Source organism: Nilaparvata lugens, chromosome 1 (assembly GCF_014356525.2).
Source record: "Nilaparvata lugens isolate BPH chromosome 1, ASM1435652v1, whole genome shotgun sequence".
In the NCBI taxonomy this organism is placed as follows: domain Eukaryota; kingdom Metazoa; phylum Arthropoda; class Insecta; order Hemiptera; family Delphacidae; genus Nilaparvata; species Nilaparvata lugens.
The window spans coordinates 38,136,836-38,394,544 of NC_052504.1; the positions used below are offsets into that span (position 1 = coordinate 38,136,836).

The 257,709-nt window shown below is 33.8% G+C and overlaps 5 protein-coding genes and 1 long non-coding RNA gene across 21 annotated transcripts; 3 read left to right on the forward strand and 3 right to left on the reverse strand.

The window, feature by feature from the left end:
• Positions 1-9,077: 9,077 nt before the first annotated feature.
• On the reverse strand, positions 9,078-42,511 carry LOC120349853. 6 transcript variants are annotated; one of them, XR_005570463.1, is made up of 6 exons: positions 42,171-42,511; positions 41,528-41,652; positions 28,268-29,575; positions 27,832-27,946; positions 24,871-25,051; positions 9,078-12,251 (listed from the first exon to the last, which is right to left on the reverse strand). It is a non-coding gene; the product is annotated as an uncharacterized LOC120349853 (long non-coding RNA). The 6 variants fall into 6 exon arrangements; XR_005570464.1 differs by having other exon boundaries at positions 29,443-29,575; positions 42,171-42,506; XR_005570465.1 differs by lacking the exon at positions 27,832-27,946.
• A 139-nt stretch (positions 42,512-42,650) lies between these two features.
• On the forward strand, positions 42,651-66,620 carry LOC111062395 (pyruvate dehydrogenase E1 component subunit beta, mitochondrial). Of its 6 annotated transcripts, none has more exons than XM_039420957.1 (9): positions 42,651-42,687; positions 43,121-43,229; positions 59,204-59,269; positions 59,919-60,125; positions 61,320-61,427; positions 61,913-62,020; positions 63,919-64,099; positions 64,977-65,210; positions 66,086-66,604. In XM_039420957.1, exons 4-9 carry the CDS (start codon positions 60,090-60,092, stop codon positions 66,256-66,258), a joined length of 840 nt encoding a protein of 279 aa, XP_039276891.1. In that variant the 5' UTR covers positions 42,651-42,687; positions 43,121-43,229; positions 59,204-59,269; positions 59,919-60,089; the 3' UTR covers positions 66,259-66,604. The 6 variants fall into 6 exon arrangements, with proteins under 6 accessions (XP_039276891.1, XP_039276899.1, XP_039276873.1 ...); XM_039420965.1 differs by having other exon boundaries at positions 42,655-42,687; positions 43,121-43,233; XM_039420939.1 differs by lacking the exons at positions 42,651-42,687; positions 43,121-43,229 and adding an exon at positions 51,366-51,392.
• A 624-nt stretch (positions 66,621-67,244) lies between these two features.
• LOC111062397 (eclosion hormone) lies at positions 67,245-72,133 on the reverse strand. Of its 2 annotated transcripts, none has more exons than XM_022350092.2 (4): positions 72,025-72,133; positions 71,102-71,350; positions 68,100-68,173; positions 67,245-67,459 (listed from the first exon to the last, which is right to left on the reverse strand). In XM_022350092.2, exons 2-4 carry the CDS (start codon positions 71,102-71,104, stop codon positions 67,312-67,314), a joined length of 225 nt encoding a protein of 74 aa, XP_022205784.1. In that variant the 5' UTR covers positions 71,105-71,350; positions 72,025-72,133; the 3' UTR covers positions 67,245-67,311. The 2 variants fall into 2 exon arrangements, with proteins under 2 accessions (XP_022205784.1, XP_039276944.1); XM_039421010.1 differs by lacking the exon at positions 72,025-72,133 and adding an exon at positions 71,626-71,811 and having other exon boundaries at positions 71,174-71,350.
• Positions 72,134-74,543: 2,410 nt separating this feature from the next.
• Positions 74,544-79,724, reverse strand: LOC111062396 (eclosion hormone). 2 transcript variants are annotated; one of them, XM_039421034.1, is made up of 2 exons: positions 79,600-79,724; positions 74,544-75,197 (listed from the first exon to the last, which is right to left on the reverse strand). In XM_039421034.1, exon 2 carries the CDS (start codon positions 75,140-75,142, stop codon positions 74,909-74,911), a length of 234 nt encoding a protein of 77 aa, XP_039276968.1. In that variant the 5' UTR covers positions 75,143-75,197; positions 79,600-79,724; the 3' UTR covers positions 74,544-74,908. The 2 variants fall into 2 exon arrangements, with proteins under 2 accessions (XP_039276968.1, XP_039276961.1); XM_039421027.1 differs by lacking the exon at positions 79,600-79,724 and adding an exon at positions 78,926-79,080.
• A 940-nt stretch (positions 79,725-80,664) lies between these two features.
• LOC111057942 (indole-3-acetaldehyde oxidase) lies at positions 80,665-187,259 on the forward strand. Its single transcript, XM_039425076.1, has 32 exons — positions 80,665-80,811; positions 81,245-81,330; positions 83,066-83,115; positions 111,775-111,941; positions 122,462-122,622; positions 122,777-122,933; positions 123,049-123,271; positions 123,623-123,852; positions 126,530-126,632; positions 130,776-130,906; positions 131,993-132,121; positions 134,647-134,775; positions 135,121-135,288; positions 145,597-145,762; positions 146,523-146,638; positions 147,609-147,707; positions 148,017-148,227; positions 148,926-149,106; positions 167,735-167,918; positions 168,153-168,351; positions 168,452-168,642; positions 168,889-169,047; positions 170,169-170,297; positions 172,570-172,740; positions 172,997-173,155; positions 174,279-174,407; positions 175,849-175,979; positions 176,419-176,509; positions 178,252-178,413; positions 184,076-184,172; positions 184,470-184,580; positions 186,550-187,259. Exons 2-32 carry the CDS (start codon positions 81,266-81,268, stop codon positions 186,615-186,617), a joined length of 4,467 nt encoding a protein of 1,488 aa, XP_039281010.1. The 5' UTR covers positions 80,665-80,811; positions 81,245-81,265; the 3' UTR covers positions 186,618-187,259.
• A 19,421-nt stretch (positions 187,260-206,680) lies between these two features.
• On the forward strand, positions 206,681-256,407 carry LOC111060901 (xanthine dehydrogenase). 4 transcript variants are annotated; one of them, XM_039433046.1, is made up of 27 exons: positions 206,681-207,159; positions 208,054-208,103; positions 209,305-209,471; positions 216,592-216,752; positions 219,084-219,243; positions 219,888-220,110; positions 220,487-220,716; positions 224,096-224,198; positions 228,109-228,239; positions 228,835-228,963; positions 230,395-230,562; positions 231,413-231,584; positions 233,311-233,426; positions 236,127-236,225; positions 238,001-238,211; positions 241,880-242,060; positions 243,004-243,187; positions 245,903-246,101; positions 246,357-246,547; positions 247,358-247,516; positions 251,379-251,507; positions 252,541-252,671; positions 253,387-253,477; positions 253,761-253,922; positions 254,693-254,789; positions 255,316-255,426; positions 256,160-256,407. In XM_039433046.1, the coding sequence occupies exons 1-27, from the start codon at positions 207,092-207,094 to the stop codon at positions 256,225-256,227; spliced, it is 3,891 nt and encodes a 1,296-aa protein (XP_039288980.1). In that variant the 5' UTR covers positions 206,681-207,091; the 3' UTR covers positions 256,228-256,407. The 4 variants fall into 4 exon arrangements, 3 of the variants coding, with proteins under 3 accessions (XP_039288980.1, XP_039288994.1, XP_039288989.1); XR_005571853.1 differs by having other exon boundaries at positions 206,749-207,159; positions 251,379-251,523; XM_039433060.1 differs by lacking the exon at positions 251,379-251,507 and having other exon boundaries at positions 206,749-207,159.
• The last annotated feature ends 1,302 nt before the right edge of the window (positions 256,408-257,709 follow it).

A 257,709-nucleotide genomic window follows, 5' to 3' on the forward strand; every position in this document is an offset into this window, starting at 1 on the left:
GGTGAACTTGTCAAACTCAAATTGTAGAGGTACGAAGAGAACGCTAGTAATTTCAGTGCACACTCTCTTCGTACCCTTCTGACAGCTTGACAGAACTTTTGCATGCGCGCCGTCTTCGTTCTCCCAAGAAAGCCCCTCCATCTTTTTTCAAAGTTTCTACCATCATTCTTATGACTCCACCACAAGAAAAGGGGAGAGTCCATAAGAATAGATATGACAAAAGAAGTGACAAAACTGCTATACTCACATTGTCCCCAAACAAACAAGAACTGGAACTTGAAGAACAGAGAAACAAGAAGAAAATCACTGAAAAAAGTTATTGGAGAATCCAGGGAAAAAAGAAGAACAAGAAAACGAATGACAATGAAAAGCATAAGGATAGCACAAAAACAAAGAATAGTGGTAGGGTTTCCAAAGCAAAAAGTAATATGATTGAGAATGGATATGATCCATGTGCTCGATAGACAATGCTAATGCTTATAGACAATGCTAATGCTGTTTTCAAAAGACATTACAGACCTCATGAACAACAAATTTCGATTGATGCAAGCCTTGTGGGTAGAAAAAACCACATGCAATTGCTACAGTACATGCCCAATAAACATCACCATAAATGGGAGGGTAATGTTTTGGTTGCTCTGTGACAGTGTTTCAAACAACTGCATGTCGTTATTCTGTTACAAAGGTGCAAGAGGTAAATCATACCAAAGAACCAGCTGGACCTGGATACACAGTTGTAATGAAACGTTTGGAAATGGGTAATTTATTCAATATAGGTTTTCATGTATTCATAACTTTTCTACATCAATCCCTCTGGCAAAAGCATTGCATTCTAAATTGACACAAATGACTGACACTCTAAGACTAAATAGGAAGGGTATACCAGCAGTTATGAAACCAAGAATAAATGTTGGAGAAACCAAGATAAATGTTGGAGAAAACAAGTACTGCCATAAAGAGTTAATGCTTATGCTTGGAAGCCGACTAAAAAAAATCCCAAAAAACAGGTTGTTCTATTGTCGACAAACTCTACAGCTATCAGTGGAAGAAAATCCAAGAAAAGGGAGAAGAAAGTATTTATTAGGAGTCAACCTTAGATAATTTGTCAGTATCATCAGTAGTACTACGTTCTACATAGTTTTTTGATGAAGAAAAATGGTTGAAGATGGATTTGAGGCAACTGAGCATGTAGAGCATGGAATTCTCTACAATTTGAGATCAATCGCAAATTCTCATCATGTATCAGTCTTCATTTAAAGGCAGAAATTTAGTAGAATCGTTAAAAAAATGGAATTCTGTAGCAATTTTTTATTTGTAATCGTAAAAATAGAATCATATTATATTGCAGTGAAAAAAGGAGGAAATGTTCTATATCGTGAACCACATTTCGAATTTATCATATTGAGTATTTCACGAGAAAGATTGATTTGAATACAGGAATTGGCAATTTTTGTGTATTGGAATATGGGCTTAAGTACACTCAACAGTAAATTTTTCGACCGAATTTGACTTATGATGCATGATTCTAGACCGCCTTGACGAGCCGAGAAGAATGGAGTGTAGTACGATGAAATCTGAGCATTGTGTCAAAAGTTATAAGTGTTTGAAATTTTGATCCTTGAGGTGTCCTTAAGCGTGCCTCTCCACTAGGAAATACTGAAATGAAGTGCATCTAGCGGGTGATTCTCATAGAACATGATCTCATTAACTTATTTCATTAAGCGAAATATCAATGTGAGGACAATGTAGTTGGTGATGATGGTTGAAGCTGAAAATTAGGTGTTTTCACAATACAAGGTGCATTGTTGTCAGGTGTACCTGGAAATCTATTTGAGATAGAGCGCTCTCCCTGATCTCAGATTGTAGAGCACAAAAATACGGCCCTGAGGGATTTTGAATTATACATCCAAATGTTAACAATCGGAAGATATTGTTGATCAAAAACTAAAATTCATCAAAATTTATTTTTCCTTCAAATTCCACTCATTTTTGAAAAATCATAACTCAGTACTCATTGGAGATAAAGAGTTCCGAATGATTTCATTTTATTCTGAATTTTATGATCTACAAAAAGGCGAGAGCAAATTTTTTGTCTGATTACGAGATTTGGCAGAAATAGCTGAAAACTCGAAAATGAGCCGAGAATACGAGGTTTTTGGGCCATCCTGTATCTAGCACAAGGAAATTTTGCAGAGATTGGCTCTGGACTTTTCTTATGTACCCAAATGATATATTAAAAAAATCAGATCTACAATATAAATTGCAAGCACATCCCCTTTTTTATGTCTATATTGACTGGACTACATGCAGAATCTCCCAATTTTTACCTGTTCAAGATATGTTTTATCTTAGAAAAATCTTGTTTGGCGCACTCACACAACTTTCCTTGCCGTTATGAGAATTGATCACCTGACGCTAGTGTTCTCGCGTATCTCAAATCTACTATTCAAAAATCTGACCCAGCTGCTGACAGGACAATAACGCTGGAGACACACGATGTCTGCTATCTCTTCATAGTGGATGATTTAATAGAATCAACAGTTTCCAACAGTTTGCAATTGAAATAATCACATTTTCTCGAATTTCGAGTTTATTTTCAATTTTAGGTGAAAATGTTACTGAACATTAATTGTAGAGATTTTTTTGGTCAATCTTTTCCTCTTGATAATTTTTTGTTGAAATTGTATCTGAAGCCTGATAATTGGGAATGTAGAATCAAACTTCGCATAGATGAGGCGGAGCTCTTGGAATTTTTACAGATATAAGACTTGTGGCAGTTGATAGAGCTTATCAATGACTATTTTAGGTATAAAATCGATCAAAATCGTTGGAGCCGTTTTCGAGAAAATCGCGAAAAACCCTGTTTTTGACAACATTTTCGCCATTTTAGCCGCCATCTTGAATTGCATTTGATCAAAATTGTTCGTTTTGGATCCTTATAGGGAAGGAACTCAAGTTCCAAATTCAAGTCATTCCGTTAATTGGGAGATGAGATATCGTGTACACAGACACACATACACTCATACACACACACATATACAGACCAATACCCAAAAACCACTTGGTCTCAGGGGACTTTGAAACGTATAGAAATTTACAAATTGGGGTACCTTAATTTTTTCGGAAAGCAATACTTTCCTTACCTATGGTAATAGGGCAAGGAAAGTAAAAATGTGGATGTACATATTCTGTATTCTATGATCTGGGTGGAAATACTGCAAAATTTTATAACTACCATGAAGGCAAGGCTAAATGAGGGCCTAATGACGTATGTTCATTCCTACTCGGATACCTGACAAATTATTCTCCAGAGAACATCACAGAATTACATGTATTCAGTGATGCATGTGGGGGCGAGAATAGGAACCAGACAATGGTTCAGATTTTCCTAACTTTAGCATCCATGTGAAAAAATCCACCAGTATTTCCAAGTCCATGACCATTCATTTCCGCCTTGTGATCTCGATTTTGTTAAAACTGCTGTACTGTTAGAAAAGTAGTGAGACGTTCTGACAGAGTCTACATACCTGAAGAGTACAATGAGATGATCTGTCAAGCCAGAACACACTCAGAACCGTTTGAATTCAAAAGAGTACAGACAGATGAGATTTTAAATTTCAAAGCATGGTGGCCTACCCTATTTAAGGGAAATACAAAGTCTATTCAACGCTTTCTGCATCTTTTTCAACGCTTTTTGGTAGGGCACAACCGCAAGAGCAGTTCCTCATTTCCAAATACAGGCATCTACACTACAGCATGGACTGTCCAGGATACGTTCAAGCAAGCAGTTTCATTGGATGCATTACTGACAACTGCTTCAAACTTCAAAAAACAATGTCATCCTCTCACTTCCACGAATTGAAGAGAAAGCGTACGCAGAAGTGATTCCTGTGAATAACAAGAAGGTGGAGGATGTAAGAAAATACATCCCTGATGAACACAAAACATTTTATGACTCGCTCATGCAATGGCCAATCAAGATGAAAGTGAGAATTAATAGGGGAGGGGAAAGGGGAATATTATATTGATAACAATTTTTTCAGATAAATGTCATATTTAAATAATGTTGCATTATTTCAATGCTCGGAAAACTCAAGAATCAAATTGATTGTAAAAAGGGTATCAGTTTTTGGCCGTTATTGAATCTTCATTGGAGAAATAGAAAATATTTTCGAAAATTTGACTGAATAGTATTATGTATTGTATTATATATGTATATAATTATTATGTATTATAAATTTGACTGAATAGTATTATGTATTGTATTATATATGTATATATTATGTATTGCAACTATTACTTCGACCGTTTGGCCACAAGACTCAGGAGATTTGTTGTTTCGCTATCGTTCTCTAAATCTCCTGATTGTCTCGGTGATTCATATGCTATGTCAGAACGCCGGCTCATCAGTTTGGAGAAACGACTCATGCAGGATCCAAACATGCGTTTAGCCTATCATGATGTAATCTTGGACTATCTTGAGCAAGGTCACATGGGATTAGTTGAAAAGCAGAATGATAAGAGTGGTTATTTTATACCTCATCACGCTGTAATCAAAACTCAGAGTCAGTTGACGCCTTTGCATATCGTTTTTGATGCAGGCGCAAAAACTACTACTGGTGTGTCATTGAATGACATATTTCATGTCGGACCCAAGTTGCAAACTGGTATTTTCGTTTTATTAGTTAATTTTCGGTTATTTTCCATTGCCATTACTGCTGATATAAAGCAGATGTACAGACAGATTCTTGTCGATGAATCATGTCGAAAATTTCAGCGTTTGTTATGGAGATTTTCGTCTAATGATCCCATACAAATTTTTGAATTAAAAACTGTCGTCTTCTGTTTGAGTGAGTCACCGTTTCTAGCTCTCAGAACTGTTCATCAACTAATTCAAAAGGAGGGAGAAAGTTTCCCTGATGCTAAAGCTCATCTTCCTGGGGCAATGTTTATGGACGATTTTGTGACAAGCACGTCTTCTTCAAGTGAAGCAAATAGACCTTGTAGTCAAGCCAAAGAATTGTTCAAGAGAGGGAAGTTTGAACTTACGAAATGGAGCTCCAACTCACATGAATTAATGATGAATTTCTCCAAAAATGAAAAATCGGCTGTGTCCAAAGATTTCAATTTGGGAAATCTTTTAGCTGTCCTTGGTTTGAAATGGCAACCTGGTAGTGATTCATTCTGTTTTTCTGTGAATCCTAATCAGTCTGTTCATATTGAATTAGTTTCAGATCTATGAACAGCTATGTTTTTATCAGCATTTCGCCATTTCCTTTCTCGTCGAGGCCCTTGTAGGGTTATGTACTCTGACTGTGGCACAAATTTTGTCGGTGCCTATGAACAGTTACAAAAATTATCGCAGTTATTGAATTCGACTGAATTTCAAAACTCTCTCATGAAAGAATTGGCAAAGTATCGTATAGATTGGAAGTTTATACCTCCAGGCTCTCCCCATTTTGGTGGAATTTGGGAAGCCAATGTCAAATCCGTCAAATTGCATTTGTTCCGAGCGATCAGTACTCAACTACTCACTTATGAAGAGTTGAATACAGTGTTAGTGCAAGTTGAGGCCGTCTTGAATTCCAGGCCGTTGTGTCCATTAAGTGAAGATCCGCGCGAACCTCTCGCACTGACACCTGCTCATTTTTTGAACTTGACGCCATTGAAAGCATTCCCTATGAGAGATGTAACTGATATTCCAGTAAATCGTCTCACACGACATGAACTAATTGATCAGTTAGTGCAATCATTCTGGAACAGGTGGAGAGTGGAATATTTACATGAGTTACAAACACGGAAAAAATGGACTAAGTCGTCGCCCCCTCTCACCATTGGTACCGTAGTAATTGTCGACCAGCCTAGCTTACCACCGTTGCAGTGGCCTATTGGTATTGTGGAAGAGGTTTTCCCTGGAGCTGATGGACAAGTGCGAGTTGCACTTGTGCGGTTGAAAAATAGTCGTTTGAAAAGGCCGGTAACAAAATTGTTCCCGTTGCCAACACAATAACTTTTGTTGTATATATTATATTTATTTTTTTGTTTTTCGAGTTAGTCTGAAAATTGCTTTTCAGTCGGGGGGGGGGGGATGTTGAGGCCATTTGAATTGTATTCATTCGCGCATTGACTGCTAGATGGCAGGAGAGCTTCTATAATTTTATAATATCCATTACTCATCAATTATCGTTCGAGGCATTGGATAGTTTGCCAGTCAGTGTGGATTTAGCTTTCGTTCAGCTAAGTACTCGCTCTCGAGGCTTTAAGATTCAGGAAATTCGTCCTGAATCTGCCTAAATATTCGTGTCGTTTAATATTATAGGAAATTCGGCCTATACATTATTATTCGTGTACATAAATATTGTATTTTCGTTCTACGTGAAAAGTTATTCACGTTTCGTATTAGTGAAAAGTGAATGCCAGAACTCCATTTTAGTTTTGTTTTTATCAATAGTCAAGTCATAGTGTTATATATCCAGACAGTAAACTTCATCTTAGAACGGGAAACCAGCAAGGAACCAACTTTAATAGTCACACTTTCGGTTTGCATAATTTCACCTATCTTTTCCTCTCATCTATCCTATCCAACTATCCACCTTTTACCTCAAATATAAGTAGGGAAACAATTCGATTCGCGACATGTTGGATTTGGAATTTGGTGAGTACATTTTCTGATTTTCTATGTTCTTTGTATGTGGTTTTCCTGAATGGATATTTATTATTCAACTCAAAGATTTGATTCGTTTAATACAGTCCACTTCAGAGCATTTGAAACTTATTGTAGCTTGAAATATTTAAATTTAAAGAACCAGTATATACGTAACACTTATTGTCTACCATATCTGTTCCGAACATAAAAATAGTTTAATCAGATAATAAGTGTTACTGTTTCCCAAAATATATTTAACAAGTATTTGTTTAAATGTCAAAAAATTGTAACTTGAACAGCTGATAACCTTCGGTTAAATTTTTAAGTTGGGTTATTAAAAATAAACCTGCAACCGGAAACATAAAACAGTTTTTGAAACAAAAATAATTTTAAAATGTGCAATTTACACTTGGGGACTCCTAGTACATAATTATTTAAAGTTTACTGAGACTGTGTGGTGCGAATGGAGTGGTTGCATCACAGCGGAGACACCGCTGTAAAGGAAATTTAGAGGAAAATTTTATAGAACAAAAATTGAAGAGGAAGATGTTTAAAATATTTTCGTATGGAAAAACGGTTGAATGTCTTGAACGGTTATTAAAATACAAGCGATACAGCATAGTTCGAAAAACATTTTCAGTCATTTAGCTACAAGACGTTTCAATAAAGATTCGATAAAAAACTTCTTTGGAACCATCCAACAACAAGGAGGCAACTGCAACAGTCCAAATTAAATTCAATTTATCGGATCAATTTATCAATTTTTTTCAATTTATCAGATCATTTGAAAAACTAGCATGCTTGAAATATTTTCAATTCAATGAATCAGAGAATTGTGAAAATGACTTCAATGTCCTTCTGACATAAGTATCCATCAACGAAAATATTTCTTCAAATACACCAGATAAAGTTACAGAGAGCCAGATTGAAAAAATAGGAGAAAATTCATAAAAATTGAACCTTTGTAATTCCAAAATAAACTTCCTGAAAAGTTTTATTCAGTCAACATGTTTTTAGAATTGGTGATAAGAATTGGGAATAGAATTCCATTGTTATATACAGGTGGCGCAGGGAAATGAGGAATTTTAATGAGTCAGCTTGCAGCTTATAAGAGTAGGTAGTCTTGTAAATTTGGCATATTTGTTGTGAAAGCATTGCCATTGTGTAATCATGGGTCATTCAACTAGTTTTGGGACTAAAATATCAATAAGAGCATTTTATGAAGGGGTGATAGAGGGCCCAACTGAAACACTGAGAATATTTTTACAGTATCATCAGAATCATATTCTTGTATTTGATTTAGAAATTCAATTTTCGAATTCTACATTTATTTTTTATATTTTCTTCCATTCACCAGTAAAAGTGTATTGAGTATTCATTTGAATGATTTTTATTAAATAAATAGGTCTCATATTTTTTTATTTATTGTAGCTACTTGATAGTTTTATTATATAATATATTTTTTTAATTATATAAAAACTGGTACCTTGTTCCTTTTATTTCAACATTTGATAAAGCCTTGGTTTTTGCCATTTGATAACGGGATGAATACCCGGAACCGGTCATTTCATGAACGAAAATGAAAAGGGTACTTCTAGTTATATGTAATAAATAAATATGATAGTTCTCAAGTATTGCCAGCATAACTTTAATATGAAGATCCTGTAACCTATAATACTACGAAAGAATTTTTAATGTTATTCAAGACCGAAGATCTGCTCTGTGAGGCAAGTGGAAGAGAAAGAAAGAATATTTCTTAAGAGACGTTTCCCATTTTGAGTGTACACACTCCATGGAAAGAGTATCATTACAGAATAATCTCCTGCGATATCACTTCAGCAATTCCTCTACCTCAAATGTACTAGCTTCTTGGAGTTATAAATACATCAGTTTTATGAACAGGTAAGAACAGTCTCTAAGATTAGCATGGAAATTAACAGAAGCACTCATTAATCATAATGGCTCTCAGAAAATGAGTGAGTTTGGCAGTGCAAGTTTCAGTCACACTGTTACAAGTGCTATTTACACTCATGTAAGTCTAGTCTTGGATACTACTGCAATGGCCACTGCCGAGTTCATTGAAACATGCAACAATTTTTCTTATTTATTGACAAATTGCAAAACTCCAGGAGAAGTGACAAGCGAATATGATATACAAAATGATCAATAGAATGAATGAAGTTGATTCGAAAGTTCACAACATAATTGAAGGTACCTATTGTGATCTTTAATAGGGAGGGAGAGAATGTTACTGCCACTATGAAGTGCTTCAAAGGCTTGCAAACAACCATCGCTGTTTTTATAAAATTTTGGGAAAGTTCAATAAGCATTTTCAATCATTAAGCGACAAGAAGGCTACAAGACGTTTCAACCAAGGTTGAAAAGGAAACTTCCTTGGAACCATCTAACAACAAGAAGGCAATTGCAACAGTCCAACTTCAATTCATTTTATTAGATCATTTGAAAAAGTAGCATTTTTGTAGTATTCTCAACACAATGAATCAAAAATTGTGCAAATGACATTGACATCCTTCTGACAAAAATGTCCCAAAACGAAGATATTTGTTCAATACACCTGAAAAAGTTACAGAGAAATCATTGTTTGGAGAAATTTGACTCCAACTTCTCAGGTTACCGGTCATTAGATTTGCCAAAACAAAATGCGCTGCAAAATGTTTGTGGATATTTGCTGGAAAAATTTTTGTTATTCAAGAATGTGAAATATGTAACAAATATTCTACAGGAGGAGCAGATTCTTTCAATTTGACATCTATATACGCACATTTCAAAGCAAAGACGATAGCAAGAGTGGATTTTATGGGAATTTGAAGAGTTCGGACTCCGAATTCATTGAATTTATAGGTGATCTAGAGAGAAGATTCATTTCAAATATTTCAATCCATGCCCTTTATAAAAATGTAGGGATGAAACTACCATATCTTTTGAAAGAAATTCCTTACACTCATCATTGTGTAAACTTTCCAAAGGTGTATCTTTTGAAGCTCTTCATAAGAATACGACTATTTTATTTATTGATTTTCATAAATAATTCATAAACGATTCATGTTGCGTATATATGCTGCCATACGCTAAATAAATAAATGAAATTCATAAATCAAGATTTGAAGGACATAAGGATAATTGACGGAGAAATGGGAAAAAGCCCCAGGTATTAATGATTTCATATTTTCAAGTTTGAAGTTAAGATGAGTTATATGGACGAGTTATATGAATCGCATTACACAAGTGCATATAACCCAAATAGGAAATTTCTGTCAGAAAATTTGAATATTCGTTTGATGTACAACCTATACAAAAGTTATTGTATTGAAAAAAAATTGAACCCAGTCAAGGAGCCAATCTATCGGCGAACATTCAATACCGAGTTCATTCTCCATTTCATGCACCACATAAGGACACTTGTACAGAGTGTGATATCTATAAAAACAAGGTTGACTTCATAGTTGATGAGGAACAGAAAAGAGCACTTGACATGCAACATGAACTTTATTTGAGGAAAGCAGAGAGTGCTAGGAAAAACATGTTGGCTGACACTGAGAGATCAAAATTAGACAATTCTTTCTATTCTTTTACTTTTGATCCTGAAAAGTCCCTAGCATTTCCTAAACTTACATGTCAAGTTGCTTACTACAAGCGGAACTGCTATTTGTACAACCTTGGTTGTCATGAGCTTTCAACAAAGCTTGGTTTTATGTATTGCTGGGATGAGACTGTTGGATCTCGTGGTTCTCAGGAAATTGCTGCTTGTGTTGTAAAACACATACAAACTAGAGCATCTTCAGCCAAGCAGGTTGTTATGTACAGTGACAGCTGTACAGGTCAGAACAGAAAATTCAAATGGCACTGACATTGATGAGATTTATTCAGAGTGCAAGTAGTGGAGAGGTTGAAGTGATTGATCAAAAGTTCATGCAAAGTGGACACTCGTTCCTGCCTAGTGACTGTGATTTTGCCAGTATTGAGAATCACAGTAAAACAAGACAAATTTTCTGCCCCAGAGATTGGTATGAAATCATTGTCCAGGCCAGAAAAAAAATCCATTTCATCTAAGTGTAATGACTGGTGATGACTTTTTGTCAACAAAAAGCTTGGAGAGTAGAGTGACAAGAAGGAAGTGTTCAACAGATGGATTTCCCGTGAACTGGCTCAAGATACAGTGGTTGCAGTATAGGAAGAGTGAGCCTTTCACAGTTTTCTTCAAGGAGACTCTCTCAGAAGACATGCCTTTTTCACAAATTGACATCACACCAACCAAACAACGTGGACGGCGAGTATCTCTTCCCTCAATATCAATGGATAAACTGTACAGTGGAGTGCGTCCTGTGACTGAAGCTAAGAAAAAGGACATGATGGATCTTTTGCCGTACAACCCCCAATCAGTCAAGAATTATTTCTAAACCTCCAAACATCTGAGACCGGAGAAGACATGGGACCTCTACCTGAAGCCATTGACGAACAGCTTTCAGATTCCGATTGAAGTGAAAATTACATAAATAATCATGATAACAATAATATCTTATAATTTTTCTTGAATCTTATTAATTAAATACATACTTCATCATGATTTTCATATTAATAGTTAACAATTAATATCCTGATTGCATATTATGTTTAATGGAAAAGTGGTGTAAGTCCTTTAAACATTTCTAAACTTGATAAAACTATGAAAATTCATTAAAATTGCTTTCAAAATAGCTCTATATTTTAATCCACTCCCTCATTATTGGTTTTTTCAATTGAAAAATGGATAAATGCATTCATTAATTTATGAAAGGGGTCGAACTTTGGACCTTAATATCTCAGAATGCAGCCGATGTGACTTACACCACTTTGCTTTTAACAGGCTCATTTAATATGGGTAGGAGTAAATAGGTGAAAAGTGTTCTGTTTCTAATTGTGAAATCTGAGCAAATGGATATAATTCAATTATGCACAGAAAAGGAAAGAGACCGAATCGACGAGAGTCGTCTTGAGCAACAAAAAGGTTAAAGTTCAGATTCTAGGACTATTATTGATGAAGGCTTTATTTTGTCAAAGACAATTGAAAAAATTAATCTAGTCTCTGTATCAGTCAGAATAGAAACATATTTAAAAATGAGAGTGTTTGATTGAAGAGAGAATGTAGTAATGATGCAATAGGGCAGGAACTCTAGGATTGAGGACGAATTTGAACCATAAATTGGTTAGAATTTTGAAAAATATAATCGATTTTGAAAAATTAAGTAGGCTATGACTGAAGGTCCAAGTAATTTGTAAAATAATGTACCTACATATTCAATCTACATCAATAACTATTTTCTTAACAAAGTTACATATCATCATCTTAACAATTTTTCTTAACATCTTAACAATAATTTTTATCAGAGCATCAATCAATATCTCCAATTTATCTATCCTCTATATCAATTCCTCATCGACAAAGTTGTGGTCTCATGAACTTGAAACTAATTACTAAACATTGAAGCACTTACAGAAGCTCTAGAAGCAGATATTCAATTAATGTCACGTTAGCTCAGGTCAGTTTTCTTCAATGGAAATCCTTCAAGATGATAATCAATCCTTGTATTGCTAGTCTTCATCTCTTCTAAAACAAAAGATAACAAAGCATTTTCATAAGATTATATGCTGGAACAGTGCTGCTTGAAATACGTAAGAAATCGAATTCATTCCTTCTGTATTTTAAATTATGAATGACCCACTGATTAACTAATGAATCCAGACACATGAACTCTGTAGTGGGATTCTACACGATAGTTTAAGGAAAATAATCCAAGTATGTTAAGGACTTTTTTCCATATTGTAAATGTTTTCTCATGTTTAATAAATACCTCTGACATGGGTTACATGACAGAGAAAAAAAATGCGAATGTTTTAGTCTAGAAAGAGAACAAATTATTGCGGTGAAACAAAACAAGTCTTAATCAAAGGAATTCAGTATAAGCATAAATATATACCATACATACAGATATACACAGAGTACCAAGTCATGAATATAAATCACAGTTATAAGATGTTTCAGAATTTAACTGTTAAGATATTAACTGAAGCTATAATATGGCCTTGAAGTCAGCAAGTCATATAATTCTTTCTTCAACTTGAGCCCAGTGCTACATTTATGCAGAGTTCTGATCCTAATCATGACTAATATTTCTGTGAAGTAGAGGGGTGATGGTGAGACAGATCAATCAATCAATAATTTTATACAATTAAACAATATCGAAACTATTATCATTATTAAACGAAAATCCAAATTAAATGCTGTAATTCACCCCGAAGACTTCTGCTACTGCAAATACTGATAACAGGGTAAACAGCTAGATGGAAATTCGATGATCGCTACTATTCAAAAATTTATTATTTGTCAAACCGGGAATCGAACCCAGTACCTCCTAATGCCGGTCAGGAATGCTTACCCTTACGACAAACTGAAAATCTCTGGATAGCAGCGCTCATTTTATACGAAGCCATAGCGGCCAGCCAGTCTACAGATGGAAATGACTAAGATATTGCAATATTATTCAAATGCTAATGGATTAATTATTATTAAATGAAAATCCAAATTAAATGCTGGGTGAATTCCAGCATTATTCCAGCATGTAATTATTTTTTTTTTTATTTTTAAATCATTAGCATTTGATTAATTGCAATATCTCAGTAATTTCCATCTGCAAAATATACACAGAATACAAAAACAATACAATCAAAAATACAAAAAACAGGTTTCATGGTGGGGTGTGCTAAATAGAAAGAATGGAGGAAAAATAACTAGCCAACTATGGTTTCCCATGTAATAGGCTGGTACAGGGATACTAGAATACACGGTGGGGGTCACGCGCAGGTCTCAGCCGCTCGGCTTTGAGGCGTGACGTCACTTGGAGCCCAGACACCACAATGTCATTCGCTATTCATTACGCTAATACGCGTAACCTGTAGCCTTTAATCTCGTTAGACATTTTCAATACTTGGATACAAAAGTATAATTTTGCAGACCGGTACGTTTTTTTATCGGTAAGTACATTTATTAATATTAAAATTGGCGCAACCATGCCATATTCTCACGTTTCATGTAGTCACTAAAGTTTGTTAACTGGACTTGATGTATTTACACTCTCTCTCGCTCTCTCTCTCTCTCTCTCTCTCTCTCTCTCTCTCTCTCTCTCTCTCTCATTAGGGTAGAGAGTTAGTGGGGGGGATATTTTTAATATTCTTTCCGAAGAATGGACAATGATATGTCCAAAGCTCCGCCAATTTATGTACATGCATAACAATATAATTATTATCTATAGTTATTATATTACAAATTGCTTTTTCATATCATATACAGTTCAATAATTATTTTCTTAGTCTATATTATGTAAATTCATCTATAATTTTGCTGTATTGTAAGCTATTGTATATAAGTGTATAAGCCAGTATATATTGTAATCTACATAAATAAAGTACTCAATCAATCAATCTCACTCTGAGAAGATACTCTAGTAAACTCTAATCGGTGCATTTACCAGAGATTGAGGTATCACATTATATTTTAATAAATCTGTGGTTGTGTCCTTTTATACGATAGGATATCTACCACATTATCATCTTCACTACTACACAGAAAGGGAAATCACTTTTCCGTTTTAAATTGAGTCACGGCTCACACACCTTCTTCTTAAACACTGTACATTTCACTGTACATTATTTAACAAAAAAACAAATTTCACTGTACATTTCTTTCACGAAGAAAAACAAATTGAAGACCAACCTCTCTCTTCAGAAGTCATGACCGTACTGATCATTTTGTCCACTCAGTCACATTGTACGGACGAAATTTAAGGAGCATTGGAAAATTCCTTGAATGTATACAGTCGTATCGTGAGAGCTTCAAATTATTGCTTATTCACTCAAGTTTTATAGAGAACTGCTCTTCAGTCGAATCCAAACGATAGAACATCAAAGACTATTACACACTATGGTTTTCCAGAAATTGTTATGTAGACTATTATTTCTGAGAGGAAAAATAATACTCTCTCACTAATGATACTACTATACGTTGAAGTATAAGAGTGTACAATAATTAAGATAACTTTTTATAGATGATATTGGAATAGTATAAGTACCTTTTATAAGTAACTAACTGCCTTTTTATCACATAGTAGGCAATAATCCTATGAACCTATTATTAAACATGCTATTAGCAGTTTAGACGATGTTTGAATGTCATATATATATATATATATATATATATATATATATATATATATATATATATGATTTGTGATATAGTTTCCTGATCATCTCCAACAGCCAAAGAGAGGTTATTAAATTATAATAATGGTAAGTTTGAATTATTTTCAAACTTTTATGACCCAAAACGCTTGTGCTAAGTGTGCAAAAGTGTTGAGTGAATAAGTAGGTTTATGCTGGATGTTGGGTGATAACATTATGAATGGTTTGAAATTACAGTTTCTATGTTCTTTCTTCCTTTGCGTATTAATCAATTGTGAACTGGTTAATACAAATGATATGCATATGCAAAATGTTCTGTCTTCCTTAATCCTCAGTTTATTAACCAATTGTGAACTGAATAATGCGACTGATATGCATATGCATATGTGTCTGCAACATGCAACGGAATAGCGAAAGTGTACGGGCTATGGGCGGCTGGCCGGGAGGATGGCAGTAGCGGCTCGTGATCTTTTAGCTTGGGAGTTCAACCTCATGATCTATTGGGGGGAAAGGTCAAGAGGATATAGAGTATTGAGCATAATCAAGTGTAAAGGTAATCAATAATGATTTTAAGGAATTACCTCCCAAAGATTAAGCATATTTTCTACAGATATAGATTTTTTGTCCTGTTCATATTTTTCTTGTTTAATTTTTACTTTGGGAGTTAATCTACCATCATGTTTTATTTTACACCTATCCTCAATATTAATAATGTTTGTCTTTAACAAATACTGAACCTTATTCATATCTCTTCATCAAAATGCTGTTACGGTACCTAATACAATAAATTATATTCACACTCTCACTAAAACAAAATGGACATACTATAAATACTCACGAATACACGAACCACACTAGAAATTACTAGTCTATATTCTTCAAAATGCAAAAACAAATTGAAGACCAACCTCTCTCTTCAGAAGTCATGACCGTACTGATCATTTTGTCACTCAGTCACATTGTACGGACGAAATTTAAGGAGCATTGGAAAATTCCTTGAATGTATACAGTCGTATCGTGAGAGCTTCAAATTATTGCTTATTCACTCAAGTTTTATAGAGAACTGCTCTTCAGTCGAATCCAAACGTTAGAACATCAAAGACTATTAAACACTCTGGTTTTCCCAGAAATTGTTATGTAGACTATTATTTCTGAGAGGAAAAATAATACTCTCTCACTAATGATACTACTATACGTTGAAGTATAAGAGTGTACAATAATTAAGATAACTTTTTATAGATGATATTGGAATAGTATAAGTACCTTTTATAAGTAACTAACTGCCTTTTTATCACATAGTAGGCTATAATCCTATGAACCTATTATTAAACATGCTATTAGCAGTTTAGACGATGTTTGAATGTCATATATATATATATATATATATATATATGATTTGTGATATAGTTTCCTGATCATCTCCAACAGCCAAAGAGAGGTTATTAAATTATAATAATGGTAAGTTTGAATTATTTTCAAACTTTTATGACCCAAAACGCTTGTGCTAAGTGTGCAAAAGTGTTGAGTGAATAAGTAGGTTTATGCTGGATGTTGGGTGATAAGATTATGAATGGTTTGAAATTACAGTTTCTATGTTCTTTCTTCCTTTGCGTATTAATCAATTGTGAACTGGTTAATACAAATGATATGCATATGCAAAATGTTCTGTCTTCCTTAATCCTTAGTTTATTAACCAATTGTGAACTGAATAATGCGACTGATATGCATATGCAAAATGTTCTGTCTTCCTTAATCCTTAGTTTATTAACCAATTGTGAACTGAATAATGCGACTGATATGCATATGCATATGTGTCTGCAGCATGCAACGGAATAGCGAAAGTGTACGGGCTATGGGCGGCTGGCCGGGAGGATGGCAGTAGCGGCTCGTGATCTTTTAGCTTGGGGGTTCAACCTCATGATCTATTGGGGAGAAAGGTCAAGAGGATATAGAGTATTGAGCATAATCAAGTGTAAAGGTAATCAATAATGATTTTAAGGAATTACCTCCCAAAGATTAAGCATATTTTCTACAGATATAGATTTTTTGTCCTGTTCATATTTTTCTTGTTTAATTTTTACTTTGGGAGTTAATCTACCATAATGTTTTATTTTACACCTATCCTCAATATTAATAATGTTTGTCTTTAACAAATACTGAACCTTATTCATATCTCTTCATCAAAATGCTGTTACGGTACCTAATACAATAAATTATATTCACACTCTCACTAAAACAAAATGGACATACTATAAATACTCACGAATACACGAACCACACTAGAAATTACTAGTCTATATTCTTCAAAATGCAAAAAAAAATTATATAACAAAGAATGCAGTGAAATCTATCACAACTGTATACAGTGTATACCCGAAACCGTACCGTATAACCTCAAAACTGTCACGCTTTCTACTTCTTGTTTACCGCTTTTTTACTGTCACCAAATTTGAATTGATTGGTTATGTTCAAGATGGTGCTGCTACTGAATCCGTATCACGAATACTCACGATTCATTCCGAGGTTAACCGAATGCTTCACTTGCCTCGGCTAGGTTCGGCTACTCTCGGATGACCTCGTGGAAACGTGGTTCAGACAGGATTGTGAACCAAATCCGTGCTAGTAAACCGATTCCCCTCCTCTGTTCCACTACCTCACCCAGCCCTGTTTTTGGGTTCACATCGGGGAATGAACACTGCTTTCCACCACCACCCGTCTCGTCATACCTTTCGGTGCTGTTTCAAGCAAGCCACTCCGGCACCGGCCGCAAAACATCGACGTTAAGTTTACATAGATGAAAAATTTTGTGATGTAATTTCATGAGTATAAAATAAAAATATAATTATTTGAGTAGAATTCATCATTCTATAGGAGTTGGTTCAATTCTGGGGGTTCAGTGACCATTGAACACATAGGACGAGCCGCCACTGCAGGATGGGTTCCAACCGACGTCACTGGCGCGACAGTCTACTGCGCATCCTACTCGTGACCCCTACCGTGTATTCTAGTACCCGTGGGCTGGTAAGAAATGAAGGGTATCGAGGAGCGAAAAATTGATGAATGGGAGAGAAAGATAGAAAAAAGAGAACAAAAGATAAGCAAAAATTTTGAGCGAGTCATCTTCTCGTGAGATCACATGACGGACATGTATGGCATGCAACCATTCCTTGCTCAGGCTGTTGTCAGCACTAATCATACGAGTATTATGTGATTTAGGCTTTATTTTTATTTTCGTAATTTTCCATTACCACAGGCAGGTCATTATACAGAGTGAGTCATATGTATGGGAACCCTTCAATAAGATGGAGACTGTTGTAGATATAATACTGTATTTTAAAATATAATACTTTCAGGATATGTTCTTTCTTCCTTTGCGTATTAATCAATTGTGAACTGGTTAATACAAATGATATGCATATGCAAGATGTTCTGTCTTCCTTAATCCTTAGTTTATTAACCAATTGTGAACTGAATAATGCGACTGATATGCATATGCATATGTGTCTGCAGCATGCAACGGAATAGCGAAAGTGTACGGGCTATGGGCGGCTGGCCGGGAGGATGGCAGTAGCGGCTCGTGATCTTTTAGCTTGGGAGTTCAACCTCATGATCTATTGGGGGGAAAGGTCAAGAGGATATAGAGTATTGAGCATAATCAAGTGTAAAGGTAATCAATAATGATTTTAAGGAATTACCTCCCAAAGATTAAGCATATTTTCTACAGATATAGATTTTTGTCCTGTTCATATTTTTCTTGTTTAATTTTTACTTTGGGAGTTAATCTACCATCATGTTTTATTTTACACCTATCCTCAATATTAATAATGTTTGTCTTTAACAAATACTGAACCTTATTCATATCTCTTCATCAAAATGCTGTTACGGTACCTAATACAATAAATTATATTCACACTCTCACTAAAACAAAATGGACATACTATAAATACTCACGAATACACGAACCACACTAGAAATTACTAGTCTATATTCTTCAACATGCAAAAAAAATTATATAACAAAGAATGCAGTGAAATCTATCACAACTGTATACAGTGTATACCCGAAACCGTACCGTATAACCTCAAAACTGTCACGCTTTCTACTTCTTGTTTACCGCTTTTTTACTGTCACCAAATTTGAATTGATTGGTTATGTTCAAGATGGTGCTGCTACTGAATCCGTATCACGAATACTCACGATTCATTCCGAGGTTAACCGAATGCTTCACTTGCCTCGGCTAGGTTCGGCTACTCTCGGATGACCTCGTGGAAACGTGGTTCAGACAGGATTGTGAACCAAATCCGTGCTAGTAAACCGATTCCCCTCCTCTGTTCCACTACCTCACCCAGCCCTGTTTTTGGGTTCACATCGGGGAATGAACACTGCTTTCCACCACCACCCGTCTCGTCATACCTTTCGGTGCTGTTTCAAGCAAGCCACTCCGGCACCGGCCGCAAAACATCGACGTTAAGTTTACATAGATGAAAAATTTTGTGATGTAATTTCATGAGTATAAAATAAAAATATAATTATATGAGTAGAATTCATCATTCTATAGGAGTTGGTTCAATTCTGGGGGTTCAGTGACCATTGAACACATAGGACGAGCCGCCACTGCAGGATGGGTTCCAACCGACGTCACTGGCGCGACAGTCTACTGCGCATCCTACTCGTGACCCCTACCGTGTATTCTAGTACCCGTGGGCTGGTAAGAAATGAAGGGTATCGAGGAGCGAAAAATTGATGAATGGGAGAGAAAGATAGAAAAAAGAGAACAAAAGATAAGCAAAAATTTTGAGCGAGTCATCTTCTCGTGAGATCACATGACGGACATGTATGGCATGCAACCATTCCTTGCTCAGGCTGTTGTCAGCACTAATCATACGAGTATTATGTGATTTAGGCTTTATTTTTATTTTCGTAATTTTCCATTACCACAGGCAGGTCATTATACAGAGTGAGTCATATGTATGGGAACCCTTCAATAAGATGGAGACTGTTGTAAATATAATACTGTATTTTAAAATATAATACTTTCAGGATAAGTTATTTGTCAGATACTCTACCTTTTGACGTACAATTGAATTTCAAATCCTCATAAGGGGGTGACTTAGGGGTTGTAACTTGAATATTTTAAATGTAAACACCTATTGTGTGGTACATCATTTAAAAGCCCTTTTTAAAACAAGAAAGATGATATCAATAGAAAATAATGTTCTATGATACTTGTATCCAAAATGGCGGCTGATTGCAGTTTTAGTTTTTCAAGGAAATAAGGGGTTGTAACTCAAATATTTTATTGTTAACACCCATTGTGTGGTACATCATTTTTAAGGTCTTTCTAAAACAAGATAGATGATATCAATAAAAATGTTCTATGATACTTTTATCCAAAATAGCGGCTGATTGAAGTTTTAGTTTTCAAAGAAATAATTTATAAAGTTCAATCAACCGCCATTTTGAATAAATGATGTATTATAGAACATTTTTATTCATGTCATTTTTCTCGTTTTGAAAAGGCATTGAAAATTATGTATCACACGATGGGTGTTAACATTTAAAATATTTGAGTTACAACCCCTTATTTCCTTAAAAACGTAAACTTCAATCAGCCGCCATTGTAGATCTTTTTTTGTTTTAAGAAGGGCTTTTAAATTATGTACCACACAATGGGTGTTTACATTCAGAATATTCGAGTTTCAACCCCTAAGTCACGCCCTTATGAGGAGTTGAAATAAAGTTGTAGTCAAAAGGTAGAGTATTAGACCAATAACTTATCCTTAAAGTTACAGCATTATATCTACAACAGTCTCCAACTTATTGAAGGGTTCCCATACACATATGGCTCATCCTGTATAGTCTGAGCGATTAAACCTGGGGCATGAAACAGTCAAGGAAAAACAATGCAACTGCGAGACCCTTTGGCAGATAGATTTAGCACATTTCTATTCCTTGTGCAATGGACCGTTAGCTCCCATCCGTTCATATTTAGTAACTTTATTCCACACTTAAAATATCACTTTTTTCATTTCCGTGGTCTGTAGAGGTTCATCAACGTTTTAATTTCCAACTATAAGACAGTCTTCACTCTAGGTGCTTTTAGTGTTATTTCAGCTCTTAATGCAACATGGAGTTCCTGCAAAGTTTATTAATATACGACAAATATCTAAACCGTGAAGACATATTATACAGAGTGTCCTACCAAAGTTGTAACAGCCGTTGACCATAGATTCTACTCGACATTTCTGACAAAAAATGTTCAGTAAACTTTTTTTCTATCGATCTTAGTTTTCGAGATATATAGATTTTTCGATATTTTCAGAATATGCCTACTTCCGGTCATTAAATGCTCAATAACTCGAAAACTACTGGTCAATTTCAATTTCAAGGGTGTTGTTGGAAAGAGAAAAACATTTCAAACAGGATTAATGTAATTTTATTTGTTGTTAGATATTTTGTAGTTTTTTATTAGGGCTTAAACTTGGAAAAATGCTATTCTTCAAATTTAAAGTCAAATTTCAAACCGTTTTTTCTCGATTTTTCTCCGGGTAATTATAGTGGTTTCTATAATTCAAAAACTTCTCCATTTCATAAGCTTTCGAATGAATATAAATTCGAAAAGGTAAGTTCCATGATAAAGTGTTCAAAACTGCTAATATTTGGGATGAACGCCTTCAAAATGAGGAAATTCACAAACAGCATGATTCAAGTGATGATCCTAAGGGTTGTAGTACATTGAATCCGATGTAAACCGACGTGTGGGGGATTAGCCCAACGACGTCTTCTTTGGAGCACTTCTTCGTCTGACGCCTATCCTTCGACCTGTCCTGCTTGGGTGGCCCTACTGGTAGTTACACTACCGCCGGTATAGCTCTCCGGGTCACGGGAGTACACAAGCCCCTCCACCACGATCAGGTGTTGTGCTCCCCAGGAGGTGCTTGACCAGGTGTCGAAATATGAGTATTTGGGTGCGTGGTTCTCTGAGGATGGTAAAATAGATGTTGAGGTGCTGAACAGGGTAAGGAAAGGTTCACTGGCTTACTATTCCGTCAAAGACTGTATATTTGGTAAGAAAGAGATCAGTAAGAGGATAAAGAACCAGGTATACAGATCAATAATTGAGCCAATCTTACTGTACGGGAGTGAAAGCTAGCCCATGAGATCATGCCATGAAAATAAAATAAGAACGGTGGAAATGAAATGTCATAGAAAAACATTGGAGAAGACAAAAAGGGATAGAATACGAAACACCAGAATAAGAGAGGAAGTTGGCATGAGAGATGTAAGTGAGAGGATTGAAATGAGGCAGCTTAAATGGACATATACAGCGGATGGATGACAGTAGAAAAGCGGAACAGTTTGTGAATGTGAGAGTGCAGGGAAGGAGAACTGTAGGACGACCGAGGTACTCATATGAGGACAGAATTGAGGAGATTGGAAGGAGAAGAGGGAAGACTGTTCCGGAGATGAGAAGAATGGCGATGGACAGACGGGTATGGAAGAACTGGGTCGAGGCTACTCCAACGCTGTAAAGGCATAGTGGGGAGAGACAGAGAAGAAGAAGATCCTAAGGGTGAAATCACCTGATTTCTCTCTGACAATATTAACAAGTTTTAATCAACATTTTAACATTCTACAATGATATGCCTTTTCAATAACTTGCATTATTTCCTGTACCATAGATCCTGAATAAAATATCAATAAGTGTATGTTTCAGATTATTTTCAGTCTAGTTTTCAGAGTGCTTTCCAGTTGATTGGCATGTAATGTATCAACTTTGGCTAGTAGAGAAGTGTTCGCGTTCATTATCATGCAATTTACATTTTTTGAGTACTTGAACATGTTATTGGAGTATGGAGAGTGTGGATGCAATTCAAGAGAGGCAGAGAGAGTATACAGGAGACGTTTTCCTGACCGATTAACTTCAAGACCTATAGTGTGTCCTTGTTTTTCTAGAGTCTTGAAATCTTTTTGAGAATCTTATTCTAAAATATTTCGAGCAGAATCCTCGATCCAGCATCCGGCGGGCAGCTGGGATGTTGGATGTTTCAAGAATGATAGAATGACTTTCGACCATTCCATGATACCCCAGTTCAAGAGTTGAATGAACCTGATACTGTTTCAAGGATGCAGTTTTGCTGTTGGATCTTAGCACAAGATTGTGTTTCAAACATTATATGGACAGATCACGAATAAAAGTACGTTCACAAGAACTGATGCTGTAAATTTCCACAATTCACATACATGGACCTTTCATTTCCCTTGCAAGAATAAATAGTGGAGTTTTTATGGACTTTCCGGTCAATGAGCTTCACGAATTGATGGAAGACGTGCCTCTCAATTTGAGGCAGAATATGTGGCTCTAGTTGGATGGCTGCCTCCCTCATTATGCTAGAGACGTCCGTGGGTGGCTTGATAACATTTATACTGGGCGGTGGATTGGTCGAGGTGGACCCGTAAGTTTGGCCACCACGCTCACCTGATCTTACTCCAATAGACTTCTACTTTTGGGTGGTTGTGAAAAGTAAAGTTTACAGAGAACCTGTAAAGACCAGGGAGGAACTGATTCTCAGAATTCGATTGACGTTTAAAGTAATGAAGACACGTCCCAACGAAGTGACACGGGCAACTCGAAGCTTGATGAACGGCAGCAGAAGTTGCATTAACAGAAATTGAGGCTATTTTGAATTCCTGTAAGCAGTGAGCATGATATGTAACTTGATTACCATCTGAATGATTGCAATAAGTTTTTTCTATTTCTGTCATTCATCTACTTTGAATTATTATTTTATGAATAAATTTTGTTGGATCTTGTATAATTAATTGTATAATAAATATTTTGTATAGGATTTATGCTATATACTACAGAAAATAATGCAATAATCAGGTGATTTCACCCCTAGGATCATCTCTTGATGCATGCTGTTTGTGAATTTCCTCATTTTGAAGGCGTTCATCCCCAGATATTAGCAGTTTTGAACACTTTATCATGGAACTTACCTTTTCGAATTTATGAAAGCTTATGAAATGGAGAAGTTTTTGAAATATTGAAACCACTATAATTACCCGGAGAAAAATCGAGAAAGATCTGTTTGAAATTTGACTTTAAATTTGAAGAATAGCATTTTTTCAAGTTTAAGCCCTAATAAATAAATCTACAAAATATCTAACAACAAATAAAATTACATTAATCTTGTTTGAAATGTTTTTCTCTTTCCAACAATACCCTTGAAATTGGAATTCGACCAGTAGTTTTCGAGTTATTGATTAATCAGTAGTTTTCGAGTTAATGACCGGAAGTAGGCATATTCTGAAAATATCGAAAAATCGACATATCTCGAAAACTAAGGTCGATAGGAAAAAAGTTTACTGAACATTTTTTGTCAGAAATGTTGTGTAGAATCTATGGTCAACGGCTGTTACGACCTTGGTGGGACACCCTGTATAAGTTTTTATTAATGTACAATCTAATTGCGAAGCAAAGGTACATGCCCGTCGTGTGGTAATAACTAGACCCTGCAATCAATAATGGTGAGTTGTCAGTTGAGAATGAAGTTGAAGAGAATTGTAATAAACAATGTGAGATCAGTTCCATTTTGCTACCAGAGCCTTGGAATTTAGAGTAGGTATTGAGAATGATAATTCTTATGTCACTACATCTATTTAAAGATGATCTATTGTGAGTATTGACATGGGTTCAAATATATTGTTTTTCATTCTACCGGCGTTGAGAAGTGCTATTGTTCTCCTTTAACCGTCCCATGCCTCCATTGAGATAGGTTTTACCCGTCTGAGCCCTAGTATTATATAAAGCATGAGAGTAGTTTAATATTAAAACACCAACCAGACGATTAAATTTGTAGACATTAAGTTTCCAATGCAATATTCTAATCAACATGAATCCAGATTCAAATCTTTGTACTCTCTTTACTCATTCTATTATAAATTTATTATTATCACTGGATAGAAAAGCAATTGAAATTGATGATTACCTATGCTTTCCGGAACGAATGATCTGATGGATATTCCAACTCGAATATTCGTCTTCTGACGAAGACTCCAGTACTCTGAACACACCAGCACACAGCACTCTTGTCAAAGATTATGTGCTGGTACTCCGAATCTAGGTGAAGTGAGGAGGAAGCCACACCGACTCGTCCATTTCATTAGTCCCTGGAACATGATTAGCAATTTGAATAAACTGCACAATAAATAAAAACAAAATGACTGCAATAAATTATGAATATTTCTGTATATTTTGCTTGTAATGAATAGAATTTAAATTTGAGACAATTTATTGAATATATTCATGGGTGGTATTCATTTCGAGCTAGCAGGTAACCCATGCTCCGCAAGGGGTCTAATTAAAAAGTAGACAAATTAATAACTTGACCTACTGAGATCTTGAAGAATTTAAAGTAGGCCTGTACCCATCCTCTGTGAATTGAATACCTATATGCTAAATTTCAAGTTAATCAGTCCAGTAGTTTAGACATGATGATGCGTCATTCATGAATTTCCTATCCCGAATGTCAATAACTAGTAGTTCTGTGAACAGTAGACCTCACGCTCAGTAAGTTACATTGACCTGTTGTTATATTTTCTCGAAAAATAATAAATAATTTATCAATTTAAAATGTCTAGAAAAAATCCTAAATAACATAGAGCTTTCGGTCCTATCTCACATCGCTCGGTCAATTATTTACCAAGTTTTATTAAAATGAGTGAAAATGGGAATATATATCTAATCTAAAAAAAAACTGTAGCCAAAATTATCCTCTAGAGTATTCTCTACACTGTCAACGAAAAAAAAGAGAAAAAGTACTGTTTGCAGCGGAAAACAAGTTTTTTCCACCATATGCCAAACCCAATAATTAGAAAACCGTGTAACTCGTAGCTCCTTGAAAGTACAGACTTGGAAATTTTATTAATCTCTTCGTAATGATGTGAAGAAGAATATCCATGATGGCAGTCTCAAAAATGTTTGTCATCATAAAAAACAAGATGGCGGCAAAAATATGTCGATTTTCAGGAAATCGTCTGTAATTCTATAAAAATGTCGAGGATATAGTTTCAATTCAGCCATCTGGAGGCTTCAAAATGATCAAACTATAATATCCGAAGGATTTATCTCATACCAACAACTTACTATGGTAAAATAGCTTTAACTCTTAAAATGTTATTTTTTGGAACAAAATTTTACTTTTCACCCTGTAAAATGTCTTTACAATTAACAAACACTCATATTGTTGGCACAGTGTTGTAGAATATTTCTGAAGCTTCATTCAAGTTGTTGTTTCAAGTTTCATTAATTTACCAATCATTTCTTTGAAAACTGAAACTTCAATCAGCCGCCATTTTGGATAAAAGTATCATAGAACATTTTTATTGATGTCATCTTTCTTGTTTTGAAAAGGACTTCAAAATGATGTACCACAAAAGGTTTACATTTGAAATATTTGAGTTTCAAGCCCTCATTTCTTTAAAAACTAAAACTTCAATCAGCCGCCATTTTGGATACAGATATCATAGAACATTATTTTCTATTGATGCCATCTTTCTTGTTTTTAAAAGTCCTTTGAAATGATGTACCACACAATGTGTGTTTACATTTAAAATATTCGAGTTTCAACCCCTAAGTCACCCCCTTATGAGGGGTTGAATGAAATTCATTTGTACATTAAAAGGTAGAATATTCGACCAATAACTTATTCTGAAAGTTACAATATTATATCTACAGCAGTCTCCAACTAATTGAAGGGTTCCCATACATATGACTCACTCTGTATGTGAATAACTGCTATTTTCCAAAAAAAGTCTTAGCCAAGCATGAGTAACATTTGAAAGATGGAAAAAGCAATAGTGTAATTGAATCACTCGTTTTATAAAAATAAAATATTTTTACCAAATCTGTACATGTACCTTCTTAACAGTACTTCATTGCAGTAGCAAAGCATGCTAGTAATTATACATTGAGATTGTTGATTCTGTAAATGCAGGATGTACAGGGAGATGAGAAATTTTGAAAAATTATGTCATTTTAACGAAAAATTCATAGAACTATTCAATTACTAATGCCAATACATGTATTTATCATGCCATTCATTCATTTAAAGATTGCTGAATGAAATTGAAAGATGTGGTCACATTCAGCATTCACAACCTGTTGGGCCCCGCACACACACATTGATTTTTGTTCGTATTGTATTTTGCCGTCCTTATCAATTCTATTACATTAAACAGATGATTTCAAACAGATGATGTTTTTCAGGTTCCGTTTAATCTGATAGAATTCATAAGGACGGCAAAATAGCATACGAACAAAAATCGATGTATGTGTGCGTGCGGGGCTCTAGTGTAGACACACACACACACACACACCACACACACACACACACACCACACAAACACTTACACACACTCATGATCATTTGCCGTCCTCGTGAAATCCTATCAGATTGAACAAACTTGACAAAAAATATGATGTGATCATGTATTTGTCAAGTGTAAGGACGGCAAAAAATCGTAAGTCCAAAAATCGATTCTTGTGCAACTAGCATTATATCATGGATGCAAAGAAACAAAACTGATGTAATTTCAGTGAATAAATTCATAGAACTTAAAAATTACTAAAGAAATGACATTCATTCATCATGCCTTCCAAGTTTCTTAAAATTAAAAAGTTTCTAAAATTTCTAAGTTTCTTGAATTTGAAATTACAATGGTTTTATCATTATCAATTTTTCCCTAATTTCTTCAAATCTTAATTATTAATTTCAATAAATAATGAAGTCGCATTCTTATGAAGAGCTTATGAAGATACCTCTTTGGAAAGTTTACACAAGGATGAGTGCAAGGAACTTCTTTCAAGAGATATAGTAGTTTCATCCCTACATTTTTTGAAGGGCAAAGATTGAAATATTCAAAATGAATTTTTTCTCTAGATCACTTACAAATTTAATGAATTCAGAGTCTGCACTCTTCATATTCCCATAAAATCCACTCTTGCTATCGTCTTCACTTTGAAATGTGCGTATATAGATGTCGAATTGGAAGTATCTGCTCCTCCTGTAGAATATTTGTTGCAGAGTTCACATTCTTGAATAACAAAACATTTTTTTAGCAAATTGCCACAAACATTTTGCTGCGCATTTTATTTTGGCAAATCTCATGATAAATCTTAGAAGTTGGAGTCAATTTTCTCCAAACACAATGATTACTTTGTAACGTTATCTAGTGTATTTGAAAAAATATCTTCGTTTTCGGATACTTTTGTCAGAAGAACATCAAAGTCATGTTCATAAATCTCCGATTCATTGTGTTGGAAATACGTCAAAAATGCTACTTTTTCAAATGATTTAATGAATTGAATTGAAGTTGGACTGTTACCGTTGCCTTCTTGTTGTCGGATGGATCCAAAGACGTTTTCTGTACAATCTTGGTTGAAACAACTTGTAGCTTCTTTATGAATGAAAACGTTTTTCGAACTTTCCCAAAATTTTATAAAAGCTGCGATGGTTGTTTGCAAGCCTTTGAAGCACTTCATAGTGGCAGTAACACTTTCTACCTCCCTATTAATAGGTACCTTCAATTACGTTGTGAATTTTCGAATCAACTCCATTTGTTCCTTTCCATATATCATATTTGCTAGCCACTTTTTCTGGAGTTTTGCATGAATAAATAAAAACATTTTTGCAAGTTTCAATGAACTTGGCAGTGGCCATTGCAGTAGTGTTCAAGGATCCTAGACTTACATGAGTGTAAACACTTGCTACAGTGTGACTGAAACTTGCACTGCCAAAGTCACTCTAATTTTCTAAAAACCATTAGGATTAATGAGTGCTTCTGTTAATTTCCTTGCTAATCTAAGATACTGTTTCTTACTTTTTACATAAAACTGTTGTGTATGACACAAAGAAGCTAGTACATTTGAGGTTTAGGAATTCCTGAAGTTATATTGCAGGAGATTATTTTGTAATGAGTGCGAAATCATAACTAATTGGCTGCTTCCATGAATACTCTCCATGAATACTTCTTATCATAAATACTAGAACTGAAGTAGCAGGCTTCATTTGTTTTCCTCTCCCAGTGTAATGAAACCCGACAATTTCTCAGAAATACATTAAAAAAGAGACTATTTCAATGTCATTTCATCAGAGCTTAATACACAATGATTCTCTACCTCGTTTATATCACTTATCCTCAATTTCAAACTTGAAATATTTTTTCAAGAAAAAAATGAATACCAGGGTATCATTAATACCTGGGGCATATTCCCATTTCTCCATCATTTATACTTGGGTCCTTGTTGTTCCCATTTTTAAAACATTTTTCATAAATCTATATGCTTTGCTGCTTGAAAAAACACAAACTAAGTCAGAGTCATTATTTTAAAATTTTTGCTATACGGTATCTCATCCCCCTTGAATTGATGAATTATGATTCCAGTTCGATTTCTACTATCTCACTTAAATTTTTGCTACGAATCTTCCATATGTTTTAATAAACTGCTCAGTCGATATTTCTGATTCCCTTTGTGTGAGTGTTTTATGAATCCTATTTACCAGCCTTGTATTTCTTCTTTGCAATTTTTCCATCTTCTTCCGTAGATATTCTGTGTACACTCAAAATTGGTTCCGCCTCAAAAGAAATACTTTTTCTTTCTCTTCCGCTTGTCTCATAGTGCATATCTTCAGTCTGAAATAACATTGAAAATTCATTCGTAGTATATTATAGGTAACAGAATATTCATCTAAAAGTAGTGCTGGCAATACTTGGGAACTATCATATTTGTTTATTACATATTAGGAGTTCCCTTTTTATTTTCGTTCATGAAATGACCGGTTTTTGGCATTCATCCCATTATCAAATGGCAAAAACCTTGAAAGTTTTATCAAATGTTGAAATTAAATGAACAAGGTTCTAGTTTTTATACAGAGTGAGTGAAAAGTCCGAGAACGGCTTAATATCTCATACACAAAGGTAATTTCAAGGTGGGTGTTACTGGGGATCCTACTAAAATTGAAAATACTACTTTACTATAACTTCAAAAATCTGGTCCGCCACATTGATGCAACTTTGTTTTTTTAAATAGGAAGGTGGTCATGCGATACATGATTTCGATACGGAATTTCAAGAAAAAATTGATGGCGAAAACCGCATATCGATATCTCAAACCGTTCCGAAGATATTCACATTATTAATCAATACAATTCAAAGCAGAAAGGGAAGAAAAAAGTATGAGAACGGCTTAGTATCTCATAAAAAATATGATTTCAGGGTGGCTGTCATTGGGGATCCTACTCGAATTGAAAATACTACTTTACTAGGACTTCAAAATTCTGGTCCGCCATTTTGAATGCAACTTTTTTTTTAAATAGGAAGATGGTCATGCAATACATGATTTTAATACGGAATTTCAAGACGAAATGTACGACGAAAACTGCACATCGATATCTCAAACCGTTTCGAAGATATTCACATTATTAATCAATACCACTTATCTGTTTTCATTTCTTATTTGATGGCATTGACTTTTGTGAATATCTTTCAAACGGTTCGAGATATCGATGTGCGATTTTCGCTATTCGTTTTGCCTTGGAATTCCGTATTGAAATCATGTATCGCATGACCACCTTCCTATTAAAAAAAAGTTGCATTCAAAATGGCGGATCCAAGATGGCGGACCAGAATTTTGAAGTCTTTGTATAGTAGTTTTTTCAATTCGAGTAGGATCCCCAATGACACCCACCTTGAAATCACATTTTTTATGAGATACTAAGCCGTTCTCATACTTTTTTCTTCCCTTTCTGCTTTGAATAGTATTGATTAATAATGTCAATATCCTCGAAACGGTTTGAGATATCTATATGCGGTTCTCGCCATTCATTTATTCTTGAAATTCCGTATCGAAATCATGTATTGCATGACCACCTTCCTATTAAAAAAACAAAAACAAAGTTGCATTCAATATGGCGGATCCAAGATGGCGGACCAGATTTTTGAAGTCATAGTAAAGTAGTATTTTCAATTTTACTAGGATCCCCAATCACACACACCGTCAAATTATCTTTGTGTATGAGATATTAAGCCGTTTTCAGACTTTCCACCCACTCTGTATAATATATCAAAATTATATATTATACATTATATAATAAAACTATCAAGTAGCCTTATAATTGAAATTATGAGACATATTTATTTCATAAAAATCTTCATATGAATACTTAATACACTTAACTAGAGAATGGAAGGAGATTAAAAGGATGTACAAAAAATAAATGTGAGATTGAAGAGTTGAATTTCTAAATGCAAGAATACGATTCTTAGTAAAAATGTACGGTATGCAAAATAAAGGTACATTTTTTGGAAAATTGCCAAGGAGGAAGGGATGTGCCCCCAAAAACCGTATTTTTTACAATTAGAAAATGATCTACATTTTTGACATAAGGATACCAAATCTAGGCTACTTAAATTGTTGCGAAATAATCTCTGGAGATATGACTTCAGATTCCTTGGATTCAGGAATTCAGATTCCTTGTATTTAATAGCTACATGTAGGCTAACCATGTACTAGATTTTTTGGAAAGGATAAAAACATGTCTTTGCGATTAGCAAGGAAATTAACAGGAACACATATAAATACGAATAGATTTCAGAAAATGAAAGTAAGCTTTAAAAACATAAATAATCGTCAACCACTTTTGAAAAATCTTAACAGAACCTGGTTCCATGGCATCACCAGTCACATCTTCAGCTGTCTTGTTTACAACTTAGACTTGTTTACAATTAGCTGTCTAATTATTAAGAGAAGATGTATGTCTAAAGATTAAATACTGTCAGTTGTTCAGACAGTAAACTGTAAACAAGACAGTTGAAGATGTGACTGGTGATGACAGACTAGCAATTACGATATAAGGAGAGGATCGACATGGTTTTGGCCGCGACACCTCACCTAGACGTCACACCTCCATGTGGGCACCTGCTTTTCGCATATCCCGTGAGGTATGACACGCGAGCTACTGCCAAGTTGGAATGCGAGTATCACAGAGGAGATTAGCCTGCATTGCAGAGGAACCATCACTGTTAGTTCCGGCAGTACGTGGGCCTGGCCAAGCCCAGATGTATCCTCTAACTCGTCTACAGGCCAGAAAAAATACTCGTTGTTCCCAATCGTACACATCTCCAGAGTTGGCGCTTGCTCGTCCACCACACAGGCGCCCAATAAGGGACAATATACTATTTTATCTATGACCACTCTCAAGCAAAGTATAACGAACAGGAAGCATGACAGATTGAAAACTTGACGTAATTGAAGAGAATTGAGATATTATCAAAAAATCCACTTTATTTCATTGAAAATTATTAATATTATTATTACACATGAAAGCATGCTCCTGTGAAATAATAATTTTTATTAAAATAGAGTGGATTTTTTGACAATATCTCAAGTCTCTTCAATAATGGAAAAGTTCCACACCATCAATATTCACTATATTCACTCTTCAAACTCAATCAAAACTTGATGTAATGAAATCTTGAAGAATTGAAAATAGTCCTATAACCACCCTTGATAAATTAAGATTCTATATGCAAAATTTCAAGTTAATCAGTTGAGTATACTCTGTACAAATTAACTTCAGACTTGGAGCAATATGCGGCGCAGAGAAATGGAGGGAGATCAGCCAATTACAGTGATGAATAGAGTGATAGGTAGAAGCGCAGTTGCTAATCTGTCGATTAAACCTAGTTTATATGATTCCAATTGGCGAGACAATTGTCCGAGGACAATTGTCATCACGTGGTTGCCATTTGCCCAAGGCCAGTCCAGCTGTGCAAGAAGATGTTTCTACGGGGCTAACTATTGCCACGACAGTCGAAAACTGTAAGACGGAAACATGTCCGTATGCTCGTCGTCTGTTGTGTCCCGTGAGGACTTGAAACGAATGTTAAACCAGCTATGTTAGGAATTTTTTTGAGTTTGGTCATTTCAATATTAAACATACCGCGAAACGATTTTATTTTAGTTTTCACTTCAGCTCCTGAACGTTCATGGCTTCAGCAGCTGCCGCGAGTGCAGTTTGCCGCGCATTCTTATCGTTACACAATTCGTTTCTCTGATTCCATAAACATCTTTGATCTTTATGAAGCTCAAGAAATTTAATATTCATATCGTCCCCCAATTAGGTGCCATTTTCGTTCAATTCAATTTCAAAAGTTGTTTATTTCATAAGTTATACAAGCGATTACCGTGGTACAGCATAAAAATGAGAATACACTTTACAATACACTTTCAGCACCACAGAAATGACAGCAGATATACAAATATATCAAGAAAAAATATTTACTCTCGCAGAGGCATTACTGCCTGTGTGCGAGAATGAGTCTAAGGTAGGAATAGGCATGTATATATTTTGCAGTACATGCATGGATCGGTTAAGCTTGTTGACATTTTTAATTATAATAATAATGACACTACACTCCACCCCCCCCCCACTAAGAAAGGAACTACATTTCTCCCCCCTATCCCTATTCCACCCCCTAGAAATCCAAGAAACCCCTTCCCGCAAACCCAACAAACAGATGAATAAACAGATCACCCACAAAAACGTGAAAACGCCAACACCCGCACACACACAAACACCCATACGTACACACACACACACACATACGTACACACACACACACACACACACACACACACCACACACACACACACACACACAAACACACACACCTCTCAAGAGATAGAATCAGGAGATTCAGAAAAAGAGACTGTAAAATGATTAAAATTTGTAATAGTGACCGGTGATAAAATGTGTAAAAGTCTTACGATTTTATCAGTTTTGAAGCTCAAATGAATCCATCCCTAGAATCAAAACTCAGAAGTGATCAATCTTTCACAACTCTCGCCTCTACCGATACCCTGAATCGGTATTTGCTATTTTGAATGCAGATATTTTATAGTTAATGAAGTCTGTTACAGCTATAGGTGAGTTTTTTAATAGAACATGGGCTATGAAGTATGAATTAGTAGTGAAGATAGTTTTATTTACCCTTGGCATCTGGATATTGTTATGTATTACTCTCCTTGTTGTATAATTATGAGTAATAGTGTCAAATATGTCAGGATGGATTTTAAATATGTATGTTGCCAAAGTTCTAATGTCTAATTGCCTGACATCGAGCACCTCCATCTCCGCGAAAACCGCCTCAGTCGAGTAGTCCCAACGCCTCTCAAGTGCAGCCTTTAGAATTAGTTTTTGTGTAATGAATAGAGGATTCAAAATAGTTCTGAATCCTCCTCCATAAGCTAGGATCCCTCCTTCAATAATTGATTGAACAAATGCGAAATAAATTGTTAGGATTTCGTTATTGTTCAAATATTCTCTAAGTTTCCTAAAAGCATAGATCATTTTTCTTAGTCTGCTGTTCTGATAAGCAACATGTGCAGACCTGTTGAATCTATTATCAATAATTACACCTAGATATTTGTAAGAGTCTACCCTTGAAATTGACTCACAGTAACAAGAGGTATTGTTAATGTTACCACATGTTTGCAGCTTGATCCCTTCAACTGAGGTGTCGCTAGCATCCCTCAGGGAGACCAGCATTAACTTTGTCTTACTGACATTAAGCGTCAATAAATTATGGTCAAACCATGTTTTTAATGACGCTTTTTGTTTAAAAGTCTCTCTATTCAGTACGGATTCCCAGTCAGGCCCCCTAACCAGAACAGAAGCGTCATCTGCAAAGAGATAGATCTTGCTATTTAGGTTCAATCTTGCAAGGTTATTTACATAAATCAAGAATAATAATGGACCTAGGGTGCTTCCTTGAATTACCCCATATTCTATTTGTTTCAGCTGGCTATTTCCTCCATGTATAACAGTAAACTGTTTACGGTTACTGAAATAAGATTTGAACCAATTCAATGAGTCTCCTTTTATCCCAATCAGTTCCATTTTTTGAGCAACTTTGAGCAAAAGAATCAAATGCCTTGGCCAGATCCGAGAATATCAATGCACATTTTTCATTACTTCCCAAGGCAAAATTCACATCTCTGGTTATAGCGAAGAGGGCATCTGAAATATTTTTTGATTTTCTAAAACCATATTGAGAATTAGTTCGTAATCTACTGCTTTCAAGGTATGTTGTTGATTGGTCTTTTATTACTTTTTCAAGAATTTTGGATAATATGCTAAAAGTAGGCTGATTGGACGAAAGTTTGAACTCTCAGTAATGTCTCCTGATTTGAACAATGGAATCACTTTTGCAATTTTGAAGGCGTCAGGAAACTCGCCCGAAGCGATGCTCAAGTTGATGATATGCAAAAGTGAAGCAGATAGGCTTTGAAAGTTGGATTTCAGGATATCAGCGGAAATACAATCATACCCAGGAGCCGAACCGCCGCGCAGGGAATTCACATAAGTAAGCAACTCTGTCTTGTCGATAATGTGTAGGATCAATCTAGAGTCTACTGCGTATTCTGAGTCATTTACTACCGGTGGGCCAATAGGGATTATTTTATCAGCTAAGTTACTTCCCACATTGAGAAAATATTCATTGAATTCTTCGGCCACATGCATTCTTTTATCCCCCGGATATGTCTTTCCTGCCGTTTACTGGTTCAGTGGAAAAGGGTCTTTGTTTTTTCTTTTACCTGACAATTCATCCACAGTCTGCCAGAATAGTTTTGGATTATTTTTAGAATCGAAAATTTTTGTTTTGTAGTAGTGGGTCTTGGTTCTAAGTATCAATGAATTCAGTTTATCTCTGTAATATATATATATAATAGTTTTTAAGTTGTTGATTGAAGGGCTGGTTCCTAAGCTGTTTACTTATATTGTCCCGTTTTCTAATAGAACGTATTAAACCTTCCGTCATCCAGGGCTTCAATTTTACTTCCCTGTTGCTGAATTTCTTGATTTTTGTAGTTTTTCCTATAAAGTTTTTTAAAATGGAGAAAAAAATGTTACAGGATGAATTTAATTCTTGTGAATTAGTAACAGCCCTCCAATCACAATTGCTTACGAATTCATGTACAGATTTTTTGTCAATGTATTCTTCGTATTTTTCTACTGAATTGATTATTGGTTGTGGAATTTCTAGTGCAATAATGATGGTCAGTCACATCCGTCCTTACAACCGCTGTTTTCAGGAAATTATAGATGTCGTGTCTGATAAAAACATGGTCTATACATCATTTACTGTTCTACCTTAGAAAATTTCATCGATATTATTATGCCAGGACAAAAATAAGCTAGCAAGATATTCTGTTTATCAATCGAACTTTTAAACAGATTTCACTCCTACAAAGATAAATACCGAGCACGTGTAGTTCAAACAACAACCATATAATCCTGATTGTATGATTGCAGAATAGTAAATTGCATGATAAATAATGTAATGATGGATGTGGATATATTTTATATGTTTAAAAACTATGCAGACCATTTCAATGGACTTTATAATAACAATGTTTCTTATTTTCGAACACAGGCCATGGCAACGATTGGGAACACTAATCATTACTTATCGCTTATCGGCTGAACAAAATATACCAAAATATAGACTAAAGATATACATTTCCAAATCAAATCGAATTTGCCCATGACATATCAGATTTATTTCAAACGTTTGATTCATACATCATTTTAATTCCATGTCTGCTAGACTATCCTAAGTATTAATTAGTGATATGTTTGTGGATTGTTCATTATGGAAAACTTTATATTATTATCATTTTTAGAATGCACATTCATTTCTGCAAGACAGATTATTTTTTTAGTGTCGATAAATCTCTTGAATGAATTTCAAATTCATTTTTCCAATAAAATAAACAGTTTTCTTGATAAAATAATATATATATATATAATATATATATATATATATATATATATATATATATATATCTGAATTTTATCTTCTTTTATCAAGAAAACTGTTTATTTTATTGGAAAAATGAATATAACTAATATTGTAGTCCATAAAGTAACGAATCGAATGACGTATGATAGAGCTCTTTCCGATTAATGGTTACAGTGATAATTGATTTCCCGTGATTACCTGCATTTTTCATGTTTAAGGGGGGGGCTGGGGGGGAAAGCTCCAGGGGGATTTTCAAAGAATTTTTCGCAATAAAAATTGTAGAGTATTTAATTCTGAAAAGAATTATGTAAGCTGTGTAAACTAAAGTTAAATAAAATGTATTCTTATGTAGTACATTACACCACAAAAATTTGCTGTTTTATGAGGAGAGAACTAATAACTCATAGGTTGTAACTGATTGCAAATAAAATTTTTCGGTTTTATGAAAAGTTTTATTTTTATATGAAAGTAACATATCTAAGTGACATTAAACTTATACCAAAAGACTAAAGATGATGATCAAAGTGACCTCCGTTGTTCTTAATGCATAAGTTCAGACGTCTTCTCATTGATTGTCAGACCCGTTCAAATATTCCAGGCGTCTGCTTCATCATTTCTATTCCGTTCAAAATCCTTAATCGGAGTTCTTCAATGGTATCAATTGGAGTATAGTATACTAAGGTTTTCAAGTGTCCCCAAAGATAAAAATCCAAAGGATTCAAGTCTGGTGACCTAGCTGGCCATGGTACTGGCCCACCTCGGCTTATCTATTGATTTGGAAACCTGTGATTCAGGTGTTCACGAACAGCAACACTGAATCATGCTGGAGCTCCATCATGCATGAACCAATGTTTTGGCGCAACTGAAGAGGTTCATCTTCAAGTAAGATAAATAGCTCCTCTCTCAAAAAGTTCAAGTAGATTATGCCATTGAGCCTGGGAGGAAGCTCGAACAGAAGTAGATGATCTCCTATGATTCCAGCCAAATGTTTACTGAAAACTAATGTTGTGGACGATTAGGATTGATGGCATGAGGATTCTCAGCTGCCCAAATATGTTGGTTGTGGACGTTAACGATAGCTGTTCTTGTAAAGTGTGCCTCGTCGATAAATAAAACGGTTGTTTAAAAGTTTGGGTTAACAAGTTTTTCTAAAAACCATCGGCAAATACCAGCACGGGGAATACAGTCTCGTGGCAATAGAGTATAAACTTTCTGGAGGTGGTATGGATGTAATTGTCGCTGTTTTAGCAATCGATGAGAAGACGTCTGAACATATGCATTAAGAACAACGGAGGTCACTTTGATCATCATCTTCAGTCTTTTGGTATAAGTTTAATGTCATTTAGATATGTTACTTTCATATAAAAATAAAACTTTTCATAAAAAACCGAATATTTTATTTGCAATGAGCTACAACCTATGAGTTATTAGTTCTCTCCTCATAAAACAGCAAATTTTTGTGGTGTAATGTACAACATAAGAATACATTTTATTTAACTTTTATTTAAATTTAGTTTACACAGCTTACATAATTCTTTTCAGAATTAAATTTTCTACAATTTTTATTGCGAAAAATTATTTGTTTACTGGTCATTAAAGAAAGTTATTGGGCATCAAACGTAGAAGTCTGTGTTTTTCTACTTAGATTTTTTGCATATTCTAACTTTTTTCTCAAAAACTACTCACACTACAGCTTCCAGACTAGTTTTATTCAATTTTTCAGATATTTTTCCATATGAATCCACCACAAGTATTTCAAAAACTAGTCCCCAAACAATTCAGCATCAGTGTATTTCACCAGAGGAACTGAATTCTGGGCGAAATCTTTCACCCTGTATAGCTCGCTGATGAAGCGTTTATGGATATATGTTTATAAGAACTTTTTTCTCATTTTTACCTCTACTATCACTTCTTAAATTATTTTACCATAATTAAGAATCACCCTGTATATTACATTTACTCACAGTAGAATTTGAAATTAATGACATGTAGAAATAGCTGTGTTCTTAAAAAAATAATTAAAATATTTCTAGCCATCTAATCGACATGAAACCTATGCCATTTTCAAGAGGAAGATTCAAACTAGTAGATAGAGCAATAAAATGAAATTTGATCATTTTTTTCAAATTTTTGAAAAGTGCTCCCCTTAAAGAGAACAAATGAATAATTAGTTCATATTTCATCTGTGAATGGTCTATTAAAATAAATTAGAACAGAATTAATAAAACAAATTAAGAAAAAATAAATTAAAGAGAACAAATAAATAATTAGTTCATAATATTTCATCTGTGAATGGTCCATTAAAATAAATTAGAACAGTATTAATAAAACAAATGAAGAAAAAATAATAAATATAAAAAAATATGTTTACATCTTTGATTTGGAAATGAGTTTGCTTAAAAAAAAACCTTATAGCTAGAGTTGAAGAGAATAAATAGATGTGAAATAGATAGAAATGTCTGGTAAATGTCCGATGCGTTCAACTTGGCCGCCTTACCTGCGGCTATCCACAATTCTCTTTTCCGTCTTGAGATGAATTTGACAACGATTGATGAGAGACCAGTCCTCCTAGATTTTGGAAGTCGGTGGGCAATTGAAAAATCGCCTTTATTGTACTCGACCCGAAGACACCTCGCCAGTACAGAAAGCAGCTCGTATACGTCCTCGCCCTTCGTTTCAGGAATGCCTAGTAATTCAACATTACTTTTTCGGCTATATTGTTGCATGTCACTCACTTGCAGTTCCTGTTTTTTTCACGGCACATTTCAAATTTTCGTTTTCATTTTTGAGATTCACACATTCCGCTTTTAGTTCGTCATAGCCACGCGACGCCTCCTCAAACAACTTTGAAAGATTATCAAATTTGAGACCCAGATTTGAAGCAACTGTAGCTATGTCTTTTTTTAATTCCGATCTTAGTTCACGAATTGCATACAGTATCGAAGTGTTGCTATTTAGGGTTACATTATCGGGATCTGGCGAAAGGGCCACTATTTTGTTTTTATTTTGAACACAGGCATCGCATTTTCAAGAAATTTTGTTAGCAGCACTCATCTTCTTAAACTTATCCGGATCACCTATTCGCGTACAGATTGCATGAAAATTATTCGCGCAAACAGAACATTGTATCATGTCTTTTTAATCTGGGACATTACACGCTTTGCACTTGGGCATAGTGGTATAGAATAAATATTAAAGTCACCACAGAAAACTGCCTAAAGAAAATTAAATAAACCACTTTACGATCGTACGTATACTATTAACTAATAACTTGATGCAGTTTCGGAACTGTATTGAACAAGCATGAGCCGGCCGGTTGGGACGAGCGAACCGATATCTAATAGATAACCGCTAACTCGGTTTTCATCCTACCTCGACCGTGGCTGATTGTAGACAGAACTTTAGAACGTTGGAACTTTAGAAGACGTCAAACCTAACCTAGAAAACGTCTCACACATTGAATTGTTTATGTTTTGACTGAACTGGCCAAAAACAAGACAGCGCACTGGCCTACACCGTTCATACGGCACCAAATGGCGCGACAATTGAGATTTCGAGTGGTGGGGGTGTTCGCTGAGCCCAGCCTGTTGTTCTCAGTCTACTCCCGGAGACAGTTGAATATTTGGCCAATTGTCGGGACAGTTGGCAAGACAATTAGCGTGAAGTGTTATTCGAAGACAATAATTTCATGCCAGTCAGTTGCCTTATGAGAATTGTCTCGCCAATTGGCATTGTATAAACTAGGCTTTAAGCCTAGTTTACACATCGCCAATTGGCGAGACAGTTGTCTTTGGACAATTGTCATCGGGTGGTTGCAGATTGTCGGAGGCCAGGCCAGTTGAACGATGTTTATACGCGGCCAACTATTGGCACAGCAGTTGACAGCTAAACAAGGCCGAGTTCTCGTCATCTGTTGTGACTAAACTGGCAACAACAAGACAGCGCACTGGCCTACACCGTTCTCACGGCGTTAATTGTCGCGACAACTGAGATTCCGAGTGGTCGGGGGCTCGCTGCCCATAGTCTACTCCCGGAGACAGTTGAATTTCGGGCCAATTGTTGGGACAGTTGGCAAGACAATTGGCCTGGTGTTTACATGAAGACAATAATTTCATGCCAGTCAGTTACCTTATTACAATTATTGTCCCACCAATTGACATCGTATAAACTAGGCTTTAGAGTATAACGACTGATGGATTCCAGACAGGAACTCCGAAAGTTTAACATGAGCGCTTGAGTACTCACGAGAAATTAAAGGAATGCTGACCGGTTAGAACGGAAACTTCGCAGCCATTGTATCCCTACCTCTATATGTCTTCTCTGCTGCGCATGTCCCTCCCAATTCAGATGTTAATTTGTACAGAGTATAGTTCAGAATTTGTTCCTGAATTCGGCATTCCATGCGTCATTCCTGAATTTCCTATCCCTACGGCTATAAGGCGGTTCTTTTCTTTATTGTATTATATATGAGATAACAAAATAATTGAGTTTGAGATAGCTTTGGAATATCACCTCTTATGTCATTTATACCTACCCACTTCTGAACATATTTGTGTGGAATGTTTGATTGCAACCTTATCACTCATCTATAATACCCCATCAGCATCAACAAAAAATACCCACAAAATTACAAAGATAAACATTTGAGTTAAAGTAGGCAATAGTTTACCCCTAATTACTCACTTTTCACATTCATAGGTAGGCCTAACTCTATTTCCTGCAGAGATGTGTCACTGTTATTAATAATTTCAAAAAATATCAAGAATATCAAGAACTAACCTGTAACGATGGAGTTAATTGTAATAGGCCTAGTCGAATCTGGTAAATATCATATTTTCATTTTGTTGTCAAATGGTGCCAACAAATTACTACAGTACGAGTATTGTAGTAATAACAGAAAACAGCTGAAATCAAAAATGAAACTATTAGACATCACTGCATTTTGTTGATATAAAAGCCCATTAACCTAATACTAGTTTAAAGACATGTTCAGACCAAAACCTGCAGCTCTGCAGAGTCTGTGGATGGATGGATTTGAAAAGATCTGTCATCGGCTTAAACATTTCAACAAAAGTTGAGGTTATTTAATCACAGACTGCTTCGTCACTTGATTTTTGGTCCAGGAATAATACCTGAATTTTTTGAATTTTGAAGGTTGACGAGTCACTCTAAATAAATAACAAAACTTATCCTTCAACAACAGGATACAATAAAGATACTTTGTTAACTATAAAAGCACTTTTTCAAATCTTATTGTTTTGAAGTAGTGGATTTACTGGGATGTTTGAAACTCAATGGCAGAGTATTCAACACTTTTTTACCAGGTACCAATAAAGTTTCCATTCATTGAAGTTTGTATAATCCTGTTCTATTGTAAAAATATTTATTAATAAGGAATATTTTAATACACAATTAAACTTACCGGTATGTTTATATGCAGTAATAATATTATTCTCTTTGATTATCATTAATACTCTAAATACAATACCCACAATAGAAAAATGAACATGTCAAGTAAATACAAACAACTAAAGACGTTACGGTTCAAAGAATAAAACCTTTAAAAAGTCAAGCGACTCGACATGATCCAACAATATAATTCTAAGATTCTAACCAACTTTTACTGCGATTGCATTGCATTGCCACAGTATACATACTTATACAGTAATATACTCATTCTGTGGCATTGCTACCTATTCTGTGGCATTGCGATTGCATTGCATTAGTGAATCTGTAGCTATAGCGGCTGTAGATTGGCGCCATTGGCCATGTGGATTGTGGTTGTGGATAGGCGAATCTCGCTGTAGAACTGTACCTTTCAACTGCGCATGCGTGGTATCTCTTTGAATAACACAGTCATTCGTTGGAGCAGTTTGTTACCTGCTACTTGGAGAAATAACTGTTACTTCGTTTTCGTGAACCAGTGAACAAATTAGCAGGTAAAGTTAGCAGCCATTGTGAATTGAACAAGTGTAGCCATCATGTCTGAAAAATCATTTCATTTTAATTGTAGCTCATGCAAAAAACAATTGTCCAATAATTTTAGTTTTCAGCGACATCTTCAAAATGTTCATAAAAGAAATAGGCCTGCCAAAGAAGGAGCAATAATGTCCGTTCGAAGACTGCAGAGGAATGTTTGAGCAGTGGAATGTTTTTAGACTATGTCCCTTTCTGCGATTTTAAGTTTGCTAATCTCTCTTTTAGCATTCTAACAATTTATGGGCAATGGCAATACATTTATGATGTAATTGACCAAGCGGAGTGAGGTTTAAGATTCAAGTTGACGGTTCGACATTTCTCTTTATGTTTTAATGTTTATATTTTGCGCATTTATGGCGAAACGCAGTAATAGATTCTCATGAAATTTGACAGGTTGTTTCTTTTCAAATTGCACGCTGATGTCAAGGAGGATAAAGTATAAGGAGTGGATCCCTACCCCTCCTAACAAAAGCCGCTTTTATTGGACGGCAGCCATCTTGTGGTAGGTAAGAAAGTACATGCTCTTATGAAGAAAAGCTTATTTTTCGATGATTTTCAATTATTTATTTATGATTATTGAAATTTTAAACATGGTATCTTCATGCGCTCATATGGGTGTACTAATCGTGTATCAAAAAAGCCACCTGATGTTACATTTCACAGGTTATTACTAGTTTTATCATGTTCATTGCAACTAACCTATAAAGGAACAGTTACTTGTTTACTATGAAAAAGTCAATGATTTTTCTTTGAAATAGTGGGCTAGATATTCTTGAAAATTTATTTTGTATGGAGAAACAATTTTTTATATTAATCAATTTGAATAATTTGTCAACTTTGGGTGATTGAAGAATTAACCAAAAATGTGGCAAGCCACTAACCATGTCTACACTTGACTTTGATGTAGTTCACCCACTTCGAATTTATTGTTGTTATCGAATTGCTATTTTATTCTGATAATAGTCATATGAATTCTATTAAATTCCGAACAACTAGAAATTTTGAGACAACTGGACAAGTAAAGTGAACTTCAGTCCCAAAATTGTGACTTTGGTGCGACCAAACATTTTATTGTTATTACTATTAAATATGCAGCCAAATAATCTATAATATATACATAGATACCTGTACAAAAATAAAATAGCTGTTCCAATTTCGTGTATTATATGAAGGCCATTGTAGCCTACTGAGAGGTTGAAATTACTGGTGGTTTTCACTGTTACTGATATCTTACTGTTGATTAGGTTCATGGTCTCACATAAGTGAAATACAAAAGTAAATAGGTAATGGAATTATACAAATTCATGCAGGTGAAGTGAACTTCAGATCTAAACTTGCATGTGGGGTCACCTAACATTCATTTTTTAAAATCCACTACTGAAATATTTTGTGTAATATCTATAAAGCTCCATTTATATCCACAGACAATAACATAATATCAATTAGGCTGCATTGTATTTGGTACCGGTATAGTCTTCTCCCAACAACTACAAACTACTAAACTGCAGTGCTATAAGAGAGGGCCCAATTTGAGTCTAGCGCCTATTTTTCCTATCACAAGATTGCGTCAAACTGGCTTCAAGCTCTCTGCAAGAGTGATTGGCCGGCTTCCACCCCCTGGTTGATGTATATACAAGGATTTTGGAAATTTTGCATTCCAAGGATGATATAAGAGAAAAAAGGAGCCTCTTTCACACGCAAATATTACCATAGAAATCAGACTATAGAATTATTCATCATAAATCAGCTGGACTATAATACTACCCGTTCATCGGTTTCGAACATCCTGAAAATGTATCTTTCCATCAACGTTAGTAGACAGCTGTCTACAAACTTTGTCTTTCCATAAGCTGAGGCCATGATTCTAGTTAAGAGTTTGGAGTTATTGATAGAAAACAGCATTATGGTAGTTTACTTTGTTTATTTATTCATTTATTTACATGGTTAGCAAAAAAAAATACAAGAATCTGAAAAGAAAAAAATTGTTAATTCCAACACATCGATTTTTCGCCAACATGGCAACACAGAGTGTTCTCAGATGGGTTGATTGGATTAGCATATCGACGGCAGCCAGACCTGATGACAGCGCTCACACTCACATTCCGGGACGACACGTCACGGTACGATAGGACAGAGAGCTCTATGTTTATTTAGGATTTTTTCTAGACATTTTTAATTAATAAATTATTTATCAATTCTTGAGGAAACATAACAGCAGCCGTCGGCATGCCAGTCACAGCTCAGTAACAGTTATCAAAGTGAACGGAACTGGTCTAACAAATAAGTCACCAGCGCATGTGCATACTCCTTTACGCTGGAGGTGCATTCCTTCAGTGAGACGCGCGTGTATCTGAGACCTTAGACCAGTGTTATAGAATAGACACGTCTCATTGTATGTTCATACCTTCGACCATTAATATAATAGACACGGCTTGAGCGTAGTCGCTGAAGCAAACATGAATTGGGTGTGTGACGTCACATGAGAGAGCCTTCAAACTACACGCCATAATCAGCCTATGCTAAATGAGCACTTTCATAGCTTCTGAATCAGAATTTGAACTGATTTATTATTCTACTTGAAAAATTAATCATGGAAGTCAATTTATCCATTATTTATTCATATAATTGCATACGTAAAGCCTATGTTTATATTGCCTAGTAAACGTATTTAAACAGATTATGTTGTATTGAAATTTATTTCAGGGCTTTATCAAGCCGATAATAACTTGCTTCTTGAATCTATGAACAAGTATGAATAGACTTATTGAAAATTCAGGAACTATTGTATGTTATGCACACAATCAATAACATAATCTTGAGCCTGTTCAAGAGAATCAATAATGATAAAGTTAATTGAAACCTATCCAAGGAACCTATTATTAGCTCTTTGTAGATGGAATCTGATCAACTTGCATGCTTGTTTTGACGTGACAACGTCTTATAAATTGGTTTGCCGGGAGACACTTCAAGAAACTGCGTTAGGTTCCCACGTTATGAGCTCACAATGAGAGCGAGTGAGAGCGTTCGTTTCGGTTCACGGTCGTCTGGAAAGAGCATGAATAGGAGCAGTGGCAAGCAATGCCGCACCAACCCGAAGGCATTCACCTGGAGAGAGAGTGAAACGGAGCAGTCAACCTGCGCAGGTGCTGCAAGCAATCTCCTGCGACTGCGCCACTAATTCAAAATGTCAAGTCAATGGTTGTCTCTCTCGCTCTTAGGTGGGCGCGGGCTAACCATGCCCGAGTGGAAGGGACGCGTGCCTCTCACTCACTCTCATTGTGAGTTATTATTTCATCCTTCTTCCTACTATACGAATGAATATTCACATTAAAATTATTCTACCACTCAGTCGTTGCCACATAAAACTTTCGCCCGTATACCGACTTTACAGGCAACCATGCAATTTTTTTCTTTTCAAAATTCAATGCATTATAGCTCTATATTATTAGCTTCTTCATAATACAATAATTATCCGATTAGGGTAAATTATCCAAGATTTAGTTACCTAAGAATTTCACATTGTAAACAAAGCAGTTGTAGCCTAGCTACCGTGAATGGACTCATTAAACATTATATTAATATTTTTGTATGCAAAATCAAATGATAAAATTTAGAATCTGTAAATTGGCTGCAGGCATTGAAATACCTTTTTATACAAGGACAACAAGCAAATTCACGTTTGCATTCTTCATTAACATTGACTTATTGAATGATAACTTGAGCCTAATTTGAAAAGAATGTAACTTAGATAATTACTTACCTGTGAAAAGAAATCCCACTTCCTTTTTTATCACTCTCCGTGCAGTTATATGCACAGCAACTTCTCACCATTTTTTAAAGAAATCACCATCTGGTAATTGATTAAAATACAAAAATATGATAGCGTGCCTATACCGTACAAGAATATCCAGCCATTTTGCTCCTTCATGTGACGTCATATGGCTGCTTATTTTTGCTTCTGCCCAATGTATTGTGGAAGTATTGGGAAGCCGTGTCTATTATATTAATGGTCGAAGGTTCATACTGAAAGTCGATGAAGCATCTACTGCCATAATGCCCCATCGTGACGTCAGCATCGGATAGAAAACTTTTTTTGTAGAGTTTGTTTACATTGTTTTTCATAGCAGATTGTGTCTATTTCAGCGGGAGTGCAGCGGGGCAGTGAGAATTTATCATTTTCATAAATAATAATTTACCTCCATCTGAAATAGACACAATCTGAAAGTTTTCTATCCGATGCTGACATCACAATGAGGCGATATGGCAGTAGATTTTGGCTTCAGAGGCTAAATTTCCCAGCGTGTCTATTCTATAACTGGTCCAAGGTATATTCATACTGAGCCCAGTGAACTCTATACTAACTGGAACGGGCTGTCCAATGCTAAGCTACAGCCAAAAGTGTGTAAGGCGGAGTGAGTGAGATAGGCCTACCGTGTGGGATTTCCTTCTCTCTCGTACTCATACATTAAAGCAGGTTGTTGCATCTCTTGAGTACGATTATTCATTTTTAGAGTTGAAAAACGGATTTAAATGAGTATTAGGGCTATCAGTATTAGATCACAACCTTTTCTCTTAAATATTGTGATGTATTTGTCGTAGAATTGAATAAAAATACGACTGAGAAATGATGATGTATTGTGTTGCATTTGGATGCAAGAATGGGCATGTTAAAGGAAATAAAATGCCATTTCACAGTTAAGTCAAACATTTTTAGTCTATTAATTTAAAGAAATAGTCTATAATTTGGAGAAACCTTTTTGTTTTATATACATTTTCAATATTTTTTCTATATTGATCAGTTTATTTGACCGAAATAAAACAAAAAATTTGGTTATACTCCTAGTATACGGTACGGTAATAGTTTCTATGCTAATTGAAAATTTAGGCCTACTTTATAGCATCTAAAATGAAGAAACATAGTTGAAGAACAAATTAATCCTTATTCAAAAAAGAATAAATACAAATGATTAATAATTCTGTGTTATCATCATGAGATGACATAATTTATTTTAGGTACCTACTTTTATTTTGAAAAATATGATATTGCTATCAGCTGAATTGTGATTAATTTTTGAAGCCTTTCCGTTTCAAATAAATAATCGTAAAATTTACAGTATTATAATAATTATTTTGCATATTTTACTGTTTGCTTACCATATGGTCATAATTATAATACAATTACGGTAATATAAATGTTTCTTCATAGATTCTTTGCATCATTTCTGAAACTCCCACACTTACATGATTTAAAATGTTATCAGAATGCCTAGTATATTGCTATCATCACATATTCAATAATCCTGTGCTATTGAATCATCATGAGTCCACATAATTAATTCTATTTACCTACTCTTATTGTAAAAAAGTATGAGATTGTTATCAGCTGGGTTGTAATTAATTTTTGAAACCTTTAAATTTCAAATTGTTCATTTTACTCTGGTAATTATGTAGCATATTTTACTGTTTGCTTATCATAGTCATATAATAAAATGTTTCTTCGTTATTTACTTCATTTCTGAAACTCCCACTCTTACATGATTTGAAATTACACCAATGCACACCTACATAATTCTACATTCATAGCCTGCTGTAAGTAGGCCTATATTATTAAATTGAGATATTTCCTTAAACAATAAATCATAAATCTTTCTAATAACAATAAATCGTATAATCCAAAAACAATAGTATATCCTATTGGAATAAACATAAGACTGTGTTTAATAGTTTCAATTAAACACAGCCCTCCTTTGGACTGTGTACGAACAAAACTCGGGATTGGAATAATAAGGACTGTGAGCCTGTTTTTTCATTCCCAATCATTTCATGACAGTTTATATTTGTCATTGTTAAATAAATAAAAATTAATAAATGATATGCTTCTCTGAAATCTGGCCCAAAGTTATTCCCTTGCTTGTGAAAAGTTGACAATACTAAAACTACTGCAGTCACAAATGAAAAAAATCTTTTCTTTATTCATATTCAACCTATTTCATTATTTTTGCTTTCAAAAAGTTAACAATGAACTGCTTAATAAAGGAAAAATAACGCTTCCATGGAATAAGACATACAATATAGAAATAAAATAGAAATTGAAACTGTGCAATGCATTTTTCCATAAGAGCCAATGTGTAAAAAAATGACGAATCCCACAGCAATGCGGGTTGCCTATCTTTACCAGCTGCCTCACTTTCTTTGTGTTGCTAGTCCATTCCAGTTAGTATAGAGTTCAGTGACAACCACAGTGGGGAACCACAGCAATACCTACTATTACTTCAGGCCCCACAACTAATTAATGACGTCATAACATGTAGATTGATTCTTTCTAGATCATAGTAGTTTCTATTAGCTTATCAATGTAACTTTTGTTACTGTATCGATTTTTTATTGGATGGAATACTATCTAAATTTCAGATTGAAGACACTTGTATTTTAATAAATAGAAATTTTATTGAAATAAAAACACTTTTTTCCACAATGCAATAATTTATCCATACTTTCAGATTGATAGACATAGGCCTGCCTACTCGATTCAGTGATAGAGCTATTGATAAATTCATTTCAACCAAAAATACTTAATAATAGCCTGTATCAGAGTCGAAGGAGAGGTAAATCAAATATAAACCAAATTTGATATACCTAACTCTTTTTTAGGAAAGAGGCTCCCACAAACTTGATCACAATATTAATCTGTAGTACAAAGAAACCCATCAGGAGATGTTTTTCAGTTAGGTAAAACCTTTAATATTATGATGTTCTGGACAGTTCCAACACTTTGCATTTATTTTTAATTTATTAGTTTAAAAGTTCTTTCACACACTTTATTTAGACTGTTCTTCCACACTCTAATTACACTGTTATTTCACATTTTATTTACACTGTTCTTTCACACTTTAATTAAATTCTCCACTCACACTTTATTTACACTGTTCTTCTACACTTCATGTAAAACGTTGTTTTGTAGAATTGAAGTTCTTTCTTCTTATCGCTCGTATCCATTTTCGTTTCAAAGTTTCATCTTTCGAAGAAGAAAATACCGTTTTGAACTTTAAAACCGTACGAAACCTTTTGGAATCTTCTTATAATTCCCGCAACAATTAAGTACACAACAGTATCCCATGATTTAAACGCCCAAATTCATTATTACTTTTCACAAACGAATATTAGAAGAATGATAAACAAACCATAGCCTATTCATTGAAATGGAACACCGTGAAAATTGAATTTATAATTCCAATTTTGTTGATTACCATATCAGATATGATAACAAGCATCAGCGCTCTTACTTCGCTTGCTTACCGCCAGTAGATCATCGATGATCTACATGTGATGACGTCATGGGTTATTAGAGATCAGTTGTGGGGCCTGAAGCAATACCTACTATTACTTCAAACCCCACAACTAATTAATGACGTCATAACATGTAGATTGATTCTTCCTAGATCATAGTAGTTTCTACTAGCTTATCAATGTATGCTCTCTAGCTTTTGTTACTGTATCGATTTTTTATTGTATGGAATCCTACCTAAATTTCAGATTAAAGACATTTGTATTTTAATAAATAGAAATTTCATTTAAATAAAAACACTTTATTCCACAAATGCAATAATTTCACACCTTAATTAAATTCTCTACTCACACTTTATTTACACTGTTCTTCTACACTTCATGTAAACCGTTGTTTTGTAGAATTGAAGTTCTTTCTTCTTATCGCTCTATCCATTTTCGTTTCAAAGTTTCATCCTTCGAAAAAGAAAATACCGTACGGAAACTTTTGGAGTATTGTTATAATTCCCGCGACAATCAAGTACACAACAGTATCCCATGATTTAAAACCTCAAATTCATTATTACTTTTCACAAACGAATATTAGAAGAATGATAAACAAACCATATTCATTGAAATGGAAGACTTGAAAATTGAATTTGTAATTCCAATTTTGTTGTTTACCATATCAGATGAGATAACAAGCATCAGCGCTCTTATTTCACTTGCTTGCCGCCAGTAGATCATGGATCTACATGTGATGACGTCATAGTTTATTAGTGATCAGTTGTGGGGCCTGAAGTAATAGTAGGTATTGCCTGAAGTATAATAGTAGGTATTGACCACAGTGAGCACTTTTTCATATCGAGATAATTTACGCTGTCATAGATATGACGTCATCGTTAATCGAATACTAATCTATCGAGATGTATCGAATGCATCGAGATCGAGATGTAACCGACAGCTCGATAGTTTGGGCACGGAATATTTCTTTACTCTGTGGCTAGGGGTACGCGCCACCTTAGTCCTCCAACACACCCAGAACCTGACTGGAGTGAACAGCAACTATTCATCCAGCGACACCGACACCGTACGCCAGCGACAGGGAAAGACTGTTTTGAAATAGTCTCGAATTGGTGTGTGCATTAGATCCCAAAACCGGACACTTTTACATTCGTACAGAAACGACAAAGTCAGACACATCAAATCTCTGACACTACCAAAACAAGACGGTCAAGTTACACTTCTTGGACGGACTGTACTATGCAGAGCTGTCTTGTTTTCAAACAATGGTCATTGTTCGATGAATCCCCATAATAGGCTATTCTTAACAAGACCATTGAAAATTTATTTCTGAAACCTATCACTCTCTTCATAGTAAAATCAGGCGATGACCCATCTTGTAACTGTATTATTTGTTATATATCATTCCTATTTTGTGCAGTTGTCTCTCTTTTCTGCATTTATTTGGAGCATAAATAATAGAGCCATTAGTAAATATCTTGACACATGACACATTTTGCAAAACAGAAATAACTTCACTTAATAGTTCAATTGTCAAGATTAGTGAGTAGGCCTACACTGAAACCTCTCGATAATTTGTAGTTTTGCTATCAAAAACACTGTAATCAGTATTCCCATAAAGATAAATACACTAATATGCTATTGTAACTGATAACTCCAGTAATGAGTTCATTGAAAGCTCTATGGATTCATATATAATAATATAACTAGAGACACCCTGGGTTAAAGAACTTGCACATGAACAATTTTTTTTATCTCTGGAATCTTTTACATCAAGTATGTCAAATTAATATTTAACAATATTTTCTAATATCCATTCATAGAGGCTATATCATGAATTAATTATTAGTAATGATGGGATCAGTATCCACGATACAATTTTTCGAATTTGGTTCTATCAGCCTCGATATTGCAGAGCTTGATATATATTCGGCACACTCCAAAATTTTTATTAAACGCTTGGTCCTGTAAGCTACAAATTATAGACGTTCTACTGTGTTGAATGAAGTCTACTGGAGGGTGAATATACTCGAACATTGAGTATTTTGAAGATAATAAAATTTTGTAGTATTGTTTTTCATTTTGAATTTCCTTTTATTTAAAAACCAGCAATAGACCTTTGAGACAATAATTGGTCTATCTTGTCATATTCCCTAAAAACTACCTGATTGTTATAAGCTAATTTTAGTATGTGCTTCCTCAACATAGAAATACCATTTTCTTGTAATATAGGGATATAGAGGCATATTTATATAAGATAGAATTCCTGGAAGATTGGATATGTGAGCATGTAGTCAATGGAAATGAGAAGAATACAAAAAATTAGAAAGGATAATAAAGTTGAATGAAATCAACTTCGGTTATTGCATGGCAAGATTACCATACTTATGAGCTCTACTTAGAAATCCTATTATATTGAGCGAGCAATTTCGATGTATATTTTTATATTTATCTGGTTATTTTTATATCTGGTTATTCAAATCCAAGGGATCTCAAAAACGGCCCTAACGATTTTCACGAAATTTGGAACATTATAGGTTCATGATATAAAAATTCGATTGCACTAGGTCTCATCCCTGGTAAAACTCGCTGAAGGACATTAAAAGGATAATTCATCCTTGGAAAAATAGCTGAGACTTTCGTCGGCTGTGGATGATAATAAAGTGAGTGAGCGAGTGCATCTTTGAAAAATCAAAATATCTCTTCCCCAAAATTCATAAACTGACGTATAGCAAGCTGTAAAATATAAACACGACCTCAAAATCAAAATTCAGGGAAGAAACAGTTTTGGGCTGTGCCTGTTAGTCCTTCCCCAATCATTTTGTTCTGTTTATCAATAAATAAATAACGAGCAAAGCTCGGTGCCCTGATATTGAATTGTGAAACAAGATAATATTGTACTGGAATGTAACTAGTAGTTCTGTGAACAGTAGACCTCACGCGGTTTTCTCATCCACAAGTATCTGATGTCACCTGTTTGAAAAGTTAACAAACTCAGTTCACGTTTGAATTCGTATTCCATTTAAATGATATAATTCATCCAGTTCAGTGATTATCTTTCCATCTGATGAGAATTAATTTTTTACAATAAAAAATATTATAATTCCTCCAGCATTATTAAGTTCATTTGATTATTTTTAATCAACTATTGAATTATTTTTTTCAAAAGTGAGAATATTGATAATGAAGGACACGCATAATAATACCACTATCGGGGCACTTCGCTCGTTATTTATTTATAAACTATTGATAAACAGAACACAATTCTTTAAAATGATTGGGGAAGGACTAACATACACAGCCTAAAACTGTTTCTTCCCCGAATTTTGATTTATACACTATAAATAGTCCAGAATATGGCTATGTTCCATACACTTCAATTCAGGTTCAATTTCCAGTTCAAAATTTTAAAAACAAAAAAGTTCTAATTCAGATTATTTACAAACCAAATTGAATAACAAAATTGTCAAATAATGAATAACTTTGAAAATTATGATATACTCTAGTTTAGGAGGATTATCATGAGTCATGTCAACAAATCAGATTATGTTGATCAAATCAATCAAATTGTCTAGCTGGATAAAATTTCTCGCTGATTGATCATGATTACACAGCTGGAAATAATTCTGTCTCTCTCCCACACAGGCACACACATCTTCTGTTTAGAATGATTATCATGTCATGTCAACAAATCAGACTATTCTGATCAAGTCGATTGAAATTTCTAGATAATATTTCATGCTGATTGCTTACACAGCTGGAAATAATTCTGTTTCTCTCCCACACACGCATCTTCTGTTTCAACAGACGACGAAATTATCATTTCTGTTTTTCCAAGGATGGATAATTATTATCCTTTTCATGTACTTCAGCGAGTTTTCTCAGGGATATATGAGACCTAGTACAATCGAATTTTTATATCATAAACCTACTATGTTCCGAATTTCGTGAAAATCGTTAGAGCCGTTTTCGAGATCTGTTGAACATAAATAACCATATATATAAGAATATAAACAGATATACAGGAATTGCTTACTTAATATAATAGGATGACTGAAAAACAAAATATTAAAACCAAATACCTTAAAGATGCATATCTCTTCAAGGTCTTTGAAACTGTAGACCTTATAGAAATTGACACGGCTTTTCCAGACATCTGTGTAATCCACTTGTCAGCTGATTGATTATGAATAATTCATAGTATGGAGGAATTCTTTTTCTTATTATCCTTAAAATGCAAAATTTCAAAGAACCTTATGTATACATCGACGCACAGTTGAAAAATGAATATTCCTGCCAAATCTCATCAAATTCTATCAACGCGTTTGGCCATAATTGTGTTACATACAGACAGACAAAAGAAAATCCGAGTTAAAACATAGACCTCACTACGTTCGGTCAATAAACTGTAATATTTTTATAATTATTTAAAAACAATTAAGCCGTCCATTACAATCATTGAGAGAAAAACCAATAAGATGCTCATATTTTCTTCTGAAATCTTAATACATTATTAACAATACGCTACCGGTAATTCATGAGTAAATACGGTACTGATATAGTCAATTTCAATGAACATTAAATGAAATGGTTGTTTTCTTCTAAATCTCTATACTTGAGCATTCTGTTAATTTCGAACAGAGCTCACTTTCACGGGGTTTTCTCAGATGATGCAGCAATCACTGAGGAATCTCTAACAAAGATTTCAATAATCCAGGAGAGAGTCATCTAAAATTGAAACTATTAGTGCTATATTACAAAATTATCATTGCCAATTAATAATGTTTTTCAGAAAATTATTAATGCCATAAATGGCTCTTGATTAAATGATATTTTTTGGAGTTTCAATTATTATAATATTTTTCGCATTCCCATTTTTCATTTTTCTTATATTTTGAATCCTTTCATTTGGGTCACTCGTTTAGTCAAATAATATCGGGGGACTGAGCTTTGCTCTGGAGTGTAAAAGCATAGAGAATTTGTAATGGAAGATTAAATTTCTAGTTTATATTTATTTATTCATTTTCTCAGTTGTACAATATTTTTACAGGTTATATGAGGAGGCCCAACAGGCTTATGCCCAAAACTGTCCCTTTTCAAATTTATACTAGTCTAAATCAAAATCTAGGTCAAGCTACTATCACTCATCAAAATAACTATTTATTCACACTTCAAAAAACAAGCACATCATCAATTACAACTAGATATACTATGAATTTGATTTAGAATGATATGCTATGTTTGCTACAATATTTGTTAGTATACCATGTACTATTCTACACTAACAGAATCTAGTTACTATTCTGGACTTTCTGAAGTAAACATGTTTTCTAAAAAAAAGAGAAATAAATGAAATGGTTATTTGTGCAACTAGTGCACAAAGTGAAAGTTTGCTGCACTGAAAGGAATGTTTACGCCCGAGCCGTAGGCGAGAGCGGAATGGCTTCTTGAGTGCAGCAGAGGAACTTTGCTCACTTATTTCACATTAAACTTCTCCTACAGTTACTATTGAATATGAGAAGTGGTTGATTATGGGTAAAATGATGGCTGAAATCCATCAAATGTTTGTGTGTGTGATGCTGTTATAAATAACAACCTTAATTCATTTAAAAATTAATAATCCAATTGAAGTTGAAAATTCTCAGCCAAAGTTCTCATTTTTATTCATTCAAGAATCAGAAAAAATACAGATAGAACAAAAAATTTGCATTCAAAATACATGCCAACAGCTGATTGGGATGGCTGCAAGATGGCTGAACCGACAAGCGCGCGACCTAGTGGACGGGTACAATGAATCGTACCTAAGTTTGTTTCATCCAGCTAAAAATTACTGAAACAGGATTCAGAAATTTAGACTTTTGCTCAAATTACCGAAAAAAGTAAACTGAAAAATATTTATAGAAATAACATAGACAACAGATAATATTTATTGTAGTATTCTTATGTTTTTTATTATTTTTATTTATATGGATATCAAATGGTAATCATTTAACCTTAAAATTCGAATTTTATAATGTATATTTGCTACTTTTCTCATTGCTTGCAGTTGGAATAATAATTATCAATAGAAAAGAACTATTATTTATTATTAAATGATAAGAATTCATGAATGATGATTATTTAATTATGATTCAGATGAACATTATTCTTGTTTTGGATTTCTAGATTGGGATTTTATTTTAGATGTACGGTAGCCATTGAAATGATTCTTATATAAATCTAACCACAGTCATTGTTACCAACTTAATTTTTGTTTTCATGCACTAATCCTCCATATAACCCACCAACTATTTTGTGTTGCCGTGTTTCAAATCTGTAATCTTGTTTCTAATTGTGTTTCTTTGCATTCTGTAATCAGTCGTAGGAAAAATGCGTAAAATAGTGAAAATATACATCAAATTGAAGATAATTTTATGCTCTATCAGCTCATAATCAGCAAGGATTTTTTTCATCAATCGTTCAAAAAATATAAGGCCCAAAAGATGAAAAAATTGGAGGCAGAAGTGTTTTTTCAAAAAATGTCTCACCATCAAGAGCGGATATCTCATAAAAATATGAAATATATGGAAAAAATGTAACCGACAAAACTTGTTGGTAATTTTGTAAGCTTCAATTTTGCACAGAATACTAATGTTCATAAGATGTACCGTATAGTTCCCGAGATATATGCGAAAAATTAAAAAATGGTAGACTACTTTCAAACCACCCCCACCCCTTTTAGCACAGATGGTAGAGGTGAGGACTTTTGATATGTTCATCCTCTTACTATCCTTAGAAGAGCTGTGGAGTTGAAAATTGTGTTCAAAACTTTTCCCTCTATACCTTTATTTGAGTATTCGTTGCCTGAACTATAAGTGTTAACTCGAAAGTGTAGGGTTTACATTAGATTCCCAATGAAACCTACATACTTATAGATCCTCTCAAAAAGGATTATATTAAGCTGTTTTTAAATATTTTATACATTCTTTATATTCTCAATTACATTTCCTTTACTACTTTAGTTCAATTAATGTGTCCCAACTGCAAAATTATTTTCTGTATTTTATTATTGATTTATCAAATAGATGAAGGTAGGTGAATTTGAAGTAACGTATGAGTTTATGAAGTTTTAACTATTCTCATTAAGATCCAAATTCTTTAATCCTATTATATTGAGCGAGCAATTTCTGTGTTTCTATATCTGGTTATCCTATTATATCAAGCGAGCAATTTCTGTATTGCTGTTTATATTTTTATATCTGGTTATCTGGATATTTATGTTCAATGGATCTCGAAAACGGCTCTAACGATTTTCACGAAATTTGGAACATAGTAGGTTTATGATATAAAAATTCGATTGCACTAGGTCCCATCCTTGGGAAAACTCGCTGAATGACATTAAAAGGATAATTCATCCTTGGCTTAAACAGCTGAGACTTTCGTCGTCTGTGGATAGTAAAAAGTGAGCGAGTGATACTGTGGAAAATCAAAATATCGCATCCCCGAAATTCATAAGCTGACGTATAGCCAGCTGTGAAATATTATCATGATCATTTTAGAGAATTGTGTTCTGTTTATCAATAAATAAAAATAACGAGCGAAGCTCGGTGCCTCGATATTTGACTTTTAAGAAAACAAAGAGTAGATCCACTGTTATCTATATAAATAAAAATCGAGCCTCAAAATTTGACATTCAATAACTTTTTCATGTGTGCACCAAATTTGATGATTTTTTTTATTTTTGTGTTCGTTATGTTCAGGACTATAGGTATATGGCCTATCAAATTTATAATCCGACTTCAGGACTCTTTCCTAGGATCCTTCAAAATTTACATGTAATCTTTATGGGAGAATATTTGTGAATAAAAACTGTAAAATCCGTAAAACTGACCATTTTTTTGGTGAGTGGCGGTTTTCATGGCAGGCGGAACTTCGGCGACTCAGCTGGCTCACTACCTCCCTAAACTAGGAGGTGGTGGCTGGCCACACACAGAAATAAAAATCAGCTGTTATAATCATTGCGTCATGCAACAGCCGTCGGTAGATATGAGACAAGAGTGTGTGCTGCTCCATAACCGCCCATATATTCTATTCTAAACGCCCCGACTAAAAACAAAATGACTGTTCTGTGTGTAACCATCCAGCAGTGCGGCCTCAGACTTACATGCCCTAAACCTAAAGACATGCGTTGTTTCGAATAATTGTGCTATCTTCGGTGTTCAGAATTAATTAATTTTTATTAGTAAAAATAAAATTAGAATTAATTAATAAATTTCGGTGTTTAGAATTAATTGATTTTTATTAGTAAAAATCAAATTGAATTTTTTTATTTTGTAGTTGGGAAATTATCTATATAAATAAAATGCAACATCGCGTCTCCTCAGGTGTGCACCCAGCTAAAGTTTGTCATCAAATCAATCGAATCAAATAGCTTTTTATTCACAAAACATTATACAAATTTATAATATTCATTTACACATTTAACATTGAATACTCTCCACAAAGACTTGAGTCTGTGAGTGGAGAGTGAGTTCTTTCACTTTCATAATATATGCATTAAACTATTTGGCGGTACGAAGTTCGCCGAGCCAGTTAGTAATCTATAAAAAAAGAACCTCAATAAGAAGAATGCAATTTGATATAATAAATATTATTTAACAGCTGTAATATTATGCTCTTACTAAGTTGTAGATGTTACACAAATTTAAAGGCTTATTGAATGTATAACATATAACATATTTGAAAAAACTTAACCTGATATTAAATGGCAGTTTTAATATTCCACTTGAAATTCCTTCAAAAAGTAAGTGAACAGACAATAACTACGTTTCTTTTTTATACCTACTTATTAACTTATGTAGGTACCGTTAGTACTGTAGTTGAAATATAATAGCGTAATAATTATTAAATTATTGAACTTTTGGGAATGATCGCTAGACGATCGAAAGTACTTCAGTCAGTGAGTAAAAGTTTTTAATCATTTAGTAATGATTAATATTTGACTGCAAGTCATGTTCAATTACATAGAAAAGTGTGTTAATACATATATAGCAGCTCGGAATGGATCAAGAAACCATCACCTTCAATTATTGAATGGTTTACAGTAAAAATAAGTAGGGTCTATTAAATTCATTTTTGTTTCATAAACAATGCTTTACAATGTTTGAACAAAATAAAATGTTTGTTTCTCATGATATTTTCTTTTTTTAGAATGCTCATCCACATATTTGGGATAATAAGACATTCTCATGTTTTCAAAAATTGTGGGCAAAACAGGTATGTTGAATCAACTTGATCATTTATGTATTTTTAGAATAAATTTTGACATTATTTGTACTGTTTGTAAATTAACGCATTTTTATCATGTGTATGACAGAATTGACTGGCCTATATAGTGTTTCAATCTCTATGAATTCCCACAACAATAACTATTATGCACTATAACTTACTATGTCTGAAAGACAGTGTAAGAATTATCTATTTCTCATTTATCAAGAAAATTAATATATTTCTCAATATTGACAATCATGGTCAAAGAAAAGGAAAATATTTGAGAGAATAGCATGAATCTCTCTCTATTTTATCAATAATAATAATCGTTTTGGAAGAGATAAAGTAGGGTGCAGTAGAGTGCCCTATACGAGTGCGCACTAGACAGTAGACAGTAGCTACTGTTCATGTGTAGGTACAGATTGAAAAAAGGAGATTTTGATATTTCAACTAATAGAATCCAATTCAGTCTAAAATTTTCAATTTTTTGGAAAAAAGCATGAATTAATTTTGCGAAAAGACTTCAATTATTGATCAAGGCATTCCTGTTGTTAACAGAGCAAGAAAACTTACCGTATTGTATGAAGACAACAATTCTAAAAGAATTTGTTCAATCAATATTTAACAGAATAATGATAATGATCGTTGTACACAGATCACAGTAAGAGACGCATTAAATTCGGCTCTAGATGAAGAGATCAAGAGAGACGAAAGGGTATTTCTGTTGGGCGAGGAAGTTGCACAGTACAATGGTGCTTACAAAGTTTCAAAAGGACTTTGGGAAAAACATGGGAGTAAACGACTAGTTGACACCCCTATTTCTGAAATGGGATTCGCTGGTATTGCTGTTGGTGCTGCCCTGGTAAACTTCAAATCACAAACTTGAAATGGTCATTCTGTAATTTCAAAGTACATCATAGTAACATCATAGGCTAACTTTGTTTTGATTATTATTCTATCATCTTTTGTCAAGATCAAAAACCAGCCTGTTTGTAATAAAAAAATGTAGATTGATATCTCAGAATTATTAGAAAAATATATTCTTCATCAAAAGAATAGTGAATCTACAACAAATTTATTACACGGTGCATTAAAAAAAAATTCAAAAAATCTCAAATCTGAAAATATTTTATTTATTTATTTTATCGACAAACTTCTACATTATTACCTATTTCGAAATTAATATAATGAATTCATTTTATTCTCAAAGTTGAATTCCAAGATTGCTAGATTCTCATTACGGTAGCATGTGAACTTATATTGAGTTTTCCAGATATGAATCAATTTTTATAATATTCAAATCAAATCAAATTGTTCTTTTATTTTGACATCAATAGGCTACAATAATTTGAAACAAAACAATTTTTCAATTATAAACAGTAAATAAATATTACAGCATCGCATAATTTTTTACATTGTAATATAAATAATATACATTATTCAAAATTGTAAACTAATCTAACAAGATGTCAAAAAAAGAATACTACTTGCTTGATTATTAAAATTGTTTGCAAGTAGGAGTAATTTACATGAAAAAAAAGTTTTTCAATTGCTGCATTCACGCACAGATTCACACACCACTCACGCATTATAATAATATTTCATGGTATACTAAAATCAAAGTTAACCAATGACATTGAACAATCTATCAATATTTTCAGGAGGAGAAGAAAGGAGCCACTTGAAAAAGTTGTTTTAAGCTTTAGGAGGCCTTAGAAGATTATTTGTTGCACTTCTTGTGCTATATAAGTGATTGCCCTCGTATGATTCGTATTCTCAGCCGAATCAATAATGGAAACGTTTACTTATTGTAATAGTGTACAAACACTATCATACTATATACTCTATTGTAGACATTTATCTAGCTCATACTCAGTTGCAATTTGTTGAAGTACAGTAAAGTGTGTGAAATATGTTACCGTATCACACCGGTAATATCAGATTGATATTTCAATGCATCCATCCTATAGGCCTACCCATATGAGAGCAGATATGATATGACAAAAAGAATTTTAAGGTACTCAACCATTTTTTTTCATTTTATTCTATTTTACAGAACGGCTTGCGACCAATTTGCGAGTTCATGACCTTCAATTTTTCAATGCAAGCTATTGACCAAATTATTAATTCAGCGGCAAAAACGTTCTACATGTCTGGTGGAATGGTATGAAGACTATTTTCATTAGAGGAAAATGATAAAATATGCAGACTGATGACATAAAACAACTTTGTCTTTTAAAAAAAATATTGATAAAAGTTTCTATGTTATTAATTAATTAAGAAATAAGCTTGCTAATTCCATAAGGATTATTCTTTATTTGATTGCTTCTTTTTCATGAAAAATAAGAGAGACAAATATTTGTTGAGAATGATTCTGCAGGAATTTATTTATTTTTGTAGTGGAACACCGATTTTTCATTGTTGAAAGTTGGTTCATATCATGTTGAATGAAAAAGATGAGCTTTCAAAATACCTACCTTTTGCAAGTTTATTGGCTGAAGAGTACGGTAGTGTGGGAAGAAGATAATTTTTGCAATTGCTCTAATAGACGTTGTTAAGAATGTATTGTGATTAAAGCCGGTAATCAATTACTTATCCCAGCTTGTGGGTGAGAATGATTTTAGTAGTTCATTATTGTTGGTATTCCAGCTTGGAGCTCCAATTGTGTTCAGAGGACCTAATGGAATTTCTGCAGGAGTAGCCGCACAACACTCGCAATGCTATGGAGCTTGGTACAGTCACTGCCCTGGTTTGAAGGTAACTATAAAACTTCAATAAATTTATATGAATAAATGAATATGTTTTATTTCAATTCAGCATCTCATTATTTCAAAACACTGTATCTCTCCCACCATTGAATGCAAAAATTTAAATTCTGCTACAGGCCTGAAACTTTGTTTTCATTCTTTGATGCTAATTTTTTATTTGAATGTTCCAAACAAACCCTTCCTGTGTCCAACTTACTCGTCTTTGATGAATCAAGTACTGCAGCAGTAGGGCTACATAGAAAGAAAAAAACCAGGTGTCGAAGGAGCTTGTTTTAATAGTCAAGCATTCATTCATACTGATAATTTTTCAAGTCTATTCTCTTCCAGATCCTTCATACGATGAGTCTATACAGAATAATTTATAACTTAAAAACTTAAATGTATAATTTGAAACTTAAAAACTTCCCCCGAATGAGTATTGTTGGAGCCAATATTAAGCAATTTTACTACTTTCCTCTCTACTAAATTGCTTCAAGAGTCATTTTTAGTGGTTCATTGACATCAAGATCAAATTAATATGATATTCAGAATTACTGTGAACCGGTTTCAACTGCATTTTGATATTTTCCTAATTTTTATTTCACATAATTAAGGCTCAGAAGATAATGAATGCAATATCTATCACTTTTCCAATAATTTTACTATGATCTGCATCATTGAGTCCTCAATTGAAATGCTTTTTTCAATGAGATTTTCATTATCATTCAATGGCTGATTCTAATTTATGGTTCACGGACACACACTCTGGATTCACAGCTGGATTGCCACATATTTGCTTATCAGAGTCCGACTCAGTGAAAATATTCTTCTCATGAGTAGGCTACGGTCTACTAATGGGACTATTCCCTCTCAGCCGTCAGCCTCTTATAGGAATAGTAGCCTACCGTTATAACTCATGAAAAGAATAATTTCGTCACTGTACCGGATACGGACACTGACACTCGGCAATCTACGGTACCTCTTATTGGATTGTTTGCGAAGATTGAGCTGTAACCAATAATGGTTTCAACAGAGAGATTCAAAATAAATGTTCCAATTAAAAAAAAAACTTTGGATACCAACCAATTTCAGATAAAAAGTTACTCGCAGAAGCATTGATTTTTATGATGGTGTATTATTAGTGTTCTATATGCTCTCCTTTGAGGCTTGAATGACATCTACAATAGGATCCATACACCATTGATTTGTCAAAATGCACAAAAAACGTTCACATTGGCGAATCTTGTTCATGCCCCACTCTTTGATGCAGGGTTTTGGTTCTCCGTATACTAACATCATCTCAATCATTGATATATCACTGTTCACATGAAACGTTGCCTATATAACGAGATTCGTATTAGGGCTCGTATAGACTTATGCGCCACGAACACGTGCATTTCACTTTTCATCAGCTATGCTTATTAATAAAATGTAAATTAGTGTTTCTGTACAAAACTACAAATGCAGATATAATAAGAATAGCATTAGCTGACGAAAAGTGAAATGCGCGTGTTCGTGGCGCATAAGTCTGTACGCATGTTGAAGTGAACGATTTTGTTTATTTCCATAAACCATGGCAGTGTATGGACCCTAATTTTTCTTAGATGTAATCCAAGCCACAAAAGGAGAAGACTTCATAATACACCATCATATTATGTAGCCGGTAAATACTTATTATTTCCTTTATAATACTAGTCAATCACAACTTAGACTTTGCAATTCATTCCTTTCCTATAAATTCACTTTTCATTATTAATTGGTGTACAATTTGATTACTTTTTTGATGTAACCAAAAACATTTTGGTTAATGAGTGAGCCTACATTCGAGTGAGCCTACATTACGGTATTACTTTGGAGACATGTACGGTTCTTAATAAAATCCAGTCCAATTTCATTACAATTTTGTAGGTCCTATCTCCTTACAACTGTGAAGACTGTAGGGGACTCTTGAAAGCAGCAATAAGAGATCCTGATCCTGTTATATTTCTAGAGTCTGAACTCCAGTATGGTCAGACTTATTCAGTATCGGACGAGGCCTTGTCAGAAGATTATGTGTTGGAGATAGGAAAAGCGCACATTGAAAGAGCTGGTAAGTCTACTAGGTATATTTGCTAGAAGAAAGGTTGTAACACATACATATCTTAAAGCACAAAATATTATTCCTGATGTATTTAATTTAGGAAATTAGGAAGTGTTTTATATTATGAGCCTAATAAATAGGCTGCACTTGAAATCCAGTTGAATGAGAATTCCGCATTCAGTTGAGGCTTCTTCTATACTTCAGCTCGTCGTCATTGCATGGAATGCATTTATTGCATCAACGGGGATAACTCTCTGAATTTCAAAGCAATGCAGTGATTGGATTTTTTAGCTTAGTATAGCCTATAGGCCTAAAACAACATCATACGTAATCTGAACTGATACAATTTTTGAATACCTACTCATTTCATCGCTGGAGAAGTTGATAAAATGCGTGCTACCTATTTATCTTTTCAAATACTGTAACTTCATGATAGAGATTTTGTTTCAGCCTAGTAGAGGATACATTTATTATGAATACAAATATTGTATCATATATATTGTATCGTATATTTTGCCAAATCAGATACTAGTGGGCTATATAATTGTATTATATTGTAGAAACATTATATAAAGAGTGACTGTGAGCTCATATAATATCAGCAAATTTGATTGCATGATATTAATAGATAGCAAATTTGATATGATGTATTCATAGAGTATTAATATTTGAAAGATGAATTATTTGAACATGAAGTTATGTGTAAGAAATAGATTATTTTATTTATGTTCAATGATTCAATAAACCTTTCAGAGGTGTATGAAATGAAAATTAATATCTGTAGTTTTCATTAAAAATTTCAGTAATCGAAAATGGGAATAGAAGACCAATGTATTAGTGAACGGGTCAAGAGAGAAAAGTCATATTTTTCCTCTGTTGATAACAGGCAAGCATGTAACGTTGACTGCTCATTCCAAGTCAGTGCAAACCTGTCTTGATGCCGCAACAGAGCTGTCCGGCCAAGGCATCGAATGTGAAGTGATCAATCTGCGTTCGCTGCGGCCACTTGATATCAACACTATTCGCAAGTCGGTGGCTAAAACTAATCATTTGGTGACAGTTGAAGGTGGATGGCCCCAATGTGGAATTGGCTCGGAAATCTGTGCCCTAATTATGGAGAGTGAGTAGCCTTTATATGGGCAATTAGAAATAGATATTGAGATGAATGTAGTAGAGTGTAGGCCTACCTAATTGAATAAGTTATAGGTAGGTAGGTACCTAGGTAGGTAGGTAGGATTATTGCTTAGGCTACTTGAATACAAACTCATTGCATTGTCCGCTGATTATATTAAAGCCTGTTGAATAGGTTTTGAAATATATGACGAAAAATATGTTCCCTGTTCCCAAAATGTATTGAAGAAGGAATAAAAATGAGATGGAAATATATAATAATTATAAATAAAAAATATTATAATTAAAAATATTATTTTTGGGAGGTTAGACGTTGGATCTTGTGATCTTGTGTAGTGTTTGGTCAGGAGATTCCATTGTCTGAGCGCCATTATTTATTGCTAGTCCATTTTTATCGTTAACCAATGTGCACCAGTTGGAGGCAAACTAGCGTTTCACATTTGCATCCATAAAAACTGATTGATAGAAAAATTCCATCTTCACATGAAACTGAAATGTGAAATCGAAACTCCTACTAATATTTATTTCAAGCACATCACCCTGAAATTTGTCTACTTATTCATCATTGAATTGAAATAATCTTCATCAGGCTGAGTAATTCAATAATAATTGACATTGTAGAACAGATGATTCGCAATTACTATTGAAATATTTTGTCTTGTGAAAATATCAAGTTGGCCTACCTACTACCAAACATGATAAACATGTAACTTAGCCAAACTCGTTATTGATGAGCAACATCACTTCCAATAAAGTGCCTAGGCTACAATTATTTACTGCTATACAGGTGGTATTGGATTTGTATTTGATTTATATAGATAGTATTGATAAGAGTGTGGAATTTGTATCTGTATAAATTTTCAGGTGAAGCATTCTTCCATCTTGACTCGCCTGTAATCAGGGTAGCTGCTGTTGATGTTCCACTGCCCTATGCGAAAAATTTGGAGACAATAGCTCCACCCAGGCCTGTAAATATTATAACAGCTGTGAAGAAAGCTCTTGGAGTTAAAGAAAAAGCTTCATCAATTTCACGTTAGATGAATCAAATCTACATTGAAAAAGAATAATATTTTATGGTTTAATTCTTATGAAATTGTATCCAATATGATTTATTTCAAATTTGTATTCAATTATTATTTCAAGTACTTTTTGTACTTGAAACAAATGAAATGGCAAATGAGTTGAATTTATCTTCACAAAAAACTGAAATGTGAAATTAAAGCTTCTAATATTTATTTTAAGCACCTCGCTTTGAAGACAACGTACTAGGTACCTTCTTTAATCAGAGTGAAATTCATTCATTCCCCTCAAGGTTGTTGAATATAATTAGAAAGAAATTGTGAATATCTTCGTGAATAAACGTTTTTGTGTACCGTAATACAATTTTGTTTAATATCAATCTTTTTTGCATATCACTTTCATTTTTTAGACATTTTTCATAATAGTGTCCAACACGTTCACAGTACTTAAGTTGGTCCCGAAAAGGAAAATAATATAATGTCATGGGATTTCCCCAAGTTGTGGGAACTGGGAAATAAGAAATTGTGTGGAATCACGTATAAAAATTCAAAATATGGGAACACTGAAAGTACGGTAGGCTACTTCATCCTCATCAGGCTAGTGCTGTGATTGAGTTAACATTGTAGAACAAGATTCAAAATATTTTGATGTTGAGATTTTCTATGATTGCAACGAAATCACCTTTGCTAGGAATAATATTATGTGAATCAAAAGTAATTATGCAAGCAAGATGATAGTTTAGATCTCTCTTCCGATTATTGATAATTCAAGCTTGTTTCGCTCTGATAATGATTGTAGATTTTATTATTCTCAATAACAAAATCTTTTAATTAATCAATCATTTGGATATCAAATTAGTTAGTTATCCATAGAAAAATATAATTGGATACCAAGCATGAGTGAATGTAATAGATTCAAATTAATGATGATTGATGCTTTTAAAAGAGGGTAAAAGTAAATACATGAAACAACTCTGAATATTCATATGGAATTAATTCTGTAATAAGTTTTCTTTGGCTTTTGATTTATTTTGGTAGATTCTATAAGACATAGATACCGGTAGTATGGTTTCATCTATAGAGTCTTACAATCAATCCTCTTAATGTCTTGGGGTTATTACAATCCGGAGAGTTGAAACCTTTGCTTGCAAGGCAGGACTCGGCACACGCTTGTCCATGGAAGTAATGTCCGAACATTTGTTTGCACTGACCACAGTTCCTGAAAACCACCAAATAATTTGTTTATTCTCTACTTGAGCTCAGAATATTCTAGATCCTAGTATCGTAAAATTTTTCTCAATATGAAAAATCACAAATGAGGTTTGTTATTATAGATATTGCCAATCATAATTATAGGTAACTATAAATATCTCAAATAATAATATTCTTATGGAAGTGAAATCATAATTTATTTTATTACTGGTATTTTGTTTCTATAATTATTAAGGTAATACTACAGTGACGTAGTATCTAAATACGAATCGAGATAATAATTTTGTAAAATTTCTTCCACTCAACAAGGGATACATGCTGAGGATGAGCTTTGAAACGAATTTGATTGACCAATTTTGTAGGCATTCATTCATTTTTAAAACATACATAGGGTATATTGTTAATTATCTATCATTCATTGATCATCTTAACAAATCGGAAAGGTGGTGGATTTATGGACTATTACATTTTAAATATGATAATTCCACATTTTTTTTGTTTGACTTATCTATATTGATAATTAACAATGTCGATTTCATAAATAACAATCTTTTCAAATTAATGAATAAAATTTCACATAGCCTAGTATTAAAAAAACAAAATCAAACCTCATGGTGAATAGGTGATGAAAATTAAGAAATTCTCACCTTATGCAAACTCCAATTCGAGCCGAGCTGACAGTTGAAACCAGTAAAACAGCCAAGATCAATCCAGAGTACAACTGAAGAAAGAGATACACAATTATTTGTTGGAAAAATTATTCAGCATATTGGAAAAGGAATAACGTCTTCAACTATCAAACACTATCTTGCTATTTCAGACAACGCTAAATGTTATTTAATTAGACAATAGACAAGGAATTTGACTTTTTGACTCTACAAACTTTAATGAAATTGAATGGATATGCATAACCAAAAGGGCCAAGAGCCGTGAAAATGCAGTCTTCATAATATTCTTAAGATATTTCAGCCCATTTGGGATGACGTAGAATGGAGGGACGTTTACAAAAAAGTGCGCTTACGCTACTGATGATTATACAAGAGTCGCAAAACCTTTTCTGGCTTCCTATCCAAATAACGTAGCCTACTTTTCCTGTTTTACAGTTTCTGAAATTGAACGTTGCCATCGGTTGTCTTTCAGCCTCCAACAATCTTCATTACACAACTAAACTGAGCTAATGAACATAACTTTTTTAGTGGTGGTACAAAATGTTCTCAAAGTTACCAACTTTTTAATTGTGAGATCTTGTTCCTCAGTAATAAAGAGAATAATGGGATCTGAAAGGCTTCACCGACTTCATTCAGAGCAATAGAATTTTGAAATTTATATTCTCAATGGAGGGATTCTTCAAGAATATTTAATCACATAACCATCACATATCTTATTATTATTATAGGTAATGAAAATAATTGAATAATGGTAAGGATTTCAAGTCTATATATTTCAACTTCAGAATAATTATATTGCCACCTCATCAATTTGGAAAATACTTATGATAAAAATCAATGATGATTGAAGGTTTTTTAAAAAGGAACTTGAAAATAATACGGTATCAATTTCAAAACGGCTAGTGTTGGCAAGTGATTTGATGAAGGTCAAGTATCACATATTACTAAATGCACCATTCCAACATTCTTAAAGGTCACAAGATGTTGTATATGCTCAAAAACTATTTGAATTCTCAGCAATACCTATTTTCACCAGCGTGAAGTAATAGTTTTTCCAAAAATATCTAATAGCGTGTAGGTCACTTTTAATTATAATGCTTGTGCTTGAATCAATGAGCTTTTTTATTTCGATAACTGAATTATTCAATCATAAAGTGCTTGGACATATTTCTTTAATTTGGAAAAGCATAAAATAGGACAAGAAAGGAAATATAGTATGTCATATCGATTAGGCCTAGTACTTGACTTATTAATGACTTCAATATAGTTCTCCAATAAATGAACTGTTGGATAAATGATAGGATACGAATATCAGGATCAACATACACTTCCTATATACGGTAACTTCCTCTACATCAGATAAAAAAAGTCATTGACTTTTCAAATGCATACGGTACCAATCCTTGCATCAATCCATGAAGTAGGCCTAATCACTAGCTGAGTTTGAGTTCTCAGCCAAAAACTATTATAATGAATGAGTAAAGCAATAGATTGAAACGGTATAAAAAGAAAATAAGTATCTTTGAGAGTTCCAATATTCACTAGAGCTTTTTTAAATTAGTGTTTTGAGTGCTCTCAAAACAAAAGTGTATGAAAGCAGAGAGAAGATATAAGATATAGAAGATAAATTTCATCTCTCATGAAACCTAAAGTGTTGATAACTGGTTCTGTTTATATTTATACTCGTACTATCCATTCACACTTACAGAAGAAAGAAGTCTCCTCAATGCTTTTGCATCGATTTCTAGTTTCTACGTTCACAATTCTCAATTTCCCTTGAGGAAGAATGGACTTGGGCTTCCGATTAACACTGTCCCGCAATTAAAATGAGAGTCCTATAGCCTATACACATCTCTCTCAAACCGGAATCTATTCTGATCATGACTTCACCGTCTTTTGAGAGCCGTTAATGTGGAAACTCACAGGAAATCCTTATTCTAATTTGAGTTTGATTGGAGAACAGAATGATACCGGTGAATCCCAAGTTGAGTCGAAGCCTATAGTTTGGAATATAAATAGGCATAGCTACTAAAAAACAAAAAGAGAGAAGCGAGAGCGTGAGGAGGAGAGAGAGTGAGAAAGTGGGAGAGAGAGCAAGAGGAGGGGAGAGAGATGGGTGAGGGTGAGAGAGATGACAGAAAAAGGAGAAAGTCTAGGGGGAGGAGAAATATGAGAAAAAGGAGAAGAAGAAGAAGAAGAGGAAGAGACGAAGGATATTTGTTGATTCTGAAGAAAGATAATATTATTGGAGAACTGTTATTGTGTTTGCTTCAATAGCTTAAAGATGTAGCGTAACCCTAGTTTACAAGTCAATTAACTGAAAAAAATGTACGGTACTGGATTTCAACGCTATGAATAATGTGTCACTTATTACTTGAATTGCGATTTATTTGCACAGACAAACAAATCCAAGGTACAGTTTATGAATTCAAGTGGATTGTAGGTGAGCTATTTATTTCAAGAGTGTTTTTGAATGTAGGGGATATTTTGGAACTTTGAGAATGTTCAGAAATTTTTTATTATAACTTATTGCAGTAATATATTAATCGAAAAGGGCGTTTTGGATACAGTTGTGCCTAGTGGAGCTCGTATCTGAATTGATCTCAAAAAATTGAATGAATTGCTACGGCAGGAGAATTTATTCATTATTGTCTTGAATCCAGTGAAAATTGCTGCCATTCGAGCGTAGCATTTAGAGATCTTCTCCACGACAAAGAATATGGTGAAACTCATGTTTGTGGAATTCCGCATGAGTAAACTATGAAGTTACTGTCTTATTCTAGACGATTCTTGCCCATTTCTAGCCAATTTCTTTATACCTATACTTCCATTACCTAGTGAGTATAGTATTAGTAAGGTTTACTAGCATTGCGAATATTCAATTGTGATTTTTTTCATTCAATTCTCCACCTGCAACTACAATACCACAAATTAAGAGCAACAAATACGTTAGTGTATAATATGGAAGAATGATAACGCACCATTTTGAAGTGTCGAGTGGATCAGAGATGTGCGCAGAATAGTGACTCAAGAACTGTTGAAGTGAGACTGACCCTTTTTGTGTGAGGCGTCGCGATGCTCTGACGCGTCGGTGCACTGACGTCGATTGAACATCGTCAGCACAAAGAACTAAAATCAAACTCCCTTTAATGAATCCATGGAGGCTGCTGTGAATCCATTGTTTGGCTGCTTTACAACCCAATTGATTCTCTCAGAAAGCAATCTAATTCCTGAAATTTTCCAAGTCGTGATCAACAAGTGGGTAGAGTCAGGATAAGAGTAGAGTCACGTGATAACAGTAGACGAAATCACTGCAATATTTCTCGTCAATATGTTTGATGAGAATCGTGTTGCTTATCTTCTTGCGTGCAAAAATATGAAGCTTCTGTCAAATTTGTTCTTTTCGCTAAGTTTATGGCAGATTTATTAGATTGAGTGATTATTACTGTTTTCCACTAACGAGTATCCTTCAAACAATGTTATTATATTAAAGCTGCATTATTACATTCTTAGTAGAGATGACAGAAATCGCTCCCAAATTAGTACTTCATCTCAAGGGCGAAAAGCTCTCTCGTAGTAATACTTGATGATGAATAACTTATTATTATCACTGACTGTAATAAGTATCATTATCACATATTATATATCTTGGCCTACTCAAGGTCCTTGTATCTGTACCCAATAGTTATTTTCAAAAATGTCACTAGAAAATTACGGTTAACAATGGTCGATTGGAACCAAATGAAGTATCTGCCATCTGGTGATATCTCGATCCACTTGAAGAATATCTTACTCGTATACTTGTTTGCTTATACTCGTTTCCTTTCATAATGCATTCATAAATGAGTAGGTAAGGATGTTTTTTTTTTTGAAAATCAATAAGAAATATTATTATGGTACTCACAGAATTCTCCATTCAAACCAGAAACAGTTTAAAAATAGCAATAACACAAAATCATCAATAACTTCACAGTGTTGGAACATATCAACTTATCACTGACTCGTGGATCCGTCTGTTTTCCTATTTATATAGGTGCCATAGGTAAAAATGCTGATCATGCTATGAATTCCGGGCTTTGGGGGAAAATCCTTAAACGAATTCAGTAGCGGTCGCATTACCACCTTCTCGACTCTTGTCTATCAAACTTTCAAACTGCATATCATCATGAGCCGACTTATCTTTGATCACTTTGGATCGAATCAGCTTTTCTTCCTATATCTCGTTTTGAATAATAAAAATACGAATAGGTATTCTACCTATATGCTCAATAGCATGGACTCAAGCTTTTGAATTATAATTGAAAATCAGAGAGGTAACTATATTTTAATTAAAATTTTTCTCGTTTTCCCCCTCAATCCAATACTTGCAATAATAATTAACAGTTTATCAATCAAAATTTTTCCTCATGTTCACCTTTTGAATTGGAATCATTCGACTCCACTATTTCACTAATATTACTCGTACGTAGTCAACATCACTGGTATCACGATGTTGATGGGGTGGAAGAGTAAAGTAAGTAATTTCCATTATTTGTCAATTTGGAACTGGCTAACTAAATGTTCGCATGAATGTTTGCTATTGCTATTGAATATTAAGGGTATTATAATCTCCCCCTTCTCTTCCACAACTGACAGACTGACGTTGGTTCCATCATCAAGCCATCATGGAGGTGAAGAGCATTCATATAGGTAAAGGTTTTTAGATATTATAGGTATTTTCCGTATTATGATAAGAATAATAATTATTCCAATGGAAAAGAAAATTCAATAATCGAGTTATTTATTTGTCATTAATTTATACAATTATTATGTTTCATCCATAGCTCTAAATTCCTAGTGCATAACATAATTCATATTGTATTAATACTGTACTTGGAAAATGATTCATAACAATAAAACAATCAGACATTTATGGATATTATGCGAATGAGTACAAAAACACTAGAAATTTACGCTTATATAAAGACCCTCTACGATACTATTATTGAGTAATGCATGAAGTATTTTATCATACAGGGAATGAAATAATTAATATTCATAATGCGGTACCTAAATAAAAATATTATTTTCATAAACAATAATCACGTTCGGTAATAATTTGGTAGAGATAAATGATTATTTCATGACTGATTATCAGCTGAAATAGGCTAATGAAAGAATTCTTTGTATTGGGAAGTGATAAATAAGCTTGTAGCAATATTTTTATTGAGATAAGGTTGAAAGATAATTATCATATATAAGGTTTTAAATTTGTATTCCAATTCTGGATAAAGATATTGATTCGAGTAATTCTATAGATGTGATGTTATTCTCATTGTAGCCTATTTCAACCCTTACTCCATTTCCATATGATGCTATTGAATTCTATTGCTTTTTCGAAAAGATTCTCTCTAGAAATAAAACTCTGGAGTTTATAGGCCATATGCGATTCAGAGATAAAGTTTGAATGATGAGTGATGCTGACTTTGAAAGGCAAATTAAATTATACATGTGAATAATGTTGATTCAATATCCTCTTTACAGGGAAGTTCACGAGGATTATTGGAAGCTTACAGTCTGAACAACAAACATTTCATAATTTTAATTGTAGATTCGAATATACCAGAAACCGCTTCGACAAATTACTTGTGAATTTGACCATGAGGCATGTTCACTAGCACGTAGGCCTACAGCTCAACACAGTCTACCATGCTCCAAACTTCGTTTGCCAATCAAAGAGTATCTGAAATTAAGATGAGTTGCTCCTCATTCCCTAAAAAAATATCGTAATGCAATAAAAATTCCAGCATCTACTCAATTCAAACTTTATTCTTATTCATAAATACAGGGTAACAGGGGAAATAATTGTACAAGATCAACTGGGTGTGGAATCCTGAAGTTTGAATTTGGCAACTCTAGAAATTTTGACTGATGATTCAATTACTTACACGTGATATCCATATAAATGTCAATTCAAATGTAATTCTTTTTATACTTTCTCTGCGAAATATTCTCGGCTTGATCCAGATTTCAGATGTAGCTAAATCTTTAACTGCTTGGTCAAACCCATGTCGCTTCTTATAACAACCATAGAACTGTGGAATAAATAGAAAAACTACTACAGTGGAGTTTCACTGCAAAATATAATTCGGGGTTAGATACACGCAAATTCAAGCGGGAAAATTGTTTGTGATTCCAAAGCTTACATGAAATGGAGCATAATTCCCCATTGAAGGCGTAAGTACGGTTCTGAGTATATTAACAAATCCATAAGAATTTGATTAAAATGTATAACATTCTGAAACATCTTTATCTATTTCAACTCTTTTATTTTGCCGTTCATCGGAATATAGGCCTACATATTTTTCATGCACTGAATGTAAATTGTACTATCACATTAAAAAACTAATTTGAATGGGAATATGGAAAATATGAGAAAAAGCATCACATCTCACTTCAATTTATTAATAACTTAAAGCGTAGACTAATGGTAATAATTGAGAGTGGTGAATTGTAGATGATGATGCTCCCATAATTATCAATTATTAAGACTTTTGTAATAGTATAGAAGCTTACGTTCGCATACAAGCTTATGTGTACTTTCTCTATGTAATGGTAATTGGAAGAATGATGATAGAGATAGATGATTAATTATGCAAAAATCATTGTGGAATCGTTAAAAACTTGAAAAAAATGATGAACAATAACTTAAACTACTCAGACTTTTAAATAGGATAATAAGCGTTTAGAATAGAGTTACGCTCTCAGGTAAAATAGCCTAAAAAGGTTGGAGGTGATGCCGTTTCTTTTCACTCGAGTTTATTGAGGAAAGGCGCAATTGAGGCGACGTCTTCACAGTCCGGCAGAAGTTTTCCCTTGAACTTGACGCAGGCATCCGCGCACAGCTGACCCTCGAAGTAAGCGCCGAACATTTTCTTGCATTGCGCGCAGTTTCGGATGCACACACCGATGTTGTTGCCCTCAACAACAGCTAACGCAACAACCAGTAACAGCAGACCAGCCAACAACAACTTTGACGCCATTTTCACACCAGGAAAAGTTAACAGCCAGGAAGAGCGAGAGCCGCCTCTAAAGCTTCTGAAACACAGAAAAGCAAATACTGTACCTGAGTATTCCAATAATAATATTCTACTCGTGAATAGCCTAACTGTTTCCCTCTTACTGTCAACCAACACAAAATAATTTTGCAAAAACTGGTTTTCATTATAATACATAAGAGGAGACCTTGAAACTTTGACACTCTCTTCTGTTACTGAATAATCTAGCTTTTCTACTGTAAAACACAGTGTTCTTCAATTCATGATAAGATAAATAATAATAATTGTTGTAACTGAACCTTTTGCTCATTTTTTATTTATTCTCATCCTTGACTAGTTTCACGTCATCTTAGAAAGTAATAGCAAGTGATTCAAAATACATAAGGAATTACAAATAACTTGGGTGGTATGGTGAATAGGGATAATTTAATGTACTTTTAGATGTCTAGAAAAGATTTCTGCTTTCTATAGTATTGTATTAGGATAGCAGCGTTCTGGGGAGGCCAACACCTCGAATCCAGCCATGACTATTATCCTGCTAAAAATACATAACTGGACCATTTTTAATTATTCATCCTGGTAGAATATAGATGAAGTCTCAACTAGGAATGATGGTAACTGGAGGTATTTTTCATGCATTATGCATGAACCCATTGATGCAAACATACTGATCGGTAGTTGGTTACTACATTATTATACATTGTGAACAAAATTATAACATAGATCTTTGATGAAACTGAGAATTCTGTTCAAAAGATGTTGATGCAATTTCTCTGCTGATATCTTCCCAACTAGCTCAATATGAAATAGTTTTATGATAGTAGGAGGAGTTAAGGCTTTCACTCGTAGAGCCTATATATATGCCAATCAAATCAAATTGTCCGTTCTATTTCTACTTTCCTTGCCCTATTACCATAGGTAAGGAAAGTATTGCTTTCCGAAAAAAATTAAGGTACCCCAATTTCTAAATTTCTATACGTTTCAATGTCCCCTGAGACCAAAAAAGTGGTTTTTGGGTATTGGTCTGTATGTGTGTTGTATGGGTGTGTGTGTGTGTGTGTGTGTGTGTGTGTGTGTGTGTGTGTGTGTGTGTGTGTGTGTGTGTGTGTGTATGAGTGTATGTGCGTCTGTGTACACGATATCTCATCTCCCAATTAACGGAATGACTTGAAATTTGAAACTTAAGATCCTCACAATATAAGGATCCGACACGAACATTTCGATCAAATGCAATTCAAGATGGCGGCTAAAATTGCGAAAATGTTGTCAAAAAAAGGGTTTTTCGCGATTTTCTCGAAAACGGCTCCAACGATTTTGATTAAATTCATACCTGGAATAGTCATTGATAAGTTCTATCAATTGCCACAAATCCCATATCTGTAAAAATTTCAGGAGCTCCGCCCCATCTATGCAAAGTTGGATTTCAGATTCCCAATTATCAGGCTTCTGATACAATTTAAACAAAAACATTTAAGTGGAAAAGATTGAGCATGAAAATCTCCGCAATTAATGTTTGGTGACATTTCCACCTAAAATTGGAAATAAGCTCGAAATTCGAGAAAATGTGTTTATTCAATAATGCAAACTGTTGGCAACTGTTGATTCTATCAAATCATTCGCTATGAAGAGATAGCAGACTTTGTGTGTCTCCAGCGTTATTGTCCTGTCACCAGCTGGCAGATCTTTGAATAGTACACTTGAGATGCGCGTGTACACTAGCGTGATCAATTTTCAGGTGATCATTTTTCATAACGGCAAGGAAAGTTGTGTGAGTGCGCCACACCAGATTTTAAAGTTTTTTTTCAGTTTTTTATTTTCCAAAAAGATAAGCACTAGGTTTACATTATAGGATATATCATGCATATTTTAACAGTAAACGTACCGTATCATCTACATTAGTAAACCGGCGACATTCAATGTTAATGTCAACTTTCGCAATCAATGAATTCGCAAGTTGAACTCTTGACAAATCCTTGTTGGAGGTGAACAAGGTTCTAAGCCTTGAGTGTCACACAACCCTACTGAGATTCCATTTCATAATAGCACGTTCAGCAGCCAATCCGTAATTGAAAGATGATGATATTACAGCATGCTGATTTGATGAATTATTTATGATCATAGAAATGCAACTCAGTTCGTATAATATTATGTGTCTTAATTTTGGAGAATGGGAATGGAAATAAATTGAAAGTCATGAACTCTATATTTTCCTCATTTAGAGTCGAGATTAATGTGCTCACTAGCCATAACCCACTTAAAGGTCTCAAATATATTTGTAAGGTTATTGAAATGCAGATTTTGGCCTTCTAGAATTGAGAAAGAGTTCAAGTCCAAGATTCAAATTGGAAGTCAATCTAATCTGGAAAAAGGGATTTAGATTATTCTAGTTTCAATTTCAAGAGGGTAGGAAAGTGTCGTGAGAAGTTACTAAATTTTTAAGAAAAAGTGCAATTCACGGGGAACTTTGGAAACGTGCTTTGAACTGTCAATCATTGAATCAGACCACACTCATCATACTATTGTAATAACTAAATTATATTATAGCCTACATAGAATTATTTGATTCACATTTCATTGATATTATTGTTTCTGAGGAGAGCCTTCTTGAAAGTTCTTGGAAAACTAGAACCGAGTGTCAATTCTAATCAAATTTATTCAAACGTGTAGAGTTATTGTGATGTTGGAATGTCAAGAATTTGGATGTCTGGGAAAATGAAAGTTTCTTAACCAGGTCACTTCCATGGATGGCACGTTAAACTGTCAGTCCCGGCTAAAGTATAGCAATCGTAAGGTCCATTGATGGCTTAAATTATATACGCAGGCGAGGTGGGATCTTCCCGCAAGAGACTCCCCATCAAAAAAAGCCATACGAATTTAAATCACTGGGAAACTTAGCGGTTTGTTCTGCGAATGTTCCAAATTTCAGGAGAAGCAGGGAAAGTCATTATTGATCATCACGTTACAGCAAAAACATAGAGAGTTGAAGGATTCAGGATCTTAGAGAATGAGATAAGGGTACTATTAAAAGTCATTAATTAATCAGAGTTGAGGAGGAACTTTTTTAATTAGCATTTAAATCGTCAAACGAATAAAAAAGTATTTTATTTCTATTCAAACGATCAAGAATACAAAAAAATAATCATAATACCATAATTTTCAATACAAAGAATCGAATTATAGCATAGCCTGCGACGAACACAAACCTAATGGAGCCCAAACCAGAATATATAAATAGTAACTAAAGTGCTGTTTTTTTCCTGTACGCAATATTCCGGGGGGCTCTGGAGGGTATTCAGAAGAGATGTCCATCCCCGGGAAAACGTTTCGGTGAAGCCTGAGATAGGTTGTTTTGAAGCTACTCTTCATCGCATAGTTGTTCACCTAAAGTTACAAATATTGTTTCGCTATATTTTATTTTTTGTCTCAAGAGGTACCGGTATGAAAAATAACACAAAAATAACACTGAGTAACAGTATAGCCTAATATGCAAGTGCCCTATCGCCATAAAAGGATAATAAGGATTATGAGAAATGTGAAGGTCCTCAAATTCGGATTACAGTCTGTATGAATAAGAAATCAAGAATTGAAATGAACGATTCATTATCAATAAAGTACCGGTAGCATATTGAGAGGGGAAACAATGAGCTTTAAGCCTGATAATATCGCAATCAATGATGATTAGTTGTTCATTCTATGATGAGTGATAAAAATAAACACAGAGATGAGAGTAGATCATGCTTATATTTGTATAGAAACATATGAACTTACCGTGCAAGCTGTATGCTCAGCAAAACACACTTGACTGACCAGCACAAGAATTATTGTTGCTATATGAATGTGGATCTGATCTTGGAGTCTGTCGGAGACTCTCCAGGATAGGCTGCATTGACTAGTTAAATATGACTCCATAATCTCTAATTTATTTCTCATGCAGATTTACCTTAGGCTGACATCTCATTAAAACCGCACACTGCGTTAAGGGAAACATTTATTCATTTTACATGTTCAGCTTTACATCCACAAAGAAAACTTGTTTGAGTTTGGAGACCAGCAATAACAGATTAACAGTTTTTCAAAGCAGCAAAAAAATAAATCGCCATGCTTGTTATTCAATTCGTATGCTAATTCATGAGTCTACATATATCTCCGATTGAAATTTTTGTTAGATCACGAACCAGGACTTCTTGTTGAACTCTCCGATTATGGTACCATTACTATGTAGTAAAAAATTCTACAATCCCACTATACTTATGCATGGGCCTATTAGAAAATATCCAGCACTCAGCTAACAACAGTTATCTGCATAGGACATTTCAATGTTATCAAAAGTTACCTAACAATTTAATACGTCAATTCATTGCGCTGTTTAAAATTTATTTGAGAATGTAAGCTCAGTATTTCTCAGGATAATATTTAGTAATTGCCAATAGAAATAGTCTTACCAGAGAATATGAAGAAGTAAAGTGATGTAGCACTGCGTTGTTGTGACGAATTCTTAGCACACAGATTCTCCTTTTATAAGCGTAAAAGGGCGCTCTCTGTCTCATTAACTCGATCTGCACCCCCTAGTGAGATCAGGGCACTTCGTAAGAAACTCAATTTCCAAATCTTACTTCCTAATCAATTGAGAGTTCCAATCTCCTGCAAGAGCTTACTTGGAAGTGCAGTCTCAGCACAGTTCATAAATTTACAGTTCCTTTTACAGTAAATTTGATTCATTAGATTCATATTAATAACTATTTTACATAAGTTGATATAATTGCTATGATAAAAGTCAGGGGTGCCTAAGGGCCTAGCTAGAGATTATTTTGGGGGGGGGGGGTGCTGAAGAGCACTAGGGTAGCTGTTAGGTCAACACAACCCCTCTCCACTCTAAGATATGGGGGGGGGATTTTTTAGAACTATGTCCAATTTCACTAAAAAATAAAGTAAAATCGTATGGCTTTCTATTGGTGGGGAGTTCTTACAGGAAATTTTACTTCAATTATTATTTATTACTGTATTTGTGTTTCATAATTGAAATTTCTCCCCTTAATCTCATTATTTATGTCGCATTAAATCGTTTAAGCAAGTATTATGGTTAGATAAGGCCTACTTGAGATTGTAATGGTTTGTAAGTTTGCAAGGTAGGAATGTGTGTAATAGGTATGGTAGGAAATTATTCCAGTCAGATGATAGCACTGAGTATGGACATTTTAATACAGTATTATCAATGTATTGACAATATCCAATATGAATGAAAATTGTCTTTCTTTAAGTATTGTTCTTTTGAAGAAATACTAGCGACAGCTTCATTCCAATTTTCCTATGTCTTCTTTCACACTTTTTCATGCTTTGCCTGTTACAATAATTGGAGCTTGACATAATTTTATTATCAGTGAGACAGCTCATTTGTATTATTGTAACGAAGTTCATATTTTTTCAGAATTAGCATATTCTAAAATATAATTTTCAAGTTACCGTATCTTCCTCGCATCGCTGATAGCTTGCATCATTGCATAATTTCCATATTACTGAAATAAACTTTTTTGTTCTGAGCTTCTTCATCATCATGAACTGTTGATAAGGAAAGGTTTTAGTGGAAAAGTACAGAAAATATTTTCAAGACGTTCAGTAGAGAAGTGGTACGAGATCAAACTCCACCTCAAAATACAGTAAGTATTATACCGGTAGTCTTTTTATTTGTACTTGTACAGTAACAATTATTCTTATTGAATAAATTATAATATTCAATAATTAATCAAGTTCATTCAATTACGAATTTGTAAATCATTGAGTTTTTATCACAATCACATCAACTCAGTTACTTAGAAAATGAAACTAGTGGGTGGTTTCTATTATTGAATGAATGTTCAACCTTCTAGTTCTTGATATGCGCTGCATTTCGAATCGAAAAAAAATCAATATCGATCAAATCAATGATTTATTTACTCTTATTACCGTATTACCTACTATTAAAATTTTCATAAATCCAATTGTGATATTTTGTAAAATTCAGAACTAAAGTATCAAAACGTCAGCATGAATGATTGGTTTACTAATTATATTTTTAGGCCTCGTCAATTACTATCGAATTTGATTTTCCAGATCCAGCAATAGAATATCAGAATGAGACCAGGAGGTTCTAGGTCGAGGGAAACCAATGCGTCTTCATGCTCTTCTGAAACCGTAAAGTGAGTCGAAAAGAATTCCTCTACTCACCAACATGACGTTTGTCTGTTACGCCACTTTATAATATTCGGCACTCTTAATAGGCCTACTTGATTCAAGTTTTGCGTACACCACAGCGAATAGTATGACGGCGACGACGACGGTAACTATTTCAACCATTATAAACACCGCTTAAAAAATTCTTCCGCTTTCGTCGCCGTCATGCAAAGTAGTATAGTCGCTGTCATGCAAGGATATAGTTAAGTATGTTTGTAATTTAATTTGCACTTGAATATTAAATTTCACTGTTAAAGACGTTATGACAAAAATATTACTTCAAATCTATAATTTATTATAAAGAAAAGAATTTTTGCTTATACATGTAAGGGATAGGATATACATTATACACGAATGACGCATCATCACGTCTGAACTGCTTAACTGATGAAAATGGAATTTAGATCGTTGATTTTCCGAGGAGTTTTATAGGCCTATTTTCAGTTGTTCAAGATTTCAGTACGTAGAGTTTTCAGTTAATGAAGTTTCCAATTCGTCATGCTTCCAGTTTATTATACTTTGCTTGAGAGTGGTCATAGATAAAAGAGTATTTAACAGTTTTATCTTCCATCTTCTCATTCTTGTTCTATCAGTTCTGTCTATATCCATACTGTATTATGAAAGAATGAATAAGCTCATACATTTACTGGATATGAAGTACGTTTGTTTGTATGTTTGACGCATCATCGCGTCTGAACTACAGAACTCATTAACTTAAACTTTTGCATAAAAAGAGTTCTACCTCAATCTACAGAGGATGGTTATAGGCCTATTTTCATTCTTGTTGATCAATTAGTAGACTAATGTTTTCAATCATCGAAACAAATTTATTCAATTGGTGATACCAAGTTCACGCAACATAAACGCCAAATAAAATCGTTTTTCCATTGTAAATCATTACAGTTGTAAATACTTTCAATATCAGCATGAAATTATAAGGCTGAGTTCAATCTATTTGTGCTCTAAACTGACCTTTGTGGAGCACGGCTAGTCTAGAATAGTTTAAGAACTTTAGAAATTCAATTTTAAGTTGAATTGAATTTTTCCTCTTCATTACAATATTATCCGTGTTATCTTATACCGTATAATGGTTTCAGAAATAAATATAAGCTTAACTATGAAGGCTTGATAGACGATCTGAGTATCTCATACTCAAGTACTACAGTTCCGGTGCCTATTGTACCACTTTTCTGCTTCAAATTCATTTGATGCAAGTATTTCATGGGAAATTTACTGAACGGTATTATAGATTTGCAGTATCAAATGAAGAGTGTGAGTGAGAGAGAACAGTAGAGTTATCACTTTTATTCAAGTTATTACTTTTATTATATGAATTACATCATCTATACGGTATTAATTCTATACTCAATAATATAATTAATCTCTCATGATAACATCCTTGAAATCTGGAGGACAAGTGATATGAAGATAAAATTCATATATTTCTGAAAATGAGCCCATACTACAGCATCTATCGAAAATTAATTATCATTTATTTTTCTAGAAATTGGAAGAAATCTGTTAAAATCCAGTCGATATTTCAAAGTGAATGCTGGGTATTGGGTATGAAAGCAGGACGTTTTATTCGATATAGAAGAGTAAAACACCATTCTTTCAAAGAAATTGCTGGTAGCCTATAAGCTTCAAAAATACAGATGTTATTTGTGAGTATGAAAGTGATTTAACTAATTTCTCTTACAGGGTTGCTGAGAAAGAAGTCACTCTCAACATAAATGGCAGTGTATATAAGGGTGAGAATTGATTTTAATAGTTTCTCAATCTGATGTAAGTTATTTTGAAAATACAGTTATTGATATATTTCAATTTATTACCATATTCTTTCCATCAGGTTATAAAAGAGAGTGATTTTCATTATGTAGTGTGTTGTTGAATAAGTAGACGATTAGTAATTTGAAAAGTTATTTATTAATTAGACAAATAGACATCGTGGGGTCCCATCTGACCGAATCCCAAAAGGTCGAAGAGTATACTTTCCCATATAGTCGAATCCAATCTAGCCGATGAGATTCGATCAATTGCGACAAACTACAACATTTTTCTATCAAATGAGATTCGACTATTTGAGAATCGGTCAGATGGGAAAATGAAATCTTCGACCTTTTGCGACAGTTGAGATTTTCGGCCAAATGAGATTACTATTAGAACTTTTCGATCATTTGGGATTCGACCATTTAGGAAAGTTCAAGTTTAGTGGCATGTCAAATGACCGATTCCCATTTGGCCGAAATTATTATTTTGTTGCAAAAGATCGAAAATTGAAGAATCCCAAATGGTATAATAGAAACTTGTACTTTCCCATATGGTCGAATCCCAAATGATCGAAAAGTTTTAATAGTAATCTCATTTGGCCGAAAATCTCAGCTGTCGCAAAAGGTCGAAAATTTGATTTTCCCATCTGACCGATTCTCAAAAAGTCGAATCCCATTTGATAGAAAAATGTTGCAGTTCGTCGCAAATGGTCGAATCGTATTAGGTAGAAGAGTTTTGTTTTCCCATATGGTCGAATCTCATCTAGCCGATGAGATTCGATCATTTGCGACAAACTAAAATATTTTTCTACCAAATGGGATTCGACTGTTTGAGAATCGGTCAGATGGGAAAATCAAATTTTCGACCTTTTGCGACAGTTGATATTTTCGGCTAAATGAGATTACTATTAAAACTTTTCGATCATTTGGGATTCGACCATATGGGAAAGTACAAGTTTCAATTCTACCATTTGGGATTCTTCAATTTTCGATCTTTTGCGACGAAAAATATGATTTTCCCAACTGACCGATCCCTAAATGGTCGATTCCTATTTGGTAGAAAGGTTTTATAGTTTGTCGCGAATGATTAGATCGAAATCGGGATCTACTGATTGCTCTCACAATGTGTTGAACTGCGCCCAACTGAATGTAGAAGCCCGTAGCACTGACTAGGAAACTCTGACGGCTAGATTCGTAGTTCAGCCGCAGCAGGCCTTTGCTCCCGGCATCCTTCAGTCTCCCTTCTCGGCTTGGATTTTCTGGCGCTCTCTAAAAGTTGTTGAGTAGTTATATCTGAATACTAAATAATTAATAAATTAAAAATTTTATTATAGATATTTTAAAAGTACTGTAGTCATTTTAATGAGAATCTTGTTATGAAAATATTTAAATTCTGAATAAGACTATGAAAAATTTTAAATTTAAATGAAATAAATTTAATTTTAAATTCAATTGAAAGTTTTGAATTGAAAAATTAAGTTTATAGGTCCTTATCATTAATAAAAAAAATTAAATTGAAATATCTTTTAGTAGAAATGTGTCTATTCTCCACTTGTGGGATGAAGTAATATATTTATTACTAGCTGGCCCGGCGAACTTCGTACCGCCAAATAGTTGATGCATCTCATGACAAACTTTAGCTGGATGCACACCTCAAAATCTATAACCCATACAAACAATCCTCAAATCCAGACCATCCTATTATTTTTTATTGACCAAATAATCAGTTCAATATAATCAGTTCAGAGTAGACGATTAGCAATCGAGCGAGAAGGTTGTGTCTGTTCCGAGCTCTCCTATCGTTATCGCTTCCTTCCATTCCGAACAACTTTTATTCTGTTTGTTTCAACGTTGAATTTAGTGAAAGTATTCAGTTAAATATCCAAGTTTAGTGTAATGTCTTGCCACACGTGCAGTAAATCTGTGAGATCGAGCAACGATGCAGTCACCTGTTGCGACTGCAACAACAAATTTCACGGCAACTGTGTCGGTTTGAAAACGGGCGACCTCAAGTATATAACCGACAACAAAAAGACATGGAGGTGTGAATCCTGTACCAGAGAGAAGAGAAGGAGTATCGCTTTCGAGACTTCCATGTCTTCGGACGACATCTCGCTGAAACAAGTGGTCCAGATGATTAGCGAAGTACGAGCAGACATCCGACGAATGGAACTAGATTTGGGAAAATCCATAGATTCGTGTCATGAAGACGTGGCAGATATCCTTCATAAGTTTGAAAAACAGGAGGAGCAGCTTGCACTATGCCTTGAAAAAATTGATTCTCAGGCGTTAGAAATCAATATCCTGAAAAAACAAAATCATAACCTACAACGAGCTGTATCCGATCTTCAGCAGTATACGCGCTCCAACTGCCTCGAGCTACACAACTATCCACAGGAAAAGAACGAGGACTTGATCGGTGTAGTGAAATCTGTGAGCAAGGCGTTAGGTCACGAGCTTACGGATATGCAAATTGACAATTGTCACCGCCTCCCAACGCGCGACCAAAAAAAAAAACTCCGCCGATTATTATCAAACTCACAAGGAGAATTGACAAAGAGGAAATTCTACGAAGGCGCCGAGTGAAGAGAGATTTTTCGACCCGTCACTTAAATCTGCCTTCCGACATTCCCCTGTACGTGAACGAGAGCCTCGCTCCAGAAAGAAGAAAAGTGTTAGCCCTGGCGAAAGTTGCAAAAACTGAAAAAGCGTACAAATACCTATGGATACGAAATGGAAAGATTCTCATAATAATAGCATAATTTCATGCTTGATTCAAAACATTAGAAGTTTGCGTGAAAACTTTGAACTATTCTCCATTTTTGTGAATAAGTGTACTATAAAACCTACTTGCATAATATTAACAGAAACCTGGATTTACAGTGATGAATCTAACTTGTATCAAATAAGAGGTTATAAATGTTTCACAAATGTAATGATAACTATAGAGCAGGTGGAGTGGCTGTGTACTTGGAGGAAAGTGAGTAGATGGGAAACCCGGATTCAACCGCCTTTTTTTATGACTTTTCCCCCCCTCCCCCCTCCCCCCGCACCCATCCTACCTTCCCCGCACCTCCCCCGCTACTGCCGCACCTCTCCCGCCCCCGCCCCCCTTAGAAGAACCTCTCTCTCTCTCTCTCTAGAAGAAGAGGAAGAAGAAGGAGAAGAAGAAGAGGAAGAAGAAGGAGAAGAAGAAGGAGAAGAAGAAGGAGAAGAAGAAGGAGAAGAAGAAGGAGAAGAAGAAGGAGAGGAAGATGATACTCTCTCTCTCTTGTCATGCTCTAGTTAGAAGGAGAGGAAGATGATACTCTCTCTCTCTCTTGTCATGCTCTAGTTAATATAGTCATGGCTAATTACATTTAGTCATGCTCAATTACATTTAGTCATAGTCTATTTGATGATTAATAGTAGAGAGAGAGAGAGATATGTGTGTGAGAGAGAGGCAATCTACTGACAGATTCAAGTGAAACGAACTTAACCAAAACATGTTCTTGACAATGGGTTGTACACACAACGAACGTTATATTTTTAATGTTTCCAAATACACATGTATCTTTAAACTCTCTAGAGAGCGAACTATGATCTTTTACATTTTTATCGGCAATGTCATATAAGCATTTCCAGAGATCATTAGAATTATTAACAATAGCTAATGATTCATCATTATTTGAACAACCATAATGGAAATGACCGGTTTCTAATGCATCCAATAATTCAAAAATTTCAGATAGAATTGGAAAGTGAAGATTTTCTGTTTTTGTTAATGCAAGATCACTCACCTCATCACCCGTTGAAAATTTAATATTCTTTGCAATTAGATCAAATTCATTGAATGAAATTGTCATCAAGAGACGAGATAGTTTCTTGAACTTTGAAAAGCTATAACAATCAACCATATTTTTCAGTTGAGTGTATGTACAGGTGAAACGCGATAAGAAATTACTTGTATCTGCACACTTATTGCATTGAGCTTCAACGCATGTGAGATCTTTTCAGCTCAACTAACAAAGCAATACTGAAGGATTAAACTTAGACATTGTAGGTACAATGAAAACAATCGAGTATACACTAGAAATTATTTACACAATTCACTACAATTGTTCATCACTTCCTCTTCAATTTTATTAGTTTACTAACAGACAGTTTATGAGGTCTGTAATAGCATAGATAATCATTTATATCGTTCAAATTCACTGTGTTTAAGAAAATGTCTTTTAGTTGTTTCACCAAATGATGATTTTCATGAGTTGAATGTTTAATTGCAATTTCACAGGCGTCATACCAATCAATACACTCTTCTAACCTCATTTCCAATTCACTATCAGCTTGCATCCACTTGCACGGGTCCATGATGAGCAAATGAAGAAACTATACATATGTCGGTACTAATATAGAGAAATTAAACGGTTCCTGTGCCTTCCCTCCAATACAACATACACGAGCAGTATGATATTTCAATGCTTGCTTACAATAAACACATTGAATTTCTTCTCCGTTATAGAAAAAGCCATATCTTGCAAAGTTTTTCTTTTCTGTATTTGAATAGAATTGACATTTTTTCATGCTAAGCATTCTATTGTTTTCACACATGAAATTTGGAGATGAGTCCATATTTTTCATTATCAAAGTATTGTAATGAACCGCTGCGAATAACGCACATCGACCATGTGGATTGCGATGATGAATTTCACAGGCATTATAACACCAAGAACTTGTAAAGTAGTTAAAATTTGGTTTCTCAATTTCATCCGGTAAACAACATACGTTTTTGTGTAACCTTCTAAGAAACTTAGCTTTCTCTGTACCTTTTGTGTAGATTTTATCATATCCTTCAAGATAAGATATCAATAATTCGTCTGTATAAATAAAATTACCATCTTCCCAGCGTATTTTGTGATAATTGTTCTCAGCCCATGTTACTTGCTTACGCAATTTAGCATTCAATTCCGACTTTGCAAATGGCGACTTGAAATGTAACACAACAAAGCTATTTAGCTGATCTACGATTCCGATTTCTTTCACGATAATTTGATTAGAAGTTCCCTTGAACCAATGCATGTCGACTGTTGCAAATTTTTTACAGGAGAATTCCTCCTCCTCTTGTGCTGTTTTGTCCTCCTCCTTTGTCCTCCTTTCTCCTCCTCCTCCATTCTCCTCCTGTGGTTTAGGTGTACTACATCTTGAGTGATAGTAGAAGAAGTCTTGTTCGCTGTCAAGATCACACTGCGTGTCAATAGATTGTGTTTTCTTCTCAGAATTATAACACATTATAGGCGTACTACATCTTGAGTCATAGTAGATGCTGTCTTCTTTATCAAGATCGCACTGTATCCCGATAGAGCGTGTTTTCTTCTCAGAATTAGAAGACATTCTAGATGTTAACCGATCAAAGCTAAAACCTCAAATGAGTAAAATTTGAAAAATGCAATACTTATATAGCTTGTACTCTATCGAGAAATTACTGAACTTCCTTCACCATGGAAGTAAGGGGAGTGTACTCCATGATACGATCACTGATTAAAATGCAATAAGCGGAAGTATTTGGAGGTACAGCTTCCTTAAATTCCATATCTATTCTAATATCTGTGGAGGATTTCAAATGAGAAGATTGATGTGAACAGTCAATTACAATCAGGGGTGTTTTAGTACAAAATGTGTCAAAATCAATCTCTGTTCCAAGCTCAGTATTGATACTATGGTTATAGTACGCCGAGGGAAAATCCAAAAACATACAGTACATCAATTCTTGTTTACCAAGGAGGTTTTCATAAGGAAAATAGTCAGAGTTCAAGTAGACCTTGCTTTTGAAGATTACAACTATCAAATTCCGAGATTGATTTATTAATTTTATTCTACGATCTGTTTGAAACGCTAAAACAACATACTTTGGTGTGTCGAGATGGGATGTGGTTTTTACTGCCCAAGAATGAACAGTGCTATTTTGTAAATTTGGTAATTCTGAAATCTCCCAATGACGAAAGCTCAGCTTCAGCGGTGTATCAGCATCGAGCAATCTCAAAAATTTCAACCTCACATGATCTTCTAAAGTAATATAGGGAATTCTCCATTGAAGCTTCGTTATTTTTATATTAACGTTTGTTGCTTCTGTAGACTCGATGCAATTGAGATCTGTTGGCGATCTTAATAATACAAGTTCTTGTTTCAAGTTTAAAATTATTCTTTGAAAGTCTTCAAAAAATGGTAAAACTAATTTAAGAGGTACACAGAATGTAAACTTATTATCTTTCAGTGTATATCCTGCTCTGTCAAACCCGGCCAAGTGATATGTGTTCTTATCAAACATATTTTTCACTAGTATAGCTTTAATTGTTGATGTTAATCCAATTAGTCTTGATTTAGAAATTTGTTGACCAGCCAATTCATATCGAATTTCATCAAAGAGATTCCAATGAGGTTACTGGATAATATATACTTAGCTTCTATCGGAGCATCCCCAGCCTTCGCAGCTGGTTTTGTACACTTCACCTCCCCCTCAATAAATATAAATGATTTGCATGGAAGGCTGTACTGATCCATAGAAGCCACATGGATGCGAGCTTCATCTGAGGGTTTAATTTCTTGTCCCGAATATACTGTATGAGTATGGAACTGAAATTTAGTAATATCATTATAGAACTCGAGTTGAGATTCAACATCGAGAATTTCACTAATTGATGCGCCGTACATGACGCCAATCTACTATAAATCCCAACTTTTCCAATATTCTCGCGCTTTTCGCCGATATAGCACGTAGCTTTTTAGGTGTTGACTCTATCACGTTCAAGTCTCTAATGAGCTTCTGTGAGCAAATGCTAGTGCGAGGTTTGAAAACGAGGAATCCCATTTCAAGTTCTTTGTTTTTCACGAATGTGAAGTCTAATTGTAATTATATCTCCTCGGAAATCAATAAACGATCCTTCTTGATCGGTTACCTTTACATTAATGCTTTGAATTCTATGTGTGTTTAAAGGCATATAGATTATCGGATTAGACGTTTCATTTATCAAATACCCGCTAGGTACTCTAGGTGAGAACTCGTATATAATATGTTTCTGTTTGCCATCGGAGTAACTCCCACAGGCTATATTGCACTCAACTACAATAGAGTTAATATTTGTTATGCTAACTAAATGCTGAGAATAATACCATTTATTCGGTTGTAATATAACATTATCAAAACCAAGCATTTTTCCTATTGAAGTAGATGATGTAAAGTCAATAGGCTTATCAGAACGAATTTCGAGCTTCATAGTATTCGTGTTAGCTCTTATATTAAGTTTCTTTTTTAAGATGTGATTGCGGTTTTCTCGCGAAAGTTGGAACTAAAAATGAATAAGCCAATCTATTCAGGTTTCTGCATCCTGGATTTGAGTAAACTGCACATGTATGATTTTTTCTATTGTAAATTGCAAAAAATCATACCATGGCAACGCATCCAGCTCTGTATGACTGATACAGATAGCTTCCTCTTATCATTGGAGACACCCGACGTCTACCAACTGATAAGAGAAAATCTAGAGTTGTTTGACACTTCAAATTACCCAGCTGAGCACGAATGCTTCTCCAATGAGAGGAATAAAGTTGTAGGGAAATTTAAGGATGAGGCAGCTTCATTTCCTTTAAAATCTTTTCTGGGATTACGGGCGAAATTATATTCATATCTTGTAAATAATGAGAAGGAGGAAACTGTAAATAAGTGTGTAGCAAAAGGTGTGAAGACACATGTGAAAAATAGAAAACTTAGTTTTGACTTGTATAAGAAATGTTTGATTGAACGATGCCAACATATAGAAAAATGTAATATGTTGAGATCCTTCAATCATAACATGCATCAAATTGAATGCGCAAAGGTTTGTTTAAGCCCGTTCGATGACAAGCGCTTTATTGCAGAGAACGGAATCGATACATTACCATTCGGTCACTACAAAATAGCAAACTGATGGCACAGATCAGTGTGTGTGTAACGAGCTAGTGACCAACACATCGAATTCTGTTTCAAGCGTGTCTTCACACAAAGAAGAAGAAGAATGAGTAATATTAGAGCAAAATTAGCAGCAGAGCTTCACTCTGCTGCACGTGTAAATTACCCCACACGCAGATATGAGTTGAAGAATGAGAACAATTTATATCAATCAGATCTGATTGAGATGGGTAGCTTATCTAAATTCAATAAAGGATATCGTTATATTTTAGTTGTTATTAATTGTTTTACTAAGTACGCTTATTGTATACCTTTAAAGAATAAGACTGCACAAAGTGTTTATAATGCACTCGAACCCATTATTTGTAAGAATAGACATATGCGTTTTTTCCAGACAGATGGAGGGAAGGAGTATTTTAATAAGCATGTGAAAGATTTGTTAGATAAGTATAATATCAAGCATTATTCTGTTTTTACTGATAAGAAAGCTAGTATCGCTGAGAGATTTAATCATACAATAAAATCAAAAATATATCGATCTTTAACTGAACGTGGGAGTAAAAACTGGGTTAATAACTTACAAAATATTGTAGATGATTATAACAATACAGTACACAGTAGCATTGGAATGCGACCTAAAGATGTAACTAAAAAACATCGTAAACGTGTTTTAGAATCACTAAACTCTGCATTTAATAGATGATTCAAATTAAAAGTGTTGAAACCAAAATATAAGCTAGGTGATATTGTGAGAATTTCTAAAAAGAAATAGATATTTGATAAAAAATATCTAATGAATTGGTCATCCGAATATTTCCGAATTGTGAGCATACATCCCACAAGACCTATCACTTACTCATTAGAAGATCTTAGTGGTGAGATAATACAGGGTAGGTTTTATCAAGAAGAAATTAAAAAAACACTTTTGAATGAATCTGAAAGAAATGTTTATTTGATAGAAAAAATATTGAGACAAGATAAGGATAAGTTGCTTGTGAAATGGATTGGATTTCCACAACCATCATTCATAAATCGAGAGAACTTATTAGAGTAAATAATAATAATAATTAGAGTAAGATCACATGGTATAATTTTATCGAATCACATTTGTTGTAAATAATTAGAGTAAGATCATATATGATGTAAATAATGTACATTATCTATCCACATTTGTTGTAAATAATGTACATTATCTATCCACATCTGTTGTAATATTCTTTACATTGTGTGTTTTTTAAATAAAAACAACTTGAATTGAATGTTCACTCTTTCATTTCTCATTTTTGTCATAGAGAAGTGCTAGTAGCATGTGGCACAAGGTGACTAGATGTTGAATGGGTGAGTACATCTAGTCACCTAGAAACGCTTCATTACCGAGTGAACCAGACACATGAAACAGTTCTGTTTGTATATCTCACTTTCTCAACATAAACAAACTCGACATTGTAAATTTCGATAAGTTAATTGCACAAGAGGAAAAGCCTGTATGGTGTAAGAATGGAACATTGATACCGCATAACGCTAGAATTCTCATTGTAGGGCCGTCTGCATGTGGTAAAACAAATTTATTGTTCAACTTGATTTTTTCCAAAAATGGATTGAGATTTAAACATATTTATTTAAATACTAAAAGCCAATATCAAGATAAGTACTTGTTTTTAAGAAAAGTCTTTTCAAAAATGAAAGGTATTGAATTTCATGTCAATGATATTCCTGAGAGAATTCTCCACCCCAATAAAATGAAACAATTTTCTCTTGCCATATTCGATGATTTACAACTTAGTCACACACCTCAAATAAGAGATTATTTTACTATGGGTAGACATCGTAATATTGATACAGCATATTTAATTCAAAGTTATGGTGCAACACAAAAACATTTCACCAGAGATAATGCAAATATGATTGTTATATTCAAAATTGATCAATTATCACTCAAATTAATACATAGAGACTATGTGGGTGAAGATATTTGCTTCAGAGATTTCAGTAATTGTGTTCAAATGTGTGGAATTCTAAGAAGCATAGTTTTCTTACTATTATGACCGAATGTACAGCTAATAGTGGAAAATATAGACAGGGTCTGGATAACTTTATTGACATTCAGTAGAGAGTGAGTAGCAGTGAAAGAATGAGGATGTCTCGTAGAAGACAAAACGCTAGTGTTGCTCTAATCGATAAGATTAAGAAATTGAGGAAAGTTATTAGAGATAAACATAGAAGCATTGTACATTTTGAAAAGCAATCTGACAATTACAGAGAAAAACTTTTTAAACCGATTATCACACCTTTAGTTGAAATGGGGAAAACTAAATCTTCTCTCCACTCTGATCAGAGTTTTATACCAAAAAAGGAGGAACAAGAAGAAGAAGAAGAAGAAGAAGAAGACGAAAGTATGGAATTGGGAGAAAAACATGATGATGAAACAATAGAAGTTGCATCACCATCAGCAGCTGAAAAAGATCTAAGCATGAACGAATCAAGTATATTTAATTCAACTAGGCTTGAGAGTGATACAAGCGCTAACATAAAGAAGATAAAGAATCAAGTGCTTGCACAATATTTGTATACATTTCATAGTGAAAAATTGGATAACTCGATTCCTTATGGAATTTCCTACGATTCTGACCGAAAATTATATTTTATGGGTGAGATGGTTGTTAGCTTTGATAACTACTTCTTTTATATTGATAACGAAAAATTCCGAATTACACATGGACTATTAGAACTGTTATTTGCGCAAAGACCAAATTCATATCTCTTTGATGAAAAAGATCTAAATAATACAAGAAGATTTTATCAATAACAAAAGTTCATTTGGATAGACGAGGATATGTGAAACGTAACAGTGGTGTAAAGTCTCGCTTAATTCAAATGCTGTTTCCTGTTAAAAAAACAAGTAAGAGAGGTTCTGGCTTATTGAAATTTGCAAAAAATACTTCTAGCAATAGAATTTACCAATATTATGACAACTATGACGAATTGGTTCAGAGACTTCATTTATTAAAATCATCAGAACTTGCTGGGCACTCAGCTCATGATGTTGAGATCGCATCAATTATAGAAGAATTGCGTGAAGGTAAAATTATTGTTTAGTTGCAGAATGAGCGTGCACAGATTCGGAGGTAAAAGCGAGAGAGTCGCCGCGAAGAAAGACATTGTATGGAATGGACCAGATCTTACCAGTTTTAGTGAGAGAATAATACAGGCAATTAATCAACAGGGTGTTAGTGAATCTCTGCATTCGTATTTAGATTCGCAATTATCTAATATAGTTAAGAATATTGGATTGAACAAGATCGAAAAGGAACACATCTTCAGTACATTACAACAGTTATCTGACAATATCGATAGGGGACTTAAAGAGAAATCTATCAATTTGGAGAATTCTCTTCATGATCTCAAATCAACAACAGAGATATTCAGATCACACTTGAATACGATCAATGATAATAAAGTTGACAAGAATTATTTGGATGAGAAATTGAAAGTTATCTCAGACAAGATTAAAGATTTGCAAGTATTAGATAGAAATTATCTGAATACCAGATTGAAACAGCTTAGCACAGAACTTTTTACTAGAGTAAATGAAACTCATTCATTATCTGTTGATAAGGAATATTTGGATAAAACTGTGCAGGCATTGAATAACATTGTTATAACAAAACAAGAGTTAGAAGATCGATTATCTGCAATGACTAATACGATAAAGACAAATCTTATGGAGGGGATTGAACAATTTGTTTCAAAAAACGATTTGAATACATTGCTAACTACGTTTAGCAAAACTTATGTATTGAAAAATGATCTGAGTAGTGAAATGCAAGCATTTATTAAGAAAGATGAATTACAAGCTACACTCAAATCAATTCGTGAGGAAATAGCAACTTCAATTAAAAATACAGAGAATGATGAAGTGACAAGATTACAATGTTCGGCTACATTCACCGATTATCTCACATTATTTATACACCAAATAGCATACCAATAGTGCGAATTATGCGAAAGTTAGTTTCCATATGAATTGGATTGAGGCGAAATCTCATAATTTGACAGAAGATCAAGTAGGTGATTTAATAACTGATAAGATGGGTTTAAGTATCTACGCCGATGTTCTAAAACCCTAAAGTTAGGATCATATCAATCTTTAACCGATTTTCACTATGCAAATTGCTTGGGAGAACTAGCTACATTCTATTTCAATGTTCACATGCATTTTTCCAAGCTGAAACAAGAGTATGTACGAAACATGTTAATGCACGAATTTGAGATGAATTAGAACAGAGATGCATTCGTCCTTGTGAACTCTGCAAAAACGTGATGATACTCAAGTATTGAATTAGAGCGGAACTGCATTTGTCCTTGTAAGCTATGTGAACTAAAATTGCAAAACGTGACATAGCTCTCTGAAGTGAAATTTTGAAACATGTTAATCATCAGCCAAGAGCAGAATTGGTGCGTAATGATAACGCCCAAGGTTGTCTCACGCTAAGCAAACGTTGCTACATAGTGTTGTGAAAACTACAACAAGAAATGACAATGTTTTTCAGTTTGATAATATGTTAAGAATGTAAGATTTGGTGAGAATGATTTATATCAATATAGATTCAGAAAAAAACTTTGAATTCACTATTATTCTTCCAAAGAATATTCAACTATGCTTGCCACATAAAGAGTTTTGAAAAAGATGGGATTTGAATGTTACTACTGGACATATATTCTTGGAAGAATGATAAAATCTCATCTAGAATTTATGATAGTAAGAAGATCGTTTCACTTAAATCTCCCAGTGTTCGTTGTGTGTACAACTCGTTATCAAGATCATGTTTCAGTGAAATCTGTGAGCAAGGCGTTAGGTCACGAGCTTACGGATATGCAAATTGACAATTGTCACCGCCTCCCAACGCGCGACCAAAAAAAAAACTCCGCCGATTATTATCAAACTCACAAGGAGAATTGACAAAGAGGAAATTCTACGAAGGCGCCGAGTGAAGAGAGATTTTTCGACCCGTCACTTAAATCTTCCTTCCGACATTCCCCTGTACGTGAACGAGAGCCTCGCTCCAGAAAGAAGAAAAGTGTTAGCCCTGGCGAAAGTTGCAAAAACTGAAAAAGCGTACAAATACCTATGGATACGAAATGGAAAGATTCTCATGAGGAAAAGTGATGGAAAACCGGTAATATCGCTTGAGACAGTTGATGACCTAGATAAACTGGAAACAACGAAAAGCAAACAGCGTGGTGTAAGTGATGAATCCGGCAATCTAACTGATGCAGGTAATGATGAATCAAGTGTATTAATTAATGAATAACAGTGAATTTATTTACATTAATTTATCTGATCTCATATTGTCGAACTCCTATTTTTCCATTATGAATGACTCATAATAATAGCATAATTTCATGCTTGATTCAAAACATTAGAAGTTTGCGTGAAAACTTTGAACTATTCTCCATTTTTGTGAATAAGTGTACTATAAAACCTACTTGCATAATATTAACAGAAACCTGGATTTACAGTGATGAATCTAACTTGTATCAAATAAGAGGTTATAAATGTTTCACAAATTGTAATGATAACTATAGAGCAGGTGGAGTGGCTGTGTACTTGGAGGAAAGTGTGGTAGCTACTGCTGATAAGATTACAATAGTTTCGGCAGACGGTTTGAAAGTTAATCTCACTATTGATAATGTTAAACTGAGCATCATTGCATTGTATAGATTTCATTCATTGCCTAAGAATTTGTTCTTTGATGAGATAAAAGTTTTGCTATCAGCGTTAGGAAATGAGGAAAATGTTATCTTCACCGGTGATATAAATATCGACCTTCTTGAAGATGACATACAAACTGAAGAGTACAACTTTATTATGTCAAGCTTTGGATTCATGTCATATGTGAATGAGCCCACACGAATTTCTAACACATCAAATACATGCATAGATCACCTTTTCTTTAGATATACAGCCACTAAAAATAGTTTCAATCCAACAACTAATGTTTGCAATAACGGAATTACCGACCACTGCACTATTGAATTATATCTTAACCTATGTACAAATAGACTAAATCAGTCATTATCTCAGGCTAGGAATAACAAGAAAATTAGGAAGATTGATTATCAAGCGCTTTCCATCAGGCTACAAGAGGTTGACTGGACTAGCGTTTATAATCAATCACAGGTAGACCTTGCTTTCAATCAGTTTATCGAAATTTTTAAGGATTGTATCAATGCTGTTAGCTCTGATAAACTCATAAAGGCGCGGAAATTAAACGAACACAAACCGTGGCTGACCTCCAATTTACTAAATCGAGTTGAAATAAAAAATAAACTGTATAAAAAAACAAAAAAACAACCACATAATATCAGATTAAATAATCACTACAAACAATACAGAGATAAATTAAAAGCTGATATAGACGATTCCAAAAGTAAATATTTTCAGGATACATTTAACAATTTGGGAGGTAACTCTAAAGATAGCTGGAAATTGTTAAATTCATTAATCGGGGAAAATAAAAGCGACGAGAAAATAAAGCAAATTATCAATAATAATGGGGAAGCGATCGAGGACGAGGTTGGAATTGCCGATGAACTCAATAAACACTTTGCTCTAGTATCATCCACAAGAAATGCTTTAGATGGGGAGGGCCCTCTGGAACCAAGGAATTCAGAATTAGTAGACAAGCTATTTCCTCAACAAGTAAAATATCCAGGTTCGATGGTCTTTTTTCCTATTACAGTCTCAGAGGTCAAAGCAACAGCCATGTCAATGAAATCAAGAAAAGCTCCTGGATTTGACAATATTAGAGCTGAGTTGTTGAAGAGTATGATAGAACACCTGGCTGACGTACTGACGTATTTATATAATCTAAGTCTGAGCTCTGGTATTTACCCTACACAACTAAAAACTGCAATAATCATACCATTATTCAAATCAGGAGATAGAAAAAACCCCAACAACTATAGACCCATTGCACTTTTGTCAGTTTTTGCCAAATTATTGGAAAGGCTGGTACGAGTTAGGCTAGTTAGTTTCTTATCAAAGAATAAATTTTTCAGTAAAAATCAATTCGGTTTTCAGAAAGGACGTAACACTGAAGATGCTATGCTCAAACTAACGTCAGAAATATACAATGGTGTGAATAATAGTAAAAAATGTGCAAGTTCATTTATTGATATAAGGAAGGCATATGACACAGTAGAACATAAAATTCTAATAAATAAAATGAATAACGCCGGCATAAGGGGAGTATGTAACAAATGGTTTGCAAGTTTCCTTGCGGACAGATCGCAGCAAGTGAGAGTAGGTGACGCATTAAGCTCCAAGAGATACTCATCCTGTGGCGTTCCGCAGGGATCAGGATTATCAGCCGAATTATTCCTGATCTATATAAATGATTTGTGCGAAGGAAACCTTATTGGATCGCTGACAGCATTTGCTGATGACACAGCTCTGAGCTACTGCGCTGAAACTAAGACTCAGCTGACCCAAATGATTACAAACGATGTACGCCGTTTGAACCTGTGGTTTCAAATTAACTCCCTCGAGATCAACGCTAAAAAGTCAAAAATTATCGTCTTCCAACTAAAATCTAAAGCAGAAAACACACAACCTCTAGCTATTCCCTCTCATACCGATAAGTGCAAAAATCTTGACATAGACTGCAACTGTGACAGAATTGAGGAGTCTGAGTCTGTAAAATACTTAGGCGTAATAATCGATTCCAAGCTCAGCTGGGCACACCACATACAAAAATTGAGAGAAGAGTTAAGGGTGACATGTAGAAAATTATATTTCATCCGCAAACTCTGCCCTAAGCACTTGCTGAGAACGCTATATTTTGCACTTGTCGAGAGCAGGCTGCAATACGGAATAACGGTTTGGGGAGGTGCATACTTTTCTGTTTTAAAACCAATCTTAACTGGGCAAAAATACATAATTCGCACTATAGCAAACAAACCTCGCTTAACAAGTTCACTGCCGCTGTTCAGGGAATGGGGCCTTTTGCCTTTGAGATACCTGTACTTCTATAAAGTATTACTAACTTTTTACAATAGGAGTGGACACCTTGTCAATCCACGGCGGGAAACTTGTGGACTCCGTTCAGCGGGAAATCTACTTCCCCCAAAACCAAACAAAGAATGCTTTCGTAGATTTTATTCCTATGTAGCCCCTAAAATATTCAACAACATACCAATCGTGGCAAGAAAGCAAACATGCTATCTAAAACTCAAAAAAGAAATTAAAAAATGGCTGTTAACAATGGATGAGATCGAAGACCTATTTAAAAAAAATAGTTAAATTCACAAGCTAAGATTGCACCCATAAGCCACAATACACAAACAGAATTATAATTAAATAATAAAAGCTTGAAAGGTACGGAACGAGCTATTTTCTTTTCTTTTCTTTCTCACGCTTGCTTTTGTTTTTGACAATAACTGGCAGAGCCGCTTTTCATCATTCATCTCTCTCTTTTCATTTTCAACATGGATTAATGTTCATTGTCATAACCTCATTCTTCATATTCTCTTGAAAAAAAAACTTTCAGTTTTACACTACAATATTCTACTAGACATAAGGTAGCACTGTCTCCATCATTCACTTTCATTTTTTATTCAAATATTAATAACTTTTGTAAAAATTCCGACTGTAAGCTCTTTTGTTAGAATATTTACATTTCATGGTTTAAGTTAATTTATTTTTAATTGATTGCATCAAATAAATTATACAAATGGACTTTGATGGCAACTCCCAAAATAGAATTTTTCTCGGGAGTGTCTTCTCAATAGAATAATTATTTCTTGTAGTAATGTTGTGTTTGTAATGAATGCTTATTGAGAAATAAAATTATTATTATTATTATTAATATACTCTTCCATGTGCGTGTACGATAAAATCATAACTGACAGATTAATTGATCACGCATATCATTAGCATATAATCGACGTTTCAATCACGCATATCACGCATTTAAACATTTAAACATTGAATCATTTGAATATTTAAACATTTAAACATTAAGAGAAATGCCAAACCGTCGACTTGAATCTTAGACATCACTTCGCTCGGTCAATAAAAGAATAATCCACTACTTCATGTAGGGAATTAGAACTGTGTGTTTAAACTCAATGAGGCATTGCAGTATATGTCTGTGCTACTATGAAATTCAAAACAGCTGTTATGTTTTCTCAATAAAGACATCTTTCAGCTTTTATTTTTAATCACTACATCAATATTCAATCTATCTTCTTCTCTTCTTCTTCTTATTATTATTTCTCTTCATCTTCTTCTTCTTCAGCTCCTCCTCCTCCTCCTCCTCCTCCTCCTCCTCCTCCTCCTCCTCCTCCTCCTCCTCCTCCTCCTCCTTCTACTCCTCCTCCTCCTCCTTCTCCTCCTCTTTTTTCCTAATCCTCTTCCTAAGTCCCAACATACTGAAATCACACCACAGCCCAAACTACCGAGCCTAAAAACTTTAATTTTTTCACAACTTGTTTATGGTAGCCTCAAGACATCCACTAAGAAAGGATTTTTTTTAATTTTCCCCCCTGAGGAAGCTGGGGCCCATTATGGGAAGCTCATTATGATTAGAAAAGAGAGCCAAACTCCAGCGCAATTTGAATGAGATTTGAGTCTTTTACATTCCGTATTTTGTAAATGAGAACTACTCCCACTATAGATGAAGTTCACGTATGTTAATTTCTATCATCTAACACAAGTTTGAAAATATTCTCAGCTTCATATTTTCTGGTCAATGAATGTAATATAAATGAAATGCAATTTCTAAGAGATTTCTTCAATTTCTTTTGTGGAGGGTAAATTCTCCTAATTTCAGAAAACTTTCCTGGGCTCGAATAATTTTATTATATTCAGACAATACCATGTAAATAGAGAATTCTTTCAAATTAAAGGATCTAAATCCGACTTGAAATGTAGACAATTTCACCTCTCACAAGTTCAATAATTGTCTTCTACATTATATCAATCTTCAACGGCATTGATCAACTTTAGAATCCAAGCCAGTTTTTATAATTCTTATTGATTACTGAATAATAATTACTGACACTTCACTTGAAATGTTAACATGAGAGAAATTTCGTCAATTCTATGTATTTCAAAACAAACTTCTCAATTTGAACATAGCCTACTAATCCGAATAAAAAGAAGATTGCATATATACTCTAGAAATGATCTCTTACTATAATAGGCAACTCCTGATACATCACACTATTATTATACAAGTAACTCAAGTATATCAAGTTCTTGATATTAGTATCAAGTTCTACAATTATAATAGAGTGTGAAGTTTTCTTGTTCCTCGAGAATTATTGAACTCTCGTTTTTATTAGTTTAATCGCAATTGAAGGTCATAATTTTACATAGTATGATCTATCAATACTGAGGGTTCCCTTTTGTTAATTTTCCCCTATGTTTTCTCTCTCATACATAATTATTATCTATTTTAACTGAATACTCTCAGTAATACAACTTTATTACAATCATGTGAAACATCTGAAACTGTGGAAATTCCATATTCACTCCTTACAGCTTATACAACAATATTGTGTCAGTGTTTTTATAATTTGAGAACTTTTATATTGAAATGTACAGTGAACCATATCAAAAGTGAACTTAGCTAAATCCCGAGCTCGGAAACCGGCCCTTAAATAGAGAATTCTTTCAAATTTAAAGCTTTCAATCTGATTTGAAATGTAGACAATACCTCTCACAAGTTCAATTATTGTTTTTTACATTATATCAATCTCCAACTGCATTAATCAGCTTTAGAATTCAAGCAAGTTTGAAATAACTCTTATCGATTACAGAATAATGATATTATTGAGAGTTCACTTGAAATGTTAACATGGAATAAATTTCGTCAATTCTATGAATTTCAAAACAAACTTCTCAATTTGAACATAGCCTACAACTAATCCGAATAAAAAGGAGATTGCATATAGTATACTCAAGAAATGATCCCTTACTATAATAGACATCTCCTGATACATCACACTCTTATTATATCAAGTTCTACAATATCATAATACAGTGTGAAGTTTTCTTGTTCCTCGAGAATTATTGAAGAGTCTCGTTTTTATTATTTTTATTACAATTGAATGTTAATTCATTATTTTACATAGTATGAACTCATAATACAAAGCATTCCTCTTCTGTCAACTCTCCCCTATGTTTTCCCTTTTGAACATGATTATTATTTTTTTAAGTGAATACTCTCAGTAATATAACTTTATTTCAATCAAGTAAAAAATCTGAAACTGTGGAAATGCCATACTCATTCCTTACAGCTTATACAATAATATATTGTGTCAGTGTTTCAATAATTTGAAAACTCTTATATTGAAATGAACAAAGAACCATATCAAAAGTCCCTCTAAAATTCTAAACACAATCTAAAATAGCCATGTTGCTTCAAATTGCTTCCCTTCCTTAGTTTTAATGTAAACATCACGGGAGAGGTACAAGGTTTTTGAATCATTGTTATGTTTTTGAATAATAACACGTGGTGTGGAGAGTGCAGGGAATCCATATAGATCTCGCAGAAGAAGGTACCACCGAATCAACGTTATATTAGTAGACAGAAGGTTGATCACTCACAGGTGTGAGATTCAAAGTGGTGGGGGGAACGCCAGCGTGACGTCACGTGTAGTAAAGAAGTGATGAGTAACTACACTGAGCATACAGTTTATTCATTGTAGCTTCAAATACATCGTCGTTCAAAACACTTACAATTGAGATAGAACATTGAAAATTTCTGTACTTATAGCGAATGAATCACCGATTCTAATGATGTAGTTTAATACATGAATTTGAAGTGAATTCAAATTGTATAAATAAAATAAAGTTGGAAGTTTTCCAAAATTTCAAAAATGTGATATGAAGAAGTTAATAAGCTAGAAAATTCTCAATTTTTTGGGTAGGCAAGTTTTGTTAGCGAGAAAGTTCGAGATGAAAAGACAAATTTGAAATTTCATTTGTTAATTTTTTTAAGCTTAAATGTTTGCCTTCATCGTATCTAGTTTCTTCTTCTGCTTCATGGAAAGGAATTTTTAAAGCATTGTACTAGTCAGAAAATTTGATCCATCTTCTTCTACATCACTTCCAGTGGAAAAGAGGGAAGATTTTGCCTCAATAATCAAAATTTTTAATCTTTTTTTGAATTCCACTGGTGTTGAATGAGAGTATTGGTTTCCAATCCCCCTTATTCTTGAGAAGAAATTCTCTAACACATCATGATTCAGCTTATGGGTAAGGATGAATTCCAAACCATATGACTTTTGTAGATAATTGAAAAGTCCCTTCATGGATGATATTGTCATCAATATCCCTTTTTGGAATGGCATTGATGATTTTTTACTTCCCATCCTTATTTCAAAAATCAATTCTTCCATTCGATTCAATATGCATTCTTGCTCAGTCAACTCAACACCAGATGCACTATGCCACGGTTTTCTTCGATCATTCACAAATCTAGAAATCATCATATCAAAAAACTTATCAACCAATTCAAAAAAATCACTCCATTCAGGATTTTTTTGATGTTTCAATTTGAGGAGAGTTGCTGAATGGTGTGAAAATAATTAAACCGCCAAGCTGACCTTCTACCTCATATTTCCACAAACTTCCAAATGTAAATTCGTCAATTTTGGAGCTAGCTTCAGTTCATCTCCTTCTATGATGCTCTTGATATTATTTTTCTCCAACACTTGACCTTTGGGAAAATTTATTCCATGATCAAGGAAGTTGTTCCTGAGCAATTTCAGAAGATGTAACACATCATTAAATACCAATATATGATGAGAGGTGATTGATGGGTGATTGAAGAATGATTTTGCAATTGTCACATTCAATGAATTCCATAGACTTTGGTTCCCTCCGCCCATGTCATTCACTACACTAACAACTTTGAAGTCCGATTTTTGTAGTTCAGAAATAAATTCAAAAAGAATATATTTTGTCATTTTTTGATCAAATGCATAATATATTATTTGCTTCCATTTCCTACATAGACTCCTAGCCATCACAACCTGAACTTTTGAGTGTGGTTAAAGAATTTGGTCTTCTCTTTTGTCATACACTACACGTGAATACTCATCTCATCAAAGCTCAAGATAGTCAATTTCTCGATTGTCTCCATAGCTTTCAATTTTGCTGTCATGAATGTGAGAACTTCTTTTGAATGTCCTGGAAGACATTTAATATTCCTTGTCCACATTGATAGAGTTGACAATCCTGGTAATGGTAAGTTCATTTTTAATCTTAGATAATTGTATGCTCTCCTAGATAAAGAGCAAAGTGTTAATGCTGGAACAATATCACTTTCACAAGTCAGTATCAGAAGTCAGTATCTGCTGGAAAAAACGGGATTGTGTTCCTTGTATGTTATTAGACAAAGCATATAACTTAGGTAATTCATTTTCTAAAGCAGCACCGATCATAAATTGATGTAAGGTATGTAGAAGTATGATAAATCCTTCTTCTTCTTCTTCTTCTTCTTCTTCTTCTTCTTCTTCTTCTTCTTCTTCTTCTTCTTCTTCTCTTCTTCTTCTTCTTCTTCTTCTTCTTCTTCTTCTTCTTCTTCTTCTCTTCTTCTTCTTCTTCTTCTTCTTCTTCTTCTTCTTCTTCTCTTCTTCTTCTTCTTCTTCTTCTTCTTCTTCTTCTTTCTTCTTCTTCTTCTTCTCTTCTTCTTCTTTCTTCTTCTTCTTCTTCTTCTTCTTCTTCTTCTTCTTCTTTTCTTCTTCTTCTTCTCTTCTTCTTCTTCTTCTTTTCTTCTTCTTCTTCTCTTCTTCTTCTTCTTCTTCTTCTTCTTCTTCTTCTCTTCTTCTTCTTCTTCTTCTTCTTCTTCTTCTTCTTCTTCTTCTTCTCTTCTTCTTCTTCTTCTTCTTCTTCTTCTTCTTCTTCTTCTCTTCTTCTTCTTCTTCTTCTTCTTCTTCTCTTCTCTTCTTCTTCTTCTTCTTCTCTTCTTCTTCTTTCTTCTTCTTCTTCTTCTTCTTCTTCTTCTTCTTCTTCTTTTCTTCTTCTTCTTCTCTTCTTCTTCTTCTTCTTTTCTTCTTCTTCTTCTCTTCTTCTTCTTCTTCTTCGTCTTCTTCTTCTTCTTTTCTTCTTCTTCTTCTTCTTCTTCTTCTTCTTCTTCTTCTCTTCTTCTTCTTCTTCTTCTTCTTCTTCTTCTTCTTCTTCTTCTTCTTCTTCTTCTTCTTCTTCTTCTTTTTTCTTCTTCTTCTTCTTCTTCTTCTTCTTCTTCTTCTTCTTCTTCTTCTTCTTCTTCTTCTTCTTCTCTTCTTCTTCTTCTTCTTCTTCTTCTTCTTCTTCTTCTTCTTCTTCTTCTTCTTCTTCTCTTCTTCTTCTTCTTCTTCTTTCTTCTTCTTCTTCTTTCTTCTTCTTCTTCTTCTTCTCTTCTTCTTCTCTTCTTCTTCTTCTTCTTCTTCTTCTTCATGTAAATGTGTGCCAAGTTTTTTTCGTGATCGGATATGGCATGTAAAAGCTAGGGGCGCAGCTCACACATTCATGCCGGCTCAGCTCAACACATTCTGAGCGCAATCGGTAGAGCCGGTTTTTCTATTTCCTTCTCCAGATTCTCACTCGGCTATCGGTCTGATGGGATTCGATCATTTGCGACAAAATTCAAAACTTTTCTACCAAATGGGATTCGACTTTTTGCGACAAACTACAAAACTTTTCGACCTAATAGGATTCGACCATTTGCGACGAACAGCAACATTTTTCTATCAAATGGGATTCGACTGTTTGAGAATCGGTCAGATGGGAAAATCAAATTTTCGACCTTTTGCGACAGTTGAGATTTTCGGCCAAATGAGATTACTATTAAAACTTTTCGATCATTTAGGATTCGACCATTTGGGAAAGTAAAAGTTTCAATTCTATCATTTGGGATTCTTCAAATTTCGATCTTTTGCGACAAAATAATAATTTCGACCAAATGGGAATCGGTCATTTGACATGCCACTAAACTTGAACTTTCCCAAATGGTCGAATCCCAAATGATCGAAAAGTTTTAATAGTAATCCCATTTGGCCGAAAATCTCAACTGTCGCAAATGGTCGAAGATTTCATTTTCCCATCTGACCGATTCTTAAACAGTCGAATCCCATTTGATAGAAAAATGTTGTAGTTCGTCGCAAATGATTGAATCTCATCGGCTACATGGGATTCGACCATATGGGAAAGTATACTTTCGACCTTTTGGGATTCGACTATTTGTGACAAAATACTAAACTCTTCTACCTAATAGGATTCGACCATTTGCGACGAACTACAACATTTTTCTATCAAATGGGATTCGTCTGTTTGAGAATCCGGTCAGATAGGAAAATCAAATCTTCGACCTTTTGCGACAGCTGAGATTTTCGGCCGAATGGGATTACTATTAAAACTTTTCGATCATTTGGGATTCGACCATTTGGGAAAGTACAAGTTTCAATTCTACCATTTGGGTTTCTTCAATTTTCGATCTTTTGCGACAAAATAATAATTTCGGCCAAATGGGAATCCGTCATTTGGCATGCCACCATAGACATGTAGACAAGAAATCAAAACAGTTCAGGTCATACTTAACCTCCTGACCATTCACCCCGGCTTAGCCCGCGCTTCCTTCTCTTGTTGCCAACTTGATCATGAATCAGTACCAAAATACAACATGCTCTTTTTTCGTATGAATGATATAAAACGAATATAATTATAAGTATATGACTGATATTGTCATTAGACCATTATACATTGACAGACTGACATACAAAAATAGACATACATTGACTAAAATACAAAAGTGGTTGGCAAGTGGCATAAGCAAAAATAACCTCATAGTTGAGATAAAATAGAATAGAATAGTACACTAGTGTGTTAAGACACTACACACTAAAATAATCAAACATAAGAGATAATATAATAACTTGTATATGATTCATCAGGTTGAGACATTATTGAAAATCAGAAAATGAAAAACGACGTGGGGGCCTAGATACTCTTTTACCCTCTCTTGCCACTGTAACAGTTTTGTCAATCTCAGGGGGTTGGGGAACACCATCATCATTATCATCCTCAAAACCCCGGAATCCATCTAATGGTTCCTTATTCTATGGAATGCTTTGTGTTACTATAGGAGTAGATAAATACATTTTTTTTCTAATATAATCATTACTGATCTGATTTCCATCATTGGAGACATGAATTTTATTTGGTGGAAAGCCTGATTTAAGAAGATGGCATCGATTTCTGGTGTAGGTAGGTAGTGCCACAGCGTGATGTGACATAGTATGATCGAGGATTTGCACCAATACCAGTAATCCTTCCTGGTAGCCAATTATTAGACGGATTTAATTTGTAGAGGACATCATCACAACCCTCAGGCTTGGCAAAGGATTTAGGTGTATTGCACTGGTGAAGCAATGCCAAATAAATGTCTGAACTGGAGTAGTGACATTTTCTCAAAATGTGTTTTAAAATTTTGACTGCACTCTCAGTCATCTCATTTGAATGGGATAGGGACTAGTCATTAAGTGTATTATGCCCCAGTCATCCATGATTGAAAGCACTTGAAGAAAAGGGTGGACCACCATCAGTGACTAATTCCATGGGGATACTCTGATGACTGAAAATTGATTTGAAATGTGAAATCACAATGACTGCTGTGGTGCAAGGTAGAGCTACCAATTCAATCAACTTTGAATAATAATCTACTACAACCATGAACTTTTGGCCATTGAAGTCCAGTAAGTCAGCAGTAACTTTTTGCCATGGCAAATCTGAAATAGTATATGGTTGCAGTGGCTAAGCTGTGTTAGCTGGACGATACTTGAGACAAATAAAACACTGTTCTACCATGTTTTTTATGCTGCAGAGATACCTGGCCAAAATAGGACACCTCTTACTGAATTTTTAGTTCTTTCAATGCCTATATGCCCACTATGTATCCTTTGCAATATCTCTCTCTCTCTCTGCGTAAGGTGGTAGGAATTACTAGACTACTATTTCTGTAAAGAAGGCTATCAACTATACACGTAAGTTCCTCCTTAAAGCTGAAATAAGGCTTACACGAATCAATAACTTTGGACTTATCCTGGGGCCATCCATCCAAGCAATACATTTTAAGAGCAATTATAGTTTCATCAGTGTACCTGCATTATTGTCTTTGGGGCAATTGGCAAACTACTGGTGATCAAGTTGACATGAATTGCAATATCATCATCAAGAAACATGTCAGTTTCTGGCAAAGGGGCCCTCGATAGTGCATCAGCTATTAAGAGATGTCTACTTGGCTTGTAGACCACATAATAATCATATGGTTGAAGTTGCAACAACATACGCTGTAACCTAGGAGGGACTTCTGCAAGAGACTTTTTGCAAATGGTGACTAAAGGTGAGTGGTCTGTTTCTATAGTGATAGTTTGGCCATAAATGCACTGTCTAAATAGAACACATCCAAAAGTTGCAGCATATATAGCTCTTTCTCAATTTGAGCATACCCTTGCTGACATGGAGTAAATGTTTTAGAAGCATAGACAACTGGCTTTCCATTTTGGAGGAGTGCTGCATCAACAGAATTTTTTGAGGCATCAACAGAAAGTGTAATGTGTGCATTGGGATCAAAATGTGCCAGTGTTGGGGCAGTTATTATTAATTTTTCAAGCCTTTCAAATTCTGTTTGATGATTCGATTCCCAGTGCCACTGAACTTTTTTTACTAGTTCTATTGAAGAAGCTGTTTCCCCTGACAAATTGGGTATAAATGGGGCTAAATAATTAATCACGCCTAGGAAACGCTGTACAGCTTTCTTGTCTGTAGGAGCTGGCATACATTGAATAGCTTTGATTCTGGAATTATCTGGTCGAACACAAGATTCAGAGAAGATATGACCCATGTATTTGATTTCTTTAGATCCAAATACACATTTTGACTCATTGAATTTTATGTTTATCTCATGAGCTCTTTGCAAGACTGCATGTAATCGGCGATCATGCTCTTTTTAAGACTGACCATAGACAAGAATATCATCAATGAAAATACAGACACCTTCAATGTCACCAAAACAATCAACCATTGTTTTGTGAAATATTTCAGGTGCACTAGTTATACCAAATGGGAGCCTTAAAAATTTGTTATGACCAAAGGGAGTATTAAATGTCAGTAGTTTAGAACTTCCATCATCAACAGGGATTATCAAAAAACCAGAGCTTGCATCGAAAGTACTAAAAATAGTGGCTCCAAATAGACATGATCTGATCACTTCAAAAGTTGGTAGTTGATAGTGTGAGCGCATCAAATTTTTATTCAAATTTCTGGGATCTAGACAAATCCTCAAGTTGCCTGACTTTTTTCAGTTATTACCATTGAATAAACCCATTCTGATGGTTATGATGCTTTCTCTAAAACTCTGTCATTCTCCATTCTACTTTATTCTTGTTCCACTTTTGAATATAATTTAAACGGTAATTTGCATGGGGGATCCACTACAGGTATTACCCCCGATTTCAAAGTGAGTGAGCACTGCTTTTTCAAGCAGCCCAAACCCTCAAAAACATCATAGTTATTTACAATTTCAGAATACAAACACATTTCATTTTTCACAGAACTGACTGTGCTGAGTGTGGAACTATTTATATTAATTATACCCAGAGCCTGATATGTTTGAAATCCTAGAATGAACAATCTATATCCACTACATTGAACTGTACGGTTCTTTGTTGGCTGTTAAATACACAATTCAGAATGCAATAGCCCTTATTTGGAAGGCTCATACCACAAATAGACAATAGCTTTTTATAGCTAGGACTCAAAATGCCGTCAGCAAGACCTAACTCAATAAATTTGGAATATGGTATCATATTAAACGGGGCCTAGGGTGAATTTGGTAAGTAATTTTGTTGTTAATTAACATATCAATTAGCCACTTATTGTCATTGACTGACCTACAATTATTGTTGTCAGCACTCACATTGCATAGGAAATTTCTTTTTTCTGAAACAGCACTCACATTATTAACCACATGACTTGTGGATATACTACAGTCTGTTTCATCTTGTTCATTATCAACAACTCGCACTGACCTATTTCTACAATATTTGACAAAGTGATTCAGCCGACCACAATTATTACATTTTTTATCAAAAGCAGGACACTGATACCTATGACTTTGGCCACACTCATGACCCACATCTGGAGATAACTTAGAATTATGCTGACCTTGATTTGAAAAATGTTCTTGTATATTATTCGAGGAGACAAACTTAGAATTATGCTGACCTTGATTTGGAAGAAGTTCTTTTATATTATTTGATAAGACAAACTTTGAAGTACTGCTAACCGCTGATTGATTATGTTCATTGGCCCTTTCACCATATCCTCTTCTCCCAGGCTGGACGATTAGGTTAGGACGTGATGATGACTGTGAACTGAAATTTTCACACAGAAGAACTGGCACTGACTCACTGGTAGAAGACTGTTCCAAATTTTTTGCATGAGATTGAGTTAACTGAAGTGATTTACAAATATTGAGAGCCTTGTCCAAGGTTAAATCACTTTCTTGAAGGAGTCGTTCTTTCATATACATATTATTTTCATGAAGTCCACATGTCCCTTACCAAACTTTCGCGGAGTTTTTCGAATTCACATGAAAGACTCAAGTTCTGAAGTGCTGTGATAAATTCATCAACAGATTCCGCAGACGACTGTTTTCATGATAGAAACTTATGTCGTTCAATTGTAATGATCCTTTTTGGCGTAAAATGCTTTGAAAACAAGTCACATAAGTCCGTAAACTGTGTTGGTACTGATTCATGCTAGAGTTGGTAACAAGAGAAGGAAGCGGGCTAAGCCGGGGTGAATGGTCAGGAGGTTAAGTATGACCTGAACTGTTTTGTCTTCTTGTCTACATGTCTATTTGTCTAATTAATGAACAACTTGTCAAATTACTAATCATCTACTTATTCAACAACACACAGCACATTATATTATGGAGAAGAAAATTAATATCAAATATCATGAAGCACAAATTATCTATAATTTTATAAAGGAAAGAATATTGGCTCATACAATGTACAAGATAGTAAATACACTATTGTGTATGTCGCACCATCAGGTTTGAACTACTGAACTGATAAAATTGTAATATCTTGCTTAAAAAAGATTCCTTATTTACCGAGGGTGTTCGTAGGCCTATTTCTATTTTTGTCAATCAATAGATTATAATATTTTAAAATTCATAACAAATTTATTCAATTTTTGATACACCTTTCACCTAAGATAAAAGCCCAATCAGATCGCTCTTGTATTTTGAATTATTACATACAGTTGTGAATACTTTCAATATCAGCATGGAACTATTATTCAATCTATTTGTGCTTTAAACAGACCCTTGCAGAGCACGGGTTACCTTCTAGTGGAGTATAAAACTCATAAACAAACAGAACATGTATATTCATAAGAAACTAGAATTTTGTTGTGTAAATTGATTTTACTTTTATATCTACCCTCGAGCGTAGAGAAAATCACCAAATGATGATTTAAAATTAAAAATTAAATAATTAATCAAATAAAGTAATTAGAAACTTGATGCAATCACCAAAAAAGTTTGTCACAGTATTAGTGTAGTGGAAGAAGTGTATCACAATGATATTACTGTATTTTCTTTTTCCATCATGCTGTCTATTATCATCTATGATGCCTAAAAATTACACATTTTCGATAGCATCTGGATTCCCGGTGAATACAACTCTTCTAACATTCATCAGAAATTATGCAAACCTGAAAGGAACCAAATATATGTGCGAAGAAGGAGGATGTGGGGCATGCATTGTTGCCGCTACTATACCCAATCCACAGACTGGCAAATCAACAACTATCGCTGTCAACTCTGTAAGTTCATCGCTTCACTTAATATCTTTTATTTTATTGTATAATGCTGAATGTGCACTTCATGTAGGCCTACAACTGTGTATGCTATAACATCATCAAACTGTGCATTACTAGCCAGAAGGCTCGCTATAAAATATAGATGGACACCATTTTCGAGCGTCTATATTATTAACAATATTCTTCTTCTTCACGTGCCTGCCCGCTTCCAGACGTTGGCTACCATGGTGGCTAGTTTCTCCCTATCCACAGCTGCACGGAAGAATTCCGCGGTGTTCATAGAGAATCAAGCTCTCAATTTTTTGAACAAAGGAATTCTTCTTCTGTCAACTCTTCACCTTCCCATTAATCTTCCTTGCGAAATGCCCTGTAGGATATCTATGACGGTGTGGATTTTTCATAATATGCCCCAAGTATTGCAACTTTTTCGCTTTTATACTATATTGGGAGCTCTCTTTCTTTACCCATTCTTCTAAAAATTTCGGCAATATTCACACGATCCATCCATGAAACCCTCAAAATGCTCCTATACAGCCACATCACATACGCCTCCAATCTTTTTGCTCCAGTTTCTGTCAGTGTCCATGAGCCATATGACTCGACCCCATACAACAATACCGAAAAACATAGCAGTGCAGCATTCCAACTTCAGTATTCAACCCCAGAAATCTCTTTTTTGAAGAGGCCATCTTAATTAACACACTTCTGCCCCTTTCAATTCGACATTTTATCTCTTGTAAATGGTTCCATTGTTCATTTGTAGTGTATCCAAGGTAAATATAGCTCTTTGCTCTCTCTATAACATCATATTCCAATCTCAATTGCCTCGTCACAATGTTGTTTTCACTGATAATCATGTACTCTGTTTCAGCACTGTTAATTTCAAATCCATACTGTTTCCACAATCCTGTCCACAATGTTCTTCAGATCTTGCATGTTATCAGTAGATATATATCACTGTAGCATCAGCATAAAAAATGTTATTCAAACGATTACCATTCACCAAGAGTCCCTCCTGTGCGTCATGTATAGATTCTCTGAATAATATTCTCTCAGAATGGATATTGAACAGTCATGGCGACAACACACACAACCTGTCTCACTCCCCTCAAAATCTTTATAAATCCGTTTGATCTTCATTACCGCAATGCTTACTGTACAAATGCCATTTGATTCCAATATAAGTTTGTTATAATTCTTATATCCTTGTCATCTATATCCATACCTTGCAGTATCGTCACCATTTTTACATGCTGCACTCTGTTGAATGCCTTCTATAATCAACAGAACATGCATGCACATCACATTTCATATCTCTGCATTTCTGAAACAACACCTGTATACTGAACAAGGCCTCTCGAGTACCAAATGCCTCCCTTAGTCCGAATTGTGATGGTAGCCTACTATTCGCTCTCCACACTTCCTATATACCTTTGTGAATCTATTTTGTATTAAGGTATTCTTTTGTGAATGATTTTCGGAAATATTTCATCAGATGACTCATTAAGCTTATTATTCTAAAATCCTCACATTTCTTGGCTCCTGGTTCCTTTGTGATGATGATGAACTCTGAGACAAGCCACTTCTTTGGAACAATGTCAGTATTATAAATATGATTGAACAGTCCAGTCAACTACTCAATCCCATTCTCATCAATAAGCTTTATAAACTCTACATCTATCTGGTCCTGGCTGTATAGCATACTTTACTTCTGACTTTGAAATACTTGGCCCTGTCAGTATAATATTCTGTCTTCCATTCTTCCCTCCATTGGTCTATATCCTGAAAAAGCTCTTCAATCCACCATTCAAAATTCTGTTTCTTGGCCTACCTTTCCTTCCTATTACTTCATTCTTTTGTTGAAGGAGTTCTATTTCTGTACACTTCTCTTTGATTTCGTTTTCTCTTGCCTGTCTTATCCTCCTTCTTATTGAACTGTGCACGTCCTTATTACTTCATCAAGTCTTTATATTTAAAACTTCTTCTCTCATTCATCAAATGTAAGATTTCTTCTTTCATCCAAGATTTTCTCTGGGTTACTCTCTCTCTTCTCATTTTCTCATTCTCCAAATTCTCCACCACCCTATTCAGTCGTTCAATGTCTCTCTCAACATCCTTAACTGCACTCACCCTCACGAATTCTCCAGCAAGACTCCTCTCTATCTCCGCACTCACATTGGCATCCTTAAGCTTCCTTATGTCATAATATCCTCTCGTCCTCTTTCTCTACACTTACTCCATTCTTTTAATTTTTTTACGTCGATAAGTTTAATCGGCATTATCGCTTGAAATTTCTTTTTTGTGCAACCAAAATGCATCGGTTAGCGCTAATCTCAATTAAAGTATAGCATTTTATCGCGATTAAACGTTAACCGACATACAAGCAACTGGGGGAAAGTTTTCTTCTAAACATAAGATTTTGAGATAATTTCTTTGATGCAGCTGTTTCACATTCACCATATTATATAGATTACATACATATTTATACAGAGTTAAATATTTAATTAATAGATAAAAAAGTATTGATTATCAAAACAATACTATTATTATATTTATAATAAAAATATTATCATTATTATTGAAAATATTTATCAATTATCAAAACAATATTATTGAGGTTAAGTGGTATCAGGTAGAAAGCAATAATAGAAACAGATGTTCCTTTTCTAATTTCGACCATATGATTTGGTGATTTTTTATGGAATCATATGTACCATTAATGAAATTTGAACATTAATTCTGAAAAATCTAGATGGAAAATTGAAATTTGGGCTTCCAGGTGCACGAGATTGATATTTTAGAATCTATGTGCAAAATTTGGAGATCTAAATCATTTCCGATTTTCCGGTATGCAATCCACAAGTTGACATGTTTTGATGCGAACAAACGAACAATCGAACAAACGTACAAACGAAAACACGAACAAACACAACCCTACTCTCTCTTATTATATAGATTTTACAGAACTAAAAAATGAAAAATTATATAGAACTTCAACATGAAAAAAAATTATAAATTACAAGTTTAGAATTCACATTTTATATTTGTTCTCAATAAAACTTTATTTTGAAACTGTTATTTTAAATTCTATATATCATCTCTATATTATCTCTATATTATCTGTTAATTTTATTAACTCTGTTTACAGAGTTTGTTTTTTCAGTGATACCATTGAACATGCAACACAATCATTTACGATAAATTCTCAGTCAAAAAGTTGTCCGTATATCGATGACTCTGATATTTACTATAAAGTTTTATAGATCTCGAATTGAAGATTCGATTCCAATCGAGAAAAAATGTAATATTACAAATACCCCCCTCTTGACATAAAAAATTTTACTGTTTGAAAATTTAAAGAAAAAATTACATTGACCCAAATGGAAAATTTTGAATTGTAAATTCGAGAACAGTAACAATTTTTTTTATAAAAACATTACATGTTGTCCTATAATATTGAAAATTATTATAAAAATTCATCAATAGCATTTGTTATATGTTTCCAAACAATATTTCAAAGTATAGAGTATCAAAATTACTTTTGATTTAGCTTTATAATTTAAAGGAAAATATCTCAACAGAAAGTTTAATATATAAAGAATAGTTTTTTGAAATTGCACATAAATTAATAGATAGAAAAATTCAATTTTTATTGCATAAAAAAAAATTTAGTATGTTGAATAAAAAAATTATTATTATTATTTTTTTTTTAAATGAATTGATAAATTGTTACATTTAATTTTCACATAAAATTTCAATAAATCAAAAAATGTTCATTTCTTTCACTATTGACGTGGTTGATTTTATCGATGCAAATTTTGGAAAACAGTCCGTTAAGGTACTCAGTATGATTTTCAGTTAAGTGTGACTCCAGTGTGATGACGTTAGTGTTGGGCTGATCCGAATACTCTTAGTGTTGGGCTGATCTGAATGCACGTAGTGTTGGGCTGATACTTGTAGTCGACTGATGCATATCAAACTCGATACAGGTGACATCTCAGTTAGCATTACCTCATGCTTGTAGTAGACGGCTGCATACCAAACTCGATACAGGTGACATCTCAGTTAGCATTACCTCATGCTTGTAGTAGACGGCTGCATACCAAACTCGATACAGAGTCACGTAAATTTTGTATCATATTTGTAATTATACAATGTACATTTCAGGCTTGAAATGACAATGTAATTTGTTTTTCGGAAAAGAGATAGACGCTGCATACAGGATTAACTTAGGTGAGGATTAATTTAGGTAAGGTTTGGCTTTTTTTGATATTTTCAGTGTTCAAGGTTTAGAGTTCTGCATACAAGAATAATTTAGGAGAGGATTTTTGAATCAATTATTTCATGATACTGTGACTGTTATTCTGAATTCAAAGTTGCGAACGTGAACATGGATGGCAATTACCTCCAGGTAATGTAGTAGTGTTGAAGTTTGAGATACAAGGTCAGCAATAAGCATTGGCGTTGTCATTGGCGTATGCTTTGGTGTCGGCATTGGCATCGGTGTTGATATTGGCATTGGCATCAGCATTGGCGCAGGCATTGGCATCGGCATAGATATTGGCATTGGCATCAGCACAGGCATCGGCGTAGTTATTGGCGTAGATATCGACATCAGTGTAGATATTGGTGTAGTTATTGGTGTAGATATTAGTGTAGATATTGGCGTAGTTATTGGCGTTGGTATTGGTGTAGGCATCAGCGTAGATATTGGTGTAGATATTGACATCAGAGCAGATATTGGCGTAGTTATTGGTGTAGACATCAGCAAAGATAGTGGCGTAGTTATTGGTGTTGTTATTCAATTGATGAGTCACACTAGTTCGAAAATCACCCAAATGTTCTTAACACTCTTCATGGCGTTCACTTGTTGCTGATTTCGAGATTCACGTGATAATTATTTCAATGTTAATGTCTGTGCGGTACCTGTTAGCTTAAAATGCTTATAAACTAAAAGGAAAATTTTGATTAGGCTATCAATACAATCTAATACACATGAAAATTATTTTTAAGTATATAATCAATATAAAATTGAAATTTGTTAACATCTTATTATACAGTCAGCAATACATAAATTGTGAAATTTGGAGACATCAATTACAAATTTTCACTAGAAAAAAAAATAATTTCATTTCCATTTATTCATTGTTCAAATATTTTATAAAAAGCAAATTATTCAATATTATTAATCATCGTTTGTTGGATACTATAGTTTATTTCGACTTTTCAATGTTCTAAACACAAACTACATTTCATGACAAAACTTTACTATCAATCATTAAACAAGAAATCATTCAAAACATCAATAATATTTTGCTTCAAAGGCAATCAATATTCATAAGTAAACAGCATCTATGGCAATCAACATTATTAATCAACACAAAAAATATTATCTCATTACTGCCTCTCTAAGTCATAACCTCTGTTATTCCTTCTTTAGGCAATAATGGGTTTCCATCTCAAAAAACAATCACATACCAGCAAAATTCTAATCAACAAACCCCACTAAAATTCTACATACACTCCAGCATCCATTTCAAACGATAATCAATCATATCAAAATTTATAGAACAAACAGTTTTTAAAAAAAATTTAGAAAAAGACATCAATTACAAAAACTCTAGAGAAATTTTAACCTTTAACTCATTTCAATTAATAATATGACAAGACGTTTTTATTTAATGAAAACATTATTATTCAAGTTAACTTTCATTAATACATCTCATATATATGGCTACACAATTCATTAATACTTTCAAATTTTAAAGTTTATTTATTATAACAAAAGAATTTATACATAAGAATAGATTTCAGCATGTTCTAAATTGAACCATTTATTTTTTAAATAATTTCATAATTTGAAGACTGTATAATAAATACAAACATTTCAAGATTACAATACAAAGATGATCAAGATGGATAATGGGTAAATAAGTTCCCTAAAAAATACAAACAAGAGAAAAAGAAAATTGGGTAAATAAATTTCCTAAATAATACAAAGAAGAGAAAGATTAATTAGAGCCTATCCTACATGTCAGTACTGAACTTTCATAAGGAAGTATATTTAATAAAAATATACTGAAAATGAGAAAATGGGACATAATTTGCTCTAAAAACCTAATTACCTAATATGATACCTGAAAAAAAAATAGACATAATTAAAATATGTAATACATGATGAAAAAATATACCGCAAGCAAACAATTATTTACACTACAATAGATAGATTTTAGAAAAGTTAAGTTTTATCAACAATTCAAAGATTAGGAAAATAAGCTACTATTTTAACTTCCAAAATTATTTCAGAAAAATACAAATTAAATGACTATGGACAAGATGGTTAAGATATGCATCATAGAAGAATTTTACTGAACATTATACAAAGACAGGAAAGAATCGAAATTTGAAAAGATTAAGGGCCAAGAAAAATAGGCTACAGGAAACAAAAAAGATACAATTATGGACTCTTACCATACGTAGTATTTACGGTCATTGCTATTCTGAATCCCGGCATGACACAGGATTCCTAATCATTGTGTGCTGGGGAATACCCTTTCATCATGTGATTCACAGTCATCATCTTGTAAATAAGCAACTTGAAACAACCTTTGAATACTAACACATCAATGGTGACTTTGTGCTTTGTTTTCTTCAAGAACATGATTTTATTCATGGGTTCATTTGTTTCAACAAAGCCATTTTGCTTACAAAAGTTAGTCATGTTCACTTGAGAATGCATTGCATACACATTTTCAATTCTCAGTTGAAAGTTGAACTCATCAACTTGACTCAAAGCAACATTCATTTTGTTTACATTATTCCTAACCTCCACAGAAACTACACGTTTAAGCATCTAAAGTCACTAGAAGCTAAATACTTATCCAGTTTTATATAGTTGAAAAACAATGGCTATAGGCTTGTATACACAAGAAACAAATTATAGACAAAATAGAACACTATAAACTGTTCAAAACTCAATTTAAAACATTAATAATTCACTTAAACAGAAAAATATTCAGAGAGCACAAAATTACAACACACGCAGCCAGCCATATTTTTAGAGAGAAAAAAAGGAAGCCTAGCTACAAGGAACAGAGTAAAGCTTTGTAGACACCTCAAACCAGTGTCGACCTTACGGACAAGTCACCAAAAAAAATTATAAATTACAAGTTTAGAATTCACATTTTATATTTTTGTTCTCAATAAAACTTTATTTTGAAACTGTTATTTTAAATTTTATATATCATCTCTATATTATCTGTTAATTTTGTTAACTCTGTTTACAGAGTTTGTTTTTTTCAGTGATACCATTGAACATGCAACACAATCATTTACGATAAATTCTCAGTCAAAAAGTTGTCCGTATATCGATGACTCTGATATTTACTATAAAGTTTTATAGATCTCGAATTGAAGATTCGATTCCAATCGAGAAAAAATGTAATATTACAAACCTGATACACAAGTTCTGTCTAGGTAATACTAGGGATGGTTATCGATACATCGATGTTTTTCACTTATCGATGGTTTTACCTAGACATCGGTCATCCGATGTTTTTCCCAACTGAAAAGTAAAAACAATTCTAATTTTTTAATTTGATACAAGTTGTTCTATATTTTTTTGTTTGAAGAGGATTATCTTGAGAGCAATAAGCAATAGTAACAGAATTACAATCATTATCTCTATCATATTTAGTGTAGTATTCTGTTTAGTGTTTTTTGTGAATATATATCACTCTTGTGAAAGATCTCGGATAAGTTTTGATTTCCTGCAGATTGCTATTTTTATTTTTCAATCAGGCTCTCTGTATTTTTATGTGAAACTGTTGGATACTCTTGAAGATTCACATTACTTCTTTGGCCCGTGTCAAGGTTAGCTAGATAGTTAGTTATTTAGAATTGAATAAGAGGTCGTATTCTTCGTTTCTTAGGAAGAAAGAGTTTTTTCTTACTACAATTATTTCCTCAACATGTGTTTAACACTAATTAATCTAGCTCTGGAAAAGAGGTCCTCGTATTGTAAGGAGTGCAGATATCTATATAAAAAAACTTAATCCATTTTCATTTCCTAAAAGTATTGAATGAATACGATATGAGTATCAATAATTTCTAAAATTAGCTTAGGGTTAAATTTCAAGACCGAATCCTCAAGGATATCCCGAGAGGTTTCAGACTTCATGAAGATGACAAATCTTGTGAACTAGAGTTGATGTATCTTTCTAGTCACAACCTGACTTCAATTATTCGAAAGACTGTTACTTCAATACCGGTACCACAAGTCCAAAATTGCTGTGATTCCAGCAACTGTTAAGTGTTAGTAACTGTTGAAATATTGGAACAATAGCTCCAGATAAAATTGTAGTCACTTTAGAAGCTCTCTTTGTACTCTACAATCTGAAATCAGGTATAGCGATCTATCTCATATTCCAGGTACACCTGACAAAAATGCTCCTTGTATTGTGAAAAACACCTAATTTTCAGCTTCAAGCATCATCATCAACTACATTGTCCTCACATTGATATTTCGCACAACGACATAAGTTCTTGAGATTATGTTCTATGAGAATCACCCGTAAGATACACTTCATTTCAGTATTTCCTAGTGGAGAGGCGCGCTTAAGGACACCTCAAGTATCAAAATTTCAAACACATAACTTTTGACACAATGCTCAGATTTCATCGTACTACACTTCATCCTTCTCGGTTCGTGACGGCGGTTCAAAATCATGCATAATAAGTCAAATTCGGTCATAAAATGGAAAATTTATTGTTGAGTGTACTTAAGCCCATATTCCAAGACAAGAAAATGACCAAATTTCTATATTCAAAGTTGCATGTCTTGTGAAATACTTCTGATAAAATTTCCAAATCTAGTGAGAATGTGAAAATTATCCCCCTCTACCCACTCCAATAAATAATACTTTCGATTCCAAAACAATTTGGAAGTTAAGATTTTAAAAATAGCGATTTCAGTTTTTACATTTTTTTCGTAATTTTACTGTTGATCAAGAGTTTCTAAAACGAGTCTGATACATCATAGAAACTTACGATTGATTACAAATTGTAGATAAATTCATCCTCTACGAGCTCAGTTGCCTAAAATCCATCTTGAATCACTTTTCGCTATCATAGAACTGCCAAAACCGTTAATATGAGAAAAATATCTACAATTTCCGGATTTTTTTCAACAATCAAATCTCACTTTACGAACATATTTTTTCATGAATTGTTTACAGCAGATGAAATAGAAAATTCTATTGCACATTTCAAGATCATGTAATAGTTTTTATAATAAGGGGTTACCGAGATACATAGCTTTGAATATAGAAATTGGCCATTTCTTATGTATTGAATATGAATAAGTACCTACACTCAACAATAAATTTTCTATTTTGTATTTTTGACCGAATTTGACTGTTGATGCATGATTTTGAGCCGCCTTGGCGAGCCGAGAAGAATGAAGTGTAGTACGATGAAATCTGAGCATTGTGTCAAAAGTAAATTATAAGTGTTTGAAATTTTGATCCTTGAGGTGTCCTTAAGCGTGCCTCTAATAGGAAATACTAAAATTAAGTGCATCTATCGGGTGATTCTTACCCATGAACATATGTCATTGTGCGAAATATCAATGTGAGGACAAAGTAGATGGTGATGATGGTTGAAGCTGAAAATTAGGTGTTTTCCACAATACAAGGAGCATTGTTGTCAGGTGTACCTGGAAATCTATAAGACATAGAGCGCTCTACCTGATCTCAGATTGTATAGCACAAAAATACGTCTAGAGGGATTTTGAAATATACATCTAAATTGTAACAATCGAAAGATATAGTTGATTAAAAACTAAAATTCATCAAAATTGATTTTTCTTCAAATTTTACTCATTTTTGAAAAGTCATAACTCAGAACTCATTGGAGGTAGAGAGTTCTGAATGATCTCATTTTTTTCAGAATTATATAATCTGGGAGAGATTTGGCAGAAATAGCTGAAAACTGGAAAATGAGCCGAAAATACGAGGTTTTTGGGCTATCTTGTATCTAGCACAATCTTGCATGAAGAAATTGGTTCTGGACTTCTCTTATGTACCCAAATAATATATTAAAAAATCAGAACTACAATATAAATTGCAAGCACACCCCCTTTTTTATGTCTATATTGACTGGACTAAAAATAGTATCATCTATAAAAACGTAGGGCGATAAACGATGTTTAAAAACATCGATGTTTACTGTTCGATGTTTTTCACTTATCGATGTTAGGATGAAAAAAACATCGATGTTTTGTCTTTCGATACCCATCCCTAGGTAATACTACTACTTTGAGGGTTCCTTTTCTACAGTTTTCAATGCATTCTTCTTATGTTTAAAAAAGATTGGAACTTGGAAGGTTGAAATGAATGTTCTGTAAGTTCTGTACATTATTTTATTAAACTAGACTGAAATACTGTAGGTAAAAAATATATATATATATTCAGTTGTTTCGGCTTTTTGAAGTAGTCAATTTACCTATGATATTATTGTTTCAGTGCTTGACTCCAGTATACAATTGCCATGGCTGGGCTATTGTAACAATTGAGGCACTTGGAAATTCCTTTGAAGGGTATGGAAAAATTCAGACAAGATTGGCGCAAAACAATGGAAGCCAGTGTGGATACTGCAGTCCGGGTATGGTGATGAATATGTACTGGTGAGAAGAACTCTTACTGATATTCAAAAATGCTATTCTTCTCTGGTAATTATATTTGGATAGTAAGTGATTCAGAATCAATTACGTGTAGGCTCCATTATTACTAGCTTGTTCAAAAAAATTATGTTTATTATTATTATCGTTTGTTTTACAGCCTTCTCCAGGAGAGAAAAGATCTCACAATGCAGGAAATTGAAGACTCGTTTGGAGGAAATATTTGTCGATGTACTGGATATCGATCAATCTTGGGTGCTTTCAAGTCTTTTGCAAAGGATGCAAGTGAAGATCTGAAAACATGTGTTGACATTGAGGTAAAATATCATTGTTCACATCAATACATGAATTGGAATTTCAATGCATTTTTCTAAAATAATAATAATTTATCTTGAATGATTTTTTCAAGTAATTAGTCATTTCTATTCACAGGAACTGACAGTGATTTGTCCAAGAACCAAAGAGGAATGTCACACATTGTGTGGTGATATGTGTGACAGAGCAATGAGTCCTTCGTTGGATAAGAGTAAAATTCAGTTGATTGCAGACGATGGAAAGACTTGGTACCGGGTGAATAATATAAAAGAGATAATTGAAATATTTCACTTGATTGAAGATGAGTCATACATGCTTGTTGCAGGAAACACAGCTCATGGTGAAAAAGAGTTTAATTAATTTAAATTATAGTTATTATGATGATATGATCAACTAAGATGATAAATGAGTTAATTTGTATAGACTCTCGTGTTACAATATATTATTTATAACGAACATTTTGAAGTGAAGAAAATTCATCAGATCTTTATCACATTTCTATATAGAATACCTATAATTTATTTTGTATTCATTCACAGAGAAATATTCATAGGGGATATAATAAAATAAGAAGCATTTCTTAGTTTTTCTATAAAGATATACAGGCCACATATAAAATTTCTTCATTCTCATGCATATATGTGTGATTTGATTTTTGAGATTGTAATCTGTATCTGTTGGAATTTTGCAGGTGTCTACCGCTCACCTAAAAATATAAGACATTTTATAGATGTTAAAGGAGTGAGGGAGCTCACAATTACTACAGTTGGTGAGAGCACTCTGACTTTGGGTGCTAATATAACCCTCACCAACGCCATGGAGTTCTTGAAAGAAGTATCCAAATCACACAGCAAGTTTTTTGCTTACGCAGAACAAATGGCTTATCACATCAACCTCATAGCAAATTTGCCAATTCGAAACGTGAGGATAAGAATTCGAATATCTTTTCACATGATGAATTCATTATATCATTATATTATAGTTCTCATACATAATTATTATTTCATGGTCCGTAAACCTATATACCTACAATATATAGGCCTACCTAGTGATACGATACCTGCAACTATACACTTGATATTTTCAATACCGTAATTGATATTATAGTCTTGTAATTATTAACTTCGTTCAAGCCACTGAGACTCGCAGTGAGAGTGAATGACATAATTGGTGTCTTGGGCTGGTCCCAAAAAACTTATTCATTTTTTTAGGAAACATCAAAAAATGTAAAAATGAGATGAAGACCTTAACATATCTCCTTAAAATTTATGAAAAAATAGTCTGTTATTTTAGATCAATTAATTTTCAAAAAAGGGTTCTATTATTATTTGAAAAAACCTTTAAGACCACAACATCTCTATTTCCTTAATTCGTTCCGAGTAATTACATAGTCGTATAATGCAATAATAATTATTATTGCTTCATTTAATGCAATTGCATTATATGTTAAATTTTTGCATTAAAAAAAAAAGAATTCAGGCTGAAAGATATGCATATCTGCATATCTCTTTTTTCATTTTTGCGATATTTTCTGTGAGGGGCTGGTACTAGATTTATGGTATATTCAGGGGGGGTAGTGGGTTGAAACCCCTGAGATAACAGGAGGAATTCAAATTTGAAATCCATTGATTAGACTCATCACACATGTCAAGGAAAAAGAGTTGAAAAAAATCACAATATAAAAGAAAATCATTTAAATCAAAGTTATTATGTAATGAGAATGAATACGTTTCACTCCTTGTGTTCGCGACATTTTATACTGTAACTCTCAGTAATAATAATAATAATAATAAAGCTTTATTCACATTCACAATTGAACAAAAGCCTCTCTGAATGAGGAACGTTTCTGGTTGGCATTGACTAGATTTTACATATTCACAATAGTTATTATTCAGGTTGAAGAATATACATTTGTGTGTGTCCATGAAATATCATAATCTGGTCACTATCAGGCTCCACTATTTTCTTTCCCTGGCAGTTGTTGCCCAGGCATTCCCCACTCGCTGACAGAGTTCGTCCCTCCATCTGGTATTTGGCCGTCCTTCTTTTTTTCTGATTCTGTCTCTAGGAACTCACTCAGCGCACATCCTGATCCATCAATCGTTGGACATTTTTGCAACATGCCCTGCCCACTTCAACTTTGTTAGATGTTCCTCTTTCTGTAGATACTTTGTCTTCACTCTTCTTAATATATCTGTGTTCCTAACTCTTTGAGTCAACTTAATCCCTAGAATGCCGCGCATCATTCTTGTCTGCGTTGTTTCTAGCTTATTATCCAGTACCTCTATAAGATACCAAGTTTGTGAACCATATAATATAGCAGGGTATATGCACATGGTCAGAGCTTTCGCTTTCAAATCGTTGGAGTAGTTTCCTTTGAAAACTTTCTTCAACCCCCAGTACTTTTTCCATCCTTTATCTATTCTGTGTTCGATTTCCCTGGCTGTACGGTTAGTAAATGACAATACCCGACCCAAATACACGTATTCATCTACGTATTCAACATTCCCTCAACTAACTTCAACTCTTGTTTTTTCCGAGTTAGTCATTACCATGATTTTCTGGGCATTTAGGTGCAAGCCCATCACCTCACTTTCCTTTATCAGGTCTTCCAACATCTCCTTTATCTGCACAGCACCCTCTGCTACTATCATCACATCATCGGCAAATCGAAGATTTGTGAGCTGCTGTCCATTGATTGTAAGACCTCTGCCTTCCCAATTTAGTCGACGAAATAATTATGTTGTATTCTAAGCAGCAGTTGAAGATGACCGGCGAGATCGGGCAACCCTGTTTAAGTCCTATTTCTATTTTTATGTTTCTGCCTTTTCTCTCTAACTCTACGTAGACCTTTGAGTTGTCATACAAACTCTTAATTAAATCTATGTATTCTCCTGCTCCCCATAGTGCATCCCACATTCTGTAGTGACTCAGACTGTCAAATGCTTTTTGGAAGTCGATCAATCCTAGGTAGAGCGGTACGTTATATTCTGTTGCTTTCTCGATGATTTGGTTAGCTGCTTGTAGATGATCAATTGTGGAATATCCAGGTCTCTGAATCCTGCTTGCTCGGTGGGGTGGTTTTCGTCTATACTTTGTTGATTATTCTATTTTTTATTAACTCTCAGTAATGGGAAGATGAAAAAAACCACCAGATTGATTAGCTTGGGAATGAATAGCCTATGACATGACGAAAATATTGTTCAAATTCGAACCCTAAAATATTATTGAATGGAACTCCAAATAAGTTGAAACAGGTAATTAACCTGTAAAAAACGGTGTTAACTTTTGCAAAAGAATCACATTTCAGCTATTTTCCCTGTCCTCAATATTTGCAGTGTCTCAGAAGTATTTGGGGTTTTTCATAATTATTCTATGATGATAAACTCGGCTGTTCAGCTTCGCATATTGGGATTAAAACCTTGAAACCTTCTTCTGGTACAAATTATTGAATTAGGAATTCATACCTACATAGCTACATTGGATACCTAATAGAATATTTGAATGATTGAAGATGCATAATATTTCTACATCCATTTATATTCATTCTATTTACATGAGTTGTTATCCTAGAAGATGAGTTTGTAACATTTTTCAGGTCGGGACCCTGGCTGGCAATTTGTCGATAAAACACCAACATCGAGAATTCCCTTCAGATATATTCATGTTGTTCGAAGCGATTGGTGCTCAACTCAGTGTTGGTATGTATGCTCTTCAAAGAATAATTATTATCTATGAATGTGAACTGAATTAATTATTAGATTAGTGTAGTTATTAATCCAGTCACGATGTAGTGGAGAAGGGCTGTTTGTGGAATTAATTCTAAACATGCTACATTTTTCGTGCTATGATTTTGGAGTAAGTATTGGACAGCTCAAATACAGAAAATTGACCTTCCAGCCCAGGAGCTTTTCACAGGATTCCTTGAATTTTCGGTACCTTTTCCTTATTTTCTTGCTTTTCATGGGAATAACATCCTGAACAATAAATATACGATAACATACTGGTAGTTCTGTGAACAGTAGACCTCACATAGTTTTCTCATCCACAGAGTATCTGGTGTAACCTGTTCTAGTTCCAGCGGCAGCAGCTTCAGTTGGTCTCTCACTCTGTGGCAACGACTACATTGCTCATTGACTGTTTTAATGAGTAGAAACCTCTCATTGCACAATAAGCATGCATCCAATCTATTCTGATTTGAAATTGATCGAAAAGGGCAAATCTTTCTAAACAAATATAATTGTGACGCTCTCACTTTGTTGTCTCCTCAACTGGGTCAACTGGCACCTCTAACATTTGTTTTTTCAAATGTGGAAACAAAACATTGATATTGATAGGCACACATCATAATACCATGACTGCAAAAAAATATATATTGTAACTATATATCCTAGGCGCATGTTAAACGAGCGCTCATGCCGCGGCATTAACGCGACGTTTTTAGCGTCGTGTTAACTGGGAAATGGTACTTCCATAGTGCGCGCTAACAACGCTGTATAACTTAGTTCAGCGTTGCCAACGCCGCGGTATTAGCGCTCGTATAACATGGGCCTTATAGACACGGCTTCCCCAGACATCTGTGTAATGCATGCAATGAATAATCCACTTGTTAGCTGATTGATTGTGAATAATTCTATAGTCTGATTAATCCTATCTTCAGAGTAGATGATATATACATAGTGATATCGGAGTATGGAGGAAATTCCTTTTTTATTCTTATTATGCTTATAGTGCAAAATTAAAAAAAAAATTGTGTATACATCTACGCTCAGTTAAAAACGGAATATTCCTGCCAAATCTCATAGAATTTTATTTACACGTTTGGCCGTAAATGGGTTACATACATACAGACAAAAGAGAATCCGAGATAAAACATAGAACTCACTACGTTCGTTCAATTATATCACACTAGTAGTTCTGTGAACAGTAGACCTCGCGCAGTTAAAAACCACAGCCTCGAATTATGTCCTGTCCTGACGTGTCAGCGAGATATCGGTGTGTAAACAACTAATGGCCGTTTCAAATGTTGTATCGACAATAATTATTAATATTAATTATAATTATTATCATTAGAATGCTAATTAATCGTTGTAAACAACTATGCTACTATCATTAAAAGCTTACCGAGTTGAGAGCAGAGAAAAATCGGGAGAAAATAATAAGTAATGTTATCAATATTGCATGCCTCATCGCTTGCAATTAATAGTCCACACAACAGTTGATTTTTCACCAAATTACATTGGGATATTAATTGCATGCAGTAAATAATCCACTGGACAGCTGATTTATGATGAATTATTCCATAGTCATATTTCCACGGTAATATTGGCGTTCGAAAGACGCTCCTTTTCCGTTTGTGTTATCCTTAAAATGCAAAATTAAAAAAAAAACTTGTATATACGTCGACGTACAATTTAAAGAGGAACATACCTGTTAAATTTTGTGGAAATCTATTGCCGCGTTTCGCCGTAAATGCGGAACATAAAAACATATAAACATAATGAGAAAGGCAAAACCATCGACTTGAATCTTAGACCTCACTTCGTTCGGACAATTACTTGTACATCTATTCATTTTCAAAACGATGAGATCGAAGTCAGCTCGATAAGTCGATATCTCGTTTTGGTGCCGCTTGTTTTACGAAATCATCGCAGTTTCGAACTTCTGGGCGCCAGGGGGGCAAGCTAGCAGGGGGTAAGTATTTTGTGATTCAATGCTATGAATAATACAGTATGAATACTAAGATCCTGCAAAAACTCAGCTTTACCATAATTGGTTGCGCTAAATCTTGTTTTTCTTTATTCATTGGCTGGTCTACATAATACTAGGGAAATATTGGACAATCACGATTTTTGCATAGTTATTGTTGAATCATTCTCGTGGAATACTTTATATAAAAATTTCGAAATGTAGTCAAGGCAGTGGAGAATTCGCCCATCTTTCTTTTCCAATGAACGATACTATTCATACAATTACTATTGAAAATTACAACTGAATAAAAAAATGGCAAATTTCATTCTTCCATTATTTTTACGATTCTACTATGAACAGCCTCCAAATAAAGACTGATACATGATGGCAATTTGCGATTGGTCTCAAATTAATTGAAGAAAATTTCATGCTCCACATGCTCAGTTGCCTCAAATTCATCTTGGACCATTTTACTTTATCGTAAAACGTGCTAAAATGAGAAAAAAATCTAAATTTCATTTTGCTTTGGAAACGAGTGAATCGAACTCCAAATTTTTTCATGAATTATTCACGTCAAATGAAAGAGAAGTTTTCGTTCTACAACTTGAGACCAAGTATACAATTTCTTATCATTATGCGGGTTTCCGAAACAAGCATTCTTTCTCTCATTCATTCATCTTCACAAACGGAAGCGTTTGTGTGGCATTGTCATTCATCCCCTCATCATTATAAGGATAGGGCTAAATAGAAGAATTGCCCTTGGAAAAAAGCAGCCTTAAATAATATGGAATTAGCCACTTTCTCTTGTGTATGAAAATATGGGTAGCCTACAATGGAGGATAAATTTCCCATTTTTTGACCGAATTCGACTTATGATAGGCGATTGCGAACCGCATGGAAGGGCCGAGAAGAATTAGCTGTAGTACGAGAAGATCCAATCATTGAGTCAAAAGTTATCAAGAGTTTGAAATGTACATATTTGAGGTGTCCTTTTATGCGTGCCTCTCGAATAGAAGATACTGAAAATAAATTCTTCTAACGGATGAGGCTCAAAGGACATAAACCTATTTTATTGTACGAAATCCTAATTTGAGGACAATGAAGTTAATGATGGTGGTTGAAGCAGAAAATCGTATTTAACGAAATGCATGAAACATTGTTATCAGGTAACTGGAAATCTATCTGAGAAAGAACGGTCTACATTGTGTCAGGTTGTAGGGCACAAAATTATGCCCAGAGGGATTTTGAATCATGAATTTGAATAATATAAATCTTAAGATATAGATGATTGGAAATGGAATTTCCTCCAGATTTTAAGTTTTCGGAAAATTTGAATCATTTTGGAAAAATTGTAACTCAGCACCTAATGAATTGGAGTCTCAGTAAAGATAGAGAATCCAAATTATATTTCATTCGAAATTCCATAGCTAAAAAAAAGCGGGAGTGATTTTTATGTCCGATGGCTCGATTTGGCGAAGATCTCATGGAACTTGAAAAGGAACCGGAAGTCTGTGGTTTTTGGGAATCCTGTAAAAAGCTTCAGGGCTAGAAAGTTAATTTTTCACATTTAGGATGTCCAATATATACTTCAGGATTATTGCACGGAAAAATTAGTGTATTCGGAGTTTTTTCCAGCAAACTCACTGGTGACTGGACTAATAATAATTATCATAATGTTCTTAAGATAAGTTGATTAATATAGATGCAAGGCACAGTCAGAATACGCTGAGTCACGTAAGATTCTCTACAAGATTGACCAAATTCAAGTCTAGCAAGGCATCTGACAGCCTTGAGTTCAATGTCGTGAACCAAATGCCACGAATCCTTAAGGATGCTTGGCATCAATGAATCCTTTAGGTATCCCTGTAGATAGTATAAATCAATTGGATGTAGGTAGTACTATTTTTATCGTGGCAAGCTGTAAAGTTTTTTCCAGTAAAAAGTACCGTACCCGGTGGCTGGGCTATAATATATTAATGTACACACAAGAATGATTATGATGTATACATAATCCATACCGTACACATGGGTACTAATAAGTTTGATTATAAAATACATTTAAAATTAATCCAAATCAATTCTATTTCTTGATCCCAATCTCGATAATATCTAATTATTAATGTTTATCATATAACTCCTATTTTATTTCACAGTTGACTCAATAGGAATGGAGTATACTTTGTCTGTGGAGCAGTACTTGTACACTGATATGAATAAAAAAGTGATTAAATGGATTTCACTGCCACCTCTTAATAGGTCCACGTTCTACTTCACATCGTACAAGGTTTGAAATAGCATTATCGGAATTATAAAAAAATTTGCATTTGGCTCTACCTCCATATTCTCTCATAGAAATGGTTTTCGATTCACTAGTCAACAAGCCCTTCACCCTATTCACTCTCTTAAAATACCGTACCTCATTTTTGTAACTGTTGTTTCAATGTGTCAAAATTGTTTCAACATGTCACAATTGAAAATTACAATGCGACATAGCTTTGAATCATACCACATATCTATTAGTTGGTCTATGATCATACTTATAGCATTATGACAGATGAGTTATATTAAAAATCAAATTCAATCTTTATAGTGCTTGAAGTGTTGAACTAAATCTCTAATTTCTTTCGATCAATTCGATTTTGTTCTCAATTTGGAAATATATCAATTATCATGAATTATTACGGTATTTTTCTAATTTTGATAGAAATTAGATTGAATCAATCTAAAATTGATTGCTTCAATTGAATCAATCTATCCATAAGAGACTCAACTTGGTTCCCACAATAATAGGTGTGAAGTTTATCAAGGAGCGCGCAATTTCCCATTTTCTAAATATTGTATTTCATTGATTCTGGAGAGAACTGAATAATCATATTTTTTGAAGGCTGATTGAAAAGTACCAGTACAGAATGAAAATTGTTCTGGATTAGATCATTTGTTTCATTTTATCTGCATAGCTTTTCTTGATGAGTTCGGTGTGAATGTAGTATTGGAAGTTTTTGGTATTTCTGTAACATTCGAATATTAATCATTGGTACTACGGCCAGTGTTATAATAATTGACTTACCATAATAATTCACAATAATATGACTGTTCATGTTGGAAGCTACGGTAGGCCTATAGTTTATTGGATAACTGATCAATATGGTAACAGGTTTATGTAACCTTTGGGATTATTTTCCATGTATATTTGATTTTTGCTGGTAATGTTCTTCAGGGTATGATAGTGATTTTTTAGCTATTATTATGATAATTGTTTCAGTGACTATGGTAATTTCATGCTCTGTATATATTTTAAAAATGGAAATAAATTGATTTGAATTGAAACAGAATTTGAATTAGTATTGACGTTTCTATGTATTTTTTACAGATTACACCTAGGGAGCAAAATGCACATGCCTATGTTAATGCAGGATTTCGATTCAAATTGAATAAAAGGGACAAGTTCAGGGTGATTGATACACCAAGAATTGTTCTTGGTGGAATTAATCCGCATTTTGTGAGTTTCATTTCAACTATTCTCTGATTTGTCATAAGCTATTGAAGAAAATATGACTAATATTCAAGTTATTATTGGTTATCTGTTCAACAATTATTACAATTATTATTACTATAAAGTTGTTCATGATTTCCTTTTCTACAATATTATCCATTTTCCATCACTTTTAATCCGTTAAGATTCATCTCATTGAATGAGAATGTCGTGTGATATATCTTATTTGGGTGATAATTTAAGGTTTGGTACCTGACATAGTAGAAGTTTGATGGTAATCAGTTTTAATTTCATCTTTCATCCAGTCTAAATGTCTGTAAAATGTAAGTCCTAAGTTTGTAATGTTTTCACTATAATCCAGTCTATGAGAGTTAATTTCAATGAAAGGTCCATGGTTAAAGTCAAGTTGGTTCAAAGTCTTCTATTACCTAACGATTGTTTTGGATTTTGATTCATTAATTTTCAATCCTTGTTGTGCTGTCCAGAGTGAGACAGCAGTCAGGTCCTCATTCATAAGAGTAACTGCTTCACCAAAGTTATCAGTCTTGAAATGTCTATAAATCTGTAGGTCGTCTGCATAAAGATGATATCTGGAGTGTCTGAGTCGGTCAGTTACGTCATTTACATACAAACTAAACAGTAGTGGTCCTAAAACTGAACCCTGAGGTACCCCCCTGTTGACCACCCTCCATCGAGACGTGCTGTCCAATCGAACACACTGCTGTCTGTCAAGAAGGTATGACCTCACCCTTGCCACACTACTCTCAGAAAAACCATAATTTTTCAGTTTTTTCAGAAGCAGCGGGTGATAGATACAATCGAATGCCTTGCTCAAGTCAATCAACACCATCAGTGTAGACTGTCTCCTATCCATAGCCATTCGAATGTCATCTGAGACACAGAGCAAAGCTGATGTGGTGCTGTGTCCTCCTCGGAATCCAGACTGATGTTCGCTGATGATTCCTTTCCGAGTAATATAGCCACTTATTTGCTTATGAGCAAGCCTCTCCTGACCCTTAGACAAGACAGACAGTATGCCGACCGGCCGATAATCAGAAGGAGAAGTGGGATCAGGAACTTTGTTGAATGGAATGATCATGGAAAATTTGAATGCAGATGGGAAGCTGGAGGTCATAAATGGAGTATTGTATAAATGTGTGATAAATGGAGAAATGAGAGGCAGAATTAGTTTGATGAATCTCACTGGAAGTGCATCGGCGCCGACAGCATTACTCTTAATATCACAGATTGATCCAATGACATCCATCTGCGTTACTGCTGCCAAGTGAAACTCATCATCACACCGTAACACCTCATAATTATTGGAATACTCGTATGCCAAATCCAAACTCACCGGAACCTGAGAGAAGTGACAGTTCAATTCTTCAACAGTATGTCTGACCACCAACTTGGACTTATCCTTGCCTGCCCCGAGAGACTTTAAAGCGCGCCATTTGGAAGCCATTGATCTATTAGAGTTTAACAAATTTTTGAAATATTGACTTTTGGAATTTCTAATTAACTGTTTACATCTATTTCTTTTTGCTTTGTATTCGTCAAAAGTATTTGTATCTGAGTTCGTCTGGCCAGTGTACATAGTCTATCTCGTTCTTACATTAATTGTTAATATCCTGAGTAATCCATGGAGCTGGTGTCCTGGTGACACGTCTTTTCCTTAAGGGAACATATTTATTGAAGAGATATGTAGATTATTGACTATTATTAAAAGGATGTTATTGATATTATTAGTGTAGTAAATTCCTTCCCAGGGCATGTGAATTGTCTCTGGAATAATGCTGTACTATCTATATTTTTGTAGTCATAATACTTGATTATTTTTGGCTTCATTTTGGGGGGCTTAATGGTGTACACGCAATATATTAGATCATGTCCAGAAAGTCTGGGAGCTGGGATCTGTCCATGAGTTCTTACCAATTTGGGATTAGAGACTACTATTAGATCAAGGAGGGTATGGGATGTAGCCGTATGGTGGGTGGCCTCCAGAGGGAGCAGAGTCAGGTTGCATGAGTCAAATATTGTCGTCAGTTGTGTTCTGTCAAAAGTAGCCGGTCCTAACAAGTCTGTGTTGAAGTCTTCCATAACAATAACATGGTTATAATTGGCCATACACTGCGTAAGACCCTCTTCAAACTCGTCCATAAAGCCTATGTGAGGAGGTCTATAACAGACAGCTAACAAAATTTTCTGTCTTGAAACAGTTATTTCTAAGAACAAATATTCTGGCTTATTAGCTCTAGATGTATCAGATTTGAACTTCGAAACTGGCTTCAATTCGCTTCTAACATATGCCGCCACCCCTCCTCCACCCTTATATGCAATCGGTCGTTCCTAACAAGAGTGTAACCATCCAAATCAACTCCTCGTGACGACACAAATGGCTTCAACCTTGATAATTGTTTCAGTGACTATGGTAATTTCATGCTCTGTATATATTGTAAAGATGGAAATAGATTGATTTGAATTGAAACAGAATTTGAATTAATATTGACGTTTCTATGTATTTTTTACAGATTACACCTAGGGAGCAAAATGCACATGCCTATGTTAATGCAGGATTTCGATTCAAATTGAATAAAAGGGACAAGTTCAGGGTGATTGATACACCAAGAATTGTTCTTGGTGGAATTAATCCGCATTTTGTGAGTTTCATTTCAACTATTCTCTGATTTGTCATAAGCTATTGAAGAAAATATGACTAATATTCAAGTTATTATTGGTTATCTGTTCAACAATTATTACAATTATTATTACTATAAAGTTGTTCATGATTTCCTTTTCTACAATATTATCCATTTTCCATCACTTTTAATCCATTAACATTCATCTCATTGAATGAGAATGTCGTGTGATATATCTTATTTGGGTGATAATTTAAGGTTTGATAACTGACATAGTAGAAGTTTGATGGTAATCAGTTTTAATTTCATCTTTCATCCTGGCTAAATACGCCTCTCAAAATTATTGTTGTTCAATACATTTTTCAGGTTCACGCTGAAACGACTGAGGACTTTTTAGAGGGAAAATGCCTATTGGATTCTAAAGTACTAACACAGACATTGCAAACTTTGGCTAGTGAATTGAAGGCAGATCATGTTCTTCCTGATGCATCACCTGTATTCAGAGAAGGCCTAGCTGTTTCGTTGTTTTACAAGGTAACATGCATTGTAGTATATTGACGATTTTCAAAATTTCATTGATAATTCAATTTCTCTATTGAATACAATACTTTCATTGTTGAATATCCTATCAACATTATCAATTCTAATGAGAATCTCCTGTTCGGAATGATATAGTGCAATTTATTGCTTTCAATTATTCATTGATTTTTATTTAATCATTTGATGCACAACAATTCATTGAACAATTAATAATTTTCAATTATTATTTCATAGGTTCTTCATTGTCGGCCTGTTAAAGATGGTAGTTTTGTATTTATCAATAATTAATTATAGTTGAATTTGAAAAAACGCAGTTATCAAAGCCACACATTATCACATGATGTTCGGACGTTATGAATGTTCCCCTTTATTGTCTGGCGTTGTGTGGTGGAGGGGGCAATTAAGGGGTGATGCGTATAGCATAATCGCTGCCAGTTGCCGATTGACAGCCAATCGAACAGCTCACTTCTCGTAATGTCGATTTTTGCAAAGTGATCTATTGATTATTTATTGTGATTTATTACAAGTGTCGTCTCGTCTCGTATCGTAATCTGGACCCGGGATCCTGGAAGCAAGGTGGATTTGGACATGAAGGTAGGCCTAAGTTATTGTGCACTTGGCCATTATAATTGTTCAACTTGCTACCCGACGCCAGATAACCCAAATGTTCTCGATGTAATTGATACAGTCCACAAACCAGAGTGCTGTTTGAGCCAGCCTCTGTCGAATAAACACATGATATTCAATATGGGGCCTATTTTGATATTCAAAATAATTCGATCTTTACTCAAAAATCAATATAATTGTACCGGTAGTAATGCAACAGAATCTGTATGATCTTGTAAAGTGTACTCTCTCCACTGTCGGTCTTTAGTTTAGAGTGGGTTTCGAACTCCCTCACTCTATACGGAATTTTGCCCGGCGCCAATCAATTGCTATGAATTGATGAAATACACTGTAGCCTACTATAACTTCACTCACTGTGTGGATACTTATATTTCACTCACTGAACGAATAATAGTATAGAAGAAAAAGATAAAGAGAGATAGATCAGGGTCGTGTGTAAGGGAATGTATAAAGTGAAAGGCAAAACAAAGGTTAATTATGAATCTATATATATAAAAGCGAAATGGCACACACTGACTGACTGACTGACTGACTGACTCACTCACTCACTCACTCACTCACTCACTCACTCGCAGTACTAAAAATCTACTGGACCAAAAACGTTCAAATTTGGTAGGTATGCTCAGTTGGCCCTTTAGAGGCGCACTAAGAAATCTTTTGGCAATATTTTAACTCTAAGGGTTGTTTTTAAGGGTTTAAAGTTCGTCTTTTAGCATGTATATTCTTCTTCTCCCAATCTCTTATTCATAATTGGAATTTGCATATCATATGTTACTATAGAACTATAATCTAGATAGAGTACCTCTTCGAAACAGTTGTTAACTGGCAACTAAATTAATAATTTTGTCAGGTTGGCATTAAGTTGAGTTGACTTTGTTAGGTTGGCACCAAGTTGAAGATTCAAATGCATTTATCGCGGAAAAATTTATTGGGCACTGCTACTTCAATCCTGGGAATATTATATTACTAGCAGTCAGGCTCACTTCGCTCGCCATATTCGTTTAGCCAGCCATTTAGTCTGGACCCCCGACTGGATTGTCCTAACATATGATAAAAATGCCCAAATGAAAAATGCAGGCGAGCGAAGCGAGCCTGCTGATCTCATTCTTGGACGATTCAGTCGGGGGTCCAGGGGGCAGAGCCCCCTGGCTATACGGATATGGTGAGCGAAGCGAGCCTGACGGCTAGTTTATTAATAAACTTTAAATTTAAGAGAATTTATAAAATTGATTTAAGTATAGTAATGATTCAAAATATACAAGATTATTGAGTTTTTGAAAGTAATATACAGTTCAAGTTTAATTTTATACAACAAAATATAACAAACAGTTCTTATTATTTTTATCAGGTTACTTGAAAAGTGAATTATAAAATCAAAATATTGAACACCTCTAGTTAAAAATACGATTACATTCAAGAATAAACTAATAAATTTTGAAGAATAAATATGATTAGGGGAGCCTTGCTTTAATAAACTTAGTGCTTAGAAGAAAATTTGAACTGTAAGCTTCAAGAAGTTAATTGAAACTTTATCTACAGATTTGTATTTAAAAATAAGTAATAATTAAATGTGTTCCTTACTATGATACTATGAAATTTGATGTACTTATTTGGGCTTTTTGGGGTGGGGTGGTGTGGATTTGAAATAAGGAAAATTGAAAATTCTGAATACAATCTTTACCTGGCTCAGTCAATTCCCTATAGGATAATTGAAGTCTGAAACCAAAAACTCACTCCTACACTGAACACTGTCCAAAATCCAAGAGACTAAGAGAGACTCACAGCAACTAAACTTGCAAAACATGGTCTGCCTGTATATATACTAGCACCACGATTTTCCACTTAGCCTATGAATTCGGATTTAACTAACTTAATTAGCTTATAATAATCATTAAATTATAATTCATTGCACAACATATATTTGTTGAATACTTTATACATATAGCCTAATCTACTCCATGCCCTAGTTTTAATGAACATGTACTCATTTCATGTTTATGGTTTTATGTGATCACCATTCAAATAATTGATCATCAAATAATTGCTTCAATAATATTCATATGCTAACCACGTGGTAAAATTGTAGCATATGCTAACCACGTGGTAACGTTGTAAACTACATAATATCTATATTCTACCACTCTCCCAATTATATATCTATATTGCTATACACAATATTCATTTACCTGCCATCAACTTATGCTATAGATATATACAAGGTTCAACACAAATACAGTGGGCCATGTGGTTTCTATTGTAGACGTGTCTGTGACTGACGTTTAGAATACTGTTAGCAAGTTTCTATGAAAGAATGATTTTGTTTCAAACTATTTTGAAAAGAATAATGACCCCTGTCGTCTGGCTAGGTAGGCTATTCAAATGCATTCTCAATAGTTCCGAGAAACGGTTTCTTTTTATTATTCTAGCTCTTCGAGCGTTCATATTCTTACAATACAATATGTTCAGAGCATGTGTGTTACAACAAATAACAGATATCTACAATTTTTCAATTTTAGGAGAGCACGTGGTCGCCATTTGTGGCTCAAAACCCCCCTCTCAAGAGCAAATACTAAATGAAACATGAGTTTAGTCTTTTCGACATTAACACTAGAAGGATGGTTATTAAGAGTAAACTACGTGATGAAATTAATGTTCTCACACTTCAGACAACACAACATGAGCTCATATGGACGGTCTATAAGTTTGAAGATCACTGTATTTCTTCATCGCTGTACAACCAGATCATTGGATGCTGCATGTTACGTGGAGCTCTGACTGGCCGTTACCCCAGTGACTCTCGTAATCTGATAATGTCAACTTAGTCAGCTGCTCTATTCATCTCCAATTCCCTATCTATTTACAATCTCTTCATAGACTATTTTAGCAGTTAGATTCACTCCTTTTAAGGGCTACTCAATCCACCCTTATTGTGAGCTTCACTAAATGCTAGTCTACATGTTCTCCTGCCGCCTTTTTATACGCCTTCATTCTCTCTATATTGTACACACCAACTAGTTCATTGTCCATAGAGTTAATTACGTAGTAGTTGTTGCTCTTCTTCTTTGAAACTTTATACGGTCCTTCATATTATAGACACAGTTTTGAAATTATTTTGTCCTCCTTATTTGAGTGGATATTCTTCTTAATAAGAACTAAATCTCCTTCCTTTTATTGAATAGGAGTTTTAATATCCTTGTCATGTCTCCTTTCCTTCTTTCAGCCATTTCTTCCAATCTGCTTCGTATACTAATTGTTCTTTGATTTTCTGATAGCATTTCTCTGTCATCCAAAGGATAATCAATCAATTGTTCTAACGGCTGTTCTGGTTTTCTCCCTAACATTGCTTCAATTGGTGTCATCCCAATACTCTCATGATATGTACTGTTCATTATTTCTTCTACTTTTCTTAAATTATCTGACCACTTGGAATGCTTTTTATGGCATAGAATTCGAAGTTGTGTCACCATCTCTTTCAGACTTCTCTCACTCAAATTGCTCTGAGGGTGATACACAGATGTCAGATGATTTTTAATGTCTAATCGAGTCACCTCATTTATCCAGGTGTGACTGACAAAGTATGCTCCATGGTCGGTGATAAGAAATTCCGGTTTCCCTATTTCATCTATATACTGTTTTACTTTGTTCAAAAGTTGTTTAGCCATGGATCTTCGTACTGCATACAATTTCGTGTATTTTGTAAATGCATCATGCATGATGAAAATGTATTCATTGCCAAATCTCGACTTTGGTAGCGGTCCACATACATCTGCGAATACCTGGTGTAGTTTCCTCTCTGGAAGAATGCATTTCATAAGTCCAGCTTGCTTTTTATTTGATGGTTTCGCTTTCTGACACAGGTCACAGGAAGAAACTAAGTCGAAAATTTTTCTATACATCTGCTTAAAGTAACACGTTTCTCGAATTGCATGATAAATTTTGTTTATGCCTGTATGTCCTAATATTTTGTGATATTCTAGAATCAGATCTTTTTCCAATGCTGCAGGAATACATATTTTCCAACTTTCCTGTTTATCATCCTTTCTGCTGAATAGAATGTCATTTTTATTATGTGAAAACGTTTTGCTACTTCCTTCCCTTGTTCTAAACATTCAATAATATTTTTACATTCATTTGAAAATCTTTTATTCTCCTCAACTTCTTTCTCAGTTCTGAATCTTCAATCTTCATAAGGTACACTTCAAATGCTCGATCTTCTAACATCTGCTCTGCTACTTCTTCATTCTCTCTAGATAAACAGTCAGCTACCTTATTCTCCGTTCCTTTCACAAATTCCCACTGGATATTATAGGGAGCTAATATAAGCGACCAACGAGTTAGTCTCCCTGTTGGTAATTTACATGACCTGAGAAATGTAATTGCCTTGTGATCAGTGCGTACAATCAATTCATTCCCCAGTATATACTCTCTGAATTTAATACACGAAAACACCACGCTGTATAACTCCTTTCCTGTTGTACTGTAGTTTATCTCCTGTTGATTGAGAGTTTTACTGGCAAAACTGATAACAACTTCATCTCCATCTTTATTTATCTGTGATAAAACACCAGCGACTGCAAATTCACTTGCATCACACATAATTATAACTTTGAATTGAAATCAGGGTGCTTCAACACGACACTTTCTAGAAATTTCACCTTGATTTTTTGAAATGCTTCATCTTCCTCTTTTTCCCATCTCCACTTATTCTTACTGCTCAAATTATGCGTGAATGCAACAGTTAATTCAGCATAATTTCTTTGAAATCTTCTGTAAAAGTTTGTCATTCCAAGGAAAGACTGCTGTTCTTTTTTATTATTTGGAGTTTTGAAAGATATGATAGCGTGTGTTCTCTCCTCATTCATCCTAATTCCGTCTTTCGAAATAATATGTCCCAGAAACAATAATTCTTTCTTTAGAATGTTTGATTTTTCTAGATTGATTGTAACTCCATATTCATTTAGCTTCTTGAATACTCGATCTAATATATTCAAATGTTCTTGGTAGGTCTCTGTCATTATCAATAAGTCGTCAACGTAAATAATTAGGTACTTTGTCTGCGAACTCTTCCCCCAAAACATGATGCATAGCTCTCACAAGCGCCGACGTACTAACACACAAGCCAAACGGAACTCGTTCAAAACAATGCACTTGACCCTCGAAGCGAAATGCTGTCAGTTTCTTTGACTATTCTGACAATTTTACCTGCCAGAGAGAACTTTTTAAATCGATGCTGGTGAAGTACTGTCTATGATGAAAACGTTGTAAAATATTATCGATGGTTTGTGGGGTTACGTGATCTTTTAACAAAGCTTTATTTAGTCCTCGTGCATCAATGCAAACTCTTATTGAATTGTCCTTCTTCTGCACAATAACGAGAGGGTTTATGAATTGAGATGAACACTGTCGAATTACTCCTTGCTCTTCCATTTTTTGTATCTCTTCTTTAACTGCTTTTCTTTTCGCTTGTGGTACAGGGTAAGCCTTACAAACAAATGGTTCATTATTCTTCAATTTGAGATCATATTCGAAGTTTTTTATGCAACCTAATTCTTCTCTAAACAGGGTGCGATGTTTTTCTAAAATTTAAAAATTAAAAAAAGATTAGTAGCCTCGATTTCCGGATGATTCTCTTTTACTTGTCCAGCTATTTTGTCCATGAAAACATTCCATTTCTCTCCTTCACGTGTACCCATTTCCAGTTGACAACTTGATACCAGCTTTCTCTCTTCCTCGTTCAACCCTTCTCTTTTCACGGTCAACCATTCATTGTCAATACAAAGCCGTATCTCTCCTTCTCCCACGTTAATAATTCCTCTATATAGGCCTTTAATGTGTCCATTCCTACAATAATATCTATATTGAGCATATCTACCACTAAGAACGTTGTGGGCATTAACCTATTTTGTACATGAATGTCAATCATCACTTGTTTTATAATACGTTTTGCACGAACTCCCGTTACACCAAATATACTGAGTCCCACAGCAGGTAGATGCCTAACCTTCCCTATGGCCCTTTCGATTTCATCCAACTTCCCCTTTGTCATGACTGAAACTGCTGCACCGGTATCTACAACCACTTTCACTTTCTTATTTCCTATATTTACAAACATTGTTAACGCTCTGTTATAGTCCTCTATTGATTCATTGCTTGGCCTGTCTTCTTATAATAATTCTTCTTCCATGTCAATATTATTCCTTAAACCTACTCTGTTTATCCCTAATCTATCATTTATAGTTGTCTTATTATTTGTTTTGTTACTGCGTTGCCCTAGATGATTTGTAACACACAGTGATCAGGCCTCACTCTGCGTGTTGTTTAGTTTTTTGGATTCTCTTGCTGTTTTTCTCCTTTTCCTTCTTTCTGTAAAATTCCGCGAGCTGCTCCTCAAATCTTTTAAAGGCTGCATTATCCATTCCACCTGATTTCTCTGATAGCTCCTTTCTCACTGATGCGATCTCTGTTGAAAGTCTCTTATTTATTCTCTCGACATTTTCCTCCACTGCTGTTATTTTCATTGCTATCTCACCACAAATCTCTTTAGTTTTTTCCTCCATTTTCTTCTCAAATCTTCTCTCCAGCTGTTCTACATTGCTACTTAACTTTTCTAACTTTTCGTTCATTTCTTTCTTATTCTCTTCCAATTTCTTACTAATTTCTGTCCTGTTTTCTTCGAGTTCCTTGCTCATACCTGTCCGGCTTTCTTCGAAACTGGCACCCATATCTTCCCTCATATTTGTTAATAAGTTGAAAATCTTGTCCATTTCGTTCCCTGATAGCCCTACTATACTGCTTTTTTCACTCGGAATTTGTTCTTGGTCGTCGTGAGAGTCAACAGGTTGATTTAATACGTCAGAATTCGGTAACATCTCCGGTGAATATTGCTGCTGACTTTCACTGGTCTCAATGGTGTTGTCTGTGCTGCCCTCACTGCTTTCGAAATTTGTTGTGGTGCTCTCATTTGTTGCCATAGTGTCTGATTGAAATGTGTTCACAACCCTATTTCTAAGAAAATATCCTGACATAGGTAACCTATACTTCGAACCTATTACTAATCCTACCTATCACAAAGCGCATACATGACCCAAATAATGAACATACAGAAAAATTAGATAATGTTTAATGAACTACACCCACAAATAAATAATTAAAGTTTAAACTTCCTATGATGCTTGACTGGATAAATATACAAAAGATACAAATTATACTATACTCAGGGCTTCCTATTCTCTATTTCTATACCCAATTCTACTAATATAACCCAAGATTATATTCACAAAAATAACATACTGAATGATTGATTAAACCCAAATAGCACTCTTTTGAAATAAAGCCACCCCCAAAGTAATATTGAATGAGAATAAATAATATGAACTTTCCTATAACCTATATATAAATCTACATATAGTTTAGCACACCAAATACAAATTCAAAATTTGATATACAAAGTAATTAAGTGAGTAGGTTGAACACTGAGAATTTGAATAATCTAAACGGATAACTTTCCTACCTGGCAATACTAATAATATCACACTTCTGTATCACACTCAATAAGAATTTCACACAAATGGAGGTGATTATATTATACCAATTCACTAGTATGCACTTCCACTTGATACACTTCAGCAGATTAACTTAGAATCTGGCCCCTAGTTGCGGCGACATTTTGTACTCTTTCCACTGTCGGTCTTTAGTTTAGAGTGGGTTTCGAACTCCCTCACTCTATACGGAATTTTGCCCGGTGCCAATCAATTGCTATGAATTGATGAAATACACTGTACTATAACTTCACTCACTGTGTGGATACTTATATCTCACTCACTGAACTAATAATAGTATAGAAGAAAAAGATAAAGAGAGATAAATCAGGGTCGTGTGTAAGGGAATGTATAAAGTGAAAGGCAAAACAAAGGTTAATTATGAATTTATTAATAAACTTTGAATTTATATAATTGATTTAAGTATAGTAATGATTCAAAATATACAAGATTATTGAGTTTTTGAAAGTACTACAGTTCAAGTTTAATTTTATACAACAAAATTTAACAAACAGTTCTTATTATTTTTATCAGGTTACTTGAAAAGTAAGTTATAAAATCAAAATATTGAACACCTCTAGTTAAAAATACGATTACATTCAAAAATAAACCAATTAATCAATTTTGAAGAATAAATATGATTAGGGGAGCCTTGCTTTAATAAACTTAGTGCTTAGAAGAAACTTTAAACTGTAAGCTTCAAGAAGTCAATTGAAACTTTATCTACAGATTTGTATTTAAAAATAAGTAATAATTAAATTTGTTCCTTACTATGATGCTATGAAATTTGATGTACTTATTTGGGCTTTTTAGGGTGGGGTGGTGTGGATTTGAAATAAGGAGAATTGAAAATTCTAAATACAAACTTTACCTGGCTCAGTCAATTCCCTATAGGATAATTGAAGTCTGAAACCAAAAACTCACTCCTACACTGAAAACTGTCCAAAATCCAAGAGACTAAGAGAGACTCACAGCAACTAAACTTGCAAGACATGGTCTGCTTCATATATACTAGCACCACGATTTTCCACCCCTCATCACCCTTTGCCCTCTAGCTCCGCCTACACTCAAACTCTTCCGCCTTATATTCTGCTTACAAACTGAATTCAAATATCAATCTAAATTTACTATAATGTTTATTATGTTATATCATTTTAAACTATGGCTCCCCTTCATTATTAAAACAAATGATACCATACATTTTACCAATATTTAAACTCTAAAGTTTGGATACTGACAATTGAATACATTCTCATCGAATTTGATTAATACAGTGATCAATCTTATAAATCTAATATGGAAAATACTTCAATAATATATACATTAAATGAAGAACAAAACACAATTTCATACAGTATATCATTACAATTGAATTGAATAAATCAAATTAATAAGATACTAATTAATTAAGGAGGTTTCTTATACTCATTGTCAACATGTTTCAATCAAATATACCTAATTTATTCTATTTTCAAATTTGTCCTTAGCCTATGAATTCGGATTTAACTAACTTAATTAGCTTATAATAATCATTAAATTATAATTCATTGCACAACATATATTTGTTGAATACTTTATACATATAGCCTAATCTACTTCATGCCCTAGTTTTTATAAACATGTACTCGTTTCATGTTTATGGTTCTATGTGATCACCATTCAAATAATTATTGATCATCAAATAATTGCTTCAATAATATTCATATGCTGATCAAGTGGTAAAATTGTAGCATATGCTAACCACATGGTTACATTGTAAACTACATATCTATATTTATTTCTCTCCTAACTATATATCTATAATTATTGCTATATGCAATCTACATTTACCTGCCATAGCTATATGCTATAGCTATATACAAGGGTTAACACAAAACACAGTGGGCCATGTGGTTTCTATTGTAGACGTGTCTGTGACTGACGTTTAGAATACTGTTAGCTAGTTTCTATGAAAGAATGATTTTGTTTCAAACTATTTTGAAAAGAATAATGACCCCAGTCGTCTGGCTAGGTAGGCTATTCAAATGCATTCTTGTTGTTTTCCAAATTCCAATGTAAGTATTAAATCTGATAATCATTGTGAGAATCCTATGAGAGTTAATTATAATGCTCAGCTACTAAGAGAAATTTTTGATAGTTTGTTCTCAGCTTGTTCCCGAATGAAGTGTCATCGAAAGTGAGAAGTGGCGGTGAACGGTTGTTGAGACCTCTTTCAACGGCAAGTCAGTCATTCCAAACTGATAAGTCACTGTGGCCTCTCAATGAGCCAGTCAACAAACTAGAAGCGTTTGCTCTATGCTCAGGTATGGTACCACATTATGTGATAAATACTTTTCTTATGATATAACCATGAAATGTTTTTTTTTTTTATTAATAATCTTAACACTTATCATCAGGTATTGGAAATTTTATCACATTATAAAAATTGTAAACGTTAATTTTGTCTACTCAATATTTAATTTATTATTGATTATCTCAGTTCCCTACTCTCTTAACACGTTTTGAGAATACTTAATCATGCGTACTCAGGAATTTCTCATTTTTCTCATTATCGCGGTACCGTTGTATGAAATAATGCCGTATCTTGATATCAGTTAAAAGTTTGAAATGTTTTTGTTAATATTCATGAAGACTGTTTTGAACTTTGCCTCTGTATAGTCTTTTTATCCTCAACAATAATCATCCAGATGTATAATAATATAATAAATAAATTTTTTCCATGTTTAATCAGTTGGATGAGGAATATTACTATATTCAAGCTTCTACGAGACTCACGATTTTGAGTTTCTATCACATACAACGAAAATATTCATCACAGTTGAAAATTTATTTTATTCAAAACATCAAATAGCCTACATATGTCTGTGTTGTAAATTTTTTCCTGAATATCCCGCAAACATAATCAATTTCAAATATGTATGTTTTTTTAGTGTTTCTCCTATACATTTATTGTGTTTTCTCTCCCACAATACTTCATAACGTGTTTCACAAGCCATCCACATGCCTCACATAGTATAACTTATCACAACATTACCAAATAACAAATAAACTGATTGGTTGTAGGTGAAGCACAGTACATCAATGACATTCCCAGTTTCCCAGGAGAGCTGCATGCAGCTGTGGTTGTAGCCAAGAGAGCAGCGGCTGAATCTTTTGTACTGAAACCAGAGAAAGCACTTGTTAGTAAAGTATTCACTTATATGGCTTCAAATTTTGTGAACATTACTTTACTGGGAACTTTTCATAAAAGGTACTGGAATGATTCTCCCCAGGATTTATTCTTTTGCTTTCAAAGAATAACCTAGAAACATTCCTTCTATTCTTATCCTATTCAAGATATGATAAAATAACCAATATATCCTCGATATCTACTATTACACCATATCAAGCCATTTTCTGACAAGAAGATAACTCTGCAGAAGTAATCACAGATTATGATTATTTGTTCCATGAGAGTCTAGAGTTCAATGTTCGATTCATTTTCAAGAGGCGTACACTTATTCAACATATACGTGAAATAACATTGCAAGACAAATTTTTCAACTCATAGTTTCTCTGTCGTAGTTCAGACACTGTGTTACTTGTAAATAATTGGAAAACACTGACTTCTCTTGGAAAAGTAATCATTTCTTGAAGTTTTGAGGAATGCATTTCATCAGCATGAAGCACCTCCTCAGGAGTGAAATGCATTCCTCAATACTCCAAGAAAAGTAAGTGTTTTTCAAATATTTACAAGTAACACAGTGTCTGAACTACAACAAAGTTAGACTATTATATAGTGTTTCGTCATGGAAAGCAACATCAATTTCATAGTTTCTGTGTCGATCGTTTTGATTCGTTGTTGAATCATCAGTATAGCAGACTAAAGGTCATAAGCACAGTCTACGTTTAACGCTAAACAACGTTTACTTGTATATATTATTGCATTTATCATAATGTGTTTCATACGGGGTTTAAACGGACAGCTGACATTTCTCCGTTTAAATCTGCATCGGAATCGACTGTCTGCATAGAGTGCATACTGGCGTAAGTAAATAGTACCGTACTCGATATTTCAAGCTATTAACTTACCAGAAGTGCGTTGATGGACGGTATTTTACAGAAATTGTGAACAAGAACTATTGAATGCTGAGAATTATGAATTTACAGGAAATGAACGGAGTCGTGGCATTTTTCACTGCAAAGGACATTCCAGGAAAAAATGAATGCATGTCTTCAACCATGGACCCGATGTTCACGGGTGAAGAGGTGAGCTTACTTAATAATAATGGAAGTTTTTATATAAAGTTGGCTATATATAGATGAAAGAAAAGATTGTTTTAGGTGTCAAATATAGCAAGATTGCTTCAACATCAGTAATTTATGTCCCATATATACAATACCGTATTTGAATTCACATAGAACTCATATAAAATCAGAAACTATTATTTAATTAGAAAAATAAATCATAAGCAGAACTAGCTACCGATAATAATAATATGTTTCTATCGCTTTTCATACGTGAATGCAAATGATGAATAACACAATATATACTATTAAATAATATTATTTGTTCAGGTTTTAGCAAGTGGGAAAATATTACACGCTGGCCAACCACTTGGTGTGATTGTGGCCAAAACAAGGCCAATAGCTCTAGAAGCTGCTGAAAGAGTGGTGGTCGAATACCACAGTCATGTTCAACCCGTCATCGACTTTGTAGCTGTAGTCAAGGCACAAGATACAAGTCGAATAACATTCATAAGAAAAATTGAAAGAAAACGCAAAGATCGTAAGTTATACAAATACAAATATTCGTCATGTTATTCATTTATTCACATCATTCTTCTTGAAAGCTTACATGGTACCGTAATAATTTAATGCAAAAGTTTCGTTTCATTTGGTTATTTAAAGCCCCCACAGGTCACATTTTCTTCAGTTTGGGTGTGGAAGAGAAATTGGTTTGATTTCATTAATTTAAAAAACTACAAAATAATTGCCCTGAGAACTCATTTTCTCAAAAAACGCAGCTATCATTCTTCACATCCATGAAACTGAGTTTTTATGAACTATGGACAATTTCAGGTCGAATTAGCACTCACCTCTGATAAAAAGATAAGATTCTATATCAAAGCTGAGAGAAAAAACTATTATACTCTACTTAAGAGGATTGTTCACAGATGATGCTTTTACAGCAAAATTCATAACCAAGAGTATAAATTGCAAACGATTTTCAAACTATGTATTCATATGTTTTGTTGCATTTTAAATTGAAAGAATTCTTATTTTTCTACTCAAGAATGTTTTGTATTATTGAGACAAGTCACAAAAAATTCATAGGCCTACTTGGCTCTGGATGATCAAAAAAAAGAATATAGGCCTTCCTGCATTCATTTTAATCACAAAACAAAATTTTAAAATGATTCATAAAAGTTCTGTGTATAAAATAGCTGAATATCCTCATCTAATGAGGGATCGATATTGTGGCAGATGATGTGAAACGCAAGGTCTCTGGAAATTTCCAAATTGGCTGGCAATATCATTATGCGATGGAAACTCAAACCTGCCTCTGCGTGCCATTGGAGGACGGGATGGACGTGTATCCATCCACTCAGTGGCCAGCCATGATACAATGGACTATTGCTGAATTCCTCAACGTTCAACAAAATACGTAAGATACTCTCCTAATTCAAATAATGTCTCATTGTCTATGAATCAGAAAAGTCCACATACAAAATATTATCCTCAATAATTCAGCTAGGTACCGTATTATATTTTTCTACAATTACTTGTTTATATTGTTTTTCAATTGTTTCTAGATAGAATTATGGAAAAATGGGAGAGGGTTGAAAGGGAGATATTGCCGATTTTGCTCCAAACTCACTTCTAAAATTGGAAATAAACTAGTTTATTAAAGTTGGTATTAAATAAGTTTGAGACTTGGCCCTCCGAAGAAATTATAACATTGTTATATTGTGTAATATTGCAACTTTCTCAAATTTATGATTCAGCCGTAGTAGAGCTGTACCTATGTAGAATATCATTCCAGATATTCTAATAGTACTGAAAAAGTTTCAGGTTGAAGGTCAGAGAGTGGATTACATGTTTCTGGTGAAATTGAGAACATCGCGAAAATAGGGGTTTCTTTTGAATATTACTTCTCTCAGAAATATGGAGTATCGTAAGTAAGAAATTTATATCAAAATAACGGAGAGAATCTTTCTTTTCTATTGTTGTCTGTATCATTCTGATCCAACTAATAGCAGTTTTTCAATCAATGATTATATTCGTCAATGTCAAGACATTTAGTGCAGATCTCATTACATTTTCAACATTCCAGACACTTCTTAGTGGTTTTGGAAACGAGACGGGACCGCCGAAAATAATAGATGGACAGGTATAGAAGATTTAATGACCATCAGTGGTCGCTTAACTTTTTATCGAATTTCGACATTTTTTGGCCTATAATTAATTATTAGTGACAAAAGTTTTCCACTCATATTGGCGGACATTTCGGATTATCTAAAGGCACTATATAGCCCAGTCAAAGGTTTTTTTCGATCCGAAAATTAAATAAAAGCTGAATCTTTTACCATAGATAGAACCCTCCCAGAGGGTCATTCTCCCAAAAGTCCCAAGAAATCCCCTTGGAGCTTTCCCTCCTAGCCACCCTCAAAGTTGAAAAATGCAGGTAATCACGGAAAATCAATTATCTCTGTACCCATTGATCGGAAACAGTTCTATTATATGCCATTCGATTCTTTACATTATGGACTACAATATTAGTTATTCATTTTTCCAATAAAATCAACAGTTTTCTTGATAAAATAATATATATGTAAAAATTTAGGGGGTTTGTGATTTGATTTTTTTGTTTTCTTCAATTAACTTCAAAGCAAGTAGTTTTAAAGAAAAATGAGCAGAATAATTAATGTAGCCACTCTCATTGCAAATTCATTGATGTATATTGTTATGTATCTGCTATTCGATTTGACGCCGTGGAAGGGGAAACAGTCGACGCGGAACGGCGTGGCTGACTCTCTAAGCCATAGTAAACAGCAAACTGGAAATCAATTATCTATGTAACCATTAATCGGAAAAAAAAATCTATCATATTTCATTCGATTCGTTAAATTAAGGACTACAATATTAGTTGGATTTATTTCCTCAATAAATCGAACAGTTTCCTTGATAAAATAATATAATGTAAAAATTCAGGGGTTTTTCGATTTGATTTTTTTGTTTTCTCCGATTAACATCAAAGCAAGTAATTTTAAAGAACAATGTGACGAATAATTATTGTAGCCACATTCATTGCGAATCCATTGATGTATATTAATATTATGTATTTGCGATTCAAGTTGACGCTGTGGAAGGGGAAACAGCCGACGCGGCTGACTCCCTTCACCATAGTAAACAGAATAATACTGCTGTCTACATTGCATCTCATTTACACTATGGCGCTCGAAACAATTAATTTTATCTATTGTTTTGACTTGCGCTGTATATAGATTTTCACTTTTCAATACTCTAAAAAATATTAAAATTTTTTTTTATTTAACCATGCTCATGATAAAAATCAGGATTTCGTTGTTTGCTCACAGAATTTATTATATTAATTTGAAGTGTGCCTTCTCCATACGAGTCAGGGGTAACACAATTTGATAACTCTAGTTTCAGATATTGATGTTTTTCAACGAAGTTTCATGATATATTATGTGTCCGACTTCTTCATCTTATCCATATTTTGTGAAAAATGAAGATTCAAAATTTCTTTTCATAGCTTTTCTTGTGTTTTATCTTGTTTCATCACTCTTTATAATTATTTAAACACTTGATAATGGAAAGAATATCATCAGATCACGTGAACAAAAAAAATAAAAAGGTGGACCTACCTGAGATACTATATGATAACACTGTACTCCTGATAAGTTGAAAATTTTCAAGCTGAAAGTAGATTAATTTGTTGCACATTCGGTTCAAATATTACCAAATATTACCAATATTATCACATATAGTGAGAACGAATTACTCTGAAGCTTTCTATTGTCACTGAACATGAAGAGGCAATACCAAGCCAGAATCGCAGTTCCGTTCAAATCATTATTATCAGAGCTTTCAAATTAATGCTATGTAACTATGAATGCTATCCCAATCTCACAATCCCCCTATTTATCCTCATCCTGATTCAGAATAAAGTAGTTGATCTCTATAATCACAAAAATCAATGTACAGTACCTATAATAAATAGTAAAAATAAAAAAATTCTTGTAATAATGCAACTTTTTCTAGGTACGAATTTCAAGGCTCATGAAATGACTTTTTCTCAATCACAGGCAGAAACTCCAATGATCATCATAATAATAATTTAATTAAAATTGTTTGTATTGTACATTGTTCGACGTAAGATAAGCTACATCTTTAAGGTAATCAACGTATTTAGGATTATCATGTTTATGAATGAAAGCGAGACTGTGATAGAAGATTAGTCAAACTGAAATATAAACATTATATACAATGCATATTTCTGATCAACTATAATTACAAATAATAGTATCAAGCCGAAATGAATTGAGCAACTGAATTTCAAAGTTACTATCCACTGTTCAAATCGCACTGTGATTTTCTTTTACTTCCAAATTGATTGAATTGCCTCACTCTTCAACGTAAAAATTATTGTAAAAAAAAAACAGTGGAATGTGGACGTCATCCAAATAGCATTGGAATTTCAATTTTCAGATCATGAAATTCATGAAAAACTAATTCTTGAGAGAATAGTGATGAATTGCAAACAGTGCAAGTAACATTGATACAAAGCGATACAATGAAAATCAACATTGATTAATTTAATACTGGACTTATCAAATTTATATTACCGTTAATTTATATTATTTATAAAGCTTATAAAATGTAAAACCAACATTTTAAATTTCCTCTACTGGAGCAAAACATCAATAGGAAATAAGAGCCCATTATAAGCACAATATACTTGTGTACTGGAATTCACTTGAACTAACTCATCACTTCAACCCTTCAATGATCACAATGAACTAGAATGGTATAAAAACAAATCATAAAATTGATAATCAGGTACATTTTTTAAATAGCTTCACCCAACTAAATCTGTGAATGCTAAGTCATAAGAAATCATGTTCAATAGATTTAATTTGAATGATCTATTCTTTTGGTACCCTAATCAAAATCAATTTCAATCAATATTAATCGACATAAAGAAAAGCTTCTGCCAACCTTGTGTAATGAATGACAAGATGCGAGTGGAGGTGAAAAATCGATATGTTAACAAAAATAATAGAAAATGATGAATCATCTTCCAATTAATCTTATACGGTAGAGTACTTTGTGGTTAAATGTGAAACACTTTCATGATTTTCCTACATTTTATGCATGCTTACTCTTCCTTAATTTGTACGTTTGCATGGCTTTCATCTTTAGAATCTACTGAATTTTCATATTGGACTGTCTAAATAATGTAGATTCAACTAGTAAGAACGGAAGATAAGCTACTTTACAGAGAGAATCATAAAAAGTTTCAACTCAACAAGCCCAATGTATAAATTTTTTTATGCCTCAGCCGTCATATATATTTGGCTCAACTTAAGGTATATAATCAACCTGGCTTGGAGAATATTAACTGTAGAAAACAGCAAACACTGCACGCTATGATTTTTCAGGAAATTGCCACTGTTAACACTATTGTAAACTATGATTCATCTCAGTTTTTGACATTCATAACTTTTGATAAATTTTAGCATAGAATTATGATCATACACATATACTGTATTTTGAATATGTATTATATTATGTAATAGTATGAATATTTTATCGGTTGCAAACAATATCTTTGTCTGTCATATAGAATATGCATGATTTAGCACATATATTTTTTTTTTTTTTTTTTGTTATTTCTATTAAAACTAGTCACTAGGACTAACCATTAATTTTGTTCTGTTATTTCTTATCCTAAATTAATTTTTATTGCTAAAGTCTTCCAGTGAAGCCTACAGTTCCAATCTATAATTTCACTACTTTAAATTATTTCACTACACTTTTATTCAATATACTTTAATCACTCCACTAGCACTACACCAACTCGAAGGGCTTTGTTCTCTTCAACCTCCTGGTGAGTTCAGTGTTGTCTAGTAGTTGGATGACTTCGGTGTTGTCGTGTTGATGAAGACGTGACTCATGATGGGCTGCCAATCGTCTTATCTCACAGGTCACATAGGGGATGTGCAGATCTCGGTGCAAATCGCTGTTCCTTATGTACCAGGGCGCATTCACCATGTTCCGCAGTACTTTGTTTTGGAATGTTTGAATCTGGCTGATGTTAGATGTTCTAGAGCAGCCCCAAAGCTGAATTCCATACGTCCAGACAGGTTTTAGAATTTGTTTGTAAATCAATAACTTGTTGTCCAATGAGAGTTGTGATTGACGGCCCAACAACCAATAGATTTTACTGTATTTGAGTCCTAGCTCACTCCTTTTCATCTTGATATGCTCTTTCCATTTCAACTTGGCGTCAAGAGTCATTCCAAGGTATTTTGCTGTGTTGCTGTGTGGTACTACATTCCCATTCAGATTTATTCGAATCGGGTCATTGATAATTTTGTTTGTGAAGTTGATATGAATAGACTTCATCTCATTTAATCGAATTCTCCATTTTTTGGTCCAGTCACTGAATCTGTTGCTAGCATTCTGTAGTTTTGTGGCTGCTTCTTGTACTGTTTCCCCTTCTGCCAGTATTGCAGTATCATCAGCAAAAGTAGCTATTGTCACTGCATCCAATTCAGGAAGATCGCTTGTGTACAGCACATAAAGAACTGGTCCAAGAACACTACCCTGTGGAACTCCAGCCCTTATTTCCTTCAATTCGGAGACGTCGTCACCTTGTTTTACTCTGAATAATCTGTTGTTGATGTATGATTTTAAAAGTTTTACAAGTTGAGTGGGGAGAATTTTATGAAGTTTAATGATCAGTCCTTCATGCCACACTTTGTCAAATGCCTGTGCCACATCAAGGAAGATTGCTGAACATATCGATTTTTTCTCTAATGACTTCTCTATTACATTGGTGATTCTATGTACTTGGTCCAGGGTTGAGTGCTTCTGCCTGAAACCAAATTGATAGGCTGGTATCAGATTCCTGCTACTTATGATGGGAGTCAATCTCTTCATTAGCAATTTCTCAAAAAGCTTTGAAATTACAGGTAGAAGAGATATTGGGCGGTATGATTTTGCTTCTTGAGGACATTTCCCAGGCTTTTGCAACATAATGACTTCTACCACCTTCCAAATTGTAGGAAAATGTTGTAATCGGAGTGATGCATTGAATAAGTATGTTAGCATGACAATACCTTTCCTTGGAAGTTTCTTCAAGATTTCACCTGTAATCAGATCAAACCCAGGTGCTTTTTTGGTATTCATATTATATTTTATTTCTTCTTGAACCTCATTTATAGAAACTGGATCAATCTCTGTATCTAAATCATCCATTATATCTTCTTCAGGATCAATTTCAGATTGAATGTTGTTTGGCTGGAAGATTTCTTCTAGATGATTAGCAAATAATCTGCCTTTTCTCTGTTATTTCTTGCCCAAGTACCATCTGGTTTTCTAATTGGAGGGGATTGTAATATTGGCTGCTTAATTCTTTTTGTTGCTTTCCATAATGAATAATCTGTACTGGCATCAGCTGTCAAATTTTGAAGGTAGTTATTAATGGATTCCTCAGTTAGTTTCCTTATCTCTCTTCTCAATTGTTGTGTTTTGTTATTCAAGATATTTTTGTCAGCAGGATCACGAGTTTGTTGCCATCTTCTTCTTGCCCTTCGTTTTTCTAAAACAAGTTGTCGAATCTCCAGAGGGTAATTGCATCCTTTTGTTTTCCTGGTATATTGTCTGGTGTTTTTCCAGGCTGATTTCTGGATTTGCCACATGAAATTTTCTGCGGCTTCATCTAGCTGCTCAGTTGTTCTAAGTGGAATATTCAAGTTGATTTCATTCTCCAAATCCACTTTAAAAGCTTCCCAGTCTGTTGTTCTGTTGACTAACATTGGTCTGTCTTCTTTCTTTATTATTCGTTCACTAAGTGTGAGAATTACAGCTGAATGATCAGAATCCAGGTCAAAGCTCTCTTCAATGTCGATGAAATTACTGGATATTCTCTTTGTTATGAAGAAATCTAGAAGATCTGGAGTTTTATTCAAATCTGTTGGCCAATACGTAGGTGTCCCTGTTGAATGGAATTCGCAGCCCAGCTCCTGGATAGCCTCTCTGAGTTCTTTTCCTTTGGTAGTCGTGAGTCTTGAACCCCAATCCTTATGCTTGGCATTAAAATCTCCACCCACTATGAATCTATCTCCAAGCTGATGAAGAATATTTGTGTAATCATTTTTCTTTAAATTGTAACGTGGTGGAAAATATGCAGCTCCAACAAGTATTTTCTGGTTGATGGACTCTATTCCAACTACAGTTAGCTGTATTTCATTACTTTGAATACTGAAGTCTTCATAGTGTTTAATACTCTCCTTCACTATTACAGCACTTCCACCTCTTGCTTGATTTTGAGGATGAATAGTTTCGTAAACATTATATCCATTGATTTTGAAGTGAGTCTGCTCAGTTGAATGGGTTTCAGAGATGAGGCAAACATCTATATTTCGTGTCTTTAGAAATATTTCTATTTCTTGTTTTCTATTATTATTGATATTATTTATTCCATTGGCATTCCAGGTAGCAATCCTTATATCTTGTTGGCTCGCAATATTCATTTTCTAGTTTTCTTCTCGATACTCTTACTCTTCCCTTCCAAGCTGTCAAGTCGTCCAGAAAGAATATTTAAACTGTTCAAAATTTCCTGCAAAACCTTATTGACTTCAACTGGTTGTTGTTGCTTTGGTTGGCTCTCCTGTTGTAGGCTTGGAGTGGGTTTCGTTACTTGGGAATAGGATATTTCTCCAGTGTACTTTTTTGAAGTGAAGTTTCTCTGTTTAGTTGTATGTGGTACTTCGCTACTTCTTTTAACTAGGTTTTCTTTTTCAGTTCGTCTTCTCTGAAGTTCTTTAGCGATGAGACAGCCTCTGTAGTTAGCTGGGTGAGCCTCAGCACAATTGAAACATTTGGCTGGGGTTTCTTTAGCCTTAGTACACGAAATAGTCCAGTGTTTTCCAGCACACTTCACACACACTGGTTCATGTTGACAGTATGTCTGTGTATGACCAAACCGTTGACAACGTTTACACTGTGGAATCATTTTATTACTTCTAATTGATTCAATTTTCACTTTCATGTAGCAAATATGTTTAATTTCAAATATTCTTTTTGTATCTTCTGTATTCTTGAATGTTAACATGAACATTGGAAGTCTGATAATATGTTCTTTTCCATCTTTCTTCACTTTTTTCATTTTGTTGACAGCACTGATTATTTGAAAGCCTCTGCTTAGAAGATCGTTCTTTATATCCTCTGGATCGCATGATGGATGAAGCTCTTTAGCCATGACACGAATTGGACGAGTTTGTTTATTTTCGTACGTGTGCCATTCATATTTAGCTTCATTCAACATCTTAGTTAAATCTCTGTATTCATGTTCAGTTTCAACATTCAATTTTAGCTGGTTGTTGTTCATCATGTTGGCACTGAAATTGAGATTTTTCGATTTCAATGCCTCTTTAATTTTCGAATACTCTTGTATATTGCTTAATATGACTGGCGGTGGCTTGTTTCTCTTTTCTGTCGGTTTCATACTTGTAGAATCAGTTGCAGGCCTTATTTTTTCTGGTGAGTCACGGATTTTTCTCTCTTTTGTTTAGGGAGAATCCATGCAGTCTCTGATGCTACCATTTTCTCTTCTTCCTCCCAATTCGGTGGTGAATAACTTTTATTGCTACTTCTAGAAGATGCTGGTTGCATTGTATGTGAAGCTGAAGATTGAAGATTCTGTGTGGTTGTAGATGCTGATGAAAATATCTCTTTCAGCTGATTAATCTCCAACCGTGCTCTCTCCAACTCCTTTTCCAGTTTATGCATTCTTTCTCTCTCTTCACTCTGTTGGAAAGTGACTTCTTTCCATGCATTGTACAAAAACTGCTCCGTTGCAGTTTTTAGTTGATTCGTTTTTAGAAACGATTCTGGGGAAGTGTTGACGTTTCCAGTCATTGACGCTGGTTCAACGCTCCTAGCCGGTGTTAGTTGACTCATAGTTGCGTCGTCCTCTGTTTCCTCCTCCTCTTCGAACTCTGGCAGTAGGAAGGTTGGCAATCTTTTGGGAGTCGACATTCCTCACATTCTTTACATTCCTTAGCCGGACTAATGATAATTCAGCACTGAACTGATTTTTCGGCGCAGGGCACTGAACTCGCGCACAACAATTAAAACACTAAACTCAGCACTTTAACTATTGCATACACTATTTCAACTACTCTCACTAAAAAAAACTACGTCTGCTCGCTACGACTGCTCGATCGATACTGAGCACATATATAACAACGAAATGATTTTAGAGAATTTAGAGAATTGAAATGTGAAAAATTAGTTTCATCGCATGTCAAAACAATAGACAAAATTGATTGTTTCGAGCGCCATAGTGTGAATAAGATGCAACTTAAAAAGCAGTAGGCCTACTACTGTATTTTACTGTTTAATATGGTGAAGAGAGTCAGCCACGCCGTACCGCGTCGACTGTTTCCCCTTCCACAGCGTCAAATCGAATCGCAAATAAATAACAATATACATCAATGGATTCGCAATGAATGTGGCTACATTAATTATTTGTCTAATTTTCTTTAGATTATTTGCTTCGAAGTTAATCGGAGAAAACAAAAATCAAATCGAAAAAACCCTAAATTTTTACATATAGGCCTATATTATTTTATCAAGGAAACTGTTTGATTTATTGAGGAAATGAATCCGACTAATATTTTTGTCCATGATGTAAGGAATCGAATGACATATGATAGATTTTTTTTCCGATTAATGGTTGCAGAGATAATTGATTTCCAGTTTGCTGTTTACTATATGGCTAAGAGAGTCAGCCGCGCCGTTCCGCGTTGACTGTTTCCCCTTCCACTGCGTCAAATCGAGTCGCAAATACATAACAATATACATCAATGGATTTGCAATGACAGTGGCTACATTAATTATTCTGCTCATTTTCCTTTAAAACTACTTGTTTCGAAGTTAATCGAAGAGAACAAAAAAATCAAATCACAAACCCCCTAAATTTTTACATATACAGTATATTATTTTATCAAGAAAACTGTTAATTTTATTGGTAAAATGAATAATAATAATAATAATTTCTCTGGATGTTGGACGACACATCCAGAGGAGTTTATTCATAAATTCATAAATTACATATTTTTTTCATACATTTTCAATAATAACAATAATTATTCAAGGTTTACAAAATGATACCTCACTATATAATATATGTGTCGAGGTCATCATCAAATTAATACTAATTTATGATACAACATATAATACAAAAATTCCAAAAAATCTAAAACTATATCTATTACCCTAAGCATCACCTAGTACAAAGATACTAAACCGAGTTACTATTTTCTACCTATAAATGACCTTATTTAAAAAGATACTACTTAAATCTAAATCCTACTTACTATTAGTTCCTCACTACTTTTGTATCCCAATACTGGATAACCAATGTCTAATTTTTCTTTTGAAGCTATTGAAATTTTCCTCTCCTTTGATTTCTAATGGTATTCTATTAGATATTGTAGGCCCTGAATATCCTAGTGATCTTTGCCCAAATGCTGTATTCATTCTTGGTACTTCTTGATTGTAACGTTCTCTTATTCTAGTATTATGGCTATGATTTATGATATGGTTCCTATTTTGATGTTTTTTCATATACCCTAATAACAAAAATATATACAATTGCCTAACACTGAGTACTCTATTTTCTATAAAATAATTCTACAGTTGGAAACCGGATTTCCCTGTTTCCCATTATTTTCAAAATGCGTTTTTGAGTTTTAAATAATGGATCTATAAAACTGAAGTTAGCTGCACCCCAAACTAACAGACCGTACCTTAAAAGAGATTCAACTAATGTTTAGTATACAGTTTTTAACATTTCTTTGTCTATGATACGCCTTAATTGATAGAATTTGTATAAAAGCTTCCTTATTTTGGCAGTTGTATAAATGTTATGTGCTTGTTCATTTCAATGAATCATCTACTATTATTCCTAAATACTTTATATTGTCAGAGCGTTCTATTAGTGGGCAATTACAATTATTTGTTACTATTTCTATCACAATTATGAAGCTTCATTGTTGTCATGTGTGGTTTTGTGAAATTTGTTAAAGAAAAAGCTAAAAATTTTGTTTTTTCTGAATTTAATGACAATAAGTTTTTTACCTTTTTCTGATTTGAATATGTAGCATCCTTGATTATTTTCCATGTCTTCCTTACATCATTGTTCGCTTCATTTAGTTGCATCTTGAAATAATTTTCTTTTGTAGTTTGGATGAGTGACGTCAGTGTATTTCTGTATCTTCGGTAGTAGTTCTCTGTTCTCTAGGTCCAGCTTCCTTCTTCTATTTAGAGAATCCCTTGTTCTTATAGCTGAGATAAGTCCTCGTGTTATCCATGGTTTTATGCTCTTGATCCTCTTCTTTTGTCTGTAATGATGTGTATTGCTCTCCATATGTTTTTGTAGCATTTCTAGGAATTTTTCGTAAGCTGAGTCTGTGTTATTTGACTCAAAAACATCCGTCCATTGTTCCACTCGCAGTCCTCTCCTCAAGCCGTTCAAGTTGACAGATTTACAGTTAGTTGAGATTTGACAGTTAGTTGAGCTCTGTTCATCCCCATTTGTTCTGTCTAACTGATGTTCTTCCAGTCCAAGAATTGTAATGAAGTGGTCTGTGATACTCGAGTGATATACGAATATGGATGGATTTTACTTTTACAGTTGGTCAACATATGATCCAAACAAGAAGACGTTCCCGCTGTTACCCTGGTAGCCTTTTTAATGCAGTTCTTCAAACCGTGTTCACTCAATAAGTCGTAGTAGTCATCAAGTTGGTAATGGTGATGTGACTGTAGCGTATTAATGTTGAAGTCTCCTGCGCAAATAATAAGTTGACCTCTCAGTCTACCAAGCACTGTTTCAAAGTCCTCTAAAAACTCTGAAGGTAATCTGTACACTGCTAATATATTATATCTCTCCTTCGATGTTTGAAGTTGTAGATGAAGAACGTTGGCCTGTCTGATATTTAGTTCTACCGATTGTACGTTGAGATTCTCCTTTGCATATACAATTACTCCATCATTTTGAGTACGATTATTCAAAGAGTGAAAAATATTGTAGTCATTCAGTTGCTTCTGTGTATAATCTCTTTTGATCCAGCATTCTGTTAGTATTATTATATCGAAATCATACGACATATCCTGTAGTTGAATCATCAGGTCATCGAAGTTCTTCCTAATACTTCTGATATTGAGAGAAAATACAGTTATATTAGAGTGTTGAAGAGCAGCGTGGAGTTGTTGTTTATCCTCAATCACACTGTCCTCTATCTCATCCACGGAATCAAGTTCATTTGCCACATCCAGCACGTTATTATTACTCATCATCATGCTTATTCATACGCACCCCTCCATGCTTGTTCTCCTCTATTTTCCTCTGCCATCTCATTATATATTTATCATCAAAGCTTAATGTGTTATTTATAAGCAATGATATGAGATCATTCTCCGCTGCTGTTAGATAGTTGAAACTATGAGTGTGCCTACTGAGTGCTACAATCACATGACTTTCACTGTTATAGATCTCTAGATCCTTTGAATTTGTCCTCACTAGAATAACATTTCTATAAGTAAGACATTGTGCTTCGTGTATCGTGTGAATTTTTATTGTTTTATCAATCCTGTCACCTAGTAACTCTTGAATAATTTTTTTCTCATTCTCTGCATGTATGTTAATACGAGTGTTTCTGGATCAAGCTGTGGAAGACCGCCGTTAAAGATAGTCTTCCTAATTGAGCGAAGAGTTCCACTAGTTGTTTCAATTTTACCATAGAATTTGGATAGTGCGCAGCATACATCGATCGGACATCTTCTAGTTAATGTCATTTTCCGTGTGGGCTCACAAAAAACTGAAGGATGAGACCATCTAACTCTCAGTCTACTCCTTCCGATGTAAGGAATCTGTTTAGAATCACCAAGTAGGAAAACTTCGGAGCATCCTGATAATTTCGCAATGAAACCAATGTAGCCAGCATGCATCAGTACAGCCTCATCTATAAAGACACGATGATATTTCTTGCCGACTCCATTTATAATGAAAGATGAAACTGCTCTGTGATCTGATCCAGGGGTGCCCACAAGGGGGGGGGCATGGCGCAATTTGCGCCATCAACATTTTTTGGGGGGCATGATTTTTTTTATATTTTATGTCAACATTTTGAATCATGGCTAAAAAATCAAGGTATTAAATAGAGATATCCTAATGTAGCTAATTTTGATACTTTTTCCCACCTTTACAATGTTATATTTTGCTAAGTGTAACTCAATATAAAGCATAAAAAATACAATTGATAATATTTTGTATACAGGAATTTTAGTAATTTTAAGCCTAAGAGTTTGAAGGTAAATCTTCGACAAAAATCAATTATAACTTCATCATCCACTATTATTCTGATTTCCTTTGCTTGATTTCAATTTTTAATGGTCTTGTGTTTGAGTTTCCTTGCTGTTACAACCTAATTTTCTTAAAAGCACCATGATAAGTTAAATTGTAATGTACATTTCAATCTAATAATTATTTTAATTTCGAATGGGTTTCATGATGATATTAATATCTCTGAAATAGGAATGCAATTATAAACAACATCGCAAACTCTAGTGGATTTGACAGAAGAAGAAACTTCTCTTGTCAAATTTACACCCTATTTACCACACAGTAATAAAGTAATTATTGTAATGCTTCATTACTTTTTTCTGTTTTCTATAATAGTTCAGTCAAATGGTCGTTTTTCAGGAAACAGCCCGAAAGAATTTTTCACGACCGTTCTTTATGTATTTTGGGGCGCTGAATTCTAATCTGAAATTTGCTGACACGCCAGAGGGCGGCTTCACCCCCAAAACTTCCAAAAAACCCTAAAATTTCGGACTTTTTCAAGTTTTCCATTTAATCTTGAGAATCTTCAACTTTTCGAGAAAGAGCATTCTCTAAAATATTGAAGATAATAAAATTTCCAATAAATTGAGTGGCCGCGCAGGACTTTACGATTTTTGATTCCGGAGCTAAGAGTTTTCAAAAAAGGGGTATTTTTAAGGGGTTTTCAAAATTATGCAAACCTACCACTTCTACCCTATACAACTAGGATCTTATTCTAGTAATGATAGAAAGCCACACATCACATGAATTAACAATATTAATTCTAAACAGAATTCCTTAGGTACTTATTTTTGAATTTAGTAGAGGTGGGAGGAGGAATACACCCAAAAATAGAAAATCATGTCCTACAGCCAAAATTCAAATTCTCATTATAATACCTTTTCATGGCCTTCCTAACAAAATGAAACATTCCGGCTGAAATCACCTTACGAGGGTTATTTATGTTCTATGAGAATCACTCGTTAGATTTCAGTATTTCCTAGTGGGGGGCACACATAAGGATACGTCCAGGATCAAAACTTTAATCACTTATAACTTATGACTGAATGATCACATCTCCTCGTGCTACAGCTCGTTCATATCAGCTCGTCAAGGCGGTTGAAAATCATGTATCATATCACTAAAATTTGTTGAAAAAATAGGAAATTCTTCCTTTAGTGTATTTTAGCCCATATTTCAATGCATAGAAAAATGACCGATTTCTATATTCAAAACTGTGTGTCTCGGTAACTGAAAATGATACTTGTTCTTGATTTGAAGAAAAGAATCTTCTCTTTTATGTGAGGGGGATGATTTTTGTAAAAATATAATCGTGAAGTAAGATACGTTTGTTTCAAAAAATCAAGAAATTTGCGATATTTTCCTCATTTTCACAGTCTTGACAGTTTTTCGATATAAACAGTAATGCAAGATCAATTTAAGGTAACTCAGCTTATAGAGCATGCAATTTTTCTCTCATTTAAGACCAATCACAAGTCTCTATCATGTATTGCACTCATTTTAGAGACTCTTTAATAACAGTAAAATCGCAAGAAAAATGAGAAAAAGATCATTTTATCTGTGAAGTTAGTGTTCCACAAGATACGCAACGTTGCATATGCGAGACTGTGAAAATGGGGGAAATATCACAAATTTCTCGCACATTCAAAGTTGCGTATCTTGTGGAACAGATAAAAAATCCAAAAAGTAGTCCTGCGCGACCACTCAATTCATTGGAAATTTTATCATCTTTGAATTATATAGAGAATGCTTTTTCTCGAAAAGTTCAAGGTTCTCGAGATTGAATGGAAAATTTAAAAAAAAGTCCAAAATTTTGAGGGTGAAGTCGCCCTTTGGCGTGTCAGCAAATTTCAGATTAGAATTCAGCGCCCCAAACTACATATAGAACTATCAAAAAAATTCTTTCGGGGCTGTTTCCTGAAAAACGACCATTTGACTGGACTATAATTTGTTATCCTTTTATTAAGCGAGCAATTTCTGTATATCTGTTTATATTTTTCTATTCTTATATCTGGTTATCTGGTTATATGGATATTTATGTTCAACGGATCTCGGAAACGGCTCTAACGATTTTCACGAAATTCGGAATATAGTAGGTTTATGATAACAAAATTTGATTGCACTAGGTCTCATCCCTGATAAAACTCCCTGAAGGACATGAAAAGAATAATTCATCCTTGGAAAAACAGATGATGATTTCGTCGTCTGTCGATAACAGAAGATGCGTGTCCCTGTGTGGGAGATCAGCTGTGTAATCAATTAGCTTACCGTATCTCGCGAGAAATCTGGAAATTTTAATTGACTCGATCTAAATACAGTAATCTGATTTGTTGACATGAGATGGTATATATATCACAATATTTAAAGTTAATAATTATTTTACAGTTTCAAGTGATTAGTCAGTGTTATTTTGTCATTCAATTTGGTATGTAAACAATCTAAATTAGGAGTTTTATGTTTTCAAATATTTGGACTGAAAATTTCACTTGAATTCGAGTGTATGAAACATAATCTACTTTTTGGAATATTAAATATTCAAACTATAAATTTTATAGTGTATAAATCAACATTTTGGGAGGAAACAGTTTTTGGCTGTGCCTGTTAGTCCTTCCCCCATCATTTTAGAGTATTGAGTTCTGTTTATCAATGAATAAATAACGAGCAAAACTCGGTGCCCCGATATTTGGTATTAATAGATAGAATTTACAAAATTTACTTGTTCAGATGATATATTTATTCCAAAAACCAAACTATTTGAAGATACATTCTGTTCGTCTTGTGTTATTTACTCCTGTAATGTTAAAAAGTGAATACTACCAACAACACAACATCAGTGACAACCTGTTCCAATTTATGATAAATATCGGGGCACGGAGCTTCGCTCTGGAGTACCTACAAAAGCATATAAAAATTATTACGAAAGAAGAAACTATAATTAATATTCATGGTTCATACAGAAAGGTTCTATCTAATCACAGTGGATTGAGATTAATTCCCAGAGGAATGCAAAAATTTCTCTCGCAAAAGCATGTTAAATTTTAATCCTGATTAATTTCACGTGAACCAAATTACAGAAGACCATCTCAAACAGATACTAGCTTATCTGATTGGTAGCTTAGCTAGCTTATTGGTAGCTAGTAGCTTAGCTAGCTTATTGGTAGCTAGTAGCTTAGCTAGCTTATTGGTAGCTAGTAGCTTAGCTAGCTTATTGGTAGCTAGTAGCTTATCTGATTGGTTCTACTGGAATTAATCAGGATAAAAATTTTGTACAACTGCCTCTAAGTACCTGATTGAATTAGGTACAAAAGTTCAACACACATGCACTCGCTCACTCACTTCCATCATCAACAGACGACGAAATTATCAGCTGTTTTTCCAAGGATGGATAAATTCTTTTAATGTCCCTCAGCGAGTTTCCCAAGGGATGAGACCTAGTGCAATCGAATTTTTATATTATAAACCTACTATGTTCTGTATTTCGTGAGAATCGTTAGAGCCGTTTTCGAGATCCGGTGAAATACAAACATATAAACATCTAAACAGAAATTGCTCGTTTAATAGTATAGGATTTAGAATACCCAAACTTGCCGACATTATATATTGTATGAATAAAATCGTTCCATTAAGCACTGGCACTTGAAGCACCGTTGAACCGGAATAAAGTCATTTAACCTGCAAGAAGTCATGTCGACAAAGACTCGTTTCCTATTTATTAGAATTCTTCTTATCTCGGGCTCACATTCAATGATCCAATGAACTACTTCCTTGTTCTTTGGTCCAACCTTGTAGAGAGGCATACATTCGTTTAAAAATGATTCTTTTCCTAGTTCAGAGCTAGCAAAGTTTTTGTTGAAAATACTCTCGGCTAGTTCCTCTTTGCTTAAATCACTAGGGACATCGTAAATTATTAAACGTACGTGGCTTCCTATTCTGAGGTTCAACTATTTTCAAATTTTTCATATTTCCAGTCTTCAACGCCTCATTTTCAATTATTTTCTTCTTGTCCTCTTCCGAATTCATAAAAATCATGAGGCCACCTCCTCTAACATTCACGGTCTTTTTAACTCTAATATCGTCTTTGTTTTTGATATTCTCGCGCGATACATTTTTGATAATTCTACAGTTTTCCACTTCGTTCAGGACTGGTTTGACTGGCTGCAACATAACTATATGCTCCTGTGGTTGTCGTTTCCTAACATTGTTCCCTGCAACTTTATTGTCCTTCGATTTTCCTGGCAACTGCATCATATCAGCATAGCTTAAAGTAGGCCTACTTTCACTTTGTTTAATGGTGTCTACCGCCTTATTTATATATTTAAGAGACTCCTGAATACCCTTATTGGTGTTTCCGAGCCCTGCCGCTAGCTGTGAAATTGTCACTGACCTTGATTCTAATTTGACAATTGTTTCCGACAATTTATTAGTTATTGAAATAAATCTGTCGAAATCAGCTCTCAGAACTTTTCTTTTTTCATATTCCGCTTCCGCCCATAGATTAAGTTCGTGTTTTATCTGCTTTAAAAGTTCATAATCCTTTGAAAATTCATTGCTGATTACCTTTGATGTAGATTGCTCTGCTGGTTGCTCCATTGTAGGGGACTCCTGGACCTGTCCTGAAGATGATGATTGCTCTGCTCTTCTCCCACTTCCTCGAATTCCGGAATTAATCCATATGGCGCCCTGACCGGTGATCTCATACGTAACGTAACGGATGGATACACTAGTCTATCAGCTATAACTCACTTTTGCAATAATCACAACACAATTGTTATTATGTTCCGCAGCTCTAAACAACAATGTTTACTTCTCGGCGTCTCAATTAAGAATGAATAGAACTAATATTGTAGTCCATAATGTAACGAATCGAATGGCATATAATAGAACTGTTTCCGATCAATGGTTACAGAGATAATTGATTTCCCGTGTTTACCTGCATTTTTCATGTTTTAGGGGGCTGGGGCGGAAAGCTCCAAGGGGATTTCTTGGTACTTTTGGGAGAATGACACTCTGGGAGTGTTCTATCGATGGTGGGAAATTCAGCTTTTATTTAATTTTCGGATCGAAACTGCTTTTTTGGACCTTCATTGACTGGGCTAAATATATATATAAGCTGTAAGCGATAGCCTAAACACTGATTGGATTATCCAAGGCAAGGAAATCCATTTTCATTTTTTCTAATCATGTGGCTTGCAGTCACTGAATTTTTCAAGCGGTTTGTCTCTTGTTCTCGCTTGTCTGAGCTATTGATAGATCTATGGTGGCACATCATTCAGCCGCTCTCCTTGATTTCAAAATTCCTTGGAAATCAAAATACGTTCTTTCGATCACTTTCGACAATTAAAAAAATAATTTCTGAATATCGAGGATGATAATATTCTACATATAATTCTGTGGATGAATTAGAAATTTGATAAAGTTGCAATTTCACACAAGTTGGCAACGCTGTAATTTCTTCAGATGGGGAGGGCCAAGTCTTGACTCATTTTATACAAACTTTAATAAATCATGCACTTCTTAATCTGAAAATTCACATAGGCCTATATCGAAATTCATCTGATAAAGAAGGAATTTATCTTTATTCAGTCAATTGAAAAAACTGAGATTTGATTTATCCTAGATTTTTTTCCAGTATTAATATCAATGTGAAAAGAATTGGTGGTGCTTATGGCTCGAAAGTCACCCGGAACAATCAAACCTCAGCACTATGTGCTCTGAGTGCACATCTCCTACAGAGACCTGTCCGCTTGAGCTTGAATCTAGAAACGAATATGCAAATGACCGGGAAGAGATTGCCCTGCTTCATCGAGTATGAGGTAAATATATAGGCTAACAGTGACTGTTGATCAATATTTTTGAAGTCTAAAGTTGAACCTTCATATGAGTTATAATGTTTTCTCATTATTTACTTTTATTGGAAGAATAGGTGGGTACCGTCGAGTAGATATTGAGGAAAATTGTGGTACCTCAATATTTGACAATAATCTGGAAACAAAAAAAAATTATCAATATAGAGATTATAAATAAATTATCATTATTGAATATTACAGACTGGTGTGAATGAGAACGGGAAAATTCAGTATTTGGAAGCAAAACTTTACGAGGATATAGGTGCGAGAGACAATGAGAGGGCTGTTGTTTATGGTACATTGGACTTTCTGCCTTATCCCTACGATATTGATACTTGGACAGCCAGTATCTATTCTGTTAGAACTGACACTCCTCCAAATACTTGGTGTAGAGCACCAGGTGAGTGAACTTTTCAATTTGAGTTACTTTTGATGATACATTATTATTTAAAATTTTGGAGGGCTATTATTTTTTATACAATTTCTGTCAATTTTTCCAGGAGCAACTGAAGCATCAGCATCAGTCGAGCATATAATGGAGCACATAGCCAGCGTTGTCAGGAAAGATCCACTCGCTGTAAGAATTCAAAATTTCAGATCCGAGTCACAGCCATTGTTGCCGATGATCGATGAGATTAAAACTTCTTGTAATTATCAAAAAAGTGCGGCCGAAGTTGAAGAATTCAATAAGGTGAGAGAAATACAGTTTTATAACAACTAATGGGTAGTAGCAGTAGCAGTAGCCAACACAAAGGCTACATTGCAAAATATGTATGATGCGTACCGTACGTCTTCATCGATAGAATGGAATATTATTTTAATGCTACAAATAAATAGAGAATATAATATGCATAAATCCAATAACATTTGGCTTCATAGGACTATCACTCCATTTCCTGGAGGAAATATTTTGATTATTTTGTAATATTTCTTTCAGAAAAATAGATGGAAGAAGCAAGGCATATCAATAATACCATTATGCTATGCTTTGGGATACTTTGGCAGGTTTCATTGTAATATCTCAATATATGCTGGAGATGGCACAGTTTCTATCAGTCATGGAGGAGTGGAATGTGGACAAGGTATCAATACAAAGGTGAGTTTTCACTATTAGCCTACAGTGCATTAATAGGCATAACTGGTTCAATTTTTCAACTAGAGAAAATTGGTTCGGAGGCATTATATGAAAAATTAAATTTGTATACTATAATCCAGGTATTTTTTCAGGTAAAATAATCATACATTTTATTCACGGTACGTGTATCACAGCTCATTCTGTGAATTTATTCAACTTGTGATAAATGTTTTCATTAAATTATTTTATGCCCTTGGAGGCAACCATGGTCAGTAATTTTCCCATATGGAAAAATTTGTCAGTTTAATTTTGTCGGAACTTTTGAAAGCTTTAATTTTGAATAGATTAGCCACGGCTGTAAGACTGATAGTTTATATTGATAGGAAAAACCTATTGCAGAAACCCAAATAATGGCACATTTGAACCACACTTAGAACAAGTGATAGGGATGGGAACATTCGATATGTTCACCTACTCGCTACCCAAAACAGTACTGCAGGATCGAAAATTGTCTACCAAACATTTCCCTCTAAAGCCCCGCACAAACACATCGATTTTGTTCGTAAGGTATTTAGCCGTCCTTATATAAATTCTATCAGATTGAACGGAGCTTGACAAACCATCATCTGTTTGAAATCATCTGTTTAATCGAATGAAAATTATAAGAACGGCATAATACCGTACGGACAAAAATCGATGTGTGCGGGGCTTAATGCCTTCTTTTGAGCATTCCTATTTCCACAACGTTGCCAGATCGTTTCTCAAGAATGAAGAGATACAATTATTAAGTTCATTAACAAAATATTTGATCTCAATTATGAAAATTTATTTTCAAATCAAAATTATATTTTCTTTACGAATAACATTTATAATTATTGATCATTTCCAAGAAGAATGAACATTTTATATTTCATAAGACATATAGCTCTCTCAGATATCGCTATCAGCTATATGTAGGCCTATTCTATAGAAGGCAGTGGTAAGTCAGAGAATCGGCAACGCTGTTCCCCTATTTTATCTCTCTTCTGCCATTATAATGTGGACCTCGTCACTATAGTAGTGCACTAGTTCGTTCATTTAAAAAATTAATATTATATCAAATGTATATAATATTGTTAAATTTTATATTTTTTGTTTTATAGGTAGCTCAAGTTTGTGCTCACTTCCTTGGAATACCATTGGATTTGATAAAAGTAAAGCCAACACTGTCTCTCATCTCCCCGAATAATTCAACATCAGGAGGCAGTATTACGAGTGAATCCGTCTCTTTTGTGAGTTACCTACTTATCAATACTGACAGTATGTAGTGAATCTCACTATAATACATTTTGAACTATTGATACTCCTGAGCCTAAACTATTAAAAACCATCAATCAACCAAAAACCGTTTGTAAAAATAGGTACACTAACTTCTTGTAGGTACCTACTATGTTATAATAATGTATGTTTGTAATTGTATTTACAAATAAATGAATAGATAAATAAGATAATCTCCTTTTGAAAATATAAAAAAATATTAAGATAAACAGGAATCTTGTTGCAAATATAAGTTCAAAGAAACATTACAGTAAGCAGGCCTATAACCTACATCTTGTTAACTTCACTCATTTTTATAGTAAAACATGGTGCTAAATCGAAATAATGGAAAATCAATTTGACCCGGTTTTTCACAGTCATTGCCAATAAATTGCGAGTTATAAGAATAAGTAATTGCAGATTGCTTAGCTGCTCATGTGGGTTTAAATGATTATATGCTGGAAGCTATATGGGAAGCCTAATGTATAGCATAATAATAATAATGCTGTATATTTGATGATTCAAGCTAGTTTCACTTTATTGATCAATTTATAAATCATTATGTTATTATAAGAGTATACTGACATCATTTCATCTTATTTTTTACTTCCAAATAAACGTTGGTTAGTACAGTGGAACTTGGTTATAGCGACATTCAAATGACCAAACATTCAATGACGCGCTATATCAGTGTGACACTTTAAAAGAGGTTTCAAAATCTTAATTTTAAACTAAGGAAAGAAAATGAAAACACACTTTTAATTAATGACGTTTAGGAAATACATAATATAAAAACACTCTTCAACATATACAGGGTGATTCATATTTATGGTAAAATAATTTAATACGTGATAGTAGAGGTGAAAATAAGAAAAAAAGTTCTTATAAACATATATCCATAAACGCTTCATCAACGAGCTATACAGGATGAAAGATTTCGCCCGGAATTCAGTTCCTCTGGTGGAATACACCGATGCTGAATTGTCTGGGGACTAGTTTTTGAGAAACTTATGCTGGATTCATATGGAAAAATATCTGAAAAATTGAATAAAACTATTCTGGAAGCTGTAGTGTGAGTAGTTTTTGAGAAAAAAGTTGAAATATGCAAAAAATCTAAGTAGAAAAACACAGACTTATACGTTTGATGCCCAATAACTTTCTTTAATAACCAGTTAACAAATAATTTTTCGCAATAAAAATTGTAGAGAATTTAATTCTGAAAAGAATGATGTGAGCTGTGTAAACTAAATTTGAATAAAAGTTGAATAAAATGTATTCTTATGTAGTACATTACACCACAAAAATTTGTTGTTTTATGAGGAGAGAACTAATAAATCATAAGTTGTAGCTGATTGCAAATAAAATATTCGGTTTTTTATGAAAAGTTATTTTTATATTTATGAAAGTAGCATATTTAAATGACATTAAACTTATACCAAAAGACTAGTAGATTATGCCATTAAGCCTGGGAGGAAGCTCGAACAGAAGTAGATGATCTCCTATGATTTCTGCCCAAATGTTTACTGATCACTGATGTTGTGGAAGATTAGGATTGATGGCATGAGGATTTCAGCTGCCCAAATATGTTGGTTGTGGACGTTAACGATAGCTGTTCTAGTAAAGTGTGCCTCTTCGGTACATAAAACGGTTGTTAAAAAGTTTGGGTAAACAAGTTTTACTAAAAACCATCGGAAAATAATAGCACGGGGAATACAGTCTCGTGGCAATAGAGTATGAACTCTCTGGAGGTGGTATGGATGTAATTGTTGCTCTTTTAGTATCCTCCAAATAATAGATTGATTGACATTAAACTGCACTGACAATTCTCTTATGCTCTTCTCTGGATGTTCATAAATTTCATTAGGTACTTGTTCTTCTAACTCAACAGTCATAGTAGATCGGGGTCTGCCTGCATAAATGTGCTCTTTGGATATCAAAGAATCTGTTTCAGACAGACGATGATGAATAGTGGCAAAAAAACTTGAACTTGGACATACTCGGTTAGGAAAGTTCTCTTGATACAAACGTCTTGCTTCAGTACTATTACAGTAGTGTCCCATTCCATACATTAAATGCATGTCAGCTAATTCGGGTATGAATAATGTCTAAAATTACCTGCCATTTTTTTTAAAAAGTTAACACTTAACACACAAGCAAAGTGAATTGGTTACAAATAACTGGTTAATAGATTAAACCAAAATCACAGCGCGGCTACAGTAGGCCTAACTTAAGCTGGCCATTGACGAGCATTCCAAACGGCGTGGCGCGGCGCGATGTCACTCCAGCTGGAAAGATCCACTCGCTGTAAGAATTCAAAATTTCAGATCCGAGTCACAGCCATTGTTGCCGATGATCGATGAGATTAAAACTTCTTGTAATTATCAAAAAAGTGCGGCCGAAGTTGAAGAATTCAATAAGGTGAGAGAAATACAGTTTAATAACAACTAATGGGTAGGTACCGTAGTAGCAGTAGCAGTAGCCAACACACAGGCTACATTGCAAAATATGTATGATGCGTACCGTACGTCTTCATCGATAGAATGGAATATTATTTTAATACTACAAATAAATAGAGAATATAATATGCTTTAAATTCAATAACATTTGGCTTCATAGGACTATCACTCCATTTCCTGGAGGAAATATTTTGATTATTTTATAATATTTCTTTCAGAAAAATAGATGGAAGAAGCAAGGCATATCAATAATACCATTATGCTATGCTTTGGGATACTTTGGCAGGTTTCATTGTAATATCTCAATATATGCTGGAGATGGCACAGTTTCTATCAGTCATGGAGGAGTGGAATGTGGACAAGGTATCAATACAAAGGTGAGTTTTCACTATTAGCCTACAGTGCATTAATAGGCATAACTGCTGGTTCAATTTTTCAACTAGAGAAAATTGGTTTGGAGGCATTATTATGAAAAATTAATTTGTATACTATAATCCAGGTATATTTTCAGGTAAAATAATCATACATTTTATTCACGGTACGTGTATCACAGCTCATTCTGTGAATTTATTCAACTTGTGATAAATGTTTTCATTAAATTATTTTATGCCCTTGGAGGCAACCATGGTCAGTAATTTTCCCATATGGAAAAATTTGTCAGTTTAATTTTGTCGGAACTTTTGAAAGCTTTAATTTTGAATAGATTAGCCACGGCTGTAAGACTGATAGTTTATATTGATAGGAAAAACCTATTGCAGAAACCAAAATAATGGCACTTTTGAACCACACTTAGAACAAGTGATAGGGATGGGAACATTCGATATGTTCACCTACTCGCTACCCAAAACAGTACTGCAGGATCGAAAATTGTCTACCAAACATTTCCCTCTAAAGCCCCGCACAAACACATCGATTTTGTTCGTAAGGTATTTAGCCGTCCTTATATAAATTCTATCAGATTGAACGGAGCTTGACAAACCATCATCTGTTTGAAATCATCTGTTTAATCGAATGAAAATTATAAGAACGGCAAAATACCGTACGGACAAAAATCGATGTGTGCGGGGCTTAATGTCTTCTTTTGAGCATTCCTATTGCCACAACGTTGCCAGATCGTTTCTCAAGAATGAAGAGATACAATTATTAAGTTCATTAACAAAATATTTGATCTCAATTATGAAAATTTATTTTCAAATCAAAATTATATTTCTTTACGAATAACATTTATAATTATTGATCATTTCCAAGAAGAATGAACATTTTATATTTCATAAGATATATAGCTCTCTCAGATATCGCTATCAGCTATATGTAGGCCTATTCTATAGAAGGCAGTGGTAAGTCGGAGAATCGGCAACGCTGTTCCCCTATTTTATCTCTCTTCTGCCATTATAATGTGGACCTTGTCACTATAGTAGTGCACTAGTTCGTTCATTTAAAAAATTAATATTATATCAAATGTATATAATATTGTTAAATTTTATATTTTTTGTTTTATAGGTAGCTCAAGTTTGTGCTCACTTCCTTGGAATACCATTGGATTTGATAAAAGTAAAGCCAACACTATCTCTCATCTCCCCGAATAATTCAACATCAGGTGGCAGTATCACGAGTGAATCCGTCTCTTTCGTGAGTTACCTACTTATCAATACTGACAGTTTGTAGTGAATCTCACTATAATACATTTTGAACTATTGATACTCCTGAGCCTAAACTATTAATAACCATCAATCAACCAAAAACCGTTTGTAAAAATAGGTACACTAACTTCTTGTAGGTACCTACTATGTTATGATAATGTATGTTTGTAGGCTAATTGTATTTACAAATAAATGAATAGATAAATAAGATAACCTCCTTTTGAAAATATAAAAAAATATTAAGATAAACAGGAATCTCGTTGCAATATAAGTTCAAAGAAACATTACAGTAAGCAGGCCTATAACCTACATCTTGTTAACTTCACTCATTTTTATAGTAAAACATGGTGCTAAATCGAAATAATGGAAAATCAATTTGACCCGGTTTTTCACAGTCATTGCCAATTGCGAGTTATAGGAATAAGTAATTGCAGATTGCTTAGCTGCTCATGTGGGTTTAAATGATTATATGCTGGAAGCTATGGGAAGCCTAATGTATAGCATAATAATAATATGCTGTATATTCGATGATTCAAGCTAGTTTCACTTTATTGATCAATCTATAAATCATTACGTTATTATAAGAGTATACTGACATCATTTCATCTTATTTTTTACTTCCAAATAAACGTTGATTAGTACAGTGGAACTTATTGGTTATAGAGTCATTCAAATGACCAAACATTCAATGACGCGCTATATCAGTGTGACACTATAAAAGAGGTTTCAAAATCTTAATTTTAAACTAAGGAAAGAAAATGGAAACAAACTTTCAATTAATGACGTTTAGGAAATTCATAATATAGAAACACACTTCAACATATATTATGTGTATAAACCTCAATTATATCTAGAAATCAAAATATCCGTCTGGTTACAATGAGTTGCCTTCTCAGTTCTCGGAGGAGAATGAGGAGGAGATGAAGAGCCAACTTAGTCTCAACACAGTTTTCACAGAATATAACCATTCTACATAAGAGATTGTCAAAGTCACTGAAAAGTTTTGAGATTGTTGGCCGAAAAAGATTGTTGCCATTCAAACTTCAATCTGCGCCTCTCAATATACCGTATTCAAGACAAAAATGCATGATTGGCTGGTACAAAACCTACTTTATGAGCAACAATAATTCTATGAGAGGAAAATTAGTATTTCTTGACTCTACTTTGTGACGGAGAGTAGAGTACCTATCATGAATATTATATAATAGTCAGCCAGGTACTGTTCATGTATTTTTGAATGTACGTTTGTTGACGTTGTCTCTTGCTTTCTTGGCATCCAGACAAGGAAATATTAGTATTATTATTATTATTTATCAGAGTGATTGCTGATAAGTGATAGCTGACTAGTGTTTTTATAGCTGAATGAATTAGAATTTGAAATTTTAATGTATTTAGAAGTATTGATTTTAATTACCATTCTCATACGCCAGGCTGTCACAAAATGCTGCGAGGAGATCAATAGTAGATTGCGACCATTCAAGGAAAAAATGCCAACAGCTAATTGGAAAATTATAGTACAAGCAGCTAATGAAGCTGATGTGGATCTCAACTGTAGTCACATGTAAGCGATCTCTGATTTCCAAACTTATGTATTTTTAATTGGCAACAAATTGAATTATTATTATTTATAGGAGTAAAGAGAGGTCTTCAAATGGTACACTTCAAATTTTGAACATTTTTATCACTCACCTGTATTCTACTGTTGAATTATTGTTTGAAAATCAAACTCGGATTGAGAAATATCATTAAAAAAAGCAATTTTGAAACTTGAAATTATCATGTTAATGCTGCAGAAAATATGCGATGTTTGACATTATTTGAAAAATATTTGGTGTTAGAGAGAGGCTTTTCAAGATCGTAGATGTTGATAACTCATTCCAATATATGAACAAATTAAACTTCCAAGTTACACAATAACAGTCCTTTCTATTAATATTCTATAAAAAAAATTTTGAATCATCATCAGTATATGTCATTGATTCCTTGTATATTGCTTCTAGGTTCAAGGTAGATGATGATGTATCTAACTATTTGATTTATGGAGTGACCTTCATGAAAGTAGAATTGGATATGCTCACTGGACAGCATATGGTGAGAAATTTTCTGCAACTTTCCCATTAATTTCAAATACATTGTATGACTAATAACAGTCACTGATGCCGTGGTAATCCAATTTTTGGTAAATTTGAATACGAATATTTCTATATATTCTATTTATTCTATATTCATCCTACATGTTGTATATTGTATTTATATTATTGAGAGAAACAGTGCAATAACATTGAAAAACTAAACATCTATGACTTAATTCCTTGCTAAGTCAAGCTAAGCAAAATATCCAATTTAGGTACCGTACTGTGCTAAGTAAATATAGTTGTAAAAGTGAAATTGCTACAATTATCCGTACTGAATAAATTTATATAGATCTGTGGTTGAACAATACCATAGAGGAAAGATAGCATCAGAAGATATTCCATATGGTGTAGGTCGTTTGTGTTCAAAATTTCAATCCGATTTTTGTTAACTCAAGCCAATTACTGTCTACTATTGTCTATTATTACTGTTTTGACCAAGTGAGAGTGTAAGAACGGCAGAGTATGAAGAGAGACTTCAAGCTTAACACAACTTTACGAAATTGAACTTCTAGGGCTATCGGCTTGAGTTCACAGTGAATATTTGGAACATGAACGCCCTTTAACCGGTTGGACAAAAGACTGTTGAACTTTAATCATGATTGTATGTCACGTGAACCAATCAGAGAAGGCTTTTTCGAAAAGGAGGCTCCTCTAATTTATTGGTTCAGATGACATTAAATCACGATCAATTGATCAATCATTTTATACAATATAATGCATTACAGAATTGGTCCCTCTAAACCTGAATATATTTCATAGCAGGTACCTGAAATTAATAATAAAATACAATAGATAGGAATGACATGCCAACTTCAATAATAAACTGAGGGAAATTTTTTTATGTTATTTAAATGGAAGTTTAGGAATTAAAAAAAAATATATGAGGTATAATGTGGTTCAAATATGTTAATAGGAAAGAAGAAAAATGGAAAAATTAAAAACTTTAAATCATTAAATTGAATTAAAATTAAAATAAAATATACGAAATACTTTATAGTCTAGTAAACAAGAATCAAATATATTTATTTACATAAAAATAATAATTAAGGATACTACAAAAGAAAAACAATAAGGGCTGGTTTACAAGCTCGGGATTTAGACTCTGAGTTCTAGACTTTAAACAGCTGGAGTCAGAAAATTGACTTTCCAAAACAGGGCGTAGTCAAAGCTTTAATGATAATCTTTATTTTCTCATTTCTTTTATTGGAAACGTTTTTCCTTGACAAAATGTAACATTCCTAAATAATTCAAAATAGCTGGAACTTTACATTATTTTCTCTTTATTTTTCTGTGTTCAATTTTCTAGTTTTTCGAAATTTAATTTAAACGTGGACTGCGACTACGTCCCGTTTCGGGAAGCCAATTTTCTGACTCCAGCTGTTTAAAGTCTAGAACTAAGCTGAATCCCAAGCTTGGATATCGGCCCTAAAATGTTAAAATGTTTTTATCTATAAGTTATAATAATTCATGAAAATTGGTCACTCCAAATTTGCGACGGTGTTTTACAGAGACAAAATTTACTAGCATTTTACCAGTAACATAATATTTTTGTCAAATTGGGGCCAAAAAGTGGCCTTTTTTAAATTCAACAGGCCTTAACAACCTGACACAGATATTTTTGAACCACAGATGAAGTATTTCTATTCAGTATTATTGAACTTTTTTCAACTCATTTGTATTTATCATATTCTCCAACAGATTTTGAGAACTGATGTAATACAGGATGCTGGACAGAGCTTGAGCCCCTACATAGATATAGGTCAAATTGAAGGAGCCTTCATTATGGGACTGGGATACTTCCTCTGGGAAAAACTAATCTTTGACAAAGAAACAGGGAAACTTCTCACTGATAGAACATGGGTAATATGTCATCTCTTTTCACGATAATACAAATGAAATTAAAACTTATATAATTTTTCATGCTGTGTGTATAGTTGATTGGGGAACCGATTCAACTAATAATAATTTGAAAAAAATGAATTGACAAAGAGGAAATTAATCTAGGAAAAGGATTCTGAACATGCGTAACCTATCTAGAGAAGGCTTTTCTCTAGGATGTATAATATTGTCAATTCAAGTTTTCTTGAGCAATTATGTAAAAAAAAAGTTTGGAGAAAGGTTTCTGAAATATTAACACAATAATTTTCTTTCTGGTTACCTATTTCATTCATTTGAATTTATTGCATGGATACTGTTCTCTTTGGGTGTTAATACTATTTATTCCTTTTCCCATAAAATTGCGCATTGCGAGCTGAATTGTTTATTAATTTGGCATTTATTACGAGGATATAAATTGTACTACTATCAAATTATTGCTTGCTTTTGTATTTTTCTGAGTTCGAGTACAATATTATTATAGTCCAGTCACTATTGTGAAATGGTATATTGCCATCCATGTTGGGCGACATTCTTATGTGGTACGGTATATTTGATATATACTGGAGCAGTTGTTAAGATCCCTAGTTTGCAAATAAATTTGTAAAAAGTTGAGGCCGTCTGGCTCGCAAATATGCTGGGTTCAGACCACAGCTCTAGCTCAGTAGTAGATGCATGAATACTCCCAACATAATGAATCACCTAGGTTTCAATACCTGGTGATCAATAATTCTTACCGCTGCTTTCATGAAGTTATTGAAGAATACCAATAAGGAAGTCAAAAAGATAGTTGGTGACTGATTATCAGTAACCATATATTCAATCGAGAATAATGAAAATCAACTATGGTTTTTCTAGTTGATCCTTAAAACGCTCGTCATGAATACAGGTATGCACCAATTTATCCTTTCGAAATTCCTTGAAACTTACAACGCCAGTTCTTGAAGTTCTCTGGATCCTTATATGATATATTGTAGACTTATTAATGTAAATATCAGTAAGATTTTCCTGGCTGAATAGTATTACTATCATCAAAGGATGATAAGTAATAAATGCTCTTAATAATATCAATATTAATTGATCCACTAATTATATATGCTGCAGAATAATAATGCTTGGTACCAAGACAGCTCAAAATGTATATCACGAGATGAATTAGGAAAATAATAAAAACTCCTAAAATTTATAATTTATATAAAATTTCCTTATATCTATAATTCCTATATAAATAAATTCTTTAATATCTCAGGAATTGTTAGCATTCACAATATTGTGAGCTATAAAATATTTATTTTATTAGTACTGATATATGGACTTCAAGTCGGTTCAGAATTTAACAACTTGGAACCTGTTCAGTCTATAGATTTAATAGAACATACTTTGATCAATGAATAATAATTTAAAATCTCAGGGTATGTGGGTTCGTGCCATGCATGGAAATAAGCGTCCTACATATAATTTAATAATAATAATAATAATAATAATAATAATAATAATAATAATTTTATTCATGGAGGCAACAGGTAAAACCCCATTTTGCCTCCTTCACACATTACAATCATACACTATACAATCCAAAAATGTATTTTAAGAATTAAGTATGAAGAAATGTTAAAAAACAAGAAATGTAATGTGAGTGAAATAATAAGAAATAGAAATTAAATGAATCAAAAATACTAACAAAAGTATGTCAAATGAATGAGAATTAAATTAAATATAAGATTTTAACAATTTTAGAAAACTTGAAATCAATAATTACTGTATTCAATCAATCAATTATCAATAAACTACAATAAATTAATCAATAGGCCTGAAAAATAATTATTCAATTAATCAATAATTATCAATAAATCACTACAAATAAATCAATATTTATAATGATAAAATTAAATAAATTAATATATCAAATGAATTCATAAAAAAGAGTTCTTATAAAATATATGATAGTGTTCGACACATTGCGAATTTCTTAAACTTGAATAAATATTCATATAGCACTTTAATTAATTCCCCAATTCACTGATAAAGGCCTTAGTGTTAAATGAGCTCATTTAGGATAATTAGCACACTCACTATAATGATGTTCTGAAGTTCTCATAGAATAATTAATTATCTCCAATAATTAATTAGCCGGATCCTTTCAACTCTGCAGGGCTCGTGTATGGTCCAGATTACTTACAAGTTTCTATCAGTATTAAAGATATATTTATGGGAATAAATTACAGTTAAGAACTCTTTAAAAAACACTGAGTTCACAAATAATCAAACATTAATTACATATACTTGATATTTAAAAAAAAAGGATTGGCTTGATGCTTTTAAAAATTAATTGGAAAAAATACCCTATTCTCCATGTGCTGCCGCATAGGTCGAGATCACAAGCCAGAAAGAGCAATTCTCAGAAAAATTTCATCTCTTCCTTTAACAATTTGTAAGCCTTCCTCTGATTGGCTTTCTAATCTTAGTAAAACGTGATGTAATTGGTTACTTAAGATTCAGGGTTTCTCCAATTTTGTTATACAAAGATAAATAAAAGTTTATAAATAAATAGCTTAGATAATAGCCTGTGAACATTCCAATAAATAAATCTCAACATATGAAGCTATAATGCGATATACATTTAATTTTTTATGTGAGCTTTGTATACTCTTACTTTTCATAGTTTTTTTTTTAGATTTCAATAAATATTCGAGTAACATAATATTGTTGTTTTCTTATTACATAAACCTTCCCTAACATATAGTATACAAATTTTACGAGTAAAAATATAATTTAATTCATGATAGTTGATTGAGCAATCAGCTGATTTGTTTGATATCAATTCAATAAATTGTGAATTGATCTAAGATCGATTGATGTATTAAATCAAAACAAAGGATTCCAACCTCAAATTGTACAAGCAATCTTTTTTTTATAATCTGCCAATAATAAACAAGCCGCTTTATAATTTTATTTCTGCCAAAGAATTCTCATTACTGCATAATTACAATTTTGCATGGTTCTCTTATCGCTTTATAGATAATATGACTACTCTTTATCATAAATAATATTCGATTTTATTTGGGTGATACCTTGACTAGGCTATCTATTCTTTCAATTCCACAATTCTACTAAAGCTCAGTTATTTACTTCACAATTATTTTATGGTGCCAAGACACGACGTCATGCTATATACATTGGTGCATGCAATTTATTTCGTTGTTCTGAGTTTTTAATATATTATTTGAGTACATAAGAGAAGTCCAGAACCAATTTCTTCATGCAAAATTCCCTTGTGCTAGATACAGAGTGGCCCAAAAACCTTGTATTTTCGGCTCATTTTCCAGTTTTTAGCTATTTCTGCCAAATCTCGTAATCAGACAGAAAAATTTGCTCCCGCCTTTTTTTTATATGAAACTCTGAATGTAATGAAATCATTTGGAACTCTTTATCTCCAATGAGTACTGAGTTATGATTTTTCAAAAATGAGTGAAATTCGAAGAAAAAAAACAATTTTGATGAATTTTAGTTTTTGATCAACAATATCTTCCGATTGTTACCATTCAGATGAATAATTCGAAATCCTTCTGGGCGTATTTTTGTGCTCTACAATCCGAGATCAGGTAGGTAGAGCGCTCTATCTCATATAGATTTCCAGGTACACCTGACAACAATGCTCCTTGTATTGTGAAAAACACCAAATTTTCAGCTTCAACCATCATCACCAACTAAATTGTCCCACATTGATATTTCGCACAATGAAATAAGTTCATGAGTTTATGTTCTATGAGAATCACCCGTTAGATGCACTTCATTTCAGTATTTACTAGTGGAGAGGCGCGCTTAAGGACACCTTAAGGATCAAAATTTCAGACACATAACTTTTGACACAATGCTTAGTTTTCATGGTACTACACTTCATTCTTCTCGGCTCGTCAAAGCGGTTCAAATCATACATCCTAAGTCAAATTCGGTTCAAAAATGGAAAATGTATTGTTGAGTGTACTTAAGCCCATATTGTAATATACAAAAAATGGCCAATTTTTATATTCAATGTTGCATGTCTTGTAAAATAATTCTGATAAAATTCCCAAATATTGTGAGGATGTGAGAATTGTCCCCCTCTACCCACTCCAAAAAATAATACTTTTGATTCCAATACAATTCGAAAGTTACAGAAGATTTTAAAAATGGCGATTTCAGTTTTCAAATTTTTTTTTACTGTTGATAAACAAGTTTCTGAAACGAGTCTGATTCATAATAGAACCTCACGATTGATCCCAAATTGTAGATAAATTCATCCTCTACGAGCTCAGTTGCCTAAAATCCATCATAGAACTGCCAAAACCGTTAATATGAGAAAAATATCTAGAATTTCCGGATTTTTTTCAACAATCAAATCTCACTTTACGAACATATTTTTCATGAATCGTTTACAGCAGATGAAAGAGAAAATTCTATTGTACATTTAAAGATGTCTCCTCTTATGTACTCGAATCATATATTAAAAAATCAGAATTACAATATAAATTGCAAGCACACCCCCTTTTTGTGTCTATATTGACTGGACTACGAATCACAGCTGCGCAGTGTGGCCCGTATGTCTGTTGTAGCTATACTCCTACTGAAATAATGATAATGGGCTAGATCCTCTAGATAGGCACGTTAAGACTTGAGGTTTAAGCATTATGCATGAGAAAAATTAGTTCAAAAATATTAAAACAATAGTTTCAATTGAATTCTATCAAATCATGTCATTCAAATCCAGTAATGAATCGTATAACTAATTTAAATTAGTTATAATAAATAACTATGAAAGCTACTGATTCGCTAAAATAAGTCGGATTACCATAAAATAATTATACATTTGTGGTGATTCATCCTAGGAACTTCCTTATATTCATAAAGTAGAAGACTTCTCTTCTTCTCTGTGTTATATTTTCGGCCTGGAAAGCTATTGAGAATTACGAGTTTCCCAGTTGATATTTTCCTGTCATGTAGCCTATAAGACAAAAGTTGAGCTTTGAATACTTGAAATACGTTAATCTTCATTATCAAATCAACTTTTTCCAGATACAAAATGGTTTTTCATGATCTTTTAAATAATGTGGTACCTGTAGAAAGATTCTTTCAACTCAATGATGTCTGGTAACGTTGCACGCTGATATGATGAACATCTCATAAACAATACGAAACCTTGTTATTTGATGTGAGAAAATGATCTAGTATCCCAAAATATAAAAAGAGTACCTACAGTCAGGAACACGTTATAATGGCAGTGTTCAATTAGCAATGGTATTGCTATCCTTGTCTAACATTCAACAAAGCGGATAGCGCTATCTCTTTCTCGCTTTACTTTGTTGCCAGATCGTCTTTTAAAAATGTAGAATTAATAATTAATTGACAAAATATTTCATCTTAATTATGAAAATTCATAATGAAATTATTTGAAAATATAATTTCTTGCTTAATAAAATATAATTGATTATTTTAAACGAGAATGAAAACAGTTGATATTACATCAATAAACCTGTATCAGCTACCGTTTATAGAAGACATTGACAAGACAGAGGATCGGCAACGTTGTTCTCCTATCTTTCTCCACTGCCATTATATCGTGGACCTCACTATTATATAAAATACCGAACTATATATTATTCAATTTCAGAACTACAAAACACCAGGAGCTAAGGATATTCCAGCTAATCTCAATATTACTTTGAAGAGAAACTCTAAAAATCCTCACGGAGTTCTACGATCAAAAGGTGAACTCTCTCCTCACAACATATTCAAAAATTAACTATAGTTTTTGATTAAAATTCATATTAAGATTAATTCTGTTGCATGGGGTGATTGAATGCAGTGTAACGTTTCATAGAATTTGATAGATCACGCAATATCACCCATTATTGAATGTTTATTATTATTTATGAATTGTTTGTCTCAAGGTTGAATATTATGAAAAAAAAGGTAATAATTTTTTTACAATTATCAAATTACATTGATCAATATCTTTGAATTAGTAAAGTAAGTTAACATCGTTATTTCAACGATTATTCTAGCAACTGGTGAGCCACCGCTACTCATGAGCTTTGCTGCGGTGTGTGCAATGAGGAGAGCCATAGAGTCAGCTCGTGTCGATTCTGGCAAACAAGAAGATTGGTTTGATATAAGTAAGAATTTATGTCCTTTTCTTATGTAAAAATGTACTAGAATAAGTTTAGGTTGATCTCATCACTCAGCCAAAGATCTATTACGGTATTGAATCTTCATCATTGATGTACCTACATTTATTGATCAAATTATTTGTTGTTCTGTTGAAGTATTATATCTACTCACTTCAAGTAACTAATATTTCAATTGAGAATAAAATTATGCTATTTGAAGTGGAGTATAATTTAATAATAATTTTAAATCCAGTTTACCTTACTCCAGTTTCCATATTTGTTTTGAATTACAGAATTAATCATTTAAAATATTAGATTTGAATTAAAGTAGACCTACCGGTACAAATATTGACCTACCGGTAATTGCCTTCTTATGATTGAAACAGACAAGATAGAAATTAATCATACACATGAAGCTTCAAATAGATAATGGTAGACATGTTAATATGGTTTTTATTAAAAGTAACAATTATCTTATAATAATCTTATCATTGATTTCTAATGTGGTATTATTCTACTATAGTGATTTCATAGTTAAAAAAACAGAGATTGGGGATTTCCTTTAATAATGAAGATGTTTCGAGAGAAATTAGGATATAATGTAGATCATTGATGATTTGTTTGCAAATTAAATTAATTCAATCAAAGCTACTAATGAGCTCCACTCCGAAAATCAGATTCTAAAATTAATTAAACGTCCAGTCAAATGGTCGTTTTTCAAGAAACAGCCCCGAAAGAATTTTTTCTCAACGGTTCTATATGTCGTTTTAGAGACTCTTGAATAACAATAGAATCGCACAAAAAATTTGAAGATAAAAATCATAGTTTTTTCAATTGGCTGTAACTTTGGAAAAGTATTGAAATCAGGAGTATTGATTCATAAGAGCAAAAAGAGGAGAAAATTCTCTACCTGACTACTTTTTGGATTTTTTATCTGAAGTGTTCCACAAGAAACGCAACTTTGAAAATGCGAGAAATTTGCGATATATTTCCTCATTACCACAGTCTCGCATATTCAGAGTAGCATATCTTGAGAAACACTTCAGATAAAAAATCCAAAAAGTAGTCAAGTTTGTAGAGAATTTTCTCCTCTCTTCGCCTCCATGAATCATACTTCTGATTTCAATACCGTTCCAAAGTTACAGCCAATTGGAAAAAAAATTAATTTCTAATTTATTTCTGCAACTTACTGTTATTCAAGAGTCTCTGAAACGAGTACGATAAATGATAGATACTTGCGATTGGTCTCAAATAAAAAAGAATTACATGCTCTTTAAGCTGCCCTGATTCCTGAAGAATCCTGTTCAGAATTAATTGTTCTTTCACGTTATGTGTGGCTTTTATAATGACTAAAAAAATATCCGTTGTATAGGGTATAAGTTGTAGGTTTGCATAAGTTTGAAAATCACTTAAAAAATACCCCTTTTTTGAAAACTCGTAGCTCCGGAACCAGAAATGGTAGAGCCCTGCTTGATCTCTCAATTTATTGGAAAATGTATAATCTACAATTTTGTAGAGAATGATCCTTCTTCAAAAAGTTTCAGAGATTGGATGGAAAAACTGAAAAAAGTCTGAAATTTTGAGGGGTTTTGGGGGTGAAGCCGCCCTCTGGCGTGTTAGAAAATTTCAGATTCGAATTCAGCGCCTCAAAATACATTTAGAACCTTTCGGGGCTGTTTCCTGGAAAACGATCATTTGACTGGACTATATGAGGAGAGGACAGATATTATGATAACCTGAGGTCACAGTTTAGAGAGGACTGTAACTTCTCAACCCTAGCATTCTCATAGAAAAAATAAGCCAGTCCATTTAAAATAATTATTGTTCATTCCATTGAAATAATTGAGTTTTCTCAACATATGGTTTAAAAATTTGATGTAGATACCTCCTGTAAGTTTCAATAAGTGCTGGGAGCAACTGATTGATTCTACAGATAAAAATGACATGAAATTAAATGAAGCTTTTAATTTTCCAGAAATGCCGCTAACTTGCGAGAATATATGGCTACATGGAGCAACTAGAATTGATGACATGACCCTCTGACTGTTTTGTTGATAAACTCAATCAATGGGCATTGGTGATCAGCTTATGATGTGATACAGTAGGATACACATTGAAACAATATTAAAACAGTGAATTTATGACCTAGAATGTATTTTTCCAAATTTATTGCATGGTTTTAGACAGTACATTATGTTATTCTATTAGAGAGAGTAAGATTGCATGTTACGTACTCTTTATCAGTCGGATACTGGAGGTATAGTATTTGTGGAGACATGATTCCAGGAGTTTTATCAGAAGCCTATGTATCCGAAGATCTGCTGAAAAATGTTTTGACACTATATTGCAATATTTTTTTCATTAAAGAAAAAAAATATTGATACCGTATATATAGGCTACCACTATAAGATTGTACTATGTAAGGCCTGGTTAGGTGGAATTCTCTCTCTCTCACTCTCTTTTTCTCTCGATCACTAAAAATTCCATGGGAGTAGACAACATTCCAATCACTTTTTATAAGAAGTTACTTCCAATAATATTGCCTTGTATAACACACATCTTCAATTTTTCTCTACAGTCCAGTGTTTATTCGGAATTATGGAAGCGCTCTTTAGTGATCCCTATACCTAAAAAGAAAAATCCAGCTATTCCTTCTGATTTCAGAGGCATTCACTTATTATGTTCAATCTCCAAAGCTTTTGAGCGAATTGTTCACAAGCAAGTTGTTAGCCACTTGTCCAGCTTCAACTTTTTGCTAAATTCCAATCAGGCTTCCGTCCACATTATAGCACGAGCACAGCTCTTATCAAAATAACAGACGATATAAGAGCTGCAATGGATAGGAAGCAGGGTACATTGCTTGTGCAATTCGATTATAGCAAGACGTTCGATAACGTTGATCATTCAATTTTCCTGCACAAGCTAAAACACCAATGTAATTTTTCTGATTCAGCAGTGCGCTGGCTCTCATCCTACCTCAAAGGTCGTTTCCAGGCTGTAATGGGCCATTCAAACAATTTGTCTTCTTGGTGTTCAGTAACCCGAGGGGTACCTCAAGGATCCGTTCTGGGACCTCTTCTTTTTTCTATTCACGTAAATAATGTACCCATGATTTTCTCATTCTCATCTTATCACATGTTTGCTGATGATCTGATTATGTACATGCATTTCCCTATTGATCGCTTTCACTTGTCTGTTGAAAATGCCAATTTGGACATTGCTGAGCTTGCATCATGGTCTGAAGCACATGGGTTAGCAATAAATCCTATAAAGACAAAAAGTATACTGATTGGCTACCCAAGACTCATGAATCAGTTGGATATAGTTGGCTCAAATGTTGTAATCAGGGGTAATATTGTTCCTTATTCTGAATGCATTAGGATATTGGGAGTACTTATTGATTCATCATTAAGTTGGCGTGAGCAAGCAACTCATGTTCGCAACAGAGTGTTTGGTGGGATGCATCAATTGAAAAGAATCAAGAGATTCCTCCCTAGATCTGTCAGATTGACTCTGGTAAGTTCTCTGGTCGTACCATTCCTCTTCTATTGTTGTGTGGTCTACAACGATCTCACAAACGAATTGGATGTGAGGTTGCAGCGATCGTTCAACTATGCTATACGTTACATATATGATGCCAGACGAGATGCACATATTACACCACTTTTCATGGATCTAGGTTGGCTTAAGTTGAAGGAACATAGGACATTTTTCTTACTGTGCTTAGTCTTCAAAATCCTGATCATGAAGGAGGGTCCAGTGTATCTCTCTGAATCATTCACATTGTTGAATGATGTAAATCCTGGACGCCGTACAAGGTCTCATTGCTTCACACTTCAAATACCGCTGCACCGTACTGCCATCTTCAAAAACTCATTCATTGTAACGGCTTCAAGACTGTGGAAAGAGAATTGTGTTCTCTCCATCTCTATCCATTTTTAAAAGGAGACTCTATGACCATTTGAATAGTTATCAATGAGTGCGTGCAAACTGTTAATTTGGCGAGCAGTGGAATTCAAGTACAGGTGTGCAGTTTTTTCCAAGCTCATGAGGGGCAGAACATGGCAATATTCTTCATTTTTTTTCCTTTTAGTATTTGCAGTTTTATTTTTTATTGGTAATCTTGGTAAAAGTTGTAAGAACGTTTAATTAATTCAGGTGTCGAACTATATCTAATGTAATACTTATATCTATCTTGTTTTGTATTTTGTTCTTGTTTTATTAATTGTATAACATGCTTTGTATTTTCTCTGTTCTATTGTGCAATGTGTCTCTTCAGACCTTGCACACGAAATAAATAATCAATCAATCAATCTTTCTCTCTCACTCTCTCTTTCTTTCCTAATTCTTCATTTTGTTAAAATTATTTTGTTTTCTCAATCTTATAATCTTTGTTGTACAATGTTCTAGTTTTACTTAGAGTTATTCTATTGGAGGGTTAAGTGTAAGAGAGGGCCGGATGCGCCCTAACTTCGTCCTCCTTGGTAAAAATAAAAGCAGTGATTCCATTCTATTCTCTTTCACTCTCACTTTCTCTCTTTCACTCACTCTCTCTCTTTCTCTCACTCTCTTTCTTTCTCTCACTCTCTCTCTCTCTCTTCCTCTCACTCTCTCTCTATGAAATGTCTCTCTCTATTAATTTCACTGAAGCTTTTGATAACGTTTGTCATTCAATTCTGCTACATAAACTTGCAAATCAATGTAATTCTTCTTCTCCATGTCTCTCCTGGTTTGAATCCTACCTAAACAATAGATATCAATGTGTGAGGGGAGCTGATGGCAATACTTCAGGGTGGTTACGTGTTGTAGCAGGCGTTCCTCAGGGAACAATACTTGGCCCCCTCCTCTTCTCTATTTATATGAATAATCTCCCTTAAATCTTTCACGACATATGATATACCATATTTATGCTGATGACCTTGTGTGTTACAATCACTTTCTTTCCAACAGTGCTGCTGACTCCATTGCTGCGATGAATGTTAACATTCAGAATTTGATTGTTTGGGCTAATGCGCACTGCTTGAGACTCAATGCAAATAAATGCAAAAGCGTTATTATCGCTTATGGTCGGTTGTATAACCAAATATATTTCAATGCACTCCCTCAAGTAATGCTGGCCAATCATGCTCTGCAATATGGAAGTTGTGTGAAAGTCTTGGGCATACAGCTGGATAAAAACCTGAATTGGTCAAATCAGATTGGTGAACATCAGAACAATGCACCAATTGAAGCGGTTGAAAAATTTCCTTCCAACCCACCTCCGTGTCTCACTGGTACAGAGCTTGGTGATTCCTATAATTGATTACTGCAGTATCGTTTATAACGACATTACTGAGGAGCTAAATTTGAAATTACAACTATCGCTCAACTACGCAATTTGGTTTATTTTTGATACAAGAAGAGATGACCACATCACGCCATATTATAGGAGGTTAAATTGGTTGAAGTTGAAGGAGAGGAGACAATACTTCATGTTGAGTCTTGTTTATCAGCTGATTGTCAAGGGGAGAGGTCCTCGGTATTTGAAGAAAAGATTCACACTCCTAGCTCATATTCACGGTAGGAACACGCGACAGCATGGATACTTCCTTCAGATACCTCGTCACCGCACAGTTATAATATAATAACTCATTTACGGTCACGGCTTCAAGGTTCTGGAATGATCTGCCCAATGATGTTATATTTGCGGCAACCTTGGGTACGTTCAGATCCAAGCTTGTTGCTGTGTTGAATGAGACTACTTAGATATGTTTCCACCACAATCATTTTGTGGATGTTGTTAATACTTTTCTTATTGGGAATTTGCAACAATCGTTGTACAGTGACAATAATATAATTTTGCTCGTTTTGCTGGGGTATTGGATGGTTTGATTGACACCTACTGACAAAAATGTTAGCGTTGAAAATAGCGATAGTAATATTGTTTTACGTTATAGGTTTTAACAGCACAGAAACAACTTTACTTTCTAAGAAAAAGGCTATCAATCTTGTCATTGGAAAAGGTACATTGATCAGGAACGTATAGCAAGAACAATAAACTCAATCAATCTTGAAGACTTACAAAGGGATTTATACCTGTAAATCTTTATACCTTATGGCATCTTATTTTCATTGATTGTATAATTTACTATATTATTATGAATAATATATGATCATGTATTATTATTATTATTATTATTATTATTATTATTATTATTATTATTATTATTATTATTATTATTATTATTATTATTATTATTATTATTATTATTATTATTATTATTATTATTATTATTATTATTATTATTATTATTATTCAGTAATCACAATGGTTGGTGTTTCAAAGGAAACTAAAATATTCCAGTATGCTGATGACACAGTTATGGTAGCCAGCCACACAAGTTTTGATGAAGCAAGAATATTGCTACAAAGAGACTTTGATAGAATGCAAAGATGGATCCATGATAATGGCTTGACTTTGAATTTTAAAAAAACCCACTTGTATGCATATGAGACCGCCACGTCAAACCTCAAAGTCCACTAATATTACTATGCATTCCTTAAATTGTCTACATGAGAATAACTTTGGAACTCCTTGTACTTGTAATGAAAAGGTCAAACAAGTTACAATTCAAAAGTACCTTGGTATTTTCATTGATGATGGTTTAAAGTGGGGTCCTCACATTGGTAGTGTATGCCAGCGTCTTCGCTCATGTCTATTTGGTTTATATAACTTACAGCGATCTGTCTCAAAGAAGACATTGATAGTTGTTTATAAAGCCCTAGCTGAATCCGTAGTAAGATACGGTGTCAATGTTTGGGGTAATGCAAGTGGCTATGAAATTGATAGAGTTAAGAGATTACAAAATTCCTTGCTGAAAATAGTTCTTTCAAAACAAGAGAGTTACCCTAAGCCAAATTTGTTTAAAAAATATAGCATTCTTCCTGTAAACGAGCTTTTCAGATATGATATCTTATTAAATAATTATTTTTCTAATAACTATAAAATGTCAAGTAGAATTTTGCATGAGCGAAGACAAGGTGCTGCTTATAAGAGGTTTATTGTGCCCGAATACAATAATTATCATGATAAATGTGAACTTAGTTATGTTGTACCAACTATTTTCAATGAGTTGCCAGATGATTTAATTGGTCTGGATAGAATTTCAATTGTTAAGAATGAGATGAAACACTTTCTGTTAAATAATTTGAGTGAATTTGAATGATCTTCATAAATTCTTTCTTTTTTTATATATTTTTTCTTGTGTATTATTGTTTGTGATAAGCAACAACTGAAATCTCATTGTTTTATTATTTTATTGCTACACAATACAATTAAATGAATTATTATCAATGTATCAATTAATTTTTTTTCTACCCAAGATTGACAACTATTTCTCTTTTGATATGATTTAAATTGAAAATTATTATTTTGGGATCACTGATTGATTATATCAATGTACTATTTCTATGGTTTTTTTAATATAATGTAAAACTTGACTCCTCCAGTCAAACCTTCTTTAGAAGGTTTTGGAGAATTTATAATTCGTCTGGTTTATAATATTTGAAATGTTCTACTGAAAGGGAATCTTCTTATCTTTTATCATTCTTGCTTTTTTATTATTCTTCATTTGTTTTGTTTGTAAGATTTCTTTTTAAAAGTGTATTTTTCATTTTTGTTTGTTATATTTTCTATAATAAACTCCCTTCTTCTGGGGTACCAGGACGAAGGAAAAAAATATTATTATTATTATTATTATTATCATGAGAATGTAAAATCATGTAATGTATCATTTAAGAAAATTTGTAAAACTGTAATTATTATTGTAACCATGTTACCATAGGCGACAAGCCTAGTAACAATTGTAAAATAAAATCTATTCATCTATCTATCTCTCTCACTCTCTCTCTCTCTCTCTCCCTCTCTCTCTCTCTAACCCGGTCATGTGTTGATGGGAAGGATATTTTATATCCTTTTCAGAGAATCGACAGTTATTTGTTGAAACACCGCCCATTTATGAAGTTACATCACATTATTATATTATCGTTATTTTAATTACATTCAATCTATTCTCATTGATTAATTATTTATACTTTGTAAAATTCGTTGAATAACTAGCATTATCATCATTTAATGTAAATCAGTGTATAAACCAGTAATTATTGTAACATACATAAATAAAGAAATCTAATCTAATCTAATCACTCTTTCTCTTTAGGGTTGTGTGGCAGAGAGGACCAGGAGTCCTAACTCCGCCCTAATAAAGGTAATTGATCAATCTCTTTCTTTTTCTCTTTCTCTCTCTCTCTCTCTCTCTCTCTCTCTCTCTCTCTCTCTGTCAAGTGAGTGAACACATGCTGCAGTTTGGCTCCATACAAAAGTATTAATATCGTAGGGTTCAACAGCTCGATTTGGTTTTAATTTTGCATTCTTATATTCAGTTTTTCACGCTCTTTTCAGAAGTGAAATCATTTTTTAAATAGTTTAATCCGTTTTTCATTATCATCGAAAAAGTTTCTTGTCTTCGAATTCACTGTAACTGTCAGCAACCTTCATATGTCATGGTAAAACCCAGTCGCCAAAACAATGCTAACACACCAACAGCTCAACGCAACAGCACTCCGCAGGCACGGATTACTTCCACTCCACCGACCCATCCACATGGCCAATCTATTTCAGGTGTGCTGCCATTGTCCAAGGAGTCCCTTTTAATTATGAAGGACCAAGTCGAAAAAGCAGTAAATGAGGCAGTAAGTTCTGCAATGGAAGCAGTGTTTCGGGAGTTTGAGGCCCTGAAACAGGAAAATCTTGCTGAACGAAAGGATTTGTGAGGTGGAGGTTGACTGCCGATTGAGGGTTCATGACCTCGAACAATATGGACGAGATGGATGGTTTTCGACGCCAAATGGAAGCTGAAGGGGTCCGGGATCACTATTCGGGAGGACCTGACTTCGGAGAGGCTGAAGATCCTGAACGTGGAAGCTGACCTTCATGGCCATCACAACATGTGGAGCGTTGACAGACGGATCAAGGTGGCAGCCAAGTACGGAGACACCAAGAGAGTGCACACCATTGAGAGGATGGCTGAACTGCACAAGATAAAGGTGAGCCACTAAACAATTTTCTAAACTAGTCGTCTGAGCAGATCTATGATGCACCTTAGGCTAGCTACACACACATCGATTTCGGTCATTTGTTAAAAGGTCGTTTGAATTTTTATCGTATGACCAAAACTTGAAGTAGATTTCAGACACATCGATTTTATAACGATTTTGATCGTGATCGTGCATTTTTAATGATTCGCATCAGCTGTTTGCCATCTTTTTGCTATGTGGTGGTGAAGCCGATGGAAAGCTGGACGTTCAAACAAAATCAGCTTTTCAAACACATCGATTTTGGTCGTTCGATAAAAAATCGAATGTTCAGTTTTCTATAGTGGCGCAATGGAATGAATGGATGATTACAAACACGTCGATTTTTATCGTACGGACGTCGGACGTCGTGTAGCAGCTGTCTCTAGCCTCGAGTATTATATGACTGTCATGTAGTGGTCATGAATACAGTGGCACATGTGATCAAAGTGGCAACTTCATAAACATCAAATTTTATTCAAACGTCCAGCTCCCACATTTTGCGTTATCACCATCATCAGAGAAGGAATTTTTGAGGCTTTACAGAGTGTTTCAAAAATTCATAACAAATTATTCAAAAAAGATAAAGAACTGTTTATAGTGTTGTTTTGAAGGAAAAAACTTTAAATTTTCATTTTTAATAGCTATATAGTGCTGAATTGCCAGTAGTAGTTAACCATAGACTCCTGAGCATATTTTGTAGTCTCGTGGTTTCCAAAGCTGCGTTTACACCAAAGTTATTAACAAAATGCTCATTTTTCCGTCCTTATAGTTCGTATAAGATTGAATGGAACTTGACAAACACATATGTTCATCATGTGTACAATAAGTTATGTTCAATCTAATACAATCTATAAGGACGGAGAAATAAACATTTTGTTAATAACTTTGGTGTAAACACAGCTTTAGAATTCGACATTTCGACTACGCAAAATTTGTTTTCTACTATCTTCATCTGTATAATATAAGAAAGCGAAATAGAACTCACTCACTCATCAACAAAACTAAGATTCGAAACCTTAAAGTTCAAAGTTCAGTTGGCCTTCTAGGGGAGTACTAAGGATAAATTTCAAAAAATATCCTAAAGTTACAACCAAAATAGGCGATATTCCAGTGTTTTATAATTTTTTTTTGAGAAAAAAAGAATATATAATGTTCATATTTAGTAAAAAATTTCAGATTTGGTATGAAACTGTTATATTAGAAAGACTTCGAGATAATGCCCAAGATACGAAAAAATTGGAGGTATTCTTTTGTTTTTCTGCGAGTCTCCTAAATTTGTCTGCGTTTACTTAACCGAAAACAAATGATCAGAAAATGGTCAAATTTAGGAACATGTGTAAAAATTTAAACTTCTGAAGGAATTTGAAGTAACGTAAAATATATGCACCAAATCTACGTTTCCCAGCGTTTCTTGCTTTTTTCGAGAGCAGGCTGAAAGAAAACTTTCAAGTTACGTACAGTGGTTCAGCTAGGGTCATAAGATTTTGTGATGAGAGAACTCTAATATTTCGTCAAAGTTACGTCAAAAATTCGCGTTCCTCCAGCGTTTTTAATCATCTTTCTGTTTTTTCTCTCCTTTTACAATAATTCATGTCTTTTTATTCTTCAAGAAGTATATTTACAAATTAATGGTGTTACAATAATTTAATAGATATAAACGCTGCGTGGATGATTCGTGTGTGTGCAGAGAGGAGTCGGAATAAATCAGATAGTGAAATATAGTGGTTTGGATAAAAGCAATTGTGATAACTACTTGAAGATAGCTTAGGAATCAGAGTTGAATATGACCAAAAATATATATACATGATTACAGTGTAAGCATACAATATTAATAATAGCCTGCTCAACGGCGCTTGAAGGTTTTACTTGACAGTCATAACTTTATTTTATTTTATTAATAATTTCAAACCAGTTAAAATACACTGGTTTGAATGAAAGGAATTGAGATACTTGAAGATAGCTTTTTCTCAGCTAGGATATACGGTACAGATTTTATTTTGAGAGGACTCTAATGTTTCGCCAGAGATACGCTAGAAAATTTTTACACATTTTCAGCGTATTTCTATATTATTAACATATTTCTCCATATTTCTTAACACTGACGTTACATACTTTATAGTCATTCATGATGGTGACGACGCGACAAGTTTATATACTCCCATATGAATAACTCGGATGTCAAATTAAGTAGCACTGGCCTCTGGAACCTATACTGGAAGCTATTGTAAATAACTAAATAAATCTGGAATACTTGACGTAGTTTTGCGAAATCACAGCTTTTGATGAATGAGCATAACCGCGAATGCCTAAATGCCTGGAAATCTGGGGTTAGATTGAAAATGACTCTTTCCACTGAAATCCAATGGATGTCAGTTAGATAATGTTGTTGTATACCATCTTGTATTAAGTACAAATTTTATTATTTATTATTCGTATTTGGTATCAAAAACTGTTGTATTCTAGATCATCTATCCTTGGTTTTTCTCTTATTTGATTCAGTAAGAGCAGTTGTAATGGGTACTTTCGTGTTCTAATGCATTGGAAAGAGTTGAAGTCGATCGTAATGATGAAGTGGGAATGAAAAACCAAAATATAAAATACAAAATAAAACGAAATTTTGATAAACGTCACATAGTGCAGTCACTATATAAATTGGCGCTTGCAATCTATATAGTAGTTCTGAATTATTAATTTATTGACCGAGGGAAGTGAGTATCTTTATGTATATGTTTGCATGTTTATATGCTCTGCATTAACGGCGAAACGCGTTAATTGATTTTCATGAAATTTGACAAGTATGTTCCTTTTCAAATTGCGCGTCGACGTATATACGAGGTTTATGGAAATTTTTCATTTCAAGGATAATATATGAGGAAAAGTAGCCTCCTTCATACACCAATAAGAGGGGCTTCGCCCTCCCAGTTTTTTAATAAAGGCAGTGATTCAATTCAATTCAATATTATCAGACTATAGACTTATTTATCATAAACGAGCCGTCGAGTGAATTATGCAATGGTGCATGCAATTAATATCAGAATGTAACTTGGTAAAAAATCAGCTTTTGTGTGGACTATTAATTGCATTCGATGAGGCATTTACTTTATCCCGAATTTTCCCTGCTTTCAACTTGGTAAGCTTTTTAAAATAGTAGAATAGTTGCTTACAACAAATTATTGACATTGTCGGTACAACAACCCAAACAGCCATTAGTTTTTCACACACCAATATCTCGCCGTCACGACAGGACAGGACATAATTTACTCTGATTGACAGTATTAGAGGAGGCTGCGCGAGGTCTACTGTTCACATAGCTACTAGTTTATTAGAACGTTTATTAGAATTAAAGAACTGAATGGAACGTTACGTGCGCATGCTCATTACGGTGCTGTCTTGGGATCAGATGGCCTTGTATCATTAAAATCTGGTGTGGCGCACTCACACAACTTTCCTTGCCGTTATTAAAATTGATCACCAGCAGGGGTGCCCACAAGGGGGGGGGGGCATGGCGCAATTTGCGCCATCAACATTTTTGGGGGGGGCATGATTTTTTGTATATTTTATGTCAACATTTTGAATTATGATTAAAAAATCAAGGTATTAAATAGAGATATCCTAATGTAGTTAATTTTTCTCACCTTTACAATGTTATATTTTGCTAAGTGTAACTCAATATAAAGCATAAGCACAATTGATAATGTTTTGTATGCAGGAACTTTAGTAATTTTAAGCCTATGAGTTTGAAGGTAAATCTTTGACAAAAATAAATTATAACTTCATCATTAACTATTATTCTGATCTCCTTTGCTTCATTTTAATTTTTAATGGTCCTGTGTTTGAGTTTCCTTGCTGTTGCACGAAATATGCGATATTTTTCTCATTTTCACAGTCTCGACAGTTTTTCGATTTAAACAGTAATGCAAGATCAATTTAGGGCAACTAAGCTTATAGAGCATGGAATTTTCTCTCATTTAAGACCAATTGCAAGTTTCTATCATGTATTGTACTCATTTTAGAGACTCTTTAATAACAGTAAAATCGCAAGAAAAATGAGAAAATAAAGATCATCATTCAATTGGCTGTAACTTTTTAACGGCATAGAAAACAGAAGTATAATTCATGGGAGTGAAAAGAGGAGAATTCATCACAACCTCGACTACTTTTTGGATTTTTTATCTGGAGTGTTCCACAAGATACGCAACGTTGCATATGCGAGACTGTGAAAATGGGGGAAATAACACAAATTTCTCGCACATTTAAAGTTGTGTATCTTGTGGAACACTTCAGATAAGAAATCCAAAGAGTAGTCCTGCGCGACCAGTCAATTCATTGGAAATTTTATTATCTTTAATATTATAAGAGAATGCTTTTTCTCGATAAATTCAAGGTTCTCGAGATTTAATGGAAAACTTAAAAAAAGTCCAAAATTTTGGGGGTGAAGTCGCCCTCTGGCGTGTCAGAAAATTTCAGATTAGAATTTAGCGCCCCAAAATACAGATAGAACCATCGAAAAAAATTCTTTCGGGGCTGTTTCCTGAAAAACGATCATTTGACTGGACTATAAGTTGTTATCCTACTATATTAAGCAAGCAATTTCTGTATATCAGTTTATATTTTTCTATTTTTTATCTGGCTATCTCGTTATATGGTTATTTATGTTCAACAGATCTCGGAAACGGCTCTAACGATTTTCACGAAATTCGGAATATAGTAGGTTTATGATATCAAAATTCGATTGCACTAGGTCTCATCCCTGAGAAAACTCCCTAAAGGACATGAAAAGGATAATTCATCCTTGGAAAAACAGATGATGATTTCGTCTGTGAATAAATCACAGACGAAATATATTTTTCGTAGTGAATAAATCAAAATTCGGGTAAGTAGCAGTTTTGGGCCGTGCCTGTTAGTACTTCCCCAATCATTTTAAAGAAATGATTATCAAGAATTATTACGAAAGAAGAAATTATACTAAAGATTCATAGTTCATACAGAAAGGTTCTATCTAATCACAGTGGATTGAGATTAATTCGCAGAGGAATGCAAACATTTCTCTCACAAAAGCATGTTAAATCTTAATCCTGATTCATTTCACGTGAACCAAATCACAGAAGACCATCTCAAAAAGATAGCTTATCTGATTGGTTCTACTGGAATTAATCAGGATTAAAATTTAACCGGCTTTTGTACAACTGTCACTAAGTACCCGATTGAATTATGTACAAAAGTTCAACAGCTGAGTCATAATTTTGTCTCAGTCCCACACACATGCACTCGCTCACTCACTTCCATCATCAACAGATGCAGAATTATCAGCAGTTTTTCCAAGGATGAATAAATTCTTCTAATGTCCTTCAGCGAGTTTCCCCAGGGATGAGACCTAGGGTAATCGAATTTGCATATTATAAACCTACTATGTTCTAAATTTAGTGAGAATCGTTAGAGCCGTTTTCAAGATCCGGTGAAATACAAACATATAAACATCTAAAAATTTAAACATCAAAACATCTAAACAGAAATTGCTCGTTTGATAGTATAGGATTTAGAATACCTAAACTTGCCGACATTATAATTATATTGTATGAATGTTTACCAAGATTGCTATGCAATATTCTTACGCAATAAAGAATTATCAATGATATCATTATTCAACTTTTTATAAGTAACCTTAACATTTAAAAAGCAAAGCCTCCCTTACTTATCTTTTAATATCCTATTAAAATATGTGTCATGTAGTTTTTCCTGATGTAATGAAGTTCTTTCTAGTCCTCCCGAACAAGAACGGGTGCACTGCTAGTCTCAAAAATAATATCAAAAAGATACTTTATTTCTATTTTAAAGAGATAAGAAACGATGGTATATATTTTTACAATATTATGAAAACAGAAAGAATTCCTCACAAGACCAAAGGTAAATAATGTCCTATGGAAGATTAGAATGTAGCGAGGTGCGTACAGATATACGCGCCGCGAACATGAGCAATTCACTTTTAATCAGCTGATTATATCTGTATTTTTACAGAAACGGTAAAATACAGATATAAAAAGCTTGGCATCAGCTGATTAAAAGTGAATTGCTCATGTTCGCGGCGCGTATATCTGTAAGCACCTTAAGATGTGAATTTTATTGTCATACACTGACTAATGTTAAAAACTAAAGAGTTGGGAGTTGGGGTACTTTGGGGGGGTTCATTACACATGGATTGGGGGGAGGCATTACACTTGAATTGGGGGGGGGGGGCATGCGCCATTGGCCTTGGGGGGACTGGGCACCCCTGATCACCAGACGCTAGTGTTCCCGCGCATGTCAAGTCTACTACTATTCAAAGATCTAAGCCAGCTGGTGTCAGGACAATAACGCTGGAAACACACGAGGTCTGCTATCTCTTCATAGTGAATGATTAAAATAATAGAATCAACAGTTAGCAATTGAAATAATCACATTTTCTCGAATTTCGAGCTTATTTTCAATTTTAGGTGAAAATGTAATTGAACATTAATTGTAGAGATTCTCATGCTCAATCTTTTCCACTCGAAATTTTTTGTTTAAATTGTATCTGAAGCCTGTTAATTGGGAATTTAAAATCAAACTTTGCATGGATGGGGCGGAGCTCCTGAAATTTTTACAGATATAGGAATTGTGGCAGTTGATAAAGCTTATCAATGACTTATTTAGGTATGAATTTGATCAAAATCGTTTGAACCGTTTTCGAGAAAATCGCGAAAAACCCTGTTTTTGACAACATTTTCGCCATTTTAGCCGCCATCATGAGTCGAATTGTTCGTGTCGGATACTTATAGTGTAAGGACCTCAAGTTCCAAATTTCAAGTCATTCCGTTAATTGGGAGATGAGATATCGTGTACACAGACGCACATACACTCACACACACACACACACACAACACACACACACACAACACACACACACACACACACACACACACACACACACACACACACACACATACAGACCAATACCCAAAAACCACTTTTTTGGACTCAGGGGACCTTGAAACGTATAGAAATTTACAAATTGGGGTACCTTAATTTTTTTCGGAAAGCAATACTTTCCTTACCTATAATAATAGGGCAAGGAAAGTAAAAATTATTTATTTTAAATTGCCATATATGATCACTCTACTCAAACGTTCGAAAAAAAAATCGTATGAACAAATTCGATGTGTATGAAGTTGCCGCTTTGATCACATGCGCCACTGTATTCACGACCATCACACGACGTCGTGTTTAGTCGAGACACGAGACGACCACTACACGACGTCCGTACGATAAAAATCGTTGATCGATGTGTTTGTAATCACCCATTTATTTCATTGCGCTACCATTGGAATTTGGTCGTTCGATTTTTTATCGTATGACCAAAATCGATGTGTGTGTAGCTAGCCTCATTAAAATTAATTCAAATTGTTATATTGATCATTGTATGACTGATGATGTAGCGTATTATGATGAATAAACTTAAGACAGTACCGTAGGCCTAATCACTCCAGTCATCTACTAATAATCTCTGTTTCTCAAGTAAGACTAAAACTAAGTAAAACTACAGACAGCTGAAATGGCTCAAAGTCAAGGGAAAGAAAGAGCTAGAAGTCGTATCTGTAGCATTCCTCATATTGAAAGAAAATATTCCGATCTACCTGCTAATATATTAGGATGAGTTACGTTTACGACTTTCAAAATAGAGCTGCTCATCGTTTGCTCCATGTTCCAACACATAGAACTTCAATGTTTGGTTCTTCGTTCCTTGCGATATCCGTAAGGATGGTAAACGAAATGGATGACTCTCTCTATTGGTTGAGTATCACTTGGGGAGGATACTTTGGATATTCTTTCCAAAGAATTGACATTAATCATTAATATGTTCAAATCTCTGCCAATTTATGTAGATACATTACATTATTAGGCCTATCAGGAATTTCTAAATTGCATTATTTTTTCTTATTATGTACAGTTAAATAATCAGAATTACAGTTTATATTAAAACTGTATTGTAAGTTTATAACTGTATAAGCCGGTCTATATTGTAATCTGCATAAAAAATGATCAATCAATCAATCTCTCTCGTAATTACTGTGTGCGGTTCATCATAGGTTTACGACGAGATGAACACATTACTCAGTACTTTGGACAACTTCTAAGACTGCACGAGTATACGAGTAGGAGTCTCCATGCACTCATGTTCCTTTTCAAACTCTTGAAATCTGTCTCCCAATTACTTGGCGGCAGAGTTTTGCTTCATGGACAATGTTGGCAAGGGTGGGACTCTTACTTATTGTCTGTTCCAGTTCACAAAATTGAGCTTCACAATAAATCGTTCCATATTACTGCCATGAGATTATGCAAAAAAAATATTTTATATTCGTGAGGAAAAAAATGTTATGAGAAACTAAATATACTGAATACTATATTATACTAGAAACCATTTACAATATGAGAAAATAATAAGAGAGGAATCAATAAATTACAAATAACATTCCAATAATGATGTGAATTATATGCTAAGAATGAGAATGAAGTGAATGATAGAGCAGAGCTAAGAATAAAAAGAAGTCAACTACTGAATATGTTAGGCCACTCTATGTAAGTTGATGAGGTCTAGCGTGAGAAGAATAGGTGTCTACATTGGTTGAAGCTGCTTAGATGCCTTCTTGAACTGACTGTGATTCATATGAAAAAGGTCTAGGTGAAAACTATGGTAATTATGAAGATTCATCATGCGGTTAATTGGAGAATTGAAATGACTCTTGAAGTTGCATTGGGGAGGAAGAAATCTGAAGCCAGAACGCCGTGAAACCGAATACACATATTCAGCAATGAAAGGAGGTAGATTGATTGAACACGGTTATCAATATATTATAAGGGAGGAGCAAAAGCAATTTACAGCTCCTAGATGCTTCCAGGGATTATTGATCATCAAAATATGACTCTTAGGTTAGCTGTGGGAAAATTTGAAGGGCAGAACATGTTGAAACGCTTGAAATATACAAACCTTAGCAATTTACTTTGAATTCTTTCCAATTCCAGCTCATGAGAGGCGAGATATGGATGCCATACTTCAGAACAGTAGTTTAATAAACTTCTGATAATTGTCTTATATAATAGGATAAGAATATTGTGATTATCAAATTGGGAGCAGGTTCCGAATGAATTCAATATGTTGACATGCTCTGGAACATAAACTTTTCACATGATGATTGAAATTGAGCTCTCAGTATAAAAAATTACACCAAGGTCTTTAAAATGATCGTCTCTCTTAATTATTTGGTTATTGATTCTATACATCGGAATTTGCGGATCTCTTTGACTTGTGAAAGACAGCTAAGCAAATTTACCAATATTAACTCCGAGCTGATCTCTTAAGCACCAATCAAACAAACTATCCACATCACTCTGAAGCAGCTGACAATCAGTTTCAGACCTAATCACCCTGAAGATCCTCACATCATCTGCATCCAGTAGACAAGACGAATGCTCTATGACAGCCGGCAAATCGTTCATGAATATTACAAAGAGCAAAGGCAAATTTGAACCCTGTGGATCGCCTAATGGGCTTCTGAAAGATCTGGAATGAAGACCACTAACAGAAATAAATTGATTCCGAACAGACAGATAGGAGAGAATAAATCTATCACTTGACAGTGAAAAACCAAAGGATGAAAATTTCCAGAACAAAATTATGTGGTTTAGAGTATCAAAAGCTTTTGATAAATCTGTATATGCAGTGTCAACACGAGTACCTACATCAAGACAAGCTGATACCTCACTCCGGAAATGCAATAAATTAGTCACTGTAGAACTGCCTGGCAAAAATCCATATGCTGGCTATCAGAAATCCACGATTCTATATGATTGAATATTTTTTTATAAATACATTTTTCGAAAATCTTTGCAAAACAATCAATAATAGATATTGGACGGTAATTTTCAACAGATTATCTGCTCCCAGTTTTAGAAATGGGAATTACTTTGGCTTGCAGATCAGGAAACGTGGATGTTTTCAGTGCTAGATTAAAAATGAACTCAAGCGGTTCTATAAACAAATCAGAGCAGCCCTTGATTACATACGGTGGAACCATGTCTGGACCAACGAATCCATTAACTTTCAAGCTCCTTATAGAATTAACTATATCAGTAATTGAGATACAATTGAAGTGAAAAGAAGAGTGACCAATTGTGTTATCAAAAATTCCAGCATGATTGTCACTTCTGTTGAAAACACATGATAAATGATCTGCAAACGCCTTTGAAATCTCAATACCTGTGACAAAAGTATTATTCCAACTCATAAAATTCTCTGACTGCTTACCTTTGCAATTATTATTTATATATATGACCAGAAATTCCTCATGTCAGCACCAATACTTGACTGAACTGAATTCATATAAGCCTGATAAGTTTGACCAATTTCAAGTTTCAAAGCAGATCTCAATCTTCTAAATTCCTCGTCGTGATAAGCAGACGTGACTCTCCTCTTCGGGCTTATTTCTCCATCCGTTTGATGTCTTGAATCATATCCCTATAGTATACCACCGAGGGTACCTGCCAATCCGATCACCAGCGGCTCTTTTAGGAACACACAGATCAAAACATGAGTAAATTATGTTATAGAAAACTTCAGTTGCCTCATTAACTTCTGAACATGAATAGACAGCAGTCCAATAAGCTTCTCTCAGAGATTCATACAAGCGGAGAAATCAGCTCTCTTGAAAACTTTTTGAAATTTGTCATTTGATTCATCTCCGTGATCTGCCCTCATGTGAAGTGGAAAATGGAAAGGAAAGGATGATGGTTATCCTCGGGAACCAAACAGTCATTGCATCTAGAAACATTGGCCCATATGAATAAAACCAGAGCAAATGCTCATGAGCAAGAGCATGGAGCATAAGGTTTTGCTCATGAGCAAAAGGTAGAAGCGCAATAGTTATTTGTATATCTAGAGTGAAAAGTACGACTTTTTCTCTCTGTGGGAAAAAGTTTGAAGCCCGAGGTGAAGCCGAGGGCAGCAATTTTCCTGAGGGAGAAAAAGTATTTTTCGCTCGTGATTTACACAACATTTTTCCTCCACTACATTTTTTTATAGAAACTGCAAATAAAATCATTCTAATAACTTACGTATTGGTGACAATGATTCCTAACAACATAACCTAAATCTAAAACCTAAAAACCGGTCGTCTGATTGGCACTGCCGATTGCGCTATCTATCGGCAAAAGTTGTAACAATTATATCAGCTGGGCAGCTACCAAAAATGGCTGACTCCAGATCACGTGGTTCAGATTTGAATTGCAGATCAAAAATATTTGTTGGCTGGTATTTTGAATAGAATAAAATATTTTAAAATTGTTATTGTCTACTAATATTAGGAATATAATAATTATCATACAAACATATATTTCATGAGTTGATCAAATTTCTGGTTGTGGTATTGAATTCAGTTGACTCAATGACAGACACCTCTATTATGCTTTCTCATCTGAGCTTAGACCTTCTAACCTATTACAATGTAAGTTTCAAAATAGAGATGCTCCCCATGTTATTTAAATGGAGCCACTTTTCCTCCCTAGGGAGTTTTTCTGTTTTTTACTACCGAGAGCGAAAAAGTGACACTTTAGTATTAGGTTTCAGGGAGTAAAGTAAGTACTTTAGACAGTAGGTGGAGGAAAAAGCATTTGCTCATTTTTATATGAATAAGCGTTACCTTATACTCTTACCTTATGCTCCTGAACTCTGGAGCAAATGTTCACGAATTTTAAAGATTTTTTATCAGCTGATTCGCTTTTGTAGCTTTAATTTGTTTGTATAGCTTACGGAAACGCTAAATTTATGCAAGTAGGGTGCACCGCTTGTGTTTGCGTCGTCTGATCTGTTTTCTATTTATGATTATGAATATTGAATAGAGTTTTAGGTTAGTTGAGTTTAGAATTTTGAAATAATAGCGTGAAAAAATGTCATCTCTATAATAATCTTCAGCATATTCTTATAATATCAATAGCCTTCTTATAATCGTCTACACTCTCATCTTCAAAAAATCCTATTTCCTATTTTGTGATGGCTATCTTTATAACAGGTAGCTATCTTTTGTATTTATTCTTTTGTAGGGATAATGGTGATATATATCATGGTTGAATCTGAAAAGAGTTTTATAGTTCTCAACTATTGGTTGTGATCGTATCTGGTATAGTTTCCTCTTCCTCATACGAATTAGTTGAGCCATTTTACTATGAGCAGAAGGTGATAAGCTGCTCTAGACTAGACTCACCTTTTTTGAAGCATTTGCTTCAAAAGTTGAGCAAATGCTCTATTTCATTTAATTTGCGATTAAAGGTTTTTGTAACTATATTATAAAAGCCCAACCAAACCGAGATTCCTTCAAGGGACCCGTAATTACTTTTTTCCCACGATTTAATTGGTGCGGCTCATGAATTAAAGTTTAAAGACCAATCATAGGCCTACTATTTTTTGTTTGTTTTTTTTTGCTGATAATTTTCAAATCTGATGAAGATTATTCATGTAATTTTGACAAAATAATAAATTATTTTTTTTATGTCTCCTGGATATAAGGAGAACGAATTTCACAACACAAAATTTCACCCAGTGCAAAGCACGGGTTACGTGCTGGATAGTTTTTTATGTAGATAATATTAAGCCTATCATCAATCTACGCTCTTAGCATTTAATACACAGACCAGTTATTTCTTCATTCACTTAGCAGATCATTTTGCTGAAGTTCCATGTTAATGAATTTAACTGATAGCACAGAATTATAGGAGTTTTCTCTGCTGATAGATAAGTATATTGTCAATTAAATATGACTAGAATAGCAGTCCTACCAGCCTACGTTAAAAGCAACTTGGCTTTGGATGTTCAATCTTCAGACACACAAAGATAACAAGTGACTAGACAAGACAACTCTCCCACCAAATATGTTGCGTTTGTTGCCTGCTGTATAGTGATTAGGCGTCTCACTATCACGATTAGAGTGAGTTTGAGTGGGGATGAGTAGAATAACATTATTATTGGCTATAGCACTTCACGCCATGCAACGTTCACTTGGATCGGATGGTTAGCATTCAACTCCACAAGGCAACTCGGCATTCTTGTTTTTGATTTTGTAGCGAAGATCTGGAGTAGTGCCTGGTTCCGAGGTCATGAGTTCAATGAATCATTAGGAGGCTCCAGTGCACCTCAATAGAAAGTGCAGAACGGTAGGCCGACTTTACTGTGGATATGTTGTTTTCTTAAATTGGCCTATTATTCAAATTCTAATTCCTTTACACATCTTGACTTGAACCTCTTGTTCAAGCAAGTCGATAAGTATACAGTGAATTGGGAAAGGGATACCTAGGATATCTGGGTCGGTCTTGCATTGAGAGTGATAAAACTGAGTGTCAAAATGAGCCCACCAGGAGGATCCTGGTCTAAAGGAGATGAAGAAGATGCCCAGCCTCCTGAAAATAAGAAGTGAGTAGGCCTAAGAATATATTAATAATTAATGTAAATATATATTGTTTTTTTAAATGAAAAAGCTTCAAGTTACATAAATTGCTACCGGTAGTTACTGTAATTGAAAAAACTGTTACTATGAGAGAAGAATGCTAGGCTTACTTTCAAACTTTTCAGCAATATAGTTTCATATAGTCTACTGGTAGATTCCCAGCTGTTTGTCGTTGCCTTTATTGGTCTGAATTATTTGATTGTAGAAAAAATAATAGTAATATAACAATGCACAAAAAATTCAAACTGTAGCCTACAAGCAAAACTTGCAGAAGTAATTTTTATGTACGGTAGATTAATTTCAAGAAAAATCTTGTTTGCTGCGTGTGAAAACTAACTGAGAACAGTGGGCTGTAATAATCCGATAAATTGAGAAATAAGTGAAAAATAATGTTGAAAAAAGAATTATAAATTATAGCCAAGTAACAATGGTGATGGAAAAATTACTTGACGATACCAGAGACAAATAATCTAGGTATATCTAGACAATTAAATAGTATCTTTACTCTGACTATACAAAATCCTATCTTCAATGAGTACCATAATTATTATATTGACGAGTAGTGTACATGTATAAATAATTCATAACTTATAACTTCTTCTATTTTTACAAATTACTTTGTGTACCGTATACAATTTTAAACCTTCCTTGAATTACGATAATTCTCAGAAAATTTATATTCAACATCTCATAGACTACCTATTTCTTAGGCCCTCCTACAATATTTTTTCTTATCGTGGATGAACATTGTTTTAGAAAATGAGTTGGTGAGACTATTGAAAATGCAATTGAATTTCTAATAATTAGAAATTTTAAATAATTATCGAGTATAAGTGATTTTCATACCTATATGATTACAGAGTTTCCGAAAATGAAGTGGCTTTTAAGATTAATGGCAAAGAATATCGAGGTAGGTGTACTTCAGTACTTTTTTTACTAATAAAATTATTAACTCATCCAATTGCAATAATGAACTAGTTGTTTATTGAAATTACGTTAGGCTATTGCATTTTTATTGTCATCAAAACTTTTCAATTTTTGAAAACTAAGTTTTCATGATGTGTGACAATTCATTTTCTGGATTTTCAAATAGCCTAGTGATACAGACATTATAATAATATATTATCATTATTATTAGTGACCTATACTTTCATTTCAAAAGTCATAATACTATTAATCCTTTAAATAGGCCTGACTATTACGCCTGAATGGTAGGTGGAATTTATCTATTTCAAATGTGCATCTTCATTCTCATTTACTAAAATAATAATTATTTTTCATATTGATATTGGCATTATGCGCGCCTCATTAGCAGGTTGTATACCGACTGACTGGTTTTTATCAGTAGATAAGACTATAGTGAGGTCCACGCTATAATGGCAGTGGATAAAGATAGAAGAATAGTGATGCCGATTCTCTGCATTAATTATATTTTTACACTGTCAAAAACATAATTGGCATCGTTGTGGACCTGGAAAAGGATAGTACCACCGGCTTTGTCAAATGATAGACAAGGATAGCAAAACCAAAGTTGATCAAATACTGTCATTATAACGTGGACCTCACTATAGTGCTGAACATTATTTGGCCTACAAAATGACTGTTGAGGTAGGAACAAAAATTAGTCGTGACTTTGGATCTGTACCTTATGATAAGCTTTAGGTTGACATAAAAGTGTAATATTAGTGACAGCTAGCTTCTAACGATTATGGACATCTATAGATAAGAGCCGTATTGCAATAATTATGTAATGCTCTCTATGAATTCAGTTTATTGAGAAGTGAAATTCAAGTAATGTAACAGAAAATAATTAATTATTATTGTATTATTATTTATATATAATATATTGATACAATAAATAATGCGGAAGCCTATTTTTCAATCAATTTATTTGGTTGGGGCTAAAATGATTTAATATAAGCTATTAGTCTATATAAATTAATGGTTTCTATCTTTCCACAGTGTTAAGTACCTAGTATTAACTTTTTGGGTTTTAATATTTCATTTACGGGCTACTTAATTGAGTTAGGACTTATAGTAGTTTACTAATAAGTTTGAAGAGTTCATCTATCGTAAAAGTAAATAAAACTCTTTCTGTCTTGTTAATTCAGCATCTGGATTGCCAATCTACATAACTCTCAACACCTTCATCAGAGATCATGCAAACCTGAAGGGAACCAAATATATGTGCGAAGAAGGAGGATGTGGGGCATGCATTGTTGCCGCTACTATACCCAATCCACAGACTGGCAAATCAACAACTATCGCTGTCAACTCTGTAAGTTCAGTCAGAGGCAAATAGATAGGTTTGTTGAGGGCAAATATTATTATCAAATGTATATTATTGTTGTCAGAGATAAATGAATAGACAAATGAACTAAACATTATCTCTACTCTATGGTTATTCTGTTCTTCTACACATTAGACTCTGATTGACTATAAGCTCAGCCTATTTATGTCAAGTTTCGCTACAAAAAAATAACATCAAATCATTCCAGTGATCTTTTTCCATTCTTAATCTATATTATCATTTATACTCTATTTTCATATTAGTATATTCTGGGCCTATCAGGCTGAAAACTTGATGAAAGTGAAAACAAGGACGCAATAGGCCTATATGATCGCTATAGGCTATGATACTCCTACCTATCATTATAATGTAAATTCATTATTTTTTATGTGCCGTAGCATTACAATATCTTATAAAGTTGAATCTAGTCAATATACTATTGCTCAACAAATTGTAACATTTCAATAGGCTATATGCTAGAAGAGTATAAGGCGCATCAAGGAAAAAATAACAATTATTATAAATGTAAAGCTTTCCTGGTATCTAACGACTCATATATATAGTTCATGGAGTTGAAGTTATGTAACCTATAGTCTCAATATGTATATAGAACCAAGAATCCAATACAAATTAATTGCACAACATTGTACGCAGTGATATATTTATATGTGCACCTAATATAGGTATTCACCCTCGTTATGTTGTTTTGAAATAGTAAAATTGAGATGTAAAAAATATCTACTGCATTAAGTTTATATTTGCAAAGAATAACTGAGAACCATAATGTTTATGGTCAATTTTATGTCATTTTAATAACATAATTGAGGTCTAAAGATTTCCAAGATTTTACGACCATCGTCGACGATGCCGCTACTGTACGTGGCCTGATGAAGTTTCAATAATATATACAGTAGCCTTATATTTATACCAATGTACCATCTGTTAATATTAGTGTTGTTGATAACTCGTAAACTCTAACAACTCAGTTTCATTATACTCAGTATACAGTTACGGAAGCCTATATTTAATTGTATCCCACAAAACCTTACAGACAGATCAAGTTTGAGCCTCCCTATACTCCTCAAGATACATAATAAGTTAATAGGAATAATTGTATAATTATATAGCAAGTGGGTCTAGTTCAATTTCCTCTTCCACGACATACTTCTATATATAGCACACAGTGCACTGCACATGCAATGAGTTATTGGTATGCTATATATGTGTACGTCAGTCCATGTGTCTCTTTACGGCTGGTTTGGAAAGCACTGATTCATGACGCTATTTCCATTTGCGATTTAATTAAAATTAGATGCATGTCACATAACAAACTCAATTAATTTTCACGTAAACAATAGCAAGCCTTCATTTGATCATTTGTTTCAAGTACAAGATACTCTCATCAAATTCGCCTTTCATCCTCTTTGGATGAAAATTTAGAACTCATTCTATTTCTTAGAAGATAGGCTACTAAAAAAGTGAATCCTTGACTGGTTTGGTGGGGTCATTTTGACCCCAGATAAATACAATAGGCCTAATTGTTACGATTACTTCCCTTTCTAGGACAGCCTAAGCGCTGTCACTTTATATGTATTCTCAGTATCCACCAGTACTAGAGAGCAGTAGTGTCATAATATCTTTGTCGTTTCCTGTTTTATGCTTAGAACACTCTGGGGCAGCCCTGACTCCACCAAACTAGCTACCGTACTTATACATATTTCATTATAGTTTCAATGGGAGCTATATTATTTATAAACATTGTCGGCGTTTGTAGCATCTGAAAGTCGTTTAGATTGTTTTCTATGTAATGATTGAGAGTGAGAATTTCTTTGAAGAAGATGCGGGGAGCGTTCGACTCAGTGGTCGCTCTGATAGGCTATCGCTTAGATAAGCTGATACTTCTGGTGGGAATACCAACTCTTCTGAATCATGATTCATGAGTTGTAAAATCGCTTCTCGGTGGTTTGAAACCTACCTAAAATAAAATCATAACAGTTTGATAGTTTGCTTGCACTCTCCAATGAAGATGCAGACCTGTACGTCAATTGGACTGATGCCCCATCAATTAAGTAATGATGATGGAAGGTTGTCTCAATTGATCAAAATTATTTAACCTGTTTATGAGGAAACTAACTTAGTATTATCATAGAGAAACAATAGCATGATTTTAAGTAAGTTTTACTTACGCTAACAATAGCATGATTTTAAGTAAGTTTTACTTACGCTATTGTTTCTCTATGGTGTTATTGCTAACAGATACCCCGTATCTTGACTGAATATAACAGCATATCTACAGGCTCGGCCCCAGGGGTGCCCGGACCGGGCGGCCGCCCAGGGCGGCAGATTTTGGGGGCGGCAAATTTTAAGGAAGGGAAAATTTTAAAATACAAATACATAATATATATTCATGATATCAAATGTGAATAGTAAAATTATATAAGAAGGTTTTCCAACGTCTAGCTAATTAAGGCTTTTCTAATATCAACAATGTCCCAGGAACGTCTGAGTGGTCCAGCGAACATAAAATATTTCAATTCCCAGATCTTGAAGAATTGGTGAAGGAATTTCCCCATGCAAAGGTCAGACGAGTTCTACTTAATTAAACAGGTGTGTTAAACAAACTTGTAGAAATTGTAGTTTTAATTACTTAACAAGTTAAGTAGGCCTAATACTCTGTTGCAGTCTATGTCTTAAGGCTGTGCAAAGGCTAAAAATAGACTTTCTACTGGTGATATTTTTCAAAGTTTTTCGATTTGTATATTATCAAGCTATTTAAATGAAAAAGTTTTCCTGGGAAAACATTTTTTTCCGATCATTAATTTTTGAGATATGAGCTCCTAAAGTTTAAAATTTTGGGACAGAACATTTCAAATTTGGTAAGAGATAAATCCATGAGATTTAAAGGATAAATTCTTCATGGTATTGTTGATTGAATAAAGCAAGAAAATCTTGAAAAAAATTCTGAAAATATCAATTTTTGAGAAAGTTATTCAATTTACAAAAAAACTCAACTAAATGTTATTTTTGGTCAGATTTAGTAAATTGAATAACTTTCTCAAAGATTGATATTTTTAGAAAACTTTTGTTTTATTCAATCAACAATACCATGATGAATTTATCATTTGAATTTCATGGATTTATCTCGTACCGATTTTGAAATGTTCTGTCCCAAAAGTTTAAACTTTAGGCGCTCATGTTCTTTAAAAGTAATGATTGGAAAAAAATGTTCTCCCAAGAAAACTTATTCATTTTGATAGCTTATTGTTTATTGTTTTGAAGGGACAGATTCAAGGATCCAAAGGTTCAAAGAACCCCACAGGTCAACCAAAGCTTATTGTGTTCCCAAGTAGTATGTTAGTTGGGCAAACCAATACCTGTGTTCTTTACAAAAACCAGGAGTTTTTCCCTATACTAACATCCCATTCATCACCCGGTTGTTTGTTGCAATCCAGTGTGATATGCTTTGCAGTCTCTTCAGACTGATTAGTCCTCGTGACCTACGTGAGTTCCACTCCTGGCCTTCTTTGAAGGTCCTACCGCTAAGGAAGGGATGGCCAAGCTGCCTCTAGGGCGTCCGGCCACCCTTGACTCAGCCACTTGACCCACATTTGTGCCTGGAGTTTCACCCATCTCTGGTCTCTTAGGTTTTTTCTTTTCGCCCCTCCGAAACTTTGCAGGGTCAGAAGCCTCACCTCTCCCAAGAAGTTTTGCCTAAATGGCCGTCCTTCTTTGAGCGGTGGTGAGGTTTAGTCACTCTACCCAAAACTCGTGACCCACGTGAGTTCCACTCCTGGTCTTTTTGTAGGTCCTTCCGCTGAGAAAGGGGACACCAAACTGCCTCTAGGGCGCCCGGCGCCTGGCCACCCTCGACCCAGCCTCTTGGCCCACATTTGTGCCTGGAGTTTCACCCATCTCTGGTCTCTTGGGTTTTTCTTTTTGCCCCTCCGAGACTCTGCAGGGTCAAAAGCCTCACCTCTCCGAAGAAGTTTTGCATGAATGGCCGCCCTTCTCTGGGCAGTGGTGAGTTTTGGTCTTTCCACCCACTAACTCGTGACCTATGTGAGTTCCACTCCTGGCTCCATTGTAGGTCCTTCCGCTGAAGGAGGAGTTACCAAATTGCCTCTAGGGCACCTGGCCACCCTTGATTCAGCCCATTGACCCACATTTGTGCCTGGAGTTTCACCCATCTCTGGTCTCTTGGGTTTTTCTTTTTGCCCCTCCGAAACTGCCCTGATGGGGCAGATCCCGTGGGTTTGAAGGCAAGGCAACTTCTGGAGTTGCCTTGAGGTCCATTTCAGTCGCCTCCTACGACAAGCATGGATACTGTGGGTGAATTCTGGTTTTCAACACATTCTTGAGTACGATGATCGACTCAAAGCTCCCCCAACCCACAGGGGGAGACTTGATAGCTTGATAATATACGAATAGAAAAACTTGAAAAATATCACCAGTAGAAAGTTTATTTTCAGCCTTTGCACAGCCTGTTTTCTTATTGTGTACCTGTTTTGAACATGAACATAAAAATAGTTTAATCAGATATATTTTGTTACTTGTCCAGTCACTATTATACATTGGTGCTTGCGATTTACATTGTAGTTCTGATTTTTTAATATATTATTTGGGTACATAAGAGAAGTCCAGAAACAAATTGTTCATGCAAAATTCCCTTGTGGCCCAAAAACCTCGTATTTTCGGTTCACTTTCCAGTTTTCAGCTATTTCCGCCAAAATCTGTGATCGGACAGAAAAATTTGCTCTCATCTTTTTTCAAGATTATAATATTCTGAATTAAATGAGATCATTCGGAACTCTCTATCTCCAATGAGTACTGAGTTATCCTTGAGCGCGCCTCTCTACTAGGGAATAAAGATATGAAGTGCATCTAACGGATGATTCTCATAGAACATAATCTCATGAACTTATATCATTGTGCAAAATATCACTGTGAGGACAATATTAATGGTGATGATGATTGAAGCTGAAAATTAGGTGTTTTTTTCACAATACAAGGAGCATTGTTGTCAGGTGTACCTGGAAATCTATATGAGATAAAGCGCTCTACCTAGTCTCAGTTTATAGAGCACAAAATTACGCCCCGAGGGATTTTGAATTTCACATCAAGATTGTAATAATCGAGATATATTGTTAATCAAATACTAAATATGATCAAAATTGATTTTTTTTCTTAAAATTTAACTCATTTCTGAAAAATCATAACTCAGTTCTCATTGGAGATAGAGAGTTCCGAATGATCTCATTTCATTTAGAATTTTATAATCTTGAAAAAAGGTGAGAGCAAGTTTTTCTGTTCGATCACTGATTTTGGCGGAAATAATTGAAAACTGGAAAATGAACCGAAAAGACGAGGTTTTTGGGCCACAAGGGAATTTTGCATGAAGAATTTGGTTCTGGAATTCTCTCTTATTGGAAATTTGGAAGATAATAGGTTTATGATATAAAAATTCGATTGAACTAGGTCTCATCCTTGGGAAAACTCGCTGAACGACATTAAAAGGATAATTCATCCTTGGAAGTAACAGCTGAAACTTTCGTCGTCTGTGGATAGTAAAAAAGTGAGTGAGCGTTTGAGTATTTGAAAAATCAAAATATCGCATCCACGAAATTCATAAGATGACGTATAGCCAGCTGTGGAATATAAACACGATTATTTTAGAGAATTGTGTTATTTTTATCAATAAATAGAAATAACGAGCGAAGCTGGGTGCCCCGATATTTTATTGATAAACAGAACACAATTCTCTAAAATAATCATGTTTATATTTAACAGCTGGTTATACGTCAGCTTATGAATTTCGGAGATGCGATAATTTTATTTTCCACAGAATCACTCGCTCACTTTTTACCATCCATAGACGCCGAAAGTCTCAGCTGTTTCAGCCAAGGATGAATTATCCTTTTGAATGTCATTCAGCGAGTTTTACCAAGGATGAGACCTAGTGCAATCGAATTTTCATATCATAAACCTACTATGTTCCAAATCTCGTGAAAATCGTTAGAGCTGTTTTCGAGATCCGTTGAACATAAATAACCAGATATAAAAATATAATAATATAAACAGATATACAGAAATTGCTCGCTTAATATAATAGGATATCTGTAACCGAGAACATAAAACAGTTTATGAAACAAAAATAATTTGAAAATGTGCTATTTACACTTGGGACTCAGTTTACTGAGACTCTGTGGTGCGAATGGCGCGATCGCATCACAGCGGAGACACAAATAGTTAGGCGATCGCTCGAGGAAGGGGTGGAACCCGGGATTAACAATCAGATGGGATACTCTTGTGAAGAGCGGCGGCGGTTGCCGATCTCGCCCAGGGCGGCAAAGTTCCTAGGGCCGTGCCTGCTTGGGACTCCTAGTATATAATTATTTAGAGTTTACTGAGACTCTGTGGTGCGAATGGCGCGATCGCATCACAGCGGAGACACAATAGTTAGGCGATCGCTCGAGGAAGGGGTGGAACCCGGGATTAACAATCAGATGGGATACTTGTGAAGAGGGGCGGCGGTTGCCGATCTCGCCCAGAGCGGCAAAGTTCCTAGGGCCGTGCTTGCATATCGACATAAAAACCCTGTTATTTTAAAAGAAAAAATGGCAAATATGTTGCATCAAGGTTTTTCTATGTTTTCAGGTTGATGATATCAGCCGTTAAGTGTAAAGAGATTTAGACAGTTTTAAATTGGTGATATTTGAATTTTCGAAAAAATCTATTTATCAAGAAGTAAAAAAACTTGTATTCTTTTCATCTATTATTTTGAAACTGTTATAGAATGATGGAATTGTGATCAAAATCAACAAGCAATCTATTTATATAGATATAAGTGCTAGAAGATAAAATATAATATTGTTCTTATGCAAATGGTTTGATTACAGTCCTTGAGAAACTTGATCAATTCTGACCCCACCAAAGAAGGTTGCATTCTATTTTTTGCCAAACCAGTCAAGGGTTAAAAATACTTTATTTTGTTTTCTGTATATTTTATTTATTTCATAGTTAATTTTGCTTTGAAATGTAGTCTGATTTTATCCCTTTAATTATTTCTCAAGGGAAACATTTTTTCAATCCATTATTTATTCTATTCTAGTGTTTAACTCCAATTTACAACTGTCATGGATGGGCGGTTGAAACAGTCGAAGCTCTTGGAAGCTCATCCAAAGGTTTTGGCAAAATACAAAGTCGTTTGGCTTCGAATAATGGAACTCAGTGTGGATACTGCAGTCCAGGCATGGTCATGAACATGTATAGGTAGAGTGATCGTTTATATTCATCTTAATACCTGTGGTGTTATAAAGTGTTTAAGATAGACAAACATTTATAAAGTAAGGTCCACGTTTTAATGACGAATGAAGAAAGATGGGAAAACAGCGTTGCCGATTCTTCACCTTGCCACGGTACCAGAAAAAACGTATACGTTACATTCTTTGTTTTATTCTATGCTACTACCTTCTGTAGAGTACCGGTAGGCCTATTCCTGATATAATATTAACGGTTCATTCTTGTTAAAAGTAATCACTCATATTTTATAGGTAAAAAAGAAATATTTATATATTTTGCTTCAACTTAATATACCTGTGGTGTTATAAAGTGTTTAAGATAGACAAACAGATATAGAAAGGTACGGTACCGTACACGTTTTAATGACGGGTGGAGAAAGATGGGAAAACAGCGTTACAGATTCTCCACCTTGCCACGGTACCAGAAAAAAACGTATACGTTTCATTCTTTGTTTTATTCTATGCTACTACTTTCTGTAGAGTACCGGTGGGCCTATACCCTGATATAATATTAACTGTTCATTCTTGTTAAAAGTAATCACTCATATTTTATAGGTAAAAAAGAAAATTTTTTTTTTTTCTAATAATAGACTTTCATAATTGAAATTGATTATTTTTTTAATGTTTCTTCTTCTTCTTCTTCCAATTCATTCGCGGTCTATTTTATAGGGCTGAATACATAGCTTATCAATACTATAATATATGAAAAGGTTCTAAATTCATTATCAAAATTAGATTTTTGATTGACTTGACTGAAATTCTGATGAGATTTATAAATCTTATAAGCCTACTTGTTGACACTATCTCTTCAGCAAATAATCTCTCTCAAAAAATATTTACCTATAAAGAATATCGACTGCAATAATTTAATCGGGTGTCAACCCGGACTAGCGGGTTTAGAACCAAAGTGACTGTTGAAAATCATGGGTGCACGACACCATAAAGAATGCTACTCCAGTCAGTAAGTATTCTGAAATGATTATTTTCATAAATAATTGACTGCATGTTTGTGTTAAACAAAAAATAACAATCACATTACAGTTATAAGTGAATAATCGGGTGATATTACGTTACAAAAAATATAACTGTAATGTTGCATGGTAACGTTAATGTTACGGTACCCAACATTATGTAACGTAACGGTTACCGGTACGGTACTGATTCTATGGTACGTACCCTAACTGTAACTTCGACATTAAAATTAGGCTACATTTATTGTACAAAACACTATAACAATAATAATTGAACGAGCTCTCACTTTTGATTTACTGAAGGCCAAAATCGTTGTCCGTCTGTTTGTATGTTCTAAAACAAGTTTATAAAGAATTGATCAATCAGCTTCAAACACGTACGGTATTCTTCGAACCTTCTCACAGGTCAAGTTCGTTGGATAACAAAATTGTGCAACACTTTTCCTTCATTCTTTTTCAGGATATAAAAATAACATTGGAGTGCATGAGAAAAAATTGTTGTGATTTAGTCAACTGAATAATCCATTGACTGCAATTACTACAGTTTTTCCACTCATTTATCCATAACATCACCTGCGGCTATTTGGAAGCTATCACACAGACAGTCTTTCATGCGCTGACACATGATTTCAGCTGGTGCATGATTATACAACAGAATTTACAAGTTTTACATCAACAAACTGATACGGGTTAAGATATCAATGTGCGGTTTCCACCATTCATTTTCTCTTGGAACTCTTCATCGAAATCATGTATCACATGACTCACCTTCTCATTTCAATTTCAAAATTGAATTTGGATTCATATGAGGGTTAAAGATGTTAAAGCGACAGAGTAATTTTTCAATACCGGTATTCAAATAGGATTTCCAATGAAACCTGTTAAATTATTCTTGTTAGAGAAATTTTTAGATGTTTCCAGGATTTTCCTCAACTCTATATACGGTAATTAAAAGTTGCGGGTTTCAAAGATTACAATACTTCAGTTCTTCAGCGAGTTTTACATCCCAGGGGGTCACTATATAGTTATGACCTTGGAGGAAGAACTAGGCTGAGCCTGTGCCATTTCTCTCCAAAATGCTGTAAGAAAGTCATAATGTTGTCCAAAATATTACATGTTGTAAGGTTACTGTGTCACATAACTGTAAGATAAAGTGTAAAGTAATAGCATCACCCATTCATTTTACCATGACCTGTAACGTTACTGTTACTTTAATATGTTTCGTAGCATAGTAACAGTGTTACATTCATGTTACTGTAACGTTTGTTTGTCTATGGGTAGGAATGATATCTATCGAATAAGTAATTCACGCTTATCTTCTCATGTTGCAGCTTACTTCAAGAGAACAAGGGTATTTCCATGAGTGAAGTTGAAAATTCATTTGGAGGGAACATTTGTAGATGCACAGGCTATAGACCAATTTTGGATTCATTCAAGTCTCTTGCCAAGGATGCTAGCAAAGAACTAGTGAAAAAATGTGTTGACATTGAGGTGAAAGAATTGAATAACCCTTTTGAATTATTTATTCCTTTATTCACGTTTTAATAATTTAATTCATTGTGCAGCTTTATTTATTGAAGACTTGCAAATTGTACAATTTGAAAATATATTGCACTTCTCGGTAGTGACTTGAAATGATAAAAAATATTCAATGTGAATCTTCACTCATAATAATTATTTATTCATCATAATTCTAATAATTCAATAGAATAATTTGACTGATATAACCACTGGTTAAAATATGTAAATGGATAAGTGCTGACAAAACTTCATTATTTTATTATTATAGTCATATATGAATATGCTATAGTAACGTGTCAGTAGGTACGGTAGGCTACTATATAAACCTAATAAAAAGTTTGAATCTGCAAAAAAGGAGCTATAAGGTATTGAACATTCAATAATGACAAAAGCGCAACCGTTGGTTCTAAATTGTAGAAATACAGTAAAATTATAAATTGTGTAGTGTTGTAGGGTAAGCCCTATTTATTTTACATGGAGAACAATATTAGTAAAACCAAAAATTTATTGTAGGGATATGATAGTGGAAAAGAAACCTTTAGGTAATGAAACTTTAAAATTCATTATTCCTTTTATTTTAGTGTCACTGTAAGTTATATATTTCATACTTGCAGGAACTGTCAGTTATTTGTCCAAGAACAAAGGAGGAATGTCTAGCATCATGCGGCAATTCATGTGACAGAAGCATTGATCCACTACTGGATGAAAGCAGACTCAAGTTAGAAACTAATGATGGTAAAAACTGGTATCGGGTGAAATCTGTCAAAGAGTTGTTTGAAATACTTGAGATGGTCGATGATGGATCATACATGCTTGTTGGTGGAAACACGTCCTATGGTAAATTATAAAATCACTCTAAAATCTAATTAAGGCTACTAACTTTATTGGATTATTTCAACAATTATCAGGCAATATCTAATCTAGGTTTTGGAATGTTATCCAAAATAGGCTACTAGCAGAGTAGGAAACACAAAGTATCTTCAAGTATGAAAAACGTACTTGTAAATAAAAAATTGAAACTTTAAAATTTTACAAAATGCAAGCTCATGATCAGACAATATTCTTGTGAGCTTCAAGCTCTTATGTACTATAGATACATTTATTATAGTGTATATTATATGACTGTATGTATTTGTACAAGGAATAAATGAATTTGAAATGGTTTTACAAAGTAGTTTGGAGTTAAAATAATTATATTTTTGTTTTGTTTTAGGTGTGTATCGTCCAACAAGAGATATTAATCACTTCATAGACATCAAAGGGGTTCGTGAACTGATCGTTACTAGTGAGAGCAATGATTCATTGACTCTGGGAGCCAACTTATCTCTAACCAACACCATGATTTTTTTCAATTCAGTCTCTAAATCTAAAAGTGAACTGTTTGGCTATACGAAACAGATGGCTGACCATATTGATTTGATAGCCAGTGTTCCGGTGCGAAATGTGAGTATAGTCTATCAAGACAAAACTTCTTGAAAGTGAATGCACAATAGAACACAGTCATATAGGCCTACATTACAGAATTAGACTGATTAGGAGATACCAAGTTGTTCAGTGCGGGGGTGGGCAGTGGTAGAAGGGAGCGAACTGCGCATAACTGACTACTGTATTCCTAATTATGAAATCACGGCACTGGAGCTAGCTTTGGCATGCTAGATTGTAGACTCAAATAGCTGAATACAAAAAAATCAGTTGGGTGATCGAATGTTATTGCTACATGCATAGTAGCGTCTTGATGCTTTTGAAGAGGTAAAACGAGCCAGTGGTCTTCTTTGCACTACGCGACTATAAGTAGCCTTATAATAGTATTTTTTCAATCAATGAATAACTGTAGCTTGATGAGCAAATTGTTCAGATTGATGAATCAATATATAGCACAATTCAAGATTATTTTGAATAAAAGCAACGTTGATGATTCCACTAGAATACTTCCATAGAAATATTGGAAACTTATACTTGTACACTTCTACACATTATTACATCACCTATACTCTATTAGTATTACCATAATAGAGAGAAAATAATTTAAAAATATATCTCATGGTACGGTGTAGGGCGTTCCAAATTTCATTGTTAACTCAAGCCAATAGTCCTATAGTCGTTCTTTTACATGAAGCTGGTAGTCCCTCATACTTACTGCTTACTCCGTGGTGCTACGGCCCGTTTAGAGGGCCTTGACCTCCTCTATGATGCCTCTCCATTCCTCTCTGTCACCAGTTCTTCTTCTCCAACCTCGGACACCCAACCTCCTCAAATCTTATTATTCCACATCTTCTAGCCAGCGTTTTCGTGGTTGTCCTCGTAGTCTCCTTCCTCCTGGATTTTCTCTGCTGAAGACCTTCTTTACTGCTCTTGAGTCACTCATCCTTTCTACGTGACCTAACCAACTCAGTCGCCTGTATTTTATTTTGTTAACAATTTCTGTTTTTTTGTATAGGTCACGTAACTCTTGATTTGTCCTTATTATCGATCCACTCCCCATTGTTACAGACTGGTCCGTAAATCTTTCTCAATACTTTCCGTTCCCAAGTACTCAAGAGATCTTCATCTTTCTTTGTGAGAACCCAGGACTCTGCGCCATACAACACAACTGGTTTTATTATTGTTTCATAAATTTGAATTTTCAACTTCTTCGTTCGCACTTTGGATCTAAGGAATTGGCTTAGGGCAAAATAGCACTTATTACCTGCAGCTATCTTTGCTTTTATATCGACTTGGACGTTGTTGTCATAAGTGATTACAGAGCCGAGGTATTTAAATTCTGCTACCTTTCCAAAAACAAAGTTCTCTATTTTTATTTCACCTGCTTGTCGTGTTCTGCTGCTGGCCATATATTTCGTTTTGCCGTCATTTATTCTAAAAGTCCTATTTGTTCTGATGTTTCATTGAGCTGATGAGTAAATGCAGTCTCCAAACTTTGTCTATTTCGTGCTATCAAAACTACATCATCAGCGTATGCCATGCATTGGATCATCCTATTCATAGTCGTTCCCCTTGGGTTAATGGTGATCCCTCTAATAACCTTTTCTAGACTTATATTGAAAAGCATGGCTGAAAGTACATCTCCGTGCCTGAGAAGTACATCTCCTTGTTTACTAAGAAGTCATTTGACAGTATTCCTTGAACTTTAACTTTATACCTGGTGTTGTGCAAAGTCATTTAAGTGACACGTACAAGTTTCAGTGGGATTTCGAATTCTATCATGATTTCAAATGGCTTATTTCTTTGGACACTATCAAAAGCTTGCTTATAATCAATATACAGTTGGTGCAGATTTACGTTATATTCGTAACACTTTTCCATGATTTACGTATCGTGAAAACATGATCTGTACAGGACCTGTCTTTCCTGAAGCCGCATTGGTAGTCACCGAGTATTTCATCAATGTAAGGCTTCAATCTCTCATACTACTGTGCCGTTATTATAATCTCATCCGGCCAAAATTGTAATAATCTTATGTCATGAAAATTGTTTGATTTTGCTTTTTTGCTTATATTATTTTCTGATATTCGAATATTTTATATTGTTGTTTATATTTCCTCTCTATATGTATGTTTTCTCTGCTATTATTCCTGAAATATTGGTGCTGTACTGTTGGAAGTTGAATAAACAGATATGGCAAATAAATGAATAAATAAATAAATCGACAATTTTCGACAGTAATATCGGCTTGCGATATCAAAAAGTCGGCTTTGAACATAACCGACCTATGCCTTCTTTTGCTATCTTTCCTTTATTATGGATCTACTGATCTACTCACATTTTTACTATTAGTTCATAAGCAGTAGCCTATGCTATATCCTATACTATTAAACGAGCAATTTCTGTTTATATGTTTAGATGTGCAGATGTTTATATGTTTGTATTTCACCGGATCTCGAAATCGGCTCTAACGATTCTCACGAAATTCAGAACATAGTAGGTTTATAACATAAAGATTCGATTGCACTAGGTCTCATCCCTGGAAAAACTTTCTGAAGGACATTAAAAGGATAATATTCATCTTTGGAAGAACAGATTTCGTCGTCTGTCGATAACAGAAGATGTGTGTGCCTGTGTGGGAGATCAGCTGCTGTGTAATCATTCAAACAGCTTACCGTATCTCGCGAGAAATATTATCTAGAAATTTTAATAGACTATCAAAATAATCTGCTTTGTTGACATGACATGGTTTATCACTCTAAATTATAGTATATCATAATATTCAAAGTTAATCATTATTTTACAGTTTTAAGTGTTTAGTGAGTGTTATTTTGTTATTCAATTTGGTTTGTAAACAATCTAAATTAGAACTTTTCTGTTTTTAAATATTTTGACTGAAAATTGGACCTGAATTAAAGTGTATGAAACATAACCTACTTTTTGGACCATTTATAGTGTATAAATCAAAATTCGGGGAAAAACAGTTTTGGGCTGTGCCTGTTTCTCCTTCCCCATTCATTTCGAAGAATTGTGTTCTGTTTATCAATAAATAAATGAATAACGAGCAAAGCTCGGTGCCCCGATATTTTAAATAATAACTGCTATATAATGTGAACAAGAGTTGAATCTGATGAACTTTCGATATTCATTCACATTTATTATCGATCAGAGTGTAGCATTATGAACAATAATTTTGCTACCGTACACATAAACCAGAAAATCTATGAATTCAAATATCGATTGTCAATTTTCCTTGTGAAATATTGTCCGTTTTATTGAGTTTACTGAGTAAAATCAAATCAAACTTATTTGGTCACTGTCGCATATTGAATTTTAATTACATCACTCCATTACAGATCTAATATGTAGGCCTATAATGTTCATATTGAATTTTTCACAGACTGGTACATTGGCAGGAAACTTATCGATAAAGCATCAACACAGAGATTTCCCTTCAGATGTTTTTCTAATCTTTGAAACTGTTGGTGCTCGGCTCAATATTGGTAAGTGCAAATATTTATATCCTTGATTAGGCTGAGTATTTTGATATTGATATGTTACAGTGCGTATATTTTATCTTCAGTTATATATTATTTATAATAGTTATATTCTATGGTTATATATTTTATCTACTATACTCGTACTTTAACAAGCATTTCATCATCATCATATATGTATGATGCTGTGCCTCCTATTTCAAAATAAGAATGTTTGATATATATATATAATTATATATATATATATATATATATATATATATATATATATATTTAATTTTAATTTTAATTACATCACTCCATTACAGATCTAATATGTAGGCCTATGATGTTCATATTGAATTTTTCACAGATTGGTACATTGGCAGGAAACTTATCGATAAATAAGTGTAATCTTTGCACTTTTAATTTATCATTAAAAGTATCCTTGTAATGAGGAAATGAGGTAATTAGCTTCCAACATCTGAAGTAAAATTACAAAACAGTCTAAATGATAAACCTCATATTTCAAAATAAGAATGTTTGATATATATATATTATATATATATAACGTAATATAACGTATATATTCAAACGTAAGAAAGTTTGTAATATGAATTAAAACAGGAGACACGATATATATATATATATATATATATATATATTATATATATATATATATATATATATCTATATATATATATATATATATATATAGAAGACACTTTAAAGTTTGTAATATGAATTAAAACAGAAGACACGATATAAATAGATTGAAAACACTTAAAAACTTACATTAGAAATGGGGGAAATTTTCGGAGACTGTGTCTCCTTTCTCAACCGAGAAGACTATATCGTGTCTCCTGTTTTAATTTATATAAATATATTATATATATATATATATTATATATATATATATATATATATATATATATATATATATATATTATATATATACAGGGTGTCCCAGATAAGGTGTAAACCCCGGCTACCATAGATTCTGCATGCAATTTGCAACAAAAAATTCTCAGTAAAATTTTCTCCTATCGACCTTCGTTTTCGAGATATATAGATTTTTCGATATTTTTCAAGTAGGCATACTTCCAGTCATTAAATCGTCAATATCTCAAGAACCATTGGTCTTGAGTCAATTTTAAGGACATTGTTGGAAAGAGGACAAAATTTCACATTGATTTGAGGTATAAAACATGCCAAAGTCGATCATTTAGTAATATTTTTTAGCGGTCAAAGTTGAAAAAGAGTGATTTTTGAAGTTTTTTTTGAAAACTTCAGACACATTTTTCTCGATTTTTTTTCCAGGGTACGAAATAATTTTCATAGCGCAAAAACATCCTCTTTTGATTATCTTTCGAATGAGACCAAATACAGGTGTCTAGCTCAAATCCTCGAATCAGAATTTCAGTTTAAATTCGATTTTTTTTATTTAAAACGAGACTTATCTTGTTTGAGTGTGAATAATTGTCTACAATTTGATAGCTTTGTGTCGAGTGATTGAGGGCGTAAAAATATTTTTTCTATAGGAAATCTGGCTGAGAAATTCAATGAAACTGGTTAGAAATTCGAAGAACACTTTTTTCTTGATTTTTTTTTCACGGTAACAATATTTTTCCAATAATGAAAAAACTTTGCCATTATTAATGAACAGATTGATTTTTCCTTCTCACTCAATTGAATCTCAATGGTATGAATTTAAAACAACAAAAATATGTCCTTAGGGTGCTCTTCTTAAAAATTTTCATTTTTTAACACTCTAGTTTTGAAATTTTCCGGGAAAATTTATACTCATTCGATAGTTTATAAAATGGCAAAGTTTTTTCATTATTGGGAAAATATTGTTACCGTGAAAAAAAATCAAGAAAAAAAGAGTTTGAAAAGTTTAGATTTTAACTCGACTTTGAACTTTTTTCAACTTGTATCTCAATAACAATTGCAGATACGAATTTCTAACCAGTTTCATTGAATTTCTCAGCCAGATTTCCTATAGAAAAAATATTTTTACGCCCTCAATCACTCGACACAAAGCTATCAAATTGTAGACAATTATTCACACTCAAACAAGATAAGTCTCGTTTTAAATAAAAAAAATCGAATTTAAACTGAAATTCTGATTCGAGGATTTGAGCTAGACACCTGTATTTGGTCTCATTCGAAAGATAATCAAAAGAGGATGTTTTTGCGCTATGAAAATTATTTCGTACCCTGGAAAAAAAAATCGAGAAAAATGTGTCTGAAGTTTTCAAAAAAACTTCAAAAATCACTCTTTTTCAACTTTGACCGCTAAAAAATATTACTAAGTGATCGACTTTGGCATGTTTTATACCTCAAATCAATGTGAAATTTTGTCCTCTTTCCAACAATGTCCTTAAAATTGACTCAAGACTAATGGTTCTTGAGATATTTGACTGATTATTGATTGTCGGAAGGGAGACGGCGGTTTGGAAATGCAGCTGCATACATTCTTCTTGCTTCGGTCGCATTCGGTTGCTATCGGTGTACTCCAGCGAACTAAATTCCATTACAATAATTGAATATTTGTGAAGAAGCAACGTAAGAAAATATTGAAACTGGAAATTTAAGATAGAAATAAGACCTACGAAACGTGAGACTAAGAAATAGGAAGCACTACATCTGGTTCTTCACTTTTAATGAAACAACAATACTTTCACAAGACAAACATTATCATCTGAAAACCATTGTAAAATCATCTGTTTGCCCATATGGAGCCATACCGAGTTTCAAAGCTTCATCTTAAATACATCTGGAATTAAAAAATTAATATTGATCTTTAAATGGTGAAAAGTGGTCATGCATGCAGTACGATAATAAGTGTAATCTTTGCACTTTTAATTTATCATTAAAAGTATCCTTGTAATGAGGAAATGAGGTAATTAGCTTCCAACATCTGAAGTAAAATTACAAAACAGTCTAAATGATAAACCTCATATTTCAAAATAAGAATGTTTGATATATATATATTATATATATATAACGTAATATAACGTATATATTCAAACGTAAGAAAGTTTGTAATATGAATTAAAACAGGAGACACGATATATATATATATATATATATATATATTATATATATATATATATATATATATATATATATATATATATATATATATATATATAGAAGACACTTTAAAGTTTGTAATATGAATTAAAACAGAAGACACGATATAAATAGATTGAAAACACTTAAAAACTTACATTAGAAATGGGGGGAAATTTTCGGAGACTGTGTCTCCTTTCTCAACCGAGAAAGTGCAGTCTTCTCGGTTGAGAAAGGAGACACAGTCTCCGAAAATTTCCCCCCATTTCTAATGTAAGTTTTTTAGTGTTTTCAATCTATTCATATCGTGTCTCCTGTTTTAATTTATATAAATATATTTATATATATATGAGATTCAAATAAGAATGTTTGAAAGTGCAGTCTTCTCGGTTGAGAAAGGAGACACAGTCTCCGAAAATTTCCCCCCATTTCTAATGTAAGTTTTTAAGTGTTTTCAATCTATTCATATCGTGTCTCCTGTTTTAATTTATATATATATATATATAATATATATATATATATATCTAAATGATAAACCTCCTATATATATAGGAGATTTATCATTTAGACTGTTTTGTAATTCTAATTCAGATGTTGGAAGCTAAAGATTACCTCATTATAAGGATATTTTTAATGATAAATTATGGACGGTTGAAATCAGGCAGCGCCAACTCGATAGATCAATATTTTTCAATAACCAAAATTTCATTTTATAGAACTTGTATTGCTACGGTAATTTATAATGTAGCCAAAGGAGAGAAAACTCTATATATTTACTAGGACTTGGATCTATTCTCTGAATGATACTCTTTGTATGTATTACTTTATTTGAGGAATAATTTACTCGTTGGTATTGCAGCTGACACCATGGGCTTGGAAAGAACGTTACCAATCGAAGAGTTTTTGAAAAATGATATGAACAAGAAAGTTATAAAGAGCATTGCACTCCAACCACTCAGCAGTTCTTGGTATACTTTCAAGACATACAAGGTGAGTGATCAGCTCTATTCCTTCGAAAGAGCAGCACGAAGTTCTCATAACTGTACTTGCTTCTTCAAAAATGGAAACAGCGAATTTTGTTCAAAGTAGAATGAATAATATTTGTTCTCCAATATGCACGAATATTTCCATTATTCTGAAATTCATAATGATTAGTGGCAATGGCTATGTTTCCTCGTTTATGTTGAAAATTATAACTTGAAAACTTACATAAAAAGTAAACTAGATAATATTTCAATGTCATTTTGTGTCATATTCTATCTATTATGGAATTTTTTTCAATATCTAATGTCATTCAATAGGTCTACTTGACAACATTCTTTATCTCTATCAAAGGATAGTTCATTATTGTCATAATATGACATAATATATTTTTATTATAAAATTCCTTGGACAATACTGTAAATAGACTATTATGACGGAACTGATTTTGAGAATTACAATACCGATATCTTTATTAAACACAACTAGTTAAATAATTTATTAATATTTCCGACTAATAATAATCTCTCAAATGCATGTACAATAATTTTCCAACGATGTAGCTTAACTTGTGATTAAAGAATGAAAAATTATGTTTTTGCAGATCATGCCTAGGGCACAAAACGCTCATGCCTATGTTAATGCCGGATTCCTCTTCAAGTTGGATAAGAACGATAAGTTCAAAGTCTTAGAGAAACCTAGGATTGTTTTTGGTGGAATAAATCCAAATTTCGTGAGTATCGTGCAGTGGAAATAACTTTACATGAAAAGTAATGTGAGATTTTCTCTCACTAGAGAAACCTATTCTATACAAATTGAACTTTAGTTTCAATTCACATTATTCTATTTACAACTTGTTGCTTGTTTGAGTTTTTTCTGAAAAATAACTTTTCTTTAAATACAGTATAATGCTTAGTATTTGCATGTGATGATTCAAATAACGAACTTCATACTAATAATTATATCCACCTACGGTACTGGTATCGTTAATCATGCACTGAAAATTACCTTCCTAAAGGCCATTCCACACAGCACGTGGTGTGCGTGGCTGGACGCACGCCATGCTAGCCACATGCCAATTCACACCGCCACAACTGTTGCGATGCTATACCGGCCACGTTTCCCGTCAGTATGCAGAAAGATGTCAACTCCGACGGTCCCGTGGTGTGAATCTGGATTTTCTTGTGGCTTACCTTGGTTTGATGACTCGAGCAGCAGCAGTAGTAGTGATACTGAGCTGGTTTTATTGTATTCGGTGACAGCACGGGACCAGTGAGTACATCCAATCAATAAAAAAAGGAACACCTATGGCGAATTCCATCATTTAATGCGCGACCTTGAGGCTGACAATGATAGTATACATTCTATACGATAGTATACGTCTAGTTGATATGCCATATTTTTTTTATCTCTTTTCTGATATCACTTGAAAATGGCATAAATGTCCGAAACATGTTGTGATAAAATATTTCAAAAAAAGGGTACTGAGTTTTTATTTTCTTTACATTTATATACGTCTAGTATACGTTCTGCGCATGCTCGGACCAAAACGTGGCCGGACACGTTTGAAAAGATCGCTCAGAGAGCGAACGGTAGCCACGCGTGGCTAGTATAGCAAGCGTTGCCCGCGTGGCCGTGGCTGCTATGTGAATTGCTTCATTTGATTAGCTGGGAAGCGATGTTTTGAATAGTAGCTAGCGTGCGTCCAGCCACGCACGCCACGTGCTGTGTGGAATGGCCTTTACATTAATGAATTATAATCATTGAACAATATTCGGATATTGCATGTAATTTATAATTAGAAGTTGATTAATGAGAAGTTAAAGTTGACGAACGAGTTTAAGAACGAATTATATATTTTAATGAACTGGAATTATCATATACGAAATGTGAGTAGGTTGTGAGTAGGTCGATATGCTATATATAGTATTTTTCAAGAAATGATTCAAATATATTTTTTATATTAAAGAGATCACTACGAGAGCAAAAAAAACTTTGAAATCATTAGTATAGAATAACCATTTATAATAATTTTATGGAGTTTCATAAAATCTAAAAATTGAGAATCACAGAACACGCCAATAAATGGAGAGATTACATCACATAATTTGAATGAGAAATCAATATTAACAAAAAATCTTTATAACTAATGTTTCAATTTAAGGTTCATGCAGAGCTCACTGAGGCTTTTCTTGAGGGAAAATACCTTTCTGATTCCAAAGTAATGGCAGAAGCACTAAAAACGTTGGATGGTGAATTGAAACCCAATCATGTTCTTCCTGATGCAACACCTGAATACAGAAAAGGTCTAGCTGTTTCTCTGTTATACAAGGTAAATAATGAATAAAAAATATGTTTTATTAACTGATGCTGATAAACCTTATTGTTGCAGCAGTTGGTAGGCCATGTCTTGAGCATTATTAGCCTATACTTCTTAGTTGATAAATTGTTGCTTTTATAGTATAAATTACTTATGAGTTGAGAAAATCTAGTTATTAATTAAATTCAAATCAATAAATTTTATGAATGAGTCATTTTAAAAAATAAGCAAACAAGCAACCTCATTGCTTCTTGGAGTGAGGAAAATTGTGCATTGAGAAAATTTCCATTAAACTTTGAATTCCATAATTATAGCTCTGAACTGGATTATCTACATTATTTATGAACAATTATTGTAACTGCATTGCTGGGAACTTAGAAAATAATACTTAACTTATATATTATTTATATGATCAGTTCAAAACTTCAAAAATGGTCATCGTTTTCTTCCCTATAAGCATTAATCTGATAAACTCCAGCTTAAGAAAAATAAGCAGGACAAAATCTTCATTACTTTTAAAAGTGCTTGATATTTGATGATTTTTCAAATTAGTAAACTTTTCTCAATAGTAGTAGATTCCATTATTGAAACAATAATTTCGATTGAATACTCTCGAGCATATTTCTAGTCATTAGAGGATTGAGGAATATGTTTTTTTCTGAATTATGATGTTCCATTTTGAATGTGAAGTCAAGTTAATAGGTAGTTACATTTATAAAAATCCATGCAGTTACAATGTTGTATGGAATATTTTGAGTCTCACACATAACAACAGTATTTGCAATTACCGTGTCATAACTATTCAAAAAAAGATATCCTGCACAGGCAAACTTCCTATAAGAATAATATTTTGCTCTTTTAGTTTATTCTCAGCGTGTTAGGCCTACCAGATGGAGTGTCACCAAACATGAAAACTGGAGGTGCCAGTATGAGTCGACCTGTTTCTACTGCCAGTCAGTCTTTTCAAACTGACAAGTCACTGTGGCCTCTCAACCAACCAATCAACAAACTTGAAGCTTTCGCTCAATGCTCAGGTACGTAGGCCTATATAATAGATCCCCCTTAAAGGAGTTTCATGTTGGTTGGTACCTTGAATTAAACTGGAAATCCTGACTTCTGAAACTAAGAGTAACACAACGAAGGAAGTGAACTTCATTTCTTTCAATGGAAAGGTTTTCATGAATGATAAAAGGTTTCTATATAGAATTTAGAGAGAGCAAATAAATGGCGAAAAATGCACATCGTCGATATCACAAACCGTTTCAAAGTTATTCACATTCAAATAGTTATTTGTATATCTAGAGTGAAAAATGCTACTTTTTCTCCCTGAAGGGAAAGATTGATGCCCGAGGCGAAGCCGAGGGCAGCAATTTCCCTGAGGGAGAAAAAGCATTTTTCACTTGTGATATACACAATATTTTTCCTCCACCTACATTTTTATAAAAACTGCAAATAAAATAACTTTTAAAAACTTACGTGACCTGTAATAAAACAATGTGTTACAACATAACCTAAAAAGCTACAGTTGGCTTGTTGTAAACACAGTTCACCGCCGACAGTGCTATGCGCTATCTGTCGGCAAAAGTTGTAACAACAATGGCCGACACAACTACAACGAAGTTCCTGTTTCAAATTTGATTAGTTAATGAGGAATATTCGTTGGCTGGTATTTTGAATAACACGGAATATGAAAAAAAACTTATACATTTTTATAGTATACTGCATTTATAGTATACATTTTTATAGTACCTATAGAAAAGAACTATAATTCATTATTGAATGATGAGAATTCATAAATGATGATTATTTAATTATGATTTAGATAAACATTATTCTTGTTTTGGATTTCTAGATTAGGATTTTATCATAAATGTAGGGTAGCCATTGAAATGATTCTTATCTAAATCTAACCACAGTCATTGTTACCAACTTAATTTTTGTTTTCGTGCACTAATCCTCCATATAACCCACCAACTATTTTGTGTTGCCATGTTGCAAATCTGGAGTAATACTTTGCACACTAGAGCGGGAAAGTGATTCTTTGCGTTCTGTAACCAGTGCAGGAATGACCACTTTTCAAGGTATCTGTAGGAAAAATAATATGAATCATACAAAAATGAAATGAATTAATTATCAAATTAAAATTCTGACAGATCATACTTTTCTTTGAAAATGATATTTAGATATGTATTATACCCAGGTACAAAAAAGGTACATTGTTCTAGAATATATTGGTAGGGAGTTCGGAAGCACTCTGTAAAGTAGGTGATAAGCGACTCAAGTAACATACCTAATATTGCTATATATATAGCCTATAGTTATTATACTTGTTCGTCCCGGAACTTCTGCATTTCACTAATAATTTATAATAATATTATTGACGTCTTACATCTTGAATTGAGATTCGTGAAAACAAAGGCCTAGGTACCGTACCTCATGTTCAATATGAAGCAATAATTTTTTGAAGAAGGAGTCTTTTCATATTATTTAGAACTCATGGAATTCAGTGATCATGTTATTAACATATAGTCTTGTTGCTGTAAATCCATCATAGCCTAAATATATCGCCAGCTTCCACCACTCATGATTTATTCTTTTTTAAACAATATGAAATTTTTCATCATAAATATCAAAATTAGGGAGAGATTAGGGAACATTTTTGGGTTTATCCTGTTGATTCTCTCCCAATCATTGACTTGATGTTGTCATTGTAGAAATGAATAAATACCCACATAAATGAATAATTGTGCAACATTGCAGGGGAAGCACAGTACGTTAATGATATACCGAGTCACCCAGGCGAGTTGCATGCTGCAGTGGTGATTGCCAAACAAGCAACTGCCAAATCATTCATATTGAATCCTGAAAAAGCACTTGTGAGTATAATGTGTTCAATATCTCCAAACAATATGAAAATTTTGTTATTAGTCTAGTCACTATATACATTGGTGCTTGCTATATATATTGTAGTTCTGGTTTTTAATACATTGTTTTGATGCATGAGAGAAGTCCAGAACCAAAATTTTTGCTTGCAGAATTTCATTGTGCATTACAGAGTGCTTGTACAAAAACCTAGTACCTATAATCGGTTCATTTTTCAGTTTTCAGCTATTTCTGCCAAATCCAATCATCGGACAGAAAAATTCGCTCCTGCCTTTTTCTTAGACTAGCAGGTAACCCGTGCTTCGCAAAGGGGTCTGATTGCAAACTTAACAAACTGAAAACTTGACGTAATGAAATCTTGAAGAATTGAAAATAGGCCTATATAACCATCCTCGATAAATTAAGAATCTATTTGCAAAATTTCAAGTTAATCAGTCCAGTAGTTCTGACGTGTTGATGTGTCATTCGTGAATTCCCTATTCCCTCTCTATCTTAATGAGTACTGAGTTACAATTTTTTCAAAAACTAGCAGTGTAATTTCAAGGAAAAATCAAAGTTGATGAATTTCAGTTTTCTAATCAACAATTACCGTATATCTTCAAATTTCCACAATTCAAATGTATTATACGAAATCCCTCTGAGTGTAATATTGTGCTTCACAACCTGAGACCAGGTGGAGCGCTCTCATTTAGATCTTTAGGTACACCTGCTAACAATGCTTCTTGTATTTTGAAAACACCTTATTTCTAGCTTTAATCATCATCACCAACTTTATTGTCCTCAGATTGAGATTTGGCACAATCATATAAGTTGTGAATCACCCGCTAGTTGCACTTCATTTAGTGGAGGAGGCGGGAATAAGATACACTCATTTTTGAAAAATTGTAATCATTGAAGATAGGAAGATATGAAGAGCTTCCAATAGTTTCATTTTATTCAGAATTTTATAATCCAAAGAAAATGCAGGAACCATTTTTCTGTCCAATGACTGGATTTGGTGGTAATAGCTGAAAACTAGAAAATAAACCGAAAATACGAGGTTTTTGGACCACTCGTATCACAAGGAAATTTAGCAAGCAAAAATTGGTACCGGACTCATCTTATGTATTAAAAACCAGAACTATGTAATTCTTAGTTATAAGAAAAATTGGTGTGCTTGCAATTCATATTGTATAACTGAGAATTATGTAGCTCTGGTTATTTTATATTGTTTGGACACATTAGTGATTAGTAGAATATTGGGGACCGAGGTTCGCTCTGGAGTACAAACGCATGAAAAATTCATTACGAAAGAAGAAATTATAATAATATTTATAGTTCATACAGAAATGTTCTACTTATTCACAGTGAATTGAGATTAATTCCCTAAGGAATGCAAAAATTTCCCTCACAAATAAAGGCCCGGTTGCACAAAAGCCAGTTAAATTTTAATCCTGAATAATTTCACGTAAATCAAATCAGAGAAGACCATTTTAAAAAGATGGTTCAACTAGAATTAGCAGGATTAAAATTTAACCAGCTTTTTTGCAACCTGAGTACATGATTGAATGATTACAAAAGTTCAACAGCTGAGTCATAATTTTGACACTGTCCCACACACATGAACTCGCTCACTCACTTCTATCATCAACAGACGACAAAATAATTAATATCAGCTGTTTTTCCAAGGATGAATAATAATTATCCTTTTAATGTTCTTCAGCGAGTTTTCCCAGAGATGAGACCTAGTGCAATCGAATTCTTATATTATAAACCTACTATGTTCTGAATTTTGTGAGAATCGTTAGAGCCGTTTTCAAGATCCGGTGAAATACAAACATATAAACATCTAAACATAATATAAACATATAAACAGAAATTGCTCATTCAATATAGTACAGGATAGCCCAGGCAATAATCTGTCTCTCTGTCTATTTATATTTTCCATATTTACAAGTAGTAGCCTATTGGTTTAAGTAAGCTGTTATTTCCTTATTGTGTAGTACTGTATTGTAAAATGAGGTAGGGTTCTCAAGACCATCAAAAAAAATCGTAAAAGTTCTCTCTGACCAGGCATAATAGCTATTCAAGTCACGTGACCGGAAAATTGCTGTTTGCAGGGCTGTGCATGATAGAATTTCAAGCAAGACCTGCAAAAGACATTATTCTAATTAGATTATTGGTTACACATCCAGAATAAAATATTTTACGACGAGTTTTCAGTAAGTGAAAAAGTGTTTTATGAGCAGTTGTAGAAAAATATAATGATGTCTCTTTTCCATTTTGTATGTTTATCATAAATGAAACAGTTTGGAAACATAGCCAGATAGCCTATTCTTACTTGAAAAAGGCATTCAATCTCTATCGCTCGTCAAGAAGACCGTGTAGTATCAGCATGGGAGAAAATAATTTTTCAGACACAGTAGATTGCACCTACCTCAGTCCTTGTTCTCCCCCATTTGCTCTTCTTGGATCGAAACCCATTGTTTAAAGTCATCCAGAGTTGGGATTAGCCAATTTTCTCAGTTTCATTTCAAATCATTCTCCCATTTGATTTAGACATTTGAATGTTGAAGTCGAGGAATAAAATTTTCAAGAATCTTCAAAAGATTTATGCGATTTATTTGCAGTGTTCCAGATACTTTTATCAACACTTTATTGTTAGGATAATGCATGGGAGGAAAGGTTATATTGTTGAACATTATATTTTTCAGAGAATGGATGGTGTGGTCTCATTTTTCACAGCCAAGGATATTCCTGGTAGAAATGATTGTATGTCCCGGATCATGTTTCCAACATTCGTGAATGAAGAGGTGAGTCACAATAAAATTCTGGAAGTAACTTATATTTAGAGATAGCATATCCTAGAAGAAGCGTAGGCCTATTATGCTTCCTTCATGGTTCCGTTATTTTAAGGTTTACTCTTGAAGAGACCAGAGACGTTGTTATATTATAATGGATTCACCCTTGTCATCTTTAATCTGAATATGATAATTTACTGGAGTTGGGAATGTGATGTTATTTCAGTACCGGGTATAGCATGTATTACTTTTTGGCCCAATAAATGCATGGTAATGATAAATCATATATGTTATGAATCTTCATTCAATAGGTACAGTATATATTATAATGCATTAAATAGACTTGATGATAACGTTTAACCTTTTCTATTGCAACTATGTGGGTTTTGGGTGTGAACGAATGGAAAACAGAGAACGAATTTATACATGTGAAGGCTGAAGTAGCCTATTCTACACATACCAGTAGAAAAACTAGGTACCCATATGAAGGTGACTAAACATTTTTGAAAACGTTTATACTAGTGTATTGGCATACTTTCAAATTTTCCAAACTGGTTTGAAAGTTTTCACCTGTTACCCAAAGTAAAGCTATCGGTTTCTACAATTAATATCCTGATAGAAATTATGAATGGGTTTACTGTTTTTGTATAAAAACTCCAGTCCAGAGTAAATCAAATTATAATATTATGATTTCTTCTAGTCATTTGAAAATTTCAGATTACATCAGAACAACAAATCACACACAGATTGAACATTGTTAAAATTACAAATATGTCAGGTATAATCTTCTAATATAAGATCAAAGGTTTTCTCAAAACATGAAACTAAGATTTTAGTTGGAGACTAACAGATATAAAACTTACAAACTAACTGTACTTATCTTTTGCGTACAAGTCTTGATGTAGGCATATGGCTTTGCATTTTATACAAAAATATATTACACAAAATAAGAAAGGAACAAAATGTATACTTCACAGATGATTTACAACATCAATAAATTTTATAAGAGAGCTCAAGTATCCATTAGAGTATTTTAACTTTAAATATAGAGAAAACTTCAAGAGAACAAATTATACAAAAGTGCTAAGCCATCCGCCATTTGTGAGAGAAGAACCTACAGAGTACAGAGCAAAGCCACACCTCAAACACATCATATCATTGCCAACCCTAAAAAATCCCAAATTATAAAGTTACAATTATTTCATTTTAATATTCTCTATAAACTTCACTTTTAATATGTTTCAAATTTTATTTAACCTTAATCCTGTTTATAATTATTTATTAATTTAGAAAGAGAAATTTATTAAATATATCCAACATCATTAAACAGCTGATAAAATAAGTGTTACATACACTTTTCGATTATTTAGATATTGATATTGATTATCGACTTTTATCGATTTTGAATATCGAGTCGGAGATTCGATTTTTTATGGAGAAAAAGGTAACATCACAGTATATATATATATATAATATATATATATATATATATTATATATATATATATATATATATATATATATATATTAATTTATTTATTTATTTATTGGAATTGAGAATTCTCGTTCGAAAAGCTCAGACGAAGACTTCAAAATTGCAAAAGAAACAATAAAAATTATCATGAATAGCATTTTCCTCATTTCAATCGATTTGAGATCTATACTCTTCCCCTTACCCCTGACGAATCATCTTGCGTTTCAAATAATAAATCATGAAAATATAATTTCCAATATTATTTGATAAAATACAGTTTATATAGTTCATGATAATTGTTTGAATTTCTCCAGATTTTAGCTTCCGAGAAAATATTACATGCTGGACAGGCTCTTGGTGTGATTGTAGCGAAATCGAGAGCAATAGCTCTTAAGGCAGCTGAACAAGTAGAAGTCGTTTACAAAGATGTAGCTCCTCCAGTTCTTGATTTTATTGAAGTCATCAAATCACAAGACAACAAACGAATTGCAGAGAAAGACAAAATCGAGAGGAAAACAAAGAAAGGTGAGATGCTTTGATAATTTTGAAGTACCTAATAAATTTATTTTTTTTAGCATGTACCTTCACCGTACATATTATATTGATATTTTTTTCATATGTAATTTATTATAACACAATATAATTTAGACAATTCAATCTTTTTTTTTTTAAATCAAAAATTGAAATGGCTACGATTCATTCACTCACTCATTCATATAATCAGCAGAACTTAAAATCTACTGGACCAAATATGTTCAAATTTGGCATTTATGTTCAGTTGGCCTTCCAGAGGCGCACTAAGAACAGATTTGAGAAAAATTTCAGATACGTCCAAAATCTGTGTTTTTCCAGCGTTTTACTGCGTTTTCACAGCTTTTTCAGGCTTTTCAATATTCAATTTACAAAAACTGTTCACATTAGGTACACATGCTCAGCTGAGGTCTAAAAAATGTGATATTAAAGGAGTTTCGAAATAGCTCCAGTGGTTGTCAGAAAAGTTTTAAACTTGGTATGAGAGTGATTCCAAGGATAGAATATATATAGGCCTATACTTTATTTATTTATTATTTTTCACAAAAAAACACAGTTCGATGGAGAAAAACTAAGGATACATTGCAATATTTCTCCCCAAAATTCAATTACCTATAACTTAAAATACTATCTTTGGAGTGGCTCAACTAAAATGTAGGAATGTTGTATTGAGACTGCTTGGATATAATTGGGAAAACCAAATATAATAAGCGTTTTTCCGCGTTTTATGCGTTCTCCTGCTTTTTTTAGAACAAATGAACAGAAAACATTCAGATGTGTTACAGAGGTTCAGCTAGAGGGAGTCTAGAGAGATTGTGTAGATAGGTTATCAAGATTCTGCCAAAGGGTTTTCAGGAACAACTGAACTTGAAAGTCTCAATTCGATAGGTCTACACATGTTCTGTTCGGGTAATAAAAATTGCTGTGATAATAATTCTTTTTTACAATTTTTCAAGGGAAAAGAGTTCCCTTCCACAGTTTTTCAATGTATTCTTTGAATTTTCGAGTAGATTTGAACGTGAAAAAGTGAAATATGTTTTTTTCAAGTTTTGTAGGTACATTATTTGTTTCAAAGAACAGGGCTAAAAGAAAATAATTCTTATATTGTAATAACTTCTTCAGAAATGATTCTCATAATACAGATTTTTTCCAACTCCAAGCTATAGGCTAAGATTATTAGTATATGCTAATATCAATTTTCAAGAACTATTTGATAGTATATCTGTACAGAAACGTACAGAAGCTCAGCTAGGGTCTAAACGTTTTTTGTAGAGAGGGCTTCAAAAGTTTTTCAGTGATATGAACAAAATCGGCGTATTCCAGAATTTTTCTGCGTTGTCTTTTCAGTCAACTGGAATGATCCTGAGAGTCTCTATTTGACTATTTGATGGGAGGAAGCAAACTCAAATTAAGAATCCAGACAAGCGAATAAATTATCTATAATGCTATATCTATAATGATCTAAAATGATCTATAATGCTATAAATGATCTTTAATAATGCGAGCCTGCTGGCTAGTATGTATAACCGTATAGAGTTTCTTAACTGGAAAATTTTATTATGAAACTATTTGGAAGTATCAAGGATAATGTACCGGTAAGTAGTATTTGATAAAGTAAGTGATTCTGTTATTCCAACAAAAATATAATTTTCTCAACCTTTTCCCACTCAGATGGGGTCGGTGTTTCGTGTCAGTCGCTTCCAGGAGTCTCGGTCATGATTCAATGATTTATTTCAGCCAAAAAAATACATCAAGTACATTAGGCTAGGTCAATTTACAGATAAGTCATGTTATTACAATAACAAAAATATATTATCAACTTAAATTATTATCAACCTAAATTATTATCACAGAATGTACTAAACTTATTCTTTAGGAATATAATACATGCAAAATAAGTCAATAATCAATCCTCAGAGATGAAATTAGTACAGCCTAAAAATGTAATGTGGTTAACTTTCAAATATAACAAATAAAATAATTACTATACAGATGAGCTGGCAATCATCGAATTGAGGTTGGCCTCCCTGAATTCATTAATAGAATAGAAGGGATTGGAGATCAACCATGACTTCAGCCTTCTATTGAAAGTGACAAGAGGCAGGCCTCTTATTTCGTTAGGTAGCGTATTAAAAAACATAATACCAGATGAGGGAAAGCTTCTACTTGTTCGCTCCAATCTGACTCTTAACTGGCATATATTCTGGTTTCTCCTTGTTACATGACCATGAATTTCATTAGCTAAAGTGAATGAATCTAGATTTTTCTCCACAAACGTCAAGCACTCATATATATAGAGATTGAAGACTGTCATCACTTTCAACCGGATGAACAGTGGCTTACAATGATCAATCCTTCCAGCCCTCACCACAACCCTAACCGCTCGCTTCTGCAGCAACAGGACCCTATCCACACTGGTCGCATGTCCCCATAGGATTGTTCCATAGGCTATATGGCTCTGAAAAAAGGCAAAGTACGCCTGACGCACAAAAGTGTCAGGCACACAATCCACAAGCCTCCTCAACAAGAACACAACCCTACTGAGCCTGATGGATAATTGATCTATATGAGTCTCCCACGTCAACTTACTGTCCAGGGAGAACCCTAACAGTTTCACAGTATCTGTAGTGGAATTCTGGGGATTGAGACTAAAAACTAGCTCCTGAGTCTTATCATTATTCAGGGCAAGTCTATTTCCACTAAACCACTGGGAAGCACTATCATACAGCTCTCTGACAACCAACTTGGCAGACTCGATACTATCATGCTCAGCAAAAAGAGACGTATCATCAGCAAACAGAAGAACGCCACCATTCACTGAGTAATAAAGGTCATTCATTGAAATAAGAAAGAGCAAAGGCCCCAATACCGACCCTTTTGTGGAACTCCGTAGTGTAAAGGAGCAGAGCCTGACAATTCTCCATTCTAGTCCACAACCTGGGACCTATTAGATAAGATTTCATCAAATTAATAGCACTGACTCCTAGACCATACCTCTCTAGCTTTTTCAACAATAGATTATGTGAAACACAGTCAAAGGCACGTGTCAAGTCACACATCAGAAGTGAGGATGATTTTTTACTTTCAAAAGCATCTTGGATTGATTGTATAAGAGTATGAACGGCCAACACAGTGGACTTTCCCTTCCTAAAGCCGAACTGAGCAGGAACCAGCAGATTATTGTTCTCGAAATACTCATAAAGCTGGACACATAATACTGTTTCATAAATTTTGGCAAATACTGGAATAATGGAAATGAAATAATGGAATAATGGAATTACATACATTGTCTACAGCACCTTTTTTGTGGACAGGGACCGTTCGTGAAACCTTGAGCTCATTGGGGAAGACACTCTGATCTATACACTTATCAATTAGACAAGCAAGTATTGGGTACAGAGGAAATGATCTGTTTCAGAAAAGCAACACTCATACCATATATATCTTTTGCCTTTGAGGTACTAAACCCATTCATGATGGGCTTCTCGTTTGGTGTTAGTCCCTTTCCTACAAGATTGAAACAATTTTCTTGTCATATATAAACTGATATTTATAATAATATTATTAGAAAAACGTAACTTCTCTGGTAAGTTATCTTCAACATTTTTGTTGGGATCACTAATTTTCAAGTTGTCTCTACATTCGATGCAATTCTTTTCCAGATGATGTGAAACACAAGGTTTCTGGAACATTCGAAATCGGTGCACAATACCATTACACAATGGAGACTCAAACTTGCCTCTGTATTCCATTGGAAGATGGAATGGACGTCTATCCATCAACGCAATGGCCATCGATGATCCAGTGGACAGTCGCCGATGTGCTCAATGTGCAACAAAATACGTATGAAGCTATATTTAATACAAAATACCATTCAATAAGATCGATTCAGAAGCGAATATCCATAGAAAAGTTTAAGAAAAAGGTGTATTGCTATGCATCATTTGAAATCATTGGCCAATATCTTCCAATGGTGACCCACATTTCCACGCTAATTTTATAGTTTTAATCTCTATCAAGTTCACATCTACTTGGCTTCTTGATTCTTAGATTGGTGTAAAAAATGATCTTTTTATCATAGTTTATTTATTATTTATATACAGAATGATTTCTGCAGAAAATTTCTACTTGAATTATAGGTACCTCTTGCTAATTGATCTTCATTCTTAAAGTTAGAATATTCATATCATCCTGTTTACTTGTTATCTCTTGAACTTCGTGCGTTATTATTTTTGAGCAATAGGTTTTCCCCTCTACTTGAAATAATTGCTAAAATAAGTATAGCCAGTACAGCCCATGTCTTTTGAATTTCTTCAATTTATTAACTCAAAACTTCCTTGTGTTATCTTGTTGTATACCTTATTTGAGCATTATTTAATCATCTTCAATTCTCATATTATTATATTTTTAAATTAATAAATTTATATTTCATTTGAATAAATTTGTTGAAATAATTATATAAGAATCAATTCATAAATAGCAATAATAATAGGCCTACGCCTATTTCCATCCTCGGTAAATTCAGAATTTTTATACAAGATTTCAAGTAAATCAGTTAAGTACCTAGTTCAAACGTGATGATGCATCATTCATTTATTTCCTATACTTTGTAGCCTACATGTTTAAGATGAAGCTTTTCTATATTATGTTATAGATAATTCCTACAGTGAACCCTCTAATATTCACAACACAAAAACTCAAAAATTCAACAGTTATTATAGTTTTCTGATTCATGTTGTCCTGTAAGTTAGAGGCTACTATATTATTGATATGTTTGTGTCACCAGGATCAATGTGAAAGTTAAACGATTGGGTGGTGCTTATGGCTCTAAAATCAGCAGGAACAATCAGATTTCTGCTCTCTGCGCTCTGTGTGCCCACTTACTACAGCGTCCTGTCCGTTTAAATTTGAGTTTGGAAACCAACATGCAAATGATGGGAAAACGATTTCCCTGCTATATCAATTATGAGGTAGGCAACAGCGACGAAATGATAGAATAATTCAAATTTTTGAAAGATATAATGTTAGTATTCTATGTTTTAAGATTGTTAAGGAATACTGCTCTTATTTATAAAAAATATTATCCATACATTTTCTCAATATTTCTAAAAACTGATTCAATGTTCTATATCTTACATGTCTGTTGCGCACTCATTTTCTATTGCCATATAATAACATCGTCATGATCAGCATGTTTTACCATCGTATCCAATTTACAACCTACACATAGCCTACGGTATCTCATACTACGGTATCAACATACAACTCTTAAACAGAGGATGTAATTTAAGCCAAATGATTTGGCCGTAGTTTCTAACATGAAAGGTGTTGATCGAATAACACAGTCTCTATTGAAAGTTGCTTCACTGATATGAACTACTACTGGATAGGCTATCTGCTGGAACTGTAGAGTTATTTGAATGTTATAGCAACAAGCAATACACATTTTTCCATGACTTTGGAGTTGTGCACTTTGTGGTCAGTTTGTTTCCCTATTGAAAACTTTTTACTGATGATGTTTCTCAAGTATTTCGATTCAGATACTATTAATTAAGGTTCTAAGATGGGACAAATTATTGGGAAACAGTTTTTACTTTCCTTGCCCTATTACCATAGGTAAGGAAAGTATTGCTTTCCGAAAAAAATTAAGGTACCCCAATTTCTAAATTTCTATACGTTTCAAGGTCCCCTGAGTCCAAAAAAGTGGTTTTTGGGTATATATATATATATTATATATATATATATTATATATATATATATACCCAAAAACCACTTTTTTGGACTCAGGGGACCTTGAAACGTATAGAAATTTAGAAATTGGGGTACCTTAATTTTTTTCGGAAAGCAATACTTTCCTTACCTATGGTAATAGGTATATATATATATATATATATATATATATATATATATATATATATATATATATATATATATATATATATATATATATATATATATATATGTGTGTGTGTGTGTGGTGTGTGTGTGTGTGTGGTGTGTGTGTGTGTGTGTGTGTGTGTGTGTGTGTGTGTGTATGAGTGTATGTGCGTCTGTGTACACGATATCTCATCTCCCAATTATCGGAATGACTTGGAACTTAAGGTCCTTACAATATAAGGATCCGACACGAACAATTTCGATCAAATGCAATTCAAGATGGCGGCTGAAATGGCAAAAACAGGGTTTTTCGCGATTTTCTCAAAACGGCTCCAACGATTTCGATTAAATTTATACCAAAATTGATAAGCTCTATCAACTGCCACAAGTCTCAAATCTGTAAAAATTCCAGGAGCTCCGCCCCATCTATGCAAAGTTCGATTTTAGATTCCCAATTATCAGGCTTAAGATAAAATTTAAACAAAAAATTTTGAGTGGAAAAGATTAAGAATGAACATCTCTACAATTAATGTTCAGTAACATTTTCACCTAAAATTGAAAATAAGCACGAAATTCCAGAAAATGTTATTATTTCAATTGCAAACTGTTGGCAACTGTTGATTCTATTAAATGATTCACTATGAAGAGATAGCAGACCTCGTATGTCTCCAGCGTTATTGTCCTGTCACCAGCTGGCTCAGATCTTTGTTTATAAGTAGACTTGAGATGCGCTTGCACACTAGCGTCAGGTGATCAATTATCATAACGGCAAGGGAAGTTATGTGAGTGCGCCACACCAGATTTTTTCATATTATTCACTTTTTGGGATATGAGCGCCTAAAGATGAAATATTATGGAGTGATCTATTCCCAATTTCATTGGTAGCAAATATTTATATTCTCTAAGATATTTTCTATCTCATATGACATAATTTCATTTGCTTTCTTAAAATATAAATTCTAGGCAAATTTATTTGATTTCGATTTTGAAAAAATAATCCGACAGCCCCGACTTGTGATATTTTGAGCTATTTTTGAAACTGCAATGAATTTTTGAAGAACTGATGAACCTAAATAGGAATCAATAATACGTGAAGCCTATGCCATGAGATGAAGTTTCAAACTTTATAGGCGTTCATATACTGTATCAAACAGTAAAATTTTCTTCTTCAGAAATTTGTTCCATTCTGGTAACTCGATAGTATTAAAAATCAAAATACTTCAGGAATCAAATTCTCAACAGTAAAAATCTTCCAGGAACGTGGTGCACAGTCTTCAAGTACCTAGATATGATTTATAACTACTGTGGGAGAGAAAATTTAATTAAAGGGAGTATGGTTGATAATCATATATTTTCCAATTGATTTTGAGCACTTTTGAATGAAATTAAGTGTGTTTCTGAATAACCAAAATCACAAAATATATTCAGAGGAATTTCACAGTGTCTGAAATGATCCTACAATAATAATTATAGTGTCTCTAATACAGTTGAGCATGCAATTCCCCTTCTGTAACTTGATATCTTCATGTATACATTTGATAATATTTTTTTCTTGCCTTTCATCTAAATTCATTGTAGTATTGCAATTTGTAGTGATTTAGTTATATTCTACATAATTACTTTTTTATGGATATTCTAATTTCCAATAGCATTTCATTTTCATTTCAATATCCTCACTTCTTTGTATTCTTAAATATTTATAATTAATCATTGTAATTATTGTGTTATGAAAGCAATTTTTGAAAGAAATCCTGTTTGCTTCCATGTATTCATAAATTAATGGATGAATACATTTTCGTTTGTTGCAGGCTGCTGTCAATAATGATGGGAAAATACAGTATTTGGATGCAAAATTGTATCAAGACATAGGTGCAAGAGAGAATGAAAGTGATATTGTTTCATCGACTTTGGCATTCATGCCAAGTACTTATGATACTGAAACTTGGTCTGTTACTGGATATTCAGTCAAGACTGACACACCTGCTAATACTTGGTGTAGATCTCCAGGTGATTCAACATTCATTTAAAACTGGTTCTCTCAATCAAAACTATCAGAATAACGAATAAAAAGGTTCAAAGTTTCATAAACCAAGGTTTTCATAACATCATTTTTATAAATAATTTATTATTCAATTTGCAAAGATGGTTGGGAATAATTCTCCTTATTTGTTATACCGCATGAAAATAACCACTAACTAATAAATATTCCGGTTTATGGTACATGAAAAATTGTCAACTGAAAAGATTTGTTCTGTGTTGTAGGATCAACTGAAGGAGTGGCCATGGTTGAGCACATAATGGATCATATTGCCAGCATTGTCAAGAAAGATCCAGTGGCTGTGAGACTACAGAATTTCAGAACCGAAGCAGATCCTGTAAAACCGATGATAGATGAGATCAAGGCTTCCTCTGACTATCAGAAAGCAGTTGCCGAAGTTGAAGAGTTCAATAATGTGAGTAGATGAGCTCCAACTGATTGTTATTGGAATTTATTACTCTTTTCATACAAATTTTATATGAATTGAGAGAATATAAAACTTTTATTATCGATTCTCCACACACCAGCTAAAATTGGTTGACCAAGTTTTTCTTTCAGAGAAAATTAATTTGCTGAGACGTTTCTAGCTGTTGACATGTTGTCAAATGAAACTGTGTACAAAAAGAGTCTGAAATAATGAAACAGAATATTGTCTGAAAATATCACAAATACGTCGATCATATGTTTCACATACGAACATGTTATCATATGTTTCAACATATCATCTTCAGTGTGAAAATAATGACACCATAGGCGTTGAAACATGTATGTTACCGTACTTTTCAATATACCTACCGGTATATTGGTGATCTTTTAGTCTACGTTCTAGTGTATCATTATGAATAAATATCACTATATCTCACCAAATACAGTATCTGAAGTCAAAAAGAGTCTGGTTAAATTTCCTGTTCCATCTTCAATATAGATTTGAAGTTGTCACAACCATTTATTTATTTTTAATATGAAATAGAATATTCATTAATATTTTTATTTTGATGTGATTTAAAATAATATTGCAAGATTGTTTGAGTTATCACATTAAAATTTATATTTTATGACATTACAAAAATTTATTTACAATATAAATAGCTACAGTCAACTGCACGGAAATAGTCCTGTGAAAATTTGAATTGGAATGAGTGCATCGTTTCATATAAGTTAGTATAATTTTCGTCATAATATTTCATATGGACATCCAGAATACAATAATCTTCAACTTTTTCAGGAAAACAGATGGAAGAAACAAGGGTTATCGCTTGTACCATTGGCTTACCCTCTAGGATACTTTGGAAGATATCATGCTAATATTTCAATATTTTCTGGCGATGGAACAGTCGCTATTTCTCATGGTGGAGTAGAATGTGGTCAAGGAATCAACACAAAGGTTGGTAGCTCAATCGAATCAGTTTTGAAGTATTGAAGTGGAAGGAGAATTAAACATTGATAATAATATATTACAGGTACGGTACAAAACTGCGATTAGGCTGTGATAATATTTTCTAGTGTGTTAGACAAAATTAATCCCTTCTCAAGTGAAGCAAAATAATCATTTTTAGCTTACAAATGTGACTCTTTTCTTTATATATATATATAGTTCGTAGCACTTAACAGAAACACTTTAAAGTTTTGAAAGAAAAAATATAAACATACACATGACACAGATAGATTAAAAACACTTGAAAACTTACATTTAAACGAGAATTTTCGGGGGCTGGGCCCCCTTTGTCAATCAACCAGGAAGTGAAGTGCAGATTTGAACATTCTACCGGTCGTGACCACAGAGACGCGGTAGAGATGTTGTGTAGACCATAGAGCACAGAAGAAAGGAGGCGCACTGATTGAAGGAGCATTATGGGATTAGTTGGTGGTCCATGATGGGTTATTTCAAGCGGGAGATTTCAAATTTGATTGGGTTATGGAAAAGGAAAGGTGTAGATTATAAATTGATAGAAAAGAGGAGATTTAAAATTAGAAATCCAAAATGAAGTAGAATAAAATAAGAAAATGGAATTATAGAATTGAATTGGAATTAATTTTTTTTTATTTCTATTCTAATTTTTATTTTTATTGAAAATTTATTATATATTTGATAGCTGTGAAATTTCTTATATATGATGGAATTTATTTCAGTTTAATTGGACAGTTGGTGTAGAGTTGATAGTTATGGTACTATTGCTGTCTGTTAAGACCAGGACTGGAAGCAGCTCCAAGCACCCAAATAAAAGCCAATTCTTTCATCTTGACATCTATGGAGGGGGCTGTGGGAGGGAGAGTGGCAAGGACTTTGACTTTGAAGCATTGGTCAAAGTTCTTGTTGTGCTCAGAGTCATGGGTGGGGATGGGTAGGGAAGTATTATTTTTGAAGGGAGCCCTGTGATTGTTGATCCGGAGGTTTAGGGCAGTGGTGGTTTCACCTATGTAGAGGGCAGGACAGAAGTTGCAGGAAAGGAGGTAGATGCAATTTTTGGAGATGCAATTACTGGATTGATGGATTTGATGGGTGTAGTTGGTGATAGGACTGGTAAAGGAAATGGAAGGATCAGTGATAGGGCAGGTTTTACAGTGGGGGCGTTTGCAGGGTAGGGTACCAGGTGGAGTTGGGATTTCATCAGAGGTGAGTGATTGGTTTTTATTAAAAATTCTTTTGAGGTTGGGAGGCTGCTTGTAAATGAGGGTGGGTGGTTGCTGGAGAAGGTGTTTGGTAGAGGAATTGGAGGAGACGACATGGAACAGATCTTTGAGGACAGGCTTGAGGTTTTTGATTCCAGGGAAGTAGGTAGTACAGAGCTTTGGAGTTTGTGGGATTTGGGAATTTTCTCTGGTTGGATTAGTGTCTGTTTTGGAGGAGATTTGTTTCTGTAACAACCTTACAGGATAGTTACATTTCAGGAGGGATTGGTGGAGCTTTGTGAGGTACTAGTCAAGGTGGTGGGGATCACTGCAAATTGTTTGGCCTCGGATTGAGAGGGAACGTGGGAGGGATCTTTTGATGTGGTAGGGATGGCACCTCTCAAAGTGTAGGAACTGTTGAGTGTGGGTTGATTTGGTGAAAGTAGTGGTGGATAAGGCATTGGAGTTGGAAAGGATTATGTTGACATCTAGGTAGTTGATGAAGGATTCAGAGATATTCCAGGTGGAGGAGACAGAGTAGTTGGAGTTGAGTTGATTGAGGAAGTGGGAGAGGGTATCATGTCCATGAGGCCATATGAGGAATATGTCGTCAATGAAACGGAGCCATATCAGGGGGGATAGGGTTTGTTTAGAAAGGAAATCCTGTTCAAGGAGGCCCATGAACAGGTTTGCATAGGATGGTGCCATCCTGGTGCCCATGGCTGTACCCTGAGTCTGAAGATAATATTCATCTTCAAACCTGAAGGCATTGCTTGTGAGCACCAGTTTTGCATGGTTTACTAGGAAGGTGGTTGAAGGGGTGGAGGGTGTGTGACGTGAGGAGAGGAAATGCTCAAGGGATTTTAAGCCTTCAGAATGGGGGATGGATGTGTAGAGGGAGGCCACATCAATGGTAACAAGGAGGAGTTGTTGATCAGTTGGAAGGGTTGTCTTTCTTAGGATATCTATGAAGTGGAAGGAGTCTTTGAGATGAGTGGGTAGGGAGGCAACAATGGGTTGGAGGTGAAAATCAACAAGGGCAGAGATTCGTTCTGTTGGGCTATCTATGCTTGAAACAATGGGACGACCAGGATTATTTATTAATCATTTTACTATCAACTTTACTATATTACTATAGTTCATTTTACTATATCAACTGTCCAATTAAATTTAAATAAATTTCATCATATATAAGAAATTTCACAGCTATCAAATATATAATAAATTTTCAATAAAAATAAAAATTAGAATAGAAATAAAAAAAAATAATTCCAATTCAATTCTATAATTCCATTTTCCAATTTTATTCTACTTCATTTCGGATTTCTAATTTTGAATCTCCTCTTTTCTATCAATTCATAATCTACACCTTTCCTTATCCATAACCCACTCAAATTTGAAATCTCCCGCTTGAAATAACCCATCATGGCCCACCAACTGATCCCATAGTGCTCCTTCAATCAGTGCGCCTCCATTCGTCTGTGCTCTATGGTCTGCACAACGTCTCTACCGCGTCTCTGTGGTCACGACCGTTGGAATGTTTAAATCTCACCACTTCACTTCCTGGTTGATTGACAAAGGGGGCCCAGCTCCCCGAAAATTCTAGTTTAAATTTAAGTTTTTAAGTGTTTTTAATCTATCCGTAACGTGTGTATCCTGTATATATATATATCTCAATTTCAATAAATTAAATAAATAGAACATTTATTCAATTCATAATGGTGATTCATTTTGAAATAATGCGTAATGCTTTAGGCCTCTTGTAGTGTTAAGTTACTGTTGGAAAAATAGAATACCGTTAATTATAGTATTAGGACTAATATTATATTCATATTTTTGAAAGATTTCGATTTTTCAAATTAATTTATTTATTTATCACATTGATCACAATCAGAACACTTTCTTTCATCTATAGGCTTATATATTATGAAAATGAATGTCTGTTTCTGTGTTTGTTTTTTTATTTGTTCCCCAAAGACTTGAAAACTGCTTCACAGAACGGCATGAAACTTTAGGAATATGTTGTGTGAATATTGGGGATGTTTTCTGACCAGAAATTTTGATAGGGGTGCTAATAATAATTATTTATCAATCCATTTTACAGAGCTACGTTTTCGAAATTATCGGCTACCGTACCGAAGAACCGAAAGATGATCATGATTCAAGATCATGTGGTGATAATATTATGAATTAGCATCCAAAGTTACCAGCTGTATTAAATAACAGGTCACCCTGCGACAAAGTGTGTACTGGTATTGAAACGGTAGTTTGGAGTTGAAGTATAGTTGATTGCTACCAGCTGTAGATAATGTTTCCTTAGAAGACCTATACAAATTCCTGAGAAACAGGAAATGTTGGGAAAAAATTATTCACCTCATGAAAGAGAGTTGTTCATATTGCATTCATTAATTACTGAAGAATGGCAGAATAATTTACAATTTTTTTGAATGTAGCTTAGCTTATATTCATCCTAAAATGGAAGATGGAAAGAATATGGAATTCTTTGTGATTCATCGTGTGACATGAGATACATTGACTTTTTGGTGGTAAAAAGTCTGCCGGGCAAGCTAGTTTTTTAAAAAATCAAATATATTATGTTTCATGAAAAAATATTATTTTAGATTGCACGTTTTCAGGCCGCTCAAGTGTGTGCCCACATTCTTGGTATCCCATTGGATTTAGTGAAAGTGAAGTCGACTCAGTCTCTCATCTCACCAAACGATTCAACGACTGGAGGAAGTGTCACAAGTGAAGCAGTTTGTTATGTCAGTTTGATACAATGTAAAAGCTCTTTGTTTTGTACAAATGATTTCAGTTACTTTTATGATTACGGTACCACTTTGAAAATGAAAGTTTCAAAAGTCAAATAGATTTTGCACTAGTGAGAATGAATATGAATGGATATATGGATAAATACAGATAAATATGAGAATGTAGAATATGACAACATTAAAATTTATTCTTGGTCAACATTAACATTTTATAAAAATTTTTGGAGAGAAATAGTAAAAGCTCAGCCAAGTTTTTCCTCCAATGTGATAGTTATTTTATGATTATAGTGTTTTATACAATGAATGAATGAATAAAATAAATAAATGAGTATGCTTGTGTTATACGGTACGTATTTTTATTCCATATATTTATTCGAATATGGTTCAGGTTTATTGAAAGAAGGTTGTTTGCTCAAGCATTTGCCTGTCATCATACATTTAATAATTACTTATTATGTTTTCAATGAATTATGAATATAAATTTTCATTCTCATAGTAGCCTACTGAATGAAAATATTGCACATTTAGATAACTCTTGTTTCAAAACAAGTAATATCAATGATTAGTCCTATACAACAAATATTTTTTGGCTATTACTCCAATATTAATTCAAATTACTTGAAATAATTGCAACCAATAATTATTATCACGTTTTGTGAAATTATTAGGTATTCAGAAAACAGCTCCAGTTACAGTACACAATACTTTTCCGGTTAAAAACTTGTGGTTATATAACACATTCCAATGGATTTATATGATATGGGAATGCACAGCAATGGGTGATGCACATCATCACCTTCACTAGCACTAAAGCACAAAAATTTACTCCTTTATTCAATCTCATGAAAATTAAAGAGTGTAAATTAATTTACCTCTACGGAAGCCAGATTATGATTATTCCCCATAATAATATTTTTTGCGATTCAATGTTGTCAAGGGTAGCCCAATACTATTTTAATAATTGCTTTGTTTCTGTATTCGCATGCATAATAATAATAATTTATTATGTTCAATATTTCTTTAATAGGCTGTGAAAAAGGGTTGTGAAGAGTTGAACTCTAGATTGCAGCCTTATAAAGAGAAAATGCCAAAGGCGGATTGGAAAACGATGATTCAGGCGGCTGTGAATGGTGATGTGGACCTCAATTGCAATTTCATGTAAGATCAAATAAAGGTGGTAAAAGAGATAATTATATTGTGAGTTACACAATCATTATTTATTCGAGCCAAACTTAAGATTCAATGCACTTAAGGCATCATCATCATCAGTGGTATTTTTTGGTTAGACTCACTAATTGGAAAATCCTTACCAAAGACTAAAAGAGTCCAACAAAAATATCACTGATAATGATGCCTTGAGTGCATTGAAACTTTAGTTTAGCACAAATGAATTAGGTGGGACTGAAAATATGTCTTTTAATCCTTCTAATCATGAAGAAATTCTACATCTATTCATAGTGTAAATAGATCAAAATGCTGAGATATCATTAAGATCCTTTATTATTTCAGTTTTTCCAAGTTGATATTTGAAGATCGTTCCTCAAATGCTTAATCTTCGGCTTTGAACTCACGAATCAATCAACTTTGAATCAATACAATTTCACCTATTTTTCTTCGGCAATTTAAATTTTTAATTGATAAATCAATCTCTTACATATACCATTATTTTTAGTAGAGTATGATACTTTTGTTGAAAAATATTAGACTTTTTTTTCGTCTTCTTGGCCAACGCCATTGGTCAGTTATAGAGTGATAGTAAATTCAAAAGGTAGTACCTACCTAATGTACTATCTCCTAAGTGTCCTGTTAGGAGATTTTCTCCTGTCCTGAGAATTTTTCTGTGAAGTGTGATTTTCCTCTTTCTGATCAACAGGTATAAGCGGAATAAAGATCTAGAGTCTTACTTAATTTTCGGCGTGACTGTCATGAGGGTGGAAGTGGATATACTTACTGGACAACATCAGGTAATTTAATTTTGTCTCATCAACGTATTTCACTTCATTTACTACATGAGTTATACGTATATGAGCTTCAATAAACTTATCTAAATGCTCCTACTTACCTTCTGTTATTCCAATTATTGTATAATGATCATGAAGGATTCTGTTTCACCATACCTGTTACAAAGAGTTTTCAATTTATCCATCTCTGCAGAGTTTCTATCTGTTGCTTACCTCATACAGTACATCTGCATGCAGGCATTCTAACTGCGTACCGGTACCAATCATTGACTTGGTATTTTCACAGATTGTAAGGACTGATATAATGGAAGATGCAGGCCAAAGTATGAGTCCTGAGGTAGATGTTGGACAAGTGGAAGGCGCATTTGTGATGGGACTCGGATACTATCTTCATGAACAACTTGTCTATGACAAACAAACTGGAAAACTGCTTACCGATAGAACATGGGTGAGATTTTTATCTTTACGGCTTCAATTTCGAATTAATACTCAGCTAAAAATTGGCATTGAGTCATTATAGTTCCTAGTCCTTTTCTCCTGGGAGATTTCCTCTACTGATGGATGAACTTACTGATTGAATAAAACTACTGATTGAATAAAGATGACCTAATTGACTGTTTTTTTTTTTTCAAAATCAGGCTCTCTTTTTCCTTTTTCATTTCCAAATTGATAAATGTGACGCATTATCCATTCCAGTGGAGGGCGAGTGCTTGAAATATGTTTAAATTTGGATCAATTATTCCAATAGGCTCATTCTATATTTTAAAGTTGCTATGAAGTTTTTCTTTTCATACAAAATTCTTACGTTGCGTTCAGGTGATATCAAAATTTTTAGGCGGTATTCAAAGACATAAAGAGTATTGAATGTAGATTCTCAAAATTACTGTAGGCTACTTTTATCCCAAAAGAAATCTCTCTTATTTAGATAGATTATATAAAAATTTGAATGTTTAGTTAAGGGCTGCTTCAATGTTTAATTATGAAAAATAAATAGTACCTACCCTTGTAATATTTCTAGATCAAGCCCGACTAGTTTCGACATTTCTGTTATCAAGTGTCAAGTGTCCTTTTGTATATTGCCTACATGACATCAATTCATTTAAAAAAGGACACGACTTGAGAATAACATGAATAATCGCGAAGCTAGTTGTTTTTAATTTAAACTATTACAAGGGTACTAGTTACTTCCTGTAATTAACTATTATTTTATTATTTCAGAACTACAAACCTCCAGGCTCCAAGGATATTCCTGCAAATTTTCATGTAACTCTTGTGAAAAATTCCCGAAATCCTCTTGGTGTTCTTCGATCGAAAGGTATTATTCCCTCTTCCTTTTTAATAACCTTCGTATAATTGTTTAATGAAATTGGAAAATATGTATGTGTACCTACACATCTTGAGAATCTCTTCAATTTTGTGTTGAAATAGAACTGCATTCTCATAACGTACCCAAAAAGTTTATTTTAAACTTTATTTTTCCCTACACTTTTTCTCAGTGTGATCGATTTCGTTCCAAAATTCTATCTATCTATTTAGATTGAGTACAATCACTCAACCAACTGAAAGGGAGCAACAGCATTCATTATTCAAGTTCACTAAATTACAATGCCTGTAAAGAAACCTTTTTGATTTGGTCCCTCGTTTGTTCATTTTGCTATGGATTACTCACCATACTATGTGAGTCATAGAAGAGGCTGAAGAATAATTCAATCCCTTTATAATCTCGATCTTAAAATCATTTGAATATACATCATATTTAGAACGAATGAGATTATTTTTGGAAAATAAAATTAAAAAAAAAGAATTATTGATAGTTCTAAGTGTTCTACTATTTTGTTTAGCCACTGGCGAGCCTCCTTTGAATATGAGTTTCAGCGTGGTTCTTGCAATAAGGAATGCTCTGAAATCAGCAAGAAAGGATTCTGGAATACAAGAAGATTGGTTCGATTTGAGTAAGAAATTTTATTTATATCCTATAATTTATCATTCTGAATCACAAAATGAACTCTGTATTATCTTTGGTTATGTACTCAAACGTAGCCATGATCAAACGTATTACATAATCAACGAATCCTTAGCGTATCCATAATCAAAGGTACTATCCAAATATTTATAAGAGCAAATTAATTTTTTCAGATGATCAATTTATTACAAGCTTGTACTAGTAGCCTGCAACATTTGATTCGCAATGATTTTTCTGTAAATGTTACTCAAACATTTGCTTTAAACTTATTTATTTTTTCAAACTTGAAACGTATTTTTATCAGACTGTATATTATTTGTCTTGTATTAGCCTATATTTTGTATTATTTGTTTGAAATACGGTAATTCTCTCTTTCATCACAAAGCCTTATCCTAACGTAGACCTGTTATCTATTATCCCATATCAATTTTTATGACCAGTAAGTTACCTAGTCTAAAATTTCAAAATTCAATTATAATAATTGTTTCATGCAATAATAATATATGTTCATTATCATTACTGTTACTCTCTATTGTGCATTTTGTGAAGTCATTAAGAGTAGATTTTGATACTCATTCTGTGGGTCTACTTCCTCAACGGAATTGAAATTTATCCAGGAATATTGTAGCCAAAGCAAAACATCGAAGCTGAAAATTGATAAAGAGATGAACATGAAATTATAAAGTTAGTACAAACTGTAATAAACACTCGATTTTTTTCAGAAATGCCTCTGACTTGTGAGAATATATGGCTGCATGGATCAACACATGTCAAAGACATGACACTATAGATCATATATATTCCAAATATAGTTTCAATTATTTATGGGATGGTGCTCGTTAATTAACTTTGTGATAAATTTATAAGTATATTATCTATTTTCTTAATAGTTTTATAGCCTACTAATATATTAAAAAATTTCAATTAAATTCATATTTTACACTACTGCATTAAACGTATTTAATAAAGATTGAACTCTTCTTTAGCAACCTATCTCGAGAGCTCTGATAATCATGTTGAATCAAGAGATGAGCAAACACACAGAGCTTTGTCGTATAAATGATATATATATATATATACATTTTTTGTGAATAAAATACTTGAATACATCAATCACTCATGGGTTGATCAATCTTAGTATAACATGATACTAATAATTCTAAATTGAAGTAATTATATTTCATTTCTTCTGAAAGCGAATAGTCTAGGCTTCATGTAGAATTGAACTTTGGATGGGTGACACAAAAAACCTAAAAATTCTATTCATCATCAGAAACAATAACGAGAATGTTTCCACTTCAGTCTTTATCATCACTGGTAACAGTGAATGGAACTATGAATTTTCCCATATAACCCAATCCAACAACTGAATTCTGGTTCTTGTTGATATTCGTTTGAGCTCCTGCTCCAGTTGCACTGCTGCAATCCAAATATTAATCTCTTCCATCAAAACCTGGAAAGTATGGAATTGAATATGTATGTGACTGAAATAGGCAGGATTTGTGAAAATTGAAAATTAGAAAATAAGAAGTATCTTTATCCAAAGTGACTAGAACTAGAGGCTAAGGATTTGAGTTAGATTAGCCTGCTCAATCCACAGCTGCTTCTCTCTTTTCTCGATCATTCATTGGAATAAGCCAGACCCTCCGCCAGAAACAGATTCTGTTCCAAATTTACATAGAAAAGTTGAAGTGGTTTTGCTATTTGGATTATGTTCAAACTTTTCATTCTAAAAAACTATGTAGCCTACTCAAAATTATGGATTTAATTTATGTGAGCTTGTAATTATTGTAACTATTCTTCTCTTGATCAGCAGTTAGGTACACAAGACACTATCACTGTTGACTGGTCTCAAACGTCAAGATCAATTTAAATTAAAAAGTTGTAAATACATACTAAAAAGAATTGTGAATTGCTTTATTGATCCAATTAATGACTTACTACTGGCCAAATTTGTGAGCTTGCAGGAAAACCACATACAGTTACTGTAACAGGACCCAGTCTCACACATTCATATGTGAATCGAACCTGAAAAAAGCGATTCTATTATCGTATTAAGAAATATTCTAAATGAGAAATAGTTTTCAGTATAGGATAATGAAGAATCAGCGGCTTTTTCAGCAGATTCCTCGCAACGCAGTTTATGATAATAAGCATTTCTAATTCCGAGTCGATGAAAATTGAATAATTATTTCAGATGAAGATTTTGATAAGTTTTTATATTGAAGATAATATTATATATGATCATAGTTTCCTTACCAGAGGGTTGAAT

Coding starts and splice junctions, on each gene's coding strand:
- LOC111062396 (XM_039421034.1), bottom strand. CDS start 75,142: ATGGCGTCAAAGTTGTTGTTGGCTGGTCTGCTGTTACTGGTTGTTGCG.
- LOC111062395 (XM_039420932.1), top strand. CDS start 58,758: ATGGCAGTTTTAATATTCCACTTGAAATTCCTTCAAAAA. Junction 58,797..59,203: donor ACTTGAAATTCCTTCAAAAA/GTAAGTGAACAG, acceptor TTCTTTTTTTAG/AATGCTCATCCACATATTTG. Junction 61,428..61,912: donor TCTACATGTCTGGTGGAATG/GTATGAAGACTA, acceptor TTGGTATTCCAG/CTTGGAGCTCCAATTGTGTT.
- LOC111060901 (XM_039433046.1), top strand. CDS start 207,092: ATGAGCCCACCAGGAGGATCCTGGTCTAAAGGAGATGAAGAAGATGCC. Junction 228,964..230,394: donor GTGGAATAAATCCAAATTTC/GTGAGTATCGTG, acceptor TTTCAATTTAAG/GTTCATGCAGAGCTCACTGA. Junction 246,102..246,356: donor TACTTGGTGTAGATCTCCAG/GTGATTCAACAT, acceptor TCTGTGTTGTAG/GATCAACTGAAGGAGTGGCC.
- LOC111062397 (XM_039421010.1), bottom strand. CDS start 71,234: ATGTTCAATCGACGTCAGTGCACCGACGCGTCAGAGCATCGCGACGCC. Junction 68,174..71,173: donor CGACGCCTCACACAAAAAGG/GTCAGTCTCACT, acceptor CTCTTTCTTCAG/TTGTACTCTGGATTGATCTT. Junction 67,460..68,099: donor CGAATTGGAGTTTGCATAAG/GTGAGAATTTCT, acceptor GGTGGTTTTCAG/GAACTGTGGTCAGTGCAAAC.
- LOC111057942 (XM_039425076.1), top strand. CDS start 81,266: ATGAGACCAGGAGGTTCTAGGTCGAGGGAAACCAATGCGTCTTCATGC. Junction 123,272..123,622: donor TGCAGGAAACACAGCTCATG/GTGAAAAAGAGT, acceptor GGAATTTTGCAG/GTGTCTACCGCTCACCTAAA. Junction 148,228..148,925: donor TGAAAGAAAACGCAAAGATC/GTAAGTTATACA, acceptor ATATTGTGGCAG/ATGATGTGAAACGCAAGGTC.